The sequence below is a fragment of the Pocillopora verrucosa genome, chromosome 1 (assembly GCF_036669915.1).
Source record: "Pocillopora verrucosa isolate sample1 chromosome 1, ASM3666991v2, whole genome shotgun sequence".
NCBI classification, from domain to species: domain Eukaryota; kingdom Metazoa; phylum Cnidaria; class Anthozoa; order Scleractinia; family Pocilloporidae; genus Pocillopora; species Pocillopora verrucosa.
Window position 1 is genome coordinate 14910608 of NC_089312.1, and position 284504 is coordinate 15195111.

Here is a 284504-nt window from a genome sequence, read left to right on the forward strand (position 1 = left end):
TCAAGAAAACTTGTGCCACTCTCTCTCACCAATCCGATGCAAAACCAAAACCAATCACGACTTGGTTACCCACGTATTCCCGCTTTTTAAGCAGTTTGATTGTATTTATTTATTATTCATTGACTCTTTGAGGCATTTTCCTTTCTTTTGTTTGGCCGTTGAGATTTATTTGTCTTTTTTCAGTTTTATGAAACTCGACCCGAAAAGCGTTCTGTCACAAGCCAGACAATTGTGATTATAACTCAGCATAAAAGCAAGATAATGGAACTTAAAACCATGTCGCTTTTTAGCATAAAACTTACAAAAAGCGACTCACGGTAAACTTTTTAGTCATTTGAACACAGCATCGGAATTGCTAAAAATTTATAAAAACCGCGGCGTTTACTCGATTAAGTATAGCTGACTTGAAACAAACAGAAAAGATTAGAACGCTTTTTCTTCACCTCTAGTCTCTCACACCCACCACCCTAGGACCCAAATAGGGGCACATTCCCTGAAAATGGATCAAACAGGAGGACGTTTCGTCCAAAAGGGTAAAAAATGGGGGTTCTTGGGCGGATTTCTGAATTAGTTTGCCTACATGGAATGAAAGTGGGTATCAGCCAACTGTCTGGAAACTTGCAAGTCCTGCAATGGACTGATATCTCACCGGTTGGTAGGGGAGAGTGTTTTACTTTTAATCGCTACGTGTCACAGGTTTTCGAGAGATAAGCCACTCGGCTATGAGACTTCACTCTATACCCCTTCTTTCCTCCTGTTCCCTCGTTAAAAGTATCTAAAATGTTATTTTCTTTAATACCAGGAATAGAAATCGAAGGAAGAATCAAGAAAAGATTGAAAGAGCCGAATGGATGACAACATTACGATGTGGTTGGCTAAGGATGAATGGACAAATTGAGGATAATGGTGAGTTGATTACTTATGGAATAACCGTCGTAGTTAACTAGGCTTAGGGAAGTAGAAAATATTTCTCAAATGGTACTCCGAGATAACGAATTAACCATGTTTAGCGAAATATATATTTACTTCGTCCAAGTGTATTTTTGTTGAACAAAATTCCTTTTAAAGGCAGAATGTTTGATAACTTTCAATCCTCTTGGCATTACGAGTTTAGCATCCACTTAAACCTATCGCGTAACGATTATCAAGAAAATTCAGTTTTGAGATGTAACGCACTTATCAAAAATCAACGAAAACATTTCTTACCATGGAAACCACCGAGCAGTTTATCCTTCCCTACTGCAGACCAGTTTAGCTGACAAAAAAAACTCCAGTGAAGGTTTTCTTCCGTTGTTTGTTGAGGATTTCCTAACTTAAGTTTCAATGTTTGCATATTTTGAGGACAACGTGGTCATGCAAAGAAATGAAGCGCCTGTTAGTCACACGATTAGAAACTTCCCATCTACGTATTAAAGTTGATGAGCCTTACCTTGCGTTTAATTCACATAGCAATCAATTTATCATAGAGATATTTTCATTTGAGCCAAGTGACTTCAGAAAATCCAACCGGAATCTCTATTTCATGGAACAGTCGTTGTAGTTGATGTAATTACAGTAGTTGATGTTTCTTTCTTCTAAAACATATTAACACTCTACTACTTCGTTGACACGATCTTTTTACTTTCTCTGAACTTCTTTACAACTTAGCAGTCAGGAAGACTAGCTCGGGTTGATCAGGAATTAAGGTCACAATGCTTTTAAAGGTGCCACTAGCTGGGCTGTCAATCTAATACTTTTCTGGGTAAATGACGCCTAATATCTTATTCGAAAAATATATTCCTTCGAGTTATTTGCTCCTCTGAAATCACTAATAAAAACATTCTAAGGAACATGTCAGCGGACTTAAAAAATAAAATAGACAACAGATTTTCGAAGAGATTACCGTGTAAAGGTTGAAAAATATAACGACAGGATGAACAGAAAAGTTGAAGTAGAAAGGGCGTATTTATGGCGCCACTTATCGAGGTACGCTTTCTCCGAAGAAATTCCCCAATTATAAATTCAGTGGGGCAGATTAAATTACATACTGTTTACAGGAGCTGTCATCTTCAAAGGAAAACGTGCTTAATATGAAAAATAAAGGACTTCTGTCCTAATTGCGAATTCGACGTGAGATTTCTCCGCCAAAACAAGGCTAGGAGGGATCGAAAATATCAGAAGGGTAATCTCCACGAAATTCCTGGATAGAAATCAACTTTGATCGGAGCAATCACTTTCTTCACCATTAAATGGATTAACTATGTTTCGATAGGTGTAGTTGGAATTTTTGCCAACGAAATTCGTCATCACAGTGGTCAAAATTTGTTGCGGACTCACTCGGCTGTGCCTCGTGAGTATACTACTGATTTGTTAAATAACTTACCGAAAGAGCCAGTTACCTTGGAAATTAAATGCTTTTTTTTCATGCTGAATTCATCATAGCAGAGTGTCTTTCTTGATCAAAATTAATAGCAAACGGTCTATTTTCTCACAGTGAGAAAATTTATCAATTGTCTGAGCTTTAAAATAAGGTCTTTAAGAGAGGAAAAAGGACCTTAATATTCTTGCAGAATAGCTCATGATATATATATTTTTTTATTCATATTCCCAACACAAAGATGAAGAAGTTCTTAAAATGATGCTGTCTGTATTGTACTTTCAATTCCATCAATTTCATCGTTTAACTAAGAGTTATTTTCAATGTTGTTGGTGTAGCTCTAATACTTGACCAGTACTTGACCAGACAAAGGTAAACTTCATCAAATTACACCAAACTAAACTAACTGCCAAACGAAACTTTATGTGTTTACCAAACAACACCAACAGCATCAACTGATCAGAAAACTTCTCCAATTTCCCCAACTAGAGCAAAGTGTATACTCCAAACTAGAACAGCACACTACACCAAGAACTCTTAACTACACCAACTACATTGTACATCAAGTATCACTGTTTTTTTGAGATTAAGAAATAGAGAGTGCATTTTTCATCTTCGTGGCGGCAATCAATCAATCGGGAGACCATCAGCCAACTCCGCAGCTTTTTCCGTAAACTAATATTTCAAAGTGCAGCTGATTAACATTGTGACCTGAAACTCCAATTCTACGTCAAAAATAAAGGGTAAATGTTCTACTGAAAATAGTTGTTCAGCACCAACATGGTGGATGCAAAATACAACTAGGTGAATCTGAGCAATCAGAGTATATTTTCCGTAGTCAAGAAACCATAAATCAAATGCATGGATTTAACCCTTTAACTCCATAAATGACAGAATTTTTCCTTATAATATCAATACAATATCAATCACACAACTGAGGGGACTGAAGAAAAATATCAATTAGGAGATTTTTAGTCGATCCAATAACAAATTCTCCAAATTAACACCATAAGAGTCGTAAAGTCTACAGTAAGGAGAATTACTAATGAGATCTTCGGAGTAAAAGGAGTAAGTGATTGATGCTTTTGACCAAAAGTTTTAATAGAGTCTATGATTTTAATAGTTTAGCTTTGCCCCATTTGTCCCAGGATAAGTATTTTCTAAAAATTATAGTTAAATATTGTTAGTGGTGCACAAATATACTAATGAGACCGCTAAAACTGAGAACGCTTTTAAAAAAATTAGCATAATGAAAATTATCTGGAATTTGTAAAGCATTTTTTGTAAAAACTGAATTTAAACGGTGTTAAAGTAGCTCTGACTAATTCTTAGGTAGAGAAGAATCGTGTCAAAAAATAAATTCAATTTTCTTATGAAATCGTACTGAGGTGAAAAGACAGTCGCTTGATTGACTACTGACAAATTATTTCGTGTAGGCAAAGTGTACGGTTTCAGAGCTAACATGTGTCCTTTTTTTTGTTAACTTTTTGCGATAAATAACATTTAATTTTTTTTCTTTCCATGCACATCTCTGTGTCAAAACCAAATTTCACATCGACATCTCTGATCACCTCGCTGGATCTAATTTGCGATAAGTGCTTCTCTTAACACTCTAATTAACGCTACAAATGTTAAATAGTTTATTGATTCGCTCACATGATTGAAGACGTTTCTGTGGTTTTATGATTAGTCAAAGACATTTATAAGCTTTTCTCCTTTTTTTTGCGCTAGACTTCAAGTACAGTTCGTGATGTCATAATCAGCTCTACTGACATAGATTAATTAAAAGATGAGGTTACCAGTATTAACAACTTTCATTCTAATTTAAAGTTATGGAAAGATTTTCGCAAACACCCTACTACTTAAAAAAAAACATTAGTCCTCAAGGTGAACTATTGCATTCACTATTGATCTCTTCAGTTTATCAAATAACTGTATGTATAATGAAGTATGAGGTGATTCGGAAATCTGTCCAAGGTGACAAACAATTCGAAATAGACAACATGTGTTGCAAAAGAGCTTTTTTTTTATCTCTGCTTCACTAGACTTGTATCTTGATGACAAAGAGGCTTCGAAAAGTCGTTAAATAAGAAAAATGTTCCTGTTTAAGTCAAATTAACCTTAATTATGTTTCCCCTCTGCGACGTTCAGGTAACTGAGCTGATGATATGTATATTTTTCGAAAGAAATACTCACACTTGGCGGAAAATGAAAATCATTTACATAGAAGTATTTGGTTAATTTTTTTCTCGGAGTACCTAAATAACTGTTATTCATTTTGAAGGAAATGCCCGTGAAACTTGTCAATTGACTGTTGCATGATTTCCACAGGAGTTTCCTGTCACAACGCAAAAGGTGCATGAATTTAAGAGTGGATGAACAAAGGTTTATTCTCTGAGTCATCTTTCGCTTGTCAAATTTAAACAAGAATATTTAATTATGTTGCACAATTCTCAAAGACGCTCTGTACGGCCACCACCAATTGCTGAACAACAGAACCCTTGAGGAAAATTATAACAAAACAGGCACTTCTAAATTAATTTTACATTGCAATCTTTGTTAGTATCATTTGTGTTGCGGTTAATTTTTGACCGCATCTTAAGCTTCAAAAGCTTTTGCACACTAAAATTGCTAATCTTCCATTTTGTATTGTAGGCTCGATGCCTGCCTTTTAAAGTTTTAAATATTCGAATCAAGAAAGAGGAAGGATTGTCGCTCAAGTGCAAGACAACGAACAAGACAGAGGTAGAGGGGAAATGTAGTACGAAGATTTTCGATCACAGCTGATTTTTCACTCATTTTAAGTCAAGCATATTCGTGAATATACTTCTTGGATTTTATTGACACCAGCATCTGATTTGTTTTTTCGTTGAAAGAATTTACTGGTAAACGGCTTGTCAAAACATTTTGTTTTCCCGCCAAAAAACTTAAAAACGGGTATTTGTATCACGCATGCTCAGGTTGTTTAATGTTTACTTCTCTACAACATCTGTTTGAAAATGGTTGAATTTTCCCGCCAAAAGACTTAGAAAAAATACGGGCGCCCAAAATACGCATGCGCCGTTGTTTTTTTTTTTATCAAGTTGTGATATTTTCTTCCTGCAATCAAATAAAAGCTATTTTGTATTGTCTGGTCTCTTGTTTATTTGTTCTATAAACAACCTCAATAAAAAAGATTTGTTTGTGATCTTTTGTTTTCTATTTATTGTTTAAAGTAAAGCAATTCAATATATAAAGACAACAATTGTTTTTCATTTCAATAAGTTTATTCAACTCAAAATATTTTAATTGAGTTTCTATCACTTACTTAAAAGGTGTCCAGAAAAACTTTTCGTGTATATACTAAGACTTTTGGCGGGAAAATTTGGACCAATTTGCACAGAGTTTCCCCTGACAATATTTTCGACAAAAATTTTAAGAGGTACACATTAAATTTTCCACAAATTTTATATAAACAACATCTCGTACAATTTTTTGTTCCGATTTCAAATCATTTCTCTTCTGACTCTTGATAAATTTGTTTGAAACAACCTTTTGCGTGCGAAAACTACAACTCAATTTTTCCTCCCGTTAAAACTGGTTTTGGTTTTTTCTTGCACGAGATGTTGTACACATTACTTTTACATTAATAAGCAACATGGCAAATTATACACAATCTTCATGAAAATTTCATCTTAAAGCTTTAAGCAAGCGATAAATTCTTTTTGTAATTCCAATCCCATTGTTAGCAGAGGACAGATAAAACCAAAATGCTAAAGTTCTATTTTTTTTGTTTCGGAAGAAGTATTGACACTAAAACGAAATATAGCAGGTATCTGAATTTTGAGGAGTAATCTTTTAAAATTGTATTGCCTAGTGCTCCACTATGTAGTTGACTTGCAATTTAGTATTTTCCATGAAAAATTTCAGTCCATTTTTTTCAGAAAATATTTTTTGTTACTAATAAAGTCAAAGTTATAAAACGTTTTGGAAACATTTTTAAATTTGAGTTTGCTCAAGACTCTTTCAGTTAAACTGTTCCATGTTATTTGTTTCAATTGCTTAAATCAACCAAAATCTTCAGTAACCGAAAATTCAGAACTACAAAAGATAAAGCATTTTTATTTTTCTTTTACTGTCCTCTGATACAACGAAAGCAGGTAGAAAAAGAAGTTCTTTTGAAATCAGTTGAACTTGTAGATAATGCCCGACTATTAAGTTTTGTATTTTCAATCCCCCTTTGAGTTTGAAGATTGCGATAATTTGCCATGTTGCATCTTAAGAGAAGCCTCTCAAGTACTGTTTTCATATGTAACACAGGAATATATGATATTACAACACTTTGAAAATTTTCTAAAAGCACGTTCTCTATCCAGAACAAGTTATTGCCTTTTGGTAACGAAATTTGTGTTAGAAGTTCAAATTTGGAGCAAGTCTTTCAGAATTTGGTTTAGCTACAGGAGCTAAAAAACTTTTAATAATTTATTCCATGGCTCCATGTCTTTGAACCTGGGTTTATCTAGACTGACCTTTAATAGTCATTATGATCTTTTAAGTTTCTCTAATTTGAGAAAAAAAATGGTTGATAATTTTAGGAGCAATTAATTCCATCATTTGGGTTAGCCACAAGAGCTAAAACATTTCACAATTGTTAGCTTGTTGCTCCATGTTTTTATGTTTTAATTGGCCAATTTCTAAATAATCCTTCAAAAATTCATCGCTTTAACTTTTCCGTACTGTCCTGTGTTTCAACGAAAGCATTAGAAGAAGCATTCTCTTCAGATAATATAGGCTATAAAAAATAATAGCATAAGGTGGCACTGTGTTACATCAACTTAACTAGAGGATAGTTTGAAATGAAATACTTCATGAAATATTTTGTAACAAAAATTTGTCACAGATGCGTTAACGAAACTGGTAACAAGGAAATAAATAAATCGTAGTTATTTCGAACTTTCAGTTCAAATTATGTACATATGAAACTAACAAAGGACTTGAATGAAAGTAAGGAGGAATTTATCTACGATCAATAGAAGAAAAAATGTCTTGATGTTAAAAGCATTTTGACTATTTTTCAATATTTTTAAAAATAAATTAAAACCTTATTTTAGAATTTGATGGACTCGTATATGCATTTCATCTAAATGACTTCCGAAGCAAGCAAAAGAAAATAACAATGAACCTAATCTCCAAAACAGTGCAACAGTTCTGATTTAAATTTTTCAAAATCCTATGGTGTTGAATAAATTCTAAATTTTTCGCCTTTTTCCTCAGCCTTAGCAGCACAAAGTTTTTGATTTCTCTGAATTCCCAGAAGCAAAGTAAGCTCTTTGCATCACTGATTAAATTTTTTCTCCAACCGTGAATATCGAAAGACTTTGATCTAAATTTTTGACTGTCTCGAATCCAAAAAAATTTAAGTCCCTCCTCTGTTAAAAGGAAAAATATCCTCATTGTATATCCAAAACCTGAAATTGTATATCCAAAACCTGAAATTCTATATAAAATTTCCTCAGATTGATGATTGATTGATTTACTATCGCAAAGATCTGAATTCTGTTCTTCAAATTCTTAGATAAATCCAATTTAATTTCAAGCACTAGCACCAAATTCAACTAAAAACAGCACAAATTCAAAATTTATTCTAAGAATTCTCAATCGAACATTCTATCGCGTCTCTGTAAGTAGGTAAACCTTCAGTTTTTTAGACGTAAAAATTCCAGGAATTTGCTTGCCTATTCTACCCGGGGAATCTTACTCTTTTCTTTTGGTTTATTATAGTCTTTGTTTTTTAGACAATAATAGCAAGTTAATCTTAAGAAATGGCTTGTAATGATTCTATCTCAACGACACAAACTACATGAAAAAAGCCATGAAACGGCTTTACAAGAAAATCCTAATCAAATTTTGCAAAACAGCACTAACATTTTTTTTAAAATGGACCAAGCCTTCGACTCTGTCTTAATTTTCGATTTTCAGATTGTATCACAGTGCCACCCTAAAGATATCTCCTCCCTAGTAATGGATGTGGTGTTTTGACAACATGTGTGCATACTAAGACGACAAGCGATCAGGACAGAAGTATCGCCCCAGTTTTTACACTGCTCTTACAAAAGTTTTTCTCGTCTACAGTCAATTTCATTTTTTCCGAATTTGACTTGATCTATTCAAATATCCGACGTATATAACTCGATCGTTCAGCGTCTAAAGTCCCTCTTACAAGTCGTCTGTAATGTTTGTGGGCTATTCAAAAAAATGCTGGCAGATGTTAAATATTTTCACAGCTTCTTACCAATAATTCAGTGTCCTTCATTCTTTTCTTTTTGGTTGAAACTCGATAAAAACGAACAATCGGAATGAATAAGGCCAAATTAATAAAGAACCCGTTGGAATTTAGGTTCTTTTACGGCCAGCATTTTTATTAAGATTTTAAAAGGGATGGAAGTGCCTATCTTTGGCGACCAGTGTTTTCATTCTTCGCTGATTCCGGTTTCCTCTATTGACTATTTCATCTTTTCCATCCTTTCCCTTCACAAAGGTAACTTTCCTATAAATAGAAGAAAAATATCAAAAGATCAGTAATTGAATAGACTCCAAAGCTAAACAAAGGGTGATTACATTTTGCGTAACAAGACTCTAACAAGTATTCTTTCTTTAATTTGGTTTTACGCAACGTAACAAAGACTGGACTCTAACGAAAATTGTCTAAACAGCCAAAGTTTATAATTCTACTCTTGGCAGTGTAGCAATTGCTTTTGTAAGATTAAAAACAATAAGTGGCGTCGACGTTGTTCAGGAACGTAAGAGAGTTGTAGTGTAATACACTTTATGGAATTTAACTAGGAAAGCTAGTACCACGCGTTCGGTTTTGCTTTTTGTACTGAGTTCAGAACATTTCGCTTTCAGTTTTTTTGACATTCATGAAGATTATTTTTCCTAACAAATGTATTCTCCAGACTAAGCTATTAAACAATTTTTTTCCCGAAATGAACCGGCCAAAACTTTGAATGAACACACATTAGCTTTTAACTGTCGAAATTCGTTGCCTTACTCCCATTTACTGTAAAACCATATAGCGTTCTCGGCAAAATAAAGGTCATGTTTATCTTAAACGATGCTTACCTTCAGTATTAGCTCATAACTTCAAGTTTTAGTCCATAAATCCATCTACTTGTCAAGGAGTACATCCACGAGGATGGAACATACGTCTCCTCGCATCAACGACTAACGTGGTTTGCTGTGATTTCTCGAATTTGCATGCATGTGGTTCAACAGTAACAGCCAATCACTAAGAAATACGTCACACAATTTATTCCACGCTTTTAAAGGTAGCGAATCCCAAGTCCAAGGAAAAATTATATTAGACGTTTCAGATTTTTTTTAATACAATAGTGTTTGTGAGATTTATAGGAAAGAAATGGCCGTCTAAATCTGAATGTCTTCAAAAAACTAAAACAGAAAATAATGTAGAGAAAAAAAAGAAGTCCTAAACTTCGGGCGGTTAAAATGTGATTTTTGTTGTTACAGGGAAAAAAAACAATGAAACAAACAATAAAGATAAGAAAAAAGAGGTAGCGACTTGTCCACCTTCTTTGGTCTTGGCGCTCACTGTGCCATATTTATCCAATCAAGCTATGAGTATAGCAGGTAATTTAGTGTTAACAGCTGGGTTGAAAACGTAAATTAGCCACCGTTAAGGGTAAAAAAGCTGACGTTTCGAGCGTTAGCCCTTCGTAATCGCTCTGACGAAGGGCTAACGCTCGAAACGTCAGCTTTTTTACCCTTTACGGTGGCTAATTTACGTTTTCAACCCAGTTGTTAACACTAAATTACCTGCTATACTCTCCCACCGACGCAGCACCACAGTTTCTTTAGAAACTTACCCCTTTATGAGAACAAGTGTCGATTCTGACGCCTGATTTTGTATTTTCTGTATTTTGACATTGGTTTCACTTGCACCTTTGGCGTGCATTTGGAGATAACAGGCTATTTCATATTTTAATCGAATTGTCTGATTAAAAGTTAGTCAGTTTAATTTGACAATGAAATTTCAAGATAAAAAATGTTTTGTGAGATTTCTTGTTAAACTGAGACTGGCTCCCTTTTATGTGTCTGTAAAAAATAGTGAATCAACCCAGTTTGAAACGGCAAGAATTTTTATTTGTAAGATAAATACGCACATTTTAGTGTCATGTATAAAGTCGGTAAAAAAACAGGTGATGGAAATCAAATGCCTGTATCGTAATTCAATTTCTTTAGATAATTGGCATGATCGTAATACGAATGTTGATAAATACATAACCTAAAAATGGAAAGACTAGTTCTTGCTATCAACCGACTTTTCATCAAAGGATACGAATTAAACAAGCAATTTCAGCACCCGTAATTTTAGGGGGATGAAAAAAAAAATAGGACCAAACTGGCATCGATCTAGATATCTCCGCCATGCTGACGAAATGCTGTACCATCTGAGCCGTGGAGACTTACGAACAGAGTGTGGGTATTTTAACAGTGCCATTAAACGAGAAAGAATTACCTCATAGGCGTAATTTATTTTTCTTACGAATAATTGACGCTGTCACAGTGTTCTAGGTATCTCCGAGTTTTGGGTATCCCTGTAACCAAAACACTAGTGTTTTGTTATCCCCTCTGTGGACACCCAAAATGCTAAAAATGAATTAAATAGGAGAATGGGGCAAAACGCTAAAAGTCAATTAAATGGGAGACTGGGGCAAGTAACAGGAGGCTGGGGCAACGCCCAAAGTGAATTAGATGGGAGACTGGGGCAAGCAATAAGGGAATCCTCCGAGGGGATACCCAAAACACTGTGACAACACTTTGGTCTGATCATCTGTCTGTTTGACAAAACCGCGTCCTACACAATCCTCAATTTAACTGAACCGTAAATCTGAACATTTATTTTTGTGAACGGCGTCAAGAGGGCCAACAGCAAACAGTGGATGGACGTTTATTAAATCAACCCTCTCATAGAAATAGCCCGAGGCTCGCTGATTGCGTAAAACCTTGGTTTGAGTTAGACCTCGAGTAATAGGACCGAGTAGAGTCCAATTCGGTCTGTAATCATTCAAGTGATAACGAAATCGGACGACAGCGCAGCGGAAGCCCGTATCGTTTATCACGAGTTGAACGACACGAAGTCTGATTTCAAATTACTCATAAAAATTACCTTTCGAAGAAAAGAAGAATAGCCGAGTTAAGAAAGAAAGGGAAAATTTGCAGGAAGACTTACAAAGTTTTTGTCCGATAACTGTCAGCTACAACTTTGAATGTGATTGGCTGATTGAACTTTCCGATAACAAATTCTCCGACAACAAACTCTCCGATAACAATTTGATAGGTAAATTAGTGGAAAATAGGAGTTTTTTTAAAACCACACACAATCAATTGCTATGATTAAGTTTGGAATAGTGCTGTTTAACATCGTTGTCTAAGTATGTAGGGATAATACGTTTATTACATTCACTTCCATGGATGAAATCTTCTTTCGGAACATGATCTGGTACTAACGGACAGATCAATCGAGAAAGCGATGCTAAAAATAATCAGACTTCCGACATGGTTTGATGCTACTCTGGTTTAAAGATTTAATGAATGTAACCAAAGAAGTTACAATTCGTAGACCCAACGTTTCAACACTCCCGTCTAGTGCCTTCATCAAAGGTGCTAAACGTTGCAACAAGAGGTCCTTTTATACGATCACTAATTCGCTGCCTTTTTTCTGACGAGGTGAAAATAGGCGTCTGGAAGTAAGCCGCCATCATCACAATTTAAAGATTTATTTTTGGAACTGAAGTGCAAAAATGGCATGATAACCTTTTGGTAAAAATCCTTAGTCGAGTGACAACAAGAACGACGTTTTAGAAGACAGATATTCACAGACATGTCACGAGTAAACTAAAAAAAAAAAAAAAAAAAAAAAATTTTTCAAACAAACTCCGGCGAACTCTCGACCTTGGCGATACTCTCGGTATGTTGCACACATTTGACTACGAGAAATTGCATTGGTCTACACGACCACCCTCAAGAAAATCATGGTGAAAGTGTTCCAGAACACTTTCAAGGATCTCAGTGTGTGACAGACTGAACATTGGAAGCTCGAAAACGAGAAAACAAAGGTATGAGTTCCAGAGAGGAAGCTTTGATAACTGATGACACTCTTTCTTTCCAAGTGCACTAAGCGCAGTCCTTCCTTTCTGGCGAAGTCGGTCCCACGATTCGTAAAAAAAAAAAGAGATGAAAAAAAGAACATCAACGCTAACGCACCGCGCGGAACTCTGGGAGTGAGACGCATGAAAAGTAGCCTCCTCACAGAGTACCGCGCTGCGCGCTCGCATCATTTTTTCCCTCTAATTTCATGTTTTGACTTGCGCAACGGACTTCGCCGAAAAGGAGGGACTGCTCGTAGTCTAAGCTCTTTGAAACAAGCGAGACAAACTAACCTCCAAAAACTAATAGGGCACACCATTTTTGTCAGAATTAAATAGTTCTAATTCTCCATCCAAAATGTTACGCGTTTCACAGCATCAAGAAAAAAAAAACCTAAGTTTCACTGCTCGTCAGAATTACACGACACACAAGAAAATAGAAAGTTTAAATGAGGTTCTTAACTCTCAAAGTTCTAAACATAAAGAAAATCTAGGAATAGAAAAGTTGCTCATTTTGCAGTCTTTTCAGTCAAAAAACTCGTGTGCATGTACAGTCTTTTTATGAACACGAAGAGAACTGGGTTGAGTAAAGGTCTTGTTACACAAATCACACACGAAAGGTCTCTCTCCTGTGTGTGTTCTGATGTGCGACTTCAATGCACCGCGGTCAGCAAAAGCCGAGGGGCATGCCGGACATGGGTACGGTTTCTCACCGGTGTGACATCTCACGTGACGCTTCAAACCGCTTGAGTGCGTGAACTTTTTGAAGCAGTGACTGCAGGAGTAAGGCCGCTGACCGGTGTGTATGCGGACGTGAACGTGAAGGCTGCTGTAGGAGCTAAAGTTTTTGTGACAGTGTTTACAAAGATATTTCTTTCTTTTAGTCTTTGGGGCAGACTCTTCAGATGTGTCTGGGGGCGTTCCTTTCTTGACCTCTGTCGCAGTGTCATTTTCTCTTACGCAATTATCATCTGTTTTTTGCGGAGAATTGTTCTCTTCTAGTGTTCCATTGATCTTTGGAACACTATCGAGTTCAAGCGATCGATCTGTACTCGGAAATCCTCCAACTTCTGAGAACTCGTTCGACCTTGTTTCGCTGCGCATTTCTGATTTAGTGTCGGATTGTTTCGGTGAGCTTTGCTCTCTTGATCCAACTCTACCACTTTGTTTAAAACTACACAAAATTCTCGCTGTATCATGCTCTTCTAAGTCTCTGTGAGGTGAAACACTCGGTTGATCGACAGGTTCGGTCTCCATCTTTGTTTCTATCTCGTTCAACGGAGATTTCGTCGTATCTCCTTTTTCGCTTGTCTCCATTTTCTCGGGTTTTTCATCGTTCAACTCCTCGTCACTTGCCCATCCATTCTGGTCTTTGTGCGTCTTCATGTGAGAGCGCAGATACCTCGTCTGAATGAATCCTTTGCCACATACTCCACACTTGTGCGGTCGGTCCTCAGTGTGCGTCATCTTGTGGTAGTAATACGAGCTGTAATAAGGAAAACACCGACCACACAGCTCGCATTTGTGAGGCTTAAAACCCGTATGGCTCCGAGTGTGGATTTCTAGTTTTCGGTGATGATCAAACGTTTTACTGCACAATGAGCAGCAGTAGCGACCTTCTTTGTCAACCACGGCGTGCGAGGAGATATGATGCTCGAGTTTCTTGCCATTACTAAACGACTGGCCGCACACGAAGCAGAAATTTGTACCATCGTGTTCCTCACTTCTCTCACCATTGGGCTTATCATTGGATATGCTGCCTTGATGTTTCAGGTCGTTGCTTAGCTTGTCTTGCTGAAGGGAGGTTTCACGAGGTAACTTCTTCGTTAATTCTTCCGGAAGGGAATGGCGAAATTCCCCTCGGATATCCCTTCCGTTGGGGTCAACCAGTCGGGTTGTTTCCTCGGTTGAAGCAGTGTCTTGCACAGCTAAAGTTACATTCAGCTCACGCCGAATTACCGTCTCACCCTCGTGGGAGGTAAGCGGCACGCTGTTACGGGCGGTTAACTTAAGACGTTTTCTCTGTATCGCCAGCAGCTCGTCTCCTCCTTCGTGAGACATCAAGTGTTCCAGGAACTCTGAGCGACTGGAGAAATTCTTTTCGCAGCGGAGACACTGGAGCTCCTGGGATGAACCATGATAGCAGTCTAGATGAATCTTGAGCAGTTTCTTGTGGCCGAAGTAAATGCCACAGTGGTGGCACGAGAAGTCACGTGGATGTCTTCGCCTTGGTCGATACGCTTCATTAAGCTGGCGGGAGCGTCCTGGGGAAGTGACGGGATGATCTGCATTTTCAGCTCTTGGAGGACTTTTCTTTGCAAGATTTGAAATTTTTGGTGTCTCTGACATCAACTGCTGGTGCTCCTGTGGTGTCAGTTGAGTTCCGAGTTCAGGCGCACTGGCCCTTCTTTTGAGAGACAGGGAATGAAGCAGCGCCTCTTTGGTAATGTTGTTGATGCTCTCGCGAGTTGGAAGCTCGCGATGGTCTTGAGCGCCGTCTTGTAATGGGCCTAGAGGAGCTGTTCTTTCTTCCAGTTTGACTTTAGGCGTCAAGGCAGGGAAAGGTGTCCGGTGATATCCGAAGGCTGAATTAGCAGACACTGTACGTGTAACAGGCTGATGAGCTCTCCTGAATTTCACACCTGGATGCTGGAGGGCTGAATTAAGTGACGAGTGACGAGTGACGGGCGGATGACCCCGCCTTGCGCTTACGTCTGATTGTAGAAGGGCTGAATTAGCTGATGCTGTACGAGAAAGGGGCGGGTGAACTCTTCTCAAACTTACTTCTGATGGTAGGAGGGCTGTATTATCTGACGCTGTACGTGAAAGGGGCGGGTGAAGTCTTCTTAAACTCATTTCTGGCGGTAGAAGGGTTGAATTAGCTGATGCTGTACGGGAAAGGGGTTGGTGAACCTTTCTATATCCCGATTCTGACTGCTGAGAGAAATTTGACGTGAATTTCGGATACACCACAGGGATAAGTGGTGGGGGAGCCCCAATCGGCAGGCCTTCTCTCTTGCCCCTACTTAGCCCCAGGAATATATTTTTGGTGAGGTCGTAAGCTCTGTTGGTCCTTTCAAACGTGGAGAATGCGGAAAACCGATTGTTTAGAGCGTCTGTTTTGGGCATCCTCTCCACTGCATCGTGGTTTAGTTTTGCAGCTGACGAAAAGGCTTGTAATTCTTCTGGAACACGTCGTTGATCACGTAAATTTTCATCTCGTTCCATTGTCTCGCGGGATTTCGGAAGGAAGATCCTTGTTTTCGCCTCTGGACCCACTAAGAAAGGCTTCTCGTCTTCGTACGAATCTGTCGAGGAACTAGTTTCCTTTTTGTGATGGCGAAACGGGCCTAAAGTTGTGGGAAACCGTTGCTCAGCGTACAAACGCAAATCATCCACACCACTTTTCATCGAGTCATCGTAAGAGGAAACATCTCCTTGCTGTTTTGTTTGACATTTGTCCTTCGAAACTTCACTGTTACGCCCACAGTCAGATTCTGAATGATTTTCTTTCTTCGAGCAGTCTTCATTGGCAGTTTCTTCAGTAGTCACGCCACTCGGAATTCGTCGGAGACTATTCGGTTTCCTTCGTCTGTCTTTGGAATTTTCGAGTGAGGTTTCGTGTGATGTTACATGGCTGACGAATTCTGGGCGGTTGTCGAACGATTTTCCACAGTAGTAGCATTGTAACAAGTCTAACGAACTGTGGTAGGAGTTCATGTGAATCTTTAACAAGTTCTTATGTTCAAAGTACAGTCCACACTCGTTGCAGTGAGGTTTCTTATGACAAGTGTTCAAATGAGTTCTAAGCTCTCGCGAGTCGGGGAATGTCTCGCTACACATCGTACAGGGAACGCTCACATCACGAGCATGATCTTCCTGATGAGACGGACTTGTTCGATTAGCTTCGGAGACAGCCTTATCGTCCGTCAAATCTTCATCTTGTCGGAGACTGACGAATTCCTTATCGTCTTGGACATTGTCTCTTTTCCTCGCCTCCATTTTAATAAGCAAGCTGGATTTTAGCTTATCAACCACATGATTTTCTGTACTCGTTTTGTCGCTGTCTCCTTTTTGATGGGAGATCAAATGATGCAAGTACTCCATTTTTGTGGAAAATTCCTCTTGGCACCGATTACAACGTAGCGTCGGGCGCTTTGTTGAGTCAGCTCTGTGAATACTTGACTCAGAGTCACCGCTCTCATCCCCAGACAGCGTGGACGAATAAGACCCTGCGAGTGATTCCGGGCTTCCTTCAGGACTATCATCCAAATCGGGCAAGCCGGTACGTTCAGCAACATAAGATGGATATGACTCGACAGGGGCATCTTCGAGATCTTCTACTTTTCGCTTTAAATTTTCTCGTGGAAATGTAAAAGGTAGTGGAATGCCAGAGAAGCTCCTGGTTGTAACGATGACCGACGACCGCCGCGGTTGATAGGGCGTCTGATGATAATCAACGGCTGAAGTACACAATCCATTCACCATGTCTTTCACGGGTGGTGAAGCTGTTTGCTTCTCGGGAGAAGATGGTGGTGTTTTCTGTTGAAGCTCAGGTTGTAATTTTTGTTGTGAAACTGAGGTTTTAGTTTTTCTTTCCTCGCTTTCCATTGCCTTTTCAGTGTCGCTGTCTCGTGTATCACCCTCTGTATTACCGTCTTCTTTTATATCACTTGTACCGCGTGACGTTGCTTCACCATCGCTCTCCAGGCTCTGGTCCTCATCCTCCCATTCATTAGCGAAGAAGCCATTATTCTGATCGTGTTCAGTCTTTACAACGGTGTGTTCAGCCTCCACTGCGGTATTTTTCAATTCCATATCCTCATCCTCAGTTTTCATTTCTTCACCAATCTGTTGATGAGGTGAACTCACAGCCAACTTTGTTCCTTTGCTCTCGACCTTGTGGTAATGCTCCATATGTAAGCGCAATAGTTTGTCGTGGTCGAATTTCAGACCGCAAGCCACACAAACCGGTTCAGAGTGGTGCGCTCTAATGTGAAGTTTCAAAACATTGGGGTGCTCAAATATGTCTTTGCACCTCGGACAGCGCACCTTTACATTGTGATGAACTCGCATGTGAATGTGGAGGAGGTTCGCGTGCTCGAATTCCTCGTGGCACGTGCCGCATTTGAGAACGTGGCGAGTGGCGTTTTCATGCTGCTTGACTTCGTGAATCTTAAGGGCGCGTGACGAGGCGAAGCTCTTACTGCAGTGAGCGCACATCCACATACTAAATTAAGAAAACAACAGGCAAATGTGAGCGCAAAAGAAAGGTGTTCTATCATCTGCTAGTTGTTTGGATGTTACTCCTCCCTCTCCTTCCTTTGGATTCCTTTTTCCCTTCCCCTCTTCACAACCCGCCTCATCCAGTAGGTTTACTTTAAGCGGATTAACAATGTAACAAAAATGTAGCAATCTGAGAAGCCATTAAACTAGTCCACGACGGTAAATTGCTGTACATAGTGAGTAGGAAGAGTACACAAGTCATTCATAATCTATTTTTTTTGTAAAGAACACAACAATAAATGTGAATGCTGAGCAGTATAACATGAAGTAATTATGGAATCTTTAAGTCTGAGGTTAGGGCAAGGCAACTAACGCCAAATTAATTCCTCATTGAATAGAGCTTGGTGCAAAGATTGTTTCATCACCAAATTTATCAGCTCAACATTTCAGCTATTAACTCAGCATATAGGGAAAAAATAATATCCAATGACAAAAATATCATTCAAGTTCACAACTGGCAGTGTTACTTTACCTAAAAATGATCAAATTTACTTTCAACAGTAATCCAAGTCAGCTGAGTAATTGTTTCATGATCAATAAAATTGCAACAGCAAATTCCTTATATTTTACATTTAGTGATTTAGTGCTTAAAACAAGAGAGGACACTGACTTCAGGAACACCGCACTGATCAGTTTGGATAAAAATGTTCCTTGATCACATAATCTATCACCTCATTTGCATTGAATGGTGGTTGAACAAAGCAAAGTTAACCAAAATGTTCCTTGGTTTGACTATCACACAATGTAAAACCATCAGTGAAAACATGGGAAATCACCTGAACAGCCATTTCAGAGGAAAACTTTTACTACAACCATTCTGCAACTTACCGACAACATTCTGTAAAGTTATGCATCTTCATGTCACTCAGGTTTTCCTTCTGAGCCTTTTTTCCAAATGATTCAATATTGCTGGCCATGGTTAAATGTTTCATACTTGCTTGTTCTATATCATTGCAGGCCATTATGTAATAAGCAGATCGTTGTCCTTTGACAGAGGTGTTCTTCAGTGTTAAGTAATAATTCTTTTGAAATCAAATTACTGACAGAAGTTCCTTTGTTGAAATCACTGTCCAACCACACATCAATCTTGCATCCCCCAGATTGTTAAACAGTAAGTGCTGTACAAGGCCTCGACCTGCAATATCAAAAGAAACATTAATATAGGCATAACAGATGAATCTTATTCACACTGGCAATTAAAAGCAAAAAACTTTCCCTAAAAGTTTGAAAACTTAGAGGAATTCTGAGTTTCTGGCATTTTACATTACGTTTGAAAATAACAAGACAATTTTAAACCTACCACAATCAGGAAAAATCTTAAGTTAGAATAAGGTGTGAATCAAAACGATTTCGTAAAAATAGAATTGATTGAGTACAGATACAATATAGTTCTTTCATAAAACATCACGTCACATGTATTATCACATGAAAAACCTAATAATGCTCATATGATAGTCATCAAAGCTGCAAAATTTCGAAAGCATTTTGAGCTAAAAATGCAGAGTATCAATTTTACTTGAAAACCTGGCCAATCTATACAGCATGCACGTATAAATTGACTGTTGAAAGATTATATTCAAAAATAGAAATAGCCACAGGTTATCAATATCACTCAGCAGCTGTGAATATTTTTTATTTTCGTTTCGTGTATGCTCATCAGATCACATATTAATTAGTTGTCACAAGTGGGCCATAAAATATACTATTAGCAGTTTGAAATGAAAAGTATCTAAACACATTATAACAAAACAAAAGCATAGCCCAGAAAACTAGAGGAATATTCTAAGTGAACTAAATTTTGCCCCAGGTTTTCAATGGGAGTCTTTGCCGACATTTTAATCCAGTCTGCATTTAAGTATGCCCTCTAGCGTACACGTGTATTTACAACTAAATATTCATGACATCAATAAATCAGACAATATTGAAGACCCAGGATTACAAACAATGCACCTTTATAAATCATGTTTCCAATATAGCTATTAATTATTATAATCATTAGTTTGTATCCTCGTTACCATGTGAACATAAATACATACATATACATGATCACACTCTTCCACATCAACACAAGTACTGATGTCATAAGCAACTCAATCACCTTCCTTTAACATCTCTCAAACGACAAGTTTTGGGCTTATGACATTATTTTGTGTTAAATGTTCCAGCATTTTTTACATCTTCATCTTCCCACAAATTAATCACACATTTTGAAGACAGTTACATTGTGAAACAGAGCCAAACAGACATGAGGATTTCATACTCTTACCAATATCTAATAATTCTGTTTTTCTATACAGTGGCTTCGTTTCCATGGCATAACATTGATTCTGATAGTTACCTCAACTTTCTCCTACAGAAATCTCCCAACAATAGTAATTATAACCATTTCCAATTATTAAATTTTATATAATCCTAATACAAGAGCAATGGATGTTTAATACAACTTCTATATACAGTAGTTGGGTGTTATCACGTTATATGATATTAAGCAACATTAGTTGAAAATCAAGTGCTTGACCATGAGCCAACTACAATGCAAGCTCTCAATTTCTGCATCAATGGTGTCTAACTTTTGTTCCAGTTCTTAACCTCTTCACTCCTGAGATCTGGTTGTTTGTTTTCCCTCTAGCTGCTATATGTTCCTTGTTAATCAGTTGGGGAATTTGGTGTTAGATCAAGATAAAAACTTGGATCTGATAAGTTTGAGTATTCTCAATGCCTTTTTGCTGGATTATGTGTTCATATTAAAGGGAAATGTCAAACATAAATCACTTATGGGAGTTATAAGGCTGAGAGGTACATGTGCTCCTTTCCCTAAACAGTGGTCCATCTAGTAAAGGGATGGTAGGAGCAACTTGTACTTGTACTGTATTGATTTAAAATAACAAAAATTGGAAGGATGATCAAATTGCAACAAGTTACACAGCTTAAACTGAATGGATGTGTGGCTGAAAACATTTTAACAGTCCATTTCAGTATGTTAAGAAAACCAGAGTTAAAAGAAATGATTCCATTCATATATTGCGATTTGATGTCATTAACTTAGCTCTGGTAGGTCAATTTGCTCTGTGAATTTCTTATTCCAGCTTGATTAAAGGAAAATGCTCAAGAGACACATCATGTTTAGTCATATAATTTTTCCATATCATTGACAAGCAGTCTGAATGGCTGATAATACTATTCTATGCAACAAGTATCTGACAATAGCATGTTTCTATAAACAAAGATATAAAGTGATTTAGGTGGATATTTTTTTTTAATATGTACAGTTAATAATGGCAAAAAAAAAATGAAAATGGATTGCCCACATATATATCTATATCCCTTCCAAATACTATCATTGTATAATATTGTTCAGGAAAAAACATATACCATGTTTACCTCCCTGGAGCAATCATTAGTTTTTCTAGATGGAAATAGAAAATTTCAATTTCAAAGTTGTTTCTTACTAACCTCACATTTTTATGGAATCTACATTTCACAACAATTTGAAAGAAATTTGAAAGAAATTTGAAAGAAATTAAATATGCATTCCTACATCTGTTAAATGTATTGGACAATGACATCCACATTAAGTAACAATTGAATGAGAAATGGTTTCTTCAGTTTGTATTGATGATGGTAATATATCTTTTTTTCATTGAGGACACATGCAATGACATGTATGACTTCTGAAGCTGTAAATTCTTAAAATGCTTTTAACTCACATTTTAGGAAAGAATCATACTTTATAGATCTGTAAAAAGATTAATGGAAAACTAAATGTTATCCCCAAGACATATTTTCATTATAGCTGGAAGCAGTCTAACCGAATGGAGAATTAGCTTATAAAAAAATTTAAATATTAAATCATGATGTAAGTATACATTTTAATCATCACTTCAAAACACTTGTCTAAAATTAGTCCATCCACTCAAGAAATGTCTTCGAACCACTTTCAGTAACTGAATTACCATATCTAAAGTTGCCCTAATCCTCGCTTCTAACAGTTATTTGATATTTTCTCTACGAAAGTCGTTCAATATTGAATCAGTCAAAAATATATATTCTTCACATGGTAAACAAGCCTGAGGGTTGAAAATTAGCGGCCTTTTGTCAAAAACTGGCTGACTCCGAATTCTTTTGGGGAGCGACTGCTAACATTTGCCGAACAGAACAGTCGAATGGATCTTCACAAGCAAAGCGAATATTACTGACAACAAGTCAAGAACTCTTCTGCGGTATCTAATATGATTTTCACCACCAAAGGCTGACAAAATCACTTAAGCATGCACTTGGCTTACGAGAAAGCACAGTCATGGAAGATCGAATTTAATACTGTAAATCCGTAGGCTTTACACGTACTGTAATACCTTAGACAGTAACACGAGTCTTGTGATTAGATTTCAATTAGGAGAATTATGAACGCCAGTGGAACACTTTCTATTTATTCAAATGAGCGTCAGCTATTACGTACAAGCTGCAATAACTCTCGTGCCGTCTCGGAATATCAAAGGTCGCAGATCTAGATCTGGCACTTCAGTTTTAATATTCTCAGCTGTTTGTTAAAGGCCTCGATGGATTTTGTAAAGTTATCGTCACGCTAACGAACAAGGTTTTCATTTATTCCAGTCAAATAAGAAGCCTATAGAGCCGTCCTCCTTTCTTTTCAAGAATAGACCTTGCGTCAACCAGTAAAACGACGAGGACTTTTCTCGGACAACACAGCCGCTCGAGGATGCGCCTTTAATTTCCTCTGCAGGTTAGAAACAATTACTCGGTCCTTCAAACGGAGCTCGGTAACACTCTGAAGGAAAGCCACTGCCTTTCTTCTCTAAGCCAAAATAATTGCGACAATGTGGAGTAAAAAAAATTTACCGGAGGTCACAGATTCAATTCATCGAGGGAAATGACATCACCTACAACATCGATCCTTCACTATTACACATATAAAATGGCGCGTTGAACTCGACAACGAGATCAGTTAAACTTACCAAGCAATCCTTCCCTTTAGACCATGACCTCTATAGATAGTAAACACTTTCAAGGCGGCTAGTAATTCGTATGTTGATTAAAACTGACGGAGCGAAAGAAAACCGTTCGCCAGTGTCCAAACCTATTGAATTTCGAAAACTGTGACTTCATCAAATGTAAATGAGGCTGTGATGACGTGTTTCATGTGGAATCTAGGCGTCAAAATTATTTTGGTGGTTTCAATTTACTACGATCGTGACGGAAGTAGACAGCGTAATGATTAAGTAGTTACAGAAAGCTCTCTTCAACCACACAGGGTGCTAGACATGTACCACTTCAATCAGAAATATCCTGAATAACATCTGACAGCAAAAAGATCAGCTTTCTTTGCCTTCTATTCATCAACCGTAACGAAATTTTCCAGATCAATCTAGACATCGAAATCGTGCACCGAATTAATGTTCTACATTTAAATCATTATGCAGTGTGAAAAAAAGAAGAGAAAAATTGACTAACCTATGACAACGTATGGCACAAAAGGCTTCTAAAAAAACACTTCCTCTTTAATAGAATGACGTGAAGCTGCGATTGCTATAAAATTCGTCTTGAAGAAATGCATTTAAATCCTTTACCCCGACGTTCACTTCAGGATTGTTTCGCAGATAGAGATAAGAAAACTTTGCACTTTCGTGATAAGAATTTCGTCCAAACCCAGGTCAAATTCACTTAAAATAGGGGGAAACGCTTCCGATAGTTCTTCGTCGCGACACTTTTGCTCATCTGCCTGGAAGCAAAAATAATGCTCGTAGAAGTTTCGCGAAAACCGGAAGTTGTCATTTTCATTAGCTGTTGACATTTTTATGAATATTAAAACGATGCCGAAGTTAGAAGTATGATGCGATAAAATTAAGTAAAGAACAAAAACCTAGCTTTTAGTTTCGATTAGGAAACGGATCTCATCCGGATGGTTTCAATATCAGAAGTAAAATATTTGTCAGTGTCTTCGGGAAATCATATTTCACGGGCTGGTAAGTTGAGTAGGCGTAAATACCGCAACTGATTTCCTTTGAGCCTGATTATGGACATTTATCGTGACCTGAGATCTCTGAACACCCCCACAATAATGACATTAGAGCAGAATGAAGATGAGTTTAATCGTTTTCCAGGGGGAAATTGTATTTTTTTTCTTGTTGTCGATCTTCCATGCAAGATCCTGGTTGAAAGAGACGATTTCGCGCAGGAAAAAAAAATATTCGTGAAGAAAATCATAATGCTGTCTGTGTACCCAAACACTTCAAACATCATATATACGCATTGTGATTAACTGAGTCAGACCGCCTATTTAACAATATCTCATTAGGGTGTTTTCCTAAGAAGGCACAGCCCAAAATACTTGATGGTAAATATAGCGACTTCAGCTCAAAAATACTAAATGGTATAGAAGCGGTCTGACTCAATTAATGGCACAGCCCAAAATACTTAATGGTAAATATAGTGACTTCAGCTCAAAAATAGAAAATACCAGATCCTGGACAGTTATTAACAGTTTTATAACATTACGCCGAAGGCAAAGATTAGAGAAACTACTAACGTAATAAACGTAGATAAGACAGGACGATATAACACTGAAGTGTTTGAAAGGAAATTGCCTTTTCTGCTTTTCTGCACTTTCAGATGCTCGTAACACTCAAAATGTGAATCATAAAGGTGGTTCTAGAATCAACCATTACTACCCATTGAAGGGCACAATTTCCATGTGGGGGAAGGGGTGAGGTTGGAATTCAAAATATATGTTGAATTATAAAGGAAATGTTTTAATTCATGTGGAGATGAAGTGGGGATACATTTTGGAAAAATTAAGATAAAATAACAACCATTTGTCAAGGAAGAGATCCTTCTGATCAGTTATCTTCTGCAAATGATTTTTTTCTCTAACAGAGGTAATAACTATATACATAGACAAGGACTATAGAAATCACTAGACTATCATTTTACTATGTTCACTGCTTGATAATCATCAATTTTCATACTTTTCTTTCATTTTTCTTTTTTGGTAAGGAACCAGATCCTTCTTAAAGTGATGTGAATTGTTCCTGATATGAATCAAGGTGAGAAGCCACAAACACATCTGAAAGAAATCACTTAAATGTGTATTGAATATCTAAATTAAAATTTGGATGAATCTAAGCACTGGACAACTTTTTTTTTACTGCCATTTTCTGAGATGTCTTTGAATTGAGAATTGTTGAATGACATCCCAAAAATTCCTTGAAAAGCTGTCAAAAATGAAGCAATCTCTCCAAATCAGTTTCCACAAATTTTTAAAAACAATAAACTTAAAGCTACATGTACAAAGTTGTCTGTGCATGATAAATTTAACCGGAAATTTTCAATATATTCATTTGCACTTTGAGACAGTCTTTGCTTTCCATAACCTGATCCTCAATCCTTCTGATTTATAATGTAACTATTTGGTGTTTTATTCTACAATGAAAACTGATTTATTTAGGTTCTTTTTCTAAATAACACACAGGAATCTGTGAAAATTATCAGCCAAGGGTTACCACTGAGAAATGTGAAAACAGAAGAAAAGTATACAGTAACAGAAGAGTATACTGCACAACTGCTCTATGTCTGAATAAAAACTACCAAATGCCATCATTACAGAGAACTCTCAGTGGTAGCTAGAGAAGTCTCTGATCTCTGTGGCCTATGGAACACCCTGAACCACCAAAACTATTGTCACACAGCTCTCATAACTTGATATCAGACAAGGCTTCAAAAAGTATTTCCTTCTCACAAGGACACATGTCTGACTAAGTCTTCCTTTGGTTGGACCAAAAACAAATATAGTTAAACATTTTTAAGTACAATTTTTCACTTTCAAATAAGTCTCTTGCTACTAGAAAAAATGCATTTTTTTTGTTGTCCAAGCTGGTCCCCATTTGACTCATTAGTTGGTAAAATATTTGCCTGGACACATCTGACACTACCAGACATTTTAACATAGCTAGTAAATTTGTCCAATCAAATTCAATTGTGTGAGCGTACATCATATTCCTATTGTGCATGCTCATGACGTCAGCAAACAAATCCTTCAAGAAAAAAATTTTCCTTCAGGTTGAAAATGTTATAAAACAATTGGTTCATACGTCAGCTATGCGTTCATCGAGATATGAAGCATGTGGGAAGTTTGGAGAGCACTCAAGAAGCTAGAGTTGCTCGAGGCTACACCTCGAGCAACTCTTACGCATCTTTCATGCTCTCCAAACTTCCCACATGCTTCATATCTCAATGAAGGCACACTGACATATGAACTAATTGTTAATTGTCTGATGATAAACAGTTTTATACTACCCTGCATGAAAAAGAAAAGAGAAATGACTCCTCAGCTGGGATTTAGCCTATAAACTGTGCATGAAAACTTTCTTGAACAGAACTGGTAGTCCTTGATGATATGAACTATTGTGTCTTTTTCCATCATGATCGAATGATCAGCATCTTCTACCCAGTTACTGACAGTTGTTTCTTGAATAAGCAATCCAGTTTGATTATCATAGAGTCCTATAACTCCACAGGGTGTATCACTTGATGCATTTGTAGAGAGAACAACCAGAACATCCAGTTCATCTTCATAATCCACGTCTAAAATTGTTTCAAAGCCAGGATTGTTGAAAACTTGATCTGTCCTGGCTTTAATTTCCCGACCAGAAGAAGTGAACTTGGGTCCTTCACTTGCACTTTCCTCCTTTTTTAGATCAAGCACAAAACAGTGTCTGAGTTCAAATCCTGGTGTCATGGGCTCTGTTTGACACAGTTTCAAACACCTGTGACATATAATAATAAAAACAATTACTTTATTGATTTACTTGCAATAGTTGGACAGGCTGGCCCGTTTCAGCTTAAAGCTGATTTGAATGTGGGCCTGTATAAATGATAACAAGGCCAGACAATTACATCTGGAGCTATATTCCTTATTCTTTGTGAGACATGTGTGGGTACAGTACATTACAGAGAATATGCAATAGACAGGGCCTACCATTAATTGTCCACATTCAAGAAGACTAAAATGTCTAACCATTTGGGAATGTCATAGCAAAGGCAGCACATTCTCCTCAGTTGATTTAACCCTTTTACTCCCAGAAGTGATCAACATGAAACTTCTCCCTATAATATCCTTACATTATCCAGCAAACAGTTAATGAGAATATTCAAACTTATCTGGTAGAATTTGTTATTGTGATCTAACATTAAATTCTCATGACTAATTTACAAGGAAATGTGTGGCAGGGAGAGAGGAGAATTAACAATCATATCTTGGGAGTTAAAGAGTTAAGACCTGAGTGTTAGTTCGGCCTGGGGCTTGAACCCTTTATCTCCTGCATAGCAGTCTAGCACTATACAACATGGGTTGACCATTTGAAACAAGTTTCCAAGTTTTCAACATAAAAAAAAATAAAAATGTTATGCTTGTAACTGTTTACACCCGACCATCAGCATGACTGTTCTCTACACTGTTCTATGCATTTCCTATAGTAGTGATGGAGGAAGTTTCTTCAACAATCAAAAGTCAAAAGCATCTTCAGTTGGTGATCATTTCTTATATTCTCATGACTTCAGATGTTTGATTCACCCGTTACATTTGGTGAGAAAATAAGATGCTAGTCTGTGACTCTCAGGAGTTGGGAAGGAGGTTAGTTCATAGGGTAGCAATAAGCAATTGTCCCCAGCCCCCTTTTTAATCCCAATTATTACCCCTTTCAATGCCATGAGGATTAATCAGAAACTTTTGCCATCAAAGAGAAATCTATAAGTTGAAAGAGAAACCTTGGACTCACCATCCAGAAAATTTGAGACTAAAGAGCACTTATAATAGTAAAAGGGGTAAGTTTGTAAAGAAACTGTGGTGCTGCATCAGTGGGAGAGTATAACAGGGTAATTTAGTATATCAACCAAGTTGATAGTGTAAATTGGCCACTGTAAAGAGTTTAAAAGCTGATGCTTTGAGTGCTAGCCCTTTGTCAGAGCAATTAGCCTTCCCTCTAACATTTGGAGAATATCCATATTGATGTTAGGGTGTTAAGGGTAAACAAGGTTGCCAGGCCCTCTCCTCTTACCTTATTTCATGGGAACCGATGTGAAGAATACGTCCACTGTTATCAGCATGAAAGTATGCCTGGTCCGGTTCAACTGATAAAATATTCATTTCCAATATTCCTCTCTTTGCAAGTTTCAAATCTCTCACTGAACAAACATGAAATGCACTGCTGTGAGGCTGAGGGCAAGAAATGTAATGCCATGGATATCCTCCAAATGAGATGACATGCTGATTGCTAGAAATCTCAAACAAGACCACAGGCTTTGAACTAAATGATACATTTACAGGGAGCCCATCTGGATAACTTCCAACGATAGATGATCCTTCTGATGACTTAATACTTTGACCCAGTTTTGTAACGAAACTGTAGTTCTCTATGACTTCTAGCATACTGTAAAATTTAATTCTGTTTGAATGATGCATAATCACCAAAAATCCATTACTTGCAGCTGCATCAACAATATCCTGACCGAAGATAGATTTTTCAACAGGCACGAGAGCCTGGAACTCTAAAGGAGCCATGGAGAAAATTGATAAAAACATTAAAGGTCTGCTCTGTGAGAGGACATGGACTGATTTTAGCACAACTCGCTGCAAATCAGACTCCCAAAGTAGATGTTTGAATCTGTAGTTTTTTGACAAATAAACTTTCTGTAAAACATCTCCGGTTTTTAAATCATGACGGACTAACCAGCCGTCTGCAGTAACTGCTAGCAAGCAAGGTTTATAACCCTGATATTTAGTGCAGTTCAGATACGAGTGCTGATCAACAGGGCTTTCAAAGACAAGCGCAGATTCGATCTTCTTAGAAGTGTCACAAGCGTCAAGTTTGTAAAGCAACTCCGGTTTTCCTTCTGAACCAAACGTGGTGTAGCACGTCCTGAATTTGTCGAAAAACAAATGTTGACTGTCGAATCCAACAGGATGCTTAGTATTATTTCTCCAGACTTCAATAAATTTAGAGCCTTCTTTCTGTACCATAGATCGAATAATTTTGAGATCTCTTCGAACGGAGGATCCATGCACGTGTAAAGATCTACGAAGAACTTGATAACATATGTTGTTTCTCTTCGCGTTTTTACGACCAAAAGGTAGGTTCTGATAAACACCAAATGACGCATCCATCATGAACCATTAATAAACTGAAGGACAAACCAACAATTGGTAAAAAGTACAGCCTGATTTGAAAACTGCGAACGGTTGCTTTCGGAGCAATGACATGAAGCAGGCGCTGCGACGTACAATTACCGCAACACGTTGAGCCTGTCGGCTCAAGAACGTCTGTGAACGTTTTTGAACTAGAAACAACACACTCAGCGCGTAGCTGAAATCGCTTGAATCAGCCATGAGTAAGACGCATCCGCCTGAATTGAAGAAGTGAGTATGTTTTTGTATGATTCCTCTTGTCTATCTGAATGTTCTTTAGTCCAGAAAATGTCAGATTTTGTGATAATGTGACAGCGAGGTAAAGACAAATGTGCGTCGTTACCAGGTTCAGGTTGATGACGGCGTCGATTGTCTCTGATCTTTCGTTGAAAATGGTTGAAATAGCTTGTAGCCAATTTTTCATGACTAGAGCTATAATGCTTGCCTAAAAATTCAAAATCTTGCTTTTGTTCTTTTGGAAGCGACTGGAGTGTTTACACTTGTTCAAGATTTGCCACAAGCTGCGTGTGTGCTCTGACATGTGTGATTAGTGCATTTTTCTGTGTTTGTAATCTTATCATGACCAAAGAACCTTATCTGCTTCTTTTCAGGTACATGGACAAGAGATTATCTCGTAAGTGCATCATTACAATGTAGTTTCTTTTTGTACAATCGTTAAGAATCAGGATAAATCAGAAATCTCGATGGTTTAATCTTGACAAGTAATAATGGTTCAGTGCTCATTGCAATAACATTCTATGCTACAGTAGGTAGAGGAAAGGCAATATTATTGCAGCCATTAACAGGATATGCGTAAGGTGTTGATCTCGTGTCGTATTGCGTTTCGTTGGTATGGTTAAGAATGGACTGAAGGAGGGCTTTGGAGAAATTGCATGGCGCCTTAACCCCTCAATCCCTACGAGTGGTTGGCTTCTAATTTGTCCGTACAGTATCACTGTTGATTCAAACATTAAAGTCATGAGAATAAGGGAAATGATCAACCACCAGAGAAGCCCTTGATTTTTGAACAAGTTCTCCATAACATTACCTTAGGAAATATATAGAGAACAGTATGGAGAATATGTATACTGATGGTAGGGTGTAAATGTTTAACAATCAATCGCACTCATGTACTCTAAAGCAGCGGCCACCCAATGAATAATTTTGCAGATGAATGAATAAATGATGAATAAAGTCAGTGGAGAAGGACATACCACAGGTGTTACAGTTGCAAGTTTCAAATCTCCCTTACCTAGAGAATGAGAGTTTCTGTTGACTCACTAGGAGGTATAACAGGTTTGGATGCATGGGGTTCAAACAAAATTTTTAATTTTAGTGAAATCAATGGTGGCAGACATGTGACTGGAGTACTCAGAGGATTTGATCCTTTTATGAACCTTGTGTTGGACGAGGCAGTGGAAGAGGTATCAGCACAGGAAAAACATAACATCGGAATGGTGGTAAGTGATGAGTAACTAAGGTTAGACCAGGAATCAATTTATGAGTTACCATAGTGACGCAATCTTTTCTTGTTGGTGGCAAAATAAAGGAGTGTAAATTTAGCCATTCAGTATACATAAACCAAAGATGGCATGCAGGGTTTTGCTAAAAGCTGGTTACTGGCAGTCTACCATGGTCTATAAAACCTCCTACCACTTGTTTTTAGCCTGCGAACAGGTTAATGTGTTTGGGTCTTCCCTTAAAGTCCCTTTTCTGGGGACAGGTGCTTATTACACCATCCACAGCCATGTATGGTAAAAGCTAGTAAAACCCCTGATTATGTGGCTCTGTACAAGTATGATAAATTTGGTTTTATCAACTGAGTTGATCATGTACCTGTAAAGTGGCTGTGGTAAAGAGTTTCTTTAACTGACATTTTCAGTTAAAGCCCTTCATCAGAGCAAGAAAGGCCATTAACAATGTTTCAGTTAGTTCCCAATACATGGTGATTATGATGGCCAATTTATGTTATCAACTCAGTTGATAAAATGAAAATATCTAGTTATACTCCCTACTAATGCAGCATCACAGTTTCTTTAGAAACTTACCCCTTTTTTATATTTTATATCACCAAGCATAATGCTGCCTCCAGGATATCTTTTAATTGCAATTAAATGTTTTTAAATGCTCTATCCATTCAGAGGTTACCATTAAATGTTTGTGCGTGTCCCTCTCCAGGTGATCAGAGGAAACAGTATTGTGATAATGGAAGCACTGGATAGAATATCATGAAAAGACTCAAACTACTCGACCAGGTCTCTCTAACTTTGTTTTTAGATATAATCACCATCTTTCCTTGTAAATATCTACATGAGTGTGTGTGCAAGTTTTTGCAGAAATGTCTTACTGTCCTAGAAAAATATCATTTCATGCTTTCATTCAGAAGTTTGTAATAAAGCTCTTTAACAGAAAAAAAGATTATTGTCGTCAGTACACATATGATATGTAACACAACATTTACTCTATGTTTCTGTATTATTTAAATGAATTAAAAAAGGTAGCTTTTGTTGTATTCAATGGGTTTTATTTGTAGAAGAATTCAAAAGATTAGCTGGAATTTTCAAACCCTTGTGTCAATGCATCATTTAAACCCTAACCTCCCATGAGTGACCAAGACAGAATTTCTCATTACAATATCGATACAGTAAAAAGTACACAAGTCACTAATTCACTAAGGGATTATTAGTTGATCCAATACCAAATTCTCCTAACTGACTTTATTAAAATTGTTATGGCAGACAGTAAGAGAATTACTCCAGAGATCTTGATAGTGGAAGGGTATCAAGCCCATTCTCTCAAAGAAAAAAAACCTTAAACTACAACACCTTGTCACAAGTGTGGGACCAAGAAAAAAATTCTCAGTCCCCATGAGGGGGAATTTATTTATTGAGTACCCAAAGGAAACCTTTGATACCTTGTTCCTGAATATTTTATTTCTTCTGATAAAAAAATTACATTTACATGGTACACTTGACATGGCAAGGAAGTCCTGAAGTTGTCAGGAAATATAAGAAAGCTTTAGAAACTCTAAACATGCTCATTTTACCACATTTATTTAAAAAAAAAAAAAAGATTGGGAGAATTTTGATTTTATCAACATCAGTCTCCCCATATGTCAGCCTGTCGCATCTTTTCTTCTTGTCTTTTTGCTGGGGAATATGGAAGAAAAATCAAGTTATGAAGTGATCATGGTGTGAGGCAATCTGCCAGTACATCAGTTTCATGAAAAGATCCACTGAGAGAAAAAACTGAGAGTTAGACAGAGTTGAAATGTTAATGAAAACTAATTTCCATGGTTCTCCTATCTCCTTTGCACAAAACAATTATCCTTAAAAGCCCACAGTAACCAAAATTCTTTTAAATTTTATTTTAGATTTTGACTCACTTTTTGCTTCCTGAGTTTTTCTCTCTCTTGGCCCTCTCCTCTCTGGTCATCTTCGACTTCACTCCAAGTACTTTTGTAACCAGCGTATCAGCTAGCAGCTTACTAGTCTGTGGTCTTTCCTTATATGGCTGCAGCAGGTCTGAAAGATTTGTCATTGAACTCCAGAAGTTAGTAATGTGTACTTTTAGTGTGAAGATTATGGACAAAATAGCAGTTTGTTCCCTGTTGTGAACAGAAACGGGAGAAAGTGCAGTTTATGGAGGTCTCACCCCATTGCAAGTTTGCTACTAACCACTTTTGCGATTTTGTCCTCTGAAGTAAATCAAGTCCCCCCCCACCTTAACTAGCTTGTTCCTGAATGTTACAACTTGTTTCCTTGCAGCAGAACATATTCATTTTCTACTGAAAGCATAATATCTTGTGACTTACCAAAACACCTGCTAGCTTTCTTCTTTGACTCTGATGTTCCTTCACAAACAGGCCGCAGTTTCATTAGTGGACCTGAGCACAACTTTATGGCATCTTGAGCTACAATTACAATTTGATGAATACATAGAAATTAAATCATTCATTAGGTGTTCAAGATTCATTCTATAAATTGCACTAAACAATTTAAATGGATTGAGTAGCATCAATATAAAAAAAAGTGTCACCATCTTTCATTACGAAGAAGGCCAAGAAAAAATGAACAGCTTCAAATTTAATTGAAATTTCACTTCTCTCTGACTTCTTTTACAGAACTGAAGTAATTTTATCTAACCCTAAGTGAAATTCCCAAACTTTTCCCTAATCTTAGAGATTTTATTTCCCCTGACTTTTTCCTAACATATGGCAACCACAGATTTTAATTTTCCCAAATTTTGCTTACAAAACCTCTTCACAGAGCCCAACCCCAGGAATACTGGTAAAATTTTGATGATGATAGCATCAAAGAAAGCAAACTTGCAAAATGAACTCAGTTAAAGGCCTGAGTATTAAGAGAACTGCCCATGGAGGAGAAGGGGGTTTTACTGATACAGTTTCAATTAGAAGGAGGGCTCTAATAAATAAGCCAGGGAATTACATTTGGGAAATACAGACTCAGCAAGTTATACCAATGTGAATGTGTACATAAATCTATAGAGGGGGTAAGTTTCTAATGAAACTGGTGCTGTGTCAGTGAGTGATTATAACAGGATGATTTAGTATTATCACCAGAGTTGCTGATGTAAATTGGCCACTGCACATAGTTTCAAAGCTGACGTTTTGAGCATTAACCCTCCATTGGAGCAAAACAATCACTCATTCAGCCCTTGCTGATGAAAGGCTAATGCTTGAAACATAAGCTTTGAAACTCTTTACAGTGGCCAATTTATGTTATCAATTCAGTTGATAATACCAAATCACCCTGTAGATAAATCTAACCCGCATGCCGACTTGAAAACACTGCTAGAGCATGTGTGTGATCCACCCATTTGATGTCAAATCCTTTGCTTCTGAAAATAAGGGTTATTTTGCACTTTAAAGCTTAAAACTGAATTATAACCAATTGGAGTTATTCTGAACCAATACCAATACAAATTTGAGATGTTTAGAATTAATCAAACCACATAATTATGTTTTATTATTCTTAATTCTGGTAGATATGCATGGTAAGTTACTACACATTTGTACAATTTGGTAAAAATTAAATAATAGAAAAAGGGACAAGGTTCTGTAACTTCCATAAGATACTAATGAGAACAAGGTAAGAATATTTGTAATATCTCTGGGTTCAAAATAGAGGATGAAGATTTTAGGTAACTAAAATCATCCTTTCACTTCAGCAGGCCATACAGTGAAATATGACTTGCTAAACTAACCAATATCACACATACTAATTTGAGATAATGATAAAGTTGGGTTTTGGATGGGGCTTGTCTTTTGCTTTGCTACGTATGCAAAGAAAAACTGCATGCTTAGAAAGGAAATTTTCCCACTGTAAATGCCCAGTATGGTTTCTGTTTGAGCCTGAAAAGGTGGGAAAACTAATGAAAATATTTGCCAATACCCATTTTCACTTGGCTATTGAAGCCATATTTAAATTGGATAGAGCTATGCAAATTACCTGAAAGAACTTAGAGCTTGCATCAAGTCTTGAGTCCTTTAAATCAGGGGAAAAGTTGTAGATTTCCACAATGTGCCCAAAACTCTAAGAAACAGTTGATCAAGTTAAAAGAACTACCGTACATAAAAAAAATAACAAAGAAATGTCAAGTGTTATTAATAGCTTTACACTGTGCTACAATCCATGAGTATGGTGTTGGAAATTGCAGATTAGTGATTGGTTTTGCTTGGGTCATGGCAAGAAGGTCTGGGTTCAGGTTTTGGCTGGGTCATGGTTTTGTGATCTTAAGACACTTAGCTGTTCACCATTATTGGGAGTCAACCTTGGGATGGAGTGCTACTGAAACTGGGATAGCTTGGCAAGATGGGCTTGGTGACCCATAAGCTCACTTTTCACCTTCCTTGTTTGACAAAAGAAGCCACATCATGATTCATTGGTGTCAACACTCATTCTAATAATAAATCCAAGTGGAATTTAAAAAAAAGCACAAACCTTCATCATCCAGTTCAACTTCCTTTGGCGTTAAGGAGTAAAAATCAAACTGAGTCTTATGAACATCAGGATTAGCTATTCCAGTCAATCTTGTTAGCTAATAGATTGACAAAAAGGTTGAAAGATATTACTTTGAATGATTTTAATATTAATGCCAGTTATTTTGAAAAATAGCACAATTAAGTTTGAAATGTTAGGTCCAATAGATGTAGTTTTAGTAAATGATACTATTAAATTAAGGGCCTGTATTTGACACATGCCATAATTAAAGATAAATAACAACAACTGGTAGTTAAGATTAATAGAACTTTGGAACACTAAATCCTTACAACAAAACGAGTCTTAGCTGCAAGCTAGAAAAGCTCATGCATATTGTAACTTCCTTAATCAAGCAACCATTCAGGAAAAACCTTTTAAATGAACTCTTAATTTAAGAAGACCAAAAGTTGCTGTTACTCTACTGCAAATGGCTAAATGTTCTTCCACTTCCAATCAATTACCTTCTGTCACAAATACATACCTCTTCAGAGTGCTCTGGATTGAGACAATCTCCACTCTCACTAAAATTTGATTCCCAGTGTCATCATCATCTTCACTATCATTGTCCTTCTTTTCTATAGACGATCCTGCTTGAGGCTTTATTTGAGTAGTAGTTTCTCTCTCAATTACCTTACCACATGCGTTTAAATCTTCTGTATCCCCTTGCTTTGGGGATTCTTCCTTGCTTTTTGATTTTTTATGCTTTTTCTCCTTTTGTTAGAATCGAAATTTTCATCTTTATCACATTTTTCTTTTGAATTTTTTCTTTTCTTTTCTTTTTGTTTTTTCACCCTTTTCCTTGGATTTTGATTTATTCTCCTTAACATCCTTATCTTTCTTTCGTTTCTTCTTCTTTAATGTCTTATCATGCTGGCATCTCAGGTTCACCAACATTTTCATTCAACTCTGTCACTGATAAATTTGAAACACCATGTTTATTTTCGCACATCTCATGGGCTTCCTCACCAGTAATTTCAGTTTGAGTATGCAACTCTTCAGCGTTCTCATTTAAAGTTCCTACATCTAATTTAAATCTCTGTGATGCTGAATCTTTTTGAAGGACCAAAGAGGTTGGACTAACATCCAATGTTCTTGATGGTTGATTCTCACAATTTTCAGCATCTTCACACACTGATGCTGAAGTCATTTCCATTGATTTTATCCCTGCTCATCAAGTCTTTCTTCCTTACTCCATACTTGGCTGACTCTTACCCAATTCCACTGGTGTAGCATCTTCATCTAGTTCTGCATTATAATTACTAATTGGCAGACCTTGGTGATCAATTTTGAACATTCACTGGATATGTTTGTGGGCCAATTCTTACTACAGGCATATCACTTGTTGCACCACAAGGCTGTGATAATCCTTCACCAAAAACAGAACTGGATTCCACACCCTCTAAGGTTGCTTCTGGTTGAGTATGATCATCCAAAAATTCTTTGTTCATTACTTTTTCCTCTTGCTGATCACTTACCAGGATCTGACAAAACATTGTAGCCTTCTTCTATTACAGAATCAAGATTTACACTATCACTTTCATTGTGAAGTGCAGCTATTCCAGTCCTTGCCTCATTTGCATTATCACCTCTGCTCAGAATAGATATTGCGGGTTCAAAGTCATCAACTGGTAAATCTAAGTCAGTACATCTTTTCTCAACTCTACCTTTAGTCTCTGCCTTTTGTTCATCAAAAGGAGGATCATAAAATTTCCTTTAGAAATAGAGTCTTCCTTAAGGATTGAGTTTCATTTCTCAGTAGGTTTAAATTGTCTGAATCATTTTCTGTTGAGTTAACAGTACCTTGATTTTGCCCTGATACAATCTTCTCTTCCATTTCAATGCAACTGTCATGTTTAGTGTCTACAATACATTTGCCAATTCTTTGTTTGTAAACTGTTCCATTACCTGTTGTTGTGAATGTCTGGGAAAAGACCATTTTCCAACCCAACATCTTTGTCACAACAATTTTCCTGACTGAAAGACCTACTCTGGCTGGAAGTGTCAAAGTTTGATCATTTCATTGATTACTTTTGCTAACGAATCAACTGATTCTTTGTCATAAGCTTCACTGGAGCTCTCAGGAAATTCTATCTTGTTACTGCTGTTGGGCAGAGCTATTTTCTCCCATTCATCCCCAATACAAACATTCTGCAATCTCTCATTTACAGACAAATCTGATGCCATGTTTGTACGTGCATGTTCCATATTACCCACCAAAGATGTACTATCTATTTCTGACTGCAATGTCATCCACCAGTTCTTCAGTACACAGAGGTATATCCTGACATAGTGTATCATTCAATTTGGATTCACATGTTAGACGTGACACTGTTTTTCCTGTTGGGGTGACTGTCATCTTTTGGAGCACATGGGTGTTACACCATCGTTGATTGTCACTATTTATCTTAGAAATTCTGAAGAAGCACTCTCCTTCTATTTGCGTCATTCTTTGCTTTTCCACCAGTGCTCCCTGACACGCGTACATTACAGTGCTGATCTGGCATCTTGGTCCTCCTACAGAGATAATGTCAAGCACCAAGAGTGATATCAGTAGGTTGTGTGGGCTAGTTCCTCAACAATAAATGGTATGTACAAAGTCATGGAAACGTTCAAAAAAAAAAAATAATGAGCGCTGTACAACTTGCATGTCTCAGTTCATTTTCAATCGGGCAGGAAGAGAGAATCTTTGTTCATTCAAACAAGCTGTATCAATTTCAAGTATTTCATTAAAATATTCTGGGTTTAGAGAAGGACATTTCAAATAAATTAGCATATTACCAATTTCTAATTCCCTGCCTCTGGCCTCTTCCAAAAGTAACGGTCTGTGTATGCTCTTGACTGGGGTTGAGTCATCTTATGAGAATCTCTAGACAACCAAAATAAAACATACTTTATAGCGCACAATAGAATTGTGCTTTTCATAAAAATTTACATTCACCAATTGGTGATTTGTGTTTAAAGCAAAAACACAATGCCCTTGAGAGTCAAGGCTGTTTATGTTATCACACAATCCAGTGTTGTAAAATACAGGGAGTCAATGATCCATTGGTAATGTGAGAACAAACTGGAAATGTCTGCTAGATCTTGTTTATAATGACATGGTCAGAGTTCTGTGGTACACCTGGAAAGATTGATGCCAGAAAAAGAGCAACATCAAATACACTCAGCAATGCCATCAAAACCCAGAGGAGCATAGGATATGACAAAAAATAGTCATATGCGTAACGGTGAAGTTGCTCCACTAGTAAGTTTGCCCCTATCACCTTTGTAAATTTTTGTAATTTGTAGAATCTTTGTAATCTGAATTTACAAAACCATGTACAGGATAATAATATTAATCATGAAACAAAGGTTACACTTTCAACTAAACTAAGTCAAGTGGCTTGCATTGTCAGGGTTTAAGTTGGTAGGAGACTTACAACTTTCAATAACCTAGAACAAGTGTTTGCCAAAATGTTTTTCATGCAATGCTTGTGAAGTTTTTGGTCAAGGGCGGAAATTTGAAGGTAGGATGAAGTCACCAGTCCTTAGAAACTGTTGCAAACCAAATCACAAAATTGCATTAAACCTGTTAGATTAAGACTGGAGTTGTGGCAGATTAGCATTATTTATGCATTATTGTGCATTTTAACATGGTTTGGAATTTGCATATTGATTGAAACTTTTTGAAGGTTTTATTATACATTCTGTGGTAGGGAAACAAGTCAAAAGATTTGGGGGTGAAGTGTGTGGTAAGGGTGGGGTGGGCTTGTTTCACATTATGGGGCTAACTCACAAAGGTGTTATAGGGCAAACTTGCAGTGAAACGGATTCACCTATAAACCTATTAAAAATATATCCTAGAATACATACAAAACTGAGGGGGATCAGATAATGACAAAAAACTTATGTTTATTTGATAATTGTTGAGTCACTAAGTCAAGTGGCTTGCCTTGTCAGGGTCTAATGCCCCATTCACACCAAAGCTTAAACATGTTTTAAAGTTGTTTTGTTAAACACAGTTTAATTTTTTTTTTCTTCATAGAAACTATTTAGCCGAATATTTTTGACTTGAATGTAGCACATTGGAAATGCAAGTTAGCAAGTACTTGAATCCAATGGAAAATCAAGTTTTTCAGTTCTCTGTTTATAATTTTCATTCAATGAAAACCAGTTTAACAAAACATGTTTTGCTGGTGTGAATGGGGTATAAGTTGGTAGAGACTTACAACTTTCAATAACTAGAAGTGTTTGCCAAAATGTTTTCATGCAATACTGTTGAAGTTTTTGGTCCAAGGGGGAAATTTGAAGGTAGGATGAAGTCACCAGTCCTTAGAAACTGTTGCAAACCAAATCACAAAATTGCATTAAACCTGTTAGATTAAGACTGGAGTTGTGGCAGATTAGCATTATTTATGCATTATTGTGCATTTTAACATGGTTTGGAATTTGCATATTGATTGAAACTTTTTGAAGGTTTTATTATACATTCTGTGGTAGGGAAACAAGTCAAAAGATTTGGGGGTGAAGTGTGTGGTAAGGGTGGGGTGGGCTTGTTTCACATTATGGGGCTAACTCACAAAGGTGTTATAGGGCAAACTTGCAGTGAAACGGATTCACCTATAAACCTATTAAAAAATATATCCTAGAATACATACAAAACTGAAGGGGGATCAGATAATGACAAAAACTTATGTTTATTTGATAATTGTTGAGTCACTTTAGAGCAATGCCTTAGTAACGTATGTTCCTTTAACTCTAAATATCTGATAGACAAATCCTTTCCTCCATGCAAGCTGCTATAAATTTCTCATAAATTTGTTATAAGAATTTGGTTTAACATTAAGGGGACAACCTCCAGCTAAAAGGCACAAATTTTTTAAAAAATAGGTACTCATTGCAAGGAGGACATAACAATTCTGCAAAGAGACATGACCCATTAAAATCTCATCACAGCTCATGTCTTTGTTTGGCATTTGCTCTGGCATACCCTTCCATGGGTGAGCTTTCAAAGTCAAAATACATTGCATATCTTGTTTGCCAACTCAGTTTATTTCATAGAATACATTGTGTTCTCCTTTATTTTAAACACAACAGATAGAAGAAATTTTCAAAAAAGCAGAAAAACCTGTTAATAGTTGAATTTTCAAGAATTCCAAGTGATTTCAGATGGTAATAAGAGGTAGTATACTAATAAACAGTTAATTTTACTTGTCATCATCTGAAAAGGAGAACACTAAGAATACCTTTTAGAGGTGAAGTAGACCACAATCCTTCTCTGTCTCCCCTGCCCAACTGACACTGTCTGAAGTCTAGAACTTTCCCCTACAAGCTGGTGAATAAGGAAGCGATAGTGAGCATCCAATGGAGGGAAGACAAGAACACTGTTATCTCGGAGTCCACAAGAATTACAAAACTTTGTTATTTCTTCCTCTGCTTGCTCCAGGAATTTTTGTTCAATGGCTGATTTGTATCGTCCATGGAAGTGGCAAACCATTGGACATTTTACCCTCTTGTCTACCTAGAAAGTAGATTAAAGTATTTCACACACTAACTCTTCCTGTAATTTTGGAGCCTCCTTGTTCTCAATGACCTGTAAAAGCAAAATGATCATGTAGTCTAACAGTATAATGAGATTATCCCATGAAGTCAAGCCATGCAGCTCACAACTGGATCTGTTCATTGCAAGACCAAACACTGAAGCCCTTGAAAAGTTTTCGGTTTAGCGGAAAAACCCCAATAAATGAGGCTAAACAGGCCACTTGTCAAAGCAACTTTTATTCAATAATAAATTGAATAGAATCTTTTGCAATATATTTTAATGTAAATTTTTTAGGCAAATGAAGTCTTTAACTAATGATAATTAGAGTGCTATTTCACTAATCGTAGTTGTAGTGCACGGCTCCTTGGTAGAGCATTTAGTGATGATAGATACCGTGGGTAAATAAAGTTTCTATTCATTCAGTCTGATTCTTGTCGCTCGCATTGCTTTTTTCTCATAATTATAGGTAAAATCCCCGAGATATCCACGAGAAAAACTGAAATCAATTCCCACCCAAAACTTTACAGTAAATGTCACAATAAGCTACAAGGTCACTGCTAGTAAAACAACTACATCATGTCACCTAGCTTCCGGACAAGGTTGTCATATGTTTTAAATGATTGGAAAATTCGCGAGACCTAGAACTGATGAAAACCTTCCTCACCACGTTTCACTTCTCATCTCCAATACTGATCAACACCAGGTTCGACGACGATGTACTCTTCAGTTAAACGAAGAACTCCTTTTGGTTATAAGCACGACAAAGCAGGCACCATTTTGGATGTTTCTTTTTTTAGGTATGTACGTTATATATGTTACATTATATGTACCAATGCCAAAATGCCTCTTCTTCCCGATCTAAGAACGAGACGTGGTGAGAAGTATGAGTATGAGTATGCTAAGTATAATAGTAAGGCCGCTCTCTGGGACTTAACAAGACTTTAACTGACAAGGAGTTATATTCCGGTCGTTGAACTCTCTATGCCGTGCCCTGTGTTAGGTTTGATCCCAGGCTGCCGCATACGTAACTGCTGGTCAGAAAGTTTTTGATGACCCTCTTAGTTAAAACCAGTGCAAGAGAATGGGCGTGGTTCAATCTTGATTCGACCCCATTCGGTTCTAAATCAGTAATTGTTAGACTGGACAACCGGGCAGCATGAAAAAACGCTATAAAGTTCTGCCGTAATAGGTCATTGATGACGTGATATTGGAGTTATGAGTTGAAATATTATTCAGGAGAGGAACTGAATCCTTCATTTCCCTCATCTTTCAGTTTTCCTTCCCTATCAAGGCCTACACTTTAAATTCCAATGTCTCCCAAATCGTCAGACTAAAAGCCCCTGCTAAGAAGTACACAAGCCAAAATCCAATCATGCATTTTTTAATTTAAGGACATTCTTAAGATTTGCTGTTTCTGAAGAAGTGGATAATAATCCCTTGAATCTTATCTGGGGTGTTTTTGATAAACTTGGCAAAAATATTATACAAACACTAAACAATCTGTGAAGAAAAACAAAGTACTGATTAAAACATTCACTCGTGAAATAACAAGGAAGACAGTCTGTACAAAACTATCACTGAACTGCACAAAGCAAAGAGATACAATTTTATTTTTAGTCACGTATAGTTGTTAACAGCCTGACTTTGAATTAAACATGCACTCCAATTTTGATGGATTTGACTGAAATAGTCAATATGGTTTCTTCCTGGAAAATAAATAGGGTGATATGCTACTTACATAAAATATCAATTTACTTGTATACCATCAATTTGAATTATCCATCTTAACCATCCTTTATTCTGAATCAGGACTCGTTAAACAATTAAATCTATGATGCCACTTCACAACAGACAGCCTTTGTCAGGCTCTTAGAAACTGCAATAATTTTGTTATATCATCAGAGTTGATAATGCAAATTGGCCATTGTAGAGAGTGTCTAAAGCTGATTTTTCAAGTATTTGCCTCTTGTCAGAGTAAAAAGAGAAGGAGTAACACTTGAAACATCAGCTTAGCAAACTCTTAGTGGCCAATTTACATTTATTTCTTTAGCAACTCTGTTGGTAAAAGAAAACTACCTTGTAATCCCCCCACCAAAGCAGTGACATAGTTTCTTTAGCCCTTTCACTCCCAAGACCTTATTAGTAATTCTCCTTACTATCTGCCATACAATTCTTATGATTTTAGTTCAGAGAATTTGGTATTGGATCAACTAATAATCCCATGATTGATATTCTTCTCTATTCTCATCACCTGCCCACTTGATATTGTATTGATATTGTAAGGAAAAATTATCTCTTGATCACTTGTGGGAATGAAATGGTTAAAAAAACCTTACCCCCTTTATCTTAGTAACTGCAGTCAACCTAAAAAGAGGGCAAGCAAAGACAGCCTGTATCTGATTTGGAAATTTATTTTTCACCTTGCCCTTCTGCAAAAGGAAAGCCAGTTGTTGTGCTAAAATACATGCCATTTGACTAACTCTCACCAATCAGGCAGAGTGAATGATGATAGTACAAGTTCTTGATGTAAATACACCAATCAAAGGCTAAGTCAGGAGCTTGTGTACCTTTGAAAAACTTCTTACATGTCAAGTTTTTCTCACTTTTCTCCACACCCTAGATATATCTTTGCTCACCAACTTTTTCAGTTATCACAACTAACTGTGAGCTTAGCATGTGCTAGGCAACAGGCCAGTGATTGTTTCCATCTGCTAGCTGACAATAGATAAATCTAATAAACAGATCCATCTAACAAACAGATTGAAGAAATTTGAAATTGTTTCTTGAAACAAGTCACAACATGACTTAGCCTGCATTCACTAATCAAATGAGAGGCTACAAGATCTTTAAAAAGCTGGTTTTCTTTCCGAAAAGTATGCCTTTTGCACAAGGATAACTAAGCATAATGATACTATAAAGAAAAGCTACAAGTTCTCACCTCAAGGGGTTAAAGCTTTTAAGGTTTATTGATATCATAAAAAAACTGATGGACATCCATATCTACTCTTGTCTACCTTAAAGCTGACTTAAGTTCATAGTTTTTAACAATGCTTTTAAGTTCAATGCTTTCCTGTGGTACACAGTGGCTTCCTATTGATGTTTTAAGTATTACATTATATAACTGATAGCTACAAGCTCAAGTGTACTGGTATTTACATTCTGAAAATCTGGGTCACTTGCACAATACTCAACTATACATCAAATGAAAACAATCCATAAAACTATCATCTAGTACTCTGTACTGTGGAAAAAAACAGCATCTGTAAACAGAAAAGTCACAGTTAAGTCAAAATGGTAGGAAGGTTGTCACATTACCAAATACATATAAACAAGCACAATGCATGTACAATGCATTTACATGTAAATTTACATTAATCAATAGCCAAAACAAAATTTCAAGCACTAAATTAAATGAACCTCACTGCCTTTCCCCTTTGATCTCTAAAAGTGACCAGCATCTCATTTCTCCTTACAGTATCACCCCTGAATCACACATTAAGATCAGGAGAATAAAGGAAATGATCACCAATTATAGAAGCTCGTGATTTTTAAACAAATTCTCCTTGTCAGCATGGTAAGAAATGTACAGAGAAAAGTGTAGAGAATATGGATACTGATGTGAGGGTGTGAAGGATTAACTCTGCCATTGGTCTAGAAAACTTGCAACACTTTCTCAAGGCAAGAAGAGAAAAAAATCAAAACAAAGGCCACCAAGTCATCCTTTTTCCTTCAGTGGACCTCTTCATTTTGTATGTTTTGTTTACCCATTTCAGGTCATTTGATAATACTCTAGAGAAATGTTTCTTTCAGATTTCCTCTAACTCGCATGCATATATACGCATAATTTATAAAAGATAACGATTGGAATTCCTTTGAGACCTAAATTGGTTGACAAAAACAAACAAGCTCAAGAGGTCCACTGAGATATACCACAAACACTCTACATGAGTTCTCACTGACTTCTTGTAATATTCTTCTTTGCTGTTAAGAGGAGATATGTGCAATAAGTTTCCTTAAGGAAAATTGATGAACAGATGCAATTCTGAGGGTAAGAAGTTTAAATCTAATAATTACCTTATTCTGTTTGCTCAGGACCTTGGGGGGTCATCTGCACTCTGTTTGATTCAGGAGCAGGAACAACATTGCTGTAGGCATGTTCTTGGGCACTGTGTTCTTGTGTTGGAACCATCCCTTCCTGATAAACCTGACCTTCTCCAGTGTCCTCCTCTTGAACAATTGTCCCATCCTCATTTGTTTTTGTTATAAATCTACCACCATTGCTGCGACGTCTTCGGCATGCATGCTGGTGTCTTGACTCATGGAGATATTTCTAACAAATACAAGTAACTTTTGAAGCTAAACAACATTGCACTGCTTTTTTTCTTCATTAGTCTACAGTTACTTTGTGGTCATAAAAACATCACACACAAGTGTGAAGTTCTTTTAAATTAATGACAATTTGCTATTTGGATTGCTCACATGAAAGAACCAACCAAAAATAAATTCAGCAAAATAAAACATGCTATGTGCAGTGCAGTGGTTTGATCAAGTCAGGAAAAAAAAACATCTAATGCACACTTTTACAGTCACTAAACACTATCTAAAGAAACTGTAGTGCAGCGCTGGTGGGAGAGTAATTTAGTATTATCAACTGAAATGATAACACAAATTGGCCCTTCGTCAGAGCAAATGACAAAGAGCTGATGCTCCAAATGTCAGTTGCATTTAATCCTTATACTCCCAAAATCTGATTGTTGATTTTCCCCTTTAGCTGCTACACATTTCCTTGTAAATTAGTTCCAAGAATTTGGTGTTTAATTATTCCCAATCATGACCTCTTAGCTGGATAATGAATAGATTTTAAAAGAGAAGAGTTACATGTCACAATCACTTTTGGGAGTCAAGGTATTAGAGTAGTTCAGAAACAGATTTAGATCAAGCTAACCTTTCGAGTTTTGGGTATTTTTCCCTCAGCTTCAAGCTTTGCCCTTGCTTGCCGTCTTTTTATTATTCTATGGTACTGCTTTGCATTTACATAAAGGGGTTCATCCAAAGTTTCCATGGCAACTGGAAGTCTCTGAGCTCCAAGAGCCTGGCCATTCATCTGTTACAAACAAAATAAAGAGAAGTTTGGAAACATGTCAAAGGAAATCTTAATTTGTACATTCAGGGGTTCTTCAAGCTGCTTCATTTCTTCAAACTAATCATTTCAAGGGCAGCACAAAGTTGCAGCAGAACATTATCACATACTCCAAAAAAATTATCAATTTTTGCCATTCACTATTTCAGTAACCATTTAAAAAATAAACCAGTTAGTTGGAGTCAATAACAAATTTCACCAGACATGGGTCTGCAGTGTACATTCAGCAAAAATTACTACAATAAGTTACAAAAGAGTTAGATAGTTTGGTCTGATCAACTGAGATGATAATGTAAGTTGGCCACAGTAAATAGTTTCTAAAGCTGATGTTTGGAGCTTTTCATCAGAGTTTTAATGCACAATACGTCAGCTTTGAAACTCTTAACAGTGGCCAATTTACATCATCAAGTCTGTTGATCAAACCAAATAAACTTGTAATATCCCACCAATGCAGCACCATAGTTTCTTTACCCTTTCACTCTCACAATCTGACTGTCAATTCTCCCTTTCAGCTACTACATATTTCCCTTAAAAAATATATGTATTTATGTATCATACTAGAAGTTTTAGCATGTAGTATCGCCAAGTATTTTTACTCACTGTTTGTATTTTGACTTACCCTACAGGCTTGGCAAAATACAACACAACTTGTAAAAATACACAGTGATACTACACACCAAAACTTCTAGTATGATATATATATATATAGTATGATATATATATATATATATATATATATATATATATATATATATATATATATATACACACAGTTCCACCGTGCTTAAATGTACTATAAATAAATTATATTTTTCAGTTTGTCGAAAGATGTGAATAATGCTTGCCTCTATGATATTTTTTAGTGTAAATTTAATTTTATAGGCAAGTTTAACCAGCAATACTAAAGAGTGAAGCTGAGTTAGGAGGGCGAAAATAACAAAGAAGTTTCCCGATGGTCCTTTGTGACAAACTGATATTAAGATAGAGTCACAGTGTTCGTTCAATTTTTCGAAAACTTTTTAGACAACTTTCTATCGATGGTCAGTACGGAAAACTGTAAATGTATTTTAAACCTTATTAAAGTAATCCTCGATATTTTAATCATCGTTACGCGATAAGAGAGCGATAAACTGGGATTACCTAAAAACAAAAATACACATGTATATTGCTCACATTCAAAAAACAGCTGTTCCGTTTATTAAATTCAAGGCACGAAAACTACGATTCACGAAAGATAAGAGGGCAGTTTTCGTGAAGAGCGGACTACTGGGAAAATGTTCTTTCCCTTAGTACAACGAAATCAATTACATGTGATCATTATGTCAAAATCCATCGATGTAAGTTCCTTTTCAGATGCGCGTTTACTCATTTCAATACAAACAAAAGTCCACTCATGCACATTGCCAGAGCTTAGACCAATAGGGGCGCAGTTCGGGCGATATTTCTCGATTGGACGGTTTTAAATTCACGACTTTCAGCGACAGGTTCAATTTATAGAGACCAGGTAAACTCTAAAGCTCACAAAAATTAGTGATGTGATGGGTTTCATTCGTGGTCCATGCGAAGAATTCACGCCGCTAGCCCTCAAAATGGCGCACAACAACAGTACCGCATCTTTGGGAGAAGGATCGAACACGAGTCGACTATTTCCCTCGCCATTTCCGACGTGATTTCTATTGGCCTAAAACTCTTGTTGAATGTGAGAAGCTATTTAACAGTACTTACCATGGTTATTTGTCCATTTCCATTAGAAACAGCGGTTGTGGTTATTGTTCCGGCCGTAGGATTAAATTCAACGGGGTTCGCCATAAACGTTCTCTGATCAGGACTTCCGAACATTTGTAAGGCATGTTGCTGGGAAGGATCGACGATATAGAGACCTTTTCCCTGATCAGGCTGAATGAGATTTACAGTTGTATGCGATGCAGGGACCGTGTGAGTGACTGTCGCGGTATTCTGCGCAGCATAGTTTGTCAGTTGCGGGGAAGTTGGAGCCGCTTCCATCGCCATTTTTGAAGTTTCTCCTATGTCTAAACTCATGAATATTTGATTGATAACCAATGTAATATGACAGGAGACTGGGAACTAAATCGCAGTTTTCTTCCATTTCACCACCGAACATTTTCTTCCATTTCCTTGTATAAATATGATAAAAATAAGGAACAAAAATAAAAAAAGGACACTAGATTTGTTAGGTAAACATTAGCCTGAAAAGACTCTATAAGTTGGAATCTTATATTAACAGACCTTGACACATGCCTACAACCACAATAATATTATTCAGAGCAAGTTTTCTGTCACATGGAGCCACTCTTTTCCTAATCATTAATTTTTTTTGTTATTTACAAAACAAATTTGTATCAAGTATTTCAGTAATTTTATTAAAATCATTAGTAAACTTAGTTTGTCATGGTGAAAGTGAATTATACGACCAGCCCTTTATTTTTGATGACAGCTTCCATCAGAGCATGTCAACATTAATTTTTTAGGAGCTGTTTTTGATCATAATTGTAAAAAGGATTTTTACTCCAACCCTTTTACCCTTCACCCCTAAGACATTAATTACCAGTTTATGTGGCCATTCTCTCCACAAAGAGTGACCGCAAAGAGTGACATATTATCACTACCTTCATTTATTCTGAAGAGAAAAATAACTAATTTCAAATGATAATTAAAGGTAAATTAAGAAATGTCATGCATCACGGTTTGAAAATTACAAAAAGAAAAATTTCAGGTGTGATGACACTGCAGGAACACCACAGGAAGAAATAACTGTTAACCTTTGCATACCATCCGCTGTTTAGAACAGCTGCAAAGGAGACCAGAAAATCCTTAGACACTAGAACTATTTCTGGATTGATGCTGTATGGAAAAGGGGCCGATCAGACCCAAGATAACAAAACTGTAAGGCAGCAACAATAACTAGAGTACAGTTTTGTGGTTCTCTAACATGTCTTGATTTCCAGTGTAATTGCTCATGACATGGTAATCACAATATACAGTATTCTGAGTTCAACAGCAAATGTTTCTCTAACTTACCTCATTCAAAATTGACCCTAACACCAGAGACATGATTAAGAATCAAAGTTTTCAGAAATGCTTTATTTTTTGTTTTTCAAAATAATGTACAGTTATATACAATGCTGGCCTTGAAAATTTTATAACAAGGAAATGAGGCATAAAGCTATAGTTACTAAAGAAAAAGTGGCCATGAGTACCACAGTTTGAAACAGAGACAACAAAAAACAAACAGATTTTGAAAAACAGCAAATGAAAAGGGTAGAACATTAACCCTTCAACTACAAAAAAATTGACTACACCTAGAACTTCTCTTTTCTAAATTAATCAAGAAAGTTAGGTCAAGGTACAACATAGTACCGTTTGGCTGACAGGTTTGTTTCTTTTTCACTATCTTCTTCTTCCATAATACATTGAAAATTTGGAAGAAACTCCAGAGAGTTTGAGGGTTAAAATATTTTGAAAAGGTGATATGAAACATATTCAAAAACAAAAAGGATTGAGAATAGTGTGCCCTAGATTTCTGTTAGTTAAAACCTAACTACAACATCAGTTCAAAAGAGAAATATGGATGGAACTCATGACAGACCCACTTGCTTGCCCTGAGTGACTTGGATGTACAAAAAAACAAGAACTAACTAATTAACATAGTCTAGTGGTCTGTTGAACCCTCCTCTTCTGTTCATGTATTGTCTGTTGAAGAAGAAGCAACACAAAATGAATATGAATATGACACAGTCAACCTTCTGAAAAATGCAAAAGAAAAAATCTGCTCAATTCTCCTGGGAGCCAAATATTTGTTTTGCAATGATCCTCTCTTCTACCAAGGGAAATATTAATTCTTGAAACCCTTGGGGTGACCAACACATAATTTATCCTTACAGTAGTAGTATTTTCTCCTTACAGTTATACTTCTCTCCTCTTTTATCAAATCATTCATTGGGATCATGAGAATATAGGAAATAATCACTAACGTCAGAAGCCTTTATTGTAAAAAAAAATTCTCTATGTCAATACCAAAGGAAATGTATAGAGAAAAGTATGGAAAATATGGATACTGATGTTAGGGTGAAAAGGATTTATTGTTGCTTGATCAATGTGACTCATGATTCTTTCTTCTACTTGCAACAGAATCATGTTATATCAAGAGTAAAATCCTCTTTCTGATGAACTTAAGCATTCTTATTAGGTACCTGTTTCCAGGATAATGTACTGATAGTGCTAGGAGAAATTACATGTTGAACACACAGGCCAGTTGTTAAGGGTTAAAATATTAAAATAAGAAGACATTAGACTTATACTTGTATGCAGTTACCTGTATTTGTTAGCTTTTTTTACACTGGAGTAGCTTGAATTACATGCTCCTGCCACATGTTTACCCTGGAAAGGAAACACAATCATTGTAAAAGTCTTTTAGTTTGCTTTCTTGTGAAGAAATGCCTCCATTTACTGTCAAACCTTGATTATCTGGACCTCAATTATCTGGACCCTGATTATCAGGACCTTGATTATCAGGACCTTGATTATCAGGACCTTGATTATCTGGACCTTGATTATCTGGACTTGCTCTGGTCCCATTATCTACGAACAATTATAAGCTAACTGCACTCTCCATGATCCAAACTTTAAGCCCAGTCCCCACAAGTCAAGATAATCGAGGTTTGACCCTATTAGGTACTAAGTTAAAATAACTGGTGTATTGAAGATCACAACAACCTTAGTTGAATCAAAATTGGAGAATCCCATCATTTTCATCATGGCTTCTTCATCTTCATTAGGAATCTCTTCAACATCTGAAAAGGAAAGAAATACATAACTCATAAATGGGAAATAATCATAATGACGAGTGTAAAGGATCACTAATGTTTAATGCCAACTGAAGGACAGATTATGCAATGTCCTGGTTACATTAAATGATACTGTTATTGAATAACACAGGGTTGTCATCAAACAATGTAATAGATGCATGATCTGAACTGAGTAGGTGGCTTAATTGAATTACGTTTGTGTAGCAAGCATGGCATGTTGCAAAGCAAACTGCCTGTCTAGGGGGGTCTGAAAAAAATGTAAAATTTGAAACTCTCTAAAGTGCAATGTCTAGCATCCTGGACAATATTTGAGTAACTTTTTTTAAGCCAGACACTAGTGTTAGAATCAGTTCAAAAGTACTCATTTTCTGTCTAATCACAATTTACAAAATAGCTGGTGCAATAATTGGTCTGACAGCTGGCAGTTTCTGCAATCTACTGGGTTCTAATGACAACTCTGTAACAATTCCATTTCAAGGAGTGTTCAGTCTGTGATAAAATTACCTTAATTTGAAAAAAAAATCTGTAAAAAACAGACAGGTAGAGAATTAAAAAAATCACCTACAAAGGGACATTCGCATCACTGACCAAAAAAAGAAACATATTAACATGAGTTAGAGAATTTACCTTCTGATGTCATGGGTTAAAGGTCTAAGAGTATGTCCATACCTGCTGAGGCTTCTGTTCTTTTGTCACCCTCTGTTGATGTATCATTTTTATCTGCCTTCCTTTTCTCTGCAGACCTGACCACAACAGAAATAATTGTCCAATTTAGAATCACTACTTTAGCCATTCTTAGATCAGGGGAAACAAAGGTTAGATGAGGAGGTAACAATAAGGAGAAAATCGGCTTTGTTATTTTAAAGCAGGAGGTTAAAATCCACTCACTGTGAGTTAATGGTTTCAAACTAATTTTTATATGAATACTTATTAACAGTACAGTCTGCACTTGAGCCAAGTAACTCATTCAGCCAGTGCTTAATCATCCTAGATTCTGTAGCAATTCTAAGCATTGCTTCCCCACAAAATGAGATGCTTGTCCAATACCCATTTATACTCCTGGGTGGAGAGGGAAACCATGAGAGTTGTGTCTTGCCCTAGAACACAATACAATGACCCCGCTATGTCTCCAAAGCAGACCTCTCAACCCTAAGTCTATTATATTAACCCTTTAATCCCTGCAAGTGACTAGCATCTAATTTCTCCTTTTAATTTTACCCATGAATCAAACATCAATGTCATGAGAATAAAGGAAATGATAATCAACTGAAGAACCTCTTGATCGTTAAACAAGTTCTCCTTGCCAGCACATTGGGAAATGTATAGAGAACAGTATAGAGAATATGCACACTGATGTTAGGGTGTAAAGGGTTAACCATTAAGCCAGCGCATCTCCAATTTTATAAACTTTATGTTGGTAAATATCACTTTGATACAATCATACAAAAAATATAATATAGGGGCTTTTAAAGCACCTGGAACACAGATTTGTCAAACACTCACCTTGAACGTGATCTTTTGGAGCGCCTAGGTGATGATGATCTAATAGAATCATAAAACCACAATTGAAAACTGAACAAGTATAAATGAGTCCCAATATTTAAAGAAATTTTCCTGGAAATCTTCATCTCAGTGGCAAAAGTTGTTGTCATATGGTCAAAAAACTAGATTTGAAGTAGTTCCCCCACCATGATAAAATGAAAATACAATCAATATACACAAATATGAAGTTGACATAAATCAAACTCCATGTAAAATATCTTCAGGTTTGTCACCCTATGGCCAAGGGTTGCCTTCATTCCTGACTTTTCAAGGCCCTTTCTTTAGCATATGACTATTGGCATGGTCTTTTATTTTGCCTCACCTGGACCTCCTTCTCCTTGGAGACTGTGATCTGCAAATAGAGTAACAAAGAATTAGTAATCAACTAATATTGTAAGCCAGTTGATGAGTACTTTTTTTTTATCACTTAGTGCATGAAATTTCTAACAGCGGTAGGTTTTTGTCTTACATAATGGCTGATCGAGAGCTCAACCTGGTTTCAGAAGCAAGAAGTATAGTATCCTTATTCCCATTGCAAAGAATGGATAGAGTATTAGACCATCACATGGAACCCATGTAGACATTTTTAAGTTTCCCAGACAGTTTCCTGGTTTCCATTTCTACTCCTGAGTGGCAGAATTCAAAGTAAATCACACAGTCAGAGCTTGAATGTGAATCTCTGAAACTGTGTCCAGTATGTGAACCATCATAAAGCCATGATTTCCGTTGGCAAACCTAAAATTATTCACAAAGGGGTTGCCATCATGCAGCAAAAAAGACTGGTCTTTAATATACAACTATATCTAGCACTGAAAAAGGTTAAAGCCATCTAGATTAACCTGATTTGCCTGTGTCCTCAAACCTGAAATAAACATTTTAACATGATATTGACTTTACCAAAAATTATTGTAGGTCAAAGAGGAGTACTGGGCAACCCACACCCCCTCTCCCCTCCCTAATGACCGATTCTGTGTTGACTCAGCTTGTGGATAATTTGTGAAAAAACTTTACATAACAGCAGATACTTTGTCTGTTCTTCAAAACATACCAAGTGGATATCTGATGGACAGCATTGTCCACACATTGAAAAACCATGGCGTAGGTGATATTCATGGCTTTAAACACTTGTTGTAAGCCACTCAAGTGGCTAGAAGAATCAAGAGATACTTCAGTGTTAAATATGAATAGCTGGCTTAAAAGTAAACTGCCAGTTGCAACAATAAGGTTAAATTTAGAGAGAAATAATTCAGGAAAGGAACTTTTTTAAAGTACAATTCCTTCTTTTATGTCCCATATCTGGCAAAAAATATCTGAGAATGAAAAAAAGGTGTAAGGCACTCAGTTCAAGATAACCTAACTTAATTGGCAACCTGAAGAATGCAACTAGTTACAAAGGTTTGATCGAAAAATGTGAATTCATATCATTTGTTTGCCAGTCTTTTCATTTCCACTCTTCCAGGTAGTAAGTTGGCATAATTTTGTCCTCCACTTACCAAATAGTTTTGTAGCTTTTAGGTAAAAAACAACCAGCATAGGACCTGGTGCTATATGACTTAATACCTCATGGTACATGTAAGGACAGAATTTAAAGATATTAAACTCATAATGAAGGCAGTATAAGAGATGATGCATTTGCAAGACTGTCTGCCTCTCTCTTTCATGGTTGGGGTTCAACTTAGTCATTTCTAGGTTAAGCACCATCTTCATTTTTATCCGTGCTATGATGAGTTTTACTTAGAATCTCCTGTTTCCCTCCATTAAAGACAAAAAGGGAAAGATTTACGCAGAAAGAGATTCTATATGTAGTTCTGCCAGTGTAAAGTCGTATTCAACTACAAATTAAAATGTATTTACCTTCTGTGTCTTCTTGGGGAAGGGGATCTAAAACAAAAGAGGAAGAAGATTTAATTTCGAAAAAACATACATTCAAACCTCTCTTCTTTACCACTTTTTACACGTGACTACCTCATTTCCAAATCACAAATTTTTCTTTTGAATACACTGTGTTTGAAAACTCCTATTAAATACCCCTCAAAGATGACCATGACTGAAAACTTTTATGTACAATATGAGTAAGCTTTTTAGGTTAAGATGGATCTTAACATTTAAAATGGTGTGTCCTTGTCTCTAAAAACCATGATACTATTAGCCTACATCCATTCAGATGCAAAAAAAAAGAGAGAGGGAATGAGGCCCTTATTGATAAACATTTATCCCTAAAGCTTGCTCAATAAAAGATTTTTTTAACATGCTTAACAGGGTTGTCAAAAAGCACCAGCAACCGGCAATATCACCGGCTACTTTTTCAGTTGCGCCGGCTACAGTTCATCGGTTAAAAAAAAAAAAAAAAAAAACGGAAGGAAAAAAGAAAGGTTTTGAATTTACTGAAACCAAGAATGAAGTGCCTCATATTGTGGAGTAATGATAAAGAAAAAAAAACACACATACTGTAGTGTTTTGTATTACCGAACGCTTCTCAATGATTTTCACAAGATGTGATCCAATGCCCGCCGACACGACTAGATGCAAAATGGTTGCCTGTAGTTTTCTGTGTGCTAATTGGATTAGTTTGTTTTCCGAATTTCTTTAATTCACTAATGCTTGATACTAATTTGGTATCTCACTTAAAAACTAAATGGGAAATAATCTTGAACTAGCACTTTCTGAGTCATTTGCACTTTGATACAATTCTGAAATTCACCATTGTTTTGATAAGCAACATCACGTCAAATAATTTCTCATGGTCAAAATACGATAAAGATTTCAAGTTGTACTGATGGCAAGATAGCAACAGTATTTTTGAGTCATAGGAAAAATCAAAAGAAGATGGAATCCTGTTTGGAACCAGTAGTCTCTTTCAATTCTACACTTACTGTACACTTTGCAGGAAAGCACTGGTACTCCAAATTTTTTTTCTTTCACAAAAAAATTTGTGCTGTGTGTCACATGTGACTACTAAACTGACTGACTGACTGACACATGACTACTAAATTGTTTTTTTTGAACTCACTAATAAAAATGTTTAAATCTTCTTAGAGTGGTAAAAGGAATGTTAACTGTTGCCAGTTAGATTAGTGCAAACATATGAAAATTGTTTCAAGGAGAGGCAATTTCAGCTGGTGGAAAAACCCTACATTCATTTTGCTTCAGGCGCCACCGCCCCTGTACCCTGCTGGGGGCCTCAGTGGCCCCAGACCCCCCACCTAGCATGGGAGGCCTTTGACCCCCAGTGCCGCCTACTTTCTCACATTCTCCTTCTACTTTAAATCTTTTTGACAACCCTGCTTAAAATATTTCACCACATAATTGCCAATTATAAAAATAATATCAAACACATTAGAGCTTTCTTTGATTTGGATATATATAGATGTGTTTAAGACTCTTTTGTTACCCAAACTGCCCAAAACATTTATTCACATGATAAAAAAAAGTTGGCCAAAAGTTTTGAAGTATGTGATTAAGCTATGTGTAGGTAACAGGATTAATGTTGATAATGAGGTGGGCACTCTGTAAGCCAATTAAAACATAAGATTCCCTTTATCATGCCTGCTTGCAAATCCAACCATATGATTTATCTCCATTGCCTGAAATTGTCTAACTGTCTTAACCTCCAAGAAGCAAGATAATTTTATAAGCCTTTCAAAATGATATGAGATTCTCATTGTGATGTTCTACTGGTTCAGAAACCATAAATCATAAAGTATTTAGGGTTAACACATGCATTTGAAAATTAATTAGACTCCAAAGTGAAAACAATCTATGACCTAAAATTAAGAGCCTATAATGTACAGTTCAACTTCTCATGGAAAATGACCAGTGGTGAGTGACAGCAAGGGTATTTACTCACAGAAGGTTTGGCTGCCTACTCCTAATATTGCATTTAATTAACAACACACATTATGTTTAATGTTTATCTTTGATTAAGATATTTTTCATGGTGGTATATGATAACAGTTTAATGCAACACAGGAAATAAAAATCTGAACCACAAATATCCAAGGCTTTTTCAAGACAAAATCGTCTCTACTTAATCACAAAACTGTCATGCTGACAAACTAAAATTATGCATCTGTCACTGCACCTTGAAAAAGAGCGATGTCTTCGTCGCTTTGGTGACCTGGATCTGCTTCGTCTGCGATCTACTAATGAAATGGCCATATATAAGCAAGGTGAATTTAAATAGTGTTGATCCACAAGATGAAATTTTAAAATCTCACTTTAACATTAGATTTAGCCATTCAAGGAACAAATGTCTTATTTCAATTCTGATGTTAAGGGCCCTTGTTTCTTGTTTTAAATTTCTTGATTAAAAAAAAAACATCAAAAACAAGTTTAACTCCTCATTTCTAGAAATACTTCACATAAGGAAGATTAACCAAGATTTCTTGTGTCCAAAATCATTCTTATACTTTAACCCTTTACACTCGAACATCAACATCCATATTCTCCATACTCTTCTCAATACATTTCCTTTGGTACTGACAAGGAGAATTCTTTTAACAATGATGCTTCTTAGATTGGTGATCATTTTCCTTTATCCTTGTGATCTTAATGGCTGATTCAGCAGTATAATTGTAAGGAGAAATTAGATTCTGGTCTAACTCTTAGGGGTTTAAGGGTGAACACGTTTTACATTTTTTTTAACCCTTATTCAAGGACCCATTTCCTTTTTTAATTTTCAAAATGACGATCACATTTCCAACTTTCTGAGAAAATAACTTAGCTCGAGTGTCCAAAGAGCAGATCTTAATCAGAACTATCCAATTTGGGTACTTACCATCTTTTCTTCGTTCTTTTGAACGTGATCGACTACGTCTACGTTCTGTAAAAACTGTCAAAGTAGGATATGAAAGCATAACGCTGAAGAGAGCTTTATTTCTTTCAATTACGATTACAAATAATTCCTCTTCTCAGTTGAGAAACAAAAAAAAATACTTGATGTTTTCGAGACTTACCTCTGCCACGGGGAGAGCGGCTACGACTTCTACTCCGCGGCATACCTTTAGATAATATCCTTAGCTAACTAGAATTAAGAGTAACGTACTCAAACCTGCGATGAATCGAAACGTTTTTGAAAATTTTATAAAACGACAAAGGGTCGTGGAAACATCAAGGATACACGAGCTGAAGGCTCGCATTTGGACTAGCGGTTACTTACTTCAACCTTATGTGTACGCCTATTTTCAGAACACCTCATGTATTACGGGCTCATATATAGGCATCATCAGCTGACAGAGCAAAGACGACTGAGATCACAATCAAATCACAATTTTCGTAACCTACCTCCGACTCATAAAGCTCGTAAAACCTTTTGAAGCTCTCTACAAGCGAACTAGACCCTGTGAGCAGGGTAACTGGGATACCTGGGTGGTACTGGATCCTTGGAATCAAGTGTAGTGATACTACGGGTGTCGAACTAGTATACTGAAATAGTGAGCTCAAGTCTAGCCAAGTTACTTTTTGTAGGCTGGGTGGATTACTTGAAATATTGTAAATGGTCTACATTATTACAAAAGGAAAGAAGAGTATTAACGCGGAAAAGAACGAAAATGTCGAATTACCTTACACACAGGTATTTTGTGGTAGATTGTGTGTGTTGTGCGAATAAATGTAACCAAAAATTAACTGTATTGGTGCCACGGATACCTGTTAGTACAAACTGCAGACAGCAGACCGGATACGAAATATAGACTGCAGAATGCAGAGTTGGTACAAAATGCAGACTGAGAATCTGAAGAGTTTTTACGTCTGGTATATAATAACATGTTATCTTGCAGCTTACCGAGCGTCACGCAATCGCTTTTCCGCGATCAGCCTTCACGATTATTTGCACTATTGTGGAAAATTCCTGGCCCATTACTTGATGAAAATCGATCGTAATATAATTTCAAGCCTTCAATATAGTCTTCTTACTTTGCACGCGAGTTGGTTGGTGTGATGTACAGATTTTACCAACGTAATAAAAGTAGATTACGTGAATAACAGTGATGGTAAAGCAAGCTTAAAACGGCAGAAATCGCCAGAAACTACAACGGATACACAGGGTATGAGTAGTTTTTATTGATTTTACGAGAAAAATTTTCATGTTTCGAAATATTTATCGTTGTAAATCGACTATATTTCGTTTCCTATACTATTCTTTATAACGTGTTCAAATTTTCAACTGTTCCTCTCGTAACTTAACACTGAGTCACACAGCGCGTGACGCGTTCATGAATTAATCGTTGGCTTTTTCTCGAGGCGTGAGCATGGGCCGCCTGTGACAAGACAATTGCGTAAACAATACTTAACATAATAACATTATACACAAAAAACACAGGATTTTGGATCATGTATTTATTAAAAAGGAATATCCATACAACTACAATGAAAACAAACATAAGATTAACCTTTCTGATCGTGAAATATTGAAGAAATGTAAAATGGTTTCCGTGTTTACATAGCCTGATGTAAACACGCGGGAGGTTGGGAGAACACGAGATAAGCGTGTAAAATAACTAATGAAAGAGGAACGAAAACCGTGTTTACATACGCTCATATAAAATGGTTTTATGGCCAATCAGAGCGCGCGTACTATTTGAATTATTTTATAAAATATATATATAAACTCATTTAGTCAGTTTAGGCGGACAACCAGAGACTGGAGACATTCGTGTATTTCACCGCAGACAGGAATGGCTCCAACTCATGCGTATATTAATTTTTTTTTCGTTCTGGCTAAATAATTCATACACTGAGATAAAAACTGAAAGAGCGATTTATTAGGTTCTTCTTAAGTTGAAGTCTACAGTGCTGGCAAATGAAGCCCTCTTTTCTAACTACAGGGCTTCCTAAGTTTTAAAATAATGCAGCAACTGCATCTCACGTTTGGAAAATCACGCAATGTTGTGTGACGCTGCGACCGATGTTTTTAATTTACAGTATGCTCTGCTGGAGAAATATGGCTTAGCCACAATCGAGGGAGTTTTTTTTTCGTGGAAAACTGATTCTCTAGGTTATTGTTCACATGAAGGACAAATCCATTCATCGGGCTCTTCATCTGTTTTAAAACTACTGCTCGCACAGCGCTGCTCACTAGTTTAGTTTTAAATTTTTTTTTTCCAAAACTGTTTAAAAAATTATTTTAAAATTATTGAAAAAAAATTATTAAAATTGAGTTGGAGCTATTCCTGTCTGCGGTGAAATACAGTAATGGCTCCAGTCTCTGGTCGTGCGCGTGAACTGACTAAATGAATTTAGTCAGCGGAGCTAGTCAGCAGATGACTTTTCCATCGCCGGAATATCGCTGAACGACCTCGCTGAACAAGCTAGACTCTGCCTTCTCTTCATTATGTATGCCATTAAGTAGCCATTTCTTGTTTGACTCATCGGTGTTTTCACATTGATATTTCATTGTTCCGCTTCGAGACACGCGGTTAACCATACTCACGTGTAAGGAGTTAAGATATAAGTTATTAACTTTTACTATTTTTATCATCCAATCACAGGTCGGATCCATTCCTGTATTTAGTCGCTTGTTTCACAAGCAGTTTGCATCCATTAGAGTTTTGTTCTTCAGTCTCACGGTAGTAGTGTTGTTCAGTAGATTGCACAGAGTATATGCAGTTTGGTTTCAGATTTCAGAATTTGCTTTTTACAACAAGTGTACGTTTTTCAACTAAGACGTTGGCATACTTGGCATACAAGGCATACAAGGCATTCAAGGCTTTAATAGCTTTCAAGCGTTCACGACTCAATCCGTTCCAAAATTACCGCTCAATAACATCTTTTAGTGTGGATTGACCGCGAACAATACGACTTGTGTATGCGTCTGTAAGTATTTTGAGCGTTTGCGCCATAATGCTCTAGGTGGTTGTAATTCATACACGTTGAAATACAAAACGACAGACGAAAGAGTCTTTACAAGCAAACATCTCGTGGTTCGTCATGTGACCCGGCCCTGTCCGTGCATGACAACGTCAATCATCATCAAGATAACACGCGTGATCAGCATGTGAACACCTCATTCGATCACAGTTAGTTGTCATGGTGTTGAGGGCCCAATGACCACTGGGTACTATTGCGCAATTTTTCCATTTTGTGGCGGAGGAAAAAAAATAGACGACAAAAAAAAAGGCATTTTATGACTGGGCTACCACAGGTATCCCAGTAACAAAAATGGTCTTACAGCAATTAAGCTAGAATGAAACTGAATTATGCTACCTAACGAGTTTGGTTTCGGTCATTCAGTCATATGGCTTGGATTAGGGCGGGAGAAGGCACTAGAATCGAGGAATGAGATAGATACAAGACCAGTGCTTGTATATGCAAGGCAAACCAAGCCTACGGAGCCACAAGTAAAAACGGAAAATTTTAAACCTCCCATCGAGGTGGCTCTGAACTTTGTCGAATCGCATTACCCGTTGTCACAGTAATAAATTTTTTACGTCATTCAGTCATGAGTCCGTCAATTAACAGAGGCGTTCTTAATATTCTTACACCAATTTAGCATAAATCTACGAGCTTTCACTTACAGATGCTGCTATCTGATTGGCTACGCTATATATTCTGTTAAAGATCATGGTTGTATACGCAATAAAATCAAAACGTGAGCCTGTTTTTATTTTTTGGTGCATTTCTATTGGAACAATTAGTTTATTCTTTCTCAATTTCTTTGCGTGATATTAATTTGGGCATCGCCCTCTTCAGGTATCACGCGATATAATTTATCTCATAATTTAATCGTTGATTAGTTGATGAGTGACAGCTTTGAATAGTAAAGATGGAACATCGTACAAAAAAACCAAATTGTTGTACTACTGCCAATACTAACGCGGTGCCCTCTTTGCACCTAACTTCGGGTCATTGCATTTTTTCAAGCACTTGTTACGGTCTAACTGCAATCATAAACACAGATCATTGTCCAGGCTCCACGATGTCGCCCAGAAGTGACAATTACTATCCAGGGGCAGTACTTATCAGAGTCAATGCGACTTAAAGTTCTCTTTTGCGCAGAAACACCACACGTAGTTGGAGTAGATACTCTTTTTTCTTAGTAATAACTGACTCCTCTGAGAAAAGCCAAGCCACTTGCCAAGCTCAAGGTAATTTAAAGATAATTAATCATGTTGAAGTCCATGATGTAAAATTAATTTAATTTTATCGCGTTGAAACGCACTTCTAAGCTATGATAGTTTCTCTCCTTCACACATGTTTTCTTGGCACCCGTCCAGACATGACCTCGAAGTTATCTTTCCGCATGTTAATTTAAATAAGGAAGTTCAGATTACGGTAAAACTTACAGAGAAAATATCGATCGGATTTCACATAGATAAACGGATTTATTCAGTATGATTTGTTTTGCCAACGGATCAACTTAATGATCTTAGTTCGTCAACAGATTGAATTGATCCCTGCTGCGTTAGAAGGCAAACAATGCGGCTTTATGTTACATTCTCGTGAGAAAACTTGGAAGTGTCTTGATTGAATTTTGTCTTCCAGGCCCCGTTGAAATAACTTACGAGTCTCACTGATCGCGAGATTAGACTGTTAAAGACAACGGATCTGATCTTTCTTTAATAATGGAAAAATTCGTTTGGCTGCTGTGGAATGTGGCAATTCCCTTGTTAATCCTTTTTAGAGGTAAGATTGCTGAAAACTGTCTCGCTCAGTAGAAGTACTGTGTTAAATACATTAGGATCTTTTTTCAGTCGTTTAAGAGATGCAAAAGGAATCCAGCCAGCAGTTATAAATTACCAGCTAAGTAGCTCTATGAGTCAAGATAGTCAGCTAGACAAAAATGTCTCACGTCGATGATAGAATTTTCTGTAAATAATAAGAAAAATAATTAAGGTCGGGCGGGTCGAGCTCACGACTAGACCCATTGTGTCAAGAGAAAGGTTCGAATCAAATCGAAATGATAAATTTGGTAAGATGATTTTTTTTACCTTGACTGAGCTAAAATTAGGTCTACCTGATGACTATAATTATGTGTCGTGGTCTAATGCCAGACTACTAAATTCAGAGGTTAGCTGTGAAAATATTCTCACCAAATTAGTTTCCGGCCTTGTTCTTTAAGTCGCTCAGCTGAGATCGCCATGTTGAATCCTCGCACAAGTGAGCTGCACGTCACAAGCGATGAAATCCTTGCTCTATACTTGCGATAAAAACAATACTTAATTTTTTTGTCTAGGACGCTAAGTGTCTGATAAATATACTTTTTAAAGAGAAAACCGATTAAAATTTCACACAAACTATCTGTCTTAGATACATACCTAGCAGAGTCTAACATGATAACAAAAATTCAGGGATAGAAACGCATGGAAACCACGGGTTTCGTAAGTAAAAAACAGACGAGAAAAATTTTAACTTGCGTGTCAGTTAATCTATTTTTTATTCAATCATAGACAAAAAGCCAAGGGGCTTTGTTTTCTCGAGTCTTCGGTGAGACAGAAACAATATTACGCAATTACCGACTACTTAAGTTAAAAATGTCTATTTACTTATCGTATGGGACTTAAAACAATCGTGACTTGTCCGTGGAGCTTATGATGCAAATTAATGGCCACTTGACAATAGCTCATTCATATGTTCTTCACGGTAATTATAATAAGACCACTTGTAAAAGAACCCGGAACGTTCCCTCTAAATCTAGGACGACCAAACTTATTCATGATTAGAGAGAAAGAAAAAGATTGTCATTTTTGCAGATTATGTAACGATTTTGTTTGATTTCATTATGAAAACCGATCTACCAATTTACGCTGTCCTTGTTTATAGGAGTCACCGCCTTTGGCGGAGATGGTTCGTTGGTTTCTCATTCTCATTCTACCGGCTCCACTGAACCCAAAAGTGGACAGCTTGGAATATCGAGTCGACTGCCATCCACTACATCGATGTACCTTGAATCGACCACGATGGTGATTCGTACCAGTGGTACAGAAAAACCCACCAGTCCAACACCCAGTAAAATGTGGAGAGCAAAGCTTACAATCATAAACATGGAATTTACTGAGGGATTAACCGATCCTTCTTCGGAAGAGTTTGCGAAATTAGCAAATGATTTAGAAGACGTATTGGACAATATTTTTAAAGAAGTATCTGGTTTTCTTTCCGTGAAAGTTGTTAACTTTACGAAAGGAAGCATCGTATGTAATTACCTTATTCACACGAACTTGGAATCTACAGCAACATCGGATGAATTTAATAAAATCTTGTCAGAAAAGAGAGGAAAAATCGGAAAGTTTGAGATAGAGACATCTTCATCGTCATTTTCATCCTCGTCTTCGCATTTCTCCTCCTCGTCATCATCATTGTTGTCAATGTCCTCGTCGCCGTCTATTCCCCCGTCGTCGCCATCTTCCTCCTCCTCCTCATCATCATCATCAATGTCACCATCTCCATCATCGATGATATCGATTTCCGCTTGGTCATCTTCCTCGTCATCATCATCGTTGTCAGTGTCCTCGTCGCTGTCTATTCCCCCCTCGTCGCCGTCTTCCTCCTCCTCCTCCTCCTCCTCCTCATCATCATCATCAATGTCACCATCTCCATCATCGATGATATCGATTTCCGCTTGGTCATCTTCCTCGTCATCATCATCGTTGTCAGTGTCCTCGTCGCTGTCTATTCCCCCCTCGTCGCCGTCTTCCTCCTCCTCCTCCTCCTCCTCCTCATCATCATCATCATCAATGTCACCATCTCCATCATCGGTGATATCGATTTCTGCTTGGTCATCTTCCTCGTCATCATCATCGTTGTCAATGTCCTCGTCGCTGGCTATTCCCCCGTCGTCGCCATCTTCCTCCTCCTCCTCCTCATTATCATCATCATCGATGTTACCATCTCCATCATCGGTGATATCGATTTCTGCTTGGTCATCTTCCTCGTCATCATCATCGTTGTCAATGTCCTCGTCGCTGGCTTTTCCCCCGTCGTCGCCATCTTCCTCCTCCTCCTCCTCCTCATCATCATCATCATCGATGTTACCATCTCCATCATCGATGATATCGATTTCTGCTTGGTCATCCTCCTCGTCATCATCATCGTTGTCAATGTCCTCGTCGCTGTCTATTCCCCTGTCGTCGCCATCTTCCTCCTCCTCCTCATCATCATCATCATTATCATCGTCAATGTCACCATCTCCATCATCGGTGATATCGATTTCTGCTTGGTCGTCTTCCTCGTCATCATCATCGTCGTCGCCATCTTCCTCCTCCTCATCATCATTATCATCAATGTCACCATCTCCATCATCGGTGATATCGATTTCTGCTTGGTCATCTTCTTCGTCATCATCATCGTTGTCAATGTCCTCGTCGCTGTCTATTCCCCTGTCGTCGCCATCTTCCTCCTCCTCCTCATCATCATCATCATTATCATCGTCAATGTCACCATCTCCATCATCGGTGATATCGATTTCTGCTTGGTCGTCTTCCTCGTCATCATCATCGTTGTCAATGTCCTCGTCGCTGTCTGTTCCCCTGTCGTCGTCATCTTCCTCCTCCTCCTCCTCATCATCATCATCATCAATGTCGCCATCTCCATCATCGATGATATCGATATCTGTTCGGTCATCATCGTTGCCCCTCTCATTCCTACAACGTCTTCCCTCATCAACACCATCCCCATCATCCTCGGCAGCACCGTCAAAGAAGTTTGTATCATCTCCTTCATTATCGTCAACTACATCGATGTACCTTGAATCGACCACGACGGTGATTCGTACCAGTGGTACAGAAAAACCTATCAGTCCAACACTCAGTAAAGTGTGGAGAGCAAAGCTTACAATCATAAACATGGAATTTACTGAGGGATTAACCGATCCTTCTTCGGAAGAGTTTGCGAAATTAGCAAGTGATTTAGAAGACGCGTTGGACAATATTTTCAAAGAAGTATCTGGTTTTCTTTTCGTAAAAGTTGTTAACTTTACGAAAGGAAGCATCGTATGTAATTACCTTATTCACACGAAATTGGAATCTTCAGCAACGTCGGATGAGTTTAATAAAATCTTGTCAGAAAAGAGAGGAAAAATCGGAAAGTTTGAGATGGAGACAGAGGAAGAAGAAGAAGAAGAAGATGGCGTCGCGGCTGTTAAAGGGACACAGCCACGAAAGAACGAGTTTCCTTTAAAAGTGTTCGCTGCCGCAGCGTTTGGGGGTTTGGTAGTTATGGTCATTGGCTTCGTACTATACAAGGTTAGTATTTACAAATGCTTCGTTGACCGTTAGATTCGCAGGGTGGGAGATGAGGCAAGAGAGTTATAACGAATTAGAATATACTGAAGTAGTGAATGCGTTGAAGGCGCGCTCTGACTGGCTATACTCAAACTCCGAATATCCTTTGCTATTCACCTCCGAGCGAAGCGCGGGATTTGCGCCCGAAAATATTGTACTTGTTGCAGGAATATGTAAGTTATAATCATCTTCGTGTGATATAATCTCACTGTTTTAGTTTGTACTAAAACAAATATTCACCTCAGTGTCCGTGGCTAGCGATGGATTTCTATCCGGCTGCTTGACGGCTCGGTAAATATCCACAACTTAACTTTGGTTAATAGTTCTTAAGTAAATCAAGTCTTGTTTGAAAATTATTTTTTTTTCTGTAGAGTGAGAGAGAGAGAGAGAGAGAGAGAGAGGGGGGGGAGAGAGGGGGGGGAGAGAGGGGGAGAGAGATGTAATTTTTAGTTGGTGCATCTCAACGCCAAACAAATTTTGATTAAGGACGGACAAGTTACCTCAGACGGAAACGATCCAACTATGTATATGATGCAGCTTTGTCGCTTTCTTCCTAAATCTTACGTGAGCGTTGCAAGTATAGAATTTTTTCATAATCGGATCTATGAAGTCTATAAACATTAATATAGGACAGACAGAGAACGGTCTTTATTTTAGAGAGGGGTACTTTGGCTATGTAGCGATAAAATTATGGAGAAGAACATGTTATTGAATGCAAATTTCTTCCATTCTTCTTAAATTACCAGAAAATCAGCCAAAAAAGAAGAGAACGTGAGGGCTTTAAAAATACAAAGGATATATTTGCGTTGAACGACTTCAATTCACCAAATGATAATGAGGAGGAAGAAAGAGAGCTTGCCTCACAGAAAATGCGAATCAGTGTCTACGAAGACAAAGAGGAAGATGAGGACGAAATAACACCATTTTGCAAACCTGGCGTCAAGAGAATGAGTACTATGTGATATTAATTTAGCAATTAATTAATTATAATTATTTAAGTAATTTGGAAGTCAAAATTTCCCGTCTTGTTTTCATCCAGTTAGCCAATGATGTCGCTTTGTAATCAGCTTTAGATAAAAAAGCGCTTGCTTTTGATCTGTTAAATTGCAACCAATTAGGTGCAAGATTTTTCCGCGCTTAAGGATAATCAAATTTATTAGCCTTGCATTTTTTTTGCGCTTTGGCTTTTTTTTAATAGGAAAAAACTGTCTTAGTGGAGCACAAGACCTGAGCATCCGACTGTTTCATTCGAAGGATACGGAAAAAAGGTTGCTTAGCAACTAAATACCATCGATGGAAGGAGTTCTTTATGACGAGTTAGGAAGTAATTGTTTTTAACGTTGTATAGAAGACAACATTTAATTTTTAACAGTAGGTGTCCTTTTTAAAGGTAGTTTTAGACAAGATGATAATTTTTAAGCATAACTTAAGTTTCATTTGGAAGGAAGTCGTTGGAGTCTATTATAGTTTGGATTTGTTGCTTATTTCTAGTTTTTTATTATTAATTAGTTGCACCAAGAGTGGACAGACTACGTTCACTGAGGGTGATCGGGTTTTCCTCATTCAGTAGAAGCTACATATAAAAATTTTAGGGAGCCAAGAATGCAGCCTCATAGAAGCATAACAGCGTTGGGTAGACTTGAAAAAAAATTATGCATAATAAAGAAGACATCAAACTGGAATTCCTTATCCTAGTTGTTAGATTTTAAGAAAATCAACGTAAAGTACAGCTCAACGTGAGCTTGTTAGTTGTTTTGCAGGGGGAAGCGCACATTGTGTCGTAAACGGTGAAGTGCAAGTCCTATTTTAAACTAAACTAGTCCCTTGCTTTGGTTGTATACGTTTGAATTGAGAGAGGGGCGTATCTCAGACTCCTATGACGTTCGCGCCCTCCTTACTCTCACCTAAAAAAGGTCTAGCTACACCCTCGGTAACAAATTCACTTTGTGCCGTTTCGTTTATACAATATGGCGAGGAAAACCTGCGGAATCTGTGTCGAGGTACCAAAGGGGTTGTCCTTTTGGCCAAGAGAGGGCTGTAGGTATTCTATCATGGCTCCCGATCAGTAATTTGCTTTGACTCACATATACTTACAAAATGCATCTGACATCTGTCATGTCTGGCCCTCTACAGAGAAGAGCGACCTCCATTAGGTGACTTCATCCATAATGTGTATCTGAACTAATTTGCTGCTTCTATATTTCAAACATCCTAACCTAAACTGTTAGAATATCTTTGGAGAACATTAGTACTAAGATCATAGCTGGGATTTTTCCGAATGAGGCTGTTACTACTGCTTTAGCTTGTTTATCAGGGGGTTCGTATTCACGTGGTGCAAAGGACTGGTCATATCCAACCAATAAATCAATATCCAGCAGATAAAACACTATCTAGCAGATAATTTTTGACAAATTGTAGTGGGTTACCCACTGGATCAAGATTCCCTTTGAGTGAGGATAACAACTTGTCTTTTAAAACAAATCTGTTGTCAATTATATGAAATTTTTTTTGTATCGTACACCCTTTTGTCACAATAAAGAGTGTAATTTAAGGATCAGAGCCAAATCTATTATCAAAGCTCTGTTATGTGGAATGAAAGCATTGTAGATTTGCATTGCTATTAGGAATGCAAAGCAGTTGTACTGAATTGCCCTTAAAAATATGACCCAGTTGATAATGTTATCCATCCATTAAACAACTGGGGCCTGAATTATAAGGTTTGCGTATTCTTGATTCAAAATAATGGGTGGGGAGGGGGGGTATGGGCACCAGGACCCCCCCTTAGTTTGCCCCTTAGCACACACCATTCATCTTCTGCTCGGCAAACTTGGTACCGGGTAATCAGGCTCCCAGTTTAAACAGCAAACTCAACAAAACCTTGCTACTTTATCGGATCTCATAGATCCATCTCTTTTTAATGGCTATATTCTGTAACACCTTACCATCACCCTTTCACACTTGCCTTACTTTTTGCATCAAATGGACACTCTTTAAGATACCTGCAGACTCTTACAGCTTTCTTTTTTACATGAATTCACTCATGAAACTTGGATATAATATAGAAATGAATACTTACAGTCCTTTAATAGCCATTAAGTGTGGTTTCCACACAAGATTTCCCTAAGTGAGATTTAAACATTAAGTTAAGAGGACTTAAAAAAATATTGAGCTTAAAAAATTAACTCCTAACTATGTAAATATCTCAAAAAGGCAGCCTAATGGAAGTTTCTTGCTAACTGGTGAACACAAAATAGATCTTAAAATGGTGTACTGCTTCATGTTTGACATGTAGGCACTCTATTCATTACTGCACTAACTAAAGATAAATAAGAATCATTCAAGGCTTATTTGACACTACATGCCATTGATGTTGCTGACAGAAATTTATTACATTACTGATATTATAATGATTTGAGAAAAACAGGCCAGGCCAATGATTAGCACCTTGTACACAAGATGAAAGGGTTTACAACTGAGTCTTGCAGTAAATTTACAGGAAAAAAGCCACACAAAATCTAAGAAATAGTAATGCGGTTCTTATCACAAAAATCAGTGTATTCTGTAACTTTTCCTGATATTTTCAAGGTTTGAATTTTAAAACTATCAAGAATGCCATATTGGCAACCAAGATACAACTTTTAAGGACTTGTAAGGAATGCTTTTGAAAAGTTGGCCCCTGATCAGAGTCATTGTTTTCTTGAGCAAGACACCTTATTCTGACAGTGACTCTTTCCATCTAAAATTAAAAAGCAGAACCAACAAATTGTCAAAACCAACTCATGACATGAAACACTGGGGTACATGAACTGTTATGGACTAGCTTCCCATCCAAGTGCGGGATGGGAATCAGGAAACAGAAATGGAAAAGTTGTGTCATCTGGGGTGAGTGGTCTACTCTTGCATATGTAAGAGTGTGTCGCACTAACATGAATACAATATATATTTATAGCTACTACATGACTCAACACATAGTTATAATTCTGATATTAATTAAAATTTATACTAACAGTAAACAAATACCATAATTCATTATCATTCTTATTATCACGTTCCTGCCAACTTTTTTAATGTCTAAAATGCATGAGGTTTCTTTTGGGAGATGAGTTAATGTCTGGGGACATGAATGCGTGAATGCATGCTCCTGTATTATTATTGATTCAGTTTAATCCAAAGAAGTCAGTTGACTGTGGGTTGATGTAGGGGCGTATAGGAGAATGAATTCCACCCCAGTGATCCATCTCATGTGAACGCTGATTGTAGATCACAAGTTGCTTCGAATCCAAATCAAGGTAAAACAAGAACAAATCCCCGCACTGCCAGTTGCTGATTGTGCTGACAATTGCTGAGGAATTTGGGTAGTACTTCATACCATTACTCCAGCGCCAAGTACGATGACCATCAGTGACACCCACTTCAAAGACATGGTGGTCAGAAGATCTTTTGAGCTTGTCAGGTGTAAGAATTCGCACTTGCCAGGAATGGCAACCTCGTTTGAACCAATACCCTGTCAAGGACTCCTTGTCCTGGTCATATACTTCTGGCGGGAGAGTAGCACATGTTGAATCAAGAATGTAGAATGAAGATTCCACCTTCCACTTGACTGGTTCATTGGTGATGCAATGCCCGGTCACATACACGTGTATAGTGTGGGTTCCCATCACACTAGGGTGGTAAGAGAAGGTGTGGTGTTCAGCTTTACTCCCCATGATGGCATTTTGTAACTCACCATCTCCTGGTGGTTTTATGTTCACCTTCACCTGGTTTACTCCAACTTTGCAGTTCCTTCCTTGGCTGTCCTTGACAGAAACAATGAAGTAGGCATTCTGATGACATCTGGAAGAAAACATCTGTCCATTCTTTCCTCCGAGCATGCTGAGAACATACCGATCATGCTGTTGACTATCTTCATCCCTAACACAAGCCATCTTGTCAACGATGAGGTCAACCATCAAGGATTTATTCACATCTATGTAGAAATTACTGGTGCGACATGGCTCCCCTTGCAAAGCAACTTCTTTGAAATCAGGTAGACCAGACAATTTGCTCCTGCTGGTTAGCAACTCCAAGTCAGACATTTGACACAGTGCATGTTCAGTGCATTCTACCTTATTATGGATTTCCTCAAAAGCAAGACTCATTGTCTTCTCTTGATTTAGAAGCTGTTGGACTTTCTCATCATGCAACACAGCAATATCTCTTTTCAACTGTGCTCGTTTACGTTCCAAGGCTGCTATATTTTCATCAATAAGATGATCAACCTCCCTTTCTGACTCCAAAGCCCTCACCTCTACTTGCTTCTTCACTTCTGACACCAAGAGAATTGATCTTTGAAGACCAGATAATTTCTGCTTTGCATCTTCAAGGCCTTGTTGGATTGCTTCCCTTTCCTTAGCACTTGCATTTTGAATGGACATGTACTTATGGTTTCTGTGACCTTCCCTAACAACACAGTTTCTACAGACTACATCATTACAGGTTTGACACAAGAACTTGGCAAGCTCTGCAGGATGGTCCTTACAAGAAGGCTCACTTCCTGAAGCCATATGGTTACCCTCTTGTAACAGGTTATTGTTTTTATGGGAGTATTAAGTCCTCTCAAATTTACCAGTCAGTGATTTGTTTTAGTACCAATACCTGCCAAGACAAAACAAAATAAAATATATTGGTTACTAGTAAATTTCTGGCACACGCACAGCTCCAAATAAAGGTCTTAGAAAAAATCTACTTAGCATGTGATTACAATTTTACCTCTCAACCCTTGGCACCCTAACATCAGTATGTACATTCTCCCTACTGTTCTCTGAACAATTCCTAACATGCTGATGAGGAAAATTTGTCTAACAATCAAGAGCTTTTTTAGTTGCAGATCATTTCTTTGATTCCTGTGACCTTAACCCTTTAACTCCCAAGACTTGATTGTTAATTTTCCCCTCTTGCTCCTCACATTTCCATGTAAATTTATCACCAGAATTTGGTGTTACATCAAAATAATAACTTCTTCCTGATAAGTTTGAATATTCTCATGACCTGTTTGCTGGTTAATGTAAGAATATTACTAGGAGAAGTCTCATGTTGATCACTTCTGGGAGTTAAAGAGTTAATGTTTGATTCAGGGGTGATATTGTAAGGTGAAATTAGAGGCTGGTCACTTTTAGAGTTTAAAGGGTTAATGGCAGTGAACCAGTGGGCCCACATTCTAAGAGGACTTTCAAAAGACATCTACAGGAGCCTTATGCATGTTAATAATAACTTTTTAAGACGAATTCTGATATATATTTTTGACAAAATAATCATAACTACTAAAACAGATTTAATATTAAAAGCTGGGAATTGATATATTTTTTGCTGCTCTCTAGAAATGAGTTAAAGAGATGGAATTGTTCGATTTTCCTTCAAGATATCAACTGAGGCGCAGATTTTTGTTTGTGTAGGTGAAAGCGTGAAAATCATAGGAACATGTACAATGTTGAATGTTGCCTAACAGAACTTGGAAAATATTGCTTAATATCCTGTTTTCAAAGCGTGAATTGCACTGATTATAATATAAATGATATACTTTGGTTGATCCTGGTTCATCAAAGCACTATTTATGGAAAAAATACCCAATAAACTTATTCGAGCGTACACGTAAAATAATTTGAAAACAATATGGCCGAATCAGACTAACTTGCAGTTGACCGTTTCTTTATCTGAAACAATAAAAGTACTGATACAGGTAATTTTAAATTCTGCAGATCGCCCCAAGATGAGGGTTGACGAAAAAGTTATGTCGTCTTCAAAAGATAAAGATTAACCCAGAGGGGACACATGCTGAGCCAAACAATTAAATTGTGGGATTGTTGGGGGTGTGTTCAGCCATTGTAAGAAAAACACCAATAGACGGTCCGGAAGGAGGAGTTGAAAATCTGTTCGTTTTGGCAACTGTAAGTCGTCTGTCTTTTGGCCTTGAAAACTACTTATAGGCATGTCGAAAACCAATGATAAAAGAAAGATATGATTGTAAGAAACTGCCCAGAAACAGAGCTTTAACACCTTAGAGGAAATCTGGAATCGTCACGAAAACTAAAATATTCAAACGAGATAAGGTAGATGATGTAGTGTCGCAAGTTGGACGGCAGAATTTCCTTCAACCAGCTGAACTTTGTACATAATCAGACAATCAAAGTTCAATGAAAGTATTACTTTTCAAATTTTGGAAACTGAAAATCGCTCGCTTCACAATAACACGTAGAAACATAAAATATGCACTAAAAAAATATGCAAATCACTTTATGCCGTAAACACATACATTATAATTATTCGCCTGGCACTTTTACCGTCTGGTAGATTGTTTGTTCACAAAAAGCAAGTTTCAGCTCACAACTCTCCAATAATCTTACTAAATTTGTCCTTATTAGTCGCTGGCGCCGTGGAAAATAGCTAATGTTCGAGCGGCCATATCATCGAAACCGAAAGTAATCGTAGAAATTCAAAATACAGCCCTCCAGGCCTAAGCATTACGCAGACAAACTTCAACTGACAATTTTAAAGTCAGGAACACAGCTAAGTATTTAGGAAAATCGGTGACAGAGATATTAAACTTACCATATATCTGGTATGGATGAAATCACGTATCCCTGATGCGCGCACATAAGTCAACATCAGCAGCTGTAAGGAATTACTTCATGATATTTATTGATCTTTCTGTTAGCGTAAGGGGACTGGGATTGAGTGGCAGCTTTAGAAAAACATTTGCTACTTTAACATGAAAGCCTCTCACGAAATCCTATCAGAAGGACATTTCTTCAGCAATTTTATCGAGAAATTTGTGGGGATTAAAAAAAAAAAAAGGGGGAACGTTGTCCAAAAAAAGGAGTAAAATGAAATTAAATAAACGGAAGCAAGACTATCTGCGAAAGCAAGAGCGAGAAGAGCTGTAACCGAAAGCAGCCAGATGATTGCCTAATAAAGTGAGGTACAACGGCACTGATCATAAATTTTAGATAATAAATCGGAAATCCGCGCTTCAGTCGTTCTTATTAAGCTCCTGGTTATATACAATCATATTACTACAGCTTCTGTTAACAAAAACTACGTAGCCTTAATTCAAGGAATGGCTTCAACGAAACTTGTTTTAAAAGCTGTTCCCGTAACTCCATGTCTGGCTTCAGCTAAACTGACGTACACAGCATGCAACGATACAGAATTAATTGATGACAGAACAAAAACGAAAATACAGCTCTGCAAATACGAAGCGCTTCATCAAAAATCTCGAACTTCACTCTTACTCTTTAAAACATGAATAATAGTGATTTATCATAAGGAAGTAGCGTTTGTTATGAAATCTTGAAATTTTTCTTCACTGCATTTGGTTAACCGTGGGGGATTGTGCTGTTCAAAAGCTTTGAAATATGGCTACGTTTCGCTATGAATGCGATAGGCACTTTCAGTGGTTCTCAGAATACGTACAAGTGTACAAACATCATAAACCAGGAAACTAAAAATTTACCTCCAAATTAAAGCGTTTAAATAAGTGTGCAAACATTATGATGAATCAGCAAACTAAAAATTTACCTCCAAATTGCAGCGGAATCTAAGTTCTCCTTTCCTTATCTATGTGTTTTTTAACTGGCAGACATCAAACAAAATCAGCGGTTTCACATTATCATGATACAAGTTGTCATATCATGGTTTGAGGGCAATTGAGGAACAGTCGACAGTTAATAAGTTCAACCTTCAGACCAGCGACGCGGTACACCGAGTATGTTAATTGTCCCGCTTTTCCAGACGCTTTCTTTGTGGTATTGTAAACACTGCGTAATCTATTTTTAATGACTTTTTCGACGAAGCTGACAGTGGGAACTTGCCTATTAAATTTCAATTCTTTTTTGGATGTCGAGCTCCTCTGAGTTAATTAGAAAAGAAAATAATAGTTGCTGATACCACACAATGTTTAAGGATTTTACGCGCTGTAAAATGTTCATATGCGAAAACATATCGTTGCTCGAGCGATTATTTTAATAAATGATCGTCTGTCAGTGATCGTATGGGTGAGAGTAGTCCGGGAGAAGACTTTTTCCACGGCCTTATGTCTGGGTGGAGGGGTGGGGTACGTACTGGATTAATCTTTGCTGGATATCTGCCGCTGGTCTCTCACCACCCCTCCCCCCAATTATAAGTATAATCTATTCTTTTGGCCAATTATAGACCCCATCTTAGTCAATTTTGGTAATTTGGTAACAACTCCATAACGGTGAATCTTTCCATTTTAAAACCCCACTTACCAGAAGGCCTGGGAAGGAGTAAGTTAAAAATACTTTGCCTTTACATGACGTACTAACTTGAGCAGACATCTTCGAAGATTAACTGGAAGATAAGGAAAGGAAATTATTAATAGTTGGAATTGACCTCTTTCTAGAACCGAATTTTGGTGCTACTTGTATTGAGAAGTATTTAAGCTTCGACTGGTGGAGCAGGTTTTGATATGGACGCCGACAAATACACGAACGACGTAAGTACAACTTAATACTTGCACGTGCCAAATTGTCAACTGCAAAAGCATGCTTTCCATACATTCGGACTGTCTTTCTTTTTATAATAGAATTACCCCAAAAACGTCAAATGTCGAATACAATAAAGAATAGCCGTAGCACAATACACAGGATACGAGAAAAGTTCGAATTGCAAATTTTAATTTTTCTGGTCTTTGAGTGGGTAACACGCTTGAAATGCATTTTCTTCAAGGAATATTCCACTTGTTCATGTGTATTTATTACCATGCTCTATCCATATAAGATGTAAGATAGCTTCCCAGAGCTGGTAAAATTTCCGCACAGCCCCATACTACATTATGCATTCAGTTCTTGGATTGAGAAAACAATGACAAAAACAATAGATTGCCATTGGGAAAACAGATTTGTTTTACAATAGTATGGGGCTGTGCGGAAATTTTACCCCAGAGCTCTCAGGCAGCGATTCATACACATAATTATGAAGATCAAACCCAGTTATTGAATGATTTTAATCATCCAGTGATTAACTGAAAATTGAATTAATGAACTTAATTATCAAGAAATAATCACGATTTAACCTTCTCACTTCCAAGGCCTATTTGTTACAATGTTAATTTGGAGAATTTGTTATTGGATCAATTAATAATCCCCTTATTGATTGATAGTTTTCTTTATTCTCATTTCTTGTCTGCGTAATATTGTATTGATATTGTAAGGAGATATTCTGTCTTAGTTGCTCATGAGAGGTAAAGGTTTAATTGTGTCTTGTATGTCAATCATATACCTCAACACTTTTTCAGAGTATTTATCTACTTGGCACTGATAAACATGATATTTTGCTGACCTGCATACAGTTTTCATTACCTCTGATAATCAATATCCATTTAATGGATGAGAATGTTGTGACCTCTTAATAGTTCTATACTCATAAAATCCTTAATCATTCTCACTCTAAACCTGTAGTTATTTAGTTCATTAAGCAATCACTGGATGGATCATATTGTGTTCAACAAACCCCAGGAAATGGAATTTTTCACCTTATAATTTGCCGTTTTTTTTGTAAGCCTAAATATATTTGTGAGGTGCTGACAAGGAGAATTTCCTAAACAATAAATGGCTTCTTTAGCTGGTGATCCAGGATGACCATTTTTCTCTTTTTTTTCAGTAGGCCATTTTACAGTTGTGTACTTGGTTGCTAAGCCTTTGATTTAGAGTGAAGCTGAAGGTGACCTTGTTGTGATAGAGACCAGTATTTAGTGAGCATGATAACAAAGCAATTTACATTTGAAAAGCAGCAACATTTGTAACATAACAAGGTCACCTTCAGCCTCACTCCTGTTTAAAGGCTTGACAACAAAGTATGCAACTGTAAAGTGGACTGTTAAGACAACCATCATAATATTTTATGGGAAGTCTTATTTTAAAGTTCTCTTGCAGGCTCAAACAGAGATGCTCTGGGCCATTAAGGCTCATCACCATGCTGAAACATACTTCAAGGTGAGTGGTTTTACAGTTTAGGAAGTTTGTTTAAGTGTTGGTTTTTTAGTTAAACAGCCACTTAGTCATGTATTTTACCTTTTCAAAGGATAGTTAAAGTTAACATGATGATTTTTTTATCAAATTAAATTCAAATATTGGGTTTATTTATTTATTTTCTGTCAAAGAATGCTTTCATATTTTGGTATCAGTAGCCTGGTCATGTGGGATAAAGGAGATTTCTAACACTATAAAATCAACCCTAAAAACAATAGAAAATGATGAATGAGTTTAATAAAAGTCCCTCTCTGGACTTAATGCACCCTCACATGGGTGATCAGATTTCAGAATCAAATGTTACTCCCAAACTCCAAACCATTTACTGTAGAATTACTGTAGAATTAAGATTATAGTGAGCAAATGTCATGCTTCTATTATCATAAAAACAGAAAATTTACTTTCATTCTGTGAATTTTTCTGGTTTCATTGTTATTTTTGGATAGGGACAGGCATTTGCTCATGGTCAGTCATGAAGTAATTTTGTCAGAAACTATTTCCCCTAGTCTGTAAGATTTATTCTGGAGGTAAAATAAAATGGGCATAAAATAGAAAGTGCTATGATGAGCGCAATTTTCTCTAGTTCTGATAGTAACTTTCTGGTAATTTTTGTGTGTTGTTTCAGCTCATTTCCCAAGTAGATGCCTCAAGACTTCGTTTAACAAAGTAAGTTGATTACGGCTAAAAAATTGTAGACATTTCAGAAAGGATGATCAGTTGTATTTCATCTGCAGGTTAATATGATTTATTTCATATCACAGAGATAAGTTTCTTTTGTAGAAGTAAAGTACTTAATACTTAACTTGCCTCTTTCCTAATGTTGTCTTTGTTACTCAGTTGGTAGTAGCACCTAACTATTATCTGGAAGGCACAGGTTCCAATACCATCAAAGCCTGAATTTTTGCAAGCTTCTTTTCGGCAATTTCTTTGATTGCAGGACACATTTTCAAAACCAAGCATGTTTATGCATGGTTTTGAATATGGACTTGAATATGGAGAAAAAATTATTATCCATGAAAACTTTTTTCTTTTATTCAAGCTCACATTAAACAAGACTCAAGAGCTGATAGAATGTCACATATATTTACCATAAACTGCTGCCCATAAGCCTCCCAGAAACAGAAAATTTGAAAAATTATTGCAGAACAACCAATTTATTACTTTTTTTAATTATCACAGATGAATATCAAGGGAAAATTCTGAACTTCTGTTTTCTTACGTTCCAGTTTCTGTTTGTGTTGTTACTTAATTTATTTCTGTTCGAAATGTATGGCAATGAATTTTATTTATAATAATTTTTTGATGCTTGATTAAACACCTGCAAAAGCAAAACCTTTTTTTGATCAGTACTTTCTCAATTTCAGTGTTAAGCCCCTTAACATTTAAGTCTCTCAGTTTCTAAGCCAACCTAAAACCCTTCACAAAGTTGCAGGGCTTGTAAGCAGCAGTTCAATGTACCCTACTTTGTACCAAAATGCAATTTCTCTCAGCTACTGGTTTTTGAGAGAGGATTAGGATTGAATACAGTTAAGCAGTAAATATGGCTTTAAATAAGCAAGGAAGTATTAAACATATTTGACAGAGCATGCTCCATACATGTACTACTACATCTACAGAGCTGTCTTTTCCCCTTTTGATTTTACCAACCAACTGGGGTCTTGTTGCAGGTATGATGACGACATATACAGGCAGTTTAAACGCTATTTCAAGATGCTTAAGGTACAGTACTTTAAGTTAACAAATTGATTACACTGTGTAGATGCTGGGTTATGGGGATTCCTTGGGTATTACAATGTTCCTGTTGGCAATAGGAGACAATAGATGCTGACAAGGAATAGGTCTTGCGCATTACTGTTATGGGAGTGTTACACAGAGTGTTGGCAAGCACCTACCACACAGGCTTCATATCAACTAACCTTCATATTGTGTAGTTGGGAAATATCGTTTTAGTTTACTTTCCAAGTTCAGTGTGAATCTAGTAGTTTATCCATTATGTTTTATGTGATATGTAAACAATGAACAACCCACCTTATCTTTCTCTCCTAGATATAGGATGAGTTAAATGCTCATTAGGATCATAGTTAGGTTAAGTAATGTCCTCAAAAGGCAAAATCCATGATGAAACCAGAGGTCCTATGGTTTAGGTTGGGAGCTCTCTCTGACTGACTATATACTACTATTTTATGGGTGTGTTTGTACACTGTGACTGTATATGTAGATGGAAAGTGTCCATTGGTTATTCAGTTCAAAGTGATTAAAAAAGTATTAACCTTTTAACTCCCAAGATCTGATTGTTAATTCTCCCCTCTAGCTGCTACATATTTCCATTTAAATTAGTTGTAAGAATTTGGTGTTCAATCAAGGTAACATCTTGTACCTGATGAGTTTGAGTATTCTCACTACCTGTTTGCTGGATAATGTATGGATATTATAGGGAGAAGTTACCTGTTAATCACTTCAGGGAGTTAAATGGTTAATTTTTATGCATGGTCATGTGCAAGAAATCTAAGGAAACCATAAAAGAAGAAATCTGTTGGGTTTCATAATCATTCACCTTCACTAACTGTGTTTTAATTGGAAAAAGGGAAATGGAAATTAAACTGTCTTGTATTTCATTGTGCAAGCAATTTAGAATTATTGTGAAGAAGTTATTTTATTACCATCAGAAAATAGGCCAGAACTGATCTTTTTATCATTATCTGATGATTAATGGTGATACCCTTTAAAACTTAAAAATTGTCGAAGGTAAAATGTCTACATATCATATGAATGCAGTATTTAGCAAATATGTGGTGAGAAATGACAAATTTATCATATGGAGGTTGTCATCTGCCATACCACCAATTTCCTATGACTAATTTACAATGCAATGTATGGAAGTTATTAGGGAGAATATCTTGTTAGATCAAGGGAGTTAAAAGGTTGACTTTACACATTGTCTTACTGTGGTTAGGTGGATGTGATCAAAATAGATGACCTGAAATCTGAAGCAGCCAAAGTGGTAGGTGTATCAGTTTTGTCTCTGCTGAGAGATAATGACACTTTATCCTGTTTATTACCCATTTCTCTCTATGAAGCACAATTCAGTGAGAGTATGGATGAAATGACATCCCAAAACTTCATTCTTCATTGTAAGGTTTTTGTCTCAATTGATCAAATTAAATTGATATTGTGTTATAAGGAAAAGTTTTTTTAACAGGCTTACTTGTATGTGAGTTGATCAAACAATTAGGCTCAAAGTGAATCTAACTATGTATCCAGTGGTGATGTTAGTTTCTTTGATTGAGAGTATCAGATAAACAAAAGCCTCCACTCAGTAGATAGGTAGATTTTTTTCTCTGCTGAAGTGTTTTTGTCATTCTTGTAAACATTTGTCAAGTAGGTTAAGTCTTTACTCAAGTAAAGTAGCCCATCCAGTTAAAGCTTATTCCAGTTTCCACACCATGAAGGGCAACTACAGTATTGTGCAAAAGTTATACAAATACCTGTCAAAGAATTTCAACGAAATTGTGCCTTTTTGAGAAATTTTGGACCAAAACAAAATTGTGCAACATTTTGCCAAATTTTGAGGCGCCATTGTTTGAATTCATCTGAAATTTTGAAGATCAATTCACTGGAAACGTTAAGGAATCTTGAAATTTTGAGGGAAAGTTTCTTCCAAGGAGTATTACACCCCCCTTCCCCTGGATTGGATGCTAGTCCATTGAAAGGTTACCCCCCAGCATTTGATCAGGCTTTCCTGAAAATTTTCCAGTACCCATTTATACTCCTGGGTCAAGAGAGGCATTGTGAAAGTAACCTGTTTTGCCTAAGAACTTAACACAATGACCTGGCCAGGTTTTGAACCCAGACATCTTGACCCGGAGTCCACCACACTTGCATGTGTGACTAGGCCACAGCGTCTCCACTTTTAACCCTTTGACCCTTAAGAGTGACCAGCATCTAATTTCTCCTTACAATATCACCCCTGAATCACACATTAAGAGAATAAAGAAGGTGATCACTAACCAAAGACTCTCTTGATTGTTAAACTCATTCTCCTTGTCAGCACCTTTGGAATTGTACAGAGAACAGTATGGAGAAAGTGCATACTGATGTAAGGGTGTAAAGGGTAAAACATTAGCGTATGCTTATGTGAATGTTATTCTTTAGGATGCTATCAGTACCTCAAAATATTATTTCACTTACATTTCTACTGAATGGTATTTCAATTTTTAAGTCTTCAAATACAAAACTATTAAAAACATTTGAACATTAATATTTATGTATAATTGCTTCATGAAAATTATTAGGTATTATTAACTATTATTGACTATTAATCCTTTGCACTTTTATCGTCTTATTCAGAAGTGGAGGCCATTTTGTAACATGTATGAAGGAAAGATTGATGATTTCAATTTTGCAACATTGTTGAGGTAAAATATTTTTCAGCTACAGTTTTTTCAGTAGAAATATGGGCTCAAATTTCATTATATTTCTATTTTTCTCCTTAGAATTGACTGTGCTAAAGGTTATGAAGAAGAAAACACTATCTTAGGTGAGACAACACTCAACCAGTAGGAGGATAGTGAAGGAAATGGAAATATTTGCTACAAACCTGCTAAACCCTTTAAGTCCCAAGATCAAATAAGTTATTCTTCCAACTGACTGCCTTACATTTCCTGGTAGAATAGACAGGAGAATTCAATTTATCGAGTAGATAACACCCGGTAGCTGATAAGCTTGTCTGTTCTCATAACTTTGTTGCAAGATAACATATTGGAATTGCATTGAGTAGCCACTAGTTAATCACTTCTGGGAGTTACATTCATTTTGTGGTATTTTTAAATTGTCTTTTCCTAGATTTTCAACTTCATAGCTTTTTGTATGGCAGAAAATGTAAAAAAGTTAAAAGAACCTTTAAGATATTTACACTTAGTTCAGCACTTTCTGAAGGTACTTTTTTATCATGGTGGTCATGAATCAAAAGTGATGAAGTTTTCATTTAACTCGCTTGAATGTGATGTTCAATTACTAAAAGCACTCACAATTTCATTGCACATACTGTGGAATAAAGAAAAATTATCAAAATATTACAAAATTCTGTTCAAAAAAATGGATGGAAAATTGAAGGTTAGGGTCAGGATATCATTCATAGGTTTTTAATTTATAATTTTTTTTAAATTTGCATTATCTGTTTTCTCAGCACTGTAATTTTTTCCACATTTTGAAGCCCAACAGTTATTTTATTCACTTTCCCGCTCATAGTTACAAGGATCCAGTTCTACGCAATTGAGATTGCACGAAACAGACGGGGTCTGAACAAGCCTCTATTGGAGAAGTCTTCTGATGCTCAACCCAGTGCACAGGAAAGCCAAGGAAGATAACATCACCTTGTAAAACATAGTGTATTGGTTCAGAGCATGTTACTCTTGGTGTAATGTATATGATATAGTAGGCTGGGGGTCACATCATTCAGTTTTTATTTGCCAAATTGGTTGCCATGAAACATTACAGCTGTGGTTACTCTAAGGTAGAGCAGTTGTTGTTGTACATTGATAATCATTTAATGGATATGGGTATGAGCGCTGGAATCAAAATTTTAACTAACAGACCCTCCTAAAAAATATTCATGAAAATTAAAACTGCGTAACATTGAACTTCAAGTTAGCTAAATAAGAATCCTAAGTATGTGATAAATTTTCCTTCCATTTTATTGGCTGGGAGCCCGCCAGTAAGAACTTGTTAATAACTGCTCACAGATACTGGCCTGCCCATGCGTAAAGCTGTATGTTCTGCTCATGCGTAGTTGTGTCCACGTTCCTCTGGTCGCTTCCTGAGATTTCAGAGGGTTATTTGCTCAAAATTATTAAGAAAAGACAAACTTGGGGATAGAGTGATTAAAAAATTATTGAATTTAGTTATCGCAAATGTTGCGATTGGTGTGTGTCTCGCGATTAATTTTGTCATCCTTCGATTTGGCGAAATATTCGTCTGCTCGCTGCTTACATATCCTACTTCTCAACGTTATCGAAGAATTTTTCATTGTTTGGGCATCCATCCAAAATTTGAATCTGCTTCTTGGTACCTAGAAATCCAAGAGCATCGGCCATAGATCAAAGGTGTGTCTCTTCAAAATCAATATGCTAAGCACCCTCTTAGTGGATCAGAAGCCTAGAAGATGACGAAGACCATCAGCCACAAGCTAGACGTCTTCCAGAACAGATCCCTGCGGAGAACTCTCCGCATTTTTTTGGCCTAACACCATCTCCAACAATGAACTGCACAGAAGAACGGGCAGAGAACTCATCACCCAGCCGAGAGGAAGATGGAGACTAATCGGCTACGTGTACCGAATACTTCTGTTATTCCTACCTAACGTCGCCCTCCGATGGACGGCCGACGAAAGAGAGACTTTTCCAAGGAAACTTGGAGAAGACGCATAGAAAGGGAAATGAGTGACAGAGGCTGGACACGGGGGTAGCTTGACTAAGTGACAACCGACAGAAATCAATGGCGTTCTCTGGCCGACGCCTTAGGTGCATAGACCTACGAAGAGGACTTACCAATGTGGTTTTTCAGACGTGGAAAAAATTAATGCTAATGAATTAAAACACACATATATATTTGAATTATCAGCTATACTTTGCCACCAGTCATACAATTGTTCCTTGGCGGGAACATTTGCATACCTTGAGTACTTCATGGAAATCTTCCAGTGAGTTTATTCGCCTAGAGCATATTAATTAATCTCATACAATACAGGTGGCTGGATTTGAGCGCAAAAAATTGAATTTACCTGAAAACTGAAATTTTCAACAAGTAATCAACTGATCTCTTTTGCAGTTTGAAATAGCTGGTTTCAAATCTTCATCACGTGCCATTCGAATCATTTCTTCTTTCCTATTTCCCCTCCGCCCAAACTCTTAGTCGTTATATTTGAAAAGGGTCAATTTTTCGGTTGATTATCCAGTGAATTTAAGATTTTAGATGTATCATGAGTCTAATGTTCCATAGCAGATTCTATTATGATTTTTCTTGAGGAGTGCTCCCATTACGCGACGGTATGTTGTCGTTAGCTAGAGTATTTCATGAGGTAAAGGAATGTCACGTGAGACAGCGTTACGTTCTTTGTCCTATCGTCATTTGCGGCACATTGGCCGAGGAATGGTGCGTTCAAGAGGTTTAGGATGACAAGGGGGGTCGGGAGGATGGGGTGGTGAAATTGAATTTTAAATAAAAGTCACGGAAACGCGGGGAGGTTTTTTTCTCTCGGAGGATTACTTTATTTCCTATGGAAAATCTCTCGGCTTATAAAACAAAATGAATTACACAAGGATTAAATAGGCGGTTTGCTTTTCGACGAAACATGCTGAATTTGATAGATTTTCTCGAAAAAGCTTGTAGAGGGTGTTTCCCTTTGTTTTCATTCCAAACTCCCGTGATCTTTGGCCCAGTTACAATACTACCCAAAATAAAAAAAAAAATGAAAAAAAACTTCAGCATATATATGCTTACACTCTTGGTTTACTTCCAACGCGGAGATGGTGACCGCACGCAGTTCTTTTACTGCTTCACGGTAACTGCAGACAGCCAGAAGGTAAGGAATACATTACTATTAATAGCTGTCAGGTCACTAAAAGTATTGTTTGATCCACACTCAATCGCTAAGATTAAAACCACGATATCTGAAGAGCCAATATTGATGCATCTTGTTTTGGTTAAGCAATAGCCATGTAGTGTATGTTCATACACTTACTTTCGTGCAGGAGGAAACTTTTTCCTTCTCTTATTCCATTTCGGTGACATTTCACTGAGTCGATTGAACACTAGACTTTCGATTTCATTGAGACGTGTCGTCTTGAGTAAACAGGAATCTAAGTGAAGTTTCGATCACGTTTGTATTAATATAAAGCGCGCTTTCGACCATACCAAGGCCTTGGGCACCTCGTTATTCGCTGTTCTTCGATATGCATTCCACCAGGGTCAACCTGGAAACTTTTTCCTCTTTTGTTTGTTGTATTTCACCATGTAGTTTACTTTTTTTTTTTATTTTTAGAATCTAAATTGAAGGTTTCCTATAGTTTTTTTTAACGATATTGGACGATTGCATAAGTATTAGAAAGCGTGACTTGGCAATCTTTCTACTTTAAGAAACTAACGTTTAAAACCAACACCCCATTGAGTTATTTAGTTTGCAGGGTGAAGATTACTAAGATTTCTACAAAGCGTTTCGTGAAAAATTGGATGGCCTGCGTTTTTGTTCAAGATATTAGTATACATATTTAGATAACCGAGTTTTACAAGTATTGTTTTCAGTGGACTGCGACTTGTTTCGACTCTTGAAGATTTGGTTTTCGATTTTCGATTCCTGATGACGTAAAATATAATAGTGGTAACGGAAAAATTAATTGTCAAGTCGTGACCTAATCACGCTGTCTTTTCCATAAGGCATTTTTCACAGCGTTGCCTGTGCTGGCATGGAAATTACCAGGTTAATCAGATGGAAGAAAAATTTTGAACAGAATAGTAGATTTATGTTTGGGAAACCGAAAATCGTCAATGAGGAAGTGAAACTCATCAGAGGTACTTTCCCGCGGAAGGGAATTTATAACCAACATATACGACAGTCACACAATCGAATGCATTAGATCAGCAATATCGAAACTGAAAAATCACCGAAGTTCGAAACACCCTTGATGATGTAAGCGCCGGGCTGAGTTCCAAATGCTATGATGTCGAGTTTCAGGAGTATTACATCTTAGAATTGTCGACCAAACGTGGAGTCGGAAAATTTACCATCACTCGAATTTATACGCAGGTAAGCTTCGATGTAAATTATTTCGGCGCTGTCTTCTGATCTTAAAAACGACGCGGTTTGGTTGAAGGGGTTTTTTTAAGATTAACTTCCTTTTCTGGGGCCGAAGTTTCGATTTCTACCGAGGGGATGAATGTTCTGAATGATTCTGATACAAACCTGCAACTAAACTGAAACAGTGTGTCCAAGAAAATGCCGCTAAACAAACGAATAACTGTATAACGTGGCAGAAATACTATAAATATTCCACTGGTATTTTTTTTGTGTTACATGCGATATTGAATCTTGGCGGAAGTGATGAACTCAGTGTCAGCTAAACGCAAAGAGAGACAACAACAGTTTTTTTTTCTGTCCCTTTTACAAATGGTTTTGTTTTTTGTTTTTCGTTTAAATTGTATTTCTAGTTTAATGCAATTTTTTTTCTGACGTAGTTTCAATGAAGTCAGAAAGTTATCGTAATTTAAATACCGTTTGTTGTCAAACCTAACATGCAAATATGTCTTGCAGAATTTACATGCCACGCGTCACAGACCTTTGCAAAATATTTACTTTCTCCATCAGGACGATTTAGATTTATAATTTCGGGTAAATTTGTGTCACCTTTAATTCAAGAAAGTTATTTAACATCGTTAGTATGTAAAACTGAAATCACAGCCGCCTTAAGCTGGTGAGCAACTTTTCACAAGTTTACTTTGGAGATACAACGTAGAAAAATATAGCGAGTGCTTCATAGACAAGTTTCCTCGTCAGGGAGAAACTGAACTGTTCATTGCTTTTTGAACAAGGTGACTTAACGCTGAAAAGCCTTTCAAGGACGAAATTTTAGGTGGAGTGGATAACATGACCAAATTGCTGAATTCAGTCATCACCGATTAGCTTTCCGGTGTAATTGAGCCTGAATGCGGTTAAACTGTGCAGGATTCGTATCGCTATTAATGATTTCTGTGAAGCCGTAATGTATTTAGGGACCTTAAGCAGTCAGGACAGCAACGCCGATGAAGTCTTCGACTAGGAAATGAATTTATATTTTTAGTAAGAGTTTCACAAATGGCTGGATGTGTTTCACTTCTCTTAGGCGGCGCCACAGCTCAACTTCAGCATAACGTTTGTTAGCAGCAGTAAGATCCAAATGGAAACTTAAACAATTTTCCGCCGGGTTTTCGTTCTCAAACCACGTAAACTTCGGTGATTTCACGTTGTTGTTTTGCAGAGGACGACTTGAAAATGTACTTAGTTTTAAAAAGCACGTGCTAAGCTATTGTTTTGCTTATTAGCTCTTTTGTTTTGCTACGTCCTTGTTGCCGTCGCTTAAGGTCCTTTGTATCAGCTCAAATGGATAGCGGACGTTCCCGTGTTTTCGTTGCAACAAGAAAAAAAGGTCTAATGTGGAGACTCGGGAACAGCTATAGAGACTACAATACTGAAGTTATAGAAAAGATTTCTTTACGGGTACAATCTTAAATTTCTATCGGACAGAGGAGTTGCTCCGACTTAGGAACGTGGTTAAACTTAGTGGTTTGCGTTATTTCAATACTGAATCGAGGAGAGTCATTTTCAAATTGACTGAATCATCGCTGGCTGTTGCACGTAGCTTCTTTTTAATCTTTTTATCTGTTATAACTCGTGATTAATTTTACATTTTTCCCGGGTTTTCCCTTCGCACGATTCACTGAGTGAATGGCATGGTTTTCTATATTTAATTTGATGGAAAACTCCTTCGCTAGTATAGTTGGTCCTTCATGGATTTATTTAGTTTGATTTTCATTAACTAAAAAGCAACTGCTACGATATCATATACTAAGACAACCATACTCGAAAATTTGTTGTATATACAACTAAATGTTGTCTTTTTAGTTCAAGGCCTGAATAAATGCTTTATATACTATGTGGTCACAAAGTTCTTGAAGATCTTCCTCTCAAATATCCTGTAACCCTTTCCATCTTACCTTTCGCTTTCATATTTTCTGCACTGTTATCTCTATATTCCCTTTGATACCGATAAGGATAATTAGGATTATTTGTTTAACCGTTAAGAGCTCCCTAAATTGGTGATAATTTTTTTCCTCATGAACTTTACATTTCCTCAGAGGGAAGTAATATAAGGAGAAATTAAAAGCCCATCACTCTTAACGGTCAAAGGTATAAAGAGTTAAAATCATTTTCTTTGTATGAACCACAAAAATCACTATCTGGCTATTTACATGTTTTTTTGTTTACACGTATCATGTGTTTTTTTCTTATTAGCGTGGAAAAGTATGTCGAACTCATCCAATCAGCCCGCGTATCAACGTTTTGATACAGCAGAGATTCTGGCAGAATTCCTGGGTAAGATACTACAGAGATGTTAGTCAGTCTTTTGATCCCAGAATAACGATTTTATTTTGCACAATAAAACCGTTATTGCAGTTCAGAGGCTGAGAAAAGGACAATATAGAGGGGAACGCGAGTGCTTTTATCTCTTTTAGCTAGTCGTATTTCCGCACTTATTTCCCAGCCAACTCCATCCCTCTACCATTTTTTCCTTGCTAATTGTGCGATATACCTCATGTAGAGAATTATTTAGCCCTCTACAGAGATTCTGATGGTCGTCAAGCTGCATAATCGAGTTTATTCGCTATGCCATGTGTGGCTGTAGCTTGAAATCTTCATTTCAAAACTGGGACTACTCCTTCGAGAAGATGAAAAACGACGGCTGAAGTAAATATGTTAATTATATCATAATTTGTGTTTCAAGCCTTTGACCAACAAAACTGGACAATGTTTCATTCAGCTGTTTCGTTTTGCTCTCTTGCATTCAGCATTGAACCAGGCACTTTTTCCTATGGAGTTCAGGTATAGGGCCCGAGTCTAGTTTCACGAAAGCGAGGCTAGTTAGACCGTTGACCAATGAAAGCTCAAGGCTTTACTACACGTGACGTGATTGGCTGCTGCGACTGACGTGATAGCACTGTTTCTTCGAACTATGACACTACTAAAATGTGATTAATTCAATGATGTCTTCCATAGTTTTTGTAGCGGTTCGAAAGTCGACAGTAAACATCTTAAAGCTTTCCATTCGTGACTTGTATTATTATTCGGTTTGACATTTACACCCAAATATCCGTCACTGGATTTCAAACTCTGGATCATTAGTTTAGCTTTGGATTTAAAGGGTGTAGAACGGAAAACAATGAAAAACCTCTGCATGGCTCAAGGTCAGTGGAGGAGATTGGCTGAAAGGTACCATTTTTTGCTCACCCTGCTTTCTTTTCCTTTCCGCTAATAGCCGGTACAAAACGAAGGCTGGTTAAAGAAGAAGGCTGAAAATTAGTGTAAAGTCAATATTAATGCTCGATTCGAAGTGAGCTACCGATAAAGTCAACTATGAGACATAGATATGTAAACATATTTTTGGAACAGATAGGAATAATATATTATTTGTACGGATGTAAAAGTATGAGGGGAATTTATTCTTAACTATTGCTGATTATTTTTACCAACTATCCATGATATCTTTTTTTTATTCTCATTTTAGACTCTCCTTCGGATCATCATAACTTGGTTACTACGGACTCTAGCTCTGTTGCATCGCCCAACTTTCTATCACAGCTAGTGATGCATAATGAACCACAATACCTCAACCCCCTTCAGCCTGGTTGCCCCTCACCACCAGACAGCGAAAGAACAAACACACCTTCTCCCTTTGCGACTCACACCGTTCAAACACGCGATACCCTCCCAGATGGGAACTTCCTTTGCGAACCCCTTATTCCGAGTGCTGGACCGTCCGGTGCGGATTTACGAGCGCCTTGTCAGTACCAGACTTTCAGCCTTCCGCGTGGTCGTGTAGGAGGAACCAATTTTGCCCGATACTCAGATAGAAGAGTTCAGGTGACCCATGGCCATTGCAATGAAGCGAATATCAAGATCCTTAATCCGCGGGCAGAGTACGACAAAGTGCAGAGAAAGCACGGACATAGAGGGAAATTTTCAGAGCAAAGAGTAGCAAAAGGAAAGGTAGAGCTGAAGCCTTTTCTTGAGATTTGTTTTTTGATCGATCAAAAACTACAATCTGATTGGGTATGCTACTCGCTATCTATTACGTGGTAGATAGTGGGTAAATTAAGTGAGTAGAATAACGGTGCGCGGTTATAGACAAAATTAAAATAAAACCACGGCCCTGTCTCCTTGTTAAGTTTTAAACAAACAGCAGACTTGAATACTATAACAAGTACTTTTTCTGGTGATTTCTATTTTTTTTTTCAGGCTTCGTCCTCGTTAGCTATTTAGCAATAGAAATCTCGAGTTGATGAGTTAATTGTTTTGGAAATATGCAGTGGTAAAAATTGTTGCCAAGCACTGTTTTAATTTTTTTGATAACAAGCTTGACAATTCTGGCTGAATGTGGCTCTCAATAAGTTCTTTTTAGGGTTCCTTTTTGGCTGATTTCAGGTTGAGATGGAAATAGACACACAGCTGCCTCTTCGTCAACTAGAAGTTTATGTGTTGCGTGATTTTGAAGCTGAAAAGAAGCTCGTCGCTAAAGACCCAAAAGCATACGGAGTAGGAGAGATACGATTTCTTGAGAAGGATGTCCAAGAAATTAATACTCCTGGTACGTACAGATCAGTAACTACCGCGCCAAATGCTTTGCAAATACAGAGGCGAAATTTATTGAGATCCTTGATCGCTTATTTCGGTCAAAAATCGACTGAGTTAGAGTACTCAATTCTCCATCGATGAATTATCCCAAAAGTTACTCTTTCCCTGATCTCTCGGGTGAAACTCGCACATTGCCTCTTGGATGAAGAATGAACAAAAATCTCATGGGTAATCTGCAGTAGTAAATTTGTAATTTGCAGTAGTAAATTTGTTTTCAAGGAGATCCCTCAGGTATTTGGAAATATTGTTAATCAAAGTTATCTAAAATGACTGAATATGGTTTATCTTAAGAATGAGGAGTCTACGGAGGATTCAGGCGTAGTGCTGTACCTTGTTTTCTCGCATTCTGTATGGATCCACTTTTGGTTCTACTTTTGCCTCCGATTGGTTGAGTGGGTTAAGCAAGGGTCCTTAACTGATCAATGATAGTTGAAAAGCAAAACCAATGCGATCTCGCATTATATGAAAATTACTGTACTGGTGGTGGTGAAAAGGCTTCAATATGTAAATCTTAAAACATTTTCTCTCAGGTCAAAACTCCAAGTACGTTTGCAAAATCGACCTTGACTCCGTGTACAAAACAGAGGATGGTAAGGAGATTTACCGACTGGAAAAGACGAGAGGCTTAGAATACAACCGATTCTTTCTAAAAGTCTTCCTCGAGTTAAACAATGGACAGAGGTTGGTCCTTTTCCCTTATGAGTTTGTACTAAAGAGCAGCAAGACCGTGAAAGGTAAGCACATGGATCCCCTAAGATTTCTTACAGCACCATACGCAGCATTAGTGCAAGCATCAAATAATATCTATCTACCTCTTGGAAATGTAGGAGGTAAATGTTAATAGTGATGATAATCGTAAGGTCGTGATGTTTCCTCAGTCAGTGATGCAGTCATACTTAGAATAATGAAATTCGCGATACTTCCAACTGAAGTCAAATTTGAGACCACCTGATTCCAAGTAATTCTTTTACTTTGGAGCGCTTTTCGATTAAGTGCCGTAAAATTAAGAGCAAAGAAATCACAGCAGCAAATCAGAGCAAATTAAGGAAGAAGTTACCAGAGCCTTCGAGAACTCAAAATGAAGAAAAAAAAGCGCGGAAAACGCGAGTTGCTGAGACGCCGTTGGTTCTAGTTTTGCATTTGATTGGTTGAGAAAATGGCGCATTTTCTGGACCTTTGACACTCAATTGATTTAGCATTGGGTTGTGGGAAACTCCCGACAGCTTGGCGTGTGAACTTGGTTTTCGCCACAAACATTTCGCACGTATACCAACCATTCTGTCATGACTTGAATGTAGACGTGATGCTTTTATATCAGTGATGCAATTGAAGATGATGCCTTTTGTTAAGCTTACTGTTCAGATGAAAGTTTTGATAGTGTGGGTTCACTCAATCGAACCTCCAAGGTTCTTGAAGTGAAAATTACCTTTGGTAGTAACTGATGTTGAAAAAAAACATCATTTTGCAATAGTTATTTCTTTCTTTGTGTGATAAAAGTTAAATTTGATGGTAAAAGTGGGGTATTCGAATATTAAAGTGATGCGAGGGAGTTTTAGAATTCCTGAAGAGTATCCCTTAAAAGTATCAGTGTTTATGTATGCATCCTAGGAAAAGATGTATATTACCAACGGGTGTTACCCAATGCGTTGAAAATTTTGGATTGCGGTAACAACTGTTTCGTTGCTCACTCTTGTGTTACTGTAGACACCACAAATGATACCAAAACCCTCATTTAAGCCCTTTGAAGATACGCTGATCACCTCTCCCGCGTTTAAAGTTGTTTTAATTCAATTCTATTTCAAAAGTTCCGAGGGAACCTCAAAGTGTCCTCTCACCTCAAACAGCTTGCTCTTTAACCTCTCCTCGTCAAGTTCCTCCAGGTGAGAATTACTTAATTGTTAACGATTTTACGTCTCTAGTTACCTATAAGCTTAAAACATTTGATCATTATACCGGGGGTATCTCGACGTATGGATAGTGAGGAGACGAGTACGAAAATCTTGAGCGAAAGCCATTTTTCGATATGATCTTTTCGTTAGAGGTGATGGCTCGAGAAAGATCGTGGAGTTATGTTTGAACTTAGGAATACTATTTCGTTTTAGAAATTTTTCCTGTAGTCACTAGAGTACTGAGGAGCATTTCATCGCCCGATGTGAGTCCTAACGTTTAACTTGGTCATTCATCACAGCTTTTTGGCCAGGAGTGTGATAACCTGAGCAATAGTGACGTTTAAAACTCCAAAACATGAAAATGTTTTAGAGCTGGGGCATACTGAAGTTTCTTATTGATCTTACTCTTAGCCTCCAGATGAACTAGTGCCTTGAGACGTATTCGGAGAAAGCGAGACACCAAAAGGCGATCGTAGTCAGTTTTGCATTTGATTGGTCTAATATGAAACATGCGGTTTCAAAAGAGTTACTTTCGACGCTCCTTTGAGACGAGTAGTTTTTCCAAAGCTTAAGCTGAAGAACTGACCTTTTCCACCGTTCATTGAATCAAAATTACTTTGTGATTTATTTTCACGATTCCTACAGATAGCCGGTATGAAAGCTTTATATGCCAACAAATCGAAGCGGATATAGCTAAGATAAAAGACCTCGAAGTTGAACAGATAAAAACAGCGAACCACGACATCGCTTACTACGTCAAACGGCAGAATGAAAGTCAATTTGAGGAAGGTGACGTGGTGGGATTCTTTGAAAGAAAAACAGGAGGCACTGTTATCGATTTCTTGACCAGTGATAATGCTCATGAAGCCCGGCTGGCTGGTGTAATAAGTAGGTCAGCGTACCTAGTCGGGAACACAGGGCAATATGACGAAGAAGAAGATGGTAAGTAACGGTTGTTGCATGTCGTGCAAACATAATCGATAGTTCGAATTTATAAAAAGGATCGGGTAAGCATCAGTGATTGTTCTCTATATACTTAAAGTAACTACGAAACCCAACATTTTAGCAACGAAAGTTGCTTTTATGGATGTAAAAGACTATGAAGGCTTAAATTCCATGGCCTTTTCTAGTCGCCTGTTTTTGTTCCTGGGATCGTGCTATACGTATGTTTTAAAAGGGTTGTTTTTTGTTTTGTTTTTCTTTTGGGGAAGGGATGATTACAACGTAGTAGAGATACCTTGTCTTTTTATTTTTAATTTAAACCTAGATATTTGTGATATTTTTCTTTGGCCATGTGAACGTAAGGGTGGGGGGGGAAGGGACGGTCTAAGATCCCCCTGGAACCCATTTGATTTCCCAAACCCCCCCTCCAGCCGATGAATAATAACCGGTCCCTAACTCTGTATCTTTGTAACACTCAGATGCTGATCTTGTGTGCATCATCGGACAGATTAAAGTGAAAGTCATTGGCGAAGTGAGACCTGGACAACTGGTTTACGCTTGTCCCAGTAATAAGTTCCCAGGGGTGGCAATTGCCACACCAGAACAAGGTAAAAACAAATTGATATAATTAACACAGAGATATAGTTGGGTTTGTCTGTACAGTTACAGGTTCTATCAGCTCAGTGCCACTTGAAAAACCAACAACATCGTATTTTATCTCTGTGTGAGGGTATAAGCAATGGAGATTACCCCGCCACCTTTTGGAGAGCTATCTAGACAGTGAAGAGGAATTTGAATCCGAGAAAAAAATTTTGGAGAAGAATTTATATTAATTCCTTCACCACATTCATAGTTATGTCTGGTTCATACACCATCATAAATTACATTTTTGTATCACTTTTTCTTGATTCAAAGAAAACTCTGCAATTGGCTACCGCCTAGCTACAATTTTAATCGCACAATTTATAATTCTGGAAGGTGCTCCGGCGAACTTTTTAACAAAAAGATTCCATATTGCTGCGAGTCTGTTCAGCAATAGATCAAAGATGGTGTCTAAATGTTGTAAGAACCAAAAGGTGGCACACAGGACACAGCTGGGTGTGTCACTGATGTTCTTTCCACATAATGACGTTTTCTGTGGTCTGTTACTGAACAGACCCACGTTAATATCGAATCTCTTTGTTTAAATAATAACGGAACAAAAAGTAGTTTATGGTGACGTCATCTATGACGTTGTCCTCCAATAGATCATGGGTAAGAACCAATCAAAATGCGTGAATGATTGACCTTATTATATAATTCGTATTACATAGGTCAAAGTCTTCACTGGTTTTTTTTTTATCTTCTTTGTATACAATACCAACCAAACTAAGGATGTAATTATGAAATGAACGTTAATTCGTTTAATTTGTCTCACGATGAAAGAGTCAGGCTAATCAATCGTGTATTGATCGTAATTGATACACGATTGAAGAGGTCAAGATTAACCAGCCTGACCTTACATCGTGAGACAAACTATTGAACGTTCATTGATCTTGAAATTACGATGAACGACAACCTTTTTTGATGTAACATCTCTTTGATTCAATTTTTTTCATTTAGGAGACGATCGACGAACCTTGATCGGCTATGCTATGGGTGGATCGTCTGGTCCCGGGGTTTCCAAGGTGGACTGCATTGTGTCTTTAGTACTGAGCATCGGTGCGCAGGAGCAGTTGCGAGCGTTGGATCAAATGAGACTAAGTATCGAGGAAGTGAGGGAAAACCTGTACACTAGTATAGATACAGTTGGTTTTAGAATTGCAAGAATGCAAAGAGGCTGGAGAGGTAAGAGGTGTAGAAGAGATAGAGTGAAATAAACGATCCAGGGCTCCTTATGTCACCATTAAAATTATTTTTCAGAGACAACTACTTTGATAAGTTTAGGAAGAATTCTAGAACGTCGCCAACGCCTGCACTTGTTTTCTTTAACGGTGTTCTTCGCTTTTTTTTTTTTCTGTTTGATTGACACCAATTGCAAATGACATATTTACGAAATTTGGGCTGAAAATTCAAGATGCACAAGATATAAGATGACATATAACAATGTCCTGTGACCTCTTTCTGGGGACACGCAAAAATGTTTGGGAATGCTGTTAAATTAGGTATCCAAGGGTATATTATAGTTAAACAGTGACGAAATTCCACTGAACACGACTTCAGCTGACGTGAAGTCTGAGATGTCTGGAACTTTTGATAACAGGACACCACTTGTTCAACATCGCAGTACAAACCTAATTATACTTAAAGATGATTGGATTCGATTTTTCCATGATAGCATCTCATGTTGAGGTCCCTTCTAGTCTCTGAAAAGACTCTCCTCTCTTGTTTTAAAACTACTGCCACTACAGATGACGTTTCTACCACATGGCAGGGAACTATCTTAGTATATAGGTATTAATCCTTTAACACTCAGAGGTGATTAACTTGTAACTTCTCCCTATAATATCCATATATTATCCAGCGAACTGGTCGTGAGAATACTCAGGCTTATCAGGTACGAGATATTATAATGATCCAACGCCGAATTCTTGTAACAAATTTACAACGAAATGTGTGGCAGCTAGAGGGGAGAATTGACATGACAATCCAATTTTGGGAGTTAAAGGGTTAACAAAATATCTGTGTGTGAGTGTGAGAAAGAATTAGTTGTACGCTTGGCACCAATCAGAGTTCGGACAATGACACCAATGCATAATGTTGTATTTTTTCATTTTTTAGGGTTGTGGAAAAAACTGCTTGCAGTAACTGTATTCCTGGCAATCGCATCTGTCGTTTGTGCCCTGATGTTAGCTCCAAGTTCTCCATACGTCAAAGCCAAGTGCAGAGCTAATAGTATTAAAGACCACACGCTCACCTTTAAATTCTATCCTAAGGATTCGGACGTAAGAGTTCTTTTTCTATTAGAGCGCTTTCCGATTTAGTGTCGCAGAATTAAAACGAAAGTGACTATAACAGCCAATCAGAGCGAAAGAAAATATTATAGGGAGCCAATCAGAATGAAAGTAAGAACAAGCTAAATGCCTAAAGCGCGGGGAAACGCGGTTTACTTCGCCGTGCGACTGGTCGTAAAAACTCGCATCTCCCTATTAGCGCCTCTTATCAAATAAAATGATTACTCGTGTTTTCCCGCGTTGCAAGAAGTTTGCTCGTTTTTACTTTGAGATCTCAGTGGTTCCTTATGGCATTTTCCTTACACTGAATGTGTTTGGCCATTTTGGACCCTTTTTTTGTGGCCTTTTCGAAGCTCAATCGAAATTCGCTCTGGAAAGAATTTATAATAATTGACTTAAATGAAAAATATTCCAAAATCACAAAGCTGGGTTGTCACGCGAGCTCGTTTGTCCTCGATTTTCGCAGGATCTTAAATCACGAAGCTAACAAACACAATGATTTCAGTTGTTTCTCTAAATCTGACTCTTCTCTGTTTTGTTTCCAAGGATGAAGTTATTGTGAAAGGGTTGGAGTTTACATGGGAAAAGCTGAAAAAGAAATTAAGCCTGAGATTCGACAAAAGAAATGGAACAGGTAGGTATTTAAACATTTGATCTGCTCTTTTACTTTTCCCTCCGATTTACAGGATTGACCAGAATGTTATTTCCTCTACCAATCTTAACACCCTGTTAAGCAAGCGGGTAAAGAGAATTATTAAACAGACCGTGCGGAAAGCTCCCTAATCCTGTGCTCAAGCCAACACTCGAATGTTGTGTTTATGTCTGGTTATTAAGCAAAAAGTTGGGTGAAAAACGCTTAAACGTTGCAAAAAAATAAAAAATGGCTTAAGAGGAATAGATGAACGAAAAGGAAATTGGAGTTCCCTACTGAGTAATAATGGACCCTAACACTGTTTAGTTGTTGTTGTTTTAGAAGTGGCAGGAAAAGGGGGGGGGCGGTGGCGGGAAAAGGGGGGGGGCGGTGGCGGTGCGTGAGTTAGCTAAGTTGAGTTAACATGTCAACTCACAACTACGGTTTTCTTTTTTTAATTGATGGCATGGCAACTGCTATTTCCATTATTATTTATAAATATTTTCAAAATGATCAACAAGAAGCGAAATATGAATTTTAACGAGGTTCTATTTAGTTCTGTTTGCTCAAAGCACTGACTTACGTTATCAAATTTGTTTGGAAATTCTTTGTTTGTTTCCAGTGCTGGTAAAAATTTTTCAAGTGACCCCAAACACAATGTAACCACATATAAGCTCTGTAATTTGTTGGATGTATTTCACGGGTTCTGGTAATAAACAGTAGGCTGTTGTAACTCTGCAGAGAAAGACCGTTACTTTCTGAACAAGATTCGCTGTGAAACCGGTGGAATTCGTTCTGTTGCATCATGGCTTGATCCGTCACCAGTGGAACCCAAGGTCAATGTGCTTGCCGTAGATCCTGCCTGTGAGAGGGTCTTCTACCACAGTCGGAAGGATGGGAAATGGCAACAGTACCACGCTGTGGAAGGAGTTCATTGTCATCCAGCGTCAGTTCATTAACAAAAAACTCTCAGAAGTAGATATTGTATCTTCGGTTTTCATGCAATGTTGGTGATTGTTGCTGTTGTGGTAACTGGATTTTCCGTTATGATAAGTAGATAACAATAATGTCGAAAGAAGAATTTAATAATTTTACTTGTTCATTATCTCGGTAAAAGTTTCAATTTCTCGTGGATGTTTGTACATTTAAAGACACTGGCAATGACCGACTGAATCAAAGGTCGGAATGTTTCGTTAGCGATCGAGCGAAGTAGACCTAGGGTAATAGGAGCGCTACGTAATTTGAGCCACAAACACTTAAAAGCAATAGTTTCATTTGCTGTGTTGATTTGAAAACAGACCTGGCCTTCAAGAGTGTGAATGTTTTACTCTCGACATGGTTTTACAGGGAACCAGCAGTGCAGAAAAACGTATATTTTCAACCTTCAGAACAAATATAGGAGCCGAAACGTACTCCCTCGAGGGAGATGTGAAATTGTGAAGTAAAACCCAGATGACGCCAGATGTTAAATAAACGCAGAAGTTAGGTATCTCAAAAAGAAAAACGTCGTAATTTTGAGAGTCTTGCGCATATCCACTATATGAATTGCTTTAGTGATACCATAGGCGCCTCTTGAAATTATCATCAACATAGATAGCATGTAGATAGACTTTAATTTTAAAAGTAGGAGTATTTTTGTCAATATTTTATACCAGTGTAGTGATAGGAACAGTTTCTGGTAAAACAAGAAACCTGATGGATTTTTGGGAAGACCGTGATCTAACTAGTTGGTGTTTACCAGTTGCTCTCAGGAAATGGTTTTTATTTTGGGGCTCTTTTCGCCACAGGCTCTTGACAAACGTAGGAACATCTTAATTTCGCATAGTAACTAATTAAAAAAAACTAATAAACTAATACTGAAGTGAAGTCAGTAGCTGAATTTTAGCTTTCCGTTGAGGAAAAGGAAGTCTCGATCTGCCGGAGTGGGTGCAACACTTCTGACCTAGCGAAACCGAGCAAAATGATAAAGTAGCAAATATTACAGAGCTCTGTGAGCTCGGGATTGAAGAATTCTATTATTACAGAGATCTAGCCTGATTTTATTCTACGATGGTCACGTACATTGGTTATTTATGTGATTGCAATAAACATTTGTCTATGTGTTAGTGCTTCATTGTAATGAAAAAAAAACCCTCTGTGTGCTTAATACGTGATCTACCAACAACATCGATTTTGATGGAAGCGAAATAATTTGAAATCATTTCTAAATATTGAACGTTTTAACGGGGCAAAATTGACATTTAAAAATCACGTTAATGGTTTACATCACCAATAAATAACCGCAGGTTATCTTAAATCCGCAACAGTAAATCACGCATTGGTTGTCGTTTAATCAATAACGTTCCCGCAACAATTATAACGTTTCCCGTTAGTGGTCCCTCCCCAAGCTTAGAGTTGAAAAATACGAAACAAAGAAAGCTTTTATTCTCTCTTTTTGGTCTCAAAAGCAAGACTAGTAACCAGCTCTCTGTTGAGGTAAGTTAGTATGTGATCAGCCAAGCTTCAATAGACGAAGACCGTCTCTCCTTCAACAGCGCTTTAAGTCTGTCTTCCAACAAAGATATGAGTGCAAATCTTAAGTTTGAGTTACGGTAAATTGACCGCTGGTTCTTTTTAAAAACATGTGTCCTCTGAGTATGTTTTTACATTTGTATTTGTGAGGAATGAAATGTTAAGTATGCTATGATGTTTTCCTGGTCGGTTTCTTTGAATGAGCAGGTTGTTGATCTTAGAATTAACGGTTATTGCATTTTTTTTCTCTTTGATTTTCCGTTAATATTTTATCTACTTGAGTAAATAGCTTGTAATTTTAAGAGTTCTTTTGCCTTCTTTTAAGCTTATCGTGATGTTTCATTAAATGCCTCTCGAAGGAAAATATGACTCGGCGAATGTTTCACAGTGTCTTCAAATTTAATTTAAATTACACTTAGTTTTTCAATTGCTGAAAAGTTTTTCAATTTTCCAAGATTGGGTTACTGTACAACCAGCCACCTTGACTTTATGAACGTAAATTAACGAAAACATTACTGCTACAGCGTGTATTTCTCATTTGCTTGTAGTCGGTCTTCCATGTGCAATTATTTTTAAGACATCTGCCTGATGTTGTTTTGAAGCTTCAAAGCCAATCGTTTTGTGAGGTATATCCATTTAGCTGATATCTCCTGCTATTTTGAAGTTCATTTCAGCTTGACTCACCACCGAAAGGCTCCGAAAAGACGCCTCAAGTCAAAACTGCAAAACTACTAACAAAACTTTTCTTCATTGAGGTAAGAGCTTTTTGTATTTAACAATTTACTTACGAAATCATATCATTTTTTTTGTTGTTGAAGGAATCAAAGGTTTAAGGAAATTTCGCCATTGCAGGCTAAATAAAGACAGTTCTCTATTGAATATTGCTGCAGTATGTCTTAGGTTATTCGGCAATTATATAAAGATTCGGGTTGTTATAACTATGCGTGAAAAGTTTGCCTGCGTAGATTTTCAATATATCAATCTTCTTCGTTTCGACGAAAAGTAAACGGTGATTTTTTTAATGGCTATACCAATTAAATCGTTTTTAACTTCAGGCACAAAAAAAAAAAAAAAAAAAAAAAAAATACGCTGTGTCTGATTTCACGTCTCCGAGACGAACCATTATTCAGTTTTGTAAACTTATTTACAAATCACTTCTTAGTTGTAACTACCGTGGGAAGGTTTCTACTCTTTCAAGAGAAAGAAGAAGTAGAGATTTTTTTTAAATGGAAAATTTTTTCGTTAGACTCTGATTTTTAGCAATTGCTTTGTTGTAAATTTAAACTCAAGTTTATCCCGAAAAAGCTCAATTCGGGCGAAATTTTTTTCATCTGGAATTTGATCATTAATGCTAGCGATGTCCAGGGTCAAGAAAAGGGAAAATGATGTCTTCATTACGTTTCTTTGCTATGGACTTTGGGATATAATTTTTACTCCGTTGCATGAATCACGAAAACTGTAAGAGACAACATCAATAGGAATCTTTTCGACTTTTGAGCAACAGAGCCGGAGTTCTTTGCATATTTTCCTACGAGAGCATGCTCTGAATTGATAATTTTGATTGGTAACCAAAGTTTAATCATTTTTCTCGAAGATATATTTATTCCATTAGAAATCAGTATTACAACGGTTCATTTCGTAAACAATTTTTTTGATTAAATGACTTTTCCTCGTTCAATTCAAGTGTAAGGAAAACTAAATTAAGCAATAGACAGCACTTCCTATCAGTCTGTTGGCATAATGACCCACACAGGATGTTAGGAGAACATGCAAAAAGTTAGTAAAGTACGGGCCAGAGGCGAATGATTTACAAAGTTTTTGAGTGCATAGACGATAGGTTTTTGACCAATCAGGGCGCTCGTCTTATCTCAGTAATTTTATGAAACTTACTGTTTTTGGGAATAATTCGCACAGGGAAAAACTTCTTTTTTATTCAAACCAATGGACTTTTCTTTCATATCTAAATTATCGATGTAAATTGGCTCACTGATGAAAGATGGGAAAAGATAAAAAAAAATATGTCATTTAACTGCTTATTGCACAATTCAAAATATGTACAGAGCCAAAATATTCTTTTGAATTTATTTTAATGTTAAGAGCAATGGCTGTTTAATCTTTTTCTCTGATCGTATCGCGAATCGCATTTTAAAACTGGTCGACTTAAATAAATCAATGGGTTTTTTATGATAAAGTACATGTACTGGACAAATCAAGCATAATTGATTAGTGCAAAAACGTGTTTTAGGTTGAGTTTAGAATGATAACAAGATGCGATTGACCTTCGCTAACAAATGAGTTCATGTTTTCGGCAAATCTCGAAAAATTGCTTTTATCTTCCTTTGTGAATTTTTCTAAAGTAAGTGTTAAGTTGCCAGTTTTTTCATTCTTTTCATTTAAGCGGAGTAAATGAAGTGCAGAGAGACCAGTAGATGTGTATGAGTAACGCTTCACATGTAGACATTTTGTTCACGAACTAAAGATTGTTTGTATTAAACATTCTTTCTTTTTTCTAAGATAATCATTTAAAGAGCTTTTCAGAACTCAATCTACTGAACAAGATTACTCTTTAGAACCGAACACTTTGGGTTGCAACCTCTGACACGATTATGACCTCGTCATTTGACCCAGAGAAACTCAAAAGCTAGCAACGTCAGGTGTGCTTGAATATTGAAATAAATGAAATAAATGAAATGTTTTTATAATTGTTATAAAATAGTCTTTATGACGTCATTGTACATGTGTAAACACAAATCTATGCCCAATGTTTGTCGAATCGCTAAATTCCAAAGGTTGTACTATGATCTACCTTCAGTTATGGGGGAACATTTCATTAATTCATGGAGAGTTTCAGTACATCATTCAAAACGCGCTAATCTAACTCTCAAGATTGCTAGTGAGACTCTGTAGACATTTTGTACTTATCTGATTCGTTTTCGAGGAAGTGTTTATCTTTTTCCCTTCACTATTAATTAATGGTTCGATAGTGTGCCTATAATGTGTTTAGCTCTTGGCTAGCGGTAAGAGTATCACACAGGACGCTAATCATGATCGAAAATCGATTTATTCATGAATATTCTAATCATTCGTCACTAATCGAGGCAAATATTTGATTTGCAAAGTTTGTCTATTACAAACTAAAGCATCTGTTACTTCAATAATATTAACAGCAATGTATTCCTTTCGTGACGAAAACAAACCTTTCTAGATTTTACGATTCCTTTTAAAATGATCGTGCGGAAAAAAAGCTTTGACTAAACTGTGAACCAAATGCTACATAACTACTAAATTATTAACATTGGTAATACCTCACAAATACGTTTTGACTGAAACGAATTTGAGACATTTCCAATGCAGTAAACAATGCAATTAAATTTAATGGTATTCTCAAATTTTAGTGGCATTTTAGCGATTCTTGCTTTTTGTTTCAATCTTCCATTCCCGAAGAGCTGATTTAGTAATTATTTTTGAATAGACTTATATCTTGTAGCATTACTTATTTTTAATTCAATGTGTTTGAGGCAATTTACACCTGCTAGCCAATAAGCGTGAAAAAGGATGTTTAATTTTTCTGGCCAATGGGAAACGATGTCGAAAAATGAATCTTATTGATATTAATAGCTGTTGAAAGATTCTAGAATAGGAGGCCAGTGAGTTGAAGCTTCTCTTTAGAAAAAAACGTTTCATTGAACACACGGTCGCTCTATTATACTAACACATTATTTACACTAAACCTTGTTATCTCTCCTTAGAAAACCCGCTCAAAGCAGTATGGGAGTTTCGTTTACAACGAGGAAGGGAACTGTCGTTATCTGGTTCCTAATTATAACATTCTTTCACGGACTACTAACAAGGTAAATAATGAGAAAAATTCACACTGAATATATATTTAATTATCTAGAAAATATCCTTGAAAGTATTCAGATTCGCACTAAAGAAACTATCAATGTTTCGTTTACCCTTTTCCTTCTTGCGTAATATTTTCAACGCTCATTGTTCAGGAATACCGACTGCGATTCTCGACTATGTTTTTCTTGTCATACCCAAAACAGCGTGGGACGCCAAGCTGACCAGAAAAATGCCCGAAGTTTACAAAACAATCTTTCTATTTATATGAAGTTTGAATGCGAAATAACCGCTCTGAAGGGAACGTACAAAACTGTCAAAGTGGAAAAAAACTCAACAGTCGCTCGTGTATTTTGTCACCTTTTTTTTAAAACCCATAATGAAAGTAATTTAGTTATGGTAACATAATGGCATAAACAATGTACAGTAGAAATTGAAGTACCTCGAAACGACCGTACTTTCTCACTATAAACCAAATCTAACTTTCTCCTCTGATATTCAACTCTACTGTTGAGTACTCAAATTGGAGATTTTTCATAAAAAAAATGGTTCACAGAAAGCTCGCACGTTTGAGATGTTTAAGGACATTAAAAATGGTTCATACACGTTTAGTTTAGGTGTTTTTATTTTGCATTATAAAAATATGAATAGGGGCGTGTAAGCTACGAAACTGAGATCAATGGATCTCAATTGAACGACAAAACTTCCTCGGAAACACGGTTTTTTTCCGTCGGACACCCACTGTAAGAGAGTTAATTTTTTTGATGGGAATGTAAAGGGAGGTCTCGGCATAACCATTATCAGTTTGATCGTAAGCGAAAATAGATTAGGAAAATAAATCTAAATTAAAATACATTTTTGAAGCAACAGTGGCGAATATTTTGATAATTCTTGACGTATTTCTAAATATAGAACCAAAGAGGATTATTAAAAATTTACTTCTTTCCGAATTAATTTACTGTTTATCATTGCAAATGAAATTAATTGTTTTGTATTTTATAACGCAGAATTTGTTCCTGTCTTCCTTCCTCAATTACGCATATCACAGACAAAGAACTGACTTGCTACAAAAGTGTTATTCAGTTACCGTTTAACTTACACTCCATGTTATTTCATGCTAGCTACACCAAAACTTTTGTATTTACATGAAGCTGAAAGACCATTTCTGTTGAATACCTAACTGACGTTTTTCCCACCTGAATGAATACTCTGGTGAAAAGGGAAAGAAATATTTTTCGGCTTGTTGTACTTGGTAGAGTTTCTCCCTATAAAACTATGGAGGATTTTGAAAGATAAAATTCTAACGAGTCCAACAGATCACAACACGAACTTAGTAAGTGACGATTCCCTTTTTTCACACTTATGAGTCTTACTCGTTCTTGATATCAATACGACGAAATATATAACGAGTTTGAATTTAAAATATGAGAGCAATTTCATAAATAGGTGTAAGGTTGTTACGGTTTTTCGATGCACTTTTGTTTTGGTACCACTCCTATATTAAACATACAGTTTTATGTATTCTACCGAGTCTAAAAGCAGAGCTTTCATTCTGTAGTTTTTGCACGAGAATACAATAAAGCAATTTTCCTGAAAAAGGCTTTACAATTTTGAACGGACAGTCGTCTTGTCGGACAGACCGACGGAAATCAGGTGAAAATCAAATTTCCAAGCCAGGATTGATTGTTCACATTCAATATTCTATATATTTTATTTTGTATTGAGTCTCCAGGCTGGAATTGTGTTCATACTAACCTTAAAATTTAAAACATGGCTACATGACAGAAACATATTGGACAGGAAGTGAATTCAGAGTCCGTTATTTCCAAAACTGAATGATGTAAGAACCTTTTTAATGTAAATAATTTACTCAAAAAAAGAGGTATCTCGCTGCTTGACACCAACAGTGATAACTTTAAGCCTACAACACATGCAGGTATAAAGGAGAGAACGCGGTCATTCGCAGCCGGCGGCCCAGCACGTACTACTGATAAGCGCACGGTTTACGTGCGGTATTTTCCGCACATCATCGTGTTTCTCTTAGTTAAGTTTGCAAATTTTCAAAATTCATCTAAATTTTTCGGCGAAATGACGATGACGTTATTTTTTCTCGATATAAAATGGTAGCCAAACTTTTAGTTGGATTTATTCTCTAAGGCTTCAGATTAGATAGCCGGCAGTATCTCTTCCTTCTAGCATGATGTTTGATAATCCTTGGGCACGAACGTATGATGAGTTCATGACGCCCCTAACATTTTCCGCCCTCTTGGTTTTGTTTTTTTTCATTTCTTTCATTTTATTTGTGAGAATTCTTTGGGAATGCTTCCGCTCTTATTTTCCTCACTCCGCACCTTGGAAAGGAGGTTTGGGTCTAAAATTGGCTATTCTGAAGATATACTAATGGGAACGCAATTTTTTGCAAGTGTATTTTATCGAAATTTCAATCCTAAAACAAGATCATAAAACTGATGATATGGTCTTGACTACGTATTTTATACTTGACTGGATCGTTTCCAGTCTGTGCGGTTAAGGTATTGTATTTGCATTAAGTAGAAGAATTGTACTACATCGATTCCCTCAATGCCGAGCCGGAGGCCATCATATGCAATAGTTAACTGAGTCAGCATCTTTTTTATACACTTTGTACAGATAAGTATTGAGAAGCGCATAAAGTTCTACAAATTTAGATTTTGCATGGAGCTGAATCAACGGAAGAATCTTTAAATCTTGGAATGGGTTGTTTCTCGTATGCACCGCCCCTACACAGTTCAATTTTATCCATAGAACTTCTTTTTCTGATCACCTTTAGAATCCAAAAAGAATTTATGAAGTAAAAAGGACTTTATGATTGGTCGTTACATTGTTCAGCGTTTCAAGTACTTTTGTCCTGATTGTAGAATTCGAAAAACAGTAACAGCGTATTCGTGACGGCCTTAAGAGTAATCCTAAAAATGGACTGTTCAAGTATTGTTTGTTGTATTTTAAAGTGGTGTTTGTAGGGACTCGGATTGGAAATTCAGCTAACCGCAGCGACCACTTTAACACGGAATGTGAATGAATTGTTATAAATGAGACATGGTGATATTTACATTTATGGTGTATCTTTTGTTTCGGTTAAACCCTGCAGGACTTACTTGTTTTAAAAAAACAACAACAAAAGCAGTAATAACTCAACTGCAAAAACATCAAAAACAAATTTTGTCACGCATCCAAAATGTAACTTAACAATAGTTTTTGAGGTCCCTAGAGGTGTTAATAAGGCAATGAGCTCCAATCCGCAATTATGCGTTGGTGGCTAGCATTAGTGGTTAGCCTTGTAACTGTTTTTCACCTGAAAGCTGAATCAGAGCCTGGGATACAAGATGAGTTGCGTAATATCAAGCAGTATTCTACACATACTTTATTGGGTATCAGCTGTGATCTATTTTTGAACAGATATACCGTCAGCATTGAAACTATTCGCTAAAAACTTGTGCCGGTGTTTTATAAATGAGTGGGCTGTCAGCTATTCTGCAAACAGATAACATCCCTACACACCCATCCCAAATAACCATTTATGACTTTATTGTCAGGAGTGTCCCAGGAGCTGGTTTTAAACGACTGCCCAGGAGTTTTAATAGTACTTTGACAGGAAGCAGCAAAAGAAAAGGTATACCATATATTCAGCTAAAAAGGTAGCAAGATAGCTTAATCTAAACAGAGTTATATATTTTTTCCAGAATGAAAAGAGAATTTCAGTATTCTCCCTCATTTTTGTGCACGGGAACTTCACCTGTCACCCGTGAGTTGTACCTTTTTTCGGTTGCACGGGAACCATACCTGTCACCCGTGAGTTGTACCCTTTTTTCGGTTGCACGGGAACCATACCTGTCACCCGTGAGTTGTACCCTTTTTTGCATGAGTACCATACCTGTCACCCGTGAATTGTACCCTTTTTTCGGTTGCACGGGAACCATACCTGTCACCCGTGAGCTGTGCCTTTTTTTGTTGCACGGGAACCATACCTGTCACCCGTGAGTTGTACCCTTTTTTGCATGAGTACCATACCTGTCACCCGTGAGTTGTACCCTTTTTTGCATGAGTACCATACCTGTCACCCGTGAGTTGTACCCTTTTTTGCATGAGTACCATACCTGTCACCCGTGAGTTGTACCTTTTTTTGTTGCACGAGAACCATACCTGTCACCTGTGAGTTGTACCTTTTTTTGTTGCACGAGAACCATACCTGTCACCTGTGAGTTGTACCTTTTTTTGTTGCACGAGAACCATACCTGTCACCTGTGAGTTGTACCTTTTTTTGTTGCACGAGAACCATACCTGTCACCTGTGAGTTGTACCCTTTTTTTGTTGCACGGGAACCATACCTGTCACCCGTGAGCTGTGCCTTTTTTTGTTGCACGGGAACCATACCTGTCACCCGTGAGTTGTACCTTTTTTTGTTGCACGAGAACCATACCTGTCACCTGTGAGTTGTACCTTTTTTTGTTGCACGAGAACCATACCTGTCACCTGTGAGTTGTGCCCTTTTTTTTGCATGAGTAACTTACCCGTCACCCGTAAGTTGTAACCTTTTTTCGGTTGCACGGGAACCATACCTGTCATCCGTGAGTTGCATCCTTTTTTTGCAAGGTTATCATACCTGTCACCCGTGAGTTGTGCCTTTTTTTGGTGCACGGGAACCATACCTATCACCCGTGAGTCGTACCCTTTTTTTTTTGCAAGGGTACCATGCCTGTCACCCTTGAGTTGTACCTTTTTTTGTTGCACGGGAACCACACCAGTCACCCGTGAGTTGTACCTTTTTTCGCGTTTTGGTTTATTTCGCCTTGGGGTTTGGTGGGGGGGGGGGGGGGGGAGGGGGCGGAGTCGTCTTAAGTGAGGCCATTGAAAATTGTATGTCAGTTAACGGCTAATAGAGAGGGATGATAGGAATTTACAGAGCTTTGTGGGCAAACCGCCATCTTTGAGGATGTTTTAGTTGGACTGCATCCTTTTTCATCAGTTAATTACAGCTCGTAAAACGATTATAACGACATCTTTTCATTCCTTTGAATAGCAGCCCAGTTTCCCGACGGATCGTACGCTAAAGTATCTCATATTATCGGCAAACGACTGAAACATTACGATAAAAATGTTCGCCCAAACGACACGGGTGAGGCTTGTTGGAATATATATATATATTTTTGTTGATATATTTGACTTATTTTCTTAACGTTACGAGCGGTTCAACAGTTATCATATTACATGCAATTTTAGTATTTCGTACCTGCGCATTTGTCAGTTGTTTAAGGTCCACGAATTTTCAGATTCTTCAGTACTTTCGTTTCCTTTTGTCTAGAAACCTCAAAGCTTGCCACACAAGTGTCAAGGGTCGTTTCAAAATCCTTAAACCCTTTACATTCTATCGTTAGCATGTATATTCTCCATACGGTTTGTGTTGCTGTTGGTGCTGACAAGGGGGAATTTGTTGAAAAATCCGGCAAGAGCTGCTTTAGTTGGCGCGTGATCATCTCCTTAATTCTCGTGACCTTAACGTGTGCTTCTGGAGTGATATTCGACGGATAAATTAGATGCTAATCACTCTTAGGGGTCAAACAGACACAACAAATTTAAACACAGTCATTATCGGACCATTTATTTTGTAGGACCTCCTGTTGAAGTTCTTATCGAGTTTAAACTAATGGCATTTGGAAAAATCAGAGAAGAAGATATGGTAAGTTGAAAGAAATTTCACTGCGATTCAATTTCCCTAGTAATCAGTACCACGTGAGAGCGAAAGAGGACGAATCTAGAAAGAGCTTTAGTGCCATTAAGGCATCACAGCTTTTCATGAGTAAGTCTGCCGGAAACAGGACGAACTGGTATTTTGGTAACCCGTTATATGCTCGCTTGTATACAGAAAGGAAAGTTGGATCGGCATCCACCATCCTCCTGCTCCAGTTATGAACAAATTAGTGGAAAAGTTTTGGGAAGATGAAAGTCAAAAAATATCCTTGTTTTGTTTATAGCTATGTAAGGTAGCATTTATGGGCTTCATTCATAGAACAATTATTTAACAATTATGTCATCTTTCACTTTAATAAGGACTATACAATCGACATATTCTTCAGACAGTGGTGGAAAGATCCTCGATTGGCGCATGGACAAGATAAAGTTTTTAACGCCGCATTAGATCCTAGTAAACTGGGAAAAGGAATATGGACGCCCGACACGTATTTCCGAAACGTAAAAAATTCAAATTATCATTCAGTCAGTAGAGATAACATGCGACTGAGAATTTCTAAGGATGGAAGCATTTATTACAGTGCCAGGTAAATCAGTGATTCAACGTAGAGTAACAAGGGCGTAGACCACATTTTCTTGTATTGGTGTCTTACATCAGCGCCCATCCGGAAATTAGAGGCATACCAGTTGTCATGTTACCATTGCACATCACTTTTCCCTAAAACATCTTTTTTCTCTAATATATTTGGGCTGAGTGGAGGGGGGTGGGGTAAGGTAAGATCTCCTTGTTGTCTGCCATACAACTCTTCAGATGTTGGTTCGGAGAATTTGTGTTGTATCTACTAATAAATCCCCAAATTTATATTTATCGTTATTCTCATCAATCGTCTGCTTGATATTGTATGGATATTGTGAGGAGAAAAACCATCTTGGTCACTTATGGGAGTTAAAGGGTTAAGGTACTTTTGGAATTTCTGAACCCCTAAATGAAACTACCACAGAGTTACCAGCTGCTTATAGTAATAAGCCCACCCGCAGCCCACCCAAGAAAAAGGATGAAAGTTGATTCGTCACTTGCTCCTTCTATCAGGATAACTCTCACTGCTCTGTGTGATATGGATCTAAGGCTGTTCCCTCTGGACACTCAGGACTGTGATTTGGTAATAGAGAGCTGTAAGTATGTATACTTTAAAATACACGTTCTCATCGGCACAGCGTTCAGAAATTAGTAAACTTTTCAGTTTAACACACTTTTAAATTGCGGTGAGGTGCGAGTGAAATGAACTTCGTACTAAACAGTGCTAAACAGTAACAGTTCAAGAACAACACATACAGTACAAAAAAAAATTTAACCTGATTAGATCTTCTTATGGTGAGAGCGACCTTCAGCCACTTTTTTGGAATGTAAGCATAATAGCAGATTGCTTTAGGAAGAACTGTTCAAAAACTTATAATAATGAGGTATTTTCAAACAGACCACCGTACTGGTGACGCTCTGACGAATAGCTAAAGCTCGAAACGTCAGCTTTAGACACGCTTTGCACTGGCCAATTACTTTATCAACTTGGTCGATAAAACCAAATTATCGTGTTTTACTTCCCACCGGTGCAGCACCACAGTTTCTTTTGAAATCTATCCCCTTTAAGCCTTTATGGTTGATCGCCTTCTCTTGCTGGTGATACTTGTTATCCTCTTCGGCCAGTTTTGTTCGTGAATGATAAGAATTTCAGTGATAGCTCCAACTTTGTTATTGCAGATGCATACACTGTGGACGATGTTATCTACAATTGGAACAATCGAGGCTCTAAGGCTATCGAGGTGTTCGCAGCTGAACTTGCTCAGTTTGATATGCTACAGATCGTTACATCCAAGAAAGCTAATACTAATAGCAAAGGTGAGGCTTTTAGAGGCTTGAAGCATTTCTGTGGAGGGGGAGCTAGGGAGAAGGGGAGTACGGTGAGGGAGACAAGGGGGACAAGGGGATAAGGGGACAAGGGGACAAGGGGGACAAGGGGAAAAGGGGACAAGGGGGACAAGGGGATAAGGGGACAGGGGTACAAGGGGACAAGGGGACGAGGGGACAAGGTGAGAAGGGGACAAGGGAACAAAGGGGACGGGAGACAGGGGGACAAGGGGACAGGGGTACGAGGGGTAGGGGAACAAGAGGACAAGGAGACAAGGGGACAAGGGGACAAGAGGACAAGAGGACAAGGGGACAAGAAGACAAGGGGACAAGGGGACAGGGGGACCGGGGGACCGGAGGAGATAAGTAGAAATGGAGAAGATATGAAGGGGTACGGTTTTTGTGTCGGTGGTTTCCCTGTCCGCCTAGCCTAAAGAAACCTTTAAGCCTAACTTTCTACAATTTTTTATCCTCCGAAGGGTCCTTCGACAGTTTAAAGGCAACCTTCACACTCAAACGTCGAACAACGTACTTCATTTTTCAACATTTCATTCCTTCTGCGTTCCTCGTTTTCCTCTCGTGGCTTAGTTTCTGGATAGACAGACACGCTGTTCCTGCACGTGTCTCACTCGTGATCACGTGCATACTCAGCACCATGTTCTTATTCGGATCAGTTAACAACAGTCTCCCTCGGATCTCGTACCTGAAGGCAGTAGATTACTATTTAATATCGTCGCTTACTTTTATCGTGTGCTGTATGGTGGAGTATGTGTGTGTCTTAAACTTCACGGATAAAGCAGCATCTCTCTTACTGAGGAGTCAAAGTCTGGCGCCGGTGAGTGTCATCAGTTGTTTAATCTTTGTTGAAATGTCAATATACTTTCTCCTGTCCGCAAATGAACTTAACTTACCCGCAAATCCTATTGTGTCTGTGTTTAAAAATATACCAGCTATGTTGCTGGCTTAATGTCTGGAATTTGGGTGTGCAAATGATAGAAACTATTTCTTTTGAAGTCGGAATTCCTTCGACGAAATGTCTAGTAAATTATAACAGGTGAACGTTCCTTCACTGATCATCAGGCTCGTGTGGACGGAACAGTCGTTGAATTCATTCACACGGGGACATAGCTTTGGTCATCGCTTTGCGCTATTTTCAAATCTCAGTCCAGAAGCTACTTTTATACCTATCTTTGTCTGCGTAATTGTAAACAATGCATAGCTTTAAAGCGATGGAGCGATGGAGCGATGTATTGCTGTGATTGATTGTTGCCATGCCTGTTGGTCGTAAAGTTTGTTTTGATCAACCAAACTAATCATAGTCCAGAGCAATCTTTAACTGAGTGTTGAACTCCGGGATTGGTTTGGTTTTATTGTATTTAGTTATGTGATTAGTACAGAAAACTCACACCACTTTCTCAACCAATCCCATCTTGGTCACTCGTGTTTTCCCGCGCTTCAGGCAGTGACTTGTTTTTACTTCGTCTTCTCATTGGCTCCTGGTGACATTTTCCTTGCTGTGATTGGCTGTTGTGATTGCTTTGGTTTTGATTTAACAATACTCAATTGCAAATCGCTCTAATGTTCAATTAATAATTTCTCTTCAGCCTCCAACACCAAATCCAACAAATTCTATCGCCGAGATGATGGACCAGCAAACGTTCAACTGTAACAAAGACCGTCCTTTGAACGGAGTCGCAGGAGGCTTGTCTCTAAGAAAAGGTGTTTTTCTTCACGAAAATCTTTCTGCATCGAGGAAAAAGACTGCTTGCGCGAGCAATGCCTTTTTGGACGGTCTACCCACGAAACAGTTACCTCCTCATTACATTGACCAGTACGCGCGGAAAATCTTTCCACTTCTTTACGGACTGTTCAACATTGTGTACTGGTCTTACTATCTTCCACGACGATAACTCTATGTTGATTAACAAGACTGAAAGGAATGAATGCTCAGAGCACCTGACGGATGCGTGTCGTGGGGATGGATGCGTGGTGCTTCACACCACCCCATATGTCATAAGCGCTGCAATAAGATGCGCAAGCTGAGATACTGAGGTTTTGTGTTGGCCTTCTTCAATTACTCTCAGAATCAGGGTTACAGAGACACGCGAGGCGACACGCGGCGGACACGCAAGGTATATGTTATACCTCGCGAATACACGCTGTATGTAATCTAAACGAGAACAAAATTCGCTACACGGGACTGATCTTAGAATAACTGTAGAGGAATTGGATTAGAATTAAGGTCTTTAGGAGGGTGTCAGTCTCAAAGCCTAGTGTTCCCTTTCCTTGCATTATTCGCCAAAATTTCTTTGAGTTTTGCTTTTACCTTTTTGACCATGGATGAAAATCATATTTTCGAGAACGTTTTAAAGGAGATGGAGGAAGTTTACGTTGGAGGTAGAGGCAAATCATCCAGTAAATACGCAAACTTGATGTTTGCATTCCGCTTTCTGCATACTCAGAGTACGAGGCAAAACATTTCTATTAGCAATTTCTCTCTCGCTGCACGGAATCTGATCTCAACATTTTCAATTTTAATGGCGCAGGCGTCAAGGATATTTGAGATTTTATGTAGAAGCAATGCGCATTGCCTAGAAATGAAGTTATCCGAGACATAAATATATTTGCATATTGTAATAAGCTAAGCCCTTCTAAATTCGATCAAATGATTGCCCGGCTTAAGTCATATCAAGAAGCAGACATGATAAGCTGGTGAAATCTTATCCGTCCTGCCTTATCGTTAAAAGCCGTACTGTCGATTGGAATAGCATACAATTACAACCCTGCTTTCACAAACTAATGTTGCGAGCCTTTATCAATACCGTAAAAGGCAAAGTAATAATAACTCTTCACGCCCAAGATCTTATTAGTAAATTCTCCTCACCGTTAGTCATATAACGGATGATGTTAGTTTGGAGAACTTACCATCGGATCAACTAATAATCCCCTAACTGATATTTTTTTCTGTTCTTATCACTTGCCTGCTTGGTTTTGTTTTGATAATTCAAGCAGAAATTCTCCTAGGTCACCTATAAGAGTTTTAAAAAGGGCGAAACTGCAGAACCACTCTTTCCTTCATAAAGCGCTAGTTTCTGACATACCTGATATACCTCCGCCGAAAAAATTAAGGAAATAGTGACAATGATAATAAAGAAAACTCCCAGGAATGCAAGGTTGGAAGAAACAGACCAGAGGCTGAAGTTTTCTCAACTTTATATCCTCATATCCCTTCATATAAAATATTAGAGACAAAAAAAATTATCGTCGCTTTGTGGAAAATTTTCTTATCTCTTACGTCTTCGACCTTCCTTGTTTTGCTTTTGCTTTAATCTTTAAATCTTTTCGTTTTTTTATCGTAATTTAATAGTGTGTAATAGCTCCTAAAATATCTTTAAAACAACAGTAGAATACGGCTTAAGTCTTCTTAAATGTGGTCTGCGCGTGATTCATGGGACCTGAACTTAAATCAATTACGTGAACAATATGATGGATACATCACTGTTCTGTTTTATTTTTTCCGTCGGGAAAACAAAAGTTTCAGTCTAGAAGCACACCCTGCTCTGTCTCTTTGACTGTCATTATTGTTACGCGTGCTAGGACCTTTCATTCGTGAGGGTTCTCGTTCACCTTGTCAGTGATGTTATTGATAGGTTCAGACCTGCAAAAAATATTTCGCAGACTACTGGATCCTCCCCTTTGAAACCTGCAGTAGTTTACTTTGATCTAGCCTCGAAGGAAAATCAGCGCTCCCCGTTCACTCGCCCCGGACTTGACAAAGGAATTATCTTGTTAAAGGCGAACACGAATAATGAAGCACTTTTCCAATTTTTTCTTCGACATTCAAGCGAAATAATGACAGAGTGTTTATTTATCCCTAGTGAAATCCGACATCAAGCCATAAATCATGGTCAAAGTATCTTGTTCAAGAACAAAATATGTCAAGTTTTACAAAGTGAGAAAACTTGTGAGTCACGCGAGATAGCACAGGACGAAGTCGCGTGATTCGCGCGCGATCCTCCTTGGAGTTCCACCCGTCTTTTCATTGTTGCCCGATTTGTCTTTTGAAATGTGTTACTTTTAATAAAACTTGTGACTGCAAATCTACGACTGTTCAGTTTTAAAGTTTAATGCGCAGTTATCAATATCAAGAGACTCCACAGAAAAAACAGACGATTAGTCGTATGCCGTCTGTCAAGTCAGCTATTGATAGATGTTTTTTTTTTTTCCTGTCTAAACCTTTTTAACTTTTGCGACGATCAAAGGTCATGTTTACGTCTCAAATCATTTTTTTTTAATTGGTTAATCAAGCATAGGTCCCTCATCAGCAAAACACCGCGGTAGGAACGCAAAAGGCTGATAACGAGAGCACGATAAAAATTACTCGAGTATTTTACTTCTGTTCGGGAACTTATAACCGCTTATTACAGTCACCAGCTCTCGCATACCTTGCTCCAGCTTGACTGTGTAAGACATATAACATTGTTTTGATAGCTTACGTTTACTCGCAGCTAAGAGTTTATTACCATTCAACTTTTACGACGTAAGCCTTTAAAGCGAGTCTTTACTTCGTCTTTGTCTTCCCAAACTTGTGTTGAGTCGGCAGACGGCACTGTTATCGCGTTAATTTTACAGCAAACACTTGCGCGAGAATATCCTTTGAGCTCTCTGGGCTTCTCTGATCAATTCCTACTGATTGGTTGAAATTCAATTTGACCATTTACTCCTGGGCAATTTTAGACGAGGGATTTTTAACTGATGCCGACAGCATTTGGCAGAAATGCACGCGGCTAGCCCTAACACATTCCGGAGTCATGTGTCGTTCTTCAAAGAACTTTTAAAACGTCGTTCGGGATTAAAGACTTAGTCAGGCTATGTAGACATAGAAGATTAATGGACGGAAACACCAGGACACCTCATCCTCTTTCTATTTTCTGAAAAAAGTAAGGATTGCGCATTTGTCGGATCAAAACATGTTCCCTACAACAAAACAACTGTATGTCATTTGGTTATTTTAGCTATTCAAAATTTTCGACCTACTCCGAAGTTGCCCAACTGGGGGGTCGGTCACGCTGGTGATTCTTGTGTGATTGCCACTTTCTGTACTCCTAGTTTTTTTTAGCTCTTAAGTGTTAATATTGACTCACTGAGTTTATCATCTGGCATCTGGTTCGTTTATTTTTTGATAAGCACACATTCAAAGTCTGATTGTTTCAAATTTCTGACGAGGTCACTCCTTTGTCATCGTTGCGATGATAAGTAAGTGATGCCGATTAAATTCCACTCGCATCATTGTTAGTATCAGTCAGATTTCTCTACTCATCCAAGACTTTTGAAGCGGAAGATGCGTGGCGTATTCTGTTAACACAGAAGGAAGACGTGTCGAAGACTGCTGCACCAAAGAACAAGGTAAGCTGCATGTACACGAGAAGCATGTTGCTGCGCTACATGAGGTAAACAACCACAATTTTCTCTCTTACTCAGATGATTTAGGACCGTTCGTTGAACCTTGGAGAACATTCAATGCTGAAGTTTACAATAATTCTGTTTCGGCTACCTTCTTTTAAGCGCATTTCTTATCCTAGAATGGGTTTTTATTCAAACGAACAGAAAGAGGAAATAAACTCAAGAGGGCTTAGCTCGCAAAGTAGGTATAGTTGAAAGTTGGGGGAGTTCATGAGACGGAGAATATTGGGAAGTCAATGAGACTCTTGAAAAATGACATCGGAGCAAGACAAGTTGATTAATTTCTGTTAGTAGAAAGACTTTGGTGGTTACTCCACAGATGTGTTCATGTCAACCGGCTTCACGCCTTTTAACCTTGTTGAAACTGTGAAGTGACTTTTACCATTTCCTCTTCGCAACAACAAGTTATAATGATCAGAGTGAACAACACAGGAAACTGCAAATAGGGAACAACATTGTTTTGTTTGCTTCTAAGGAGTAGTAATTTAATTAATACACGAACGCAACTAAGGAGATTTGAAGAGTTGATATCAGCGTAGAAAACCGAAGAATTTTCTATAACTCTCATTTAATAGAATTGTAAAACAGAATAAAATGTCAGCAAATTTTCCCTGCCTGCCCATCTTAGTTGGTGTGGTCAATAAGCAAACGAGAGTATCACCAGCGCCAACAAATTTACCGGCGAAGACGAGTTATGCGTTCCTAAAGAAAACCGAGATTCCTGTAAACATGTGAATGGTCAAGACTAATGGACTTGAGGAATGAGGAACATGATCGTAGCGCTAAACTGCTGTTAAAAATGTTTCTTTCAATTTGAAAAATGAACACATTAGAATGAGTCATGTGATGCGATCCAAAAGCGCTTGTTTCATAAATAAAAAATGCATCATTATTACACCAAGATTTTTTCAATACAACCGGAAAATTAACGATGTAAAATGTGTAAACAAGGAGGGATAAACATTTTTCTTGTTAAAACAAAAGAAATGTTTGTTTCAGGCAAAGGTTTCGACGATGAAGCTTCGGATTACTCGGTAGGAACTTGAAAGGTGATCAAAAACTTAAACGTGTTAGTATAGTCAACCAACTCCTTTTCTGATAATGTGAGCCTTTCTTGAAAAAGATTTCTCTCAAAAACAAATTAGAGGAAACAGTGTATAAAAGCACTCTATCAAGCTTTTAGAACGCCGCTTAAAACTTAACCGGTGCAGTTATGACAAGCAGGCTCTTTCTTACCTCTTATTTCTTTGATTTGGGAGATGTTTGAATTCAACACCTGAAGTGATCATTAGTATTAAACAACGTTATAATTTAATTTGCTTATGCTAAGACTTCCAGTGAATCCAATTGCTTGCGTGTCTCTTGCAAGATTGCTTCTTATCTCTCCTTGATTAGAAAGCGATTAACTGATCATATGTTGTCGCCTTTGGATCAAAGACCAAGGTCTGGAACGGGTAATTAACGGAAGAATACTGTACACTGTCTCTTAAAAAAAAGTTACAGAAACTGCTATACCGCACAGTCAACTGAAAGAAATGATCCTCGCAGCAGGACTGCAATTGCAGAACGGTGTTGGTTAGAAATTCAAGTTTCTATCCCTCAGCCATGAACGAAATCCACTACACATACAGCATCTATTTATGGCGTTGCAAAAATGATTCTGATAGACACGGTACATTGTACATGAAAGAAAGGGTAGTTAATTGATCAGCACATCTTGCACTTCTGTTGCATTTACGTATTGTTTATTTAGTATCATTGCCAAGTCTGGCCGGAAAAAAGAAATGTGTTACACAGCCCCGCATTTTGTTATCAGACCACGAGCAAATTCTATTGCCCCGAGGCTTGGTCGTATAGATCCTGATAAAATTATTGGACTTCCTCAGCGATTCCACGGTCCTTCGTTTTTTTGTCGATAACTGCGTTGGCGACAGACGATGTACAGATAGAGCTGAAAGGTGTATGGATCAATGTTCTATCTTTTGTTCCCAGGGGGTGAGAAAAGCTATAAGTGGTTTTTGAAGGAGAAGCAGTAGATTTTTTGTAATTTTTTAAGAAAAACAGCTGTGATATAATTAACTCAAAGCTGTTCGTTGTAGTTTCCTTGTTTGTTGGAAAGTCCAGTCCAAGATTTTCTTCTCCTAATAATTTGTCTGTGCTGGGCACCGCACCAACTCATAATTGTTGTTTATTTTTTTTACTTCCCAAATTACTCTTGTTACCGGAAATGTCAACGAGAAGTCACGAACAAACTGTCACTATCGCTTTTAATCGAAGAAAATATGAACAAAATGCTAAAACCTCAAAAATGGATGGATCATCTGAAACACATTTTTGTTCGGCCTGCCAAAAAGATTTGTTTTTATTGCGATTGATGGGATTGCATGAGAGGATAGTGGTCTTTTAGAAAGGAGATTATGAAATGGTTGGTTTTTAGTGGCTTATTTATGAAAACCAGAATTTTGTTCGACAGTCACGCTTGTGAATATCAGTGGAAAACTCATCACGCTTTACCTTAATTACTGGCGGAAATGAATACCTTGTACCGACTTACCTGTTGTTTTCCTTCAGGCTGGCCCTTAAAATAGACTGAAATTTTGAATAAATATTGCGATGTGTTGCAGAGGCATATAAAGGAGATAACACAAACAAAAATAAAACAAAACAAAAAAAAAAAAAAAGAAGAGAATGGCTTAGTGAAAGTGAAGGATATTATGACAGACTTAAAAAATTTAGGCCGGACTTTTTTTTTCATTAGGCGCAATTAACGACTTCTAATCGAGGGGTTATCAACAGTTTTTGAATTTTTATTATAGGGGGATGCAACATCAAAGAGTGTGAATGTTTCGGCGACAGCCTAATTGTTAAAAGACCCTTTAAACAACATATCGGTCGAGTTTCCTTCTCTCGTAAATAGCCGCTGACGTTTTGAAATCCGAAACGAGCTTTCTTGTCGAGCTGAGCACGTGCGAGACCGCTATTAATAAATCAAGGACCGCTTATCTTTGGATGAAAAGGTAATATCTTTGTCTGGGGAAAGCAACAGCATTGATAATTCACTTTTTGCAATAAAAGATTTGTTGAAAGGATGCTGCACAAGATCGATTGCTAATTCATAACAAATTTGACAGGAATGGAAAGGAGAGGAGAGGATAAAAGTGGATTGGAACTTGAAATTTGGGCTAAAAGAAATCGTTCACCATGCACAGACCTTAGCCTAACCCTTCTGAAAGACCAATTATCGCTTTCTTGAATTCATATGGTTGCATTCAGTCTAAATGTTTTGATTATGTTTTGTATGAAGTCTGTTGTAGTCCATGAACAGTTGTCCTTCTTCCCCATTTTTTCCCGTGATGCCTTTCATCAGTGATCTCTCGGATGAAGCATGGGAAAACGCAAGTGACCAGTTCGCAATGTTGGTTTTAAATCTGATTGGTTTAGAGAATGGCGCCAGTTTTCCGGACCAATCACGTAGCGGAGTAGAAATAATTCTACTGTTCTGCTGCCGATTAATTACTCCGGTCCACACTGCAACAACTTCACGACGCATCAGCAGAAAGAAGGCATAAAGAAAAAGTTTGGAAGTTGACGAACCAAGGTATTTCGTTTAGTGACAGTAATAAGTAACGTCATTTAAGCGTGAATGAATAAATTCTTCGAATTTCGGCTTGAAATTTGGCGCTTTCTTACTTAACAGACTGCCACGTAGCGCATTTAGAACTGAGGAAGTTTAAGAGACAAAGAAGAGAAATTAAGGAAAATTCATTTTTCAAAAATGGATTCATGCTGTTATTGTTTTCAAGAAAACTTAAAAGCGAATGTTTTCATTCGTCGTAGTGCACGGACGCTTTGCTTAATAGACTTAATGGAATCTTACGCAGCCATAGCGGCGAAACCTTGGAAGAAATTCGATTTAAAGGCTATATACATTTGTAATGATGTTGAGAATTTTGCTAGGGGCGTGATGTGTTAACTGTGCGTTTAGAACGTTTGGCACACCTCTTATTAGCGCATCGTGTAAAGGCGTTGTCGATTTCTAAATGGAATTAAGAGCAAATTTTTTTTCTGTCGAGGTCTTTTGACTACACAAAGAAAATATAGGAAATTTATCATGCACTAAAAGCGCTTGTGCTGTGCTATTGTTCTGCTCATTACGTTTATTGTTTTACCACGTCCTTGTTGAAAACTTGGGACTTATGGTCTCAATGGAAGTTATAAATGACACCAAATATCCAAAGAAACGACCTGGCCACTGTCGCAGATGTGAAAAGAAAAATGAGTAAGATAATACTAAAAATATCACAATAAAAAATTTACTCCCTTCTTTGAAATCAACGAAATTCTGTCTAGTATTTTTTGGGGAAGGAAAAATGAAAGCAGAGTCTGGCTGGTAAATTATTCACCCTTTTGGGCCTGTTTGATCACCTGGAAACCTGCGAGAAATATGAATTTTGACTCGATGTAGAAAGGTTTCGCCTGGTTCCTGAAAACTCAGACTTGGTTATTTGACAATGAGCCACAAAAATAAACTACTATCGTAAAAAGAAAAAAAAAAAAAAAAAAAAAAGAACGCGCATACATTTTGTTTTCATGAACGTTATCGGATAGACAGTGTTCGAGACAGATGTCGTAAACAAACGTTGATGTGTAATAACCTTCAAATTTTGGTAAAAAAAATTTTGTTTGCCGTTTCGTAACCAGTATCGATAGTGGAAAGAGAGCTTAACCAGTTTTATTTCAGCCAAAATATTTACATTCAGGTGATATTCTTCAACATGAATAAACATTTAGATCATTGCTTTGCTCGGAGCGTTCTATTTTTAGTTCCCTTGTCACCAAGCCGGTAAGCAGGAATGTTTTCCCGGCACTTTCATACGGTAGACCGTTTAAAACTCACAGTCTTTGCCAGAATGGTATACACCTTTTAGCTTTATATTTTATATGAGCAAGTAGCTGTTATCAGTAGACCGTGTAGAAACTCACAGTCTTTGCCAAAATGGTATACACCTTTAGGCTTTATATTACATATGGGCAAGTAGCTGTTAAGATAATATTATTAGACTCACAGTCTTTGCCAAAATGGTATACACCTTTAAGCTTAATATTATATATGACCGCTCCAGTATCTAAGTAAAATTGCAGTCAGACCAGAATTGAAGCCAGCAAAATGTATGTATTCGGCCATTACATGCGCTTGAAATTGCCTCATTATCTTTACACAGCTGAAATTATTTTACCGGAAAGACATTATTCGAAACTACACTAATCTCTGGATAAAAGATTCGAGCGCTTGAGATTTTTGTCGTAACTCTGCATCTTGAACACGACTGAAAACATTGTAAGTATTTATCTGTTTTTTATTATTTTTCTTGAGAAACAAAAACCTGTAAATCCACAGTTAGTGCCAGGATACTATATCGAGGGCATTTTGCGTGGTTCAATTTGTTTTCCTGTATTCTGTAGACATGTCGGTTTTTAGGAAGTTTCTTAGGGTTTCAGAGCCGCTCAAAAGTCTTGTTTTTTTCCCTGTTTCACAATAAACTCCTTAATTGAATCGACTGCTTCATAAATAAATTGTTTCGCATATCAGCCACTGAGGCACGAAAAAATCAATAGGATGTGGGAAAACATATCTTTGTAAATAGAAAAAAAACAACAACAACATGAATATTTAAATCTTAATGCTATGTTATCTCTATTTTTCCGAGATGATCTATTATTTTTGGCAAAGATTGGTTTGTGGTTAGTTCAAATTGCCAATGCTTTCTTAAAATCGAATCAAGGCCAAAATATTCACTCCACGACCGTTTTACACACTAACAAAAGAGGGACCATAAAATTTATGTTTCACTCTTTGCCATGTATTCTGAATAAAATGAAAAATTACTTAATGCGCATCAGTAATAGGACGCAGGCAACCCAACTGACCAAAAATATTTCGTGAGCTCTGTTTTATATTTAACGAACACTAATCAATATTCAAGTTGGAAACTCTTTATCATTTGAATGACATAAATGAAACTGAGGGTTCCTCAAAATTAATTTGTCTTTGTTGGAAGATTCTTTAGGAATTTGATCAAATTCATATCTTAAAAAAAATCTGGAAAAAATCTGGAAAAAAATTTGCCAACGTCATATCAGCCCAAGTGTGATGTTTTAGTTATAGAGAAGAAGAAGAAAAAATATTCAATTTAGACAGTCTCGAAGACCTGCTGATATTGCCATGATATTGGAGACATCCTGTCTCTCCTTGGATAATTGAAATAGTTGTGTTAAATGAAGAAAAACAACAACTAAAACGACACCAAAACGACGCCAAACTTAAGTCTCAGAGGAAGTCACGCTGAGTTACATATTCTAACTCTTGTTCTGGTGTTGCCACGGAGTAAAAAGCTGTTGAAATGATATCACTTTCGTCTAGTGTTTTTGACTAAGAAGCCTGGGAAAATTAGGCAATCGCAATATTAATGAAATGATAATAACTGCACATTTATGTGGCGCTGTTTATGTCATCAGATCAAGAGCGCTTCACAATAATTCTACATAATTCTATTCTGAAAGTGATAGAGTGTTTCCCACAGAAAGCAAATAAATGTATGAGTTGACATTTTCAATCTTAAAATATAATCTAATATGCCATGACTAATGTAGATATGTGCCACAAATGAATAAGGTCAGTTCTATTCAGAAGCTTATCTGAACAGATGTGTTTTAACAGACGTCTTTAAACTTCAGAAGCTGAGACAAATGTAATTTGGGAGGGAGAACTCAACTGGGGAACTGTTGCCTCGAAGGAGTGCTTCCCCATCCGCCTATGATTGTAGAGACGACTTCACGAAAAGCCCATTGATTTTTATTAAAAAGATTTAGAAGCCCTTGTATTGTACCAAGTTCCCATTCCCTCCTTCAATGATGCTTTCTTTCGATGTTGTTTTGTGTGGTTTTTTCTTCGGGTAACTTATTTGAATAACAAATAAGCAACAAAATTGACCAAGGAGGAGAAAGAGGGGTTTTTTTCTTATTATTTATGCCAGGTTGTAAAATTTGAGAAGTGAAGTTTCCATGTGTGTGTGCATAAGCTCTACTCGCCAGGTTTTGTTTGTGATCATAAATTAACTACTAAAATGATATTCTCTGGCTGTACAACTCTTCATAACCCTTGGAGTTTTTTTTACTTAATGGTTGTGAACCACAAGATCAGTCGACTGCTCACAGTAGGAAATTTTTTAGGTCGATCACAATGATAACCGACGTTTGTCTTGATGTTTGTCTCCGACTCAAGGAAGTAGAAGCAATCGGCGAGTTGGCGTTAATTCGCGCATCAAGCCAAACTATGGTAAATTGCTCGTGTTTATTTTCAGTCGTTATAAAAACATAATTATAGTTGAGTCGCGTAAGTAAACGAGGCTCAGACCATTGAATAGCCGTGAATTTGAATTTGAAAGGTGCCGGCCGCTAATGAGCTGGATAGTACGAATTTAAAATGACCATCCAAGCGATTCGGTTAATGCGTTTCTTTATTAAGCGCGTAAGGCCGACCACGGTGTTTACACAAATTGTTACAAATACGCCATTTGAGTTTACGTTCGGCACTTTTGAATTACTTGCAGAAAAAAAAAAAAAAGAAAATGAAAACGTGCTCTTTTGCCAATAGAGAAGTGAGAGGAATATCTTTGGAAAGTGGCGTAATTAATTAAGTACTTTGATGGAAAGGATATAATTTTTTTTTCCAAGGACCATTAGTGGATTCCCTCGATTCATGGTGAGTTGCCGTCGGTTTTGGATTCATCTATTCATTAGAAGGTTTAAAAATTTAAGTAGAATGTCTGCTTTTTCAGGTCGCGTGGAGACTCTAATTCACAACTTAAAAATTTGTTCGCTGATTGTTTTCCTCAACTGCGACCATAACACCATATTTCCAGTTAAATATTCAATTCTCATAAATTTCCATTCGCATTTAAAGCTCCATTAACTCAACTATTAAATTCAGGGTCTTAGTCGTATGAACTGCGACCTAATGAGTGCTACAATTCTGCAAATGAAAAAATATCAGATTAATTTTTTTTTTCGTGAGAGATCCACCATTATTATAACGCAAATTTCGCTTTTTTTGACCTTATTGAAAGCGACGCAAAAAAAAAAAACAAAAAAAAATGGTTGTGTATTTCGTCCTCTTGAAATCTTCTTGAAGTGTTTACGAAGGATTATGTCGCTTTTCTTCAAACAAAAAACTTTTGATGGAGAGCACTTTAGCATGCGAAGGATAATTAAAAAGAGATATAATCTTACACCCCGTAGATATACGCGCTGAAATTTTGTTTTTAATTCCTTAGAAAGGTTGTTTTATAGTTACCAATATGCGACCATTTAATTAAGCTTCCTGCTCCTGTAATTGAGGTTTCGTCACACTGATGTGTCGGCCTGTTATCATTACATGTTTTACTTCTTGAAACGTGCAGGCAAGAGAGTCTTTAACAAACATCTTTGTTGAATGTTTATGAATGACCATCTGCTTCTACCTGATGATCCATTAACATCTTTCTAGTGGCTGCTATAAAGGGGACGCTTCTTGATTATCGACCCCCTTGGTAAGTTTCCTGAGCGACTATTCTTTTGAAAAGGAAGTTGATGTAGCGAAGGAAAGTGGTACGGTTTATTCGTTTCCAAGACGAACCGTAAGTTTGATGTTTTGTCGTGCATTAATAAAATCTTTCGTTTTAGTTGTTTTGGGTCTGAAAAGGTTACCTTGTTGCTCCTTTTTCAGTATTTTCAGTGTAAATGAACGAACATTCTTTTGTTTATTGTTCATGTTCTGAGAGTAAATGGAGTTTGCTTACCCTTCACAAGCTAAAATTTGCTTCTAAAATTAATTCTTCCGCTTCAAGCTCGATTAACACGCACCCGAGACAGGTTACAACAAATATGTACCTTTCATTGCTTTTTAGCGATTCAGGTTACACTAGAATCTCTTGATTTGTAGTTAAACATGGCTTTCTTTGTTATTTTCTTAATTAAAAGTGAAAAAGGACGCGCTTCTTATTGAAAATAACAGCACGACAACACAGTTTCATACAAGGAAAGAGCAGCATGGCGATTAGCTTACATGCTTCTGACCTATCAGGCCGCCATGTTTTTGGAATATTTTTCACGCTGTATACCTGAGTTGGATTGTACGACTAAAAAGCGACCATTTCAAGATTCGTTTTTTTTATCTTTGCGCTTGTTTCTTTTTTATTGGCAAAGATCTCCCTTAACATTAGTTTCATATTTATCTCCAAAACTCAAGTTCGTATTAGCAAAATGGAGAGGCCATTTTTTGACCTCACATTGCTCGATAATCGATAATTTTTTCGATGTGTTCGTTGCTCAACGTATTTCTGACAATCTATACATGCAAAGAGGTAACTTTCTGGTGAAGATTAATTATAAAGCGGATGAAACTGTGTACATATTTTAATTATTTATAATCATCACTGCTAGAAAGTGGCTAAACAAAGTTTGCGTCGTTCTAATTTTCATCTTCTTTTTTGTCAAAAGAGTAGTTTTCTTCTGTAAGCTTGCCTGATTTAAGTCGGCATCGGTGTTTATAAAAATGTTAAGTTATGCTGAACGTGTAGTTTCGAAGAAAAAAAACCAACCTCAGCTCCGACTCATTACCATATTTGGAAACTGGTTGAAAATCTTCTGATGCGAGCCCCAAATTAAACCACAATGTTGACACTCTTTAATCAGTCGCATTATGTGCTTCTCTGAACCGTAAATTAAAGTTGAAATGTAGTTCTTAATTTGTAATTAAAAAAGACAAGATTATTATAATAGAATCTGGCGATATCTTTACCTGTGTTACTTGTCAGTATGTGTGAAAAGGACCGAACCACAAAAGACAAAGCTGATTACTACATGTTACAAGGTGTGTCCAGCCTCGGAAATCTTAAAAGCTGTTACGTATTTACATGCGCGGAGATTTCTGTCATGTAGAGCGGCATTTGAAAAAGCTGTGGTGTACAGTAACCCGTATTACCCTAAGGTATAGTACACAAATGTAAAGAGATTAACCATCGAGGGTGCAAAGATTAACAAACGTACAAAGTAATTCCTGTTCGTTTATTTCACACTTTCGCAAAATTACTGTTACAAAATTACTGTTACAGAAATCACTTCAGAATCGTATGAAAATACTTGCCTTTTAATTTAGACCTGTTACTTTTCATCTTTTGTCCATGATTTCGCTTTTGTCGCCTACAATATTTTTACCGGCATGATCTTTCGCGCATCCTGTTTCTTGATGCGTTTTAACAATCTCACTGTTGTCGGTTTGCCAAGCAATTAAGCGCGGGTGTTTCGCCTCTAAAAAATTTTATTATATTTACTATTTTTCAAGAAATGTTTCCCCTTTGTGCAATTTTTCTTTGTCGCCGTGATGAAAAGGCTGGGAAAAGCAGATTAATTCACCATTTCGGAGCGTAAACAATCATTGTGTACTGAGCTAAATAATACGAATAAATGTATGGGTTTTGTCTAGGTTTTTCATAAATTTATACGTCAAAGCAAATAATCATTTATTTATTAAGGGTTTGAACTGAAGGTCTCCGTTTGTCGTTCGCGTATAACCAATGATATTGAAGCCAAGCTCCCTTGCTTGCATGAGACGCTGTGGGATATCACTCGAACAATAAGATAAGAAGTTCTAGATTCAATTTAAATTAAGTTTTTTTTTAACTAGATTCTTATTATTGAATCAGATTTGATTCTAACAATCGCAATCGAAGCTCTCTGCTAATGGTTCTTAGGAATTTGTTTAACGATAGTGGAGTAAAAAAGAGAACAGGCCGACGGAGGCGTAAGTAGAAATGTTTGGCTGTTTTTATTTTTAAAATACTTTAGAATTAATTCTGTGTATTATCTATGCGAAAGAAACAGCCTTATCTCCTAATGAGGAAACACCGCAAAACTTATGTACCTTTGGAGTAAGTGAAAAAAAAAAAAAACTGGACCTGTCGGGGCACTATTTTACGTCAGACTGCATAGAATTAAACTGATCATCTTTTTTTATGTGAAGACAAAACAAAAATTTGGTACTCTCGGTATGAATTGATTAACGGTGTTTGAAATATAGGTTACAATTTTTTAGTTCCATTTGTTTATTACCCAAGCTTATCAACCACAATCCATCGTAGCCTATATCAATCTCTTAACGCGTGAAAGAGAGAGACTGATCGTATCTAAGTCTGTCCATGAAGACGCCCAAAGTTTCGTTTCGTGAAGTGTCGGCGTGAATTTATTAGCGCATGGTTAAGAAAAATAATTTTCAGTTCTTTGGTTCCATCCGTTCGGTCGATCTTGCTTATCAAATTACAGTACATCGCAAATCTCAAGAAAAATATTTCGTAAAAATACCCCATTATCGCCACCTTTCAAGGAAAGATTGATTGAGGTGATTCGGAAAAAGAATTACTTCTATTTTTGGGTTCCATGCATCTCTCCCTTCATTTTTGCTTATCAAGTCAAAGTACATCGTAAAGCGAGCCATCTTTTAATGCACAGAATGATTTTTATTATCAACTGCGGAACGGCAAAGAGATTCAGATTAATATGAAAAAGGTGCCACAAATAGATTTCGCAAAAGAGATATCTTACAGGATAATTTCCGTCTTTAAATCATTGATTATGGTTTCTGAGCTATTGTTGGTAATGCTATTAATAAAGTTTGCATAAAAGCTACTGGATTTACTTTAATCCTGTCAAAGTATTTGCGTTTGTGATTTCTGTCATTAATTGCGTGCACCGAGTTTCAATTTTTCATAAATTCGTCTGCGTTTCGTTTGAGCCGATTCTTTTTCTCGACTCAAGATTCAACACTAATCGTATTTGAAGTCAAGAGCCAAAAATAATTTAACCCGCCGCAAAGGTTAGTTATGTTCATATCATAGATTTTCGTGCGCAGCCTGGATAGGGGAGAATCACAGTAATCATTACAAGATAACACGCTTTCTTTAGGTCTTGCATGTATGTCGATCATGCCATAAATATTTGTCAAGGACCTTATCTTCGGTGTTTCCGATCAGGATGAATTTTGTAGACCGATCCGACGTCAAAGCCCATACACCTCCGCCAGTTTTAGGCGTCATTCATGTGGGGAGAAGATTACGGAACACATAAGGACGTTTGAAACCAATTTTTCAAATGAAGCGGATGTACTGCAAGAGCTGCAATTGGCAAAGCTTTGTCGAATTTTCTGCACGTTATGATGCCACAAACAACTTTTGTAAGCCACTTCAGCTTTCATTTGGCAAGAGTGCTTTGATTTTGCTTTGCGTGTATCAAGTAATTTATCATCTTCTTGCGATCATTAAGTAATATTCAACGATCGGTAACCATTGATTGATAAAATCAATTTCTTTGAAGTACAGTTTTTGAGCAGTCTTATCTTTTAACTGCTTGAATTAAAAGCCTCGCAGCTTGACTTACCTGTTGACTCCTACTGAGAGTGCGGAATCTAGAGAAAAGCGAGCTGATGCAGATCAGTTTGGAGAAGGAAAAGATTTCAACACTGAGTGAGTCATATTCGAAGTTCAAACTCTTTTTTATTTTGTCGCTATTGCGTTATTGTGATGTCCTTTTGTTCCCTCGCAAATTCATATGAAATCAAATTCCTCCTGTTTGTAGTCTGGCTTCAAAGACACATCGTCTGTTCAGTTTACATAAGCTCTGTGTTATGCCCGTCAAAATGGAAAAAATTAAGAGCCCAAATGTCAACATTCAAAGTTTACTTTTCGCCGCACAGACCTAAAAGCAATCTGACATCGATGTTTGAAATGAGAACATATTATGCAGGAAGGGTTTGCCAAATTTATCTAACACCTTTAGTGTACGAGCACGGTGAAAGCATTCAAGTGTGAGAAAATAGGATACTGGGGTCGGAAAAGAAAACAAACAGTGCCTTTACATTTTAGATATTTACCAAGGTTCATCATAACAGACTTGTCTTTACTGGAGTAAATATCTGTCTGACAGAGATCATGTTTAGTCTGATTTTGCATTGCTGGGACCTCGTCTGAAGAACAAGGATGTCTTTTTGATTTTTCAGAGATGAAAATTTTCAACTAACTCATAATAAAGAGAGATTCGAACAGACTTCTTATTATAGTATTTCTCGCCTGAACCACTGTAATAAGGTTGAATTCACAAACAAGTGTGATAAATAAATTGGTTTCTAAGCCTATTCATCTCGACAATAAGATTTCATCTCTATGCAATTTTTGATAGAATTATCATATTAGATTGATCTTTACCCTTTATTGCTGCAAGTGTTTAAAATTAAAAAGCCTTTTAAATCTCGTTGTTCCCTCAATAGCTTAATGTGAATGTTTTCTGTCCCTTTATTGATAGCCATGGAGTGTTGACCTTAATTGATTTAGCAGTTTAAAATCAGTAATCAAAGAAAAGGTGTAAATTAGCTTTTAAGGTATTTTGAGCCTTTGGGGTTTCCGGAAACCAATTATTACCTAAGCTACGAAAGCACTTGTTGACCTCGAAGTTATTTCCATAGCTGATCAAAACAGAGATTATCTCGTCGCAGGCTGAGCTTGTTCAAAGATAGAGAATGAGTAAAATGTCTTTGAGTATCTGGAGACTTTATTGAACGCAGTACGTTGAGGAAGTTGGTCCATTTTTCTAAGTTCCTTTCATTATCAATGTTTATATTTATTCAGTTATGCAGATGAGGTTGACGTTTAGCTTTTGTTTCGCTTCTTGTTCACACAGGCGCATCAAAGGCACCGGTGGTAGGTATTCAACATGTCTGAGGCAGGAAATATCACAGGTGCTCCCCCTACTGGCATAAATCCTACGCCGAATAGCATCGTTGCAGCTGTTTTCGTCGGTATATTGATCTTGGTGACTCTATTTGGAAATGTTCTCGTCTGTATCAGTTTCTACACTTTTCCCAACCTCAGGACGATCTGTAACTATTTTATTGTTAGTTTAAGTGTGGCAGATATTTTGGTTGCTCTGCTTGCTATGCCGTTTTGGCTCATTGTTCAGCTTAACAATACACTGTGGCCATGGCCTCGGTTACAAGAGGGGTTGTATTCCTTCTGGAGCTTCATCGATATTTTCTGTGGTACAGCCTCCATTATGAATCTTACAGCGGTCAGTATCGATCGAATGTTGGCAATCGTGACACCTTTTAAGTATCCAAAGATATTAACTACGAAGAGGGTCTTAATTATCCTCGCACTGGTTTGGTTGTACTCAACGACCATCGCATGTCTACGACTGGCCAATTGGCAAAGCTACGGCCTTTTTGCGGCCTTTGCAAGTTTCTTTCTTCCCTTGTCACTTGTAATCGTGATGTACACTGTCATCTTTATTGTTGTCAAAATCCAAGTGCACAGAATCGGATCAGCTGGAGGGAAGGAACACGCTAACGAGATGAAGGCAGCAAAGACCATCTTAGTTGTCATTGGCGCTTTCGTCGTTTGCTGGCTTCCATTTTTCGTTATTGTGGTAGGCCATGCAACAGACAAAAACTTTACTCACCCCATGGAAGTTTACAACATGTTCAAGTGGATGGAATACTTAAATTCGTGTTTGAACCCTGTGATATACACTTGTATGAACCGCACATACAGGCGAGCATTCAAGCGACTCTTTAATCGGGTTTATCTTGAGCAAACTGTAGGGAACAGCCGACGGGGTTCCTCTGTCAGTATGTACCTCACTAGACGAGGATCTGCGATCAGTGGCTACATGAGCCAACGTAAGCATCGTGGACCTATCACCCATACTGCTGTACCCAACATGGAGGCGATCGAAAGTGAAAGTTAATGGCATAATTTTTTCTTGGTCTCCTGGTCTTAACGGTGGAAAGATGAACTACGTGTAAATATTTCCGAAAAAAATTCAGCAGTAGCGCTTGTCATGAAAAAAATTTCCTGCGTTAAATTTAGCCATAGTTAACTTCTTCTGTAAACAAACCTCTTCAAATATTAACTACCAAATGGAGTCGCGACATTTGAGAGAAATGAGCTTTATTCGACGAAAGTGAAAAATAATTCAGTGGGAAATTGCATAATGACCACCACATTCACAAATTTGTATGCGGTGCAGACTCCAAAAGGCTTTAGTTGTAAGCAGAAGACCACGAACAATGCTAAACGCGCGAACAATTGGACTTTGTTTACGAATACGAAAGAAAAGAAAAGAGTTACTGCTCTGGCTACCATAAGGAATGTGACAACTAGAGTATCCAAAATTTAAGATGGAATCTACGATATAATGTGACAGTAGAAGGATAGGATAGAAGTCTTGTGGGTAAATTAGAACATAGTTGTTGACCATAGTCGCAGAATTCTCTTAAATTAATTTTTTAGAAATGTGAGGTTATTACACCTCCTCCTACTCCTCCCATCCACAATCACAGATTTTCCGTGTAAAAGCGAGCTAAACTTGGGTTGGCCGATCCTTTTTAGAAGCCGAAAATAAGAACAGTTTTCATTTTAAATCAAATCAATGGTGTACTGTTGAGCAATTCGACGGGAAGTTGTTTAACAACAAATTAATCGGCCTGATCAATAATTAATTTTGCCTTAAGGCTTATCAAGTACTTGTCACCTTATTGTTTTACATGAATAAACAGATTATCAAGGGCTATTTTTAACGTCTCTTTTCCAGTGTTGAATTTGAAGTAACCAATTCACACATATATGCAAAGATTCCTCCTGGCTCCATTTTGAAAACTACGATTGTTCGAAAGGTCTTTCAGTTTCGAAGCTAGCTTCCTTTCGCACCTCCTGTCGCAGCAGGGTGCAATTAAAACTGAGTGGAAGATGCAAATAACAGATCTACCTTAAATGAAATGCATAAATGGTGTGTTGAGCTTACTCCTAAACAATCACACCGTATAAACAGTGTGCCAATTATACTGTTAACCAGGTCTACCTTCTAATCTTAGTTCTCACTCTGGTTATTCAATTCTTGCTTAGCTGGGATTTTCATTTAAGGGGTTAGTCTCCTACGTTTTAGATATTAGCCCTCACTATTGAAAGTTGAGTAAAGAATAGTCGCTCTTAACAGTCGATAATTTATGCACATTTACGTTGCTAATTTCCTAGGCTATAGACGAAGGCCAAAGGCTAAGGATTACTGAGAACCTCGCTTATATGCACGAAGAAACTTCGAGCTTGGTGAGAGTTATGTTCTACCTTACAGGAAACAGATGATGAGAGCAGAAAACCCGCTATGTCCCAAAGGGTGTTATGTGGAACAATTCTACATTCATGAAACTATGTCAACTACTAGGAAAGATCTCTGATCAGATCCTAATAGTTAAAGTTTTGACGATGAAATCCCAGTACATCGCTTGGGTTCTAGTCAGAAGAGTAACGGGCCAAGTACAGATAAACATCTGCGGTTAGATCGATGTTCTTATTCTCTCTAAAGAATAGTCTGGCTGGCGTCCATCGGGTCACCTCATAGAACTTTACAATATCATTTCTTTTATAATAAAGCACATGGAAATATCACGCGCTTCTGGTTGGCTTAAAACGAATGCATTCTCATTTAACACGTGTGTAAAGTTTTGACACAAATGCAAATTACAAATTGCGCGCGCACGCTTTCAAAATTTCGTCTGTCTTGACTTTCTGTAAAGTTCTTTTATGTATATTATTAACAAGTAAAGACATGATTTCGAGTGCTATTTGGTGTTAATATGGACTTGAAAAATTTACTCGTGCTTATTAACAGCAAATTGCACTCGAAATCATGTTATTACCTATACTAATATTTTGTTACAATAGTATATACAATAGTATAATGTTTTTTGAGTACTCTTGATGAAGCAGGGTAATGAACCACGTCCATAAAAGCCGTCTGTGACTCCAACATGTGGATACTGAGGAATCAAATGTTACACGTCTCCGTCTGCAACCAGATTTCATTGACTATGAAAATATATTATATTATAATAATATTATAATATAATATTATAAATAAATCAGTGTATATATAATATATATATACACTGATTTACAGGGTTTGATTGGAGTATACCATGCGATGTAAACCAAGCTGGACCTGTTTTGCATGCACTTCTTTACAAGCACTCTTTGCAGAAAAGTACTCCGACTTATCTGTGAGAACTTCCCAGGGACCCCAAAAACTATTAAAATTTTTTGGATCTGCTTTCGGGCTGATCATTGGATAAACAACTGGCAGCGCCGTGCTGCGGTAGTAGTTAAGCCTCTCTTCCAACTCCTGAACCTTGTGTGGATAGACATCTGACACATCTCTGTATTCACAGGGGTCTGAAAAACGAGAGTAAATACCACCTCAAAGTTTTACCGAAAAGGGATAGAAATAGGTTTCGATTTAAAGCTGTAACTTGTGATCCTTGAGGCGTTCATTTTGCCGGAGTGGGGTTAAGGGTCAAGAAACTTGTCAGACTAGGTTGGGGAGGGGGGAGGGAAGAGAAGTCCACCGAGGCCGTGCTACCCTCTGAAATCATTCTGTTCTTGTTACTTCAAGTAAACAAAAGCGTTTGATAACTTAACTGGTTTAAGACACACTCCCTTGAAGAGTGTGATTAGTTTGTTATTTCAGAACATTCACTTAAAATTATCATATTTGATTGGTTCTCGCAAAAAAACGACCTTTTAAAATTGGTGCTCTTAATGACGATGAACCAGAATTGCGTTCCACACCCTCCCCTCCCCGCCGTAACTATCGCCTCTATTGACGGGAGTTCTAAGTAAGCCGCGGTGACCAGCCGCGGTGACCAGCCGCGGTAGTTTTTCAAACCTGCGAGAGACTTGGAACACTTTGCTAATGCAAGCTCTACCTCAAAGTTTTTGCTGAGTGGAACTTGGCTTTTTAAGTCACAGTCACATTCTGGTTGCCTTGCTTAAGATCTAATTGAGGACTGTTCTTGCTCTTGCTAAGCATATTATTATTGTTGTCGAGTTGACGACTATTTTGTGAGCGCTCGCTTGATTTCATAATGGACTTCAATTCAGAGCAGGCGTCTGCCGGCCCGCTGAGAAAGGTTAGAGTTTGTTTAAAAACGTAGCTATCATTGCGAAGAACGATACATCAGTTGAATATATATTTACATTTAAGCCTTTGAAAATGAATCAAGATTCATTATTTATATCCCACTTTGCTACGTGCTTATGTCCAAATTCACGACACGGGCAAATGTAGTTTTTTTCATTTCACCCACTGATTCTGGCCAATAATTTCTCCTGTTTTCTGTACAACTCAGTGAAGTCAATGTGTGGCAATATTTGAACTTCTTTAGTTATATCATGATCAACCAGCAGTCGGCAACCGTTTGACCTTTATGCTAATACTTGTATTTACAAATTAGTATCATGGGTTACTAAGGGTTTTTCGCAAGTACAATTATGTAAACATCTTTGAGACGTTTTAGATTCGAGCGCATTTTTGGAGGACATTTGCTGTTTACATATCCTCGTATAATAACACTCAAGAAGATGGGGAATTCTCAAAAGCTATTCAAACCCGTGACTTTGTCATGGCTTTGCATAGCCATCCGCCATTGATTCGGCCAATCACCCTTGGGTTAAGATGAGGCACTCACCATGTAAACGTGGAAAAAGTTCAGCATCACTTAACCCTTTTACTGCTTATATTTGATTGTTAAATCTCAGCCCTCTAGCTGCTTCACATTTCCTTGCAAATTAGTAACAAGAATTTGGTGTTTCATCAATATAGCAACTTCTACATGATAAGTTTGAGCAATTTCTCATCATTTTTCTACTTGATAATCATTGGATATTATAAGATGAAGATACATGTTAGTCACCTCTTGTAGTTGAAGGATTGAATCTGATGTTCAGGCATTCACTATGTAAACTTGGAACAAGTTCAGTATTGGTTGAAGTTCACCCTTTAACCTTTTAACTCCCAAGATCTCATTAGTAATTCTTCTTACTGTCTGCTATACAATTCATATGATTCTAATTTGGAGAATTTGGTATTGGATCAACCAATAATCCCTTAATTGATATTTTCTTTATTCTCATTACTTGTCTGCTTGATATTGTACTGATAGTGTAAGGAGAAATTCTGTCTAGGTCACTAGTGGGACTTAAAGGGTTAACTGCTTAGATTTGATCGTTAAATCTCAGCCCTCTTAAGCTGCTACACATTTCCTAGTAAAATAGTAACAAGAATTTGGTGTTATATCAAGATAGCAACTTCCACATGATAAGTTTGAGCATTCTCATTATTTTTTTTTTCTGGATAATCTTTGGATATTATTGGATGCATTAAGATACATGTTAGTCACCTTTTGGGGTTAAAGTATGAAATATAATGTAAAAGTAATGTAGAAATGTAAATGAAAATTGTCATTGTTGGTGCCCCATATTTAGCCAGGTGGTTTTTAGAACAAAAAAATTAATGAAATGACAAAAATAAGTGGTCAAACATTTTAAGGAGAAATATAATTTGATAGGCAACATTCTGGTTTGAGGTAAAACTACAGTTCATATGGGAATGTCATTCAGTAGGGGAATGGCACTGCAAGTGACATTCTTAAATCATTATTATAAAGAGAAACTATAAAACATTGAAAGCATAAGTATTGCAATAGCCTGAATTTCATTTTATGAAGGATAGCCTCCTTTTGGTGAAAATATGCACCAATATTTTTCTAAGGAAAACTTAGAGCTTCAAGAAACGTATAATTTTCAAGGACAAATATACAAAGTGGAAAATATTTGGTCATGTGATACATTTACATTTACACACAAGCAGAAATGGTTGGTGGTTTATAACTCAGTACATAAATTATATAGTTATGTATTATACATGTACACTTTTTTTCCTAGCCTGTGGCTAATTGTGGAAACTCATCTTTGAGAGAATTTTCACAGTCTGTTTTCAGTTTTCTCCACCAAGTGGATGTGATTCTACCCTTTCGTGCTAGTTGATTATCTCATTTGCAATAAAATCCTTGCTTTGAGATCTGTGTTAGGATATGAGACTATTCAATGATTTGTAAAGGAGGTGAGAAAGAGGTTTCTGGGAAAAAAGGAAAAAAGGAAAAAAGAAAGCTGGCCAAAGGAGTAAATTCTCTTTTGGTTTGTGTAATAGGTATGTCTTAAAAAGCTTGAATATTTTTAACTCAGACTCTTTTTTAGGGAGACAGATTGATTTTAGCATCTCTTCATCTTTCTCATAGATAGATTAACCAATATTGGTAATATTAATTTACAGTGATGTATTTTCAGAAGCCACTTATCTGAGAGTGCATGAACTTTCTAACTGGCTTTTTCCTCGACCTATGCATATTTTTGTGGGGAAAAAGTTTAAAAATTGAAGCCTCTCTTTTGCTATATTTGGTGAAAAAACTATAGGACAGGTTCTCTGGTTCACAACTCAAAGTGAATATTGTCAGTGAAAATATTCATAAAGACTTCATTGGTGAAAACACAAGTTGTGGCAGGTGTGATTTTATCCAATTTGACAATAAGAGAATCTGTGATTTTCTTAGTGATAGGCATACACTAAGAGTAGGTATACAGCTTTGAATACAAAAGATTAAAAAAAGGGAAGAGATTGTTTAATTGTTTTGTGTTTTTTTTGTGGGTGATGATAATACTTGGTTGTGTTGATTATGAAAGACAAGCCTTATTAAGTTTACTTCAAGTTCTTCATCTTTACCTCATTACATGACCAGCTCCAAAAGAGAACTTATTTCCATGCCAAAAAAAAAAATTTTCCCTGTAGGGTTCCCTAAAGAGTGGGCAATGAAAATCAGGTAGTATACTTACCTTGTGCTTAATCTATGGTGGCTAAAAATGCAAGGGAAGTACATTTAATTCATATGAGCAATATTGATTGATGTCCACATCAACCACTCTCATCTCAGGGAAAAGGATCAATATTCCCTTTAGTTATTTTAAGATGTTTATCATGCAAGAGATAATGCTTACGTGAGCATGATTTAGGTTCTTGTCTCGAGATTTTTAGTCATGTCGTCGGTGAGATCAAAAGAAGAAACATCAGGATTACACACTGCAAACAGGTTGTAAAATCTTTATCACTCAAATAGAGGTGTTCGACTATGCTGTCAACAAGACATCTATTCCTTTTTTGCTTGATTCTCTGAACTTTTCGACTCTTTCAGCAACAGAGTTTTCAACAGGACCGAGGGAAGGAAGGGGGTAATTTTTAGTGTCTTTTGTTTCTGTTTGCCTTTTTTCATCTGTTTGTATAAACAGGGTTCTATTAACCGGGAATAAGTATTTCTTGAAATCGTAGATCACAAATACATATGCATTTGTAAATCTTTTGAAAGCCACGCATGTTTTACACAATGTAGTAGCGGGCGTCTTAATCAAAATTAGTTCGTTGGTTAATTGCCATTGTTTTCTTACCGCTTTCAAGGTCAAAAAGACAAGCTTTGTGATGCTTTGAGTCGCACATGCCTTTGCCATTCGTCCACGGGCCACAGTGGATTTCTGCTCCAGGAAGTGTTGGATTTGCCTCCCAGGGAGGAGGATGTTCCGTCGGGTACCTCGCGTGCCATCCTAACTGGTACGTGTCATCCATCCCAACCACAAGTTTGAATTTGCCTTTGCGGATGGCTTCAAAATTTCGTCTGTGCGTAATAATGATCAAGGTGAGAATATTGGAGCTTAGACGGTAAACAAGTTAAAATGATTATGGGTCGTGCTGTATGAAATTGTAATTACATAACTGATTAGTCCACATCCCAGAAAATCGGATAATTGAGAAGCACGCTCAGCAAACCCGGCTGTCGGCCGACAAACAGCCGACATTCGTTTGAGGGGAGCTGTTCACAGTTACCGAGAATCGAGTTTGATCCAGTTTTGCTCACTTTTTTATCACAAATTGTTCACCTTTAGCTCTACGGTAGCAACGTATGAGGCGACTCGCCTTATCTGTTGCTATCGAAGATCTGAGCAACTTATCTTCTCGTAGAGAATACGAAGGTCTGTTAAAACTCTTAGGTTAGAAAATTGCTGTTTGATCGCCGATTTATCCGTCGAGAAAAAACGTGATTATTCGATGGGAATAATCATGACTCCCGACAAACATTGTGGAATGGATTGGTAGAGTATGAGCACTGCTTTAAACAACATGTGAACTGCCCAACAGTCATCAAGGCTATACTGTTTGTTTTGTTGTTTTTAACGATGCGCTAAGTAGAGGTTTATTTGCAGAATGCCAGTCTATCGCTTCTTCGCCGTTTATTGTACTGAAAAGGTAGAGACATTGTCATTTTGGTCCAAAACACAACACAGTGAGCCCGCGCAGCGAACAGTGCTGGAACCCAATACTATTCTCTGTGAATTTTCTTTAGTACTTACAAGGTGAATTTGTTTAGCCATCAAGAACTTCTTCTGTTAGTAATAATTTCCTTTATTCTCGTGACCTAAATGTTTTTTTTCTGGGCAACACTGAGAAGAAGTTAGATGCGTATCACCCTTAAGGGTTAACGGGTCAAAATCGTAAGAAACTGTTATGTTTTGCCAATTGAACCTCTCTGTCATTCTCTTTTCGTAAGCTGATTGACCTCAGAGGTTTTTGCGATGAATAGAATGATTCCGGCACCCAACTCTCATGCCTCTATTTGCAACTTAGCTGATCGCGCGCTATTATTATGTTGCTCTGACCACGTTGCAGTTCACTGATCCTGACACTAATGGTCAAGTGTAAACTTACCTTTTCACCCATACTGCAACAGCACAAGTCAATCAGCTATTGGAAGTGAATGGTGTCCGACCTGCCACAATTTTTTTTAAGCCAAATCAAATCCCGTATGTGCCTGAATTTTTCCAGGTCTTATTTAAACTACTAGTTCAGTTGTGTTCTTAGCTGCGAGGATCTCTTATATTCGTTTCTTCACCGCAGTGCACATATATGAATTTCATATATCTAAAATCATTATATTCGTACTTATTGTTAAAATAAGGAAATGTCTAAGGCTTACCTGGGGTCTATATTATGCAACACTTCATCCCGAGGTGATGGTGCGTCGTTCGATATCGTCTCCCAAACGTTCTTTCCGTCAGTCCTGGCCGATATAAGCTCTGCATCACCTCCCCCTAAGTGGTATAGAGTCGCTGCCCAGTCTGTTGCATCAATCAGTCCGGTGCAAACACGGTTTTTCTGCTTGATGAGATCATTAGAAGTGTAGACAAAACCAACACCTTTCACCCCACCCTCCCACAGGGTGTCTTTGCCTGCCCGGAAGGGGAAGTTTGAGCCAGCATTCCTATTCCAGAAACAAAATCTGCCAGTTGACAAGGAACCGAACGTAGTAATAGCTAACAACTAATTCTTATTTGAAATTACACGTGATGGTTTGAAATGTTTGACATCAAGAGAAAAGAAATCTACCACGAACTCAATTCATGGACTCCATACACTGTCACTTCGATTACCGGTCACTTTTCCGACATGTCAACACGCCTACATTTCAACTTGCAGACAACCAACTCGCCAACACCACTTGTCAACTTGCCACCTCAGGTTAACTCGCAAACACCAGTGGTCAACTCACCGACGTCAATTTGCCGACAACTTTGGTCAACTCGCCGACACAAATCTTTGTTTACTCGATTTGTGACGCTAAAGAACTGTTATGTCCTCTTTGAAAACGGAGCTAATATTAATTTACATTCGATTTGATAATTGTTGTAAATTTTCTTTTAATTGTCCAATGTCGGGTTCAAAGAATATCAAATGTTTAAAACTTTTTGCGAACCACACCAGTAGTAATGATTAGTGGATGTAATTACCAGTTGAATCCATAAGGAGCTCCACCGTTGTCAGTGGTGAATATGATGACAGAATCCTGTAGCATTCCTTTATCTGCGAGTGCCTGCTTCACTGCTCCAACCGATTCGTCTAATGATGTTACCATGGCAGCGTATTTTTGTCTTCTTTTGTCTTTTATAAAACTGAATTTCTTAGGAAAGACCGTAAATAACTGATCATTGAAACAAATTTTATGATAGATGTATTAATATTAATCATTAAAAATTGAGAGAATACCCATTAAATTTTATTCCCTAAAACTAATAATATTAAATAAGGACAACTTAAGCTGATTTAGTGCCGGTATGGTGTTTTTTTTCTGATGGACCTAAATAGACTTCACATATTTGGTTAAAGATGCAACGTATAATAGTCTGGTGAATAAAAATAAACCTATAGACATTGTGTCTATAGGATAAAAACCTTGTTTAAAATTAATTTTAGTATGCTCAAATCAGATGATGTCTACGTTTAATGAATCAAATTAGTATTTAGCTGGTTCTATTACCTCAATAAGATGTTTTGGTGCCTGCAAAGGATCGTTCTTATTGGCTGAATGCGCTGCTTGGTGAGCGAGGTACAAAAACATTGGTTTAGAATTGTCGTGAGCATTGATCTTTTTTATGGCCTCATGGGTGAAGAGATCCGTGGCGTAGACTCCATCTCTTCTGATTGGCTGGAGCATGATAGAATAATGACAGTTAAACTGTAGTGACAAAAATCTACTTATTAGGATCGGAAGATATCAAAATCTTTCTTACTGGTTTTGCCTCTGCCTCTTGGTTTTACATAAGCTAAAATGGTTAGCATTCAGTGGGAAGTTAGAGTGGCATGTAGAGGAGAACGATCTATTTTTCGTTTGACTTTTTTTTATTTCTGTTCAAGTCGTATACTTTGCCTTTGCCTACCTTCTCGTTATCTCGAAGATCATAGCCCCAGTAATCCTCAAAAGAGCTGTGATCCCAGTAATCCTCTTTCGCACCCAAGAATCCGAAGAAAGAGTCGAAGCCTCGGTACAAAGGTGTATACTCCTTAGTGAAATATCCAAGATGCCACTGTAACGAAAAAGAAAGTTAGGCCTCACTTCTTATCACCCACCATTCTCTTATCTTTCAAGTACTAGATGAGTTCAAAGCGAGCAGAACATAGAACTGTCGTAAATAATTTAAATGTCGTGTAAAGTTTATGGTGCAAGCTTATTTGAGCTGTAATACGGAAAATTAATGGCCTAAGCCTGCACCCTACGTGTTCATTACACAACTAGAACGCCCAAGCAATTAAGTTTGACACGTGTATGCTGTGCACTTGCGTACTTTTCCAACCGCGTGAGTCTGGTAACCCAGGGATTTGAGATACTGCGCTGTCGTTATTTCCTTCAGTGGAAGACCATAGGGCTGTGCGGCGAAGATAACGAAATGTTGAATACCTAATGACGAGGGAAGAGACATTTCCATGAGCTTTGATTCCCAAAATTATTTTTAACGCTAACTCGGTTTTTTTTTTGGGATGAAGCGACTGTCTTGTCTGATCTAGATCTAAATTATACTTACTACAAGGATCCACAGTTACTTGTTAACAAACACTTGTTATGATAAACTTTGTTTGCAAAGTCGCAAAAGACATAACATCACCTTGCTCCCGTAGTTGTCAATTTATCTATGACCTTACTTTTAATCTATCATGCATCATTTTACATTATTCTGTATTGCTTTGATTCATACGTTTTGCAAATCAGTCAGTTATGTCGGCATATATATATATATAGTAACGACCAAAGAAAACTGTTTGAGCTGCTCATGTTTATCTTACCAAGATGGATGGGGTGTTTTCCAGACATGATTGACGCTCTAGTCGGAGTGCACATCGGAGACACGTAGTAGTTGTTTAATATGACGCCTTCGTTGGCAAGTGCGTCAATGTTTGGTGTTGGAATTTGAGGGGAGCCATGGAAACCTACATCATCCCAACCCTAGAAATTCAATGTGGTTTAGAAGGCTTAAAAACTACATCATCAGAATATAAGCTCTAGAGTATGATTTACGACATCTTAGCTATCTTTAATTATTCCTGAGACGATACTGCGGTGATTTTAAACCGCACCTAATCAATCGATTGCAGAGGTCATCTTCAGGTGTCTATGTTAAGCCCACCCCACTCCCAAACGAAATACGTGATTTCAGTCACTGGCCTAGGAACTGACATAGTAATTGAACGGTAAGGAAATAGTTATGAGGAGAGCATCTGTTATATCGTCCAAAATCGATTAATTCCCTTGAAAATGGTCGAGAAATACGTGGACTTGAAGTAGTTGACAAAAAGGCTTTGAGTGTTTACTTTTTAGGTCTTTCTAATGTTTGATACTTGCCAAATCGTCTGCCAGAATAAAAATAAGATGTGGTTGTTTCTTTGTAGCTCTGCAAATTGATATTAACATACTGAATAGGCAAGGTAACCTGGAAAGCAAAAGGAGGAGAGATGTTCAGTGACACTAATTAATCAGAATCAACTAAGACGTTGGCTGTCATTTTTTCTTCTTCTATCTGCTTTATGTGAACCTCTGTTTATATTTAAGTCTTGCCCATAAACAACTGAAGCAGCTCCCCTGAATTATAAGTAACCCCATCGGTCCAGAATTCACATGTTTCATACGCACATGCGCTCTGATTGATTGGGGAAGAGTTATTTTCGAGATGCTAAAAGATATAATTTTCTGTAAAAAGGCCATTGTTTTACGCCTTAGCCAACACGAAATTTTTCGTCGTAACCTCGATCTGCATGTATGTAAAATCAAATGAATCATAGCATTTTGAGAATGAACGCTATCTTAACCACAACAAAGTAATTATGGTTAGAATGAAATATTAAAATCATACCAATTTTTCTTACTTTGTTCACTATTTGAGGCAATTTTAGCATTTTCCTTATTGAACAATCATGAGATCTCTATCGAAGGCAGGCGTTTGTTGTAGAATTTATGATCTGAGTTCACGTTCACAAGAATTCGGCCACCTCTTGTGCAAGTGATAAACAAAACTTAGGTAGGTGTTAATGCGCGTTGGCTTTTTACTACAAATGGTTCGTAGTTATACTTATGTGTTTCTAGAAGCAGTTAATGTTTATGAAATATAGAGTAAATCGTGGTATTTGAATAGTTCTTTAGACGAAATATCGAATCGTTTACTCAGTAAGAATACAATCAGATCAGTTATAATCAGGCGTCATCGACAAATTAATCCGCCTAGCCCCCTAATTTTGCGAGGTGTCACATACCAAAGGTTTAGTTTTGTCAACTCCATGTTGTCCTGTTTCTAAGTTTTCGAGTCTGTCAGTGTTGTTAATGAGTGTGTTTTCTACAGCGTTATTTTCCTTGGCACCTTAATTTCCTTTGCTTCAAACTAAAATACGGTTTGTTTACACCCAAACAACATGTTCCCGTCCCAAGATTGATGAAATTGACCTGTTGTTGCCAGAAAAACAAACAAAATTCCACTTTTATTTCTACTGTGATAGTACGAATCGTAGTAGATCTTTTTATAGCGGAAAGTAGATGGAAACTAGAAAGAAAGAAATTTGCAATTCCTCAACGCGATGCTCTCTCGTTTTCAAGTAATGCTACCTCTAACAGGCACTATGTGTAATTCACTTACAGAAATCATTTGCTTTTTTCTCTAAATTACTGCATTTTGATCGTCTAGACCCGTTTCCATCAATTTATCGATTAAAAGATAAGGCAAGGTATGGACCCGTCTTGACGCTGGTGAGTCATAGCCGAGGCAAGCAAACCAGTTGTTTATTATATAAATAAAGCCGGTGTCCTCTTATTAATTTAAATGTTTATCTTATTCCTCGGAACATAACACTCACGCAAGAGGAAACCAAGAAAATTGGTTGACGACAGCGTGAAAGGGAAAATATCCGTTCTTGCTCAGCTACATGCGTAGTCAGCCAATCACAATTCATGCAATCAAGAAAATAAAAAAAAAAGATGAAATTTAGCAAAAGCGCAGTGTTATTATTTGGTTACGATACAACGAAAACTTTCTTTCAATTCAGTAGCAATTGATTTCTATCGGGCAGAGTTATGTTATGCTGATTGAGATGCTTCTGATCAATAATCAAAAAGCCAGAAGAGATTAGCAGATTTTTGCATATTGTCATAGCTTTTCTAGTATCAGACTGAGTTTCCACATTAGCTAGCCTGATGGGTCGTGTAGTGGGTGTATGGAACATATATGTTAATACTGAATTATTTAACAGTGTCAAACACTATACACATCTAATTGATTGGTTAATGGAATATTGACGTTTCAAAAACAAGACTTGCACGTTTCTAAGTCCACTTATAAAATGACAAAGCGCTGGACTACTTTTAACTTTAAAAAGATGCGACAACTCTGTGAGTGGTTACTTGGCCAAGTATTTGTCTGTTTCGAGAAAAAGCTGTTTTGTAATCCATACTGAGAATGTATGAAGCACTGTTGTATACATGTATCCTGAGGGAAAATGGTTTCCAAACTAGATGTAGATGTCAAAAATAAAAACAGCTGTTTCAATTTGCTTATTTCCGCTTCAATTTCTTCCAAACACACTCCTGAGAAACCTCGAGGGCCGCAGGTGGTTGAAGAAAGACTCTCCTCAAATCCTATAGATTCCCCAAGTCCCTATGCATTCCTGGTGGGAATAAAAACCAGTTCAGTTGTAGGGTTGGGAAAGAGCTAAAACTTGAGATCGTACCATCGATTGAACTTGAAGTCAGTGAAACCACTTTTCCACCCGTCTAAATAATTGTGTAGAGAATAACATAAGGACTGTACGAAAGTATCTTGAATTTATAAGGATTAGTATTCCCAGCGCCATTTATTGAACACATTAAAGCCAGCCAAAGCGGACGAATGCGAACATACATCAATACGAGGGGCTATGTAATTGTTATTATTTGCGAACAGAAGCCATTCTTGTTTAGTCGCTCATAGTTCTGCACGGTTCGTGTGGGCCAAACTGTTCATACAGGTAAAACTCATGAGAAACAAAGCTGGCGAAGATAGAAATTCAACACGACGATGGTAAAGGGACTCGTAGACTAATAGACTAAGGGTACGCATGTAATTTTTTGCTTTCATTATTTTGGTAATTCGCCTATTTATCATACCCACCGCCGTGCCAATATTGAGGTTTGTTTCGGATCATTATCAGCAGCTGGGAACAGACCCTTATATAAAAGAAAAAAATTTTTCGTGCTCGTCTGACTCAAAATTTGAAATTACAATAAAATAAAATTAAAGCAAAATTAAAAGTTTTTTTTTTCAGTTTTTCTGCACATTGCTATTTTGGAGACCCTGTTGGTTGATGTCGGTATTAAGTGTTTGGCTAGAGTTATATTTCCCACTGTAAAATTTATACCAGAATTACATGCTTGTGCATGTCTTTTAAAGTAACAATGTAAAAATAAAAAAATGTGCTTGATCGCATTTTAACGCAGTAAAAGACGTGCTTTGTAGGGCGACGTGACCAAAGCCTTTCAATTCGAAGAGGCATTCGCTGTTGTATGAACAGCTGCCACGTCCCAATGCGGCGAGTGAGCGATCGTACAAACATAATTAAGCCTTTCCTCGAAATACGTTGCTGGTGCTAGAAACAAATAAAAGAAAGTTTGATAGGTTTGTGATAAGGATTATTTTTTTGTTGCTTTTATTTAAGATTGGTGAATAGGACTGCATATCGTCGTGAGATCGTAATGTTGGTAACCGGAAGGAACTCAAAAGGTGTCTAAAGACTGTCGCGTTGTTCTTCTAATTTGTTCGACATATTATTTAATGAAACCTTACATTATTCTATTTTTCTTGTGATTGTCAACCTCTTGTGCTGTAAAAATAAATACTGGTTTTTTTTTTTCTTGTGTACTTTTTTCTTCTTTAAAGTCCAAACATCCGCATTCACTAATGCAGCAAGTAATGACGGATTTTTTATTTCTACAGAGATGTTAGTCAGATACGAGGTTAAGCTAAATGAAAATGAACAAGCTCCGTGACTGAATGTCAGAACAAAGCGAAATTATAAGGCACAAATTTAAAAAAGTATTTTACTATTCTTTATAGGACTAGAAACAATAATTATTTGAAATGAAAAGTTCAGTAATTTCAGAAAAAAAGCACCATCGTTATCTCAATATGAAATGTTTATCTTATCTGGTCTAGGATCTCAAACAAATAAATTGCAGAAATTAAAAGACACGTATCAATCAAGCTACATTCACCATATCTGATTCAAGATCTTGTGATCGAAACGGCCCATTGTATTGTGAATTACTTGCGCTGAAGAAAATCGAATTTCCAACTCTGAAACGAAAACACAATAGGTAGCTTTGATTCACCATTCTTAACCATTCTTCCCATTTTCATTTTTATATCCAGCCTTTCATTTAGGTATGCATTCGTTAAATAGATAGGGAAAAAATTAACATTGTGTTCAGCTTTGGGTTAATTTAATTTGTCTACGCTCGTTTTCATGATCTTTAGTGATCACCTTCTAGTTGCGTATTGAACTTCTTTGACTTATTAGTTAACCTTATGGTGTAATCGACAGATATCGGCCTTAATTTAATACGTTGTTTAAGCATGAACGATGACCTTAGTTAACGCAACGGTCATTAACTTCTGGCGTGGGCCTAACTGTTAACCCGGATGTTTCCTTACTTTCAGCCGCTTAAGTCTTTGTAAGCTGAATCATGGACAAGCACAACATTACTTTGAGGCCGAATGAAAGTCAGTTATGCTGTCAAAGTGATATTGAGGCAACCTTTTCCCTTGTCTCTGGCATTTCTCTTGTTGTCATATCGTTTATCACTATCGCTGGGAATGGTATGTTGTGCGTGGCCATATACAAGAACCCACTGAAACGTTTCCGTTCCGCGCCAATGCTCTTCGTAGCAAACTTGGCCGTTGCCGACTTCTTAACAGGCTCCATCGTGGATCCTTTGTACATTACTTACAACTTTGGCTTCAACCAAGCTAAAGACTATCAGGCCGCTTTAGCAGTAGGCGATCATGCTTCATATATTACTGTCAATGTTTCTCTTTGCACTGCGGTGGTTCTTGTCATCGACCGATTCCTGGCTTTAAAAACCCCCTTTCGTTACCGTAGATTCATGACGAAACAAAACGCGGTAGGAATCGTGGTCGTCTTGTGGGTCTATTCCATAATGTTCAGTTTCCTGCCACATATGGGTACGCACGACACTGTGTATTATTTGTTGGATCTACACATCCACGTCACTGGGAGCCTGTTCACTCTGACTGTTTTTCTCTTTCTTATTTATCGACTTTCTGTATTAACCAGAAATCAACGAGCGGGTATGACTGACTCAAGTCCTCAACTTGATCAGCGAGGAAGATTACAACTGGTCCGCGATAAGAAAACGATTTGCACCTTTTTAATCATCTTAGTTGCATGTTATATTTGCTTATTGCCCTACTACATTTACATGCACGTATTTTTGTTCTGTGCCTCGTGTCAGACAAGCTGGGTGCTTTTAGTTCTCAGCAAAATTTCTGAGCCCATAGTATACATGAACTGCGCATTGAATCCATTTATATACGCTTGGAGACATAAAGTGTTTCGGAAATCACTGAAGATTGCGTTCATGCCCAGCCAAATGAGAGTGAAACCAGAGGAAATGAACTCGCAGAGAACCTCAGGGATGTCAATCTTTTAGGTCCTGAACCCCGAGCTCAAAGAAAAGAAAGCTTAAAAGTTAAATTTATTAGATTAGTGCATGCTCCTCCGGCCTTTACACAAAATGGTAACCGGAGCGAAACAAGTCTCTTATTCCATCGCTAGTTTGAATTATATTTAATGTAATAAATCAAGACGTATGTCCCAACTTAGAAATAATCCGTTATGGTACGTTAAGTTCACCGTTAAGTGAAGACCAGTGGTGCAGACTTAAGGCTTAATTCCGCTTTTTAAGGGAAATTCGATTCATTCATGGCTCTCCTGAAGTTATCAACTTCTCTCCAAATATGCAAAAACATCCTCTTTTTTTTGCCAGATTTAGACTAAACGTGTTTAGGAATTACATATTTACCACCTACCTACGTCAGGTTCTGCTACTTAGATACGAACAGTACGTTATTCTCAGACGAAAAAAGCGTATTATATCTACAATTTCCGTCGTTTCGTATTTAATAGGATAATGACTTTCCTTTTTTGGTCGCAATTTTCTCAGGGTTGATACTTTCAGCCGAACTAACTTGTGTCGTGTTTACATCAGTGTGTATGAAGTTGTCAATTGCTTTTAAATGACGCGGCAAATTAGTTAAAAATTTAATTGGGATTCGAAATTCACCCCTCTTGGTATCGAGGAGATTAAATTTTTGTTCCATCGCTAGATTAAAGAAAACAGCATGCAGTGATATGTCATACGACGTTTATAATCTCTTTGACATCAATTTTTAACAGCTGCACAGGGATCCAATCCTTGGAATCCGACAAAGTTGTATTTCCATGCGTCATCCCTCGATTTTGAAATGCAAACACGCACCTGTCCTGGCGGGGAATTGTATTTCTATGCTTCCTAATTCTATTCGAACGCAGACCCCAGCTGCGAAGTATTTGTTTAAGTGCTCGACGATACTTTGGCATTGTCCAGGCGTAAAGAAAAGGGTTCAATCCTGAATTTAAAAACAGAATTGGCTCCGAGAACTTGCTTATAGTTTTTACTGCTGCTATTTCCATGCAGGACTCGCAGAGTAGTTCTACATGAAGCATTATGTAGATAGGCATCATACACGCGATAGCTACCACTAACAGTAGGAAAACGGTTCTTAGCAATTTTTTCTCTGATTTTATTTTAGTTTCCATCTCGTTGCGATTTGGCTGTCGTCTTGTTTTGCTATTGTAGCCTTGTGTTCTTAATGACTCTGTTAGTTGATGCCTGATTGTAAAATATATCGATACATACACCCCTATTAATATCCCCACAGGTAGGGTATAATTCAGATGCAAATCAAGCCAGTAAAAAACATCTTGAGGTAAACCCATGAAGCGAAGCATACTGAATAGCAGGGAGTAACTCCACAATAGAATGACAACTTTAAGGATGCAGTCGTGGTTCATCTTTCGCTCATGTGATAATGGATATTTTACCGCAATATACCGATCTAACGCCAGGGAAAGGATAGACAAAATCGAGGCGTTTACAAAAACATATGCAGTTGATTCCCCAATGACATATAAGGTGGTGAATTCTTTCTTCATGAAGTTGCATATTTCAAATGCTGCATATAAAGGTTCAGTTATCAAACCTGTGAGAAGGTCAGCAGCCGCTAGATTTACTACTAAATAATTAGCTGTACTTCTCAAGCGTCGATAGGGATCTTTGTAAATTGTTACACAGAGGAGAAAATTCCCCGTAACTGCCACGATACCAACGAGCAAATTTGTTACACCAATCAATAACGGAGTGAGCGGCAATCCTCCTGAACTTTCCAAACTATCAATTTTACCTGTCGCAGTAGTGTTGAAACCCATCTTAGCAACTTCAGTCGCCTTTACGACTCGTCTCGTACGTTTTAGAAAGTAAAACTTCGAAGGTAAATCATGTTACGTATATCACCTTGATAATGATTTGGATTTCGATTTGACAGAAATCCCGTGGCTTCAAAAATCGCAAATCCTTTAAGTGCGGAAATCACCCCGGAGCCATCGCCGCCAATTTTCATTTGCTTTCAATAATGCAATACCTATTGAACTGTTTTCATTGGTTGTTATCTCATAACTAAATCTGAATGAATTAAATTTACCGATAACAATATAATGTAAAAGAATCATAGGTGACAGTTTCTGCTTGTTAATATTTCATTTTTACTCCATCCGCTACAGCCTTATTATTGTAACATTTACAATCTTCCGTATTTTTGAAATGATGAAGAATCCTTTTAAAATTTTCGACCACAAACCATTTTTGCGGAATGTGTTAAATCCATATGAAAAACGATTTTACAGAAAATTTTGCCATCAGAAGAATCGTGGAAATAAGTATCGTAAACACTGCTATCACGGCTTCCAATATCGCATTGTTTTTGTTTGAATTAGAGAACATAAATTTACGAGTTCATGAAATAGTGTCACCTGAGAAACAAAAAATGAAAGTTTGCGACACGTGAAGTGCTAGAGCCTTTGTCAACCTTGATGTTAGATATCTGATGGTAGTAAATACTCCTCCATCTTTCAAGATTTGCATCTAATGATGCGACAACAGTAATGTTGCTCGTAGCTTTGTTCGCCAGAGAGGCTCAAGGCGTATTACTTGAGAAAGTAGAGGCCATTTTATACAAAAGAGAACGACAGAGCACTGAAATATTGTCTACAGATATTTATCTCACATCAAGTTTCGGTCATTTACACTCGGTAGTCAAAACGTTACATCTTGCCACATGACCGCTGACATACAAGAGTGATGTTAGAAGAAAAAGTTAGATGCTCCTCGGAGTCAGACGGTTAAAACTCATTGATAACAAAGAGTACGATGTGGAACTACAAGGGTTTAAAGCAGTTATTTTGTTGTCCCACAATGCTGATAAACGTTAACATCAATTCGCATGGGTTCATTGAAAACTACTTGACATCAGAAAAACTTTAGGCAATAATATCAGGGGAAAAAACTGTAATGAATTAAAACATGCCAAAACAATTCAAACACGCCTGCAGTATTTTGAACGTTTATTGTCACGAGTACAAGGATAGGCGAGGTTTCAGAAATTTATTATAAAAAGCAAATTATAAACTTCAATAGGTTTAACTTAAACAAGATCAAGAAACCGGTACCTTAAAAATTCTATCTCTGACGCTTTTTGAATACGACAGTTAAGAAAAGATCCCAAATGAGCGGATGTACTTCTGGTTCCAGTAGAAATTAACCTTGAACGTTGCACTCTGATGGTATAACTAAATACTTCCTTATCTTTGTTTGAGCTACTTGGTAGAAATCATTCCAGCTTACCACAGGTGAACCCTGAACTTCTTGGCAAGATCTCGCGTTGTCGAGCAATTCTTTTTTTCCAATGAGTCCCAGTCAGACGAACCTCATCCCCTCTCTCTCTCTCTCTCTCGCTATGTCCCAAAGATAGTTTCTTTGGTTTTCCCCGTAGCTTAATTTCTCCTCCATCGCATTCTGAGCCAACTGGAATCGAGGTGCCATCTTTAAAGAGATTAATGGTACCTAGGTTTCCACTCCATTTCCATCCCAGGTTACACAGACTTGATGCCAATGATGATCGTCAAGCCCCTCAACTTCTCTCGAAAAGCTGTTTTCAAAATGATGATATTTAAAAGGTTAGGTTTCTCTAACTTCGTTGACTGGAATTTGAAAGAAATGGGTCTTACAAAAAGATTTGTATTGGGGCTAAAAAGTTATTTATATACACTTACCAAAATGTAGCAGTCCTGATGTACATGAAAGTGTAAAAGCGTATTCCGCGATATCCTCCGCCGGTTAATCTGAGGTAAAAAACGTCGCCATAATTTGTTCGGAAATCCACCATGTTGATGTGTTTTGTGTCCCTTTTAAACTCCTCTGATTGAAGCTTCAGCCATATGCAGAAAACGAGGCTTGTTGCAAGAAAAACGGATGCATTACTCATTCGCAATCACCGTTTGCTAATCGAGCAAAGCAATGCGTTTGCAGATAGAGACAGTTAGTGAAGTTATCATTATCAACGTCATCTTTCTTACTTAACTAATCACTTACGACATGACACAGTGCGCTGAACAGACAGACGTTGACCATATGAACTATGACCATTGTCAGTATCATACTGTAACACCCTTTTTATACGAGAATGGCGTGTATTTTACTGGAGGGGAATGGGAGTGGCGAAAGCCCAGTTAAGGTTTTACGTTATATGTTGTTGTTTTACACATTCTCAAAAGATAATAGATTTTGTCCAAAGCGGTTTTTCTGAGTTTGCAGTTTCCTGAAATGCTCATTACTAATAGCGCTCTTTTGAACCCAAATGTAGAGCGAACACTCTGTATATAAGGCGAAAACTAAAAACTCGTTCTGAACGTTTGTTTGTCTGGTTACAAAATTTGCTAAAGACTCAATCATTTTAAACGAAAAACTGTTTCGACCCAACTTTGACCATAAAAGGAGGAGCACTCGTACAAAGTTCTCCTTTAGAATTTAAATAAATAATTATGAACCGAATTTGAATTGATTTGAAATATTATTAATTAAAAGTTTAAATATATGTTAAGTAGAACGTACGGCACGGTTGTGTATTGCACTCCTGTGTCTTCCTGGCTGCCCCAAGGTGTTTACAATCCTTCCCACCCTGGCTGGCGGGGGATTGTTGCAGGTTCTGGCAAGAGTCTTGATTCCTCCACCACGTGACACTGCACTGAGAAACTGCTGACCAGCCAGTGTAGCCCCCATCAATAGCTGCATGTAAAATAGTTATCAATCCTACTAGTCCAAGGAGCCTTCTTGCCCATTACTACAGATATTATACCATTTTCTGTGATGTTGATGCAGGAAGCTAGTCAATCAGAGAGAGGAGGTGTCCTTGTGGCCAGTACTTATTGATACTCCCAGATGAGAGCTGCTCTGAGTGTAAAGTTTTCTACCAGTAAATTGGTGACGTCCATGTAGTCTTGTTGAGTGGGAGTATCCATTATTTTTTAAGTGCTAAGAACTTTTAGTCAAAGCCAAATTTACGTGTTTAAATGCACTGAGATATTTACCTCCAGGAACTATACACTGAGACAACTATCTAATAAAATTCCTCCTGAGTGACTTCCTGTACAACTACCTCCACTTCACAGTGGGACCACCCATACCTCATGCCTCTGTCATAGGTATTCGCTTCCTCAACAATCTCAGATTCAGTGAGTATTCTATTCCACAGATTAAAGCCTTTTATGCCAACATTTTCCGTTCTTCCTCCTCCTCCAATTTGAAGCGCCCCTCCAGCGTTCCTTGTGCCGACAGAACAGGGTTGAAATTTGACTTCAGCTCCGTCCCTGTAGTAACTTGTGTATCCTGAATCTGCGGCGCCCTCCCATAAGATGCAGATATGATGCCATTGGTCATTCATCAGATTAGTGGCGTCGAAAGTACTAAGGGACAGAGAGCCAGGTAACTTATTAAATTACGTTTTGTATCACGTGAGATGTTTTCAGTCTTTGTCGGTCCGTGGTATTTTTAGCTACTTACTACACAAACATGAATTTTAAGCTTTGAAAACTGTAAAAAACAACACAGCACAGTTTTGTTACCTGTGACGTAGAGTTCTATCTGTAAAGTGTATGTCACTACCGGCGAATTGTGTTAGCAATTCGATAACTACCCCATCAGTATACCCCGTGAAGTTTGAAACTTTGCATCTATCGTCTGAAATCATCTGTCACCGCTGTTGTGCATTCTGTAATTAAGCGTTGTCCAGCCTGATAACGATATCAGCTTATGTATCACTTACCACGGCTGTGCCTCAGTTCCAATTCCAAAGATAAGACTTTTGCTGTCGTCGAGGCCTAGAAAGAAGCTGTTTGTTTTCAACGTATTCGGAGCATCCACGTCACAGGAGACAAGGTAAATTCTTTTGTTTGAACTGCTGCTCCATCCTGCTCCAATCTTTCGCCACAAGCAGGTGGTCATGTCTGATATGTATGGAATGTCTTCCACAGAAAATGAGTTTATGGCCAATTTTGGCTTAATCAAGATATCAAAAAGCTCCCTTGCTAAAGTATAGAAACAAAATGATATTGATCAGGTGTTACTGTCCGAAGGATTAAAATATAAATTGTTTGGCACAAAAAATATCAAATCCTTTTATAAAGCAAAGGTTTTCCAAAGATGATTGCATAAGCTCACAGCGTGGCTGGCGGGTTGTACATTGCACCGTTCAGTGAATTGCATAGTGAAGCGGTGTATTTGTTGACATTTGACAATGTTGACATTAGAAGAACTAGTGCTAAGCACGCGATAAAATGAGGGTGGCAATAATTTCTAAGCAATACCGCTAGCTCTGAAAGAAAAGTTAGAAGGAATCATTTTATTTCCTCCTATGCATTTCATCATTTTATCCCGAAAAAATGCTGGTTAATCTATATTTAACATTCAAAACAAATGTTAGATGAATGTTGGTCAATTTATGTTGGAAGTAAGTAAAGTGTCGGGTAAATTGATGATGTACGGAGTAAGACATAATTCGTCTACTTACTAAAGTGAAGAAATAAGCAAAGTGTTGTACTCACGTGTTCGATCGCACGTATTTCTTCTCAAGTATGGAATACTACTAATAATTAGTAGATTTTCGTACGAACTGAAAGCTAGAAAAAATGAGAAATGCATGTTTACCCAGAAACTCTCGTTTTTTTCATTCGAAAAGATAAGTTACATTTTATGTGAGCTGAAAATCATTTCTCGTCACTCTAGAAAGAAAATATTACTGTTTACTATATTCTAACTGACGATATTGTTATGGAAACCCAAGCTTTCAGAGCTATGTTACTGTAAATAGGGCCTGTGGTTTAAAGGGAATACAAACCTTTACTATCACCACCTCTGACTAGAATGTACTCTTTTTACTTTTCTTCCATAGAAAATTAAACTCTCTCTCATATGCCTACAGTTAAACACTGCATCCCTGAGCTATATTGTTATAGCTTTCGAACAAAGCAAAACATTATCGGGGGGAGCGTTTTTCACTCCTTTCTCATTTGAGTAATTTGTTCGACCATCAAACCCCTTGAATACGTCGTAGGCAGTACTTCTCACTCTTTTTCTATTCTTAAAGGCGCGTATCCGGTAATTCTCTTTCTGGCACCTCTGTCCTGCGAAAGATACTCCGCTAGGGCCGACTTTGCCTTTCATTATTCCGTTATGAAACGCTCGCACTCCAGGCGATAAGAAAGATAAGAGAAAGCTGTTGGAGTAAGAACACGGTACTGAAATACAATAATCACACTTACATGCCGGATCTGGAAGGACTAGAAAAAGTACGATGACCAGGTAGATTTCCCCTTATTGTTCTGTGAGAGAAATAAACAAAAAATGACAATCTGGCTTCTTGCCTTCGAACCTCGTCGTAAGCTAAGAGGGAGGTGTCCACCAAAAAGGTAACGTGAACATGAACAAATGCGGCCAAGTCTGTAAATGTTTAAAACACGATTATTATTTAAGTGAGGGCTTTTGTGATCTTTGAAATTGTCTTATACTTAGGCTCGCTTCACAAGTTTGTTGTAGTAAACAATCATGGCAAGTTTTGTTCGAGCCCAATTTACAGTTTTCTTTTCTACGGTTGCTTCTGCCCTAATTGAAAAAAAAAGTGCTTAAACTGGCCAAAAAAATTGTGCCAATTTTCGAAAAATGCCTTTTTTCAAGGCTTAACAGCATTTTGGCTCTTCACATTCCTTCGCTAAATTATCTTTTGCTTGATGAGGCGAACTTACCTAACGTTTTGGCATAACACTGACTGTAAAATAAGCAGGCCTTTGGGGAATTTATGAGTTATTTATTTCAGAATGTAACATTATTGACAGACCTGTAAGTGTAAACAGTTGTTGTAAGGTGGTCGTAAACCTTCAACACTTACAGGGAAAAGATCTAGTGGAGCGTAAAATTTCATTTATCAGCAGGGTTATGTAGGATAGTTGTTTGCCTTTAGATTTTAATCAGCCTCTAACCGGCGGGAAAAAGAAAAAGACAAAACGGGAGATCTAAGAAACAGTTACACAACAACAATATACTGTCAAAAAAAGACAGAAAAACAACACTGTTTTCCCGGAATTAATTCAAAAATCTTATTAAACAATTGAAATAGAGTGGTTCTTTTTTACTGGAATATGTTAGTTTTATTGGTAGGTGAAATGAAAGTTGTTTCATTCTCTTTACGATTCGTTCTTCTCATAACCTTTGATAATTTTGGGTGGCATGTCCATCACCAGACAAAAGGGATCGACTGAGTAGAATATTAATTCGAACTACTTAACAGTGCTGGTCTAGTCAAAATCATTTACTGGTCCTATAGGAAAAAAATTTCCTTCATCACGTAGTTCAAAGTAAACAAAAACATAAACGTTGCAGAACAAAGTCGCCAATAGTAACGAAAACAAGCTTTAATGGTTTATGCAAAAGTGTATTACTTAACAAGAACAAATTATACCTCATTTAGGAGAGAACAATCAAGTGACATCAGCATTAATTGAGAAAAAAGCAATAAGGTGCTTTCCTCAGTTCCCAATCATTTAAGTGGTAGAAAAAAATTAGATACATAAGAGGCCATGAGCGGGTCATCGATCGCGTGGTTATATTCTGCCGATTTTTTTCAGCTTACTGGAAAATATGACCAATCATGCAGAGCGCATTTGACAATTGACTCAACTTTGAAACACTTTGTAGAAATACCTCGCAAAACAAGAGAGACACGTCGAGTTTCAATAACTTCGCAATAGGCGGCCGCCGATGGTGTAATCGGCGGCTATGCTTCGAAAAGGACCGTAAGGAGATACCCACAGACGAGCGCCTGTTCTTAGGCTAAACGGACGGCGATTAGTTAGACTCTCAGTCACACGCTGAAATTAAAACCCATAGAGATGGGTAGATAAGTTCCCTAATCTCTCTAGTTACCATTTAAGTACACATCCTAATTGGATTGTTTTGCATGATCTGTCGGTGTGATTCGTTTGGGGTCAGTCATACGAGGAAAAGAGTTTTCAAATTGATAATAATTTTCGAGGTGAAATGTTTTAGAAGGGGGGGGGGGGGGGAAGGGAACGATAGCAAAATGGAACAAACAATGTTTCGGTTGGACGTTCATTGTAACCAGAACAAAATTACAAAATTTCAATTGATAGATTGAAAATTACTTTGACCTGGCAGTCAATACAAATTAACCATCCACATTGCATTCTAACGAAGTCTTTTGACAGGAATAACGTTCCTTATAACGTGTTCAAATTTATCAACGATAAAAGACGATAAACTTGGGAAAGCAAACGCCATTTTATATGAGAAAGAGAACAACAGAGCATTGAAATGTTGTTTAAAGATATTTATCTCACCTCAACTTTAAATCATTTGCAATCGGTAATGAAAACGTTACATCCTGGCACATGACCGTTGACCACAGATCGCCAGATTGATAACGAACGCTACGATTTAGGTGTCTTATGTTTTGGCGACAACAACGGTCCCTGCTCCAAGTAAATTTTGAACAGAAAGTATGCATTTTCTCAATTTTGCTATCAATAAACATTTCCTAAGGTGCTGACAAGGAGAATAAGTTTCACAATCCGGCAGTAGATTTTTTCTTTGTTTTTCATTTTCTTTATTCTTTTGCCCTTAATGTATGGTTCAAAAGTGATTTTATAGGGAAAAGTCAGATGCTAGTCGTTCCTAGGAGTCAAACGGTGAAAACCTAATGATAAAAAAGAGTACGATGTGGAACGGCAAGGGTTTAAAGCAGTTATATTGTTGTCTCTCACTGCTGAAATCATTAACATCAATTCGCATGGGTTCATTGAAATTACTTGACACCAGAAAAAATGTAGGCAATAATATCAGGTGGAAAAGTTGTAATGAATTAAAACATTCCAAAACAATTCAAACACGCCTGCAGTATTTTGAACGTTTATTGTCACGAGTACAAGGATAGGCGAGGTTTCAGAAATTTATCATAAAAAGCAAATCATAAGCTTCAATAGGTTTAACTTAAACTAGATCAAGAAATCGGTGCCTTAAAAATTCTATCTCTGATGCCTTTTTGAATACAACAATCAAGAAAAGATCCCAAATGAGACGTACTTCTGGTTCCAGTAGAAATTAACCTTGAACGTTGCACTCTGATGGTATAACTAAATACTTCCTTATCTTTGTTTGAGCTACTTGGTAGAAATCATTCCAGCTTACCACAGGTGTACCCTGAACTTCCTGGCAAGATCTCGCGTTGTCGAGCAATTCTTTATCTGAGAGGACTCTGTCCCAAAGAGTATACCCAGTTAGACGTACCTCGTCCCCGCTCTCTCTCTCGCTATGTCCCAAAGACAGTCTCTTTGGTTTTCCCCGTAACTTAGTTTTTCCTCCATCGCATTCCGAGCCAACCGGAATCGAGGTGCCATCTTTAAAGAGATTAATGGTACCTGGGTTTCCATTCCAGGTTACACAGATTTGATGCCAATGATGATCGTCAAGCCCCTCAACTTCTCTCGAAAAGCTGTTTTCAAAATGATGATATTTAAAAGATTAGGTTTCTCTAACTTCGTTGACTGGAGTTTGAAAGAAACGGGTCTTACAAAAGTATTTGTATTGGGGCTAAAAAGTTATTTATATACGCTTACCAGAATTTATAAGTCTTTATGTTCATGTAAGTGTAAAAGCGCATTCCGCGATATCCTCCGCTGGTTAATTTGAGGTAAAAAACGTCGCCGTAATTTGTTTGGAATTCTATCATGTTTATGTCTTTGGTGTCCCTTTTGAACTCCTCTGATTGAAGCTTCAGCCACATGCACATAGTAAACTGTGTCATATCATCAGGGGCATTGGTTGGATTTATCATCAGTTGTTTCTCTTTGATACCGCCATAAAAAATCCGGACGTCAAAAGATGGGGGGGCTGAGGAAGCTGGGAATAAAACAGAAAACGAGGGTTGTCGCTAGAGAAACGGATGCATAATCATAATCGTAATCACCGTGTGCTCATCGAGCAAAGCAATGCGTTTGCAGATAGAAACAGTTTGTGGAGTTATCAACATCATGGGCGTTTCCCATATGAACTATGACCATTGTCAGAAGAGCTCTTGCTCTCTCTACATCATACTATAACACCATTTTTCTACAAGGAAGGCGTGTATTTTACTGGATGGGAATGGGAGTGGCGAAAGCTTAGTTAAGGTTTCACGTCATAATTATTTTGTAGTTTTATACTTTCTCAAAAGACAACTAATTTTGAGTTTGCAGTTTCCTGAAATGCTCATTACTAACAGCACTCTTTTGTACCCAAATGTAGCACGAACATTGTATCTAAGGCGAAAAAAGTATAACTGGGGCTAAGTTCTAAAAACTCGTTCTGAGTGCTTTTTTTGTCTGGTTACAAGACTCAATCATTTTAAACAAGAAACTGTTTCGACCCAGTTGAGACCATAAAATCGAAAGGACTCGTACGAAGTTCTCCTTTAGAAATTTAAAAAAAATTATGAACCGAATTTGATTTGATTTGAGACATTAAACAACACTGATATAAGTAGATATATGTAATAAGTAGAACGTACGGCACGGTTGTGTATTGCACTCCTGTGTCTTCCTGGCCGCCCCAAGGTGTTTACAGTCCTTCCCACCCCTGGCTGGCGGGGGATTGTTGCAGGTCCTGGCAAGAGTCTTGATTCCTCCACCACATGTGACACTGCACTGAGAAACTGCTGACCAGCCAGTGTAGCCCCCATCAATAGCTGCAAGTAAAATAGTTATCAATCTTATTAGTCCTAGGAGCCTTCTTGCCCATTACAACACATATTAGCCCATTTTCTGTTACGTTGAAGAAAAAAAAGCTAGGACGGGTCCTTGTGACCAGTACTTATCGATACTCTCATATGGGAGCTGCTCTGAGTGTAAAGTGTCCTACCAGTAAATTGGTAACGTCCATGTAGTCTTGTTGAGTGGGAGTATCCATTATTTCTTAAGTGCTGAGAACTTTTAGTCAAAGCCAAATTTATGTGTTTAAATGCGCTGAGATATTTACCTCCAGAAACTACACACTGAGACAACTCTCTTATAAAATTCCTTCTCAGTGACTTCTTGTAGAACTCCCTCCACTTCACAGTGGGACCACCCATGCCTCTGTCACAGGTATTAGCTTCCTCAACAATCTCAGATTCAGTGAGTATTCTATTCCACAGATTAAAGCCTGTTATGCCAACATTTTCTGTTCTTCCTCCTCCTCCAATTTGAAGCGCCCCTCCAGCGTTCCTTGTGCCGACAGAACAGGGTTGAAATTTGACTTCAGCTCCGTCCCTGTAGTAACTTGTGTATCCTGAATCTGCGGCGCCGTCCCATAAGATGCAGATATGATGCCATTGGTCATCCATCAGATTAGTAGCGTCGAAAGTACTAAGGAACAGAAAGTCAGATAACTTATTTAATTACATTTTGTATCACGTGAGATGTTTGCAATCTTTGTAGGTCCGTGATAATGTTATCCCCACGATTGTGCAAACCACACAATGCACCTGTACTATACAAACATGAATTTAGGCTTCGAAAACCACTCATGTAAATAGGCGTGCAAAATGTGATCAAGCATTGTAAAAAAACAACACAGCACAGTTTTGTAACCTGTGACGTAGAGTTCTATCTGTAAAGTGTATGTCACTACCGGTGAATTGTGTTAGCAATTCGATAACTACCCCATCAGTATATCCCGTGAAGTTTGAAACTTTGCATCTATCGTCTGAAATCATCTGTCACCGCTGTTGTGCATTCTGTAATTAAGCGTTGTCCAGCCTGATAACGATATCAGCTTATGTATCACTTACCACGGCTGTGCCTCAGTTCCAATTCCAAAGATAAGACTTTTGCTGTCGTCTAGGCCTAGAAAGAAGCTGTTTGTTTTTAACGTATTCGGAGCATCCACGTCATAGGAGACAAGGTACATTCTTTTGTTTGAACTGCTGCTCCATCCTGCTCCAATCTTAAGCCACAAACAGATGGTCATTTCTGATATGTCTGGAATGTCCTCCACGAAAATGAGTTTAGGTCAATGTTGGCTTAATCAAGATATCAAAAAGCTCCCTTGCTAAAATATAGAAACAAAATGATATTGATCAGGTGTTACTGTCCGAAAAGATTAAAATATAAATTGATTGGCACAAAAAATATCAAATCCTTTTATGAACAATGAAACATAGCTTTTCTAAAGATGATTGCACAAGAACATGAAAGTCATAAGCTCACAGCGTGCCTGACGGGTTGTACACTGCACCGTTCAGTGAATTGCATAGTGAAGCGGTGTATTTGTTGACACTTGGCTATCAATGTTGACATTAGAAGAACTAGTGCCAAGCACGCGATAAAATGAGGGTGGCAATAATTCCTAAGCAATACCGCTAGCTCTGAAAGAAAAGTTGGAAGGAATCACTTTATTTCCTCCTATGCATTTCATCATTTTACCCCGAGAAAATGCTGGGTAATCTGTATCTGATCTAACATTCAAAACAAATGTAGACGAGTGTTGGTCAATTTATGTTGGAAGTAAGTAAAGTATAGGGTAAATTGATGATGTACGGAGTAAGACATAATTCGTCTACTTACTAGAAAGAAGAAATAAGCAAAGTGTTGTACTCACGTGTTCGATCGCACGTATTTCTTCTCAAGTATGGAACACTACTAATAATTAGTAGATTTTCGTACGAACTGAAAGCTAGAAAAAATGATAAACTGAATGCTTGTTTACCCAGAAACTCTCGTTTTTTTCATTCGAAAAGGTAAGTTACATTTTATGTGAGCTGAAAATCATTTAACGTCACTCTAGAAAGAAAATATGTTTATACTGTTTACTATATTCTAACTCTGACGATATTATTATGGAGACCCAAGCTTTCAGAGCTATTTTACTGTAAATAGGGCCTGTGATTTAAGGGGAATACAAACCTTTACTATCACCAACTCTGACTAGAATGTACTCTTTTTACTTTTCTTCCATAGAAAATTAAACTCTCTTTCATATGCCTACAGTTAAACACTGCATCCCTGAGCTATACTGTTATCACATATGAAAGAACAAAGCAAAACATTATATAGGGAGCGTATTTCATTCCTTTCTCATTTGAGTAATTTGTTCGACCATTAAACCCCTTGAATACGTCGTAGGCAGTACTTCTTAATCTTTTTTTATGCCGAAAGGCGCGTATTTGATAATTCTCTTTCTGTCACCTCTGTCCTGCGAAAGATACTCCGCTAGGGCCGACTTTGCCTTTCATTATTCCGTTATGAAACGCTCGCACTCGAGGCGATAACAAAAGATAATAGAAAGCTGTTGGAGTAAGAACACGGTACTGAAATAAAATAATCACACTTACATGCCGGATCTGGAAAGACTAGAAAAAGTACGATGACCAGGTAGAGATCTCCCATTGTTCTGTGAGAGAAATAAACAAAAAATGACAATCTGGCTTCTTACCTTCGAGCCTTCGAACTTCGTCGTAAGCTAAGAGGGAGGTGCCCACCAAAAAGGTAACGTGAACATGAACAAATGCGGCCAAGTTCATAAATGTTCAAAACACGATTATTATTTAAGTGAGGGCTTTTGTGATCTTTGAAATTGTCTTATACTTAGGTTCGCTTCATAAGTTTGTTGTAGTAAACAATCATGGCAAGTTTTGTTCGAGTCCAATTTGCAGTTTTCTTTTCAACGGTTGCCTCTGCCCTAAATGAAAAAAAAAGTCTTAAAACTGGTCCAAAAAATTGTGCCAATTTTCGAACAATGCCTTTTTTCAAGGCTTGACAGCATTTTGGTTCTTCACATTCCTTCGCTAAATTATCTTTTGCTTGATGGAGCGAACTTACCTAACGTTTTGGCATAACACTGACTGTAAAATAAGCAGGCCTTTGCTGAATTTATGAGTTATTTATCACAGAATGTAACATTATTGACAGACCTGTAAATGTAAACAGTCGTTGTAAGGTGGTCGCAAACCTTCAACACTTACAGGGGAAAGATCTAGTGAAGCGTAAAATTTCATTTATCAACAGGGTTACGTAGGATTGTTTGCCTTTAGATTTTAATCAGCCTCTAACCGGCGGGAAAAAGTAAAAGACAAAACGGGAGATCGAAGAAACAGTTACACAACAACAATATACTGTCAAAAAAAGACAGAAAAACAACGCTGTTTTCCCGGAATTAATTAAAAAATCTTATTAAACAATTGAAATAGAGTGATTCTTTTCTATTGGAATATGTTAGTTTTATTGATAGGTGAAATGAAAGTTGTTTCATTCTCTTTACGATTCGTTCTTCTCATAACATTTGATAATTTTGGGTGGCATGTCCATCACAAGAGAAAAGGGATCGACTGAGTAGAATATTCGAACTACTTAACAGTGCTGGTCTAGTCAAAATCATTTACTGGTCCTATAGAAAAAAATTTCCATCATCACGTAGTTCAAAGTAAACAAAAACATAAACGTTGCAGAACAAAGTCGTCAATAGTAACTAAAACAAGCTTTAATGGTTTATACAAAAGTGTATTACTTAACAAGAACAAATTATACCTCATTGAGGAAAGAACAATCAATTAACATCAGCATTAATTGAGAAAAAAACCAATAGGGTGCCCTCCTTCCCAATCATTTAAGTGGTAGAAAAAAAAAAAAAAAGAGGCGATAAGCGGATCATCGATCGCGTGGTTATATTCTGCCGATTTTTCCAGCTCACTGGACAATATGACCAATCATGCTGAGCGCATTTGACAATTGACTCAACTTTGAAATACTTTGAAGAAATACCTCGCAAAACAAGATAGACACGTCGAGTTTCAATAACTTCGCAATAAGCGGCTGCCGATGGTGTAATCGGTGGCTATGCTTCGAAAAGGACCGTAAGGCGATACCCACAGACGAGCGCCTGTTCTTAGGCTAAACGGACGGCGATTAGTTAGACTCCCAGTCACACGCTGAAATTAGAACCCCTAGAGATGGGTAGATAAGTCCCCTAATCTCTCTAGTTATCATTTAAGTACACATCCTAATTGGATTGTTTTGCATGATCTGACGGTGTGATTCGTTTGGGGTCAATCATACGAGGAAAAGAGTTTTCAAATTGATAATAATTTTCGAGGTGAAATGTTTTAGAGGGGGGGGGGGGGGGAAGGGAACGATAGCAAAATGGAACAAACAATGTTTCGGTTGGACGTTCATTGTAACCAGAACAAAATTACAAAATTTCAATTGATAGATTGAAAATTAGTTTGACTTGGTGGTCAATACAAATTAACCATCCACGTTGCATTCTAACGAAGTCTTTTGACAGGAATAAAGTTCCTTATAACGTGTTCAAATTTATGAACTATAAAGCAGAAAGGAAAGCAGAGGCCATTTTATATGAAAAAGAACGACAGAGCATTGAAATGTCGTTTACAGATATTTATCTCACCCCAACTTTAAATCATTTGCAATCGGTAATGAAAACGTTACATCCTGGCACATGACCGTTGACCACAGATCGCCAGATTGATAACGAACGCTATGATTTAGGTGTCTTATGTTTTGTGTACCCAATATGGCGACCACAACGGTCCCTGCTCCGAGACCTGACCCAAACTTTACAGTATGCATAATTATTCTCAATTATGCTATCAATAAACATTTCTTAAGGTGCTGACAAGGAGAATAAGTTTCACAATCCGGCAGTAGATTTTTTCTTTGTTTTTCATTTTCTTTATTCTTTTGACGTTAATGTATGGTTCAAAAGTGATGGGAAAAGTCAGATGTAAGTTTCTCCTAGGAGTCAAACGGTGAAAACCTAATGATAAAAAAGAGTACGATGTGGAACGGCAAGGGTTTAAAGCAGTTATATTGTTGTCCCTCACTGCGGAAATCATTAACATCAATTCGCATGGGTTCATTGAAAATTACTTGACACCACAAAAAATTTAGGCAATAATATCAGGGGGAAAAGTTGTAATGAATTAAAATATGCCAAAACAATTCAAACACGCCTGCAGTATTTTGAACGTTTATTGTCACGAGTACAAGGATAGGCGAGGTTTCAGAAATTTATCATAAAAAGCAAATTATAAACTTCAATAGGTTTAACTTAGAAAAGATCAAGAAACCGGTGCCTTAAAAATTCTATCTCTGATGCCTTTTTGAGAAAAGATCCCAAATAAGCGGATGTACTTCCGGTTCCAATAGAAATTAACCTTGAACTTTGCACTCTGATGGTATAACTATATACTTCCTTATCTTTGTTTGAGCTACTTGGTAGAAATCATTCCAGCTTACCACAGGTGTACCCTGAACTTCCTGGCAAGATCTCGCGTTGTCGAGCAATTCTCTATCTGAGAGGACTCTGTCCCAAAGAGTATACCCAGTTAGACGTACCTCGTTCCCGCTCTCTCTCTCGCTATGTCCCAAAGACAGTTTCTTTGGTTTTCCCCGTAGCTTACGTTCTCCTCCAACACATTTCGAGCCAACCGGAATCGAGGTGCCATCTTTAAAGAGATTGATGGTACCTGGGTTTCCATTCCAGGTTACACAGACTTGATGCCAATGATGATCATCAAGCCCCTCAACTTCTTTCGAAAAGCTGTTTTCAAAATGATGATATTAAAAAGGTTTGGTTTCTCTAACTGCGTTGACTGGAATTTGAAAGAAATGGGTCTTACAAAAGTATTTGTATTGAGGCTAATAAGTTACACACTTATACACTTACCAAAATGTAGCAGTGTTGATGAGCATGAAAGTGTAAAAGCGCATTCCGCGATATCCTCCGCCGATTAATCTGAGGGAAAAAAGGTCGGCATAATTTGTTTGGAAATCCACCATGTTGATGTATTTTGTGACCCTTTTAAACTCCTCTGATTGAAGCTTCAGCCACATGCACATAGTAAACTGTGTCATATCATCAGGGACATTGGTTGGATTTATCATCAGTTGGTTTGCTTTGATACCGCCATAAAAAATCCGGACGTCAAAAGATGGGGGGGCTGAGGAAGCTGGGAATGAAACAGAAAACGAGGGTTGTTACAAGAAAAACGGATGCATAACTCGTTCGTAATCACCGTGTGCTAATCGAGCAAAGCAATGCATTTGCAGATAGAAACAGTTTGTGGAGTTATCATTATCAACGTCATTTTTCTTACTTAACAAGTCACTTACGACATGACATAATGCGCTGAACAGACTGGCGTTGCCCATATGAACTATGACCATTGTCAGTATCATACTGTAACACCCTTTTTACACGAGAATGGTGTGCATTTTACTGGAGGGGAATAAGAGTGGCGAAAGCCCAGTTAAGGTTTTACGTTATATGTTGTTGGTTTACACATTCTCGAAAGATAATAGATTTTGTCCAAAGCGAGTTTGCAGTTTCCTGAAATGCTCATTACTAATAGCGCTCTTTTGTACCCAAATGTAGCGCGAACACTCTGTATATAAGGCGAAAAAAGCATAAATAGGGCTAGATCTAAAACTCATTCTGAGTGTTTGTTTGTCTGGTGACAAAATTTGGTAAAGACTCAATCATTTTAAACGAAAAACTGTTTCGACCCAACTTTGACCATAAAAGGAGGCGCACTCGTACAAATTTCTCCTTCAGAATTTAAATAAAAAACTATGAACCGAATTTGAGTTGATTTGAAATATTAAACACCAATGATGAAATTAAATAATAGTTTTAAATATATGTAATAAGTAGAACGTACGGCACGGTTGTGTATTGCACTCCTGTGTCTTCCTGGCCGCCCCAAGGTGTTTACAGTCCTTCCCACCCCTGGCTGGCGGGGGATTGTTGCAGGTCCTGGCAAGAGTCTTGATTCCTCCACCACATGTGACACTGCACTGAGAAACTGCTGACCAGTCAGTGTAGCCCCCATCAATAGCTGCAAGTAAAATAATAATCAATCCTATCAGTCCTAGGAGCCTTCTTGCTCATTATTACAGATATTAGCCCATTTTCTGTAATGTTGAAGAAAAAGCTAGTCAACCCAGGGAAAGAGGAAGTGTCCTTGTGGCCAGTACTTATTGATACTCCCAGATGGGAGCTGCTCTAAGTGTAAAGTGTCCTACCAGTAAATTGGTAACGTCCATGGAGTCTTGTTGAGTGGGAGTATCCATATTTTTTAAGTGCTAAGAACTTTTAGTCAAGGCCAAATTTATGTGTTTAAATGCGCTGAGATATTTACCTCCAGAAACTACACACTGAGACAACTCTCTTATAAAATTCCTTCTCAGTGACTTCTTGTAGAACTCCCTCCACTTCACAGTGGGACCACCCATGCCTCCGTCACAGATATTAGCTTCCTCAACAATCTCAGATTCAGTGAGTATTCTATTCCACAGATTAAAGCCTGTTATGCCAACATTTTCTGTTCTTCCTCCTCCCCCAATTTGAAGCGCCCCTCCAGCGTTCCTTGTGCCGACAGAACAGGGTTGAAATTTGACTTCAGCTCCGTCCCTGTAGTAACTTGTGTATCCTGAGTCTGCGGCGCCGTCCCATAAGATGCAGATATGATGCCATTGGTCATCCATCAGATTAGTAGCGTCGAAAGTACTAAGGAACAGAAAGTCAGATAACTTATTTAATCGCATTTTGTATCACGTGAGATGTTTTCAATCTTTGTAGGTCCATGATAATGTTATCCCAACGATTGTGCAAACCACACAATGCACCTGTACTATACAAACATGAATTTTAGGCTTTGAAAACCACTCATGCAAATAGACGTGCAAAATGTGATCAAGCATTGTAAAAAACAACACAGCACAGTTTTGTAACCTGTGACTTAAAGTCCTATCTGTAAAGTGTATGTTTCTACTGGTGAATAGTGTTAGCAATTTGATGACTATTCCCATCGGTATAACCCCGTGAAGTTTGAAACTTTGCGAATATCGTCTGAAATCATCTGTCACCACTGTTGTCTATTCTGTAATTAAGCGTTGTCCAGCCTGATAAGATATCAGCTTATGTATCACTTACCACGGATGTACTTCAGTTCCAATTCCAAAGACTAGATGTTTGCTGTCGTCGAGGCCTAGAAAGAAGCTGTTTGTTTTTAACGTCTTCGGAGCATCCATGTCATAGGAGACAAGGTACATTCTTTTGTTTGAACTGGTGCCCCATCCTGCTCCAATTTTAAGCCACAAACAGATGGTCATTTCTGATAAGTCTGGAATGTCCTCCACAGAAAATGAGTTTATGGCCAATGTTTGCTTAATCAAGATATCAAAAAGCTCCCTCGCTAAAAAGATATAAAAACAAAATGATATTAATCAGGTGTTAGTGTCCGAAGGATTAAAATGTAAATTGATTAGTACAAATCCTTTTATGAAAAATAAAGCACATTTTTTTCCAAAGATGATTGCACAAGAATACGAAAGTCATAAGTTCACTGCGTGCCTGGCGGGTTGTACACTGCACCGTTCAGTGAATTGCACAGTGAAGCGGTGTATTTGTCGACACTTGGCTATCCATGTTGACATTAGAAGAACTAGTGCCAAGCACCCGATAAAATGAGGGTGGCAATAATTCCTAAGCAATACTGCTAGCTCTGTAATAAATATGGAAGGAATTAACTTATTTCCTTCTAAGCATTTTATCATTTTATCCCGAAAAAATACAAGGTAATCTATAACCAACATTCAAAACAAATATTAGACGAGTGTTGGTCAATTTATGTTGGAAGTAAGTAAAGTGTCAGGCAAAATGATGATGTATGGAGTAAGACATAATTCGTCTACTTACTAAAGTGAAGAAATAAGCAAAGTGTTGTACTCACGTGTTCGATCGCACGTATTTCTTCTCAAGTATGGAACACTACTAATAATTAGTAGATTTTCGTACGAACTGAAAGCTAGAAAAAATGATAAACTGAATGCTTGTTTACCAGAAACTCTCGTTTTCTTTCATTCGAAAAGGTAAGTTACATTTTATGTGAGCTGCAAATCAATTAACGTCACTCTCGAAAGAAAGTAGTATTGGTTACTATATTCTAACTCTGAAGATATTTTATGGAGACCCAAGCTTTCAGAGCTATTTTACTGTAAATAGGGCCTGTAGTTTAAGGGGAATACAAACCTTTACTATCACCAACTCTGACTAGAATGTACTCTTTCTGCTTTTCTTCGATAGAAATTAAACTCACTCTCATATGCCTACAGTTAAACACTGCATCCCTGAGCTATATTGTTATCACATAGGAGAGAACAAAGCAACACATCAGCGGGGGGGAGCGTATTTCACTCCCTTCACATTTTAGTAATTTGTTCGACCATTAGATCCTTTGAATACGTGGTAGGCAGTACTTCTCACTATTTTTCTATTCTTAGAGGCGCGTATTCGGTAATTCTCTTTCTGGCACCTCTGTCCTGCGAAAGATACTCCGCTAGGGCCGACTTTGCCTTTCATTATTCCGTTATGAAACGCTCGCACTCGAGGCGATAAGAAAGATAAGAGAAAGCTGTTGGGGTAAGAACACGGTACTGAAATAAAATAACCACACTTACATGCCGGATCTGGAAGGACTAGAAAAAGTACGATGACCAGGTAGAGATTTCCCATTGTTCTGTGAAAGAAATAGACACAAAAATGACAATCTGGCTTCTTACCTTCGAACCTCGTCGTAAGCTAAGAGGGAGGTGTCCACCAAAAAGGTAACGTGAACATGAACAAATGCGGCTACTGAGTCCGTAAATGTTCAAATCAAAGATTATTATTTATATGAGGGCTTTTGTGATCTTTGAAACTTTCTTGTACTTTTGTCAATTTTAAAAAGTTATTACGAGTTGATTATTATTAGCGGTTAAATTGGCAATAACAAGTAAGGCTCGCTTCACAAGTTTGTTGTAGTAAACAATCATGGTAAGCTTTGTTCGAGCCCAATTTACAGTTTTCTTTTCAACGGTTGCCTCTGCCCTAATTGAAAAAAAGGGCCTTTAAACTGGCCAAAAATTTTTTTTCCAATTTTCGAACAATGCCTTGTATCAGGGCTTGACAGCAGTTTGGTTCTTCACATTCGTTCGCTATATTACCTTTTGCTTGATGAAGCGAACTTACCCAGCGCTTTGGCTTAACACTGACTGTAAAATAAGCAAGCCTTTGGTGAATTCATGAGTTATTTATCACAGAATGTAACGTTATTTGACAGACCTGTAAATGTAAACAGTCTTCTTAAGGTGGTCTAAAACCTTCGACACTTACTGGGGTAAGATTTTGTGAAGCGAAAAATTTTATTTATCAGCAGGGTTATATGGGTTTTTTTTTGTCTCTAGATTTTAATTAACCTTTACCGGCGTCTTGGTAAAAGACAGAAAGAAAAATCGAAGAAACAGTCACACAACAACGATATATTGTCAAAAAAAGACAGAAAAACAACACTGTTTTCCTGGAATTGATTTACAAATCTCATTTAGACTTCTCAGTATCAGGAGAGGGAGCGGCAGAGAGTTTTTTAAAACTGTATTAAAATAGAGTGATTCTTTTCTATTGGAATATGTTAGTTTTTAATTAGGTGAAATGATAGCTGTTTCATTCTCTTTACGATTCGTTCTTCCCGTAACATTTGATAATTTTAGGTGGCATTTCCATTACCAGAGAGTGGGGATCGACTGTGTAGAATATTAATTCGAACTACTAAACAGACCAGAAGGAGATCCGAGTGATCAAGATTAGTATTTGTTTAATTTTCCCACGTAAAGCTCCCTCGCATTTCTACCGATTGTGCATTTAAACTAGGTGATCTGTTTGGTTTATACCGAGGCAAGAAATTCAGTTCCAATTAATTAATATGACCGTGCTCGTAATGTTACATATTTTGTAACAGAGTGCTGCTTTCAAAATTCAATTTTTGGCAGTGCTGGTCTAACATATCAAAATCATTTACTGGTCCCATAGAAAGAAAACATCCGTCATCACGTAGTTCAAAGTAAACAAAAACATTAACGCTTCAGAACAAAGTTGCCAATGGTAACGAAAACAAACTCCAATGGTCTTATAAGAGTGTATTACTGAACAAGAACAAATGATACCATTCTAAGGAGAGAACAATCAAGTAACATCAGCCTGAATTAGAAACAAAGTTCTTGGTAAAATTATGGATATTTATTGAAAGTGTCAAATAGCGTACAGGTTTCTAAGTTTGTCAGAAGAAGTTGCGGCATTAGGAAACGCTACATAAAACATTAAACTACTGTTAGAAATCTAAGATATTTATACCTTTAACTTCGAGAATATGACCAAATGTGCAGAACGGATTTGACAATTGACTCGATTTTGAAACACTTCATAGAAATCAAGTCAAATTGTGAAGGGCCTTCTAAAAGCGATTCTTAAAACTTATGTTAAGTTTTTAAGTGACTGGTATACTGAAACTTCCCCATATGAAATAGACAAAAACCCCACTCACCCTATTAGATTCAATAGGGTGTCCAATGACGAGCTCGTAAAATTAAGGGATATGTAACCTCCCTCGCAAAACAATAATAGACACGTCGGGTTTCCAATAACTTTTCCATAAGCGACTGCCGGCGGCCATGCTTCGTAGAGGAACCGTAAGGTAATAACCACACGAGTCCCTGCTCGTAAGCTAAACAGACGACGGTAAGAGGTGTAGACTCCCGGTCACAGACTTATACTGAAACCCCTAGACACGGGTAGGATAAGTCCCCTCATCTCTTTAGTCACCATTTCATTACACATACTAACTGGCTTGTTTTGCATGAACTGTAGATGTGATTCGTTTGGGGTCAACGATTAGAGGAAAAAATTTTAATAATAATTTCCTAGGCGAAAGTTTTAAAAAGAAGGAGGAGGTGGCAAAATGGAACAAACAATGTTTGGACGTTTATTGCAACCAGAAAAAGAATAAGCAAGCAAAATTTCAATAGATTGCAAATTACTTTAATTCGGTAGTCAATACAAATTAACCATCCACGTTGCATTCTGATGGCTCAACAACATGCTCTTTAGCGTTAGTTTGAGCTGCGTTGTAGAAATCATTCCATTGTGCCACAGGATGACCCAAAACTTCTTGGCACGACCTGGCGTTGTCGAGTACTTCTTTATTAGTTAGGACTCTGTCCCACAGGTTAAAACCAGTTAAACGTACCTCATCGCCAAGTTTTCTCCTACTATACCCTACAGTTAGGTATTTTGGATTTCCTTTTAATTTATCCTGTGCTTGACAATCATCGTCTGACGGAATCGAGTTGCCATCTTTGAAGTATTTAATTGTTCGTGCGTTTCCATCCCAGGCCATACAAACATGATGCCAATGATGATCATCGAGCTCTTTGACTGTACCCTTCGTATAGCTGTCAGGAAAAGGAATGGGAAAAAAATAAAAGGTTAATCAAAAGACATATGCTGATTTGCTCGGGCAAAGACAAATTCACCAGAGAAACACTTTACTGCGTAACGTTTCAGTCTCCACATGTGCCAAATTAAAAAGTGAAATTGTACAAGAAACTCTGTATACTCAATTTAGAGCTAACACTCATCCAACCCGAAGCAGAGTGACTCAAATTGTGTGCCTTGAAATCTCAACTAAGTTTATTTTAAAACAACAACAAATCGATGTACAAAGTTAGTCATTTGGCTAAGCACACGGTTGTCCTCGCTCTGCGCATGTTATAGTGTTACCTAGCAACAATAAAATAGGTGCGCACAATATCGACACGTAGTGCTTGTCGAAATATCTGTTTGCTAGCTTAACTGTCTTACGGTGCTCTGGTCGCTCAGTCTTAAGCTGGCTTCGTAAAGACACAGGAATAAGTGTCAAGCAATGGTTTTGTCTTTTATACTTTAGCAATGGTAGGATGGTCGTAGTCAGTTTTATAGCTAATGGCCTCGCTTTTCACTTCAATTGCAATAATAAACAAATGCAACATACTTGATTATTCGTATTGCTAGGGAGACATGACTTAGAGACATGCTTACCAAAATGTCGATGAAGCATGCAATGTGAGCATGAAAACGTACAAACGCATGCCGCCTTTACGTTTGCCATAGAGTTTGACGTAAATAACATCCCTACTATATGTACGGTATGCTGCTAAATCCATGTTATTAATGTCATTTTTCCAATCCCCTGTAGTTTGAAGCTTCAGCCACATGCACATTGTCAGCTGCGTCACGTCAGGAGAGACATCGTCCGGTCTTATCTTCAGCTGATTCCTCTCAATACCACCATAGACGATTCGGACGTCAAAAGACGGGGATAACGGACGAGCTAGTTGAAAAAGCGGAAAACGAGTTTGAAGTTAGTGAGTAAATTACAGTAGACCGTTGGAAGGGGATAGGCTGAGTATTTTTTCCGTAGTCAACGAGCACTGACCGTACGTCACGCAAAATATTGAACGCTGAAATTATCTCAGGTAAAACTTTTTTAATGAAAGCCATTCAGTATAGTCCCCATCCAAAATTTTTGTCTATAGCCTCAACTATGATGTACAGTGGGTCTGAAAAAACTTTGATTGAAATAACCTTGGCTATTATTGATATTACTGGTTGTGGATATGGAAAGGAGAATTGAAACCAACTCATCAAGTTAAAAACAATATGAAATCATGCGTGTAAAAAAGGTATATGTTGAATAGAGAATAGAACGTATGGCGCGGTTGTAGCTGTGGGTGTATAGAAAAACTAAAAGATATTTGAAATCACGTTAATTACTGAATAAAGAGAAAGGTAGAAATCATGAATGTATGTATAATAGAACATACGGCAAGGTTGTGTATTGCACTCCTGTGTCTTCCTGGTTGCCCCAAGGTGTTTACAGTCCTTCCCACCCCTCGCTGGGGGAGGATTGTTGCAGGTCCTGACGAGAGTCTTGGTACCTCCACCACATGTGGCAGTGCACTCAGAAACCACTGACCATCCAGTGTAGCCTCCATCAACAGCTATTTGCGAAAGGATTAAGCTATAACTATAAATGAGAACTATACTTTATAAAGAAGCTGCTTTCCGTGAATGCCGTGCCTTAGAGAACTTTGCTGAGCTTTGGCTGTAAGTTATATAAATACTACTTGTGTTAGTCCTAAAAGACTACTATCCCATCACTGCACGGCAGTGCAGTCGCAGCCCAAGGAAGCGTCCTTGCACTGGTACTCACGGATACTCCCAGGTAACGGCTGCTGTGAGATTTAAGTGTTCTACAATTAATTGAACTGAATACATAAACATGTATCACAATGGCCTTGGTAACGTCCATGGTAACATATTGGAATTTAACCAATTTAAGAAGGACGAGTGATCCAATAGTTTTTAAGAGCTTCACACGTTCAGTCAAAGTCAATGGCGCTGAGATATTTACCTCCAGAAACTACACACTGAGACAACTCTCTTATAAAATTCCTCCTCAGTGACTTCTTATAGAACTCTCTCCATTTCACAATTGGACCACCCATGCCTCCATCACACTTATTAGCTTCCTCAGCAATCTCTGATTCCGTGAGTATTCTATTCCACAGATTAAACCCTGTTATCTCCACGTTCTCTGTTCTTTCTCCTCCTCCAAGTTGGAGCGCTCCACCAGCGTTCCTTGTGCCGACAGAACAGGGTTGAAATTTGACTTCAGCTCCGTCCCTGTAGTAACTTGTATATCCTGAATCTGCGGCGCCGTCCCATAAGATGCAGATATGATGCCATTGGTCATCCATCAGATTAGTAGCGTCGAAAGTACTAAAAGGAAGAAAACGTCAGTTAACTTATTTTATTAATAAGTTAGGTATAATTTGGCCCTACGATTGCATGAGCCGAAAATTGCACTGCACCTACAGAGATTATAGTAGCCTTTGAAAACCATTCAAGAAAGTTGCATTATAATTTTACAACGTATCATAGATTACGACACATGTCAGGTTTGTAACCGATAAAACATAATCCTATCTTCACAATATAAGTCATAACTTAACAAGATAAACCGTTTTGGCACCTTTGTAAAGATCTCTATATAACCAGATGAAGATTACATCCTAGGGGCTCAAAGCGGCAGATTGATCGAGATCATCCACCACCGCTATTGGGCACGCTGTATTTGAACTTCCACTTTAATAACGATACAATCAACGAAACCAACGGATAAATCATTTACCATGGCTTTGCCTCATTTCCAATTCCAAAGACAAGACTTTTGCTGTCGTCGAGGTCCAGAAAGAAGCTGTTTGTTTTCAATGTATTTAGAGCATCCACGTCATAGGAGACAAGGTACATTCTTTTGTTTGAATTGCTGCTCCATCCTGCTCCAATCTTAAGCCACAAACAGATGGTCATTTCTGATAAGTCTGGAATGTCCTCCACAGAAAATGAGTTCATGGTCAACGTTGGCTTAATCAAGATATCAAAAAGCTCCCTCGCTACAAGTCAAAATGATATTGATCAGGTGTTAGTGTCCGAAGGATTCAAATATAAATTGATTGGTACAAGTATCATGTCCTTTTATGAAAAATGCAGTAATTTTTCCCGAAAGATATAAGCTCACAGCATGCCTGGCTGAAGAAGCGGTGTATTTGTTGATACTTGGCAATCAATGTTGATATTAGAGGAACTAGTGCCGAGCACGCGATAAAATGAAGGTGGCAATAATTTCCAAGCACTCTGAAAGAGAAGTTAGAAGGAATCATTTTATTTCCTCGATGCATTTTATCATTTTATCCCGAAAAAATGTTGGGTAATCTGTTACCAACATTCAAAACAAATGTTGTGTGATTGAAACGAGAAATAAGCAAAGTGTGGTACTTACGTGTTCGATCGCACGTATTTCTTCTCAAGTATGGAACGCTACTAATAATTAGTAGATTTTCGTACGAACTGAAAGCTAGAAAAAATGATAAATGCTTGTTCACTCAGAAACTCTCGTTTCTTTTCATTCGAAAAGTTAAGTTACAATTTATGTCAGCTGAAAATTATTTAACGTCACTTTGGAAAGAAAGTATCACTGGTTACTATATGAAAATATTTTTATGGGGAATACAAACCCTTACTATCACCAGCTCTGACTAGAGTGTATTCTTTTTACTTTTCTCCCATAGAAAATTAAACTCACTTTCACATGCCTAAAGTTAAACACTGCATCCAGGAGCTATAGCGTCATCACATAGGAGAGAACAAAGCAACACATCAGCGAAGGAGCGTATTTCTCTCCCTTCTCATTTGAGTAATTTGTTCGACCATTAGACCTCTTAAATACGTCGTAGGCAGTACTTCTCAATCTCTTTCTCTCCCTAAAGGCGCCTATTCGGTAATTCTCTCTCATGTACCTCTATCCTGTGAAAGATAAACCGCTAGGGCCGACTTTGCCTATTATTATTTTGTTATGAGACGCTCGCACTCGAGGCGATAAGTAAAGAGGAAGCTGCTGGAGTAAGAACACGGTACTGAAATAAAATAATCACACTTACATGCCGGATCTGGAAGGACTAGAAAAAGTACGATGACCAGGTAGAGATTTCCCATTGTTCTGTGAGAGAAATAAACAAAAAATGACAATCTGGCTTCTTACCTTCGAACCTCGTCGTAAGCTAAGAGGGAGGTGTCCACCAAAAAGGTAACGTGAACATGAACAAATGCGGCCAAGTCCGTAAATGTTCAAAACACGATTATTATTTAAATGAGGGCTTTTGTGATCTTTGAAATTGTCTTGTACTTTTGTTAAATTTTAAAAAGTTATTACGAGTTGATTATTATTAGCGGTTCAATTGGCAATAACAAGTAAGGCTCGTTTCACAAGTTTGTTGTAGTAAACAATCATAGTAAGCCTTGTTCGAGCCCAATTTACAGTTTTCTTTTTAACGGTTGCCTCTGCCCTTAAAAAATGCCCTTAAACTGGCCAAAAAAATTTTTCCAACTTTCGAACAATGCCTTCTATCAAGGCTAGACAGCATTTTGGTTCTCCACATTCGTTCTCCATATTGCCTTTTGCTTGATGTGGCGAACTTACCCAGCGCTTTGGCTTAACACACTGTAAAATAAGGAAGCCTTTGGTGAATTTTAGCTAATTTGTGAGTTATTTATCATAGAAGGTAACCTTATTTGACAGACCTGCAAATGTAAACAGTCGTTGTAAGGTGGTCGTAAACCTTCAACACTTACTGGGGAAGGATTTAGTGAAGCGAACTTACCCACCACCTGCGCGTAACAAAGCAAGTTACCATTATTTTGCATGGTTAGTTATTTGTCATACAACTTCATAGGTAGATTAAACCTTCTAACTCTCGCGCACGCGTTGTATTGATAGGAAAAATTTTTAAGGGTTAACTATTTTACGACTAACGGTTAGGATTTGTCAAATGGCCGTTGACCTCTAATAACTAACACTATGGAGACCCTCAGATTAGGAAGATGTACACCTAAGAAACACGTTCTTCAACTGCGATTCACCAGCTGCTATTGATTTGAGCTGCTTTGAAACGGTGTTCTAATGTACACAAATAAATACTGACTGTCTATCAAAACATTCAATAGACTTAGAGCATATTCCTTCGCTTTACAGTTGACTTGACATAACTTTGACATCTATGAAAAAAAATTAAAATACCTTTACTGAGCATAAAGAGAGTAGTTTGTTCATACCTTCTGGGATCAAGAAATTAAGGGGATTTGTTTCTAACTTTCTGAAAAGTGAGAGCAAAGCGAATTGACGGGAACTGTTTCAATTGTTTCCAACTTGCAAAGGAAGTTCAAACAAAACCAGCGTTCTACGGTTCAAAGACCAGAGAAAGGTGTCATACCACTGAATAACTTGCGGTATTTACTCTTACGTCGCAATAGTAATGAACTGAGCTTTCCGGTCTAAGTAACCTCTCTTGACTTTGAACAGATTACCAAAAGAGAAGCGACAGTAAGGTTGTAGCATTTACAATAATTGTTGTAGTTATAACTAAGGTTTTTTTTCTTTAAATTGTGATTTAACAGCAAAGAAACCCTCACGCGGCCGAAGGATGACTGAGAAATTCTTCAAATTGAACTTGGATAAATTTCCTATACTATCCAAACAATGCGGCTTTGCTTCAATGAGTAACGCTTTTGAAAGAAAAACGATAATATTTTACTTATACTTCCATCTCGCTTACTAGTTCTGCCACATTTAACGGACTCAAGGATCACAATTGGCACCAAATGTGTTTCATATGGAAAAAGACGGGCTACGTGAAATTCTACGTAGATGGAAAGTTGATACGCTCACGTGACGATTGTGGGACAGGTCCCGTGGTGAGGGGCAGATTTCCGGATTTAGGGAGCATGGAAAATAGGAAAACCAGTAATTGGGTTTTTATGACTGGTTTTGTTCTGTGGGATATAATTCTTACAGACGAAGAGATTCTCAAGAGTACTAAGACTTGCGATGGAACGAACGGAAACCCCGTAGTGAAATGGGAAGATTTCTACCCGTTGGCTGAGTCAAATGCCGCGGATTTTGTGTTGAAACCATCAACATGCCAGGCTCTTAAGTAACTCTTGCGACATCATTAATATTAGCGCAAATGCAATCACCATAAAAAGCCAATGTGCGAGATACCAGACCTTGTAAAAACAATTAAAGCTATTAACCCTTGGAGCTTTGGTGTTCAAATTTTCCTTCTTTTTCTATTTAATGGATTTTTTTTCCTTTATTTATCCGTTTCTGTATTTTGTTTATGTATGTGCGCGTTAATCTACTTTCGGCAGTCACGTTTTTTGCTGATAGTCAGCAAGTTGATGCCCTCTTACTGGGAAACAAGGTTAAATGAGCTACCGGCAGAAATTTTTTAAAAGGAGTAGTCATTGCGCAAGGTAGATGCGAAGGAAGGCAGAGAAAACCTCAAGGAGGATACTTAGGAAGGACTCCAGTTGCTTGATCAAAAATATTTGCTGACACGTAAAGGATGGCTGATTAAAAGATGGAAAATCAGCGGAAGCCCACTAGAAAATGGGGGGGCACACCAACCTTGATAACTCGCATGCTTGGCAAGTGCGATCTCCAGCTCTCGTGGATTATTTAAAAGTCCGTTTTGCTGTGCAGTTCGCCGGTAAGCCTCGCAAGGCATCTATTTACGTTTCCTATGAAAGTCAATTGAGCTAATTAAGCATCTCAACTTAGAATGAATCAGACAAAGCAAATGTATGAATGATGTTAATCGCATTGCTGACATAATAAGGCTTAAAAATTTTTTTCGAAACAGACAAAAAAGCGGCGTTGGGTGACACGGAGAAACAGATTCCATCGTGCTTTTAAAATTAACTGACCGCATATATCCATTTGTTTTGAAAATGAAATACCAAACAAATTGGTGCTTTTCAGAGCGTATTAATTTCATCAAATTGTAGATTCAGTGGAACTCAGTTCAATGAAGTGCAAAGCAAGGCGACGTGCCATATTGCAAAGCATCCAGAAGTAAGCCCTGTATGTACGTGTTCGTTCCTTGGATTTGCTCAGACGAAATATATTTTTCTAACCTCCCAATAAAGGACCATTTTGTTCCATTTGATGCATGAATGTAATCAAAGTGAAAAATAGTAAGAAATAAAGACAATTTGAGATTGAGGGCTGAGAACGAATTGTTTTAGCCAGACGTACATGTCCGACCGTTTAGTCCTCAAACATCTTTGTTCCTAATACGTCCTTATAGTTTAACACAATTTCACCCACAGAAATTAAAACGCAGATCGTACAATAATTTTAGGAAGCTGCATTGCTTTGGATATTCTCCCACTTTTGTCAAACCGACACTTTAACGATTGCTTAAGTTAGTTTGATTTTTTTAACTAACCGGTACACAACAACGACACGGAACTTACAACGCCAAACAAAAGACACCTAGGCCTTGCACGTACTGTGCAGGAACACATCGACCTGAAAAGTGCAACAAGATTAAAACAGTAGAGGAACGACGATCCCTACTTCAGCGCCAACAGCGCTGCCTTAACTGTCTTGGTCTCAACCACACAAAAATCCAATGTTTCTCAAAGGGGCGACGTATGAAATGTAAGAAAAAACACCACACTTCAATTTTTGATGAAAACCAAGAAAATACAACCCAAAGCGCTTCTAGTCAACTAAAGGAAGACAAAGGGCCGAAGAATGATCACCTATCAGCGGATGCCGTGTCGAAGAACAGAACCCACATGGGAGCAACGCATGTACTCCCTTCTAAAGCTCATATCCTGATGCAATCCGCCGTTACGAAAATAAGTGGAAACAATAAACAGTACTATCAAGCTCGCATCCTATTTGACACAGGATCACAAAGAACCTTTATCACTCAGGAGATGAAACACAAACTTACACTGGGAACAATGGGAAGCGAACTTTTAGATGTGACGACATTCGGTACACTTCAAGGCAGCACTTCAACGCATCCTATTTGACACAGGATCACAAAGAACCTTTATCACTCAGGAGATGAAACACAAACCTTAAACTAGGAACAATGGGAAGCGAACTTTTAGATGTGAAGACATTCGGTACACTTCAAGGCAGGAGAAAAACATACGACCTTGTGGCACTGACATTGTCAACAGAAGTAGAAAATATCAAAATAACAGCCCTAGTAACTCCAGTTATTTGTCCACCACTATCGGCTAAGGTGAAAAATTTACAGATACCGCCGGAATTACAAGGACTTAAACTTGCTGATCCTTCACATTCTCTTAAAATTCAGAACACACAAAAAGGCCTTCTCTGCAGCTATAAAAAAGGCCTTCTAACAGATCGAACTGAACTCCCTAGACAGAGACGCAACGAGATTCCTGTGGCTTAAAGATATAAATCAAACAGTTGACACTAAAAGCAACTTGGAGGCTTACAGATTTTGCCGAGTTCTATTTGGAGCGACACCCTCGCCCTTTCTGCTGAACGCAACAATACAATATCACCTAAGTCAAAAGGACAACTGGGTAGCACGGGACCTCATGGAGAACATGTATATGGATAACGTGATAACCGGAACTGATTGCGATAATAAGTCCTTAGAATATTACTCATGAATCTACGCCAATGGACTTCTAACTCAGAAGCTCTAAATCGCATAGCACAAGAAGATCATATACAAGCAGATCCAACAACAAAAATCTTGGGACTCACCTGGAATTCAACAAGTGACACGCTCTCACTTTCAATTGAGAAAATGATCAGAGAAAGAGATGCTATCACAAAAACAACAAAACGAACAACGCCAAGCTTCGCATCAAAATTGTTTGACCCGCTCGGCTTCGTGGAACCTATTACAGTAAAGGCAAAGATTATGATTCAAGACCTGGGGAAACAAACCTTAAGTTGGGATGAAAGTCTTCCAGACGAACAAAAAGAACAGTGGCTAAAATGGACTGATGATATCCACAATTTAACTTCAATTGAAGTACCCAGACAGTACTTATTCGCAAACGTTACAAAACACAATTGCACATATTTTGTGACAGCAGCCAACAGGCTTACGGAGCGGTCGCTTACTTAAGAGGATTGTCAGCTGACGACGGAATACACACTGCATTCCTTATGGCTAAAACCAGAGTCGCACCCTTGAAAACGACAACACTACCACGACTAGAACTATTAGCAGCACTCTTGGGAGCAAAACTATTCCAATTCCTAAACAAAACCTTAGAGCTTGTAAACAGCAGTGAAGTTATATACTGGAGTGATTCACAAATTGTTTTATCTTGGTTATCTTCCAACAAACAACCACAACAATTCGTTCGAACTCGAGTTCACAAGATACAAGAAATCACATCATCCCAAACTTGGAGGTTTTTGCCCAACGTCTATGAACCCAGCTGACTTGATAACCCGTGGAGTAAGCACTATTATATTCAACGATAAGAAAAAACTATGGTTTGAGGGACCTCCAGGGCTTAGCGAACCAGAGGAACAATGGCCTCCATATCCCCAAAATTTATTCATGAAGCACTTCAAAGCTTACAAATGGAAATTGTCACAAACGTCGCAGATGATCCAGATATACTAAACATCATTGACATAACAAGATACAGCACCCTAGTCCATCTACTCAGAGTCACTGCCCGCGTTATCAACTTCGCAAGAAAATGGAGAAAAAGAAAAGTATACAGTGAAACTTTTACAGCGAAAGATATCGTGGAAGCCAGGAATGTCTTGCTGAAAGCTACTCAACATAAGATCTACAGACAAGAAATTTCATACCTGAAGAACAAAGACAAATCCAGACAACCTGCCATCATACGACAATTCGATCTTTATCTTGACGATGAAGATATCATACGCTGTCGTGGTAGACTACGGTATACAGATCTGCCTCACGACACAAAATTTCCTATCCTCATACCAAAGGACAACTACTTAACTACATTCATCGTCCATTCTATGCATAAGCAGGTCATGCATGGTGGAGTACGAGAAACATTTACTCACATCAGACAAACATATTGGATACCTCAAGGTCGACAACTCGTAAAAAGAATCATATCAAAGTGCGTAACATGCAGAAAAGTCGAAGGACCACCCTTTCGCTCTGTACCCACACCACCGTTACCACAATCAAGAGTCCAACAATCACTAGTCTTTCAATTTACAGGGATCGATCACGCAAGACCTCTATATGTCTGCGACCAGACAAATCAAACCTCATCTAAAATGTACATATGTCTTTTCACATGTGCGGTAGTAAGAGCCATACACCTTGAATTAGTAGAAGATCAGACCACCGATGCTTTCCTTAGAGCATTCAGACGATTCATAAGCCGTCGAGGAGTTCCGGAGTGTATCATTTCAGACAATGCAAAAACCTTCAAAGCCGGAGCTCAAGAACTTCAAACAATCAAAACTCAAATTCTTGGAACAGGTTCATCCCAACAGTTCCTCGCTCATCACAACATAACATGGAAATTCATAACTGAAAGAGCTCCGTGGTGGGGAGGATTTTACGAGCGGCTTATTGGTCTAATGAAAAGATGTTTAAAGAAAACTCTGGGGAAAGCCTGCCTAAACATGATTGAACTAAACACAATACTTACTGAAGTAGAAGCAGTGTTAAACAGCCGACCCTTAACATACCCTTACACAGACATCAACGATGCCTCTCTGACGCCATCACATTTCTTATGTGGATACCGTCTCCTAACATTACCAGACACGAATGCTAAAGAAAACGAAGCAGATCCAGATTATATTCCATCTGAGATGTCAACAAAAGCACTGACAAAAAGAGCTCAGTATCAGAAAACACTAATAAAGGCCTTCTGGACACGATGGAAAACTGAATATCTGACAAGTCTGCGAGAACATCACACTTGTCGAAAGAGAATATTAAACAAAAAGGCAGTTGCTATTGGAGATGTTGTTCTCATACACGATAACACACCACGAAACCAATGGAAAATAGATGTGGTAACTAGCCTACACACGGGGAAAGATGGACTCGCAAGATCTGTATCTCTAAGAGTACCTTCTATCACGACCTATAGAGAAACTTTATCCGTTAGAGATGTCAGACATACCGACTGACAAAAACATAGAAAAAGCTCCTGAAAATGATATACAACGTCCTCCTTTGCGACTTGCCGCTCAGAAGGCAGCACAGAGAATCAAGGAATAAATAGAATAACCACTGATATTGAAGGGAACAATATAAGACATTTTTTTTTACTCTTTACACATGAATGTATACTATATTTTCAGCTTATGTTGTCGGCCCGGGAGAGTGTCATGAATTATGTTATTTAACTACGTCACAATGCGCGCGACATGTAATTACAACAACAATAAAGAAAGAAGACGTTACGTTTACTCGTCTTATTTTGTCGTTACAACAGAAGCCATCAGGTAATCATCACAAAATATCGAACAGACAAGTTCAAAATCATAGCTGTATTAATCTCAGGTTTCTCTTTAACAATGTCAACGTCTCTACATGTGGCTGGAGTTTAATTGGAATTTTGGAAGTTCAGACCAGAGGTACTGCAGTTTCATTCATTCTGGTTTCGGTATGCTTCAATCAGCCCATGGTAGAGAAGATCCTTACTAACTATGATCGGCAAAGAGTTATAATTACTAGCTGTTCCTATCCTGCCGATACTTATTAATTAGAATAAGCAGTTTCTTAGATAAAACTGGCCCAATGATTAATAATCTCAAAATGGACTGAAAAGAACATGACTTGGACTGTTGCAGATCTGTTGGGGAATTTGGTATTTTTAGACTTGGTTCCTCAAGAAATAGTGCATGTTCTTCAAGCGGTAATTCTACCATCTCCTCAATGCTTCCTTCGCATTCACTCTTCCTAAAAGGAAGACCATAAAGAAAATCTTTTCACCGAGAAGATCTACATTCAGTCCCACAATCATCAAAACTATTGGCCCATATGTCTCTAGGTTCAAAATTGAAAAGGAACCAAGGCCTTTGATAAGAATCACTGAATGATTTGAGAGCAACTGAAAGTACAGGGAAACCAACAAAACAGAGCAAGCAGCTGGTATCGTCTGAATGTGAACCGGCCGCCGATAATCTTTTCTTCTCTAGGATATTATTGAGATACCATTTTTTTTTTTCTCAAAGGGCACGGTATTCGGGCGGTACTCAAGACTTCGGGCACAGTTTTTCCCAATAAGGACCTACCGGCTAGCGAATAACATATATTTATTCTTCAAAATTCATCCAAGATATATCGTCACCACACGCTGTAAATATGCTATCCATATCTTTCACATGCAAATATGAAAAAATTTGCCAAGTTATATAATTGATTGCATTTGCGCTCTTAAAGAGAGGCTATTTACTTAAGAAGCATTTGTTGGTGTAAAAATCGGCTTTTCCTTATGACAAACGGTAAATATTTTTATAGGGAGAACTTGCTTAAAAGTTGTACCAGTAATTGAAAAAACATATTATGAGATAATAACGACCCGTAATAATCGCTCTGTTTTTTTTTTCTTAACTATCTAAGCTATCCAACAAACAGAACATAAAATGTCGGCTTATGGATCGAATTTATCTTTGTGTGTTGATGGCGTCTCTTTTCGTTCGTAATCCTTATTGGTTGATAATTTCTTAAAACCCTCCATGAGAAGATTCGTATCCGCGCACGCGGCCATTTAACATTTAAAAGAAAATTCCAAAGATAGCGTTACTTTCGAAAGGAACAGTTACCAAGTATCTGTAGTAGACTTGAGTTCACGCATAGTCTAATGCAATTACTCCTCAAAAGTTCCGTATTGTTCTCTAGCGCCGTCCCCTAGGACTGGTGCGTGTTCTTCGTGTCCTCTTGCTTCATGAACCATTTCATCTGCATTTCCCGCCTTTTTCAATAACAAAATTATCGAAACAACCATTCCGCAAAGTAGAACCACGTTCACCGACATAATCATCCAAATGATGGGTAAGGATGAGTCAGGGTTCAGAGCTGCGTACCTTACGTTCATGAAAGAGAAATGAAGAGTCAAAAGAACCAAGGTCTCTGCTGTGTTTTCCAATGGGAACTTTTGGTAAGAGTCGTTTAACGGCCTGAAGGACAACTGCAAGCACAAAGCAACCAGCAAAACAAAGCAAACAGCTATCGTCTGGAAGGACGATCCACGATTGATGAGAGACAACGCGAAAGCGATCAGCATCCGCCTTAGAAGAAAGATGATCTCAAAATAGGGACGAAATTCTTCCCTGTATGGCAAGTAGATAGAACCGAGCCAGCTGTCCAAAGATTCTTGGTCTTGCTGGGGCATTTCATGTCTTCTGGCCACCTTATTGAAGTGCAGGAGAGGAAGGAACAATCCAAAAGGCACACCGATCACATAAAGAGGCAGGGCAAGCCAGCCTAACACCTGTAAGATGGTGTAGTCATAACCTTCACATTCCATCCATGGGGCCTCCCTCAAGTAACGCTGGCCATTATCCTCACCTCAATGCGCAAGGGTAGACGCTGTCTTTTTCACAATGGGAAAGTACGTAAAGTTAAGAGTCATGACCGAGAGTTGTAAACAGGTATTCCGAAGTCGAAGTCGTCTTTCTTCTAAATTGGGATATTCAAAAATTTTAAAGACGAGGTAACCAAGGGTGAAGTAGAACCAGACAAGCAAGATGCAGATGAGAGGAAGAATTAAAAGAGATGCGAGCTCGCCGAGTGGTGTAAACAACCTCGGAAACTCACAAGCCAGGCCAGAGAAACGAAAGTTGAAAACATTTCCAATGTATCTCTGCGTCTCCAAAACCTCAACCGGTCAAACGTCCGTGTTGGACAATAAGGCATCAAAAGTTTGGAAATAAAATACGCTTGTCTTCATGATTCCTCTTGCACCCTTTCCTCTTCCAGCTAAACCGATGAAAAGAGCAATAACGTTGAGTTCGAGGAGCCAGGCTGGAATGATTTGAAGCATCGCCAAAACGGTTAAAATGATGATTTGAGAAAAGACAAAAGTAACAGATAGAAATCTCTTCTTCTCGTAAAAGAAAAACCCAAGGGTAATGAGCATGATGGAAAGAATCAGAAGTACGGCTATAATGTACACACTGGCTTTACTTTTACGACAGGCGTAGCAAAGTATTCCCTGTTTGTAATAACCATGTTCACAAAGGGAGCAAAACCTATCTCGACTACCTTTCTGACAAAGGCACGACTTGTTACAAGTAATGAATGGTCTGTCACTTGCTCCATTTTTCTCCCTAAGCCAATCAGGATCAATACCACACTCACAAGAGCCGGTTGGATTGCATGATGTATTTACGAGGGCGCTGGTGCCTAAAGCTTGGGAACATCTTATTAGGTGAGTCACGTTTCCATGAAGTGATGAAGGCCAATATCTCTTTTTAATGATCATCGACTGCGTAGGAAGCATTTGATCGTGACACACTCCCCCTTCCATACAAGATAAACAGGTTCTTCCTGAGCCGTAGTATCCAATATTACAAAGGCACAGACGGTAAAAATAGTAATTTGGGTCTAACACGACAAGTCCTTTGTTGTAACTGAGTCGAGCATTGGGACACCTAAATTTATCATCTGAATTTCTCTGCGTCAAAGTTTTAAAATCAACCGTCACGAGGTTGGGTAGAGCTCCTTTTTCCTCGTTGGACTCGTGCATATTGGGATTCAGTGAGATGTCGAAGACTTCCAGTGCTAAGAGTTTTGCAAATTCTTGAGGAATTTTTCCTGAAAGGTTGTTCGCAGATACGTCAAGATTAAGAAGAAATAACATATTATCTGGGGGAGATGGAAGCTGTCCAAACAAGCTATTTCTACTTAAATCTACAGAAATCAAATTTTGGAAGTCCCACAGTTTCGCGGAGATTTTTCCAAGAAAATTGCAGTCACTGATGTTAAGAATACGTAACGATTGATTTATGGGTTCCATTGCTTCTAATAGGGTATTAAACATCATGGTAAGCTGTTTATTACCAGCCAAATTAAGTACTTCTAAGGATTTTGACTTGAAAACAATTCCTTCTTGTAGCCCCGATAACTGATTTCCACTGAAATCAGCAACTTGAAGCATGGGTATTGAGCCTAAGCTTTTTGGTAATTTTCCAGAAAAAGCGTTGTTCGCCAGGTTTAAATGCCATAAGTTTGTCATGTTACCCATTGTTGAAGGAATGCTTCCACTGAAATGATTGCCAGGCAAAAGACACTCAATCATAGCAGGAAAGTAAAGTCCAAAATCATCTGGTAAAGTCCCGTTTAGCCCGGCAAGAGACAGGTGCATGTAACGTAGAGATGACAGATTATAAAGGTTTTCAAATCCGCCTCTAAGAAATGACACACTCTCAAGATCCAAAAACCAAAGCTTCTTCAATTTGGCAATGCTCTTCGGAATCATGCCATTCAATGTGTTTTCTCCGATACTGAGAACTTGCAGCTCACTCAAGTTCCCAATGTCCCTTGGAATTGTACTAGAGAGACCCTTTCCCAATTGGCAGCAGAGTTGAACTTTTACCAAAGATTCCATCTTTGGTAAGATTTCAGCGGGAATCTCACCAGACAACTTATTAAAAGCAAGATCAAGACGAAGCAAGGTGGTCATATTGGCAGACAAAATTTCAAAAAGATTACCTGCAAGCCTGTTGTTATTACCTACACACAAACCCTGCAAATTACGAAGTTTCCACAAACTTCCTGGAAAAACCCCAACCAAATTGTTTTTGGTCAAAGCGATACTGATAATGTAGCTATTGGTTTGATCACATGTGATTCCATACCAAAGGCAGTGTGGTACAGAGTTGTTCCCCCAGTGAGTACTTTTTCTCCAATGGTGACCATCTGTTTGGTTGAATATTTCCATGAGTACAGCTCTTTCTTGTTGGGGCGTGAAGGTTGTCTCCAAAGTACTATTTGGAATCGGGATATCGTGCAAGCATCCATAGGCAAAAGTATCATCGTAGTTCAGAGGAGTCAGCTTCTCTGTTTTCAAAACTAACAGTAAAACAAAAAAGAGAAGCACACAAATATATATGATTTCAGGTCAAAGTCAGCAAGGATTCTGCCTTTCTATACCCTCAACGGTTTTTCATGATGTGAATTATTGTGTTACGTTTTCTTCTTTGAAATTCATAATTGATCAATATGTAACTCGTAAATCAAGATTCCTGGGTTTGATCAAGGAAATTCATGACTACTTCTAATTTAATCTATACAATTTATGATCCATTATTTCGCTTCAACTGATCATAATCAGAGCGAAAACATCTTAGGAACATTTGAAAGGGAAAGGAGGAGGATCTGAAAGTACCACGTGCATTGGTTACCTGTTGCCCTCAAAAGTAACCTGAACAATACGATTCTAGTATTTCAGTTTTCATGATGATCTTCTGCCAAACAAATACCGTCACACAGCTCAAGAATTTGAACCAAAACGCCGATGAAATATTAGGGAGTGTGACTTCCGCCTTAAGAAATCGCCTACGCCTGTTGCGTCAAACTAAAACCAGCACCGAGGCCCTCTATTCTAGTCCCAGAGAATAATTGGTAAAAAATAAACCTTTGGTTTTTTTATCATTAGTTGTAAACGAAAAAGTGCGTATCAAGTGTGGTAAAACACTTTTATGAGTTGACTAAGCTTACTGGCTCGCGCTTACCTCTGATGTCTCGTTTGTTCCGACTTGCTTTGCAGTAGAGTGACCTTGATCCATAGTTTGATAAGTTTTCTCCGAACGTAAGAGATCGGTAATGTTCGAAGCAAGCAAGGAGCGCCACAATCTTTAACAATACGGTTCGAAAGGAATATTTTGATGAAAGCGTTTGGGCCATAATTCTCCTTCTCCTAAAAGAAACCGGAAGAGGCCTGGTTGTACGAAAGACAATGCGATCAGCGGTTTCAGCGGTTAATTTGAAAACAAGCAAAATGGAGGAAGGATTTCCTCTGGTAAATCGAAAGGAAAACGAAAGTACGGATAACAGGAAAGCTCCATTCTATGATCATCCAGTGTTTAGGGAAATATCACTATCCAATGGAAAAATAAATAAAATGAAGAAGGATGAAGTCAAGAAAATACTTAAAGAGCGTGGGCTGGACACACGGTGAGTGAAATATCATCAGCTAAAAGTAAACAAACTCAGCATTACGACTCCAGCCCGGATTATTTGTGACTTACTGAAATGGGTGACACCGCTGGATTTTTTACCTCGAAGGCTCGGTTTATTCCTTTGGGCATTGCTTTCGGTGGCTGCCGAAAACGTGTCGAATGATTTCGGTTTTATTCGTCTCGGTAAAGGTGAGATATTTTGGAAGAAGACCAAAGGAACTGCGGAAGGGCTTATACTATTTTGCGAAACGAAACGAAACGAAACGAAACGAAACGAAATCGGGTCAGATGAAATAAAACAAAAGAAATAATGCAGATGTATTTTCTAATAAGGTAAAGATAACTTTCACAAAGATTTTGGAGTAATCATTCATTAACAAGAAGGATTTTTATTCATTTCGCAAAATAGTAATTTTAGGAGAGTTACTATTTTGCGAAATGGACCATTTTCACCCCTGCGGTGACAACGTGACCTCTTTCATGTCACGAGAATACATCTAAACATTACAAATTAGTATATCAACGAACATTTTGGCCTCCTCTTATTTCTTAAACCGTATTAAAATGTATTTCGCAAAATAGTAATTTTAGGAGAGTTACTATTTTGCGAAATGGACTATTTTCACCCCTGCGGTGACAACGTGACCTTTTTTCATGTCACAAAAATACATTTAAACATTACAAATTAGTATATCATCGAACATTTTGGCCTCCTGTTATTTCTTAAACCGTATTAAAATGTATTTCGCAAAATAGTAATTTTAGGAGAGTTACTATTTTGCGAAATGGACTATTTTCACCCCTGCGGTGACAACGTGACCTCTTTCATGTCACAAAAATACATTTAAACATAACAAATTAGTATATCACCGAACATTTTGGCCTCCTCTTATTTCTTAAACCGTATTAAAATATATTTCGCAAAATAGTAATTTTAGGAGAGTTACTATTTTGCGAAATGGACTATTTTCACCCTGCGGTGACAACGTGACCTCTTTCACGTCATGAAAATACATTTAAACATTACAAATTAGTATATCACCGAACATTTTGGCCTCCTCTCATTTCTTAAACCGTATTAAAATATATTTCGCAAAATAGCAATTCTACAAATTAGTATATCACCGAACATCTTGGCCTCCTCTTATTTCTTAAACCGTTTCAAAATTTATTTCGCAAAATAGTAATTTTAGGAGAGTTACTATTTTGCGAAATGGACTATTTTTACCCCTCAATAACTTTCTTTTCGGGTCACAAAAATACGCTTAAACATTTCATTATAGTATATTCTCGAAGGGTTCGGTCACCTCCTCTTTCTCTATCCAGATATAATTAATTTCTCAAAGTAGTAATGTCAGAAAAATTACTGTTTTGCGTAATAGCTAGGCTATTTTCACTCAGCGGTAACGATGTTGTTATTCTCGTGTCATACAATAGGTTTTCGGTAAGTTTCAATTTAAAGCACTATCAAATCTCAAAAGGTCTAAGCTATCTTCACCTATATGAAAGTCTTCTAAGTTTATTTCGCGAGGCAGTAATTTTGGAAGAATTACTGTTTTGCAAAATGGACCATAAATGATTTAAATGCCGCCTGAGAAAACTGACTCGTGACAGATTGGGTTTACAGGTCTCACCTTTCCTTGTACGTAAGTGTTTTAATTAGCTGTGGTCTGTACTTCTTCACTGCCAAGCAACAAGGCGGTGTTTTCCTTTCCTCAGCTTCAAATGATTAAGTAAGAGCCAATTAATAACTCCATCTCAATAAACATGCCACAAGAGGTTTGGGCTAACAGGTTCATTTAATCAAAATCGACAACAGTGTAGTACCGTATTGCGTGACGCCGAAACCAAGTCAAGAGAGCCCCGCTGAAGGCCCAAACCTAGGTTGTGTCCAATTAATGACATGGGAGGGAGCGGAAAGTAAGAGGTAAAAGCTGTTTTTACTAGCGACGGAGCTATTCTAGGGGGAAGTTGGCATGTTCTCCTGAGAGATTTGAAAGACTCCATTTCGTGCGTTTTGAAGGGTGTGCACTGTTTCGGTGCAAAACCAACATGACAGTTTTCCAGTGGCGGCTAAACATGTTTAGACTCTCCGTCTCGTATAGAGAACAGAAGCATACCCATGCCGAAATAGTCGTCCAGCAGTTTTATAATCGCAAGTAATACAGTTACTTTGCTTCAAAATTTTTAATAAAAATAATATACATGGAAAAGTTACGCGCTTCTGATTACACCCCCGTCGCACACCTCTTCCTTACGAGCAAGAGATCGTGTTTCGCATTTGCGCAAGTTCCACGTGCTGCAAGAAGTTCGCTTTGTGCTCGCTTTGTGTGCTGCTAAATCAGGCAAGATTATGGCTTTTAAATTTCCTGTTCTTAAGCCCAAGACCATCGACTGTTCAGGTCTTCCAGTTCATGATTTCAAGTGTTTGACAAACAAGGAAATCATTGGTAAGGGCGCTTATGGCGCTGTGTTCACTGCTAACTGGCAGACTGTTCCTGATGCGGGTGGGAAATCGGCCGCTGCGGAGAAAGTCGTCGTTAAGAAATTGCTCGGCGAGGACATATTGGATAAGAAAACGTTTGTAAAGGAAGCAAGAATCATTCAAGAGTTGAAACATCCAAACATTGTGAAGTTCAAGGGAATCTGCAACAATCCCTTCGCCCTTATTCTCGAGTTCCCGCCCGCCGAGTGTAAATAATCCATTTCGCAAAATAAACATTTTTCGGAATAACTACATTCAATTAGTTTAGAAATTACTGAATTAAAGAGGAGGTGACCAAGATCTTTGAGGATATACTATAATGTAATGTTTTAATGTATTTTCGTGACATGAAAGAGGTCACGCAAAATGGCAACTCTCCTAAAATTACTATTTTGCGAAATATATTTTAATACGGTTTAAGAAATGAGAGGAGGCCAAAATGTTCGGTGATATACTAATTTGTAATGTTTAAATGTATTTTCGTGACGTGAAAGAGGTCACGTTGTCACCGCAGGGTGAAAATAGTCCATTTCGCAAAATAGTAACTCTCCTAAAATTACTATTTTGCGAAATACATTTTAATACGGTTTAAGAAATAAGAAGAGGCCAAAATCTTCGTTGATATACTAATTTTCAATGTTTAAATGTATTTTTATGACATAAAAGAGGTTACGTTAGTCACCGCTGGGTAAAAATTGTCCATTTCGCAAAATAGTAACTCTCCTAAAATTACTATTTTGCGAAATACATTTTAATACGGTTTAAGAAATAAGAGGAGGCCAAAATCTTCGGTGATATACTAATTTGTAATGTTTAAATGTATTTTTGTGACATGGAAGAGGTCACGTTGTCACCGCAGGGTGAAAAATTCCATTTCGCAAAATAGTAACGCTCCTAAAATTACTATTTTGCGAAATGAATAAAAATCCTTCTTGTTAATGAACGATTACTCCAAATTCCTTGTGAAAGTTTTCTTTACCTTGTTAGAAAATATATCTGCATTATTCCTTTAGTTTTGTTCTATCTCACCTGATTTCGTTTCGTTTCGTTTCGTTTCGTTTCGCAAAATAGTATAAGCCCTGCGGAAGGTACTTCAAAGACTTGGACAATAGTGTAATTAAGCTACCTTGCGCGAACAGACTTGTGATCTTGTACTCTTTTGTTTACATTGTCTTGAGATGAATGAACTCGAGATCGATAAACTGCAATCATTTGAATGGATTTAGTTTCTATTCACGGTGTATTTTTAGCCTTAATATGTTTTTAGGATTAAAGAGCGTTGCAAAAGATTTAAAAATGGATCTTGGACGAGTTGTTGTAATCACTGCGAAGAGCAAAAGCGAAAATAGTTTATCATTTCGAGGGCTGATCGTTTTGTTTTGATCCGAATGAGTGCACTTGAATTAAACTACTTCTTTATTATGTAAATATTGCGTGTCATAAATGGTGCTCGTGTTCGCGCACTGGCGGTTCATTCTTTCACAACTTTCGTCTTGTTCGAATGAACTTGTTGTGATCTGACCGTGTTGTTTATTGTCGCGATGGAGTTTAGTGTCGGCGATTCTGTCGAAGCTGTCGATCAGTTAGGAATTTGGACAAAAGCGAAAGTTGTCAGCAAATCGGACAATGCAAGATTCAAGCAGATTCCCGGGAGATTTTATTTCATCTGTTAACAAAAGAAAAATATCTCACCTACATCAAAGAAGTTGCGCTCTTCACGATCTTCGGAAGCATGCCGGCATGTCGGCAAACTCATCGGAATGAATAAGTAATGAGAAAGAACAATAGCCTGAATATATGAATACTTAACAACCTCAATTTTTGAGGTTCACGTTTAATCCGCTATGGAGTTGTCATGGTTTAATTAAGGTGATGTTCCAAGCCTGGCCTGGGGATAAGGGGGGATTTTGGAAGGGTTAGAAAGGTATTAAAACTTCGTTAAAGCTCTGCCTCGGCAAACTGCTCAAAATTCAGAGACCATCAATATCTCATCAGAGGGAGATGATTAACTTTTCCACTTACTGCATTGTAACACCTCCTTGATTTTCAGGAGGTGTTACTGCTGTATTGTTCACTATTTTAATCCTTTAACTCCCAAATCAAATTTGTAATTCTCCTTACTGTTAACCATACAATTCTAACAATGTTAGTTCAGAGAGTTTAGTATTGGATCCACTAATTATCCCCAAAGTGGTATTCATCACTTATCTGGTTGATATTGTATTGATATTGTAAGGAGAAATTCTGTCTTGGTCACTCATGAGAGTTAAAGGGTTAAAGTAACATATATAATAATTGAAAAGTAATGTTTGCAATTTGTCAAGGTAATAACATAATTTTGAGTGCAATTTGGTGATGATAAGCAAAGTAAATTTTTCAAAGACAAAAAAAAGTTGAACAAGCCCACAGGTCAAGAGCACTTTATACACTTTGAAAAACTTACAAATGCTTATTATACCAAATTGCAAGAGAAATTGTGTTATTACTTGTGTTAATAATTTACATGAAAAAACATCACAGAAAAGCAAGACAGAGAAAATTTTGAAAGTGTGTGCATTATTTGTAATTTGCACTTGTGTTACATGAAAATGCACTCATTTTTGCTGGTCAAAATGATTTTAAAGTACAATAGTTTGATTTGTTTTTGCCTTCATATTCATCTTGGAACATAGAAAATACAAATCCAACAATTTGATATTATTTCAACCTTAGTTCCTCACAAGTAAACTATGTCCAGGGATGCCTGCCTTATTCTGGCTGGAGTTTTTCTGTTTTTGGCCTCTGGGCAACATAAATTGAAGGATGAAAACCCTACAGGCTCTTAATGTTGATGATTTTACACTGAGGTTGCCAGATTTCACAAGAAAAAGCATGTAAAATAAAATGCTGCAAAACTCTACCACCTTTGTTAAAAAAAAACTGGCTTCAGGGAAGTAGGATAGGGTTGATTTTTAGCCTTAGTTTTGAATTTGTTGTTGTGGCAGTCTTTTGGTTAGCAAGATAATGCCTTCTTATATCAAATAGATTTCAGTGATTTCTGTAATTAGAAGAGGGTACTATAACTCTAATAAGTAGTAAAAGTTGAAAGTATTACAGGGTGTTCACAGCAACCAGATATTTGCAGCAGGTAGATCAACCTGACTGAGATGGGCTGAAACAGAACACCATATTTCTCAAGGAAGAGGAGGCCTTTAACTTTCACAATGTAACCCAACAGCCATCATAGATTACCTACATGTGCTTAGCCCTGTAGTATCTAATTTTCAGCAAAATTATGTCCTCAAAAACAGTAACTAGGCAGGTACAAGGGTTTGACCTCTAAACAGCTCACAGAGCTGGACTGTCAGATTATTCTTGGGAACACATACCATCTTGGAATGAGACCGGGCACAGAGATATTAGAAAAAGCTGGGGGACTACATGGATTTATGAATTGAAAGAGAGCCTTATTAATGGACAGTGGATTTCAGATGGTACCTTTATTGAAATTAGCTGACAGTTACAGCACATGAATATCATATAATTTATACAGCTCAGGCCTCCGTGCAGTGGCCATCAGTCTGTTATCTATTGCAAAATTTTACACAGTTCTTTAGAGTAATTACCCTGAAGGGTAGAGAGTATAAAACCAATTGGCCTTGGCACTTAGTTTTAGAGGTATTTGAATCAAAGAAGATGTGGGCAGCCATCTGAAATTTTGAACATTCAAGTCATGCAATCCTTCTGATGTTAACTCACCCGAATTCTTTTTTTTCTTTTCTTCTTTTTTTGGGCTTATGATTGATTAGTGTTAATGGTTAATGGTTTTAAAACCCTCAATACTGATATCTGAAATAGCACTTTAACATGCTATGTTAGCTATTGTTTGTATTCAGGACTGATCATACACCAATATTCCCAGGTGTCTGAATTTCATGAGTACTGCAAACCACAAGATAAGTCAGAACTATCACAGTTCTGCCAGAACCTAACTGGAGTTACCCAGGTAATTAAAGTCAAAATATCAACAACATTACTGTGCATGGCTTTTGCCCATTAGTTATGACTGGAGTCTCTGTCACTGGGGTCTTTGTAAACAGTCATGTGCTTTTTTCTGTGTTCATATTATAAGCTGAATTCTTTGTGCATTTTTATTAGTTCTTACTCGTGATCTATTGGAGGACAAGGCCATAGATGATGTCACCATTGACAAGTTTTTGCTTCTTTATTACGTAAAAAACAAATAGATTCCATGTTGCCCAGGTTCTGTGTGATAAGTGGTATAAACATCAGTGACACACATGGCTGCACCTTGTGAGCCACTTTTTGGTTCATACCACATTTTCACATCATTTATGATCTACTTGTAATACTAAACAGAGGCATGGCAACATGGAATCAACTTTTTAAATGGTTCATGATGTATTCTGAGTCTAATATGAGTTTATAATTTGCAAATTATTCTCTATACCACTTAAAACTGTTTTCCAAAGCATGTGATATTGACAAGTTTGTTTTAAGATTTGATCAAATATTACATTGAGAATTGTCTTAGGAAAAAAAATCTTGTATGTATTGTCGAGAGTCCATTGCATTGATCAGTATTTTACATCTCCTTGCTGATGGCATGGATTATCTTCAATGTACACCTAAATAATTTTTTCCAATGTTTTGTTTTGCTGGGTAGGAAATTGTGGATAATGCTGATACATTCCAAAGAGTCCTTGACAACTTTCATTAATGGCTTGAAATACATAAACCTGGATCGGCATATAAATTTGCTGTTGTTACTGATGGGTGAGTTTGCTTCTCATTCACATTTCTTGCACTTCCTTTACTGAGTTTCCAACAATTAAATCATCATCCCAGTGACAGGTACTCATATATACTATAGGGCAGAGAAAGACACCGTGAAGATGTCTCGCCCAGGCAGATCTAGACTTGTAAATTTGCAGGGCTTGCAGATGTTGGGCTTATCAGTGAGGGGATGAGTAGATGAACGCTAACATGTGTGTCATTAACATTATACTACAAGTCTAATGAATACCAAGCACAGTATGACATGCACTTCTTTGGTTGCAAAACCTACCATGTTTGAAACAAAAACGACAAATGCTTTCAATATAAGAACATTGTGTACTGTAACGATGCACCGCTCGGACGACCAACGACCCCACAGTTTCAAGGGAAGGGCGGGCTAAAGAGATGGTCCTAAAGAGAGAGGGCCTATTCGAGATGGGGGCTTAGAGGAGGGAGGGACTTCTGGGAGAGGGGCGTTTCCAGAGCTTCCATGGTAATTCCTTTATATTTTTTTCCAATGTAGCCCTTATGATATGAAGCGTTTCTTCTCAGGTCAGTGCGATCTCTGCTCCATTACCGTACCCAAGTATGCCGCAGAGTGGATTGATCTGAGAAAATTGCACAGAAACTTTTAACAAAGAGCGAAATGGGACTCTTGAAGACGTGTTCAATAGGGCGGCTGCACTGTGGGATGGACGATGCGCGAAACATCGCAAGAATCTTACAAAGATGGTCCAAGATGGCTGCGAAATAATATTTAAAGAGAGACTGTATGGTGACACCTGACTGTTGTCAAAGTCTGAACACTGCGATCAGTTGAAATAGCCGTGAAAAAGAAGTCCATATCCTATCATAGAAAGTGGTGTTTTTAAAACTTATAAACGAATTGAAAAGAACCTCGTAAATACGGTTTTCTGAACAGAGTGAATGATGCCCGCTGCCTTACTGGCTTAAAGAAGCTTGTCATTATTTTAGGAAGGGTGGAGTTCGTGTTATTTTGCTTATATACATATATATATATATATATATATATATAGAGAGAGAGAGAGAGAGAGAGAGAGAGAGAGATATATGTATATATATATGTATATATATATATATATATATATATATGATATATCGTCACCGCACGCTGTAAAAATATTATCCATAATATATCTTTCACATGCAAATATGAAAAAATTCGCCAAGTTATACAATTGATTGCATTTGCGCCCTTAAAGAGAGGCTATTTACTTTAGAAGCATTTATTCTTGTAAAATGGACTTTTCCTTATGACAAACGGTAAATGTTTTTGTAGGGAGAACTTGCCTTAAAGTTGTACCAGTAATTAAAAAAGCATTTTCTGCGGTGAGAACGAGATGTAATACTCCCACTGTTTTTATTTTTCTGAGCTATCTTCTATTTGTTGGTTTCATTAAAAGCTTTCCAACAAACAGAACATCAAATTATTTTTGTGTGTTGATGGCGTCTCTCTTTTGTTCGTTTTCCTTATTGGTTGATAATTTCTTAAAACCCTCCAAGGGAAAATTCGTATCCGCGCACGCGGCCATGTATTGCCCTTCATGCTAAATTGTTTCTTAACATTTAAAAGAAAATTTCACAGATAGCGTTACTTTCGAAAGGAACAGTTACCAAGTATCTGAATAAGACTTGAGTTCACGCATAGTCTAATGCAATTACTCCTCAAAAGTTCCGTATTGTTCTCCAGCGCCGTCCCCTAGGACTGGTGCGTGTTCTTCGTGTCCTCTTGCTTCATGAACCATTTCATCTGCATTTCCCGCCTTTTTCAATAACAAAATTATCGAAACAACCATTCCGCAAAGTAGAACCACGTTCACCGACACAATCATCCAAATGATGGGTAAGGATGAGTCAGGGTTCAGAGCTGCGTACCTTACGTTCATGAAAGAGAAATGAAGAGTCAAAAGAACCAAGGTCTCTGCTGTGTTTTCCAATGGGAACTTTTGGTAAGAGTCGTTTAACGGCCTGAAGGACAACTGCAAGCACAAAGCAACCAGCAAAACAAAGCAAACAGCTACCGTCTGAAAAGACGATGCACGATTGATGAGAGACAACGCGAAAGCAATCAGCATCCGCCTCAGAAGAAAGATGATCTCAAAATAAGAACGAAATTCTTCCTTGTATGGCAAGTAGATAGAACCGAGCCAGCTGTCCAAAGATTCTTGGTCTTGCTGGGGCATTTCATGTCTCCTGGCCACCTTATTGAAGTGCAGGAGAGGAAGGAACAATCCAAAAGGCACACCGATCACATAAAGAGGCAGGGCAAGCCAGCCTAACACCTGTAAGATGGTGTAGTCATAACCTTCACATTCCATCCATGGGGCCTCCCTCAAGTAACGCTGGCCATTATCCTCACCACAATGCGCAAGGGTAGACGCTGTCTTTTTCACAATGGGAAAGTACGTAAAGTTAAGAGTCATGACCGAGAGTTGTAAACAGGTATTCCGAAGTCGAAGTCGTCTTTCTTCTAAATTGGAATATTTAAAAATTTTAAAGACGAGGTAACCAAGGGTGAAGTAGAACCAGACAAGCAATATGCAGATAAGAGGAAGAATTAAAAGAGATGCGAGCTCGCCGAGTGGTGTAAACAAGCTCGGAAACTCACAAGCCAGGCCAGAGAAACGAAAGTTGAAAACATTTCCAATGTATCTCTGCGTCTCCAAAACCTCAACCGGCCAAACGTCCGTGTTGGACAATAAGGCATCAAAAGTTTGGAAATAAAATACGCTTGTCTTCATAATTCCTCTTGCTCCCTTTCCTCTTCCAGCTAAACCGATGAAAAGAGCAATAACGTTGAGTTCGAGGAGCCAGGCTGGAATGATTTGAAGCATCGCCAAAACGGTTAAAATGATGATTTGAGAACAGACAAAAGTAACAGATAGAAATCTCTTCTTCTCGTAAAAGAAAAACCCAAGGGTAATGAGCACGATGGAAAAAATTAGAAGTACGGCTATAATGTACACACTGGCTTTACTTTTACGACAGACGTAGCAAAGTATTCCCTGTTTGTAATAACCATCTTCACAAAGGGAGCAAAACCTATCTCGACTACCTTTCTGACAAAGGCACGACTTGTTACAAGTAATGAATGGTCTGTCAATTACTCCATTTGTCTCGCTAAGCCAATCAGGATCAATACCACACTCACAAAAGCCAGTTGGATTACATGCTGTTTTTACGAGGACACTGGTGCCCAAAGCTTGCGAACATCTTACTAGGTGAGTCACGTTTCCATGAAGTGATGAAGGCCAATATCCCTTTTTAATGATCATCGACTGCGTAGGAAGCATTTGATCGTGACACACTCCCCCTTCCATACAAGGTAAACAGGTTCTTCCTGAGCCATAGTATCCAATATTACAAAGGCACAGACGGTAAAAATAGTAATTTGGGTCTAACACGACAAGTCCTTTGTTGTAACTGAGTCGAGCATTGGGACAACTGAAATTATCATCTGAATTTCTCTGCGTAAAAGTTTTAAAATCAACCGTCACGAAGTTGGGTAGAGCTCCTTTTTCCTCGTTGGACTCGTGCATATTGGGATTCCCTGAGATGTCGAAGACTTCCAGTGCTAAGAGTTTTGCAAATTCTTGAGGAATTTTTCCTGAAAGGTTGTTCGCAGATACGTCAAGATTAAGAAGAAATAACATATTATATGGGGGAGATGGAAGCTGTCCAAACAAGCTATTTCTACTTAAATCTACAGAAATCAAATTTTGGAAGTCCCACAGTTTCGCGGAGATTTTTCCAAGAAAATTGCAGTCACTGATGTTAAGAATACGCAACGATTCATTTATGGGTTCCATTGCTTCTAATAGGGAATTAAACGTCATTGTGAGCTGTTCATTACCAGCCAAATTAAGTACTTCTAAGGAATTTGACTTGAAAACAATTCCTTCTTGTAGCCCCGATAACTGATTTCCACTGAAATCAGCAACTCGAAGCATGGGTATTGAGCCCATGCTTTTTGGTAATTTTCCAGAAAAAGCGTTGTTCGCCAAGTTTAAATGCCATAAGTTTGTCATGTTACCCATTGTTGAAGGAATGCTTCCACTGAAATGATTGCCAGGCAAAAGACACTCAATCATAGCAGGAAAGTAAAGTCCAAAATCATCTGGTAAAGTCCCGTTTAGCCCGGCAAGAGACAGGTGCATATAACGTAGAGATGACAGATTATAAAGGTTTTCAAATCCTCCACTTAGAAATGACACACTTTCAAGGTCCAAAAACCAAAGCTTCTTCAATTTGGCAATGCTCTTCGGAATCATGCCATTCAATGTGTTTTCTCCGAGACTGAGAACTTGCAGCTCACTCAAGTTCCCAATGTCCCTTGGAATTGTACTTGAGAGACCCTTTCCCAATTGGCAGCAGAGTTGAACTTTTACCAAAGATTCCATCTTTGGTAAGATTTCAGCGGGAATCTCACCAGACAACTTATTAAAAGCAAGATCAAGACGAAGCAAGGTGGTCATGTTGCTAGACAAAATTTCAAAAAGGTTGCCAAAGAGCTTGTTGTTGTTACCTACACACAAACCCTGCAAATTACGAAGTTTCCACAAACTTCTTGGAAGAGCCCCAACCAAATTGTTTGTGGTCAAAGTGATACTGATAATGTAGCTATTGGTTTGATCACATGTGATTCCATACCAAAAGCAGTGTGGTACAGAGTTGTTCCCCCAGTGAGTACTTTTTCTCCAATTGTGACCATCTGTTTGGTCGAATATTTCCATGAGTACAGCTCTTTCTTGTTGGGGCGTGAAGGTTGTTTCCAAAGTACTATTTGGAATCGGGATATCGTGCAAGCATCCATAGGCAAAGGTATCATCGTAATTCAGAGGAGTCAGTTTCTCTGTTTTCAAAACTAACAGTGAAACAAAAAAGAGAAGCAGACAAATATAAGTGATTTCAGGTCAAAGTTCGCAAGGATTCTGCCTTTCTATAACCTCAAGGGTTTTTCATGATGTGAATTATTGTGTCACGTTTTTCTTATTTGAAATTCATAATTGATTATATAACTCGTAAATCAAGATTCCTGGGTTTGATCAAGAAAATTCATGACTACTTCTAATTTAATCAATGTAATTTATGATCCATGATTTCACTTCAACTGATCATAATCAGAGCGAAAAAATCCTAGGAACATTTGAAAGGGAAAGAAGGATGATGTCGTGATATTGCGTTACACGGTCACGCCACTGGGCCGATGAACATCTTTATATTTAGAAGACTTAGGAGACAACGAATACACACGTGGCGGCAGTCGAGTTCGCACAATAAACAACCCTTTTGAGTTCACAGAATCGTGACATGGTGTCAGGAGTGGGATCTGTTCACCCCTAAAGATGACAGAAGCAGCTGAAGCATCCATAGTTGTGCCACCAGCGCCGACTCAAGTTTTTATTCCCCCGTCAAATTTGCCCCCGCCGAAAGCGCTTAATTTTGACGACAATTTAGCCACCGCATGGAAATCGTGGAAAGCAGCGTGGCAGCGCTACGAAATCGCTACTGGTGTATATAAACAAGAGGGCATAGTTCGTGTGTCGACATTACTAAGCATTATAGGCGAGGATGGCGTCAGAGCCCACGATACCTTTATTTGGAACGAAGACGAAAACGCAGACGACATTTCACAAGTCCTGAAGAAGTTCGACGAATTCTGCATTCCTAGGACACAGGTCATATATGAACGCTATAGGTTCAACAACCGAAACCAGGAACCAGGCGAAAACATCTCGACGTATCTTACGGAGCTTCGAACGATCGCAAAAAACTGTGCACACGATACAATCACACCAGATGAAATTTTGCGTGACCGCCTCGTGCTAGGCATACGGGATGATCGCGTCCGCGAGAGACTTCTCCGTTTGAATGATTTATCTCTCCTACAAGCAGTTGACATTATTAAGTCGTCAGAACAGACCCAACAGCAAGTAAAGCTAATGGCTGGAGGAGACACTGCAGTTCATGCGTTACGGAAGGCGGGATCGGCAGAAAAACCTGAAGAAGAACGACAACTTAAGTCACAAGCATTTAGAAGACCGTCTAAAGAATGTGGAAATTGCGGAATGGTGCATGGACGTCATTGTCCCGCGTATGGAAGAACATGTTTTAACTGTGGGAGTATGAATCATTTTGCGAATAAATGTCGCGCTAATCCCCGAGGAGTGAAAAGTAGAGTTTCGGCGGTCCACGAAGCCGTCGACATGGGAAACGACCCCTACTACATTGGTGCTACTACTAGTAAGAGCAAAGGCCAGGAAAAATTGGCAGTGGTCAAACTCCACATTTATGGGCCAGATCCCAAGACAGAAGTCCAGTTTCAAATAGATACTGGGTCGCAGTGCGACATTCTCCCGGCCCAATTATACAAGAAAATCACTGGGGACACCCTCCTTCATCGCCTCAAACCATGCCAAAAGGAAATAGTCTCGTACACAGGGGATCGCCGCAAAATTGCTGGTAAGGCTACCCTGCCTGTGTGGTCCCGTGGACAGCGGAGGTCAATGGAGTTTAACATCTTAGACGGAGACTATCAACCGATTTTATCATTGAACACCAGCCTCAATCTTGGCTTTGTGAGTTTGCATAATTGTGACGTCCTAGCATTACACGTCAAGTGTCCCAAAGCCTCCTTGCTCGAAGAGTATGAGGACGTATTCGACGGATTAGGGGCCCTACCGGGAACATACAAAATAGCCATAGACGAACAGGCGCAACCAGTTGTCCACGCACCGAGGCGAGTGCCAGTAGCTTTGCGTCCATGCATCAAAAACAAGCTGGACGAACTTGTTGATCGTAAAGTTATTATTCCAGTAACAGAACCGACGCAGTGGGTATCCAGCATGTTGGCCATAGTGAAGCCAAACAAAGTACGCATCTGTATTGACCCGAGAGATTTAAATCGTGCCATTCGGCGAGAGCATTACCAGTTGCCGACTATCGATGAAGTGGCCTCCCGCTTAACAGGTGCCAAGAAATTTACTCTTTGTGACGCCAAGGATGGTTTCCACCAAATCCTCTTAGACGATGCTTCTAGTTTCCTGACAACGTTCAATACGCCTTTTGGGCGTTATAGATGGGCCCGCATGCCTTTTGGTATCTCAAGTGCGCCTGAAGTTTGGCAGCGACGCATGCATGAATTCGTAGAAAATTTAGAAGGAGTTGAAGTTATCGCTGACGACTTCCTCATCGCTGGATTTGGCGAAACTGACGCAGAGGTCAACTCGAGCCTTGAAAAGAACGAACGTGCGTTCTTCAAGAAATGCCGGGAGTGGAACCTCAAGCTCAACAAACTCAAGCTGAAAAGATCTCAAACCGAAGTGCGTTTCATGGGCCACCTCTTGACTCCTGATGGTCTAAAGGCAGACCCAGCCAAAGTTGAAGCTATTTTGGATATGCCACCGCCGACTGATGTGAAAGGCCTGAAGAGGTTTTTGGGGATGGTCAATTATCTGGCCAAATTCTTGCCACTCCTGTCCGACATGACAGAACCTTTGCGAAGGCTTGAGGACAAGGACGTCGAGTGGTGTTGGCTTGCACAGCATGAGAAAGTATTTACCACAGTCAAAGAATACTTGGCCAAGGCCCCGGTACTGAAATACTATGATGTTACTGAAGAAGTGACAATCCAATGCGATGCCAGCATAACGGGTCTAGGTGCAGTACTGATGCAAAAGGGTCAGCCCGTTGCCTTTGCTTCGCGAGCTCTGACCGACACCGAAACGCGTTACGCTCAAATCGAGAAAGAGCTCCTCGCCATAGTGTGGTCAACCGACAAGTTCAATCAATACATACTGGGACGCGAAGTTGTACACATCGAGTCTGACCACGAACCACTAAGGGCAGTTTTTACCAAGCCAATACACAACTCACCAAAGAGACTCCAGAGAATGCTGATGGCCCTTCAGAATTACTCCCTGGATGTGCAGTATAAAAAAGGGGAACTTATGTGGGTATCAGATGCACTGAGTCGAGCATACCGCAACACCACCGAAGCCTCCAAGCACGATACAAGTCTGATCTGTACACTTGCCGAGATAGATCATTCAGAAAACCTCTCGATTGCACCATACAGGCTCGCTGAATTCAGAAACGAGATTGCCAGGGACCCAGTGATGCAAAAGCTAATCGGAGCAATCAAGGGTGAATGGCCAGTGTCAAGGAAGTCCTGTACCCCTGAGCTGACGCCTTACTATGACAAACGAAGTGAGCTTATAGAAGACAAGGGACTAGTATTCCTGGGGGAGCGATTGCTGGTACCCCCTTCCCTGAGAAAAGAAATGTTGAAGCAAATTCACCGATCACATATTGGAATCGAAGGGTGTTTACGTCGCGCTAGGGAGGTCCTCTATTGGCCCCTCATGAATTCGGAAGTAAAGGACTTTGTTTCCAAATGCTCAATCTGCCAGTCGTACCAGCCAGATCAGTGCCGCGAGAAATTGCAACCGTATCCGATCCCGTCGCGTCCCTGGTCGATGCTAGGTGCCGATTTTTTTGACCTTGGGCAACAACATTTCTTTGTCCTAGTCGACTACTGGAGTGGGTTCTTTGAAGTCCAGGAGGTTAAGGTGGCCACATCTGCTAGCGTGATAGCTGCGTGTAAAGTACAATTCGCCCGCCATGGGATACCAGACGTGCTTATTACCGACAACGGACCTCAGTTTACGTCATCGGTGTTCAGTGCATTCGTGAGAGAATGGCAGTTTGAACATAGAACTTCGAGCCCCCGTTACCCCCAGTCAAATGGCCGCGCCGAGAATGCCGTGAAGACCTGCAAGAACTTGATGACGAAAGCGAAAGCGGATGGGCAAGACCCGCTGTTAGCCCTTCTTGATTGGCGCAACACCCCAACAGAGGGTCTAGGAACATCACCCGTACAGAGACTGATGGGACGCCGCACACGCACTTTCTTACCAACCCATGAAACGCTCCTGCGGCAGCCATCACACCAGGAAACAGCCACCAAATTAGCTGAGCGCAAGAAAAGACAAGCTCAACAATACAACAAAAAGTTTCGCCCTTTAGAGGCACTAAAGTGTGGACAGGCCATCAGGATGCGGCTTCCCGGAAGGGAGGAATGGAGTCTGGGGACCTGCATGAAAGCCTTGGGGAACAGGTCTTATGAAGTTGAAGTTTGCGGCAGGCGATACCGACGCAACCGTCGGCAACTGCGCCTGACCCCGGAAACAGCACCACCTATGAGTCTGGTAGAACTAACTCCGCCCGAGTCTACCCTCAAACCGGCGCCAAATCTGACAGAGCCAGGACCTCCTCCACCGGAGTTCCATGGCGAGACCAAAACAGAGAGAATGCCACCTGAAAATGAGATGGGAACTGAGCTTGAGCCACAAAGGATGGAAACTCGTCGATCAGAACGCAGACGTCGACCGCCTTTGTGGCATCAGGATTACCATATGAACTGAACATTGAATGATTGAGCCGCTAAATAGTTGTTGGGTTCTGTTTCTATCTTTTTATGATTTTTATGAAGAACAATGTTTTATCGATTTTATGTGATTTGAACAGTGATCGAAACCGAACATTAAGTATTAATTAACTTTTGAAGATAAACTTTGTAAAAAGGGGAAGATGTCGTGATATTGCGTTACACGGTCACGCCACTGGGCCGATGAACATCTTTATATTTAGAAGACTTAGGAGACAACGAATACACACGTGGCGGCAGTCGAGTTCGCACAATAAACAACCCTTTTGAGTTCACAGAATCGTGACAGATGAACTGAAAGTACAACGTGCATTGGTTACCTACTGCCTTCAAAAGTAACCTGAACAATAAGATTCAAGTAACCCAGTTTTCATGATGATCTTCTGCCAAACAAATATCGTCACACAGTTCAAGATTTTGAACCAAAGCGCCGATGAAATATTAAGGAGTGTGACTTCCGCCTTAAGAAATCGCCTACGTCTGTTGCGCCAGACAAAAATCCAGCCCCATACCCCGCTATTCTAGTCCCAGAGAATAATTAGTAAAAAATAAACCTTTGGTTTTCTCATCATTAGTAGTAAACGAAAAAGTGTGTATCAAGTGTGGTAAAACACTTTTATGAGTCGACTAAGCTTACTGGCTCGCTCTTACCTCCGATGTCTCGTTTGTTCCGTCTTGTTCTGTAGTAGAGTGACCTTGATCCATACTTTGATAACTTTTCTCCGAACGTAAGAGATCGGCAATGTTCGAAGCAAGCAAGGAGCGCCACAATCCTTAACAATACGGCTAGAAAGGAGTATTTTGATGAAAGCGTTTGGGCCATAATTCTCCTTCTCCTGAAAGAAACTGAAGTGAGGCTGGTGTTTGGGAGGTTTACGCGACCGAAGGACATGCGATCAGCGGTTTCAGCGGTTAATTTGGTAGGTATAATTTGAAAACAAGCAAAATGGCGGAAGGGCTTCCTTATGTCGATCAAAGGGAAAACGAAAGTACGGAGAACAGGAAAGCTCCCATCTATGATCATCCAGTGTTCAGGGAAATATCACTGTCCAATGGAAAAATAAATAAGATGAAGAAGGATGAAGTCAAGAAGATACTTAAAGAGCGTGGGCTGGACACACGGTGAGTGAAATATCATCAGCTAAAAGTAAATAAACTCAGTTAAATTAAGGTGATGTTCCAAGCCTTGCCTGAGAATGGGGGGGGGGGGGGGGGGGGTTTGGAAGGGTTAAAAAGGCATTGAAACTTCGTTAAAGCTCTGCCTTGACAAATTGCTCAAAATTCAGAGACTAATATCTCGGCAGAGAGAGATGATTTACTTTTTCACACACTACATGTATAATGAAATTCTCGATCGAAAATGTATCGAAGATAAATATCCTTCCTTTAGAGTAAGACCTGCAATCATGAGCTTTTACATGTGGATGCTCTAAGCTGATTCCTTCATCACCCAAGAAGATCCTTAATTACATTTTTTTAATCTAACAATTCATTTGCTTTGCAGAGGAGTAAAGGAGGTTCTCCAAAAGCGTCTAAAAAATCACATCAAAAAAGAGAAACTAGCTCAAGCTAAGCTGGAACAAAAAAAGATAATGAACGAGGTTCATTTCTACTGTGTCATAGATTTTGAAGGAACTTGCGAAGAGAATAATCCAGACAACTACATCCATGAGATAATCGAGTTCCCTGCAGTGCTTCTTGATGCAGTTACACTAGAAAAGGTTTGTAAGCTTTGAGAGAACATTTATTTGCTAACTCTCCTTGATTTAAGGAGGTGTTACAACTATATTGTTCACTATTTTAACCCCTTAATTCCCACATCAAATTTGTCATTCTCCTTACTTTAATAACCATACAATTCTTATAATGTTAGTTCAGAGAATTTAGTATTGTATCAATTAATTATCCCCAAATTGATGTTTTTTCTTTATTCTCATCACTTATCTGGTTGATATTGTATTGATATTGTAAGGAGAAATTCTCTCTTGGTCACTCACGGGAGTTAAAGGATTAAAGTAACATATATAATAATTGAAAAGTAATGTTTCCAATTTGTCTAGATTATAACATGATTTTGAGTGCAATTTGGTGATGATAAGCTCAAGTAAATTTTTCAAAGACTAAAAAAAGTTGAAGCTCCTAGGTGAAGTGCACTTTATACCCTAAATGAAAAACTTACAAGTGCTTATTACATCAAATTGTAAGAGAAATCATGTTATCACTTGTGTTAATAATTTACATGAAAAAACATCACAGAAAAGCAAGACAGAGAAAATTTTGAAAGTGTGTGCATTATTTGTAATTCGCTCTTGTGTTACAAGGCTGAAAATCAACTGAATCCTTGTTAGAGTGGTTCAAATAATCTGATTGGCTGTATAAGATTAAAGCTATCAAAAATGTCAAACCATCAAAGTTCAAAAACCATCAAAGTTCACATTCTGCAATAGTTTACAAACTTAAATAGTTTGGCAGGTTGAATTTAACACTTTTGCTTGAAGTTTTTTAGTCTCTACGTGAAATTCACATAACAAGTAGAGAACAAGCCATTCAATGTGATTGTGTTACGAATTAACAACAACCGAATTCTCCAGAACATAAAGATCACTCGGGACGACAGCTGCAGTGACTGATGTGGCCTTCCACACAATGCATTGGAAAGGATGTCAGAGCATATTCAAGTCATGTGAACCCTTCTGATGTTAACTCACCCAAATTTGATTTTTTAGGCTTATGACTGATTAGTGTTTTAACTATAACCCTCACAACTGATATCTGAAATAGCACTTTAACATGCTATGTTAGCTATTGTTTGTATTCAGGACTGATCATACACCAATATTTCACATATTTCTTCAGGTGTCTGAATTTCACGAGTACTGCAAACCACAAGATAAACCAGAACTATCACAGTTCTGCCAGAACCTAACAGGAGTTACCCAGGTAATAAAAGTTGAAATATGAACAACATTATTGTGCATGACTTTTGTCCATCAGTTATGGCTGGAATCTCTGTCACTGGAGTCTTTGTAGACAGTCATGTGCTTTTATCTGTGCTCATATTACAGTAAATGGTTTTAACTCAGAGGTAACATCTAACAGTGTGTGGTGAGTGATATGAACATCAGTGACACACACGGCTGCACCTTGTGAGCCACTTTTTGGTTCATACCACATTTTCACATCATTTATGATCTACTTGTAATACTAAACAGAGGCACGGCAACATGGAATCTGCTTCTTAAATGGTTCATAAACTATTTTGAGTCTAATATGAGTTTATAATTAGCAAAATATACTCTATACCACTAAAAACTGTTTTCCAAAGCATGTGATATTGACAAGTTTGTTTTTAGATTTGATAAAATATTAAACATTGAGAATTGTCTTAGGAATAAAAATCTTGTATGTATTGTCGAGAGTCCATTGCATTGATCAGCAGTTTATATCATCTCCTTGCTGATGGCGTGGGTTATCTTCAATGTATGCCTAAATAATTTTTTTCCAATGTACTTATTTTGTTTTGCTGGGTAGGAAATTGTGGATAATGCTGATACATTCTCAGGAGTCCTTGACAACTTTCATCAATGGCTTAGAGATCATAAACTTGGATCAGAATATAAATTTGCTGTTGTTACTGATGGGTGAGTTTGCTTCTCATACACATTTCTTGCACTTCCTTTACTGAGTTTCCAATAACTGAATCATTATCCCAGAGACAGGTACTCATACATACTAAAGGGCAGAGAGAGACACCGTGAACGTGTCTCGCCCAGGCAGATATAAAGTTGTAAATTTGCAGGGCTTGCAGATGTTGGGCTTATCAGTGAAGGGATGAGTCGATGAGCGCTAACATTTGTGTCGTTAATATTATTCTACAGCTTCAATGAATGCCAAGTACAGTATGAAATGCACTTCTTTGGTTGCAAAACCTACCATATTTAAAACGAAGACGATAAACGCTTTCAAATGCTTCCTTTAATTACATAAGAATATTTTGTACTGTAAAGATGCATCGCTCAGGCGACCAACGACCCCACAGTTTTTAGCTCAAGGGAAGGGTGGGCTAAAGAGATGGTCCCAAAGAGAGAGGGCCTATTCGAGAGGGGGGCTTAGAGAAGGGAAGGACTTCTGGGGAAGGGGCGTTTCCAGAGCTTCCATGATAATTCCTTTTTATTTTTTTCCAATTTAGCCCTTATGATATGAAGCGTTTCTTCTCGGGGCAGTGCCAACTCTGTTCCATTCCCATACCCAAGTACGCCAGAAAGTGGATTAATCTGAGAAAATTGTACAGAAACTTTTACAAAGTACTAAATGGGACTCTTGAAGACATGGTCAATAATCTTGGTATGAAATTTGAAGGGCGGCCGCACTGTGGGATGGACGATGCGCGAAACATCGCAAGAATCTTACGAAAGATGGTCCAAGATGGCTGCGAAATAAAATTTAACGAAAGTCTGTATGGTAACTCCTGACTTTTGTCAAAGTCGGGACACTGCGATCAGTTGAAAAAGCTGTGAAAAAGAAGCCCATCTCCTAGCATAGAAAGTGTGATTTTAAAACTTATAAAAGAATTGAAAAGAACCTCATAAATACGGTTTTCCGTGTTCGTAAAGAAAATCATTAGAAACAGACAATGATTATTTCAGGAACAGAGTGAATGATGCGCGCTTCCTCACTGGCTTAAATAAGCTTGTCATTATTTTAGGAAGGGTGGGGTTCGTGTTATTTTGATTTTTTTTTTTTTTCGATTCATCTGTAATAAAAGCCTTTCGACCAATCAAAACATAAGTAAAAGTATCTCAGATACAGTACTGGGTGTCGTTGAATGCTTCAACGACTTGCACACATGAGCACATTTTGATTGACTGTCTCGAAGCTAACACTGAAGTTGTAACAACTTCAAGTCAAATCAAGGAAGAATATCGCAAGGAGTCGACGAGAACTTAAAGTTACAGAAAACCAACAGAAGTTACAGAAAGCCAACCGGTTCAAGCGCGGGAAAATGGGAATTACTGAGTCGAGGTTGGTTTTAGATTTTTAATTTGATTACTCGAGAGGATGGCGCTAGTCATGTGAACTAATCACAGAGCAAACTGAAACAAAACCCAAGCAATTCCGGATCACTTTCGACGCTAAATTGAAAATTAATCTTAAGTACATAATGGTATGTCTGCAACTTTACTCTGATAAACAGGCAGAATATTATTGTTAAGTGTCCCGCCGATCTCTTGCAATGAGAGTAAAAAGAGTTAGACCGAAGTTCCAAACACTGATACTAAACCGGCCATCTTCAAGTTGATCTGCGTTCTTCCTTTTTTCGTTCAATCGGAAGCTGTGAACCCCACGTGCATGCGTAGGCACAAACCTCGCCTGTATCGTTATCGATTTCTCAGAAGTTCATTGGTGCTATTGCGCGTTATCTGAAAGCCTGGCGTTTAATTCGTGGTGACGGACTCCGGTGTTTCCTTTGCGCTGCGCGCGTCGCGAAACGAATAACAATACTGTTTGATGTTTGTTTTTTGTTCGTTTGTTTTTAATATTATTTCTGGGTAGTCAGAGAAGTTGTTTTAGCTTTTTTTGCACGTTTCAAGTTACTCTGCACTCGAATTATATTTTAGTTTCGCTGAAACGCAACCAGATATACGTCTTCAGGGAAATCCGACTTGTAATTAGATGTAGCCAGTATCGACGGAGATCGTTAGATGCGACAGTGATGCTCAACCCTTGGCTCAAGCCCCGTTTTCGTTGGGCTGTCATAACTTCATTCATTGTTATCAATTTATATGTTTATTGTAAAGGATACAAACCTCTGCAACCAAATGAATTTGATGGGGCAAAGTATATTTTTAATCGAGGTGACTCGTTTGGAGGAGAGGATAGCGACAGTAAAGGTGAGTTTGCTTGTTCGGTTTACATCAGTTGTGCTGTATTATTTTTGAATCATTGCCTTCAACCGCCTTGCTGGAATATACAGTTACACTAGATTCATTCTAGCCAAAACGGTTGGGTGCCTGCCTGAGTATTCTTTGTACGAAACCGAGAAACCGCAGAGTAGCTGAATTCAATCACAGTTCATAACCTTACTGTATCTTAAGGCTAAAAAATATCGACAACATTTGATTTACCTTCGTTTCTTTTGCTCTTGAAAATTTCTAGGGTGAAATAACTGCTGAAAGATTGTCCTTCATGCGGAACATAAAATCTTTTCGCTTTATTAATTATTTTTTATCGGTTTCCGACAGTAGAAGCGGAAAGATCATGATTTTGAGAGCACATCAGCGGACAGTTTTGATAAGCACATCTTAACTCTTCACAATTATAACGAATAGTTATACTTCTTGACAGTTGAGTATTTCGTTGCTTTTTGATATGATCTCATCGCTCGATATGTTCCATTAGACGAATGCTTGGTTTCTGACCCACAAATACATTTACAATTAAAAAAAAAACATTTGATAAAGTTTATACGCGATCTTACAGAGAGGCTTTCACTTTTTAAGTAGTTTGCTTTTCAGATGGCCGCAGGTTTTTCAATTATTTTAGCGACCGTTACGCATTTTCCTCTTGAAAATAAACATATATTATACTTACCTTATTGTCTCCCTGAAAAACTGGCGTCTTAGAATTCCAAGGTGAACATTCGCCCACTACACAAACTGTTGCGTGTGCCTATTGACGTTTACTAGAATTTGATGGAAATTACAGTAGTCTGTTCCAAGACAAACCGCTTCATTTGACATCCTTAAAGTTGGTCACAAACCAAAACCCCTCAATATCTCCTTTCATTTGTTTTCAGTTGTGCCAGAAAAACATAGACCGACGCTTTTCGATAAGGCTTTTGCCTACAGATGTTCAAGTGAGATTTCAATGCTCAATGTCTCATTAGACAGATCATTTTCACCCAAGCAAGAACGAAATGTGCTTATGGAGGTTTTCAATCAAACAGCTGGTCATAATTGGAGGAAAAACACTCATTGGGGAAATGACTCTGTACCACACTGTTCTTGGCATGGAATAGAATGCCATAACACCAATAGCTCTGTCATAGGTATTACTTTGATAAACAACAACTTGGTTGGAACCCTTCCGAGAAGCCTGTGGAAGCTTCGCAATTTACAGATTTTGTGCATTGGCACTAATGCTAACTTATCAGGTAGTCTCGATGAAATTTTGTCTTCCAACATGACTACTTTACACACTCTTTACCTTGCCTTTAACAAGTTATCTGGTGGGATTCCTGGTGAAACTTTAGCAAAGATGAAGTCACTGAAAATAATCCAGGTTTGCTGTCAGTTGAGAAAGGGTTTTTATGGTGAAATTCCAAAAGACATTGGAAACTTAACGCAATTGCAAGTTCTCGGTTTCGGAGGAAGCAGATTGAAAGGTTCAATACCGAAGAGTATTTCGAAATTGAAAAAACTTTGGTTTTTGGATCTTAAAAGTGCAACATCCCTAAGTGGAGGCTTTGCAAACCTTGTCAATCTCTCATCTTTACAATACATGCACCTGTCAATGGCTGGATTAAATGGAACTTTGCCTGACGAATTTGGACTGTATTATCCTGCCATGGTTGAGTGTATCCTGTCAGGAAATCGTTTTACTGGAAGCATTCCGGCAACTCTGGGTAATATGACCCACCTTCAATATTTAAATTTGGCTAGAAACAGTTTTTCTGGAAAAATACCGGAAAGTATCGGCTCAGTTTCCTCTCCTCATATTATTGACTTAAGTGGAAATAATCTATCATCGTTTGAGGACGGGATCAAGTTTAATGATCTAGAGGTACTCCTCCTTGCTGGTAATAAGAATCTCACACACAGTTTTGATTCCTTGCTGGATGCAATGGAATCGACAAGAAAATCTCTTCGTATTCTTAACATTAGTGAGTGTAATTTTTATGGTATTATTACATCTAAATTATGGAAATTTGAGAATTTGATTTCTGTGGATTTAAGGAAGAACAATCTAACAGGAACGCTTCCGTGGGCTTTTCAAATCTTGTATTTCCTTCACGATCTTGATGTATCCACGAATAAACTTTCCGGGCAAATCCCTGGAAATTATGCAGACTTACCCTCCTTGAAAGTCCTAGACGTTTCAAAGAATCCTTCAATGCGTTTGAACGAAGAACATGAAATCCTACCAAAGTATATGACAGCTGATTTTGCATCTTTAATCCTTTTTGACAAGTTCAAATGTCCAAATGCCCGTCTTAACAACAACACACGGGTGATTTTAGACCCCAGCTATTATTTTTACCGTCTTTGTTTCTGCGATAGAGGATATTATGGCTTCAGGAAAACCTGTCTGCCCTGCATGGAAGGTGGAACTTGTAATGTTGAGAAACGTCCTTCCCAGGATATGACAATCAAAAAAGGCTATTGGCCTTCATCACGTGATCAGAACGTGACTCATCTCGTTGACTGTTCACAAGCTTTAGGCACCAATCCTCAAGTGAGTACACCCTGCAATCCATTAGGCACTTGTCGCTGCTGGATTGACACAGACCAAAGTCCCTCCACCGTTTGCAACAAATCGTGCTTCTGCCGCACAGGGAGTAAAGGTCGCTTTTGTTCACTTTGCGAACATGGTTATTACAAACAAGGAATCATTTGCTACGCTTGTCCCCAAGCGAATACCAGTGTTTACATTCCGGCTGCACTTGCTATCCTGACTATCATTTTGATGACTCTTGCCTTCTACCTTTACGAGAAAAAGCGCTTTTTCTCCACAGTTTTAGTTTTTACTCAAATAATTGTCTTAGCATTACTAGCCATTTTTCACATAATTCCTGCATGGCTACTTGAACTCAATGCAATAGCCCTCTTTATAGGTTTAGCCGAAAGAGGTAAGGCTGCGCGAGGAATTCTGAAGATCAGTGTGTATTATTTGCAAACCCTGGACGCTTTGATCTCCTGTAACAACTTCTGGCCTCCTCAAGTTCTTAAAATTCAGCGATACATCAGCTATGTATTTAACTTTCATTTCTCTGGCCTGGTTTGTACGTTTCCTCACTTGTTCACTCCACTTGGTGAATTTGCAATTCTAATTCTACTTCCTGTTATTTGCATTCTGTGCATTTGGTTGTACTTTGCTCTTGTTTGCCTCGTTGGTGGTGTTCTTAACGTTTACAATTTGCAAGAAAGACGACTTCGACTGCGAAATACCTGTTTACAACTTTCCATTGTGTCTCTCAATTTCACATATTTTCCCATTGTAAAGAAAACGGCTTCAGTCTTGGCTCCGTGCGCAAAGGACAACAATTATTATTACCTGAGGGAGGCACCATGGATAGAGTGTGGAGGTCCTGTCCACACCATGCTTCAGGTCCTTGGCTGGCTTTCGTTAGTTTTTTATGTGATCGGTGTGCCTTTTGGAGTGTTCCTTCCTCTTCTGCGACACAACAAGGTGGGCAGCAGACATGAGCTGCCTCAGCAAGACCAAGAAAGTTTGGACAGTTGGCTCGGTTCTATCTACTTGCCATACAAGAAAGATTTTCGTTCCTCATTTGAGATTATCTTTCTTCTAAGGCGGATGCTGATCGCTTTCGCGTTGTCCCTCATCACTCGTTCATCGTCCTTTCAGACGATAGCTGTTTGCTTTGTTTTGCTGGTTGCCCTTTGCTTTCAGTTGCTCTTCAAACCATATATTGATTCTTACCAAGCGTTCCCGTTGGAAAATACAGCAGAGGCTTTGGTTCTTTTGACCCTTCATTTCTCTTTCATGAACGTAAGGTACGCAGCCCAGAACCCTGACTCATCCACACCCATCGTTTGGATGGTTGTAGTGGTGAACGTGGTTCTTTTCTGTGGCATAGTGATATCAATTATTGTTCTTCTTGGCCGGCGATCGCATGTAGTGAGAAGTTCTACCATGGAGGTCCACTTAAGGGCGGTTGATGAAGATGACTCCGCACTTCCTCCACCCGAATTCTCTTCATCGTGTCTTCTTGATGATGGAACTTATAATGACTGAACAACTTGGTTAATCCTTTAACTCCCAAGATCTGATTGCTATTTCTCCCCTCTAGTTACTAAACATTTCCTTGTAAATTAATCACGAGAATTTGGTGTTAGATCAGGATAACAATATCAACCTGATAAGTTTGAATGTTCCCGTCATTTGTTTGCTGGATAATGCAAGGATTTTATTGATCGCATGAGAGAAGTTACATGTTAATCACTTCTCGGAGTTAAAGGGTTAAGAGACTGGTGTTTTTCCCAAGATCATTCAGATATTAAGCACATTTGAATGCTGAAAAGCAAAATATTTTAATCCATTCACATAGAGACTCTGAGTGACGCGGAAATGGCTAATACATGTCTAGTTGATGTATCTATATAAGAGGGAGATCATCGATCTATTGATAAGTTCAACGCTAAAACTCTTTAACGATAAACGAATTGTTTTTAGAGACTTGTAAAGATAACCGCACATGGGACGTTGGTTGCCCTATAATGAATCAGACTCTAAGTATCAAAACTAACAGCAGAAATAGTTGTATTATGTTTAAGGAAGCTATGGGTATGGAATGAGCCATGCATACGAGTAAGCAGAGTACGAGAGAAGTTAGTATCGTTTTCGAAAAGGTAGCAGCAACAACTTATAAACTTTGCAGAGGTAATCCTTCATTGGAACTTTTACCAACAAAAAATCTTACGATGAATAAGCAAATATCTCCAACTGTTTAAACATTCGCACATCCTACCGAATAGAACTTTGTGCAAATACAGCATACCTTATTCAAAGTGCAATCTTCACACGTCAAGTTTTTGTTAGGTGTAATTGCTTACAGTTGTAACTGTTCAGTGTAAGAAAAAAAGTTTTCAACCGCAGGATTTTTGAAATATCGAATGATACAGGCGGCGACCAACTGTAAATGGAGCTTGCGAATGATAAAACGAGAGTCTTACTTAGAATTTCATTGCGATCTATAAAACAAAGAAATTTTCATTACACATTAAAAAGTCTCTTGTATTATGAATTAAATGGCACTGAAAATAATTAACTTAACTCGATGTTTGCTTGACGTTCCACAGACTTCAATCAGTAGTAGGATAGTTTTTAAAAATTTTTCAATGATCAAATTGGTCACAAATCAGTGTTTAGTGCCGGCCTAAGAGTTCGCTGCAAGGCCCTTAGCCCAAAACCCGATCGGATAGAACCACAAATGTTAAAATAGTTTTTCTTTTTGTTTTATCATTAGTCACAGCGTTACAAAAAGCCACTTGTAATATCATCGACTTTATTTACATACAGCGACACTTCACTGTATTTCAACTGATAAGCGAGTGGTCCTCTATCCTCAAAGCTAAAATACACTTAATATAGCGGATACAATTTGAAACGATTACAAGGATTAAAAAAAAAACGTTAAAATGATAGCTAGGCTGTAAAATTAATACATTATGAAACAATAACTAGGACGAGAATTGAATGTTGGATTTGGCTTTAAATTTTTAACCTTTGGAAATTATTTGCTCCATCGTTAGAAGGCCGTTGTGCATTTAAACGCTGTATCAGCCTATTTTATCTTATCTCCTTCTGAACTACACTTACGAGGCATATTTTCTCAAAAATATATGGTTGACAGTGTCTCTCTGCGAATGGTAAAACTTCTATTTGAATTCAATAATCACGAGAATTTTTTTTCATGAAAGGACCCTGCACAAGTGTCAATAATCGCGGTTGGAATGAAAAGTGTTTGCAGAGTGAAACTCTAACGCATTTTCTGACCTTTTGGCACTGTCGTTCTTGACACGCTCAATCAAATCGAAGTAAATCCCACCCACATAATTTTTATATTGTTATACCTTTTCTCCTGGTGTTTGCTCAGCGGGCAGATGTATTTTAGGAATGATATCCTTACAAACTTGCTTTGAGTAACTATCACTTACAAAAAGGCACGTAATTAACACTGTTTTTAAACTAGTTCACCATATTGTGTTACAATAAAGGTTGTTTTTTTATAGTTTATTTAGGCGTTTAATATTTGTGTACACTAAACCCAGGAATTGTCAGTTTACTCCCTCTGATTGGTTGATCAAGCTCAGGATACATTGCACCGTTTCTTTTAGCTCGTCTTTGAAAATAATTCTTTTCATTCTCGCCTAGCAATTATCATAATTGTTTCGCTACAAATTAACCATTTTGTAATCTCAGTGTCCCTCAACAGCCCAAAAAAAATTACACACGCCCTTTTGTAGTTCGGTTGACAACTAACAGCAGATTACAAAATAAGATTGATAGCACTTCTCCCCTCGGAATTTGTTCAGTGTGGTTGTATTTGATCAAGCAATGGTATAAAAGCTCCTGCAAGAGAAGCAATGAAGAGAACAGGGGTGATTCATGCTCTTGTGTGTGTGTGGTACATAATTTGTCGTCATAAACTTGAACTTCTAAAAGTAGCTGAGGACGTTCTCATTAACAAAGAACGGGATGTTGCAGGTAGCGTTACTTTCTATACAGCTTTCAGTTTAAGCCTGCTGTGAGGTTCAATTTTGCACCGCTTCTCAACAGTATAAAATTTTGAATATTTATCTTCGACTTGAAATAGTTAAAACAGAGGCAATTTTCTACCTTGCCTCTAAACGTTTTGTCGAGTTTGCTCGTAAGTTCCCAGTCGTTTCTTCTCTTTTTCAACGGAACAGAACACGCGAATCATTTTGGTGTGTGGTTTCATCTTGGCAACACTCGTGGAGCCTTCGTCGTCGGACATGTACCTGCATTTTCCACACGGATCGAACAATCGCTTGAACGGAAATCAAGACAATGTAAGGAACGCAAACCGATTGTTTGACTCACAGGTAAGACCCTAATGATTCAATCTCTTTGCGCTTATGTATTCGTATACTATTCGTTGGCTTTTCCTCTTCAAGAACCAAGTAGATTCTATTTAAGCCCATGATTGTTTTTTAATATTATAGTGATATGGAAACTTGCATGCTCAAATGGTCAACGCCGTATTTCATACCAAGCGAACGAACAACGAAAACGTTTTCTATGTCTCCTCCCGTTCTTGGAGATTACCTTCCTATCAAGATGCTGCATTGTACGTAGTTATGTAAGCTTCGGTCGCATGAACCAGAAGCTTAATTTAACAAAATATAATACCTAGAAAATGACTTTTTCAGAATAACGGTAAGGCTGGTTACAATGTTGGGGACAAACTTGCTAGTAACCCTGGAGACAACATTCAAGAGTTTAGACAGCTGCCACAGGTAATTAGTAATAAGATATCTACTCCTGTATTTGCGCAATTCGAGGGGCAGAGCTGTGGTAAGTTTCTTTAACAGTATTTCTAATCCTCTCATGTAGGTTCGTAGCAGCGTTTGAGGGTTTTCCAATTTCACCCTCATTTTCTCTAGCTACTATATATTATCAGTTTTGTTGATGAAGCAGGGTTATATATTTCCTTCGGACACCTTCAGCTGCGCCCCATCAAGAAAGGGGAAAGATACCTTTTCATCTCGACTATGCAGTATAAGAACGAATTATGCTTACGGGCTCAATTTGTTTTGGGAAGATGATATATAGAGAAAGAACAAAACAAACGAATCAAAATGAGTAAGGTTGTGTTCCTATTGGACCTCTTGCGAGTTTGAGAACAATATCTCGTGGTTTTCTGTTCCCAATTTAGTTCCTTGTTTTAGTCAAAATTTCATTTCAATGTTTTACTCTTTTCCAATTTTTGCGAATACTTATCGAACGTGTTTCATACCATGGACTAAACCCTAATCGAACCATTTACGGAAACAGCGACTTAGAATTATTAAACAATACTCAAAATTCTCTTTTGTTTTGGACATGATAAACGAATAGTTCCCACGTGGGGAGATCTCTGCTCTATGAAATTGCATTTCTTCATGTTGTGTTTATTTGTTTGCTCAATTTTATCTTTAACAATTTAACAGGAGTTTTACATGAGCGGATGTGACGCCAAGGCCAAAACTGAAGTAGAAATCATGTGGACAAATCAGCATGGGACTGGGCCCAAGACTGGCGACATAGTGGAATCACAAGCTATTTTACAGTACATGTGTCAGCCTTATCCCGAGGGAAAGATGGCAACCAACGATGTGAACAGAGAGTTTAAATACCATACGATTCGTAACGGCCAAAACCTGGCTACTCAGTCATTTTCAAATAATAATAGAGAGAACGCTTACATAAGAAAAGACCGCGGCTTGCACGAACCAGCCAATTACTACCAGGCTTACTTCCGTCGAGAGAGAAACAAAGGTGAGCAGGAGAAATGCGAGAATTGAACGTATTTGGTTCGTTCTATCTTGATCCTAAAAAGTAAATGAGTGAAGTTTTATATGGATTTCTCTCATGAAATTCTTCATGTCTAAAACTCTGAAGTTGCATATGGTGTTTCAACTGGCAACGAAAATCCACATTGTTTGACTGTTTCTTTTTTTTCGAAGTCAGTCCAGGCGTAGTTTTGATTTCTTGCAGTAGTTGCCATTTTATAGACTTGCAGCCAAATGTAAAACAACATTCACAAAACAAATCTATCTTTAAAAAAATGAGATTTCTCAAGCTATCCGAATGTTTTCCTACCCAATCAAACTGCTTTTATGAGGATTTCCTCTGTTTTATGGAAAATAAGTGATGGAGTGAATTAAACGCTACAATTGTAAAATCAAAGAAAAGTAAGGTTTTTTTTTGCTCCTACTGCAGGTTTGTTCACTGCTGATCAACAACTTAAGGGCGTTCTGCCGATTTACACGAGGCAAAACCCTCAAGGAACAAGAAGGGGCTTGGAGGTCCCCGAAGAACGCGATTATTTTCCCTACTGGGGTCCCAGCCCTTGGAAGGACATTGCTATCATGGTCAGCGATAAAAAGACCGAGGAGCTCATGAAAAAATACGTGAACAGTCCTGAATATGGACAAAAATGTAAGTATACTATCTGATTACTGCTCTAATTGAGACGACAGCATCTCTAAGAAACTTAGGCTGTTCTCTCGGCTCTCTTTAGACTCCTCCAGAAAAGTAAGAAGGTGAGCTAATTTCACCAACCAAACTATCTCGAGTTTTGCACTGAATTTTTAATTCATCGATATTTCAGATATGTGTATTATGCCAACAACACTGAAAGATAACCCTAACTGTCCACGAGACAACTCTAACAACCTCGCCAAGCAATGTGTTGCCAAGTACATCACTGAGGATGCTTGCGAAAAAGCTGGAGGGAAGTGGACCAAATTTATCACAAACTACATCGAGAAAACCTCTGGCGTGTTGAGCACTTGTCATAACATAGGAGACATGAAACTGAGCAGAGGGTTACCGTATGAACCACACAAGCTTTCACAAGGAGCGGATGGAAAGGAACAATTTGTTCTCCTTCACAAGACTCCTGATGTGATCTACGCCCCATCCACCGTCGTTAATCACAACGGGTTGAACATGGAAGGAAAGTTTTCGTCTTATAAGTGGAAAGTACCTTGTTTCGCAACAAATACCACTCAACGTTGTGTGCTGCGCATAAGGTTAGGGAAAATTATTTTGAAACGTTATTCTTTTATTACTGACGAAATAATACTCAGTACATCATTTCTATACTAATACCAGAAATACTTTTTAGTGTAAGAATACTCTAAAAAATGCGAAAGATTTTGACACCATAGTGCTTGCTATAACGATAAGTAAAATAAAGAAATGCTTTTTTTAAAGTGAAGAGTGTCAAATTGAGTTCAAACAGCAAGGGATACTCTCGATCTTCCTGATCTTAGGTCTGTGCAAAATTCTGGTCAAAAAAGGTTGTATATGACATTGCTCCTCTATTAGTCGTCTCTGGCCTGCCTGAACCTTAACAGCGGTTCTAACTGCGAAAATAGAACTGGCTAGGGTTTTCTCATCTTACTAGGTGTCTGCATTTATCTATGTCCGACGTTTGTCGCAAGTCCTTTCAAACGACTCGCGTTTAACTAATATTCAGCACATGGCCTTTGTCCATCTACTAGTGTAGTCCTCTAAGCTCTCCGCTTAGGGCTTTCAGGGATGTTTTACGGGATATCCTTAAGAATGAAGTCTTGTTTCTTACAGGTACAACATCACCACCGCTGACGCACCAAGGGAGTTCGATGCTAGCAATAACAAGAAGTAAGTTTCCTACTCCTAATTGAACTTGCCCACTTTTCCCCTTTCTTTGAGGTGCTGAACACTAACTGCGCCCCATCTTCTAACAAAACACGTCTATCCTGAACTCTACAGCGTTACAAATAACCCAAAGACAAAAGCCGTTGATGGAAAAACTCTTTTGCAACTCGCCTTGAACACTGCGCAGCTTTCGCGAACTTTCCAGGATAGAAGTCACGTGATCCTCCTGAAGCCTCGAAGTTCTCTTCCAAAGGAACATCAGCATCGCCAAATTTACTACATCGGAGGAATGGGAAAGAGAGGGAACATCGTGCAGGCTTACCCTGCCATGGAATATCGCTTTACTCCTGAACGTATTACGGTAACAACAGAGGACATTGTGTGTTTCGTTTGGTCAGGTAAGTAAGAGACACTTGTTTTCGGGAAGGTCGATTTAGAATTGACTCTAAAAGGCACAGAGGCTGATGAGGAAAGAAAGAACTTGAAGTGATTGTCTTCGTCTAATTAAGGAAAACACTGAAATTCAAAACTTCGTCACAACGGTCGGAGTGGCTTAAGTTAGAGCAGGTGTCGGAAAATTTTCAATGATGATTTTTTTGACGGTTTCAGATAAATTGTTTTGGCTGTAAACTAATTTTGATTTGGTCCTCTAACACCGAACAAACGCAGATTGGAATATCTTGTCTTTTGTGTAAGAATAAAGACTCTACCACCCAAGTTATCTGTTGTATTTTTCTTCAAAAGGCGCTCCATTCATTTATCATTCATTCATTCATTCATTTTATCATTCCATTACCTCCGTGTAACCTTTGTTATATCATTTTACAGTCTTCTTTTTACGAGGCGTTGTTTTCCACCCTTCTAAATATTCTAATAATACTGAGCTTCATGAATTTATTACAGTATTGAAATTTAAACAGCCATTAGCCAAATTTAGAGCACCAAACCAAGAAAATTCTTAAACTAACGTGCTATTTTTTTCTCTGTTTTAGGTTCAAACAACAACCAAAACAATGAAGGACAAGGAACAGCGCGTAAGAATTGCTACATCTATATATTAATGTTTTGAACTTAAAAAACAGGATGATGAATGCACGACTTTTCAAATTATTCAGCTTAAAGCTTCTAACCAAATTTGACTTGACTAACACTGTAATTTTGACTTTTTAACTAAAACCTGTGGAAAAACTGTACTTCTTGACCTTTATTTTTACAAGTCAAGGGACCATCGAAGTTTACAACCCTTTCAAAACAAAATGTAGAGTACTTTGAAACCGTTTAATAAAACGTCTTCAATAATTTAGTCGCATAAATTTTCTCTTTTATTTGTAGGTACTGATCGCACCAACGTGTGCTGGATGAAAGAAGGATGCCAATCCCTCAAACCAGAAGCGTGTTCCAGTCTGCCTCTTGAAGTAGTTGACCATATTGAAAAGTTTGACGCCGATAAGTTAAATCTCCACCTGAACAAGGGCTGTTACGAACAGGCCAACTTGCAAGCTCAGCTAAACAACGCCCCAGCCTCCTGCAACCCTCCGTGCTTCCGCATTACGAAGCCTGGGAACTACTGTTACATGGGCACGCGTAATAACAACTTCTCCAACCGACGTCACATGGGACAGATCACTGTCACCGAGTCTGTGAAAAGTTGAATTTGCTTCTAATTATCTGATTGAAAAACCGGCGATGTAGTTGTTATTCAATAAATGGAATGAAAAGAATCTGTGTAGAGTGCTTCTCTGCTTTCCAATTTCTTGACTTACAGCGGCAGATCTAGAAAAGGAAAGGCTATTTCAGTTTGTATCCATAAGTATGAGCATTGCTAGCCACAAGTGCTAAGAAACCAAACCTAATTTTCATTCATTAAAACTTCCTCTGCCTTTTCTTAAGGCTTGCCTTTTTCCTCTTGCTGCATATGGTTCCACTGACATCCCTGTTCCTGCAAATTTCTCAACTCTTTTTTATTACATGTAAATTCTCCAAAAGTTATGTTTTCAACGAGAGAAGTTATTCGATACTTCTCTTCAGTCTTGTATCCAAACCAAATTTTTTTTTCAAACGATTGGAGTAGATGTCTTCTCCCTCGTTCTCTAAAAAAATGCAGCAGGCGGAAAAACTCTTAATGATTGAACTCATACTGCATTTTGTTTGTTTGGGGGAATTAAATGATAGGAAGGCTTATATGAAACTGAAAAGCTACTGGGGGACAAAATGTGATTCTTTGTTTTTCCTTTAAATATCTGCCTAGATCTGACTCGCAACAAAACCGGTTGAAACGAAATGACGGAATACAGGCTTGCATCTTACTCACTCAAACGCTATGAATTGTAATGAAAACACTACTTAACAATTAGATTATGAACTCGAGATTTCTATCGCGTTTACTCAACTGTTACGCAAAGAAATCGAAAGAGAGCAAACTCAGCCCAAAGTGCCTCACCTGTCACACAAAGAAGTCTATCTGCAGTGCAACTTTGTTTCACTCTGCCTCAATTCATCCATAGAACTATTATTACTTAATTCTCCTTACACCATCTTAAAAAATTACGTGTCGTTTGTTTGTTAGAAATAATAAACTTTCCCCCTCCGAGGTGATTAGGGCTCGTTAACAATTAAATAAAATCTCACTGAAAGATCTGTCCTTTTAGATGACAGTTGAGAATTGGAAAATGTTCAGAAACATTGATTCAACATAACATCAACATAATCATAACATCTCACGCCTACACTCCTGCGGATAAACTCACATAGAGACAACTTTAACTTTGATGATTAAAATTGATCGCTGATATTCGAGTTGGTCTACGTGGCTCACATGGAATAGCGCTGCCATTGAACCGTGGGGATAACTTGGTGGCAACCGTTCGGTGTTCAATTGCCTGTTTCCTCCTCCTTTATTTTTTTTTAAGCTACCTTTGCTGAAATTTCTTGTTTCATCATATGTCCTCTGGTGACAAATCGGTTGATATCTAGAGCTATTCTTTTTATTTTTGGTTCATTCAGCTGTATATTCATGCTGCAACCATGCCTAGAATATAAATAAAGAAAGTTTCGATACAAGTGTCTGCCATTCATGACTTCTTTGTGTTCGTTCTCCTAACATATCGGCACCATGTCAGCAAAGAATATCATCCCAACTGCGTCGAATTTGTGGGGAAAAAAATCGATTACAGAATATCTTCATTCCAAACTGATCTTTAGTCAGGTCTACAAACACAAAAGGAAGTCAAAATGTCAGAAAACTTTACACTATGTATTCTAAAAGTAAAGCTAATACACCAGTAAATGTCTTTGTGGCTTGATTGGATAGACATGTACCTCTCAGCATTAAGATCCTGAGTTCGAGTCCAAGGAGATTAAGCAAGCTACTTTTTTCTTTTTTTTTTTTAATTGTTTTTCTCTCCTCAATATGTTACAACTGAAATCACCTTTGACTGCACGAGGTTTAATATTTGCTTTTATACTTTACATTCTTTTTGTATATATTCCTTTCTGTTTTATTTTATTGAAGTCATTGACATTTACGCGGCCGTATCTCTCCCATAAAATAATCACACACAGGGACTATTTTATTCCAGGCCCAACACCATTCTTCAAGTAAAAACTTGTAATTGACTACCTCTAAAGGCGCGGGAATTAATTCTGTGACGTAAATTTCAGTGATTGGCTGTTGCTGCTGAACCACAAGTATGCAAATTTAAAAAGTCACACCAAACCATACAAGTCGTCCATGTGTGAGGACAAGTGCTCCTGCTGCTGAAGACTTGGATGTACTCTTTGACGAGAAGATTAATTTATGGACTGAAACTTGAAGCTATGAGCTAATACTGAAGGTAAGCATCGTTTAAGATAAATGTGGCCTTTATTTTGTTCAGAACGCTGTAAGGTTTTACCTAACGGGAATAAGGCAAAGATTGGGTCGTTTTAGAATTAATGTGTGTTCATTCCAAGCTTTTGCCGGTTGATTGTCAAACAAAATTAACTTCAGAAGCTTAGCCTTGAGAATACACTTGTTAGGCAAAATAATCTCCATTGAATGTTACACTTGTGTCGAAAAACGTAGTAGCAAAATGTTCTAAACTCAGTTCGAACCGAAACGAACACGTGGCACCAACTTTCTTAGTCAGATTCCATAAATTGTATTACACTGCAATTCTCTTACGTTCCTTAACAACATCACTTATTGTTTTAAAACTTACCATAGCAATTGCTACACTGCCAAGAGTAGAACTATAAACTCTGGCTATTGAGACAATATTCCTTTGAGTCCAGTCTTCGTTACGCAGTGTGAACCAAAGGGCGTCACTGAAAGAACGCTTGTTATACAGAATGTAATCCTAATGTTTACTCTTGGTTGGGCTTTGAAATCTATTTAATTACTGATCTTTAGATTTTTCTTCTCCATTTGTAGGAAAGTTACCCTTGCGAAGAGAAAGGATGGACAAGACAATATGGTCAGGAGAGGAAACTGGAATCAGCGAAGAATGAAATCATTGGTCGCCAAAGATAAGAACTTTGATCTCTTTATAACAACTTAATAAAAATGCTGGCTGTAAAAGGACCAAAATTCCAACGGGATCTTTAATAGTTTGGCTTGATTTATTCAGATCGTTTCTTTTTGTTGAGTTTTCAACGAGAAAAAAGAAATTGGATCATTGGCACGAATCTTTCAAAAAATTTGATGACAGCCAGCATTTTTAAGACTAGCCCACAAACATTACAGACGACTTGTAAGTAGGATTATAGACGCTGAGCGATCGATTATTAAGTCCGTGTATTTGAGTAGATTAAGGCAAATTCGGAGCTACTATATTTGGCAATTAAACCTCGTAACAGCATCGTAAAAACTCGGGCGGGAGGCATTTTCTTTCCTTGATCGCTCGCCGTCTCAGTACACGCACGTTTTGTCACAACACCTCACCACTTCAATAAAGAGGGAGAAGACATTTTTAAGGTGGCACTGTGAGATAATCTGAAATTCGAGAGGACAGAGCAAAAAGCTCGTTCCATTTTAAGCGAAAGACTCGTGCTGTTTTTAAAAATTTGATCAGGATTTTCTCGTAAAATCGTCTTATATGCCCTAGATTTATGTGGCATAGCTTTAGAAGCCAAAGGTTTTTCCAATAGTTTATATCATTGAGATAGAATCATTTCAAGTCAACTGTAAAGGTTAATGCGTTATCATTGTCTCGAAAACAAAGATACTGATAAAACTGAAAACAAAGAGTCTGACTCCCCGGAGACAATAAGCAAGCAAATTCATGGAATCTTTTCGCCCGAAAAACTGAAAAGGTTTATCTTCACGACACGAAAGAATAAATAAAATGTATTCTCCAGATAAAGAATTTGGAAAACATATTTTAAAACTGTGTTGTATTTAGTTGATGAAATTTATCAACTGAAGTTTTGAATTTATCTTAAAGAACAAAAATCGGAATTTGGCGCTCTTTACGGCTGAGGAGATTTGACCTGTAGTCTAGTGCTTGAAATTAAATCTAGATATATTAAAAATTTTGAAGAACACGATGATCACATCAGTCTGAGGAAATTTCTCTTTAGAATTTTTAGGTTTAGGATTTATTATGAGTATAAATTTTCCTTTGACGGAGAAGTAACTTAAATTTTTAATCTTAGAGTTGGAATTTCTTTTTGAATTTGAGAAAATCACAATTAGGATCAAAGTATTACGATATTTACGGTTGGAAGAAAAAATTTAATCAATGATACATTCAGCTAACTTTACATCTGAGAATTTAGAGAAATCAAGAAACTTCAAGCTACATAGACTGAGGAAATTTGTCTTTTGCAGTATGTTAAGAATTTCATTAGCCCTCTGGAAATCTAAAAAATCTAATGCAGAGAATTGTTGAGCTGTTTTAAATATCAGGTTAATTATCTTTTATTCGTTTGTTTGGAAGACATTAATTTTTTTAGTAATAAAATTCCAAAATGTACGTGTAGTTGTAACTTCTTTCAAATGACATCAAAAAAGAATCAATGTTTTTAATATCAAGATACTTTTTCGCCTATTACTCGAGGATGAATTTCTTCTTACTTTCATTAAAATCGTTTGAAACAATTTCATAAGTCTGATACCCATTGACGTATTTACGATTTACTGTAAAAATGTCCTAATTAGCAATTCATGACAAATTTTTGTTACCAAATCCACATTAAGAATTTCACTTCAAAACTCTCCTCTCGTCAAGTTGATGTCACACACTGCCACCTTAAATGATTCTCTTGATACATTGTTTTACGTTTAGTAGCCAGCTAGAAATTATTTAGGGGTTATTTATCTTAAGAGAGTGCCTTTTTACCTGCTTTCATAGTAACACTGGAAAACGAAAAAGTTAAAGCAACGAAGTTTTGAAAGATAGAGTTAGCAGTTAAAAAATATTCTGAAATTGGTTAATTCAAACATAAAAACGTGGAGCAACAAATCATATAATTGTGAGATGTTGAAGCTCTTGTAGCTAACCCAATTGATGGAATTAACTGCTCCGAAAAAACATGTTGAATTCGATTTTATTTTCAACCAAATTTTCAAAGAGGACTTGAGAGATCATAATGAAAATTTAATGCTCAATCTAGAAAAACCCACGTTCAAAGACATGGAGCACCAAGAACCACATCGTGAAAGTTCTTAGCTCTTGTGGCTAAACCAAATTCTGATAGATTTTCCCTAAAGCTAGAACTTCTCACACCGATTTCAATATTTTTTCTGAAAACAGAAACGGCAATTAGACATTTTTCAAAGCGGTTTGGTTTCATTTATTCCTGTGTTACACATGAAAACAGTATCCAAAAGGTTTCACTTTGGATGCAACATGGCAAATTATAGCAATCACATGACTCAGAGTGGATTGAAAACACAAAACTAAAGAGTCGGGCATTATCTAGAAGTTCGATCAATTTTTAGAAAGCTTCTTCTTCGTCCTACTTTCGTTGTATCAGAGGACAGTACGAGAAAAATAAAAATAATTTATTTTTTTGTAGTTCTGAATTTTCGGTCACTAGTCATGAAGATTTTGGCTGATTTCAGCAATTGTTTGCTCCAAAACTTTTCATAACTGTGAATTCATTAGCGACAACAATTTTTTTTCTGGAAAATGGATTAAAATTTTTCCGTGGAAAGTACTCGAGCTAGTCAACTACATGGAGTGGAGCATTAAGTCATACAATTTTGAATTTTTATTCCTCCAAATTCAGTCATGCTCAAAATTTCTTAACTTGTATTTCGTTATTGATGTCAATGCTTTCTCCGAAAAACCAAAAGTTCAAATTTCAGTTTCATCTGTCCTCTGATACATACGGAACAGTTTGGATGGGAATTCCAAAAAATATTTTTTTATCGCGTGCATAGGCTTTGAAATGAAATTTTTAGGAAGATTAGGTATAATTTGCCATGTTACTTATTATTATAAGGGTAATGTGTACACCACCTCGTGCAAGAAAAAATCAAAACCAGTTATAACGAGAGGAAAAATTAAGTTATTTCGCTCGCAAAATGTTATGTTTCAAAGAAATTTATCAAGAATTAGAAGAGAAATAATTTGAAATCGGAAAAAAAAAATTGCACGAGGTGTTGTTCATATACACTTTGGCGGAAAATTTCAAGTTGGACCCTTTTAAAATTTTTGTCGAAAATATTGTCAGGGGAAACTCTGTGCAAATTGGTCCAAATTTTCCCGCCAAAAGTCTTAGTATATACACGAAAAGTTTTTCTGGACACCTTTTAAGTAAATAATCGAAACTCAATTAAATTGATTTGAGTCGAATAAATAAGTCTTGAAACTAAAAACAATTGTTGTATGTTGAATTACTCGAGACAATAAAGAGAAAATAAAAGATCACAAAATCTGTTTTATTGAACAAATAAACAAGAGACTAGACAATAAAAAATTACTTTTTATTTGAATACAAGAAGTAAAATTACAAGTTGAAAAAGAAAAAAAAACGGCGCATGCGTATTTTGGGCGCCCGTATTTTTTCTAAGTCTTTTGGCGGGAAAATTCAACCATTTTCAAACAGATGTTACAGAGAAGCAATCATTAAATAACCTGAGCATGCGTGTTGCAAACACCCGTATTTTTTCTAAGTTTTTTGGCGGGAAAATAAAATTTATGAACAGCCGTTTGCTAGGAAGCTATGGCAACGACCAAAAAAATAATACTGGTTTAAATAGATTCTTCGGAATATTCGCGAATAAGATTGACTTGAGTTTAATGAAAAATCAGCTGCGATGCTTTCAGAAAACCTTGGACTTATTCTGTTGTAGAATATTCTTTCTACCTCTGACTTGTCCGTTGTTTTGCACTTAAATGAATCCCTCCTGCTAGATCTTTCTTAACTTGAAGAAATTTATCAGAGATCAGGAAGCGAGCGAGATTCTACGAGAGAGAAAGAAAAATTCCGGTCAGAAATTCATTTTGTGTAAACGCTGCAGCCGTTAACTAACAAATAATTACATTTAAGGTTAAGATTCGGCCAAGCGCCGATGCAAAAGCTTTTGCCTCAAAATAAAAAAACTTCTGGCCTGCGTTGCGATCAGCATTAAAATATTTTTGAAGTACTCCGAGAACAAGAGACAAACATTTATATGTGACTGAATAAACGCTAATAATAAGTGAATCGATGCAAAAAAGAACTTAGCGAGAATTGACGTGCATAGAGATCTCGGTATAAAATTTGGTTTAAGTTTCATAGACAATTTTTTCCAAAATAAATATAATTAAATCTCCCTTGAAAGTCAGAATACCAAGGCTGCACTGAAAACCTATACCTTGCTTTCTGTAATACGACTAGCTGCTTATTAATCATGCGAATAAATTTTTCACTTCAATCCGATTACGCAAGGGACTGGGTTTTCTTTACTAGAGCTTTGTTAGGAATTGCGTTCGCACAGGGGAGATCTAAGCGAAAAAGCCTTTACCTATTACTTGCTTACAACCTAGCAATTTCCTTAGACTTTTTGAAATGTCAGTGACGTTTAAAGTTTGCTAATAATAGCGATTGCAATCTTTCTTCTTGTATTGAGATTCCAAGAATGTATCATCAATCATTTTGTATAATTTCTAAAATAATCACTTTGCTTCATTAACATATAATGGGAAAAACCTCCAACTTAAAGTATATGCCAATCGCTCGATTTTTAAGAAACTCTCAGTGGAAAGAGTACTTTAACCTTAAGAAAATGACAAATGACAATTTATCGAGACTGCTGTCATTATTGAAGCTTAAACTTATGGAATCAACCATCAAGACCTCTGAAATATCAAAGCATCACTAAGGAAAAAAATTTGAATGGTACGATGTATTTGAAGTAGTTATTTTTATTGATATCGTCTGGTTTTTCTTAGAGGCGATTGCATTTTCTAAAATCACGAGACTGTCCGTTGTCCATGATTTACTGAAAGCCAAAAAATACCGAAATTAAAGAATCGACAGTTTGAATTCACATATGAAAAAAAAAGTCGAATATTGCAACCCAAATAAAATGCAATGAATCTTTCGGTAAATAACGTATAAACATCACTCACTTCTTCTGTAGCTATATAGAGCATAATAAATTGCTTTGAAGTTTAGATTTTGATCTACTATTCATAAGCAAATTTTTTCGATGAATGTTATGGTTCTAGCTTGTGATTTACTCAAGGTAGTCATTTTCTTCTTTCAGTATAAAGCTTTGAAAACCGCTGAAACGATTTCTGTTGGTAAATCCTCCGGGAATTAACGTAAACGTATTGACTCATTTTTTTAGTTCTTGGCAGAAAAGGCTAGAACCAGAAACCCAAAAACGTTTTTGAAGTTTTCGTATCAAAAATTAAAATTGGTTGTAAATGCTATAAAATTGAAAACCGCATTTTCTCGACGCGCACTAAAGCTGCATGCATCAGGTCTAAAGTGCTATAAGCTACTACATTTTGCCTTTAAAGCGTGGTTTGATCCGGAAAAAACCAATGAAATAGCTTTAATGAATAACTGTAATTATCTTTGCTTTCATTCTCGGAGTACTTTTCTTTCAAATTTTCTATTCTTCTAAGCTTAGCTAACATCAGTACACATGATCAAGTAATCAACTCACCATCATCGTGAAGTTTTCCTTTGTCTGTGATCAGCTGTATCGCAATGTTCACTTCTGATGAACTTTTTCAATCTTTTTCTTGACTTTTCCTTCAATCGGTAATCCTAGTAAGAAAGAAATATTTCGTAAATACTTTTGAATGGGGCAGGGGCACAAGGGTGTAAGAGCAGAGAGGGCCATAGCTAGCAAAACCGGAAGTGTGAAAATGTTTAATAATTTGATAGCTGAATTCACTGATAACTTGTCTTTTCACATACCACTAATTATAAGCAGGTTACCCCTGCCGTTTGACAAGCTCACAATGAGACCACACTTAAATATGTTGAGTGTGCTTAAAGCTATCAATATCTTTTATCGTAAAACCACTCATTGGGAGTTTACGCCGGCATATTAACGATTCCCTCGACATCAACGAAGTCTTTATCATTTATCTATGTTTAAAATGCTATTAGCAAGCGAAAGACTCCGTTCCAATCAAATTAATGAAAATCCTAAGAGTGCACGAGATACTAAAGTAACAATCCAGTGAAAACGGAGAATCCTGAAAGAAAGCGAGATACTAAACGTAACAATTCAATAAAAGTGAATCTTAAAAGTGCGCGAGATAATAAAGGAACAATCGGATGAAATAAAATCCCGAGGGTGTGCAAGATACCAATGTTAACGTTCCAATAAAATGAACCAAAATCCTAAAAGTGATCCAATTATAGGTAATCCTAAAAATGGGCGACATACTAACATAACAACCATTAAAAAAGAATCCTAAAAATGCGCGAGATAAAACGTATAATTAATGAAAGAGAATCCTAAAAGTGCGCGATATACTGACGTATCAATCGATAAAAGAGAATCCTAAAAGTGCACGAGATACTAACGTATCAATCAATAAAAGAGAATCCTAAAAGTGCGCGAGATACTAACGTAACAATCAATAAAAGAGAATCCTAAAAGTGCGGGAGATACTAACATATCAATCAATAAAAGTGAATCCTAAAAGTGCACGAGATACTAACGTATCAATCAATAAAAGAGAAACCTAAAACTGCACGAGATAGTAACGTATCAATCAATAAAAGAGAATCCTAAAAGTGCGCGAGATACTAACGTATCAATCAATAAAAGAGAATCCTAAAAGTGCGCGAGATACTAACGTATCAATCAATAAAAGGGAATCCTAAAAGTGCACAAGATACTAGCGTATCAATCAAAAAAGAGAATCCTAAAATCCTAAAATCCTAAAAAGTGCGCAAGATACTAACGTATCAATCAACAAAAGAGAATCCTAAAAGTGCACGAGATATTAACGTATCAATCAATAAAAGAGAATCCTAAAAGTGCGCGAGATACTAACGTATCAATCACTAAAAGAGAATCCTAAAAGTGCACGAGATAGTAACGCATCAATCACTAAAAGAGAATCCTAAAAGTGCACGAGATACTAACGTATCAATCAGTAAAAGAGAATCCTAAAAGTGCGCGAGATACTAACGTATCAATCAATAAAAGAGAATCCTAAAAGTACGCGAGATACTAACGTAACAATCAATAAAAGAGAATCCTAAAAGTGCGCGTGATACTAACGTATCAATCAATAAAAGTGAATCCTAACAGTGTGCGAGATACTAACGTATCAATCAATAAAAGAGAATCCTAAAAGTGCACTAGATACTAACGTATCAATCAATAAAAGAGAATCCTAAAAGTGCGTGAGATACTAACGTATCAATCAATAAAAGAGAATCCTAGAAGTGCGCGAGATACTAACGTAACAATCTAATAATAGGAATCCTAAAAGTGCGCGAGATACTAACGTATCAATCAATAAGAGAGAATCCTAAAAGTGCACGAGTTACTAACTTAACAATCTAATGAAAGGAATCCTTAAAGTGCACGACATACTAACGTATCAATCAATAAAAGTGAATCCTAAAAGTGCACGAGATACTAACGTATCAATCAATAAAAGAGAATCCTAAAAGTGCGCGAGATACTAACGTATCAATCAATAAAAGGGAATCCTAAAAGTGCACGAGATACTAGCGTATCAATCAAAAAAAGAGAATCCTAAAATCCTAAAATCCTAAAAAGTGCGCAAGATACTAACGTATCAATCAATAAAAGAGAATCCTAAAAGTGCACGAGATACTAAAGTGTCAATCAATAAAAGAGAATCCTAAAAGTGCGCAAGATACTAAAGTGTCAATCAATAAAGGAGAATCCTAAAAGTGCGCGAGATACTAACGTATCAATCAATAAAAGTGAATCCTAAAAGTCCACGAGATACTAACGTATCAATCAATAAAAGAGAAACCTAAAACTGCACGAGATAGTAACGTATCAATCAATAAAAGAGAATCCTAAAAGTGCGCGAGATACTAACGTATCAATCAATAAAAGAGAATCCTAAAAGTGCGCGAGATACTAACGTATCAATCAATAAAAGAGAATCCTAAACGTGCACTAGATACTAACGTATCAATCAATAAAAGGGAATCCTAAAAGTGCACGAGATACTAGCGTATCAATCAAAAAAAGAGAATCCTAAAATCCTAATATCCTAAAAAGTAAGCAAGATACTAACGTATCAATCAACAAAAGAGAATCCTAAAAGTGCACGAGATAGTAACGTATCAATCAATAAAAGAGAATCCTAAACGTGCGCGAGATACTAACGTATCAATCACTAAAAGAGAATCCTAAAAATGCACGAGATACTAACGTATCAATCAATAAAAGAGAATCCTAAACGTGCGCGAGATACTAACGTATCAATCAGTAAAAGAGAATCCTAAAAGTGTGCGAGATACTAACGTATCAATAAATAAAAGAGAATCCTAAAAGTGCACGAGATACTAACGTATCAATCAATAAAAGAGAATCCTAAAAGTGCCCGAGATACTAACTTAACAATCTAATAAAAGGAATCCTTAAAGTGCGCGAGATACTAACGTATCAATCAAAAAAAGAGAATCCTAAAAGTACACGAGATACTAACGTATCAATCAATAAAAGAGAATCCTAAAAGTGTGCGAGATACTAACGTATCAATCAATAAAAGAGAATCCTAAAAGTGTACAAGATACTAACGTATCAATCAATAAAAGAGAATCCTAAAAGTGCCCGAGATACTAACTTAACAATCTAATAAAAGGAATCCTTAAAGTGCGCGAGATACTAACGTATCAATCAAAAAAAGAGAATCCTAAAAGTGCGCGAGATACTAACGTATCAATCAATAAAAGAGAATCCTAAAAGTGCGCGAGATACTAACGTATCAATCAATAAAAGAGAATCCTAAAAGTGCGCGAGATACTAACGTATCAATCAATAAAAGGGAATCCTAAAAGTGCACGAGATACTAGCGTATCAATCAAAAAAGAGAATCCTAAAATCCTAAAATCCTAAAAAGTGCGCAAGATACTAACGTATCAATCAACAAAAGAGAATCCTAAAAGTGCACGAGATATTAACGTATCAATCAATAAAAGAGAATCCTAAAAGTGCGCGAGATACTAACGTATCAATCACTAAAAGAGAATCCTAAAAGTGCACGAGATAGTAACGTATCAATCACTAAAAGAGAATCCTAAAAGTGCACGAGATACTAACGTATCAATCAGTAAAAGAGAATCCTAAAAGTGCGCGAGATACTAACGTATCAATCAATAAAAGAGAATCCTAAAAGTACGCAAGATACTAACGTAACAATCAATAGAAGAGAATCCTAAAAGTGTGCGTGATACTAACGTATCAATCAATAAAAGTGAATCCTAACAGTGTGCGAGATACTAACGTATCAATCAATAAAAGAGAATCCTAAAAGTGTGCGAGATACTAAAGTGTCAATCAATAAAGGAGAATCCTAAAAGTGCGCGAGATACTAACGTATCAATCAATTAAAGAGAATCCTAAAAGTGCGCGAGATACTAACGTATCAATCAATAAAAGAGAATCCTAAAAGTGTGCGTGATACTAACGTATCAATCAATAAAAGAGAATCCTAACAGTGTGCAAGATACTAACGTATCAATCAATAAAAGAGAATCCTAAAAGTACGCGAGATTCTAACGTATCAATCAATAAAAGAGAATCCTAAACGTGCGCCAGACACTAACGTATCAATCAATAAAAGAGAATCCTAAAAGTGCACTAGATACTAACGTATCAATCAATAAAAGAGAATCCTAAAAGTGCGTGAGATACTAACGTATCAATCAATAAAAGAGAATCCTAAAAGTGCGCGAGATACTAACGTAACAATCTAATAATAGGAATCCTAAAAGTGCGCGAGATACTAACGTATCAATCAATAAGAGAGAATCCTAAAAGTGCGCGAGTTACTAACTTAACAATCTAATAAAAGGAATCCTTAAAGTGCACGAGATACTAACGTATCAATCAATAAAAGTGAATCCTCAAAGCGCACGAGATACTAACGTATCAATCAATAAAAGAGAATCCTAAAAGTGCGCGAGATACTAACGTATCAATCAATAAAAGGGAATCCTAAAAGTGCACGAGATACTAGCGTATCAACCAAAAAAAGAGAATCCTAAAATCCTAAAATCCTAAAAAGTGCGCAAGATACTAACGTATCAATCAATAAAAGAGAATCCTAACAGTGTGCAAGATACTAACGTATCAATCAATAAAAGAGAATCCTAAAAGTGCGCGAGATACTAACGTATCAATCAATAAAAGAGAATCCTAAAAGTACGCGAGATACTAACGTAACAATCAATAAAAGAGAATCCTAAAAGTGTGCGTGATACTAACGTATCAATCAATAAAAGTGAATCCTAACAGTGTGCGAGATACTAAAGTGTCAATCAATAAAGGAGAATCCTAAAAGTGCGTGAGATACTAACGTATCAATCAATAAAAGAGAATCCTAAAAGTGTGCGTGATACTAACGTATCAATCAATAAAAGAGAATCCTAAAAGTGTGCAAGATACTAACGTATCAATCAATAAAAGAGAATCCTAAAAGTGCGCGAGATACTAACGTATCAATCAATAAAAGAGAATCCTAAACGTGCGCCAGACACTAACGTATCAATCAATAAAAGAGAATCCTAAAAGTGCACTAGATACTAACGTATCAATCAATAAAAGAGAATCCTAAAAGTGCGCGAGATACTAACGTATCAATCAATAAAAGAGAATCCTAAAAGTGCGCGAGATACTAACGTAACAATCTAATAATAGGAATCCTAAAAGTGCGCGAGATACTAACGTATCAATCAATAAGAGAGAATCCTAAAAGTGCGCGAGTTACTAACTTAACAATCTAATAAAAGGAATCCTTAAAGTGCACGAGATACTAACGTATCAATCAATAAAAGTGAATCCTAAAAGTGTGCGAGATACTAACGTATCAATCAATAAAAGAGAATCCTAAAAGTGCGCGAGATACTAACGTATCAATCAATAAAAGGGAATCCTAAAGGTGCACGAGATACTAGCGTATCAATTAAAAAAAGAGAATCCTAAAATCCTAAAAAGTGCGCAAGATACTAACGTATCAATCAATAAAAGAGAATCCTAAAAGTGCACGAGATACTAACGTATCAATCAATAAAGGAGAATCCTAAAAGTGCGCGAGACACTAACGTATCAATCAATAAAAGAGAAACCTAAAAGTGCACGAGATAGTAACGTATCAATCAATAAAAGAGAATCCTAAAAGTGCGCGAGATACTAACGTATCAATCAAAAAAAGAGAATCCTAAAAGTGCGCGAGATACTAACGTATCAATCAATAAAAGGGAATCCTAAAAGTGCACGAGATACTAGCGTATCAATCAAAAAAAGAGAATCCTAAAATCCTAATATCCTAAAAAGTGCGCAAGATACTAACGTATCAATCAACAAAAGAGAATCCTAAAAGTGCACGAGATAGTAACGTATCAATCAATAAAAGAGAATCCTAAACGTGCGCGAGATACTAACGTATCAATCACTAAAAGAGAATCCTAAAAATGCACGAGATACTAACGTATCAATCAATAAAAGAGAATCCTAAACGTGCGCGAGATACTAACGTATCAATCAGTAAAAGAGAATCCTAAAAGTGTGCGAGATACTAACGTATCAATCAATAAAAGAGAATCCTAAACGTGCACGAGATACTAACGTATCAATCAAGAAAAGAGAATCCTAAAAGTGCACGAGATACTAACATATCAATCAATAAAAGACAATCCTAATAGTGCGCGAGACACTAACGTATCAATCAATAAAAGAGAATCCTAAAAGTGCGCGAGATACTAACGTATCAATCAATAAAAGAGAATCCTAAAAGTGCGCGAGATACTAACGTATCAATCAATAAAAGAGAATCCTAAAAGTGCACGAGATACTAACGTATCAATCAATAAAAGAGAATCCTAAAAGTGCGCGAGACACTAACGTATCAATCAATAAAAGAGAATCCTTAAAGTGCGGGAGATACTAACGTATCAATCAATAAAAGAGAATCCTAATCGTGCGCGAGATACTAACGTATTAATCAATAAAAGAGAATCCTAAAAGTGCACGAGATAATAACGTATCAATCAATAAAAGAGAATCCTAAAAGTGCACGAGATACTAACGTATCAATCAATAAAAGAGAATCCTAAGTGCACGAGATACTAACGTATCAATCAATAAAAGAGAATCCTAAAAGTGCGCGAGAAACTAACGTATCAATCAATAAAAGAGAAACCTAAAAGTGCACGAGATAGTAACGTATCAATCAATAAAAGAGAATCCTAAAAGTGCGTGAGATACTAACGTATCAATCAAAAAAAGAGAATCCTAAAAGTGCGGGAGATACTAACGTATCAATCAATAAAAGGGAATCCTAAAAGTGCACGAGATACTAGCGTATCGATCAAAAAAAGAGAATCCTAAAATCCTAATATCCTAAAAAGTGCGCAAGATACTAACGTATCAATCAACAAAAGAGAATCCTAAAAGTGCACGAGATACTAACGTATCAATCAATAAAAGAGAATCCTAAACGTGCGCGAGATACTAACGTATCAATCAGTAAAAGAGAATCCTAAAAGTGTGCGAGATACTAACGTATCAATCAATAAAAGAGAATCCTAAAAGTGCACGAGATACTAACGTATCAATCAATAAAAGAGAATCCTAAAAGTGCACGAGATACTAACGTATCAATCAATAAAAGAGAATCCTAAAAGTGCCCGAGATACTAACTTAACAATCTAATAAAAGGAATCCTTAAAGTGCGCGAGATACTAACGTATCAATCAAAAAAAGAGAATCCTAAAAGTGCGCGAGATACTAACGTATCAATCAATAAAAGAGAATCCTAAAAGTGTGCGAGATACTAACGTATCAATCAATAAAAGAGAATCCTAAAAGTGCACGAGATACTAACGTATCAATCAATAAAAGAGAATCCTAAAAGTGCCCGAGATACTAACTTAACAATCTAATAAAAGGAATCCTTAAAGTGCGCGAGATACTAACGTATCAATCAAAAAAAGAGAATCCTAAAAGTGCGCGAGATACTAACGTATCAATCAATAAAAGAGAATCCTAAACGTACGCCAGATACTAACGTTCAATCAGTAAAAGAGAATCCTAAAAGTGCACGAGATACTAACGTATCAATCAATAAAAGAGAATCCTAAAAGTGTTCGAGATACTAACGTATCAATCAATAAAAGAGAATCCTAAAAGTGCACGAGATACTAACGTATCAATCAATAAAAGAGAATCCTAAAAGTGCCCGAGATACTAACTTAACAATCTAATAAAAGGAATCATTAAAGTGCGAGAGATACTAACGTATCAATCAAAAAAAGAGAATCCTAAAAGTGCGCGAGATACTAACGTATCAATCAATAAAAGAGAATCCTAAACGTACGCCAGATACTAACGTTCAATCAGTAAAAGAGAATCCTAAAAGTGCACGAGATACTAACGTATCAATCAATAAAAGAGAATCCTAAAAGTGCACGAGATACTAACGTATCAATCAATAAAAGAGAATCCTAAAAGTGCGCGAGATACTAACGTATCAATCAATAAAAGAGAATCCTAAAAGTGCGCGAGACACTAACGTATCAATCAATAAAAGAGAATCCTTAAAGTGCGGGAGATACTAACGTATCAATCAATAAAAGAGAATCCTAATCGTGCGCGAGATACTAACGTATCAATCAATAAAAGAGAATCCTAAAAGTGCACGAGATACTAACGTATCAATCAATAAAAGAGAATCCTAAAAGTGCACGAGATACTAACGTATCAATCAATAAAAGAGAATCCTAAAAGTGCGCGAGAAACTAACGTATCAATCAATAAAAGAGAAACCTAAAAGTGCACGAGATAGTAACGTATCAATCAATAAAAGAGAATCCTAAAAGTGCGTGAGATACTAACGTATCAATCAAAAAAAGAGAATCCTAAAAGTGCGCGAGATACTAACGTATCAATCAATAAAAGGGAATCCTAAAAGTGCACGAGATACTAGCGTATCAATCAAAAAAAGAGAATCCTAAAATCCTAATATCCTAAAAAGTGCGCAAGATACTAACGTATCAATCAACAAAAGAGAATCCTAAAAGTGCACGAGATACTAACGTATCAATCAATAAAAGAGAATCCTAAACGTGCGCGAGATACTAACGTATCAATCAGTAAAAGAGAATCCTAAAAGTGTGCGAGATACTAACGTATCAATCAATAAAAGAGAATCCTAAAAGTGCACGAGATACTAACGTATCAATCAATAAAAGAGAATCCTAAAAGTGCACGAGATACTAACGTATCAATCAATAAAAGAGAATCCTAAAAGTGCCCGAGATACTAACTTAACAATCTAATAAAAGGAATCCTTAAAGTGCGCGAGATACTAACGTATCAATCAAAAAAAGAGAATCCTAAAAGTACGCGAGATACTAACGTATCAATCAATAAAAGAGAATCCTAAAAGTGTGCGAGATACTAACGTATCAATCAATAAAAGAGAATCCTAAAAGTGCACGAGATACTAACGTATCAATCAATAAAAGAGAATCCTAAAAGTGCGCGAGACACTAACGTATCAATCAATAAAAGAGAATCCTAAAAGTGCGCGAGATACTAACGTATCAATCAATAAAAGAGAATCCTAAAAGTGCGCGAGATACTAACGTATCAATCAATAAAAGAGAATCCTAAAAGTGCGCGAGACACTAACGTATCAATCAAGAAAAGAGAATCCTAAAAGTGCACGAGATACTAACATATCAATCAATAAAAGACAATCCTAATAGTGCGCGAGACACTAACGTATCAATCAATAAAAGAGAATCCTAAAAGTGCGCGAGATAGTAACGTATCAATCAATAAAAGAGAATCCTAAAAGTGCGCGAGATACTAACGTATCAATCAATAAAAGAGAATCCTAAAAGTGCGCGAGATACTAACGTATCAATCAATAAAAGAGAATCCTAAAAGTGCGCGAGACACTAACGTATCAATCAATAAAAGAGAATCCTTAAAGTGCGGGAGATACTAACGTATCAATCAATAAAAGAGAATCCTAAAAGTGTGCGAGATACTAACGTATCAATCAATAAAAGAGAATCCTAAAAGTGCACGAGATACTAACGTATCAATCAATAAAAGGGATTCCTAAAAGTGCATAAGATACTAACGTATTAATCAATAAAAGAGAATCCTAAAACCGTGCGAGATATTAACGCTAAGTGTCCAACTACAGGTGTCCGATTACAGCCAACTGTCCAATTACACTTTCCGATTACAGCTGTTCAGAATGATTTGTGAAAAACAAAGCAGCTAATGCACCTATCATATTTGAGGAAACTGTAATGGTTATGGTTAAGAGTTAACAGTATTAGCTAAATTTTAAAAAAACCTTCAAGGCTTCAATAATAGTTAATCTTTTCTTACTTACCTCTTGCAAACATGACAATGTTATCCTCCTGCTGCTTTGTATATCTGTCATACTTGACAATTCTGTCGCAATCTGATCCCAGCCATTTTTAACGACAAATGCCTTGGAAAAGAAGAGAAATACTTACATTAACAAATGTAACATTAACAAATTATGACAATAAATATTTCGTGAATATCCTCAGTGTTTGATAGAATCTATACTACAAACATCCATGCGGAAATATTTCACAGGTAAAAACTTCTGCCATAGATTCTGACACAGATGTGTAAACGTTGGTCTAATCACCATTCTTTCAGAAAAAAATTCGCAAAATCTTGGAGGTTATGTGATTATGAAGGGTAAATTTGCCTAAAAACCTTGCTCGATTTTCAAAATTTAACCGGAAAAGTTTATTTTACCATTGGGTGTGTTATCCATAACAATCAAACTTACACTCGATCAAACAATTCGTTTCTTCTCTAACAACCCTTGGCCAAAAGCTACAACGTATTAAAATACCGCCATATTATTCAAATTAGCCTAACATGCGGTAGCCATATTTTATTTATAGTCAGTAAGACAGACCAGAAGTTCCACGAAGAATATCAGTTTTACAATCATTTGAAGGTATAATTCAAACATATCACAGAATGGAAAGAGAATCAGTCGTTAAATACCTGTTGAGAAGGGCCATAACGAGTATATTTGTCCAGTTCGTGGACGTTGAAAACCCACATGTTCTTGGCGAGGAAAGCGACGTTACGTTAAACCAGAGCAAAGCAAAACCACATCTTGTCCACCAGGGTACCATGGAATAACCTTTAAGAACATATGAGTGATACACATCATCGCCATTGTTTATTTGGCGATGTTTCGATCGACATACAACTAACTGCTATTAAACGACATTCGGCCATCTTCTCTTTCAAATGTCATTTCAACCCCTCGTGATGTGATAGGAAAATTAAGAATAAATTAATATTAATGATATTTCTGAAATTCAAATGAAGAAAAGCTCCTAGAATGAAAAGGGTGATTCTTTTTAATTAGCCATGAGTTAGAAAATTCCTTAATTTGAGACAAATTATTGGACCATTTTTTGATATGATGACTCGGATTTACCAACTGAGTTGATAATGAAAATTTGCCAACATGAATGGTTCTAAAGCCGAGGTTTCTAGCGTTAACCCTCGCTCTAACGAAGGACTAACGAGAAGTACCCATGCGGCCTTTTTTTGAGTCGCGTCCAACTATCAATTAAGCGCCGCCCACGGGTAAGCGCCGCACTTAAAACGCCAGAAATAAAACAAGCGCCGCGGCGCTTATTCGAGTAAATGCTGTAGGTTCTGCACCTTAATCAGGTACACAGACACAACAGGCCTTCTTTTCCAATTTTACCAGATTTACAGAAAGTATAAGGATTAATTTCAGTACACTAGAACGCGGTTCGGTGGCCAAATTTTTCCTTCAAATAGTCGTAATTACTCAGTGACAACCTTGGTTTGCTTCTTTTTTATGACACTCAAAAGAAAATTCCTTTATTACATTTGAAGACCAGCTGCCACTTTCAACGATAGAGTTTTTTTACTCTAGCTCACAACTTCTAGTTCGATGTTTTTTCTTTCCTTTTTTCCCTAAACAAGGACTGTAGTTACCCTTGCCAATCAACAGCCTTGGTACTGCCTTTCTCACAGGCCAAGACGAACGGATGATATTCAAACAGATTTGCGTGCAATCAGATCAATTGTCGTGTGCTGAACGAGGGTGTGGGAATTTCCACTGTTCGAATATTTTAGCAAAATTTGCGTAATATGTGAGAATAAATTGTCCTTGCACGAAATTAGTTTACGCTGAGTTTCTACATAGCCACTTCGAGGACACCTCGATATCATACCCAGGTTTCCCCCTCCCTATACAATGATAAACCATCAAAGAAAACAAAGCCCAATATTAACCTAGGAGAGCTGGGGTCAACACTAACCCTTAAATCCCATGACTGACAAAGACAGAATTTCTCCTTACAATGTCAACACAATATTAAGCAGGTAGGTCACGACAATGAAGAAAAATGAATTAGGGGGATTATTTATTGATCCAATACCAAATTCTCAGAACTAACACCTCATGAGTTGCATGGTAGACAGCGGGGAGGATAACAAATGAAATCTTGAAAGTGAAAGGGTTAAGGCTTGGATATAAAATTGAAATCTTATTTCAGAACTATGATTTTGCAGAGGATTACGTCACAAAGGTTTTGCGGTACTGTATCCAATAAAACATTGGCGGGTTTGGCTTCCAGAAATGCATAAAAAGAGGACAGCAAAGATTTTGACCCTAAAGACTGACTAACATCTCAGGAAATATATAAAGAACAGTATGGAGAATTTGCATATTGATGACAGGGTCTAATTGGCTAACCAATTCATAACACTCAGCATCGCTTTATAATGTTATAATAAATCATTCATCATTCTATTTACATCAATCTGTTATAACATATACATTAACATGAACAATCGGTTGACGTAAAAAAATAGTATTCTTTGCACTAGAGAATCTGGGGATCACCAGCGTGGAACACTGCAAGTTTAAACAAGATAAGAAACTGTCATTACAAAACTTAATTCAATCGTCGTTATATCGTTAGTCCATGAGGTCAGAATTCAGCCCCGGGACGGTACAGGACCTGTATTAGATTCTATGCCTCCTTCAGATCGGTACTCATTTGACGAAGTAACGTTATGTTCACTGATTTCGTCGGCAAGGTTAAGAAGTTCGGGATCGTCCTTATTTGATTCGAGCTCAAAAAATGTGTCGCCATCTTGGTCGCCATTTCCATCCTGGAGAGCCGAAGGCAAAGCACTTTCAACTCCTCGATCATCCGAAAATTCGACCTTCGACGGTGAAGTGACACTAGCGATGGTAGCACCTCCGTCGACCGATTGAATCCCCTTCTCGATTTGAAAATCTCTCTCGTTTTTTATATCAGTGTCTTCCTCTCGCACTTCATCCTGGTCTGTCTCGCTTCCAGACTCCCCTTCGTCCAGAGAACTCTCGGACAACTCGTCCCATGTCTCCAAGTTCATGTCCACGCTGTTCTCAGATGATGTACTGTTTAAATCCAACGGCAAAAATGAGCGCCTCATGACTAGATCACCAGGGGTTGGTGCTCGGGACATTCTCTCTCGCGCTTGATAACCAGCTAGTATTGGATCCCATCCTCGCGAGGAATCGCTGGTCGCCCGTGACACCGCTCGTGAACCTTGTTTCGTGGCGCGTGACGCTACACGCGTGGGAAGTCCTTCTACATTGTCAGTGGTGAACAAACGTTTGTAGTCGCTAGTGTATTCAGCTGAGTGATCTTCGTGTAAAATGTGCGCGACAATGGCGTCTTTGCGACATAATCGCCTGACCTCTTTTCTGATAGCTTCCACCATTTCTAGGTCTCCAGTTGGTTCCACACCCAATGATTCCAATGTGATGATCGCCTCTCTGAAAATAAGGAAGATAACAGGAATTTTTAAAATCTGAATGCCTGAGATTTTCTCTGAGTATAAGAGTCAGAATTTCTCTAGTAGCACTCATCCAGATATTAGCAGTCTTAAAACGAGTTTGCTTTACAGGGACAAATACACATACAAATAAAATAAAACAAACAAATAAAACTGTTGCAAATCGTAACGCAAAAAGGTTTTCATTTGATAAGGAGTGCCATCTACCAGCTTTGCCGCTCAAAAACATTTTATGAACAAAGAAACTGAATCTTCAAGCAGAGTCTCTCAAAATCAGAGCAAATCCAAGCAGTAAGCATCAAGATAAGATGTAATTCCCTATTTTTATCTTATGTGCAGCATTTCCATAGAGTGTTTTCAAGATATAGCTGCAGTAAAAACACTTCCGTTTGGCGGTTACTACAAGTGACTGTCATGGTTTAACATTTATAATCCAGCGCAGATCACAAACACTTTCTCACCTCTTTACAATTTCTTCGGTCTCAACAACAAGGCGATCTTGAAGGACGTTAAGCAACCGCTCATCTCTCAAGCCCAGCACTGCTACAGCGTTACAGGCCTCGGCGCGTACAGCGGGAACCTTCTCATAACGAATGGCCCACAACAGAACCTCGATAAGCTTTTCATCGACCACTCCAATAGACCCCAAGGCTAAGTAAGACAAAAGGGATCAATATCAGTATCTGGGCAACTACCCACTATCCCTCCCCTAACTCAACAACAGTCAATGGACAACAAGTTAAGGTTAATGTTGGGTTAGGGGAGGGGTAGGTGGGCAGTTGCCCAGATACTGATATTGATCCGACCAAAAAAGGGCAAGGGCAAGACTGTGAGTTCGGACTGTCTCAAGCCCTCTAAGACACACATAAGCCTACCTTCACTTCAACCAATTGACCCCTAAGAGTGACTAACATCTAATTTCTCCCTACATTACGCCCCTGATTCATACATTAAGGTCACGAGAATGAAAGAAATAATCGCTAACTAAAGAAGCTTTTGATTGTTGAACAAATTCTCCTTGTCAGCACCTTAGGAAATGCATAGAGAACAGCATAGAGAATGTGCATACTGACGTTAGGATGTCTAAGGTTCACACAATGAAATTAAGAGCTCATTGTCAGAGGCGTTTACACCTGGAATTTATGTTGCCTTGCCGTGTCAAAATAAAATATTACTTATAAAAAAATTCTCTCGTATTCACTGATAAATTCAAACAAAAATAACCATTGACAAAAAGAAATAACGAGGACTGAAGTTTGAAAAGAATGGATCTCATTATATGTACTGAAAATAAAGAGGATGCAACGACCGATTCTAACTGACCCTTCACTCCCAAGATCTAATGGGTAATTCTCCTTGCTGTTTGCCATACAATTCATACGATGTTTATTTGGAGAATTCGTTATTGGATCAAGTAATAATCCCCTAATTGATACTTTTCTTTTTCCTCATCGCCTGTCCGCTTAATATGGTATTGATATTGTAAGGAGTAAGTGTTTGAATCACCAATGATCTATACTCTTTAGGAACCTGCTGAGCAAAAGGCAAAAACATCTCGCCAAGCAATAGGATACGAGAGTTTGTGAACCACTTTACACTCTTGCTGGAAGTTCTTAACTTCGAGATCTTGGATAAAAGGGCAGATAACGCTATCCAACGGATACGGAAGTGTTAACAAAACGTACTGCGCTATTCCAGATAGCGACTTAAGTAGTGGATAGCGTTATTCAGCCTTCGAACAACTGGGGTCTGATTTCTCACCTTTTATTGTATGTGCTTTGACTTTCCAGCTGTTGTCGTCACTCGCCAAACGAAGCAGTGAACTTAGTACACCCTTATCTGTGATATTCAGCTTACCGGCGGCCTGAAGAGCAAAAGATCCAATGACACATACAACTTTACAGTCACATAGCAAGTTCACTACGAAACTTGAGTACCAGGAGAATATTAAGAGATCTACTACAGGTGTACATGCACAATGAAAGTTAGGGCGTTCTTGCTCAGGATAATCGAAACCGAGTTACATCGTAATAAACTCAAACAAATCAAGGAACCAAGAAGGATAACATGTGACTATTAATTTTAACGTGAACACTACACTCTCATTCTTTCTACTAGTATTGTGCCCATCAAGTCAAATGAAACAAAACTGGCCTCACTAGGTATTCCCTTAAAAACCTGTAGCTGGAGAAAAAACTGGATTTTCATCAGTAGCAAATCCACGAGATGGCTTGTCTTCCACAGCTGCTCATATTAAATTTTCACTGCAAGTCATCTCCATAAATCTGACTCTACAAATAGGGTTTTTTTTTTCATAAAGCTGACACGTTAAAGAAAACAACCTAGAACACTTGCAGAGAGATAAAGTACCCTACAGCCTCAATTAGGGAAATTTAAGTCTCTCACGTATCACATACCATAGCAGCTTCGATTCTAACAGATACATATTCACTCTTAAAGCACTCCTGTAAGGCTGGCAAAAGACGGGCCGTCATTATGCCGAGGTTTGACAACTGCGAGAGAAATAACACAACATGTAATGGAACACGCAAATAAAGCCTTTTTCAATCGTGAGAAGTGAAACAAAAACCAAAGTACAGGGTGTACACAACTGTCAGAATATAGAGAAGTATCTGAAGAAGCTTATGAAAACTAAAAGTAAGCAAATGTGACACGCAAATGAGCAAGTCGCGATTGGTTTTCGAGCAATTTTCAATTGAGCGTTGAAAGTAGTCTAGGATTGCTTTTGATTTGCCCTTAACACTAATACCAGTAACAATTAGAGTCAAAGTGAAATAAATTTACCAGGTGAAAGATAAATTTTGCTTGGAATTACACAGATTAATTCGATTAAATGCCGCTGTTATCAACAATCCAAACACCCCTACTAAAACGATATGAAGGCAAATTGCTACCTTTTTCAAAGCGTCCACTTTAACCCGCTCATTTCCGGTGAGTATTCTTTCACGCAGTGCATCATGGACAAGCTGTTGTGCGAAAAGGAAAACAGTTACAGATTTTATCAGCCCCAAATGAAAAATAACATTCTGAGTCGTGCCTCCAACGAAACGCAGTGGAAACCAACTTTCCAGCACAGTTAACGAGAGAACTATCTCAGACGATAATTCAAAGCCCATTCTTGTTCAAAGCAACTTATGTTTCGACATCATGGGCTCAAAGATATGGGAAAAATACTCTTTGCCTGCATTACAAAATAAATCAGAAAATTAGAAACAGTTAGTTTCAAACACACATTCCCTCATGGAAATCTCAAACTGGGTCTAGTGTCTGTTCGACATTGCCTCTCGTGAGTTGATTTCAGATACTGCAGGTCTTGGAAGTATCATAAGGTGATCTCTCTCAATCATACAGCGTTGGCATTTTAGAGGGACAACGGATAAGTATACCCACAAGAAGATTCAGGGCCATCGTAGAATAAAACAATCAATGTCTTGACAAATTATCACGTGATATTCTTGGGATCTCCTGAGAAATCGTCTCATTAGGAACGCGCTTGGCGAAATGATATCTTGAATGACGTCTTTTTACCAACAGTCCATTTACACGTACATGTACTCTTTAAAACAAATCGATTACGGACACAATGGAAAGTGTTGCGATTACAGAGAACTTTTTTCGTGCCCATGAACTACGCTAAGACTGTTTTGGAAAACTAAAGTTAGCGGGGTATGCGCTTGGCTGGATTTCTGTCCTCGTCCTATGTTTCAAATCGCTCGGCCACCTCCAAACATCATGCAAAGCTTACATTACGTGTACCTTGCCATTTCCAGTTCTCCCGAGAGCCTGTGCAGCGGCTGAGCGAACATCTTTGTTCCAGTCATTCCACATCAGATAAGACAGCTTCTGAGTCATATCCTACCAACGAAATTACAGTAGCAATGATTTTATGTTCCGTTTAACAAAGGAAATTAATCTGAATGACACCCTGAACAGGCAGCTACTAATTACAGGGTGTCTTTATGGTACATTTTGCTTTATTCATGCCGCGGTTAATTTTGTAGGAGCAGGAAATGTCCGAATATCATCCGTTTTCCTACAAATTAAGCTCAAGACAAACATCAAGTAAGCATACCAAGGAACGTAATGCCCAAAATACAACTTCTCGAAAATGGGGCTAAAATTTACAGACTTCTAGTAATAGACTATAACAACTTTCTCCTTGAGTTTGCAGATTCCTGATGGCATCTACAGTACCGCTCAGATATACGTTAACCGAAAAACGCACATAAACGCACAACATATATTAATTATATGCATGTGCATTAGCCGTGAATGTTTCCTAGAGAGCTACTCATCAAAAGCACATGTACTTGAGACGTTTTACGGTGCAACTCAGAAAAACGTGAACACTTTGCTTTGATTTTGACAGACCATTTGTGTATCTACTAAATACTATAAAGGTCATGAAACGCAAGCGAACCTGAACCACAAACAAATTACCCTTGGCGTTCGCGTTCTCCTGTTTGCGTGATTAGCGCTTCCCTAGAAACAAAATCACAATCCCAAAAATATTTGTGGTGTTCATAGTTTCTGAGTTTTCCACTAACATCAGAAATTTTAAATCTATAAACCGCTATAAGAAACCATAAGTTTGTAGATCAATTAATTTAAGCACAGCAAACCTTATTAACTCCTCCCTTTAGTTTCGGAATGACAGCACAAGCTGTTACACGGTCTTTCCAGCTATTGCTGTTTAGCAATTCTGCAATTAATGACTGAACAACATCCTTCAAAAAGGAAAGAAAAAAAAAGATCTACATGTTATTTACTTCAAGGGTTGTTCGAAGAACAAAGCAATATGTATCCAGTTTATAGTTTTTATCAAATAAAATGGTTAAGTTACAATTTCTCTTTCACGTATACACGAGTTAATATATGAGTAGTCACAGGACCCACAGTTTAGTCTAATACACGTACTATACGCGTTTTACTCGGAAGTTTTAGATCGCTTATCTTTAAGCTGAATAGCACATACAGTACTCTTTTCAGCTCTACCAGATTTATTATTAAAATAGGTACTCCTTCTTCATAACATTTTAATGACTTACGTACAGAAAACACAAAATTTATCCAACAGAATTTGAAGTTTCATAACTAAACGTCTTTACACCAATTATACTCTGAAAACTCACCGACTGCTGACTCAGCTTTGCTAACAAAGTTCCTGCCTTTTCTGTTCTCACAGCGTTATCAGCATGCAGGTGATTTACAAGCTCAACGATGATTTTATCTGTGATTACTCCACTCAGCGCTAAGCACTGTGTCGCTGCCCACTTTTCAGGGGGGCCTCCGTGCTCCATGGCCCATAAAAGAATGGATTTAGCCTGATAAGTGATTTATAAGATTTCAATGAATAACAAAATTATCCTCATACAAATGTAGGTAAATTGACAACAACCACAGGGTTCTTATATTAAATTATCAGACACTATCAACAGCAGACGTTTTAATCACGCCATAACATTGACTGCACAGTACCGATGTGGTGCGGGTAATCTGCCGGGCAGCTGGTGCAGGTAAAAAAGCTGTACCCTCTAAAGTGAAATAGAGAATACTACACCGCTGCGCATGGAAAAAATTTTTATCCTATGGGTGCATGTATCTCTCAAGAGTGAGCAATGTTTGTAGTTATAATGACACCATCTTCTATCTTGTCAACTCAAGAATTACATGTATTATTTAATCAAGATCTGATGCCTCTCCAACCCAAGGGTAATCATTCATTGTTTAAGGGTAAAAGGTATTTACCTTGTCACTGGGTCTGTTCAGTGAATACAGTGTAATAGAAGCAGCAACCTTGACTTGCGAGTTTCTGTCGTCTAACAGCTTTGTGATAGTCTCTATGAGTTCAGGTTCCAACACTGCTTCCAACGGTGGGCTTGGTGTCTTTGACTTGTCCAGAACAATCCCTACACAATAAAAAAGAGAAAATATATCAATGAAATAAACATTATTTTAAATCATTCCTAAGATTCTCCTTCCCAATTTGTAGTATGTGTTATTTTGCACAAGTCTAAATGTTGCAACCTTTCTGCATTTATGTAATTGATAAAAAACTTTGAAAGAACTTAGTTGGCACTTACACCCTGGTACACGCAATTACAAACCTTGTTTCATTTTTTTAGTTCAAACTGGTTGGTTGGTTCAAGTGGGTTAATCCAAATTTTTAAAATTTTAATGACGTTATATGTTTTTTCGCACTTACGAAAAAAAGTGGACTTGGGATTTTAGTTGAACTGGACTTGTATGTTTCCTTTGGCATTTAAAAGTGGTTTTCTAATTGATTTTACAGATTTTGAGGGCTATCAAAACCATCAGAACACTAAAAAAAATATAATATTCTTAGATTTTTGTACTTGGTAAAGGTGTAGCAGTAGATGCTGGTTATTAACAGCATCCCTGTGAGACAACACATCCAAAATTTCCACACAGGGGTTGGGACAGCTACACATACATGTAAGGTATGCTTACCTAGATGGTGCTTGTCCTTTTTGATCTGTCGCAGTTCAGCGGCCTTACTGCATGCCGACACTGCTGCCAGTCTAACATGGTCATTGATGTCATTCATAGCCTTGATAAGCTCATCTGTCCCACATTTTTGCCAACGACGTTCTAGAAACCACTTGGATCTCCACTCCTCCACTGGAAAAGAAAAAAAAACAACATACATGTATAAGGACAAAAGTATTAATTTTTTTTTTTATTAAATTGTCACTACGGATTTTGCATCTCTAGTGTTCTGATTGGTTCTCAGTTATCAGCTCATATTTCAGATTTTGATGACACATCCTCTGAAGATCAATGTTGAAGATGTACAATTAATAACATTAAAAAATCAGGTTAAATGTAGATCATATGGTTAGATTTAGAGAAACAATTTGCTATTAAAAATGCTCTTTTCTGACCTACATAAAACATGCACACTTCCGCATACTTTTTGGAGAACCCAATCACCTTGATTGTGCATGCATCATCAACCATGCAATTTCTGGAGATCTTAAAATGATACAACCCAGAAACTACATTTGCACACTGCAGGCAACACTCTATATCCTTACTTTGAAACTTAATCTGTAGAATCAAAACTACATGTAATTGTTATATGCTTCAACAAATTTAAAAACAACTTCTGTTTCTTACCAATCTTGACCACATTTGAGTCATCGCGTATCTTTTTCTTTTCCCTGTAAGCATTACTCAAGGCTTTTACATCAACATTGGAGTCTTTCATGACAGGCACATAATTATCATCCTAAAGAATATACAAAAATTTGAAGCAGAATATTTGAGTTTTCATTGGGTTAAATTTATACCCAAACAAAAATTAATGGCTATATCTTTCAGATTAAAATAACTCCAGAAGAATGAAAATATTATAATTTTACCCTTTCTCCCACAAGTGACCAAGACAGAATTTCTCCTTACTATATATCAATACAATATCAAACAGACAGTGTTGAGAATAAAGAAAAATAATAATTAGGGGATTATTAGTTGATCCAAAACAAAATCCTCCAAAACTAACATCAAAAGAATTATATGGCAGACTGAGTAAGGATAATTACTAAATGATATCTTGGGTGAAAGCATCGACAAAATAAAATATTGAGACATTGACTCACTAACATCAACAGGAGAGCAGTTAATAATTTATGTGGCCTGTTTTCTCGGTTTAAAACTTTTCACACCAGTTTGACTTTTCTGTTCCTTTGTGTCAGATTATTAGATAAGATGAACACAAGACAATGGATTACATGTATATAAGCAAACTGATTAAAAAAATTCTAAACTTAGAAGACATTTGAACCACAACAGTCATATACCTGTACAACTACTGGTAGTTCCTGCCATCGTTGTAACCCTTTCACCAACTTTTTGGGTTTCTGTTGTGATCTCACTTTTTTCTTTCCAGATGTTCTCTCACTGGAATACCAAACCTTGGATTCCTTGGGATAATTCTCCTGCAATTGCTTCTTGAATTTGAGTTTCTCATTGGTATCAAGCACAATATAACTGGATTCTGAAGGTTTTTTGGAAGGAACAGGTTGTGCACCACCAAGCAATTCCTGCTGAAATATGTTCTCACTTTGGAGTTTCTTGCTCCCTACAGAAGAAGGAAGAGTGAAAGAAGGAGTGTAATGAATTTCTAGGGCTTGCTGTGACTTTTTTGCTTTTGGCTCTTTCTTTGCTGAGGTCTGTGTTCTCTCGTCTGCATCTGGTGCCAGGGAATTGTCTGATGCTACATGTAGCTCGTCTTCTTTTTCCTTGATCCTTTTTGCAAAAAAGCTTCTAAGTCTATCCTTGTCATTCCCTGATGACTGTTCATTTATAATCCACTGAGCTGTTGATTTGCTCAAGCAAGCCAGGACAAATTCATCCCATTCATGCTTTGATGGTTGTTTTGATGCTAATTTATCTGTAGACGATAGTGATCCTTTCACATTAGATGTTGCTGAAATGAGCTTTCCTTTATCTGTAACACATGACGCTGGTGTTGTTTTTGATCGTCTCAAGGGTTTAAGTTTCCTGGGTCCCTTCAAGTGGCACAAAGCATGCTTTCTTACAGCACCGCGTGGGTCATGGCGTCCAACAACTCCAACAATGTTTCCTTTAGCATGGCTTAACCCTCCAGTTCTGAATAAAACATTCAACTCATCCTCCCTATAAGGTAATGTATGGGGTGCACGATCATGTAACACATCTTCATTAAAGGCTAGCCCTGAGCTAATTTTCTTCAAATAGGATTTGCTTATGTCCTTGCTACTTTTGTCAGTAACAGGGTGAAACTGAGAAAACACATCTGCAAGTTTTGTTTGAGGCTGTCCCTTAGTTGATACCTTGGGCTGCTGAGGGATTGAGAGCTGTGGTGCTAGTGGAGCTGAAGAGCTATAAGCTAGTCTTGAAGGATATTCTTCAGAAAATGGAGGTGTGCTAATTCTGCTAACATTGAGTCCAGTTTCATCTCTTCCTACATAAGGAATCTGAACCCCTGATGCCACAGCAAAGAATTCTGCTCCATGTGCTTTGGTTGGGGACACACTGCCTGCAACTGAAAGAAAAAATTCTTATTTTAACCCTTTGATTCCTAAGATAGACTAGCATCTAATTTCTCCTTACAATATCATCCCTGAATCAAACATTAAGGACACAAGAATAAAGGAAATGATCAATCAACTTTATGAGACTCTCAATAATGTTAAACAAATAGAAAACAGTTTGGAGAATAATTATGCATACTGTCGTTAGTGTGTTAAGGGTAAATGCACTATGCTCAAAAGCTGTACTGAGCAAAACCTGGTTGTCTAGCATCATTTTATAATAGTATTAGGACTGAGTTATGTCTAATTCAATCTGCCATTATTTTAATAATTAGTATAATCAGTTGACCCTCGTGTTTGAGTCAGTGATTTGTTTAACATGAGTATGATTGAAGACAGAATTAAAAAGCACTTAAGGTCTTGTTAACTCTAATTCAAAACTATAACAAATTAGAGAAACTATAAATATCCAATATATATATCATGAAAATAAGTTAAAAACATAGGACTTTATTCCTGATGAAAATAAACCCTACATACACTGGTCTAAATACACTGAAGCAGCAAGTACAATACACATACTAATCAAAACTATAACAAAATCCTTAAACATGAATGGTTATCACCTGCCCAATTGGAGCACTAATAAGATGGTGTATGTGTAATTTGTAATTTGTAATTGTATAGTGTAATAGGACAGTTAAAGGGACAATTAACGCCTCATGCCTAGGTAAGAGGACAGAACACACCATGTGCACATGCTGTTCTCTTAAATCTTGCAGAGTTAACAATTTTTTTAATGAAAATGAATAACCGATGTCTAGTTGCTTTCTCAAATTTTGTCATAATTTTGATTAATTGGTGACAGGACTTTGTGTTGTCCAATTCTGTCTATATAATCATACTGTCTCATGATTAACAAATTGGATGACTGCAAAGTGTGAGTCCAATTTTGTTAATCACTCATATGAGTACAGACTGAATTGGACTCCACTTCATCCTAATATCATCATTAATCAAAACTATAACAAAACTCTCAGACATGATTGGTTATCATCAGCCTGATTTGAGCCCTAACAGGACAGTGTCCATGTACAGTGTACTTATGAAGCTTGTAATTGCATGGAAAGTGTTTGCTTTATGTGTGTAAGTCAACAACAAGCATCATTTTCACACTCTGTTGTGACTTTCTTTGTTGAGGAAACTAATGTATTTTTAATAAAGTATGACAAATGGCTAGTTTGTTCCACAACTTTTTTTGTATAGTTTTGATGTATTGGTTTCAGGACTTTGTTTTGTTCCCTTCTGTCTATAATCATAATGGTAATTAAAAAATCACTTGTATGATTAGGTACAGATCAAATTAGACTCCATTCAGTCCTATTACCATTACTTTTGGAGCTACTTTTAGTCAATTATGCCTAAACATTTTGTTACTGTTATTTTGTTTGATTATTATCATATGTCTTTCTTAAACAAGACACTAATCTCATTTCTCATTCAGCTATTTAATGACTCCCCTCTACCCCAGACCATGGTTGCACTTTGTTGACAGTAACTACACAACAATTAATAATATTATGAAGGAAGACTGGTATTCTGTCACAGTGTGGTAAACTGTAAATATGACTCGATACTGCACTACACGCAAATACTGACTTCTCTTACAGATTCATAAGTGTAGCATAGCTATGCTACACTTATGAATTATGGTACGAGATCTTTAGCAGTCAGCCAGTTGACATCGATAGATCAACCAACAACAAAACTGAAACCACAGTTATTAAGCATAATTATCGGTAACCACAAAACACCGGAACGTGGAACGAGCATAAAGGATGTGCTGCTAATTATTAATTTGTAATCGTACAATATGTAAACAGAGTCGCCAGGTATAACAATCTTGTGGTATTTGTACACGTAGTTTCAGATTTAATCTTTTCGGAGTTTAGAGTATTTTGCACTTAGTTTAGTTTCGTTTAATGAGGTTTCATCTTCTAAAAACTGTCTAGCACAGTAGCTTAAGGCAACAGAAGCACGTATGTCGTATCCGTTAACTCGGGTCACAAAGCATACAACATTTGGAGGCTTAAAATTATAAGACTAAGAAATAGCTCCTACATAATGGCAGAAATGATAACTGTCTAAGTTAGTGAAATTCTTATAGTTCGCATTAATGTGAAGAATTTCTCATCCCCTAAAATCAGTCAACACTGCATGTGATAGATTTATCTGTAATTATCTGCAATTGCGGCGAAATTATTTCTAAGATAGTAAACCACAACCTTGAACAACAAAATAGAAAACTCCATGTAATACACAAAAGCTCACAGGTTATACATGTTTTAACGCTTAAAGATACAAGAAAGCTTCTATCATTAAAACAAACCGTATCACTAAACTAAAATTGGGTACCTGTGTTGTAAGGAGTCGAAAAGCCACCGGGTGTTGTGACATTCGCCATTTTGTCCGTTCTCTCTATTCCTTGTTGCTAAGCAACACAACGCATCTATCCTTTTGTACAGCAGATTTTCACGGTTCTAACTCTATTAAGGAATAAGATCTTAAAATAAAGATTTTATTTTCAAAATCAGTTTTCCCACTTACCTGAAAATATCAGTAACAATTTGGAGAAACTGTTAAATCCGGAGAGACACGAACAACAACTCACTTACCGGTATGTCTTATTTATGCCGTCACGCATCAGCATACACGTACATGGAAGACTAGCCACCCCCTGCCTCGTTTAAAATTGCTTGCAAAGGCGGGAAAAAAAAAACACTGCAATTCGGTGCATAAACATTTTATTCCAATTTCTTGACATTTTAAAATCATGGTATGTTGCTAACGTTAATATTTGGTGCTTTATTCGTGGCCGTGTTACATTTCTTCGACTTACTCATATTACGATAGTTTTCAAGATGGTCTATAAGTGTTTGGTGAAGGAATGGAGAAATTTCCATACATTATTTCAATTACAATTGGCGGAAGTAAAAAGGCTGAACCATAGCGTATACATCGTTTACAACAGTTACACCCTCTTACACATTGCTATCCAATTACCGTTCGCTTTTCGTATAGATTATATATTAAACACTATAATAACATTGAGTGCTCTTCCACAAGATAAATAATTTTAAAATACCGCTGAGCCTGCGATTATTTGCTTAAAAATTTTTTGTCTGAAAGCGTATTCCTCAAGTAATGCAACAGCACAATACCCAGAGGAAAGGGTAAACTAACCTGACCGCACTACTACTCACAAAGAAAAATTAATGATCGTAATGATATTTTACAGGGAGTTAAATACCAAACTTTCAAGAAATACAGCAATAAAAGTGGTCAAACATAAGACTGACCGACCTAGAATGACTTAATATTCCCGCGAAACGCTTAAATAATCCGAAACTTCCATGATGCCACGCGAACCTCTTCGACGTGCCATTAGAATATTAATTTCTGACTAATTCGTTCCCATGTCACTTAAAAGTCAGACATTACATTTATGCTGGGAAGGTGTTATGTTCACCGTGCTGATCTCCTTCGATGCATGAAGCACAAAATAGCCACTACCACGCTTAACATGCGCAGATGCTGTTTCCGCTGGTCTCCTTCGACGCATGAAGCACAAAATAGCCACTGCCATGCTAAACCTGCGCAGATGCTGTTTCCACTGACCTCTTTCGACAAATAACCAAATAACCAAATAAACAAATAACCGCTATCAAAACAAGAAGGGCAGGAATCAGGATCAACAGATTTCCATCTGTCGTTGAGGCACTGCTACTTGTTGGAGACGCAACGTGTTTAACAGGGGAGTGGTTTGTCCTGTTTGATCCTGTAGTTGAGGGCGGTGTCGATGGCGGTACACCTGTGGACCCTGAAATTGTAAGATAATGAGGTAAACTCAGTGATATCGATCATGTTAGACATTTTTCCCTTGTGCGGTGTAACTGAGTTAGCTAGTTTGTTGTTCATGTTCAAAGGACTATACGCCAATCGCGTACTATTAATGTGACAAGGCATTTCCCAGGATGAAACCGAACCCTTGTGCCAGCAGGCTGCTAGACAAGTAGCAGAATTTTGAGCTAGAATGGAAGTTGACTCAAATTCTTGCTATAACATTAAAACTTTTGCATGGATCGAACTAAGTTGTAGTCTGAGTGATATAGAAAACACGGATATACTGCCTGCAGCGCGCGAAAACGCAAGTGACCAGATGGTTTCAGTATGCAGCTAATTGGTTGAAAAGGTGGCACAAGATCTCTTGACCAATCACAGAGAGTAGCGGGGCCAACTCCTTGTAATCCCGAATTATCATCACTTTGTTGGGTAATTTGGTGCATTTTGCTGGCTGAAACAGAGATTTTGGCGGGCTAAGTTGTATTTAAGCCCGCTCGCACGCTTGCTTAATTATTGGTACTGCTTCGTTGTCAATTCTTTCAGTTTTATAAACTCAATGCCTTCAAAAGTAATAAAAATAGTAATATCATTTATGTTCTTGGGCCTCAAATGTTTTGGGCCCCTCACGACGTCATTTTAGTCCCCTCCCCTCCCCCTCCCCCCCCCCCCGCCACCCCAAGCGGCTCAAGTCGGAAAATGGCTCTGAGTCAGACCCAGGCCCAAAACATATCATGATGCCCGCAAACATAAACTCTATTGTTGCTTTATTTTCGACACTCAGTCGAAAGTTGCTCAATAAGGGCATCAACGATGGAGTCTAAGGTAAATTCGAAGGATTCCAGAGGAAAGAAGTCTGCGCTAAAGATTAATTGGTACTGTCCATCAATCAAAAGTTAGAACAACAATTACCTGATTTACTGTACACGAAGATCTTAATGGAGTACACTCGTGTCGTTCCCATGCTTCCTCTGACATTCCCAGTTCTCAAGTCAACCTTGATATTAAACTTTAATCCATTGTCACTCTCCATGACTTCCGAGAGAATTAGCGCCCCTCGCTTTACTTGTAATCGGTTCAAGAAATCGCCGCCATTCTCTTTAATGCAATCGCCAGTGTCACAGTAGGCAAGCTTGCTGCCGTGAGAATTTTCAATGAAAATGCTTTTGACATTTTCCCATGGTAACATATCTTGGAACACTTTCGTAAGGTTCAAATCTGTCCCTTTCTCAGCCGTGATACCTTAAAAAGAAAAGGAAAATGTTTCTTTTAAATGGGAGTAAGACAATGTGTGTATCGGTGTCTGGCCAGAAGGCTTGTGATTATTCCAAGGTTTTGACCGCAATTTACTTCAGTTTTTAAGTCAAACAAGTCCAGTCACCGTAAGGCTTCAACTCTCAGAAGAGATTTACACGCAACTTCTCCTCAAAATATCCATACATTACTCAGAAAACAGGTAATAAGAATACTCAAATTTATCAGGTACAAGTTGTTCTTTTGATTGAACACAAAATTATCCTAACTTATTGACAAGGAAATGTATGACAGCTAGAGGGGAGAATTTACGATCAGATCTTGGGAGTTACAGGTTTGCATGCTTTTTTTCTCCTTACATAAGCTTATTGATTGTGCTGTTTTTGAATCAAAATATAAGGGTCTTAATTGACAGCTGTGGTGACAGTTGTACAACAGCCACTAGTTGTCATCACATATACATTGTCGCGGAATAATCGAAACTTGCGTGCACCTCGTGTGCCACTTTTTTGTTTTTGCTTCATTTTGACGTCATCTGAAATCTGTTACTAAGCTAACGCTTGGCAACATAAAATCTATTTATGTTATAGTCTTTACATGATAACAAAGCAAAAATATTGTTAATGGTAGCATGTTCTATGCGTCTTTCCTCCAAAAGAGGAAGACAAAAACATCAACATTGGAGCTTCCATATCGAAAACGAAATTAGAAGCGTGAGCGAGAAGTCAGCAAAATGTATATATAGAAATCGTTCGTGAGCAGCTTGAAGCAATGAACCGAAAAATGACAATAAGGTATTGGGCCGTGAAACGGCTGTTAAATCAAAAGAGTATAATATTTTGGTTAAATAATCGAGTGTTGTAAGAATCATTCAAAATGTCAAGGGTTATTCAGCTAATCATATAATACTAAACAGACGCACAGCCACATGAGATCTATTTGTAAACAAAGTAGACCTTGAATACGATGATTAGCATCAAGGAAGGTCATTCGTAACATTGAAAGAATATACAATATAAGTTTTCTCGCGAGAAGCAGTAAAGCTGAACTTACACTCAATAAAGTTGATCTTCACTTCTTTATAAGCCACAAAATCTTTATAGTGGACTTCACACATCAATCAGCTGTGTTTGTTTGTGCTGTCCTTTGCCGAAGCTTTCACTGTCACTGCCACCATTGAGACGTTCTCCACAGTGATGCCGTTTGACAACAATTTTTCCTTGATCAAACACCCTTGCCGTTTTCCACAGTACGAGAAACAACTCCATTGCTTTTCTTCCGCATTATAAACCTTCCATTCGACCTCATGAACTCCATTTGGCTTCAGTAAAGTCCCACATGTTAAAGTTTCAGGCTTCTTGAAGCAAACGTCAACTGTTATGGTTCCTAGAGGCAAAGAAAGCCACAACATAAACAAAAATAAAGAATCTGTCCAATTATTTTCTCTTGCTGGAACCTAACAATGACTAAAAAAACTAACAAAGAGTTTTATGCGGCTCAATTAACAGATCGAGCATCAGAATGCGAAATCAGAGCTCTATGGGTTCCCATTCCTCGCCTGGAAGTCAGAATTTAATGACAAAGGCTTACCTTGGTGCTTTGACTCTGTGTTATACCAACAAGAAAGGACGTTATAAAATAATTCAAATAGTACGCGCGCTCTGATTGGCCATAAAACCATTTTACATGAGCTTATGTAAACACGGTTTTCGTTCCTCTTTCATTAGTTATTTTATAAAAGAAATGTAAAATGGTTTCCGTGTTTACATAGCCTGATGTAAACACTTGGGAGGTTGGGAGAACACTCGATAAGCTGGAAACCACTACGCTTCGCGTCATGGTTTCCCACGCTTATCTCGTGTTCTCCAACCTCCCGCGTTTTTACATCAGGCTATGTAAACACGGAAACCATTTTAAATTTCTTCATTATCTCATTTTCCGGAAGACCAACCTTGTCACTAGAGCACTTTCCATTTCAGCCTAGGTTTGTGGATTTCGACATTTTTCTCAACGCAAAAAAATGTTTATTTTTCAAAGTTCAATGATCGTCTAATACTCCAAAAGGCGGGATTCTAACCATTCAATATTTAACGCTGATAGATTTCGAATCTTTTCTTAGCACAAAAGACTGTTTATTTTTTTTTAATTAAGTTTTCTAAAAGACAAAGACGGGATTTTAACCGATTAATATTTAACGATTCGCAAATACATAATACCAAGAACCGTATCTGCATAAATGCAACAACTCAAAAATATCATTTTACCTCAAGAATATGCCTTGGTCGGGGTGTGAAAAACTGTAAGCATATGTCATAACAGTCTATGATCACCCAATTAGTAAGTGTGTATCTTCTTTCACTCTATTTGTCCATATTTCGATTATTCTTGTTCATTATTGTTTCGCATCGCCGTTGACGTCAAGATAATCGTGCGCAATCATGAAAAGTCAAATATATTTCTTCCAATCTCACGTTGTCCCTTTCATTGAGGAAAGGTAGGCAAATATATCAATGCGTTATCAAAAAATGCCATAAAGTATAATTTTCTTTTTTTCAACTGCGAGAAGAAATCGAAACCTACATTCGCAAACATGAACTTCGCTAAACGGCGATCATGATTTCGCGGCTCTGGCACCATAAATTACCAATGCGCTAGGCAAAACGACAATGATAAAACAATGGAGGCGGAGTGCTGCTTCAGTACAAGAGTGATAACTAGAATAGGGCAACTGATCCTTGTGCAGGAGGAGGAGATGAAGGTATGATCAAGTTCCTGAAACTGTGATCTAAATACACTTCCCTTGTAATGAATTATGAAGTGATACTTACGTCTGAAGACAGTTAGGATTAATATCATCCACACGCAACTTTTATCAGGATCATTCATGTCTGAAGAATTTCGAATAACTTTGCTAACCGACCAGCACTTTATTTTTAACTGAAGATTCTGACTTGGTTCTTCTATTAATATACAGCTCTCAAAGGAACGTCAAACCCCTTCATAATCGAAAATGAAATTGGAAGCGGAATTGCAAAGTCAGCAAATAATATATAAAGAAGTTATTCCTTAGCCGAAGGTGAACGTGTGCAAAGAAAAAAGAAAAATTATAAAGTCTATATAACAAGGCACTAAACTACATGACATTCTTCTTATTTTGACAAAAGGTAAAACAACCATAGGTAATCAGCTACATTTTTCGACATATGTTCAGGCAGTGTTTTTGATTTCCTTATATTCCCGATACGATATCGTTTTCATTTTCCCAAGGTTAAGCATTTGTTGACGTATCTCAGGCAGCGTTTTTGATTTCGTGATATTCACGATATCGTTTTCATTTTCCCAAGGTTAAGCATTTGTTGACGTATCTCAGGCAGTGTTTTTGATTTCGTAATATTCACGATATCGTTTTCATTTTCCGAAAAGGTAAAAAAAAAACCAGAGGGTATTAGCAACATTTTTCAACATATCCTCAGGCAGTAATTTTGATATCCTAATATTCTCGATACCGTTTTCATTTTCACAAAAGGTAAAACAACCAGCGTTGACTGGCTACATTTTTCGACATAATTTGCTTAAGCAGTGTGTTTGATTTCACAAAAATCACTCACTCGTAAATTTATACGTAGGAAATAATGTTCGAGTCACAGGGATTTTATCTTGGTCCATATGTTGTGTTAGAGAAAGTGTATATAAACACGGTACTCAAGAGCTAATATCAGCTTGCATCAGACAAACGGCAGCAAGTCACTAAAAACTTTCATAGTTTGTAGCCCAATATGTCCTGATAATTGTGGTGTAGTTTTTTTGTGAAAATGTATTTTAGTTTTCGAGAAATTATTTTTTTCGTTCGACCGCTCAAATATGCAAATGTAACGAATATACTTGACCTCCGGTATTTCTGTCAACATAAGCCTTTGTTTTATCATATAAAACCGAAAAAATTAGATCAAAACCGATACCGCATGCAAAACTGTCAAAGCCAATACATTTTCACATCCCAGTTATTAAAACTCTGATCGATCTGATACAGTGGTGACAAGTGGAGCATACTGAGTAAACTACTCTAATTTTATTACAGGATTTATGAATGCCATGGACTTGGCATTCGTATCTTCTAGTATCTGCTTAAATTAACAGCTGCTCTCTCGAGGACCTCGAGCGTGCTATCTCGAGGACCTCGAGCGTGCCCTCTCGAGGACCTCGAGCGTGCTCTCTGCGGACTCAGCAGCTGGTAATGGAGCCTAGTCAAATTAAGGAAATTCGCACAAAAGTCCTCTAAAGGATTGCAATTTTGCAGTCGCAAAAAGCTATAGCTCTGGAAAGTTTCATTGAAAATCCCTAATCTAACATTTCCATTTGCGAACTAAGACCTGAAAGTTTGGAGATTCTATTGGAATGTTGAATCAATCAGTCACGTGTGGCCTGTAACTTGGTCATCAACTTCGAGGTGGTGTTGATAAAGAAACCCTGGCAATGTTCCATACTTTGCCTTACCCTACTTGTAGCCGTACCCTCCCCCTCCCCCAATGTCGGTCTATCTTCTTTTCTGGCTTAACCTATCAGTCTTTTAGCCCTATAACTTCCAAGATCTGATTGTTTATTCTCCTATAAGACAACTTTACAATGTTTTGGGAATGAGTTACGAGGATTTGGTGTTAGATCAAGACAACAACTTCTACCTGATAACTTTGAGTGTTCTCAATACCTCTGCTGAATGATGCATGGATATAATAGGGAGAAGTTACATGTTGATCACTTCCGAGAGTTAAAGGGTTAAAAAAAAGGACGGAAAGAGCATAAGGAGATCAGTCATTCTTCATTGCGTGAGGGGGGGAGGGGATCAAAAAATTTTGAGGAGTATCACATGGTTTTCAGGGGGAGCGGAAGGGGATCAGTTGTCGCCAATAGAGTATGAGGGAGGTATAGAAAATTGACAGGCATAAAAATTTTACAGAGCCTTTTGAGGGATCAGGTAAATTTTACCGTTAAACAGTCAAACTCCTCCGACCCCCATCCTCTCCCCCCTTCGTAAATATTGACCGGTTTTGTCACACTTCTAGATGTGTAACAAAGCACACCTTTAGTTGTATTTTCAGAACACACCTTTCCAGACGCACAAACTTACAACATATACATACATTCACATAATTATTTACACAAAACACCAGCAGTGGTCCACAAATGGTTCGTTGATCTTTTGAAAACAATTTATATACAACAGTTTAAATAACTATTCCGGATAACTTCACAAAATTTTGACTTGTACTTGTGTTACAGTAACTTCTTTGAGAAAGCAATGATCATTCTTAGAACATTTTAGAAGAAAGTCAATATCTCCATTGTAAAACACTATTGATTACAGCTTGTCTAACACTCATGTATGTTTACCCAACTGCTTTGCACACTTCCGTTACTTCGAAACGTGCGGGGCAAAACATTGTTCATTAACAAAACGTCTTAGGCTAGACAAACAAAGCAAAACCATTAAATTTGGAGAAGTGTGAGCGTGGAACCAACAACATCAAATTGTTCATGTTTCCATTTGAAACTCAACATTGCCTTTGAGTGTTAAGTTGAAGAGAAGATCTGGTGACGGAAAACATGAAGCCATTCAGTAAAATTTTTAGAGAAATTTAAGTTGATATCTCAAGCGACGATTGCTGGGCGTCGCCGTCCTTACTGCTCAAGGCTCCCAATGGAGTCAGATGCTAAATAAGGAACCAGTCCTCCAACAAGGGCTATGTGGTCCCGTCCTCTTCTCTCCCTCCCATCCCACCTAAAATTTTGATTGAGACCTTAGGTAGGGTAGGAAGGGAAAGAGATGACAGGGACAATACACAACGAACCTCTTCATCTGGCATACATTTCTCGCCCGAGGGCTTAACTGTGGACCTATGCGCCAGGTTCTTTTTAAGGCTTCACGGTCCATTCCATCTAAGACGCCACCAAATAAAAATTACAGGAACCAAAACTGCAAGAAAAATGGTAACTATTGCACGAACAATGCGTTGGGTTGCAGATGCTGCGGCGCTCTTGGATGGAGATCCTACAATGCTCTTGGTTGGATGGCCGGCAAAGCTCTCAGATGGAGATCCCGTAGGTCCGGAAGAGGGGGAACCCGGGCTGGAATTGGCTGTTCCTGTGATGGGCAAGGCAGTGGGTGTAAGACTATTTCGGCCTGCAAGAAAACAAATTAAAGGGGTAAAACCGAGAGTGGAAGAACCCAGTCTTGATGGCGTGCCTATTTGAGAATGATCCTTATAGCAGTAGCATGACGCTAATAGTGTAATAGTGCTTGTCAATAATACGCATCTTAACATTCAATAAAGTGAATCGATTACCTTGAGAACTGTTGACGAGGACTTTTATGGTGTAAAGACGCGTTGACGTAGCCGAGACTGTCTTCGCCTTCATCCTAAGACCGCTATCACTTTCCTCAATTCCAGTCAGGAACAGTGACCCACTTTGGACTGTCGTTCTGTTCCAGAGAACAGAAAGCGGACCGCTCTTGTTTCTTGCGCAAACTTTGCTTTTACAATAGGCAAACTCGATTCCTTCAATGTCGAAGAGGCGAACGTCGTCAACTTCCTTCCAAGGTATTACGCTTTCTAAGAACTTAGACAGGTTCACTTCACCATCTGTTTTGTGAGCAGTGATGCCTTGAAAAAGATGAAAAATGGAAGATAAAAGGTAAGCGCGAATATTTTATTCTCAACAACAAATGTTACTAGAAACCAGCTTTCTTGAACCACGCTATCCTGAACTATTTATTCCTGTGGTACGAAAGAAACGACACGGAGCGGCAATAAAATTGTATGATTAAAAACTCTTAACTCTTGCATGGGGGTATGCTACCATGTAGCCTCAATGAAAGTTATTTCAGTTAATTCACGTCGGTTTATCTTCTTTCCTGGCTTAACCTATCAGTCTTTAAACCCTTTAACTCACAAGATCTGATTGTTTATTCTCCCCTCTTGCTGCTACACATTACCTTGGGAATGAGTTACGAGAATTTGGTGTTAAATGAAGATAACAACTTCTACCTGATAAAGGGGTAAGTTTATGAAGAAACTGTGGTGCTGCGTCGGTGGGAGAGTATAACAGGTAATTTAGTGTTAACAACTGAGTTGAAAACGTAAATTAGCCACCGTAAAGGGCAAAAAAGCTGACGTTTCGAGCGTTAGTCCTTCGTCAGAGCGATTATCGAAGGGTTAACGCTTGAAACGTCAACTTTTTTACCCTTTACGGTGGCTAATTTACTTTTTCAACTCAGTTGTTAACTGTAACGATAGGATTTTTAAGTTATCAAGTTCTTTCATGCTAGCGCTTAAAATATATAAAATTCAACGTAGAAAGCTTAGTTCAGCAAAGCGTAAACGCTACCAGTTCTCCTTCAATCACCCGTAAACAGTTGTTATTAGTGTTAAACTGTAACAGCCACCTGTCATGTCCTTTTGTGTAATTGTTATCCACCGGAACTCTTTAAAAGTAATCAATGTTGTAAAAGGCGAAATTCCTGCTTAGCCAATAGTGTAGTAGATTACATGATTCTTTAGATTATTCATGGTATTACGTTATCCATGTAAGTTAGGCTTAAATAGGACTGTTTTGTAAAGCTTAAGAGAGGAGAAGAAAAAAAGAGGAGAAGAGAGACTTAACGAGAGAAAAGAAGAGCGGGGTCGAACCAGCCCTGGCCAGGTCCGTTCTGGTCAAAATTGTAGTAGAGCTTGCAGAATAAATCTACGTTGGAGCCAACCCTGTTGTTGTTAGTCATTCTCTCAAGGATAGTCAGCAGCCGTAATAGATTCCGGTCCTTCCCGCAGCCAGTGAGTGCCCCCAAGGAAAGCCTTTGCCCAGAAGGAGTTTTTAAGAGTTGTCCCCGTCCGTCCGTTTATTTGTGAAGGCAAAAACCTGTTTTCACATAACACTAAATTAACTTCTACCTGATAAGTTTGAGTATTCTCAACACCCCTATACTGGTTAATGTATCGATATTATAGGGAGATCAGTTACACAGTTAATCACTTCTGGTCATTGCGCAGAATGCCGCGACATATCCGCAACTTTTAAGGACTCACCAGCGATAAATTTGAAACTGGATTGGCGGAACGCGCGCCACACAATAGAGAAAATGGCACGAAAATCACGAGAGGGGTGCATGTTTTTCTTGTTTTCACTAAAATCGCTTTGAATAAACCACTTGTACCATATGGATTTCGAAGAAGAGACATTATAGGGGCCCCCTGTACCTTCTTTGCTGTTGCTTTAGGACGTCCAGAAGACATATCAAAACGGGTATAAAAACTCACTTTTTTTACATATTGTTAGAATGGGAAACAGCCCTTTGCCTACTTATGGACGTAATTCTGTGAAAGAAACTCTTTTGCTGTTTTACCATACGGTGATTTTAATTTGATTGTTAGGGAAACCTTATGGAAAATTGTGGGAGATTGCATAGAGTGGAAGTTATATTAAACCGTGATTTTCTGGAAATGTCTCCCATTGCCTCGGCTTTTCCGCTAGCTTTGTCTTCCATGAGCTCCGGGGGGGCCCCTTTTTAAAACTTCCGCGGGTATGTTAATTTTCTCTAGCTCCGCCTCCTCTAACAATGCGGCACACGATCGGTTATTTGTGCTGAAGTTGATCAAGAGGCGCTAAAATAAACAGTTTACAACAGCTTTAAAAAAAGGAATTAAAGATGAATTGTAGAAGAACGACAAATTAAACAGTTGAGCATCGAAACTAACCAATGCCGGTAGTTTAAGGGTAAAAAACCAATGCCGGCAGTTTATGGTTTGAAAAAAAAAATAACCAGAAAGAGTCGAAGTTATAGGAGAAGCGGGGGGGGGGGAGAGGGGGTTGGAAGTTTTTTAGGGAATATTACATGGTTTTCAGGGGAAGCAGAGGGGGATCAGCTGTCGTCAATAGAGTATAGGGGGGGGGTATAGAAAGTTGACTGCCTATTAACTGCCGATGAGGCTGGGGGGGGGGGGCTTATGAATTTTACAAAGCCTTATGGGAGATCAGGTAAATTTTACTGTTACACAACCAAAATTCTCCGACCCCCATCCTCTCCCCCCTTCGTAAATATTAACCGATCCTTACGATGATGTTTTAGATATATACACATATATCTTTAGTGTTGTTACATGGTACGCTGCCTTGTTATCTCAAAAGCATAAAATCACAGGCGTTCAACTTACAATAAACAAAGTTGATTGTCACTTCGTGGGGTAGGGGCGTGTGACCCTCGAATTCAACTCTACAGCGTAATCGGCTCTGATTGTCTGTACTGGTCTTTGATGATACTTGTAGAGTTATGGTGGCTTTCACGACTTGCAAAACTTGGATTCCATTAGATAACAGTGCTCTCTTAATTTCACACCTCATTTCCCTGTTACAGTATCCGAACAAAGCCCAATGACTCCTTCTCGGGTCATATGCTTTCCATTGGACAAAGTCAACTGTTCCATATGCCCCTTTAAGAATCTCGCAGGTTACGTTGAAGGGAGTATCATAACAAAACTCCTTTGTTTCAGTTCCTGAAGGTAACAGAAATTATATCAGTTTTAAAAAAACGTTCCAACGCGAAGAGGATAAAGAAAATTGACCTCGTTTATTTGCCACAGTCTCAGGTACAATAGCGATAGATAATGCAATTTTCAAGGTTTCGATTTACCCTCTACATCCTAACATCAGCGGATATATTCTCCATACTGTTCCCGATATATTTTCAAGTTTCTGAAGGAGAAGTTGTTTAACAATCAAGAGCTAATTTGGTTGATGACTGTTTCCTTTATTTTCGTGACCTTAATGTTTGATTCAGTTATATTTTGAGGGTTAAGAGGGTTAATGCTGATATGAGATTATAATGATAGGGATGAAGATTGAATACGACCAATTATATTTAATGACCACTTGCGTCATCGACTTCTTCTCTTAAGCGACCACTTTGTGATCCCTTTGTTTGTCAGTCAGATACTGTTCCAAAACCTCTTTCTTAAGCGACCACTATTTAAGTATTTTGAGCGTCCGCACCCGCTTTAGTGAACAGAAATTTGAAATAATTATTTTGTTTTCGTGTCACTGATGAGTGACCATCCACAAGATGGGGTTAAATCTTTGCGCCGCTTAAAAGAAATTTAATATGCAACATCCCAATCGTGTGACAATGTGATTAGAAGTGTTTATTGATAGAATGATTTTAAGGTTTAATGAGGAACATATGTCGAATAGCAAACATTATTGTCACAAAATAATATTAGTAAAAAAAACAAGAATTAATGGCACTAGGCGCCGTTCTGAAGAGTTTCAGCTCACTTGGGATAAGTTTTCTCAGAGGGACTTTGATTTTGTTTATTTGCACCAATTTGACTGATGAGATATGATGATGTGATGATCTGCGGAATTTATCAGTCTGCGGCTTGCTGGTTTTGTTTTGATTTTTCTTTTTTTCCATTTTTCTACGATAAGGGTGGTCGATCGAAAGAGAGTTGATCATACTTAGCAAATTCGCAAGTCAGGCATTACACCCGGTCCTTAGTGAAGGCGTTACGTGGCATGTACTCCGATCTTTAATTATTTAGAGCCATTGTTCTGGTACAATATCCGACGAAATTGAAGGGAAAACCACTTGTTTACGAAATTTAAGGAGATCTTTGCAATTAGAAGTCGGCTGGGAGGTAAATGTCTCGTGATCTAACACGGAACATCCACTAGAAGCAACAGAAACTGATAGTTTTAAAGCGGAAGTGGGTCATGTAAAGCATAAGTGAAAATAATTTAAATAAACAAGGCTCAATCTCACCATTAGTACGGATGGATTCATGTAGAAGTGCAGTGATGAACGCCATACCTAGGAATGAGTCAATTCAGAACATTAAAATTAATGAATTATGATAACGAAGTCTGAAATTTGCAAATCAGATGAGTTATAAAGCATGACCGAGAAAGTTTTTAGTGATAGCTAGTTTACAAGGATGTTTCCATAGCTGCATGAGCAAAAGCAAAAAGAAAGAATCCAATTTATTACGACAACCAATCAACCTTTAAGCTGTCTTTATAAGGCTTAGATTAATCAAAGTTTTAAGAGCATAGTAAAAATGCCCTTGGGCTGTGAGTCAGTTTATTTTAAACATCAACAATGTTCTGGGTCAATACAATATAGAACAACTTAATTTGTAGTCGAACTTACTTTGGTCACGTCCGAGCATTGTAGCTCGTTTCTTGAGCACAAGAATAAAATTAGATAGCAATGTAATCAGGCGCTTACGCCAGCGATAGCACCCAATTTGAGGGGAACCCTCCACCGTCTAATCCACTTCGTAAATACTTCATACGTGTATTTGCCTGTCTTCATGGAAAAAATAAAAAAGCCAAAAGACTGACTTACCGAAGAATACATCAGCGGCGCCGTAAGACTGCGCCTTAGTGCGCCAGTGCATTCTGTCACAGACAATTTGTATTGGAAGTATTGAGATCAACAGTGATAAATAATATGCTGCGTGCGAGTTGAACTTGCTTTTAAGCTTTGAGACGAAAGCGAAACTGAAAATTTTCCGTTAACTTCGTCATCATCTAGCGGTATTGTGATGGTGACACGGTTAGGGCTTGAAAGATACAAATATGCTCGGTATAACTTCCTGTTAAACGCGGCGTCGTGTTTTCCGTGACTGACTGATTTCTAAGTATAGAAAATGACCTCTCAAAACTGGGGTGCGAGCTATACATTAGCGATTTGTAAAAAGACTACAGACTCATTGCGATCTCAAAATATAAATCATGTCTGGTAGGAAACCTTAGCTATGCTCGATCTTATAGCCCTAAATTATTTGACAGTTTTCCAATACACACGGTTAGAATAAACTTAACTTTCCACCAGAAAACTGATCGCTAAAATTAGAAATATAACAGTTGAAGTGCTAAGGACTAAATACACCGGTAGTCAATTGACTGATAATATGTTTTCCACATATGGTTATTCTTCCACCGGAGTGCGATGGAATCTGATGGTCAAGAATAGAATCTAGTGTTTTCCGACGGAATGTTCGATTTTCTGATGATGAAATGTGTGAAGCATATTTCACGCATACTGCACTCGTTTGCGCTTCTATTCTCAACATAGGAGACCTAAAGCAAACACAGCTGTGATACCAATTAAAAAGTTGACTGTAACATAAAATTAATATTTTTTTTAGGAATTACCCGAATGCTTTGATATTTTTACCTTCTCTAAGGGCGCCAGTTCTCCTCTTCAGCATAACGCGTGAAGGCAGTGTTGAATTCCAAATAGAAACGTGAATAATTTGCCGTCATTGTTCCCGTCCTCACACAACTTTTAATTTTAACCCCTTATATTGTTGTTTTGCAGAGCACATCTTGTAAACGAATAAACTTTGCTCCGTACGTGGCACGTGGCACGTGCAGGGCAATTACGTGCAGGGCACTCACATCCTTATTGTTATTGCAGCCAAAGTTTTCCCACGGTCCTCCAAGTAAATTGCAAAGATCGAGCGCATTTTCAACTTGAGTATCTTAACCACAGCCACTCACTTCGAATGTCACGCGAACGCCGCCACTCTCTGATGACAGAACAAACGGGCATAGTTAGAATTTGAATTGAGATAGGTTTTTAGTACACGCGCCTAACAGATTCAGCGGGCCGTTCTGTGCGGGGAAACCTGTGAAATTTAAACACTTCTTTTATCACCAAATGTCCCATTTAATCAACAGCAATTGTTATCAACCTTCCTGAGAAATGAGATATCGTGTTACAACGTGCCAACGGCAGAACAGCTGCCATGATTTCGAATTTGCCTTCATTCTTGTCACGGTTTTGATTCCCAATTAGACATTTTTTCCTTGTTATATTATTAAACCTTTACACCCTAACATCAGTATTCATATCCTCAATAATGTTCTCCATACATTTCCTGAGGTGCTCACCGGGAAAATTTGTTTAAAAATCAATTGTAAAAGCTTCTTAAGTTGTCTTTCATTTCCGTGGTCTTACTGTGTCCTTTAGTCACTCTAGGGGTCAAAGTGTTGACCTCGTTCTCCCGCTTCGTTCGGTAATTGACTTGTACTGCTCTTCCCTCTATTATTTTAAAACAAATAGCTCAGTCTGTAACAAAAATTATGGGTCTCCAACTCGGTTAATAAAAAAGTTATCATTCAAAGAGTGAAATAATTTAACCTTTCTAACTTGTGTTACTTTAAATTTTCATGCGCAAACTTGGTGACCCGCGCTGCGTTTGCTTTTTCGCTCTCACTTCTGTCTCTTGTCCAATTTTCCCAATCTGAACTTTTTCGACAACTAGGTAAAGAAAAATACTTGCGACACCAATTTATTTATTATCGACACACATATCGCGTGAAACAAGAGAGGAGACAAGACGATGAATTTATTGAAATAATCAGCAGGACTAACATTTTGACTATTGGGAGTACTGTTCGTCGTTTCTTGTTAAAGACCCGAATGAGCTCGGCTGAAATAGATTCTTGGTTCACATGCAGACTCTATTAGTCGACGTTGAAAATTTTTGCGTTTTACCTTGTCGTGAGAAAATAAACATTTTCTTTTGCCGGGAAAGTGCGTTGATTAAAATCGGCAATATTCTGTATGCATTCCTACAACTGCTTGATCACAGTTCTCCTTAAAGTCAATGTAAGAAAGCCGATTTAATAAACAAGATTCAAACTCCTTGTTTAACGAAACAGCTTTAAAACACGTGTAAGCTCCTTTGTGAATATAGTTATAAGTTTAGTTTTAAGTCCATCAATATGTGATACGATACAAAAGGTCACATATTATTATATGAACTTTTAATTAAATTAATTTTCTTCTATCGTCCTCTTCTCCTCTTCCTCCTCCTTCTTCTTCTTCTTCATCTGATCAAAAGCGTCCATCCTGTTTATGGCTGTCTCGATTTCATCCAAGTTGGATCACATCTCAAATAGACCATCACTTCTCGCGCAAATGACAGTAAAATGGTTTTCTACTCTCCCCTCCCATCCAACTCAACCCTAGAGGGGGTGAGAGATACAAGAGGACTCAGTAACTTGATGAGTTTCAAAATCGTTACTGTTTGAACTCGGCGAGTTGTCAAAAGACGCCGCCACTCTTGAAGGACAAAGGCGTCGTTTCCAATCTAAAATGATTATTCCAACCGCAATGCCAACGAAAAAGGACACAGGCATCACAATCCCAAGTATCTGTTTGAGTAGGGTGACCTGTCCTCGTGCAGCCGAGACAGTAGGTGCTGTTGGCGGTCCTGTAGCCCTAGACGGATGGAGACCTGGGTTCAAACTGTTCCTTCGCATAGTAGGTGGTGTATCACTCTTTTCGCCTGCAAATAAATAATACAAAGACTAAGGACCTTTAAACCCTTACAATATCACCCTTAAATCAAATTTAAACGGCTTGAGGATGAAGGAAATTCTTTCTAATTTAAAAAGCTCCTCATTGTCAAACAAGTTCTCCTTGTCATTGCCATAGAAAATGAGAAGAGAACAGTGAAGAGAATGCGATCATTAACGTTAGGGTGCAGAGGGTAAAAGCAATATCACGCAAAATGGCTATTCAGAGAAGTCGCTTAAGGAGTCGATATTAGGCCTGTCCTGCATGATTGTGCTTGGCAACTTTTAAGTATCTTTTGGCGTTTGGAGCAACATTTCGCGGTTCAAGCAACTGCGAGCAAGTTTTGCCTTTCTGAGCAACCTTTTTAAGCAAAATATAGGTTTAGAGCACATATCAAAAGCGAAAAAGATAACAATTTCAAAACTTGTAATTTTACAACGTTTTGCAGGCCTATTGAAATCTTTATCTAACATTTTAATAAATAATTGGCTAAAAAAGGACGTTCGGCAAGACGTCAAATGAACCGTGCACTTTGTCCCCTTAGACTTAAGTATCCCTAACATCTCCTACTTTTAAAAGAAATTATTTAAAGGTAAGTTTTAGCTATTTTTCTTGATCGATGTTAGCAATTATCGTTACTAACAAAAAATAAAGCCTCCCATTAAAGTTTAAAAGAAAATATCAAGAAATTTATAAGGCAACTTTTGAAATCTAGTATACACTTTAAGTGACCTGTACGCAAATGTTCAGATAGCATTATATGACCGTAGTTCAAAGGAGAGATTTCATAAGGACGAATAAAGGAGGGCTTATCTCGTCAGTACAATGCTTTCAATGACTTTACAATTACTATTTTATTGTTACAACAAGCAAATCGAATCCAATCGTCGATTTTAGGATCAAACGACTTCCAATAAACATCGACAACTGTTCCATGCACCAGATTTAATTCAATTGACTATAAACATGTACAAATTGCGCCGATAGGGCATCTGCTTAATTTAGCTGAAACTCCCAAAATGTATCATAGCAAAGATACAACTAGAATCCTTCGCCAGTTCAAAATCGCACGATGACTTTGTCGGAAAAGTGACGTCAGCCGTGTAACCTCGCAACGCAAAACCAAGGGTGGTCTTTAGGATTGTGGTTTTGAAAAAAGATATAGGCTAAGATCGACGCGATACGAAGCGTGTAACGACTAGAATAAAGATAGGAAAAGAAAACTACGCGAGTGACTAGTGTTGCTATACTGGGATTTCCAACACTAACTGGCACCTCCGACGGGACTGAGATCGAGACATGGAACTGGAGGCACTTCAGAAGAATTTGGACGCAAAACTCAAGCTTTTGGCGTACAAGCAAGAAAAGGGAAAGGGCATTGTGGACAAGGCAAACGCGACAACTATTGGGAGACACCGTGACGGGTTGGTGTGTTTAGCAAAAGAAGCGGACGAGGTCAAATTAAAGATCGAAGAGAAGAAGATTGCAAAGGGTGAGCAAATGGACGAGGTATGTGCATGGAGCAATGAAATAGACAAAGTTATTGAGGGTGTAGACGCGGAGATCGAATACCTTGGGAAGTGTTTGGGGGAGGTGAAGAAAAAATCGCAAATGGCCGAAAAAGAAAGCGAGAAAGCGACAATCGCGAAGGAGAGAGAGGAGCAACTCGCGTTTGAAAAAGCACAATGGGAAATGAAGCTTGATTACGAAAAAAAATCAGAAGAATTAGGTAGCAAAAAAGGGAAAGGGTTATCAGGCGATACCGGAATGCACGCAAAGTTGCCAAAGCTATCAATAACGAAGTTTGATGGGTCCTTCGAACAATGGCTCTCTTTTTGGAATAAATTTTCCGCGGAAATAGACGCGACGGATCTGTCAGCAGTGACAAAGTTCGCTTATCTAAAGGAACTCCTTGTTACAAAGGTACGAGCGGACATAGATGGACTCCCGTTCAATCTTGAGGGGTACGAAAGGGCGAAGGCCATCGTAAAATCGGAGTACGGGAAAACGTCAGAAATTGTAAATGCATATGTAAACAACATCATGGGTTTGCCTACCATCACAAGCGCCAGTCCAAAAGAAATTAATGAGTTTTACAAAAGGCTTCTGTTCAATGTACAAAGCTTAGAGACGCTCGGGAAGTTACGTGAAGTCTCCGGAAATGTGAGGGCGGTGTTAGACAAACTGAAAGGAATAAAGGGAGACTTAGTCCGGGGACACGAAGATTGGCGAGACTGGGATTTCGCTAAACTGATTCAGGCAATTAAAGGTTGGAGAGACATAAATTCAGAAGGAGAAGAAAGCGATGGTGGGAGTGTGTCCAAGAGGAAGAATGATCGCAACGACTGGAATGCCCGTGTTCCGCCGCCACGCGGAAGGTCTTATCAGGTCCAACAACAAGCAAATGGAGGACAGATGCGCGGATGCGTCTATTGCGATGACACGAACCACACATCCGCTAATTGCACCAAAGTTGTCGCGGTCGGAGACCGCAAACGAATTTTGAGCCAAAAACAGTTGTGTTTTAATTGTACAAGTGACAAACACAGAGCAGACAGCTGTAGAAGCCGCGGGTGTCATAACTGTCAACGCCGACATCACACGTCAATATGTGATCGCCCACCAAGCGGTCACACAACGAGGGGAAGATTTATGACGGCACAAAACAAAGGAACAGAGAGAGTCGTGTATCCCGTTGTTGTCGTGGAAGTAAATGGAATCAAATGCCGCGCACTCCTAGACACTGGGGCCGGCAGCTCATACGCGTCGTCAGCTATCCTTGAACACCTGGGAAACAAACCGCTACGAGAAGAATTCAAGCGCATAGAGATGATGCTTGGGTCAACAAACAAGGTCATCGGAGTTCATAGCGTGACGATTGGCAGCCTTGATGGAAAATTTCGATTGGAAACGGACGTCACCAGAGTGGACCGTAGTACATTGCTATCACTTGACAACCCAGGATATGCTGGGATACTGGAGAAATATCCCTACTTGGATGGGGTATACATGGACGACAGAGACGAGAAGCCTGAGCTACCAGTCCACATTATCCTGGGTGCAAGCGAGTACGCGAAAATAAAGACAGAAACCATACCAAAGATCGGACGTCCCGGCGAACCTGTTGCAGAGCTAACAAAGTTCGGATGGACAATTATGTCACCAGGTAAAGAAGTTGACCTCTCTAATATGTTCTTGACCCAGACGACAGCGGCAGATTACGAACAACTATGCAAATTAGATGTTCTAGGATTGCGTGACACACCAGGCGGAGATCAAGCAGATGTTTATGAAGAATTCAAGGAACAATTAACACGAGGGCCAGAGGGATGGTACGAGACGGGGCTACCCTGGAGGGGAAACCACCCTCCACTGCCCAACCACAGAGCGGGAAGCTTGAAGCGATTGGAAAGTACCATTCGGAAACTGGAGAAGAACGGAATACTCCAGAAGTATGACGCCATAATTAAAGACCAGCTTAACGAAGGAATAGTGGAGCGAGTGTCAGGCCCACCAGTGGGAAAGGAGTTCTATATTCCACATAAAGCAGTGGTGAGAGAAGCTGCAGAGAGTACCAAACTTCGAATCGTGTACGACGCCTCTGCCCGAGCTTCAGAGAAGGCTCCTTCTCTCAACGAGTGCCTTCACGCGGGACCTCCGTTGCAGAACAAGCTTTGGGCTGTTCTTGTCCGTGCACGTTTCCACCCAGTCGCGTTAACAGGTGATATCAAGCAAGCGTTCTTACAAGTACGAATACGGGAAGAAGACAGGGATGCCATGAGATTCCACTGGATCACGGACTTGCAATCCAGGCGAGTGGAAACACTGAGATTCACGAGAGCTCTGTTTGGTTTGGCCCCATCGCCCTTTCTTCTTGGGGGAGTTATCAAACAACACCTGGAAGCCTGTCGTACCGAGAATCCGGACCTGGTGAGGGAAATAGAGAAGAGTCTATACGTCGATGACCTTATCAGCGGGGGACCCACCGTAAAAGCTGCCCTTGAAGTCAAAGCAGGCGTTACCCATGTCTTTAACCAAGCCTCATTCAAGCTGCACAAGTGGCATTCAAATGTTCCGGCAGTGGAGTCCCCTGGTGATCCTCTTAGCGAAGATACTACATTCGCGAAAGAACAGTTGGGTGCACCTCAAGAAGGAGGGGGATCTATTCTCGGGCTTCCATGGAACAAGCGACAAGATGCCATTGAAATAAATTTCCCAACTGACCGCACCCAAGTGACAAAGAGAGGGATACTAGCGAAGATAGCAAGAGTGTATGACCCGTTAGGGCTCGCAGCGCCTATGACATTGAGTGGAAAACTACTGTACCGAGACGCATGCGATTTGAAAGTCGGATGGGATGCTCAACTTCCTGGTCAACTGGGAACCAAGTGGTCAAGATGGGAAGCACAGCTACCAGTGAGCATTTCCGTACCCAGAGCCATACCTCAACACTTTGAAGAGATCAGCAACATTGAGCTACATTGTTTCGGCGACGCAAGCGGACAAGGCGTTTCTGCGGCAGTGTACGGTGTCATATCTCAACCATCCGGTGATAGTGTTGGGCTGATAGCAGCCAAAGCTAGACTGGCGAAGCAAGGCCTCACCATCCCCCGCCTCGAGTTGGTCTCCGGTCACATGGCGACCAATCTCATTTTGAACGTTAAGGAAGCATTAGAGGGTTTCCCAGTTGGAAATATGGTTTGCTGGTTGGACAGCAGCGTTGCGTTACATTGGATCAAGGGAGCAGGGAGTTACAAGCAGTTCGTAAGCAATCGAGTGCAGAAAATCCAGCAACACCCAGAAGTAAACTGGCGTCATGTGGGTACAAAGGACAACCCAGCTGACCTTGGCAGTCGGAGCGGAAGCGTGGAAAATGAAGAGCTATGGTGGAGAGGGCCTGAGTGGCTACTAGACCGAGAGCGATGGCCAGCCGGTATTAAGACAACGGCCACACCAGACAGTCAGGCGGAAGCAAAAGTGATACGGGACGTATTCGCTGTAGCACAAGCTAAGACAGACATCCTAGACGCCTTGCTGATCAAGTTCAACTTATGGAAAACCCTAAGGGTTTGTGCGTGGGTGACTCGATTCATACATAACCTACGGAGCGAAAAGACGAGAAGATCTAAGGGACCACTCACGACAGAGGAGATCGAGATGCAGCGACACCTGTGGCTAAAGCGAACACAGGTGAAATTCAAGAGAGACGAGCGGTTCGAAGATCATCGTGTTCAGCTGAACCTACAAGAAAACGCAGACGGGTTACTGGAATGCCGAGGGCGGATTCAGGGAGACTATCCCATTTACTTGCCTGAGTCTCATCCGTTCACGGAGAAGATGGTGGCAGACGCACATATCAGGACACTCCACGGGGGAGTGAGCCTCACAATGGCAAAGATTCGTGAAAGGTACTGGGTTCCCAGGTTGCGTCGCCTTGCAAAAAGAGTCGTTAAAGCTTGTAACGGCTGCAAGCGGTTCCGCGCCACAGCGTTTGCGGTTCCGCCACCAGGACAGCTACCAAGGGATCGTACCGAAGGAGAAAATGCGTTCCAAGTAGTCGGAGTGGATTTCGCCGGACCACTGAAGTATAGAAAGGGGAGGAATCATGAAGGCAAAGCTTACATAACGCTTTACGCCTGTAGCCTGACCAGAGGTATTTACCTTGAGCTACTACCCAGCCTAGAAACGGGAGAATTCCTTCGATGCCTGAAACGGTTTATCGCCCGACGTGGGCGGCCAGAAAAGATTTACTCAGACAACGGGAGTACCTTCGTGGCAGCAGCTAAGTGGCTGAAACAAGTGATGACTGACGAACGCCTCAACGAATTCCTCTCCCGTCAAGAAATCAAGTGGCAATTCAACCTGAGCAGAGCGCCCTGGTGGGGAGGGCAGTTCGAGAGAATGGTTGGATTGGTGAAGAGAAGTCTACAGAAGACCATTGGAAACGGGTTCCTAACGTGGACCGAGTTAGAGGAGGTTATACTAGACGTAGAGGTTGCAGTCAACAACCGACCTTTAAGTTACGTGGAGGACGATGTGCAGCTACCGATCTTGACCCCCCACTCCTTGTTGTTTGGTCAACCAAATGCACTACTCGAGTTGGAACCGCACTGCATAGAAGACGGTGAATTACGCAAGCGAGCAAAGTATCTCAGACGATGCAAGGAGGCCGTCTGGAAGCGATGGACGGGGGAGTACTTAAAGGGGCTGCGCGAACGCCATCGTCTAAAGAATCCTGGAAAGCCCGAAAATCCTATTGTGGGCGAGGTCGTGCTGATCAAGTCGGACGACAAGAATCGCGGGAAATGGAAGGTCGGGATCGTCACGGAACTAATCAAAGGGCGTGACGGTGTTGTCCGGGGAGCAAAGTTGCGCACAGGGACCTCACATCTAGAGCGAGCAGTACAGCAGCTGTATCCGTTAGAACTGTCATGTGATCGACCGGGAGACGGCGACAGACCTCCAACGACCGAGTTGCGCATTGAAGCGCCAGCGTTCAGGCCTTCCCGTGATGCAGCCGTCGCAGCAAGATTACGTATGGAGGATCTTGCTCACGATGAGGAAGGGGGTTGAACTTTGAACCAAACCGAAACAGATTGGATGACAACAGCGGATCGGATGCTTGAACATTCTACTTATGAACTGAACATCTGCCACTATGGCTACTGATTGATCAATGATTAGTGTGATTAGGAAATCGATTGAAAATTCTAGATGATAGATTCGTTCATAAAATCTAAGCGATAAGGTTCATTTCTCGACAGACATTTGCTCTCCGAGACAAATGGGGGGAGGGTGTCGGAAAAGTGACGTCAGCCGTGTAACCTCGCAACGCAAAACCAAGGGTGGTCTTTAGGATTGTGGTTTTGAAAAAAGATATAGGCTAAGATCGACGCGATACGAAGCGTGTAACGACTAGAATAAAGATAGGAAAAGAAAACTACGCGAGTGACTAGTGTTGCTATACTGGGATTTCCAACAACTTTTGCCACTAACTGACATCAACAGAATAGGAAATGGAGCTGAAAGATGGTGTTTTCTACCTAGAACTTCTCCTCTCTAAGAACAACTTAAATATGTAAAATTCAAATTCACTAGCAAGTCGCAAAAAATATTTGTCAAACGCCCCAGACAAAACACTGTTCAATGAGCTATTCCACTCAAGAATTCATCCTGCTACGGAAAAGCAAAGGAGAAAAAAATTCGCCCCTAACCGCTTCGAGAACTCTCACGCTCAATTGTCTTCGTCTTTCAAACCATTTGGCTCAAGGATTTGAAACCCAAGAGAAAGTGCAAGTGAAAAATATTCACTCTCGTTGCTCAAAATGACACTCGTAATTCGCTGAGGTTGTCCATCGAACCATATTACCAGAGGATTTATCCTAAATACAAGGTGAAAATACTTCACCCTCAGTGCTGACAAGAACTACCAAAATTATAACCGCAGTCATCCTACGAACAATTCAGTAAAAAGGTTCAACCAACAGGACTGAATAAAAATTCTTTATCCCCGTTTTTTAAATCAACATCCACAATCCAATGAAGTTGTCCTTCAAACCATCCCAACACATGATTCATCACTCTGACAAACAAGGAAGAAAAAATTGCACCTTCGATGCCTACAAAATCAACTGCAGTAGTCCTTTAAACCATTTAGCTCAAGGGTTAAACCAACACAAAAGCATACACAAGTGAAAGGCCCTCGTAGTTTACTGAACAACACGCACAATTCCATGAAGTCGCCCACTGAACCCTCAAACCGAAGGATTCAACCCACACGAAACAATAATCAAAACAGCTCACTGCTAGTGCTCAAAAGAACTCTCACAATTAACTGAACACGTCCTTCGAACCTTTTAACCGAAGGATTCAACCAACACGAAAGTGAAAAATCTTCATCCTCGTCGTTCAAAACGACGCTCACAAGTTATTCAAGTTATCCATCCATAACACCGAAGGATCCATCCCTCGCAAAAACAAAAGTGAACCCACTTCACTCTCAGGGCTCAAAATAACATCGACAGCTAACCGCAGTCGTTTTTCAAACCAACCTGCTAAAGGTTTCATCCCAAAGGAAGATACAGATTCAAAAATGTTACCTTAAGAACTAAAAGTAATACTGTCATAATCTAGCACAGTCATCCACCGAGTCATCTCACCAAATTATTCATTCAACAAGTAAACGCCGATGAAAAGCTTAACCCTCGATGCTCAAAAGAACACGTTCACAGTTCACTGATCATGATCGTCCTTTCGATCCAGCTCAACAGAAAGCTCATTCCTCAAGTAAATTCGTTCGATTTATATTTCAAAAATACAAAATTTAAACGAAATATTTACATTTTTAATCCCGCCGGTTTACCTTCTCAGTCAAGGAGAGGGGGTTGTTAGATTGGCGGCAGAACATTTTGATCATGAGTAGCGACAACACAGCCAAATCTTGCCACTCCCAGAGCCTTAGCTAGCGTGGCTTTTAACATGGCAACATTCCCAACGATATCTAAACATAGGTAAGACTCGACTTAACTTACCTTCAACGAGAAGTGCAACACTTGCCAGCCCTATGAACGGAGAAAGAGTGGTATCTTAGGAATCACATTTCAATCCTGTGCTGATGACAAGATTTCTGACAATCGCACCTGATTGACGCGACACACTGAAGTTATGATTGTTATATCTCTACGCCGTTGTAGAAGTTTGCTCAGAATGTGACTTTTTGTTTCGTAAGCTACAGTAAGAATTTTATTTCGACTAGCACTGATAGCAATCCTACGTTCTATCAGAGCTACCGACTGTACACTAAACGCTCTTCAACCAACCCTAAAACAGGAAAATATTTGATTCGCTTGGCACTAGATCCAAATAACGTCGGGGAGCCGAAGAGACGAGCAACGGAATTTCCGAAGCTCACGCGACTTTGCAGCATGCTCTCACAGCTGCCTCCTTGTTTAATGGCACAAAGCGCACACAAAACCTCCAGCTAATTTTGATAGAATAAAGAATTGTTTTACTGATAAGAGAACAAGGGCGTGCAGATCTTGGGGCAGAATTGGGACAGCGACATGTTCACTAACTGAATATAAACATTCCAGGCGTTCTAACAATAGAGTATATCAACAAATCGTTAAGTAAAACTCCCCTAATCCGCTCCATTTTAATATTTACATACCGAGTAGAAGAAGACTGGTGTTCACGTATGTCCGACCAACAGAGCACCTTTGCATTGTTTTCTTTGCAGATTCTGAACAATCTTCGAGATACACGGTCTAGAATGATCTGGAAACGTTTTATACATGATGTGTCGGATGTCGCATCGTCTGATTCAAAGTTCAAAGTTCGAAGTCGATTTAAAAAAAAACTGACACATAACTTTTCTTTTTAACCGTTGACATTTTCCATAGCTATCTGCCCTATTTATCGAAACTGAAGCTAACACCCTGAGGTGTTAATTGTGATATCCAAGTTCAAGGGCGCCCCGTCGCAGCATGTGCGCCAGCCAAGTCTTGACATTCGAAGCCCAATGTCTCCGAATAGTCTTGTTTGGGGGCGGTTAACGCCGTGCATGTCTGTTCAATTTCCTCAAAAAGTAAAAAACAGGCTACGAATTTTACTGATATACAAGACTCAGAGCTTTTGCAGGTCTAAGTCTTCCTGATTCTGAAGTCTGGGTTCTCCGTAGTTTTCGACTGCTTTCCGAATATTTCAAGAGTATTTCTAGACGACACTTCCATGACAACAGTAACAGATATTTTTAAAGGGAAATTATCTTAAATAAAATCTCTTTAAGGATTATGTACCGTCTTTATTGCGAAGACTTTTAAGAAACTACACAGCTACTTGACAATTAGTTCAAGGGTACTTTGTCGCAGAATGTAAGCCCGTCGAGTATTGACATTCGAGGGCAAAGGTCTCTGTACCGTCCTGATAGATGCGGTAGTTAACCTATATTTAAAAGCCGATTAATTAACCCAAACTTCTCATCAGTTGTTAAAAAGAAGAATGAGCCGTACTACAAGGATGAGAGCTTTTGCCGGTCTAAGTTTTTCCGACTTTGAAGTCGGGGCTTTCGTTTTTCGACTGCTTTCCAAATATTTTATTAGTATCTCCGAACTTCAACTCCATCACAACTTTTATTTGTATTTACAGAGAGAATTGTCTTAATATAGAACCTCTTGAACGATTATGCACCTTTTCAATCACAAGAAGTTAAAAAAATTGATACTGTTTTTGACCGAGAACTCTTCTTTAAAGAATTGTAGATTTATGAACAACTTAAATATGTAAAATTCACATTCACTAGCAAGTCGCAAACATTCTTTGTAAAACGCTCCCGACAAAACAAGTAAAACACTGGTCAAAGCAAATTCAAACACGCACACAATTTACTTTTTTCTTCCGAATACCCTCTCAGTGCTCAGAAAAAAAACTCTTTCACACACTTCATGTAGTTGACCTACGAGTTGATCCATCATTGAATTCACCCGACTGATGAAGAACGGTTAACAGAAGCTTTATTCTCACGATTAAGGACATTCACTATTCACCCTAAACTTGGAACCATCCAGCCTAAGGGTTCAGCCCCGGGCTGAAAAGTGTACATCTGCGGCCTTTAAAAGAACGCTTACAACCCAATCTAGCCTCCCTGTAACTATTAACACCTTAACCGTCGTCGTCCTTCGAACCATTCGGCTAAAGGATTTGAAACCCCAAAAAAAAGCTTGTGAAAGATCTTCACTCTCGTTGCATTGCTTAAGACAGCACTCTCAATTCACCGACATCGTCCATCAAACCATACTACCGGAGGATTCATCCAACGGAATGCAAATTAAAGTGAACACAGTTCCCACTCAATGCTTACAACAAAACTCACAATTAAAAGCAGCCGGCCATCGCTCAGTTCAGGCAAATAGTTCTACCAACACAAAAGTATGCTCGAGTAAATGACCTCCACCGTCTGGCGTTGTTTAAAACAACACGCATCGTTCAATGAAGTCGTCCATCGAACCATCGCAGCAAAGGACTCATCCAACACGCAAATAGGGAAGGAAATAACTCACCATCAATTCACCACTAGTA

At 38.0% G+C, this 284504-nt stretch overlaps 24 protein-coding genes, 3 long non-coding RNA genes, 2 other non-coding genes and 1 pseudogene across 46 annotated transcripts in view; 15 read left to right on the forward strand and 15 right to left on the reverse strand.

The window, feature by feature from the left end:
• Positions 1 to 12116: 12116 nt before the first annotated feature.
• LOC131781641 (uncharacterized) lies at positions 12117 to 22915 on the reverse strand. The gene is made up of 3 exons (XM_059098338.2): positions 22761 to 22915; positions 18616 to 18922; positions 12117 to 17731 (listed from the first exon to the last, which is right to left on the reverse strand). Exons 2-3 carry the CDS (start codon positions 18747 to 18749, stop codon positions 13027 to 13029), a joined length of 4839 nt encoding a protein of 1612 aa, XP_058954321.2. The 5' UTR covers positions 18750 to 18922; positions 22761 to 22915; the 3' UTR covers positions 12117 to 13026.
• LOC136279928 (uncharacterized) lies at positions 22392 to 25432 on the forward strand. Its single transcript, XR_010717062.1, has 3 exons — positions 22392 to 22528; positions 24799 to 24848; positions 25274 to 25432. It is a non-coding gene; the product is annotated as an uncharacterized lncRNA (long non-coding RNA).
• Positions 24309 to 29042, reverse strand: LOC131781642 (DDB1- and CUL4-associated factor 17). The gene is made up of 2 exons (XM_059098340.2): positions 27858 to 29042; positions 24309 to 26567 (listed from the first exon to the last, which is right to left on the reverse strand). Exons 1-2 carry the CDS (start codon positions 28964 to 28966, stop codon positions 26129 to 26131), a joined length of 1548 nt encoding a protein of 515 aa, XP_058954323.2. The 5' UTR covers positions 28967 to 29042; the 3' UTR covers positions 24309 to 26128.
• A 129-nt stretch (positions 29043 to 29171) lies between these two features.
• LOC131781664 (small nuclear ribonucleoprotein G-like) lies at positions 29172 to 31496 on the forward strand. Its single transcript, XM_066168973.1, has 4 exons — positions 29172 to 29215; positions 29596 to 29622; positions 30321 to 30444; positions 31163 to 31496. The coding sequence occupies exons 1-4, from the start codon at positions 29184 to 29186 to the stop codon at positions 31214 to 31216; spliced, it is 237 nt and encodes a 78-aa protein (XP_066025070.1). The 5' UTR covers positions 29172 to 29183; the 3' UTR covers positions 31217 to 31496.
• An 873-nt stretch (positions 31497 to 32369) lies between these two features.
• On the reverse strand, positions 32370 to 36986 carry LOC131781663 (protein starmaker). The gene is made up of 5 exons (XR_010715739.1): positions 35468 to 36986; positions 34456 to 35044; positions 33774 to 33844; positions 32799 to 32897; positions 32370 to 32508 (listed from the first exon to the last, which is right to left on the reverse strand). It is a non-coding gene; the product is annotated as a protein starmaker (transcript).
• Position 36987: 1 nt separating this feature from the next.
• Positions 36988 to 41482, reverse strand: LOC136283367 (uncharacterized; annotated as a pseudogene).
• A 616-nt stretch (positions 41483 to 42098) lies between these two features.
• Positions 42099 to 47690, reverse strand: LOC131781697 (uncharacterized). The gene is made up of 4 exons (XM_059098413.2): positions 47373 to 47690; positions 45453 to 45611; positions 44582 to 44837; positions 42099 to 43767 (listed from the first exon to the last, which is right to left on the reverse strand). The coding sequence occupies exons 1-3, from the start codon at positions 47685 to 47687 to the stop codon at positions 44583 to 44585; spliced, it is 729 nt and encodes a 242-aa protein (XP_058954396.1). The 5' UTR covers positions 47688 to 47690; the 3' UTR covers positions 42099 to 43767; position 44582.
• A 1038-nt stretch (positions 47691 to 48728) lies between these two features.
• On the reverse strand, positions 48729 to 57166 carry LOC131781667 (U4/U6.U5 small nuclear ribonucleoprotein 27 kDa protein). 2 transcript variants are annotated; one of them, XM_059098389.2, is made up of 10 exons: positions 56971 to 57166; positions 56793 to 56846; positions 56097 to 56154; positions 53870 to 53896; positions 52338 to 52367; positions 51977 to 52015; positions 51143 to 51216; positions 50382 to 50458; positions 49981 to 50045; positions 48729 to 49358 (listed from the first exon to the last, which is right to left on the reverse strand). In XM_059098389.2, exons 1-10 carry the CDS (start codon positions 57011 to 57013, stop codon positions 49304 to 49306), a joined length of 522 nt encoding a protein of 173 aa, XP_058954372.1. In that variant the 5' UTR covers positions 57014 to 57166; the 3' UTR covers positions 48729 to 49303. The 2 variants fall into 2 exon arrangements, with proteins under 2 accessions (XP_058954372.1, XP_058954371.1); XM_059098388.2 differs by having other exon boundaries at positions 56097 to 56157.
• A 3639-nt stretch (positions 57167 to 60805) lies between these two features.
• LOC131781643 (serine-rich adhesin for platelets-like) lies at positions 60806 to 66911 on the forward strand. Of its 2 annotated transcripts, XM_059098343.2 has the most exons (4): positions 60806 to 61098; positions 61496 to 61636; positions 62774 to 65190; positions 65976 to 66911. In XM_059098343.2, exons 2-4 carry the CDS (start codon positions 61576 to 61578, stop codon positions 66189 to 66191), a joined length of 2694 nt encoding a protein of 897 aa, XP_058954326.2. In that variant the 5' UTR covers positions 60806 to 61098; positions 61496 to 61575; the 3' UTR covers positions 66192 to 66911. The 2 variants fall into 2 exon arrangements, with proteins under 2 accessions (XP_058954326.2, XP_058954324.2); XM_059098341.2 differs by lacking the exon at positions 60806 to 61098 and having other exon boundaries at positions 61233 to 61636.
• A 1205-nt stretch (positions 66912 to 68116) lies between these two features.
• Positions 68117 to 74064, reverse strand: LOC131781645 (E3 ubiquitin-protein ligase TRIM45). The gene is made up of 3 exons (XM_059098346.2): positions 73783 to 74064; positions 72814 to 72876; positions 68117 to 70863 (listed from the first exon to the last, which is right to left on the reverse strand). Exon 3 carries the CDS (start codon positions 70770 to 70772, stop codon positions 69387 to 69389), a length of 1386 nt encoding a protein of 461 aa, XP_058954329.2. The 5' UTR covers positions 70773 to 70863; positions 72814 to 72876; positions 73783 to 74064; the 3' UTR covers positions 68117 to 69386.
• A 470-nt stretch (positions 74065 to 74534) lies between these two features.
• On the forward strand, positions 74535 to 82163 carry LOC131781648 (protein PBDC1-like). The gene is made up of 8 exons (XM_059098356.2): positions 74535 to 74719; positions 76158 to 76217; positions 76879 to 76919; positions 77921 to 77972; positions 79207 to 79254; positions 80601 to 80668; positions 80747 to 80790; positions 81501 to 82163. Exons 1-8 carry the CDS (start codon positions 74693 to 74695, stop codon positions 81617 to 81619), a joined length of 459 nt encoding a protein of 152 aa, XP_058954339.1. The 5' UTR covers positions 74535 to 74692; the 3' UTR covers positions 81620 to 82163.
• Positions 82164 to 83663: 1500 nt separating this feature from the next.
• Positions 83664 to 98282, forward strand: LOC131781649 (uncharacterized). Of its 3 annotated transcripts, none has more exons than XM_066165683.1 (12): positions 83664 to 83832; positions 87295 to 87375; positions 88565 to 89046; positions 89482 to 89644; positions 90222 to 90425; positions 91497 to 91571; positions 92226 to 92522; positions 93002 to 93130; positions 94125 to 94349; positions 95283 to 95446; positions 96002 to 96089; positions 96828 to 98282. In XM_066165683.1, the coding sequence occupies exons 2-12, from the start codon at positions 87306 to 87308 to the stop codon at positions 97043 to 97045; spliced, it is 2115 nt and encodes a 704-aa protein (XP_066021780.1). In that variant the 5' UTR covers positions 83664 to 83832; positions 87295 to 87305; the 3' UTR covers positions 97046 to 98282. The 3 variants fall into 3 exon arrangements, with proteins under 3 accessions (XP_066021780.1, XP_058954341.2, XP_066021784.1); XM_059098358.2 differs by lacking the exon at positions 83664 to 83832 and adding an exon at positions 84743 to 85053; XM_066165687.1 differs by lacking the exons at positions 83664 to 83832; positions 87295 to 87375 and adding an exon at positions 88141 to 88269.
• A 164-nt stretch (positions 98283 to 98446) lies between these two features.
• LOC131781644 (glycine receptor subunit alphaZ1) lies at positions 98447 to 113957 on the forward strand. Of its 4 annotated transcripts, XM_059098344.2 has the most exons (11): positions 98447 to 98561; positions 99262 to 99352; positions 102347 to 102448; positions 106013 to 106089; positions 107497 to 107592; positions 108086 to 108153; positions 108525 to 108751; positions 109255 to 109337; positions 109921 to 110058; positions 110547 to 110902; positions 111672 to 113957. In XM_059098344.2, exons 3-11 carry the CDS (start codon positions 102366 to 102368, stop codon positions 111975 to 111977), a joined length of 1434 nt encoding a protein of 477 aa, XP_058954327.2. In that variant the 5' UTR covers positions 98447 to 98561; positions 99262 to 99352; positions 102347 to 102365; the 3' UTR covers positions 111978 to 113957. The 4 variants fall into 4 exon arrangements, with proteins under 4 accessions (XP_058954327.2, XP_066021807.1, XP_066021798.1 ...); XM_066165710.1 differs by lacking the exon at positions 98447 to 98561 and having other exon boundaries at positions 99088 to 99352; positions 107500 to 107592; XM_066165701.1 differs by lacking the exon at positions 98447 to 98561 and having other exon boundaries at positions 99091 to 99352.
• Positions 113958 to 115168: 1211 nt separating this feature from the next.
• On the forward strand, positions 115169 to 131421 carry LOC131781646 (alpha-1A adrenergic receptor-like). 10 transcript variants are annotated; one of them, XM_066165736.1, is made up of 3 exons: positions 115169 to 115473; positions 124076 to 124118; positions 129295 to 131421. In XM_066165736.1, the coding sequence occupies exon 3, from the start codon at positions 129328 to 129330 to the stop codon at positions 130357 to 130359; it is 1032 nt and encodes a 343-aa protein (XP_066021833.1). In that variant the 5' UTR covers positions 115169 to 115473; positions 124076 to 124118; positions 129295 to 129327; the 3' UTR covers positions 130360 to 131421. The 10 variants fall into 10 exon arrangements, with proteins under 10 accessions (XP_066021833.1, XP_058954331.1, XP_058954333.1 ...); XM_059098348.2 differs by having other exon boundaries at positions 124076 to 124205; positions 129295 to 131419; XM_059098349.2 differs by lacking the exon at positions 115169 to 115473 and adding an exon at positions 122970 to 123292 and having other exon boundaries at positions 124076 to 124205; positions 129295 to 131419.
• A 1139-nt stretch (positions 131422 to 132560) lies between these two features.
• Positions 132561 to 141312, reverse strand: LOC131781682 (arylsulfatase B). The gene is made up of 8 exons (XM_059098402.2): positions 141160 to 141312; positions 140664 to 140776; positions 140259 to 140405; positions 139859 to 140026; positions 139332 to 139501; positions 138521 to 138805; positions 136941 to 137164; positions 132561 to 132839 (listed from the first exon to the last, which is right to left on the reverse strand). Exons 1-8 carry the CDS (start codon positions 141212 to 141214, stop codon positions 132562 to 132564), a joined length of 1440 nt encoding a protein of 479 aa, XP_058954385.2. The 5' UTR covers positions 141215 to 141312; the 3' UTR covers position 132561.
• On the forward strand, positions 133358 to 152466 carry LOC136280490 (uncharacterized). Its single transcript, XR_010717261.1, has 3 exons — positions 133358 to 133576; positions 136951 to 137185; positions 152256 to 152466. It is a non-coding gene; the product is annotated as an uncharacterized lncRNA (long non-coding RNA).
• On the forward strand, positions 143966 to 147392 carry LOC131781647 (adenosine receptor A2a-like). 2 transcript variants are annotated; one of them, XR_010717258.1, is made up of 2 exons: positions 143966 to 144101; positions 145048 to 145164. XR_010717258.1 is itself a non-coding variant. In XM_066165756.1 (2 exons), exon 2 carries the CDS (start codon positions 146075 to 146077, stop codon positions 147059 to 147061), a length of 987 nt encoding a protein of 328 aa, XP_066021853.1. In that variant the 5' UTR covers positions 144046 to 144101; positions 146049 to 146074; the 3' UTR covers positions 147062 to 147392. The 2 variants fall into 2 exon arrangements, 1 of the variants encoding a protein (XP_066021853.1); XM_066165756.1 differs by lacking the exon at positions 145048 to 145164 and adding an exon at positions 146049 to 147392 and having other exon boundaries at positions 144046 to 144101.
• Positions 147766 to 148878, reverse strand: LOC136283193 (trace amine-associated receptor 1-like). Its single transcript, XM_066171630.1, has one exon. The coding sequence runs from the start codon at positions 148876 to 148878 to the stop codon at positions 147766 to 147768; it is 1113 nt and encodes a 370-aa protein (XP_066027727.1).
• Positions 152467 to 170370: 17904 nt separating the features above from the next.
• LOC131781669 (uncharacterized) lies at positions 170371 to 175503 on the reverse strand. The gene is made up of 7 exons (XM_059098391.2): positions 175456 to 175503; positions 174798 to 174872; positions 174150 to 174411; positions 173370 to 173737; positions 172780 to 172956; positions 171995 to 172286; positions 170371 to 171369 (listed from the first exon to the last, which is right to left on the reverse strand). Exons 3-7 carry the CDS (start codon positions 174368 to 174370, stop codon positions 170979 to 170981), a joined length of 1449 nt encoding a protein of 482 aa, XP_058954374.2. The 5' UTR covers positions 174371 to 174411; positions 174798 to 174872; positions 175456 to 175503; the 3' UTR covers positions 170371 to 170978.
• Positions 175504 to 180902: 5399 nt separating this feature from the next.
• On the forward strand, positions 180903 to 182510 carry LOC136283371 (uncharacterized). The gene has a single exon (XM_066172127.1). It carries the CDS (start codon positions 180903 to 180905, stop codon positions 182508 to 182510), a length of 1608 nt encoding a protein of 535 aa, XP_066028224.1.
• Positions 182511 to 183672: 1162 nt separating this feature from the next.
• On the reverse strand, positions 183673 to 188253 carry LOC131781683 (putative leucine-rich repeat-containing protein DDB_G0281931). Its single transcript, XM_066162034.1, has 2 exons — positions 188064 to 188253; positions 183673 to 187401 (listed from the first exon to the last, which is right to left on the reverse strand). Exons 1-2 carry the CDS (start codon positions 188233 to 188235, stop codon positions 185216 to 185218), a joined length of 2358 nt encoding a protein of 785 aa, XP_066018131.1. The 5' UTR covers positions 188236 to 188253; the 3' UTR covers positions 183673 to 185215.
• A 92-nt stretch (positions 188254 to 188345) lies between these two features.
• LOC131781684 (uncharacterized) lies at positions 188346 to 196760 on the forward strand. The gene is made up of 4 exons (XR_010716608.1): positions 188346 to 188505; positions 194897 to 194980; positions 195662 to 195771; positions 196327 to 196760. It is a non-coding gene; the product is annotated as an uncharacterized lncRNA (long non-coding RNA).
• Positions 196761 to 197045: 285 nt separating this feature from the next.
• LOC131781670 (putative leucine-rich repeat-containing protein DDB_G0281931) lies at positions 197046 to 206088 on the reverse strand. The gene is made up of 2 exons (XM_059098392.2): positions 205895 to 206088; positions 197046 to 200659 (listed from the first exon to the last, which is right to left on the reverse strand). Exons 1-2 carry the CDS (start codon positions 206064 to 206066, stop codon positions 197454 to 197456), a joined length of 3378 nt encoding a protein of 1125 aa, XP_058954375.2. The 5' UTR covers positions 206067 to 206088; the 3' UTR covers positions 197046 to 197453.
• A 101-nt stretch (positions 206089 to 206189) lies between these two features.
• On the forward strand, positions 206190 to 210434 carry LOC131781672 (3'-5' exoribonuclease 1-like). The gene is made up of 5 exons (XM_059098393.2): positions 206190 to 206365; positions 206748 to 206964; positions 208100 to 208183; positions 208775 to 208884; positions 209433 to 210434. Exons 1-5 carry the CDS (start codon positions 206190 to 206192, stop codon positions 209713 to 209715), a joined length of 870 nt encoding a protein of 289 aa, XP_058954376.1. The 3' UTR covers positions 209716 to 210434.
• Positions 210435 to 210956: 522 nt separating this feature from the next.
• Positions 210957 to 215218, forward strand: LOC131781686 (putative leucine-rich repeat-containing protein DDB_G0281931). Its single transcript, XM_059098403.2, has 2 exons — positions 210957 to 211134; positions 212040 to 215218. Exons 1-2 carry the CDS (start codon positions 210957 to 210959, stop codon positions 215216 to 215218), a joined length of 3357 nt encoding a protein of 1118 aa, XP_058954386.2.
• A 2409-nt stretch (positions 215219 to 217627) lies between these two features.
• LOC131781687 (protein DD3-3-like) lies at positions 217628 to 223032 on the forward strand. The gene is made up of 10 exons (XM_066172562.1): positions 217628 to 217690; positions 217894 to 218049; positions 218377 to 218463; positions 219157 to 219484; positions 219929 to 220147; positions 220320 to 220743; positions 221300 to 221356; positions 221468 to 221751; positions 222346 to 222387; positions 222686 to 223032. The coding sequence occupies exons 1-10, from the start codon at positions 217682 to 217684 to the stop codon at positions 223003 to 223005; spliced, it is 1926 nt and encodes a 641-aa protein (XP_066028659.1). The 5' UTR covers positions 217628 to 217681; the 3' UTR covers positions 223006 to 223032.
• Positions 223033 to 243791: 20759 nt separating this feature from the next.
• LOC131781699 (HEAT repeat-containing protein 4) lies at positions 243792 to 256470 on the reverse strand. The gene is made up of 13 exons (XM_059098414.2): positions 256331 to 256470; positions 252701 to 253926; positions 252018 to 252129; positions 251349 to 251519; positions 250626 to 250786; positions 250010 to 250201; positions 249500 to 249604; positions 248634 to 248732; positions 247772 to 247843; positions 247274 to 247369; positions 246618 to 246720; positions 245318 to 245507; positions 243792 to 244836 (listed from the first exon to the last, which is right to left on the reverse strand). The coding sequence occupies exons 1-13, from the start codon at positions 256377 to 256379 to the stop codon at positions 244008 to 244010; spliced, it is 3405 nt and encodes a 1134-aa protein (XP_058954397.2). The 5' UTR covers positions 256380 to 256470; the 3' UTR covers positions 243792 to 244007.
• Positions 256471 to 256711: 241 nt separating this feature from the next.
• LOC131781688 (uncharacterized) lies at positions 256712 to 271146 on the reverse strand. The gene is made up of 10 exons (XR_010718768.1): positions 270462 to 271146; positions 269877 to 269924; positions 268273 to 268611; positions 265411 to 265728; positions 264992 to 265247; positions 264750 to 264845; positions 264053 to 264125; positions 260123 to 260525; positions 258728 to 259057; positions 256712 to 257795 (listed from the first exon to the last, which is right to left on the reverse strand). It is a non-coding gene; the product is annotated as an uncharacterized protein (transcript).
• A 1948-nt stretch (positions 271147 to 273094) lies between these two features.
• Positions 273095 to 284504, reverse strand: part of LOC136283419 (uncharacterized) — a 12524-nt gene continuing 1114 nt past the window's right edge. Inside the window, exon 3 of the mRNA XM_066172259.1 lies at positions 273095 to 273417. Coding sequence (XP_066028356.1) covers positions 273095 to 273417 — 323 coding nt within the window. The remainder of the gene's footprint in view (positions 273418 to 284504) is intronic.
• LOC131799923 (uncharacterized) lies at positions 274517 to 280393 on the forward strand. Its single transcript, XM_066174074.1, has one exon. The coding sequence runs from the start codon at positions 274728 to 274730 to the stop codon at positions 279999 to 280001; it is 5274 nt and encodes a 1757-aa protein (XP_066030171.1). The 5' UTR covers positions 274517 to 274727; the 3' UTR covers positions 280002 to 280393.

What these genes read in the sequence shown, in the direction of transcription:
- LOC131781644 (XM_059098344.2), top strand. Translation starts at nt 102,366, where the DNA reads ATGGGAGTTTCGTTTACAACGAGGAAGGGAACTGTCGTTATCTGGTTC. An exon ending in AGGAAGCAGCAAAAGAAAAG is followed by an intron (nt 106,090 to 107,496) that starts GTATACCATATA and finishes TCCTTTGAATAG; the next exon opens with CAGCCCAGTTTCCCGACGGA. An exon ending in AGCTAATACTAATAGCAAAG is followed by an intron (nt 110,059 to 110,546) that starts GTGAGGCTTTTA and finishes TATCCTCCGAAG; the next exon opens with GGTCCTTCGACAGTTTAAAG.
- LOC131781641 (XM_059098338.2), bottom strand. Translation starts at nt 18,749, where the DNA reads ATGGCCTGCAATGATATAGAACAAGCAAGTATGAAACATTTAACCATG. An exon ending in AACTTTACAGAATGTTGTCG is followed by an intron (nt 17,732 to 18,615) that starts GTAAGTTGCAGA and finishes TTCTTAATTTAG; the next exon opens with TATGTGGATGTGCGCTCACT.
- LOC131781649 (XM_066165683.1), top strand. Translation starts at nt 87,306, where the DNA reads ATGTCGAACTCATCCAATCAGCCCGCGTATCAACGTTTTGATACAGCA. An exon ending in AAAGAGTAGCAAAAGGAAAG is followed by an intron (nt 89,047 to 89,481) that starts GTAGAGCTGAAG and finishes GGCTGATTTCAG; the next exon opens with GTTGAGATGGAAATAGACAC. An exon ending in ATATGACGAAGAAGAAGATG is followed by an intron (nt 92,523 to 93,001) that starts GTAAGTAACGGT and finishes TGTAACACTCAG; the next exon opens with ATGCTGATCTTGTGTGCATC.
- LOC131781683 (XM_066162034.1), bottom strand. Translation starts at nt 188,235, where the DNA reads ATGGCCCAAACGCTTTCATCAAAATATTCCTTTCGAACCGTATTGTTA. An exon ending in GAACAAACGAGACATCAGAG is followed by an intron (nt 187,402 to 188,063) that starts GTAAGCGCGAGC and finishes TTTTACTGTTAG; the next exon opens with TTTTGAAAACAGAGAAGCTG.
- LOC131781643 (XM_059098343.2), top strand. Translation starts at nt 61,576, where the DNA reads ATGGAAAAATTCGTTTGGCTGCTGTGGAATGTGGCAATTCCCTTGTTA. An exon ending in CTTGTTAATCCTTTTTAGAG is followed by an intron (nt 61,637 to 62,773) that starts GTAAGATTGCTG and finishes CCTTGTTTATAG; the next exon opens with GAGTCACCGCCTTTGGCGGA. An exon ending in TTGGCTTCGTACTATACAAG is followed by an intron (nt 65,191 to 65,975) that starts GTTAGTATTTAC and finishes TTAAATTACCAG; the next exon opens with AAAATCAGCCAAAAAAGAAG.
- LOC131781642 (XM_059098340.2), bottom strand. Translation starts at nt 28,966, where the DNA reads ATGATGGATGCGTCATTTGGTGTTTATCAGAACCTACCTTTTGGTCGT. An exon ending in ATCGGTTCCCATGAAATAAG is followed by an intron (nt 26,568 to 27,857) that starts GTAAGAGGAGAG and finishes TATATGTCACAG; the next exon opens with GTGTTTGAAACTGTGTCAAA.
- LOC136283371 (XM_066172127.1), top strand. Translation starts at nt 180,903, where the DNA reads ATGGCCTCCATATCCCCAAAATTTATTCATGAAGCACTTCAAAGCTTA.
- LOC131799923 (XM_066174074.1), top strand. Translation starts at nt 274,728, where the DNA reads ATGGAACTGGAGGCACTTCAGAAGAATTTGGACGCAAAACTCAAGCTT.
- LOC131781682 (XM_059098402.2), bottom strand. Translation starts at nt 141,214, where the DNA reads ATGTGCACTCCGACTAGAGCGTCAATCATGTCTGGAAAACACCCCATC. An exon ending in ATCTTCGAGATAACGAGAAG is followed by an intron (nt 140,027 to 140,258) that starts GTAGGCAAAGGC and finishes ATCATGCTCCAG; the next exon opens with CCAATCAGAAGAGATGGAGT. An exon ending in TTGCATAATATAGACCCCAG is followed by an intron (nt 137,165 to 138,520) that starts GTAAGCCTTAGA and finishes TATTACGCACAG; the next exon opens with ACGAAATTTTGAAGCCATCC.
- LOC131781667 (XM_059098388.2), bottom strand. Translation starts at nt 57,013, where the DNA reads ATGCCGCGGAGTAGAAGTCGTAGCCGCTCTCCCCGTGGCAGAG. An exon ending in AAAAGAACGAAGAAAAGATG is followed by an intron (nt 56,158 to 56,792) that starts GTAAGTACCCAA and finishes CCATTTCATTAG; the next exon opens with TAGATCGCAGACGAAGCAGA. An exon ending in TCCAAAAGATCACGTTCAAG is followed by an intron (nt 51,217 to 51,976) that starts GTGAGTGTTTGA and finishes TGTTGTGGTCAG; the next exon opens with GTCTGCAGAGAAAAGGAAGG.
- LOC131781699 (XM_059098414.2), bottom strand. Translation starts at nt 256,379, where the DNA reads ATGGCGAATGTCACAACACCCGGTGGCTTTTCGACTCCTTACAACACA. An exon ending in CTCAAATGTGGTCAAGATTG is followed by an intron (nt 251,520 to 252,017) that starts GTAAGAAACAGA and finishes TTTCTTTTCCAG; the next exon opens with TGGAGGAGTGGAGATCCAAG. An exon ending in TTAGAATCGAAGCTGCTATG is followed by an intron (nt 246,721 to 247,273) that starts GTATGTGATACG and finishes TTTGCTCTTCAG; the next exon opens with GCCGCCGGTAAGCTGAATAT.
- LOC131781646 (XM_066165736.1), top strand. Translation starts at nt 129,328, where the DNA reads ATGTCTGAGGCAGGAAATATCACAGGTGCTCCCCCTACTGGCATAAAT.
- LOC131781645 (XM_059098346.2), bottom strand. Translation starts at nt 70,772, where the DNA reads ATGGCTTCAGGAAGTGAGCCTTCTTGTAAGGACCATCCTGCAGAGCTT.
- LOC131781669 (XM_059098391.2), bottom strand. Translation starts at nt 174,370, where the DNA reads ATGAACTCATTTTCTGTGGAGGACATTCCAGACTTATCAGAAATGACC. An exon ending in GGAAATGAGGCAAAGCCATG is followed by an intron (nt 173,738 to 174,149) that starts GTAAATGATTTA and finishes TCTTCCTTTTAG; the next exon opens with TACTTTCGACGCTACTAATC. An exon ending in CATGCTTCATCGACATTTTG is followed by an intron (nt 171,370 to 171,994) that starts GTAAGCATGTCT and finishes TTTTCCTGACAG; the next exon opens with CTATACGAAGGGTACAGTCA.
- LOC131781672 (XM_059098393.2), top strand. Translation starts at nt 206,190, where the DNA reads ATGGCGGAAGGGCTTCCTTATGTCGATCAAAGGGAAAACGAAAGTACG. An exon ending in ATGCAGTTACACTAGAAAAG is followed by an intron (nt 206,965 to 208,099) that starts GTTTGTAAGCTT and finishes ATATTTCTTCAG; the next exon opens with GTGTCTGAATTTCACGAGTA. An exon ending in TTTGCTGTTGTTACTGATGG is followed by an intron (nt 208,885 to 209,432) that starts GTGAGTTTGCTT and finishes TTTCCAATTTAG; the next exon opens with CCCTTATGATATGAAGCGTT.
- LOC136283193 (XM_066171630.1), bottom strand. Translation starts at nt 148,878, where the DNA reads ATGGGTTTCAACACTACTGCGACAGGTAAAATTGATAGTTTGGAAAGT.
- LOC131781648 (XM_059098356.2), top strand. Translation starts at nt 74,693, where the DNA reads ATGGACGCCGACAAATACACGAACGAC. An exon ending in CCGACAAATACACGAACGAC is followed by an intron (nt 74,720 to 76,157) that starts GTAAGTACAACT and finishes GTTCTCTTGCAG; the next exon opens with GCTCAAACAGAGATGCTCTG. An exon ending in AATCTGAAGCAGCCAAAGTG is followed by an intron (nt 79,255 to 80,600) that starts GTAGGTGTATCA and finishes CGTCTTATTCAG; the next exon opens with AAGTGGAGGCCATTTTGTAA.
- LOC131781670 (XM_059098392.2), bottom strand. Translation starts at nt 206,066, where the DNA reads ATGGCCCAAACGCTTTCATCAAAATACTCCTTTCTAGCCGTATTGTTA. An exon ending in GAACAAACGAGACATCGGAG is followed by an intron (nt 200,660 to 205,894) that starts GTAAGAGCGAGC and finishes TTTCACTGTTAG; the next exon opens with TTTTGAAAACAGAGAAACTG.
- LOC131781647 (XM_066165756.1), top strand. Translation starts at nt 146,075, where the DNA reads ATGGACAAGCACAACATTACTTTGAGGCCGAATGAAAGTCAGTTATGC.
- LOC131781697 (XM_059098413.2), bottom strand. Translation starts at nt 47,687, where the DNA reads ATGAGTTTAGACATAGGAGAAACTTCAAAAATGGCGATGGAAGCGGCT. An exon ending in GAAATGGACAAATAACCATG is followed by an intron (nt 45,612 to 47,372) that starts GTAAGTACTGTT and finishes TGTTTGTAACAG; the next exon opens with ATGAATGGCCAGGCTCTTGG. An exon ending in AAATACCCAAAACTCGAAAG is followed by an intron (nt 44,838 to 45,452) that starts GTTAGCTTGATC and finishes TGTATTTGTTAG; the next exon opens with AAATATCTCCATGAGTCAAG.
- LOC131781686 (XM_059098403.2), top strand. Translation starts at nt 210,957, where the DNA reads ATGCTCAACCCTTGGCTCAAGCCCCGTTTTCGTTGGGCTGTCATAACT. An exon ending in AGAGGATAGCGACAGTAAAG is followed by an intron (nt 211,135 to 212,039) that starts GTGAGTTTGCTT and finishes ATTTGTTTTCAG; the next exon opens with TTGTGCCAGAAAAACATAGA.
- LOC131781664 (XM_066168973.1), top strand. Translation starts at nt 29,184, where the DNA reads ATGAGTAAGACGCATCCGCCTGAATTGAAGAA. An exon ending in GACAAGAGATTATCTCGTAA is followed by an intron (nt 29,623 to 30,320) that starts GTGCATCATTAC and finishes TTTTAATTTTAG; the next exon opens with TGAAATCAATGGTGGCAGAC. An exon ending in AACATAACATCGGAATGGTG is followed by an intron (nt 30,445 to 31,162) that starts GTAAGTGATGAG and finishes GTCCCTCTCCAG; the next exon opens with GTGATCAGAGGAAACAGTAT.
- LOC131781687 (XM_066172562.1), top strand. An exon ending in AGTTTAGACAGCTGCCACAG is followed by an intron (nt 218,464 to 219,156) that starts GTAATTAGTAAT and finishes ACAATTTAACAG; the next exon opens with GAGTTTTACATGAGCGGATG. An exon ending in TGAAGGACAAGGAACAGCGC is followed by an intron (nt 222,388 to 222,685) that starts GTAAGAATTGCT and finishes TTTTATTTGTAG; the next exon opens with GTACTGATCGCACCAACGTG.